At 41.7% G+C, this 288,358-nt stretch overlaps 4 protein-coding genes across 9 annotated transcripts in view; 2 read left to right on the top strand and 2 right to left on the bottom strand.

Moving 5' to 3' along the window:
* pacsin1a (protein kinase C and casein kinase substrate in neurons 1a) overlaps positions 1-32,243 on the bottom strand; it is a 32,543-nt gene extending 300 nt beyond the window's left edge. The window contains exons 1-11 of one of the 4 annotated variants that reach the window (XM_076742046.1): positions 31,732-32,243; positions 25,277-25,347; positions 12,027-12,156; positions 8,789-8,945; positions 8,405-8,640; positions 7,660-7,815; positions 6,933-7,108; positions 5,122-5,242; positions 4,913-5,019; positions 4,070-4,266; positions 1-2,294 (exon numbers count right to left, since the gene is read on the bottom strand). The exon at positions 1-2,294 is cut by the window's left edge and continues 300 nt beyond it. In XM_076742046.1, coding sequence (XP_076598161.1) covers positions 2,185-2,294; positions 4,070-4,266; positions 4,913-5,019; positions 5,122-5,242; positions 6,933-7,108; positions 7,660-7,815; positions 8,405-8,640; positions 8,789-8,945; positions 12,027-12,086 — 1,320 coding nt within the window. In that variant the 5' untranslated portion in view covers positions 12,087-12,156; positions 25,277-25,347; positions 31,732-32,243 and the 3' untranslated portion in view covers positions 1-2,184. The other 3 variants (XM_076742047.1, XM_076742048.1, XM_076742049.1) reach the window with 3 other exon arrangements.
* Positions 32,244-36,283: 4,040 nt separating this feature from the next.
* Positions 36,284-40,304, top strand: smim29 (small integral membrane protein 29). Its single transcript, XM_076741405.1, has 5 exons — positions 36,284-36,353; positions 36,894-37,190; positions 37,318-37,343; positions 37,445-37,550; positions 38,634-40,304. The coding sequence occupies exons 2-5, from the start codon at positions 37,083-37,085 to the stop codon at positions 38,700-38,702; spliced, it is 309 nt and encodes a 102-aa protein (XP_076597520.1). The 5' UTR covers positions 36,284-36,353; positions 36,894-37,082; the 3' UTR covers positions 38,703-40,304.
* A 137-nt stretch (positions 40,305-40,441) lies between these two features.
* On the bottom strand, positions 40,442-47,018 carry hmga1a (high mobility group AT-hook 1a). Of its 2 annotated transcripts, none has more exons than XM_076741407.1 (5): positions 46,860-47,018; positions 45,733-45,852; positions 44,645-44,725; positions 43,560-43,616; positions 40,442-42,683 (listed from the first exon to the last, which is right to left on the bottom strand). In XM_076741407.1, the coding sequence occupies exons 2-5, from the start codon at positions 45,829-45,831 to the stop codon at positions 42,615-42,617; spliced, it is 306 nt and encodes a 101-aa protein (XP_076597522.1). In that variant the 5' UTR covers positions 45,832-45,852; positions 46,860-47,018; the 3' UTR covers positions 40,442-42,614. The 2 variants fall into 2 exon arrangements, with proteins under 2 accessions (XP_076597522.1, XP_076597521.1); XM_076741406.1 differs by lacking the exon at positions 46,860-47,018 and adding an exon at positions 46,605-46,701.
* Positions 47,019-68,429: 21,411 nt separating this feature from the next.
* LOC143327431 (metabotropic glutamate receptor 4-like) lies at positions 68,430-245,976 on the top strand. 2 transcript variants are annotated; one of them, XM_076741750.1, is made up of 12 exons: positions 68,430-69,323; positions 118,131-119,130; positions 185,487-185,703; positions 208,066-208,201; positions 211,588-211,742; positions 212,365-212,505; positions 225,207-225,407; positions 232,367-232,503; positions 234,096-235,031; positions 239,653-239,899; positions 240,950-240,995; positions 243,175-245,976. In XM_076741750.1, exons 2-11 carry the CDS (start codon positions 118,597-118,599, stop codon positions 240,985-240,987), a joined length of 2,742 nt encoding a protein of 913 aa, XP_076597865.1. In that variant the 5' UTR covers positions 68,430-69,323; positions 118,131-118,596; the 3' UTR covers positions 240,988-240,995; positions 243,175-245,976. The 2 variants fall into 2 exon arrangements, with proteins under 2 accessions (XP_076597865.1, XP_076597864.1); XM_076741749.1 differs by lacking the exon at positions 240,950-240,995.
* The last annotated feature ends 42,382 nt before the right edge of the window (positions 245,977-288,358 follow it).

Genomic DNA, 288,358 nt, shown 5'->3' with positions numbered 1-288,358 from the left:
AATAGAATATAATCTTTAAATTACATCATCATATACAAATCTGACAGCGTGGGATAACGTCACGCTTTTATGATACACTGACAATTCCATTGCAATGAAATTCATACGATATGGTACCTATTACTTAATATGTTTTCCATTGCTGTTATTTTAATGAAACACATTTACATGTATAACACTACATTTTGTCTTAATAGTCAATCACTTGCATTTTTTTTTTAAACTTTTTTTTCTGTTACATTTACACAACTCATACACACTGGATGATGAAGATGTTTTCCCCCAAAATATTAACCTGGTAACGTGGATTATGTGTGTGAACTTGCGTGTATTGTGTGTGTTCGTGTGTTAAATGCGTGTGTGTTTGTGTGTGCATATGCGCATCGAGAACGTGGGACAGTTTGATGACAGGAGTCCTTTTTGCTATGCTGGACAGCTTACTCTAAGACACAACTTGTGAGCTGGTGATGTGTTTCTCCTCATGTGTGAGACCCAAACCTGTCAAATCCTGTTCCAGACACAGAGCTAAACACATCTGACTGCTGTTGGTCCGGTGAAATTTAAAAACTTCAGGACAGCTAAGTTAGAACAAGCATCTCTCCCATCTAATTTAGGTGCAGCTTGTAACGAGATAACTCACTAATCAGCATCTGTTAATGCAATTCCTGCTATAAATTTAATGGAGCAAGTTAAAGATTTAAAAAGAACCGTGTCATGCACCGTGTAAGAGTCGTCTTACATGCAGCGCAGCACTGGTGATAAATGTATTCCCTGTGTCGCTGTGAGGGTTTTGCAGACAAATGAAGTTCGGGTGGACTGGGAGGCAGCTACAAGTTGATCTTCGCTGAAGCTGTTTCACATGTGATATGTGAAGTTATTGCATGGAGAGAAAACATGTAGTTGATGGTATTGGGTCGTTCTTTGGCTCAGCAGGGGAACGGGCCACATAACTAGTGCTTTTTGCTAGGTAGGGCTTTAAATGACAGTGGAGAGCCATGTTTAGACAACATGGCCTCTTTCAAGCCCAAACACTAGTACATTCATGTCCTGTTGGAGAGGCTTCGATCTTCAGACATCTGATCTGAGCACAGTAATACAGTGACATGCCTCCATTGGCCCCTCACTCTGGAAGAAAAGTGGCCGGCACAGGCACTGTTCGAAACCCTCCTCTTACACTGCAGTGGCAAACCCAAGGAGATGACTTGATCCTTCGCTCTGAGGGAATGTATCACTTGTGTTTCTCGTTAGCAGTTAGTGGATTAAAACGAGACCTGAATTACTGAACCAAGAATGAAAGCCTCTGCAGAAACTGCATATCCTTCCCACTGACTGCATGGAGATGTGATGCTACGAAAAAAAAATCATGTTAAAAACAAAACAAACGAACATAAAATCTGTTCATGAACAAGGTTCCTTTCATGAAAACAGAAGCATGTGATGCCAAGAAGTGAACTCTGCATTTGTAGCTGAAGTGTTGCATCAAGTTGTAGCCTGAACAAGGCTGCAGGATTCAGGGAATGCAAGTTGTTGCATAGCACATGCTGCTATGCACGTTCAGAAACAGTTAAAAACACATTGCACTGCACACACTGGAAAGAGGTTGGACCAAATCACAAAGAAAAACAAAAAAACTAAAAAAAAAAGAGGATACTGTCTGTGGTACTTTAAACACTACACAGCATTCCCAATGTAAGAATGACGACTGACCGCACACAGCATCAGAAATGCTACACAAAAATGGCATCACACTGTATATACACAACGCAGGTTAAAGAAGCTCGTCTTTGTCGAATGGGTTTAACTGATTATATTATCTTCCCATTTTCACAAGAGAACAGACTGCAGGATACTGCAAGTTTAAATAAGCTGCATTATACATTAAATACAGCTACACAGAGAAGCAATGTGTTCCTGCACTGTTGTGATGTTATAGTTGAGTGTGTATATACTGGAATAACTGCTGCTCCTGTTTTTAAATGTGTAAGTCCACCCACCCCAAATGCTGGATAAAATATAGTATACTGATATTGTCTTTTAGGTTACTAAGTTTTTATTTAGGCAAGACTGCTTGGCGCATCTGTTGGGCAAGGGATGTGTTGCTCGTAAGTCTCTGGCTATGTGCGGTGCAATTGGACGGGACAGTTCAAGCTGCCTCCAATGGCGTGTCCTTGTCCGTTAACGTGACTAGATTGGCTCGACATAATTGGCCGGGTACAGTCCCTCTCGGCCGTTGTCCAAGCGACCTCTACACCAGCCCTGCTCGTCTTCATCCTCGGTCTTGGTCAGTTCATCACCTGTGAAGGAGACACCACTCCTTAAGCAGCACGCAGTGTTTCAAAGAGTGAAATCTAAATATCACCTCACATTTCTGCTGGTTGATGCTCTGTAGTGCTTATTGATGTAATGTTTGTTTTCGCACAGTATCGTAGTGAAGACTTTTGAAATGCTGACATCATGAAGGTTTCATATTTTATCCTCTCAGTTAACCAGTCAAAAATTGTTTGACATTTTGGACGATTTAGATAAGAAAACTGATATGACGGTTGAGCCTGTAGAAGAAATATCAAAACTCCTGCCAGTAGGTGGTTAGCGTAGCTTAGCATAAAGACTGGAAACACAGCAAACAGCTACCTGGCAGCACCTTTAAAGCTCCAAGTTCCAAGAAAGAGTTCAGCATGTAACCTCCTTTGAAACCACAAGTTATTTTTAGCTTTTTGCAAGACATAAAAAATTCATTACTGAGCTTTAGAAGTGATGGTTTGTCCCCTTGTTTCCAGTCTTTGCGCTAAGCTAAGCTATCTGTAGCTTCATATTTAGCATACAGACAGGGGAGGGGGTTAATCTTCTCCTCTAACTTGGCACAAAACTGAGTAAGAGTATTTCTCACAACACACTTGTACATCACTACAGCAAGGAGAGGCGTTAAATGACTGGAGGTCAGTAAAAAGCAGATTTTCAGGGTGTTCAAGTTATTTTTCTATTGTAGAATATACTGGAAAGAGTCTTTAAAAAAATCCACTTAGTCCAGATAAAATACAGGGAACATGACCTCAGTGTCTTCTGGAAGCTGCAGCTGTGTTTTTCACAGCATTTCAAGTTTTCATTTAAGTTTTTTTTGCATATCTATTGAATTTAAATTAACAATGTGAATGTGCTGTGCCAACCCAGCTTCACCCTACAATGAAGGTAAAGTAAGCAAACGGTACCCTGGAGAGCTTTCTACCACAAGAAGCTCTACCGAACAATGTTTTTATGAATGAGTCCTTGTTTGGTTTGTTCACATGAACGCACAAGAGGACACACTTGCACAAATACGCATGTGTGAGGCCATACAGTCCCTGCCAGTAGCTTCGCATTATTCCACCGATGTACAAGTGGCGATAAAGTACCAAGAATCACGGCGGTGTGCCAAGAAAATGTAAGGAAGAAGAAGACTGGTCGCAAGTTAACTCGTATGCAAACAATGCAGGTTTGCTTGCAAGTGTTTTCTGAGGAAAGACGTTCATTCAACACGTGGTGAGTAACACTGGATGTTAATAGAAACTGTCTGTTTGCAAGAAAATGCCACAGGGCAACTTTTTTCTGTTCAGAAAGAACAAAGAAACTCATAGAAATTGCATGCAGGTACTAGAAGTCTGTGTAGATCAATTCAGTCCCTCCCAGACGCCCCAAAGATTATTTAAGAACACCTCATCTCAAACAGGGTTAAGAGAGCTTGAGATGAAGGCGCACAGATGTGGTTTCTTCAACAGTTATTTTGTCGCGTAAAGCTCGTCTTTAAGTTGTTCGTCACGTCATGGTGTGGGGCTTTAAAGCACTTTTCCTCACCATTTCCCAAACAGCTCGTGTTAATTGGTGGCAAGTGCCTGCAATTTGTTTTCCATGTGGCCATTACAGACTAATCACTGCTATCCTCCCTCGAGGAAGGCAGCATCAGGATAGAAATCGAGACAGAGTTGGTGATTTTTGACCACCTGTGTGATGGGTGATGATGTCCCAGGCCCTTTATATCCATTATATGGTGGCAGACAAATCATATATCCTGCGTTATCTGGTTGTTGATAATTACCTGCTTTGAAGGTGAGCTCATCCTGTTCCTGGCCTTCGTAATCATAGAGAGCGCGGACACGGACCCCTTTCCCAGTGCTGGAATCATCTTCAAATGAATTCCCGTTCCCACCGTTTTCGTTGCCAGAGTACGCAGCGGGCTGCTCATCATCGGACCACTCGGTCGAGTAAGCTTGATTTTTATCATAGCTGCTCACACTGGAGGATAGAGAAAACGTAGGGTGGGATTTGATGTAAAATGACCCCCCGAGAGCAAATACTCGATGCACTTTTTAAGGAAAAGGCTCTCTAATCGTTAGCAAATCCCATAAAAAGCTCAAAACCAATGATGAACTCATCCTACTAACACACATTGTCTGTGAAGCTCCTCTGTGTCATGGATCTAAATCCATTAAGAACACACCAGTAAGCCCCAAGGTTGCACTGTTTCTTCATTATGATGAACATGGGCACTATAGTTTATTTTGAATTGATCCCACCGACACCATTCGGCCGCTGTAAGCATCCACAGCTGAAAATAGTCCCCAGTAAATGTGCTTTTTATTCCCGTTTAAGGAACATTTACTTAAAAGTGCAGTGCCCATCTGTTAAATTTAGCCTTTAAAAAAATAAAAGTATATTTGTGACCTCTCTCTAAAGATCAAGGAACCAATGGGGTTGAGAGCCACACACAGGGCAGAGATTAAGAGACAGAATCCTTTCATTAGATTTGTTTAAAAAAAAAAAACGCAAATATCAGCAAAATATCAACAAATATCTGAAATAAATTAGCCACTTTATACAATTTAATGGAGATATTTGTTACAGTCAACATGATCGTCAACATCAGATCCCCTGAACTAACCTGCTACGATCACCAGGTGGAGCCACATGGTCAGTGCTCGGAGTGGGTGGGGCTCCGTCAGGTTTCTTCTTCTTTGGAGGAGCGCTGGCCTGGTCTGGGTTGTATTCCTGGAGATGAGTGAAAAGAAACGTGTGAAGGCAAAATAAAGAAAAGCAGCAAATGCAGAGGAAAGGTTTCTTATTTTCATGTGCGAGGCTTTAATGCTGCACCTCAAATACAGGCCAGTTCATATGCATCCCAGGGCCGTGGTTGTTGCTGAACCACTTCAGGTCCTCTTGTGTGTTTGCAGCCAGGATCGTGCGCTCCAGTTCTCTGTATGTATTGCCGTAGCTGCGGAGAGGAAAATGGAACAAATAGTGACAATGAAGGTGCCAGAAGAGACCTGGGGGTGCTGCCAATTTGGCCACAGAACCCACAATGTCGTTCAAAATCTGGGTTGAGGGGGATCCAACGTTGGGTCATGACAAGACTCGAGTGTTTCCCTGAGTTTTCTGCTGACGCTGAAGCCCTCCACAGCTGAAGTATTTGGCCTGAATAATGCTGATAATCCTTTATGAGGACAATGTTTGTGTTGCTGGTTTTCCCAAATCTCTGCAATGTGTAATAGATGAAAAGGAGCACCTTCACCTTGTGACTTAAAATACAAGGTAAACCAGTGTGACTAGGTTTGATGTATTAATGCAGTAAGAAGGGCTACAGCACACTGAAAACAGAAAATGAATCAATTTAATTTTCATAACTAGATTTTGGAAAGACGAGGGCATGTTCCTCGTTAAAGCCGACGATAGACTGTAATGTCTAGTGAAGCGAATGCCTTTCAATGATCCAGGAGGAATATTTGAGCATATTCAAGCCAACCCAAACTCTCAGGAACAAACTGAGCTACGGAGGAAATGTGCCAGCTGCATGCAAAAGTGGAATAACAGATTGATGGAAGCCGATTGGAGAAGAGACACTGAAGCTCGACTTTACTTGCACTAAATAAGCCAGTTTCTGTTCATTTGCACTTTTATTTTCAGTGGGCATTTATATAGGAGATGTAGGAAATAACATTCATTCACAGGCAGTGTCTAATGGGAGGCATCTGGCAATGATTTCTAAGAAAATTCACCCCTGTGAGTTCCTTTAATCTGCTTTTGTGTGGATAAATATATGAGTTTAACACCAGAAAATTATTTGAAGGCTGAGGAGGACAGAGCACTGGATCCTATGATTAATAAAATGAAAACTACATAAAATTATAAAGCTTGGGTGAGTCCTACTCAATGTAGCACACCCACAAAAGCAGTTTCTCTTAAACCTGAGCCATCACTTGTTTTACACCCCCCAAAAAACAGCTGTTCAGGTAAACACAGGTGAGGTCATGGAGAGCAAAGGAGACATGTGACATGGCTGAGGATGACGATGAAAGCAGTCAGGATGAACTACAGCGCAGACCTCCAAGGGCTCGAACCATCCACGACAACCAAAGGCAGGTTTGCTCACAGAACCTGGAAATCACTTTGCAATGGGCCCGGCTTTGTTGTTACATGCAGGTTAAAAAGAGCCCAGAATATGACAAGCATTCGCTCTGAACAAAATTCAGTTTGGCAGAAACGTCATTGACTGAATCCTCCATTAATTAGAGCTGTAAGTCTGAGCGCTAATGACAAATGCATGCCTGGTTGAGAGGAGTGCTGAGATGAATCAATCTGATGTGAACATGACACAAGAAATCAAACTAATCTCTTCTAAACTAAAGCAAGGGTAAAGTTTGTGTCATTCATTCACTGGAAATACATCCGAACGAGAAGCAATGAGCTACACTGCAGGGATAAGACTTGATGCTGCAGCAAGAGACCTGCAGGTGGTAAAACAGAAGAATATAAAAGAGACCGAGATGGGAGCAATACATGTATAAGATCACACGAGGACTGTCTGAGGTCTGTTTTACCTCTCGCACAGAGAAAACACGGGCAGCGATCCTAAACCAGCGGCTCCATGAAGCCTAAATAAAACCGTCTCCTTCAGCCGGGCTCACCTTTGGTTCTCGGTGAGGTTAAGATGGCGTTTGATGTCCAGCAAGGCCTCCTTGAGGAAGGTCAGCCTCTTGACTTCGTGCTGCTGGCACTGGTCAAACACCTGCTCCATGCTCTCCATGTACTGCGGGGTGCACTTATTCAGCTCCTCCAGAGACTTCTCGTACTTTTCTTTAGCCTGAGACGGAAAACAGGAAACACAGTGCTGACTGACGCCTCTGGAAAACAAACCGACCGGAAAGAAGCAGCGTGGTTTCACTATTAGTTCTGTTTTAACAGCTGGCTTATTCTTATTTTTGAGTTGATCTTCTGCTAAATTGATCCCAAATGCTTGCACGAAACTCATCTTTAAAAGGGTTTGAAGTATATTGTGGTGCTGTGACAATGTTGTAAAACTAAGTATCTCTTCCTACAACGGAAAATATCACATTAAAAATGCAAAAACCCACTTTTGCCTTCACATTGCATGCATCTATCACAGCACAGCATCTTAAACTGTTCATCTGAAGAAGAATGTGTCAAAAGCCTGATCAATTAGCCTGATCGAATGTCATTTAAAAGGCTGCCAGTAGAGCCTGGACCAGCAAGATAAGGTGAGATGATCCGCTGTGTGTGTTTGCACAGAAACATCTTCCATCGGCTCACCAGCATAACAAAAAACATGATAAAAAACACGTTTGTGAAGCTGTTTTAGAGGAACGTGTCTCGTGTTTCCGTCCTTCCTCTCACCTTCTGCACGTCCTGTTTGCATTTGTCCACTTTCTCGTGGAGCTTCTTCTGCTGGTCTGGTGTGACAGAAGCCTCAGTCTTGCCGTTGGCCTCTCGGGTTGCAGCCAGCTTCTCCTCCTTGCAGGCCATGTGGTACCCTTTCTTAGCTGCCTCCATCTGTATGTCCAAACGCAGGGACTGTCAGTATCTCAAATACATGATCTGATTTGGCCAAAGGAACACAACAGAGTCACATTTTTATCTCAAATTAGGAAAGACCGTGTCCAGACAGGATGCTCTTAGTTTAATGTGATCAGTATCTATAACTACATAAATATTATTACGTCTTAGACCAGAGCCATATTTAGCTTTTTAGGGTAAAAGAACAAAATAAGTAAAAATAAACAATACAGTCACGACTTGCTCCTTTGTACTGAAGTACAATCAGATTTTGATTTTAAATATCAATGCACAAGGAAGGAATTCATGTTTTCAATGGAGAGTCAGAACATATAAACTGTCTCCAGAGTTTTTGTTTAAAATAACACATGAAAATGAATTGTGTTCAGGAAATGTGCCAGTAACTCCACCATGGGTGCAGTTATAGACAGTGTGATGGAGAAGCTCCAGGTTTGGAATCGTCGGTACAGCCTACCTGTCTGCTGTGAAGAAGCTAAAACTCTGCTGTGAGCTGCAGCTTACTTATATCTTCCATTCATGAAGTGAATACCACTTGTTCTATCACACCGAGGATGAAGACGCTCACCTCCTTGAGCTTTTTGGCCCACGGTTTCTGAGCCTTCTTGAAGCCCTCCTCTGCCTCCTTGGCCTCTTTGAAGCCTCCGATCATTTGCTTGTGATAGGCCTCCTTCTGCCAGTTCTTCACTTTCTCCACGTCATCGTTCACCAGGCCGTTCTTCACCTCTTGGTGCAGCTCACTCACCTTCTCTGCCTCGGTCATCACAGCCAACCAGGCTCTCTCCACAGAGCCGTACTGTGGGCCTGGGGGTAAAAATTTGAATGCAATGACATGCAGCCAAATATTACCAAGAGGCAAACATCAAACTCTGTAAACACAGCTTTGGCAAATTGAAAAAAGTGAATGGTACATTCATTTTTGGGAGCTATTGACCCAATTCCAAACGCCAACCTTTCTCAATGAGCTGCCTCCATCTCTTGGACCATGCAGTTAGCTGGTCACCGTAGGATTTTTCTATCTTGGCACGTTCCTGCAGGCAGCCCATAAGGTCATTGCAGAGCCGATGGCCATCATCAAATCTCTTGACAGCACGTTTGTAGTTCCCTACCTGAGAGGAGAGAGAAAAAAAACAGTCTGAAGGGACAGAAAACCAATCTGTCTTTACACAAAACACAGGAGAAAAAACAACGAGACGCTGGTCTAAATCATGATATACATCAAGCTTTGAGATGTTTATGGTTTAACGGGGGAAGCTGCTCCCCTTACGAAGACTGCCTGAAAAAAAATGAGGTTTTTAAATGCGATTTCAGTGTGTATGGTATGATTGTGCATAAACCAGCACAGTTTAAATCCCCACTAAAAACAAGCTAACGGGCAAGTGTGTCCTAACTGATTTCAGGCATCTGTAAGAGTTTCTAATTTCCATAATGAACAATATGTCACCACCATAAGTTTTTTAAATTATTTTTTAAAAAAGACAGTAAAAATATGATCGGCAGGTTCATGTAAATATTAGGTTGCCTTAATGAGGTTTGGCTTTAAAGGTCAACGTGCCTCAAACGAAACAAAATGACAAACCAAGCCTCGTTAGCTGAATGGTTGCTGTGCGTGCCACATGGCTGCACGGCCTTCGCAACATCACCGTTTGATCCAGCCATGTCATACCTGTCTCTGGTTTCCTGTCTGCATATTGCGTCTAACGAAGGCGAAAAATGCTGAAAAAATGTCAATTCTGTCACCATTTCCACATTTTATAGAGAACTCTATGATATAACCATGGCTTATTCTTCACCTGTCATTTTTCGTCTGAATGCTAACTGTAGTTAGCGGTTTTGTTGTAAGAAAACAAGCTAGAAGCATGTTAAGAATATGGAGTCATTTCTTGTCCTTTCCTGGGAGCAGGAGATAATGTCTTTTTTTTACAATACAGTAAATGTATTTAAGCCACACTGTTCATGCACATTTTAAATCCAATGCACGAAGCAGCTTCAGCTACATCCATTTTCTCAGTTAAGTCATCAAAGCAAAACATTTTTTTTGCCATCCTACTCAGTCAAACATACCAGCATTCAGAGATATTTTTCTCAAAATTATTTTGCTGCCTTTTCCGTTAGATCTCACCACCTTAAGCGAGACCGCCTTAAAAAAGCAGTGCCAGGCTGTGTGGCTCCGCCTCTTCAGTGCCTGCAGGGGGCGTGAGCTCATGCTGCATGATGAGAGAAGGGTAGTGGGGGTTGGGGGGGGGGGTTGCTCGTGCCTGTGCATGTGTAGTTATGCAATGACATGGGCTTGTGTTTGTGTGTGTATGTGAATGTGTGTGTGTGTGTGTGACTGCATGTGTGTGTGTGACTGTTTTAATCCTCTTGAGTGGTGTAATGCAGGCAGACAGATTCTCAGGGGTAGACAAGGTAGAGACAGAAATACACAGAAACCACAGACTGCGTGTGTAGACGCCGTAAATACGTGCAGCCATACAGCACACATCATCACACAGACGCGCTCGCATGGAGCCTATCTGCAGTGTTCGCTGGCTGCAGAGCTGCACTGTGATTGGTCCTGACATGGGCATGCATGTGTGGTTACTGTTTGAGACGAGGGAGCTGCAGGGAGGCGGTGAGACAGGTGTATGGCGGTATGAGTTTTGGCCTGTGTGACAGCTTGCTAAGTCACACCAACAACAACACGCAGGTGGACTGGTTCTACATGTGAAAACACACTCCAGCACTTGCCTAACTCAACAGTGTGGCGATTATTTTTAGGTTTTGTTCAGCTTGATTGCTCCTCTGAGCCCAGTTGCATCAAATATCAACATTTTGGAATGAAGTGGTTTTTCTAGCGTTTATAAACCGTGAGCTGCATGGAGCAGTGTTGCTAGCGTACAGATGCTATAGGCAGGTGCATGTGGTGAAAGGCCGCCTCAGAGCGGCTGATGACTGAGGCTCTTTGTCTGTGTCTCAGTGGCTAAGGGCCGTGACACAAAGAAGACTCTGTACTGAGGGAATTCATTAACGCTAATTTGATGTGCGCACACACACACACACACACACACACACACACACACACACACACACACACACACACACACACACAGCATCTCAGCACAAGTGAGGATGGATAGAACTTGTGTGGCGTTTGTGTTTGCCGTGATGTGTCCTGTGATGACACCGTTTCCAGCAAATATGATTTACGATTCATATAGTGACAAACGCAAAATTCTCTTAAATTGAGTTGAAGAAGCGGCTTCGCATTTGTTACACACATCTTTAGCAGAGTAAGACAGTATTTATTATGAACACATTGTCTTATTCATCCATTTACAGTAATTTGTCTAAATAGTTGAAGTAAATGATGGAAGCCCATTCATACTGCTTCTTTCTCTCTTGCATTATTCTCATTTTTTTGTGAACGTGTATGTGTACTACTTCAAATTAACTAAGTTTTTCATGGCCTCCTCTTGTCTGTCAGGGAAAAAGACACACAAACAGAAAAATATAACTGAGCCATGAAGAGAAAAGTTAAGGCAATTACTTAAAAACAGTGCATGCAGATGTCCACAAAATAAATGAGAATAATGAAAAAGTCTGTTCTGATGATTAATCATTATTTTTCGTTCCTTATTTAAGAGCAAGCTGAGCGTGCCATGCATGTATGTATTATAATCTAGACGAAACCAAAATGTAGTTATAGCTTATGTACTTTAACTAAATTTGACCACATTTTTAGCACCATGACCAAAAATACAGACGCTGCAACTTTCCAGTCACAAAAACTATTTTTAGCTGCATTAATGAGGTGGAGGAACCTCTAATCAGGCCGCCATTAAGAAGCTTTTCATTTGGGAAACACGCTTGTTCACCGTCTTCGCTGAGAGCAGGATGAGGAGATTGATGCCACTCTCGTATCTGTCCGTTAAATAGGCTACAGCCAGCAGCTGGTCAGCGTAGCTTAGCAAGAAGTGTAAAAACACACTTGAGGCAGTCTTCTCATCGAACTCTCAGCATTAAACTCAGTTAGCTACAACGTCTGACACTAATTTTCTTTTAAAATTTCAGTAAGACAAATCTTATTTTCATGGCTTCAGCGGTGACTCTGCTTCAGAGGCCACATCAATACAAGGCAAAGGGTGGTGTAAGGGCTTGCGGGTGCAGGTTGAAAACTCATTAGAACAGACATGACGGTGCGTCTGTACCTCCCAGAAGCTGTCCATGGTGTCGTCAGCACCTGCACTTTCATCGTAGGAGCCAGACATTTTCCTGGATGTGGCAAAGTACTCTAATGACTAAACCTGTCCTCTGCAGCAGAGCTGGGTTCCTCATGCACTGGAAGAGACAAAGAGAACGACAACAGTTTGAGACAGTGACATCAAATTACACAAATACAGACACAAAGCGGCGCGGCCGAGCGCACGGGCGGACATCGGAAGCAGAACACGGCCAAGCTAGCCTTGTGGAACACTTTGGAAAAGCAGCGCGGCAACTGGAGGAAACCTTTGAGTGTGAGGGCGTCTATTTGAGCCGTTTATAATAATGAGATAAAAATAGTCTCCTTCGCCATGCATACAGCGCCGTGCCCTGAGGAATGAGAAGGGGCATCTTATATTGGCGTGTCCTAGAAAAGACACCAGAGAGAGTGGAGCATCGCTGCCAACACACAGCTCTGACCCTGAATCCCTCCACGGTGCAAATACTCATTCCTCTGACACATTACATCTGATGTACACACACACATGCACACACGCTACACTGTATAGCAACCAGGAATGCACCTAATGAATGTGTGATTACCGCCATTATTATATTAGCATTAGCACGATATATTTGCTGTTGCCTCCCTTTTTCCGTCCAGTCTGTTTTGGCTATTGTGCATGTGTATATATGTTTTATGTGTCAGCCTCGTCCTTTCTCTGCCTTTGTAAAACTGTATTTGATTATTTGTGAAATCTTTAATGTTTTGTCCCTTTGCATCAGTTACAAAACATTTCAAATAAGAAGAGAGACTTGAAAACCAATTTCCTGCTAATTCAAGAAAATAAAAAAACATTCTGTAACTGCAACCCTAAAATAGAATGGAAACAAACAAACTGAACCGAGATCAGCGCGCCTATTTTTAAACCTATGGACGTTAATGATGTGCTTTAATCACCCATTACTTTGCAGAGCCTACAGTATACAGTTCCTGCTGGATTTCCTCCAGAGTTTACGGTGATTTATATTTATTTGTTTGACGCCTGGTCGATATCTCACCGCCATCGTTAAAACAGAAGAGACTGCGAGAGGCTGTATTGGTATTGAACTCTGTTTGAAGCCTAATCCATTTTGCTCACATGACTAATGGCTGTGCCTTGACAGAGAGCTCTTCATCGCACTGCAACAACCAATATGACAATACAGCGCACTATATGTGCTTAATAATAATGAGGCTCTGCTGATAGTGTCCCTGCTCTGACATGCTTTCTTGGTCTCAACAATTAAGTAGAGTTGATTATGGTTCTTATCTAATTGTGCACATGGTCCAACAGTGCAAAACGCAACGTTATTATAGCTTTTAATTAAAATGATAAAGAGTTTTGCAAAAAAATGCTATTAAGAGCACAGTGTGGTAATTGATTGATTCTTAGCATGCACGGTCCAAATGAAGCGTTAGCTGAGCGTGCTGGATAGAGGTCAAAGCAGATGATGGTTGACTCGTGACCATTTCAGATTATAAGATGAGTCTGCACTCTTCTGTCTGCTGCATCACAAGGAATATTCTGCTGGAATATTAGCAGGGCCCTCTGTGCTTCATCCTTCAACTTCCCACTGCAGTCAAGTGCAAACTAATTCCTGCAACATCCCTCATCCCTGGAATGAGTCATGAAAAATGACTTTCTGTATTAGGCTCAGTTTGAACCGGCCTGACCTCACTTTCCTTACACACAACATCACAACACAACTGTCCTTGTGAGAAAAATAAGAGTCCTGAAAGTACAAGGTCAGCTCATGACGGGGAAGTATTTTTAGTAGCAGCTCCTGCAACACACACACATACAGGGGGTCGACTCATCAAAATGTTATGAGGGGAGCTTTGTACCCCGTGTTACTGGTTCTGGTTTCAGCTGCAGAACAGTCAGTCTATCCCTGTTCAGTCAGTGTTGCCTTGGTTACTGTCAGCAGCCATCACACCAGCCTGTGGGGCCCTCAGCAGTCCCGGCTTTCAGACAGCGGCTATTTCAAGAGTGGACAACACAAAACACCAAAGAACTATGATTCCATGATTTAGCAATTTTACCGTCAGCGTCTGAATTGGAGTCAGCTTGAGCCTTTCACTTGCACTGGGATCAGCAGCAAAGTCTTCTTCTGGTAATTCATCTTTATATCTGAAAAAAGGGCTCCGCGGCTCAGAGAGTAAAGGAATAAAAGCAATGTTTTCTGTGCACTCTACTCCTCTATCATACCTCCAGGGTTTGATACAATTGGAGACTGTTTCTATTTATAGGAAAAATACATTTTACCGACCATTGAGAAATACTGGAGGACCCAAAAGTGTCCTAATCCAAATCTACAGATCTCTATTATTACATGTAAAGTACAGCAAAGTATAAAGTGGAAGGATGAATACATTTTAACATGTTTCACAAAAGAAGACCTTCCACGTGCCTTCTGTGTGCTTCCTTCACTTGTTAGATGTAGTTTTGCTGGATTCTGAAGCCCATCTTGAATCAATGTGCCTGATTTACGACCCAACAGTTTGAGCCATCTTGTACTCCCTGCAGGACTTTCTGCAGAGTGTACGACTCTGACACACCCTCAGTAACCCCCTTCTTGAAAACGGGGACACAACCCCTTTCTGCAAATACCACACAGCACCGAGGAGGCATGTTAGCCATCCTCACAACCTGCTCAAAATCAACAATCTATACATGCCGAAGACAATTCAGTGAAGAGTTACTGCTCTGACCTCAGCTAAGGAACTGGAGTCAACCCCAATACCCCGACCCCAATCTACTGAGGTCTTGAGCTACGTAAAGGAATAGTTTTTAACATTTTTCCTCAGAATTAGATCAGGAGGTGGATACCACTCTCGTGTCTGTATGGTAAATATGAGGTTGCAGCCAGCACACAGTTAGCTTAGCTTAGCACAAAGACGGCGGAAACGGGCGAAACAGCTTGCCTGGCTCCATTTAAAGGTGACAAAATCTGCCAAACAGCACCTGTTCAACTCAAATATTAATATGTTGTGTTTTGTTTAACCCGCATAAAAAATGACAAGTTGTGGCTGCTTTGGTACTTTCATGACAACAGTGCTTCCACCTGGTGGGATGAGTCTCCTCAGTACAGTCATGATGAGAAAAACAGAAGTTTAAGACATCATTAATTCATGTCTTGCAGATAAAAAATGTATTTTGAAGAAAAGAACAAACAAACTGAAAGCCATTTGATGTAAACACTCGACTATGTGATGCAAGAAGGTGCCGTGCAGCTAAGCAGCCTTACAGTAGCATGTCTTAATCTCAGCAACAAACAAACACTGTTGGTCCGGCCCCCTGTGCATCAGTCGAGTCGTCCAATTAGCTTCTGCATCCGTGACTACAACACCTAGTGACATCAAAGCCAATTAAGCTGCAGAGCGATGCCAGAATCCCAGCTCAAAACAAAAACCAAATGTGTCCCAAACTTAACACAACACAACGGCCGGTGATGCTTAGAAAGCATTAACACGATAATTCCCAAATCGCAGGCGTTTTCTTAAATCCACAATCTCAAACTAGGCCTTGATCAAATAACTCTGTAGCATGGATGGTTATATGTAATGATTGTGAACGTGAAAAGCTCTCAAAAATACATAAAAGACATGGTTCTGATGTCCACATTGGCACCAGTGTCTGAGGACAGTGTGGACATAAAAGTCATCAGCCTTTGCTCACAGTTTTGGCCCACGGTGAGAGATTGGCGTGTGTCCCTTGAGATGGATAAGGGTGGAGGGTGGGAGTGGTAAGCATTGTGGAGAGGGGCTTATACTGCAGTTATTGAGGTCAATCCACCTCAATGGCTGTGAACACACCTCCAATTCCCCTGGTGACAAAGTCATAGTGAAGACACCGTCCTGTTTCTCATATTACTCAGGTCAGCTAAACAAATTTGACACAAATGCGACAGAGTGATGAAACAGGAGTGTATATAATATACAAAAACAATCATTGGTAAAGTATAAAAATAACAGCTGATCAGTACAAGACACATTCATCTGTTTGGATTTATCTTTTGGTCTGAAAGTGTTAACAAGCCGCCCGCTGACCAGAACGCTTGCTGCTGTCAAAGCAGCCCCTGTTGCAGCTTAAAGTCCTTCAGGAGTCTGTTGTGACTGCAGAGGCGGTTTCGCCATCTGAAATTGACAAAATACTACAATTCAAACTTTTGCACGCTTGCAAGCAACTGAAGATCATTCAGCACATTCACTCACCATGGTTGGCTCCATCATTGAAAAAAAAAAAACAGAAAGTAAAAGAATCCTGGAATTCGTACAAAAGCACAACTGCTTAAAACTCCTCGTGGATGTTGTAGTCCAAGTTTGTCCTTTACACTTGCTACTTTTAATGGTAAAGGTTGTGTCGCAAATTATATTTTTACAGCTTTGACCTCTGTGGCCAAAGTGAACCCAGAGAGGACGATAAGTCTGACCAAACCAGCATGTCTCAGAGGCTGAGGGATAATCCTGCAGTGTGCCACTTGAATAGCTTTAGAAGGGGGAGGGTGCCGGCTGGAGAGAAGAGCGAAGAAGCGGATAGGACGAGCGAGACAGAGAGACAACAAGTGGAGACAGGAATGTGCTGTTGAATTATGATATTATTACTGTCAGGACAGTTTGGTTTATTACTGCATGGGGGCACATGCATTAGAGGCTGTGTGGTGGTGACAGAAACGGTATAGATGAGGAGATGCCTCCTATCAATTTAATCACAATTGCACTGCTGGCCCATTCAGCACTGCACACCTAAGACTGAGCTCTCAGCAACATGATGCAACTAAATACTGCAGGTACCTGCTGAACATGAATGCTATTAAGAGACACGGCCAAAAGGTCCAGCATTGACAAGCCTTTTAAGGCACTGAATGGGAACCATAACAAACACATAAGCTTGTTAGAGTAAGAAGATTTCAGAGAGATGAACTAACTTTACTCCAGCACACTACCAAGATCTCTGTGTCCTGACTGATTAGACAACAGCAATTCACACGGACCAAAACAGAATTTTGTGTTCTTTTTCTCTCTAGTAATGTGCCTAAATACCTAAAGACACTTAGAGAAGTAACTCTACTGAAAGCTTTGATATACAGTGGGCTTATGATGCACTCTGGTTGTCTGTGGCTTCGGTTTGATAAGCGCTGCATGGCTTCCTCTCGCACTGCCTGAGTAACAGGACACACAAGGAGAGAGACAGAGGGAGGTCTTCCATTGAGATATGAGTGGGAGAGCGACAGCAAGAAACAGCGGCAGGGAGGAGAAGAGTGAGATGGAGGCATGGCGGGACGATGAAGGCCGGGTGAAGGTGCTGCTCAGACAGCCAGGCTGTTTCTGAGAGGAGCCATCGGGCCAGCTGAACACATCAGCACAGAGATGTGATTCATCTCACGGTGCAGCGCGGGATAAGCAGACGGTTGGATGTTGCCAAGAGACAGAGCTGCCTTGTGCAGACTTCACACACGTCCCAACAGCCGAGGCCGTCATTAAGCCGGCCATGTGACCGATGCTTCAGAAGGGGCGAGAAGGCTGGTTCGGCAGTGTCAGCCGTCCATCCCGCAGCTGACGAATGGGATGTCCCCCGGTGTGGACGTCCAGCAGCACACACTCAAGAGGGGAGCTCGTGAAGTGTGAGAGCACACTGAACCAAAGGAAAGAGGGACGGAGCGCCGAGGAGGAGAGACATAAATGTTGCAGTAATCAGATATAGATTAAAAGAAAGCAGAGCAGTGGAGATAGAGGGGAGGTGAAGGAACATGAGTGAGGGTGGAGGGTGAGGGTGGTGTTGTGTTGTATTCATCAGCTGAACGTGTAGTGCAGCAAGCCCTCCTCACTGCTCACTGGGGCATGGAGCAGGTGAGCCAAATCTGAACTGACGTGTCCATCCAGACGAGGAGTCTGCAACAGAATTCAGGGAACAAAGGCCCTCATCTCCTCCCTCCTCCACCAGCTAACTCTTAGCCTAGCCAACAGAGGAAAGCCCTGAAAATGCGGTTTATGATGACTTGAACCAAGATGAGCAAAAGTAGTAGAAGATTCTGCAGCCATGCGAGCGACTCTGTGAGGTGGTACTTTGAGCTAAATGCTAGCACACTTCAGTTTAGCATGCTAACATCTGCTGTTACCACTGAATACGAATTACAGCTGAGGCTGATGGGAATGTCACTAGTTTTGCAGGCATTTTGTCATAATCCAAAGGATGGGGCAATTTAAAATGTTGACCTGATGATGGTACAAGATGGTAAATGTAGGAATCAAAGTTATGACAACTCATCCTGAGGAGGGACTGTCTATACCAAACTTCACAGCAATCCATCCAATAGCCATCAAGGCAAAAGAAAAATGTACTGGTGGCACTGTCAGGAGAAGTCATTAGGACTGATCATCTAACGACCATGAACGTATAAACGAAGTAAATGTTGAGATATTTTAACCTGCTGGTGCAGACGTAGATGTTCTCCCTGTGTCGGTGTGGGTTTCCTCCAGGTGCCCCGGCTTCCTCCCACAGTCCAAAGGCATGCAGGTTAACTGCGACTCGATATTTCCCACAGGTGTGAATGTGAGTTTGAGTGGTTATTTGTGTCTGTGATCCAGGGTGTATCCAGTTTCCTGTCCAATGTCAGCTGGGATCAGCTCCACCCCCAACCCTCCAAAGGATCAGCGTTTATAGGTGATGTATGGATGGATGGATGGATGGATATTGTAACATAGCAACCCAGTCCATGCCTGCAGGCTGGCTGTGTGGGTCATGATTTCAAGCAAACAAGTGCAGGATGACTCAGCTATCTGATCATGAACGTCCCCGGAGAAGCTCTCGGTGGAAGAATCAAGACTCGAGTTTCTACATCACTGTTTGTTCCTTGTGCGTGCGTGTGTGTGTGTGTGTGTGTGTGTGTGTGTGTGTGTGTCGGGTGGGGGGTGGGGCGGCGGGGGTCCTTTTCCTGTTGACCATTTCTAACCAATATCTGTTTTGTATGAGTCAGCCAGGTGTGCTCTCAGCTCCCAGAACAACAGGCCACACAAAAATTTTTCAGCACTGGGATATAAATAAGAGAGACGACAAAAGACAGCATCTTAATTAATATACATTGATTTCTGTTCCGTTCTGTTCTCTTCCCCCACCCCACGGGGAGGTCAGAGGTCATGGTCAGCTACAGGTCATATGGAGCTGGTAGGGACTGAGCGCCATGTCGCCTGTCATCTGACAGCCTATAAAACAGTTTGTGCTCTGGTTCAGTCTCTAATATCTGATCAAAGGACCATCCAGTGTCACCAGAGAGATGAGGTCATGGTCTGGCACTCTGACATGGGCTTGTTGTGCACGTCGGCAACTGAAAGCAAACAAATACCAGGTATGCACAATGCTTTGGAAAACTGCAACAGAAATTAAAACTATGTTTAATAAAAGAAAAATCTGAAACAAGTCAAGCTTTTTTTCTTAAGCAGTTTATCACAATAATGATACGAATAGAATATCTGCTCCTGAGAATGAGCCTAATTTATCAGTAAATAGTACTACAATTAATCAGACAGTAAAGTGTTAAGAGAATCACAAGTAACTAAATAACACTGGCTTTGTTTTTAGACCTTTGGTTGAGAGACATGAAAAAGGATGGTGGTTATGAATGGGCCTTATTCAATTCACAATTACACTAAATTAAACAGTCAGCCTTTACACTGATCAGCGAACAGGAGTCTGCAGCCGTGCTAGCAGCACAGCAGTGCTTTAAGCTCTTTAGTGCTTTTTATTATTGCACTGTGCAGCAGGCGTTGCTGCCTCACTAAGAGCTACATATCATGGATTTTCAGGTTGTTACGACTTTTCTGGGCATCTACCGCCTATTTCCTGAAAAACAGAGATGGGATGATTGAAACTAATGAAGTGTCTGCGCCGTCTGGCAATAGCAGCTGAGGTTATTCAAACACGTCGCTGAAATAAAGCCCATCTAACGTCACCACGACCCGCTTGGAGGCGGTCGGGCGTGCTTTGACCCGACTGGTCATGGAAAGGCAAATCAAAGTGGTACGGTTTGACTCGGCACGGTCAAAACTGTCAATGGAGAAGCCCTACTGGGGGTGCTCAAGGTAAAGTCATGGGGTCGCCAAGTCAGCAGTGTTTATCCTCAGGGGAGCATGAATGTACCAGCTTTCATGGCAAAGCATCCAGTGGTGGTAGACATTTCACTCAGGATCAAGGTGGTGAACCAATCAGCAAGCACAGCTAAAACCTAAAGCATGAAGCTTAAAGTGAGTCTTGCTATTAACTCTTTGACACTCCTGAGACACAGTGATAGAACTTGGCTGTTCACATCAAACTTTTCTGTACCTTTTTTCTGCAACACATCTGAAATACAACACAAGTGTATAGCTTAATAGTGGTCAACCCTGCTTCAACTTGCAGCAGGAGGCTCAGCGCACCTCAGCGAGATCAATGAACTATAGACATAATGACATGACTCACTGCCGCTGCAACCTTGTTTACAACTATGACTACGAACTAGGCACTGTGCAGACTTTACCTGAAGCATGACTCTACAGCTACACAGCCTTTTTTCAAGTTTCTGTAGAGCTGAGCTGTTAGAAGCAAACACCAGTGACAGCCCAGTGCGTGGCGTGTGCTCGTCCTATGAAGGGTTCATGTTGCAGTGAGAGCGAGGACTAGAGTATTTATCATTATGTTATGCAGCCTGCTTGAAAAATAAGTAAGGTCATACAGGGTAGTAAAGATGGAGGTGTCATAAGGTATCGGTTGTCAAAGTTATATTTTACATCTGCTCAGACAAAGTTATGTTACTGGCTGCATAGATGGGCATGAAACCATCGGTACAAACTACCAGCAAAGGCACTGAGAAAGTTCTAGTTCACTGACAAGACTGAGTAAATACATCATGACAGAATTACTTGTGCTGCTAATGAAGATCTGAAGTCATAATTTGAGCTTTGGATAGTTTTTTTTTAATACATTAAGCAGCTTAAATCTGTTGAATATTGGTTTCTGGGGCAATTTTGGATGAGTTCAGCCACACTTTGCCATGGTCACTTTCCATGGTCCTCAGAGGATGCATCCTACTGACTTCAGTGACTGCCTGTTCCTCTCGCGTCACCATGAGGGTGATATTTGTGGTTGTGATTGAAATATCTGAACAACTATTGGATGGATTGCCATGAAATTCTATGTAACTATGAAAATATATAATCCTGATAACTTTGTTACTATATGGTTCATCAAGCGCCATCATCCTGTCAAAATTTACATTTGTGCAATGCTCAACTAATTTGCAAATGTTAGCATGGTAACATGCTAAAGTGAGATGGCAAACATGGTAAACATTATACTTGCTTAAGATCAATATGTTAGCGTTTAGCTCACTGCTGTGCTGAAGTAGAGCCTCACACAGCTGCCAGCATCTGGACTGTTTAGATATATTCAGCATCCCACACTAACTGAGAAAAACACGATTTCTCAGAAATAAAGTTAAAATAAGACTGTTGAAAGTTATTGTCGAACTGTAACACGATCCAGGAATATTTACAGTGGGAAGGGTAATACTGCTCCATCCACTTATGTACACACACGATAGCTGCACTAATGAACCATCCATGCCAGATACTGAGTGAAAAAATATCCCAAGAGATAAACAGAGATCCCAGACAGCTGGAAACAAACAGAGGGGTACAGAGACAGTCAGGCAGAGAGACAGGAGGAAACTACTGAATGGACGCCTGCTGGATCCATCCCCAAATTTGAGGAAACATACATTTCACAATAGGAAGCACCCACAAAGACAAACACACACACACACACACACACACACACTTGACTGAGTTGTGATTTAACACAGCGTCCTGGGCGCTGCTGCAGTGGTTATGTAACTGTCAAGCCTCTCGCCACAAGCCTCCCGGTGACAGTGTGGTGAAGACAGGGGGAAAAAACGGCCGGGGGAGGGCAGAGAGAGACGGACCAGGGAGGCAGAGAGGAGCAGAGGAGGGGGAGACAGACATATTGTGATGGGTGGTGATGAAGGAATGAACTGCAGCAGTGGCTGTGAGATGGAGCAGAGAGGCTGGAGGCTCTGGTTCCAGTCCAGTTTTTCCTGATGTCCCGGCTGACAGCGGCAGCAGAAGAAGGGAGGGCGTGAATGAACAAGGCAATAGTCAATCTGGGAATGCTGCTCTTCAAACGCACCAGCTTTCTGCCTTCTTACTGCACTGAATACTGATGGGCTGCCTTCAAGCACACGGCCCGTTCATGTATGTCAATGTATGAGGCATGCGGAGCTAGCGGGAGGCAGATTTATGGAAAGAGTGCTACAGATTATTTAAACCAAAAAGGGATAAACACCTCAAAGTCTTTCAAACATTCAAAATAATAGCAGGTTTTAGTGCATCAACAACAGAAATTTCATTTAATTTCCTTTTTCAAAAGCAGCTCCGAGACTCGTTAGTAAGATGCTTTGGCTCACTTTCTGAAGTAAATGTCACACATGCAGATGATGAGTGAAATGCTTTCATACTGACTCAAAGAACCATTTTGAAACTTGATGTTCCTGATGATAAAAATCTATGTTTGCTATTGTTTGTACATGAGAGGGAAGACGGGAGGGGCTGCTAACACAGCAAAATCTCTCACTATCAGCTGAGTTTCACTCTTTAAAAAGGAGGAAAAGGAGATTAAAATAGAAGAAACATTCACCATCACCATCTTGGTTTAGCCTGTTAGCATGCTAACATTTACAGCTGAGACTGCAGGGATTTGATCACATAACTTTTTGGTAAAATTGATATTTTGACCTGATGATGGCCCAAGAGAAAACATCAGAGGATGGTACAATTCATCCTCAGGGGGACGTGAATGTTTTCACCCAATTTCATGCTAATCCATCCAACAGTCCCAGAGTAATTTTACTAAAAGCCATGTGTCAGCATCATGTGTGGCACTAGGATAAAAGTCAGGGGATCACAAAAGACACTAACATTCATCCTCTGGGGATCATGACTGTTATTGCCATCCACAGAGCCACAATGGCTAAAATTGTCTTTGAATGGGCCAACATAAGAACAAGCAATCTCCCTTAAAATACTGATAACAAGTCAATACAAATAAAAAAGGTGCATCGATGCAATGAATCTCCTTGATGCAGTTAAATAAGACCGCGATAACAGAAAACTGAGAAGACAAGCAGTGACACCAGTTTGCCCAGAGATACATCAACCGAATGTCCAGACTAATCATCTTACATCCCTATTTATATACCCACCTCTAATACCCAGCGGCCGTTCAGGGAGAGTAACTGACTGATGCCACCATGTGACTGGAGACTGAGACTCCAATCAGACCTCAATTGCAGAAATCAAGGGCTCGGACTCGCAACTGGACCAGGACCTGTCAACGTACGGCACGCGAGGACATAACTCGAAAGCAAAGACCCTGATCAGATTAGACGAAGTAAAAGCGCAGCAAGCTGTAGCTCATTAAAACAAGCCAGTGTGACTCTTACTTACATCCATATCATACTTTGAACTGGCACACACCTATACTGTTTATCTGAGGCAGTCTTGACAGCCGATATTGCCAGTTTGCCTTGCAGAGTGACTGATGGACACGTCTAACCATGAGCCAAACCAGTGCTGCTGGCTGTTAAATAGAGACGGAAGGAAAATAAATAAGTCTGGTGTAAATGTTTCTATGTAGGAACCGGCTAACGAGCCTGAGGGCATAAACAAGCCGCTAAGCCTGGGCGACCTCCCCAGCTGGCAGGAGGGGGGGGGGGCAGTGATCAGCTCTAAAACTGACTCTAAGAAGTAAGAATATCAGTATCCTACTTTCCACGTTTTTATAGGCCACGCAGCAAAGGGTGGCAGAGAGCTGATAAACTAATGCATTAAATAAAAATACTTGGTCTTATTTGATTACTCGCTCTTTAAACATTCTTACTGGCTACACTGCAAGCACGACTCCTTCTCCTTTTCCTCAGTTTTTTCCAATTGTATTATTACAAATTTAGCTTTTTAATAACTTTGCTTCTTGATTTATGACAAAAGCAATCATGAGTGGATAGACTCTACACCGAGACTTTAGCTTTGAATAGCTGTGAATGAATAGTAGACATCTTTTGCATTTTGCATTTTGAAAATACAGAATCAAACTGGTACATTTTGTCCTTGATTACATATTTGAAAATATGAAAATTGCAGACTAAAAGTCCCCTGATCTGATGAGCCATTTTGTGGTTAAGTGGTTATCTAAACAAACTAAAGAAAAGAGGCATTTCTGAAAATCAAAGATGCAATGTGATATTAAAAGTGCATTTGTGGAGGATGGCGATGCAGTTTCAGAGGCCAGATAGGGGAAAATGATGTCTGGGCAAGACAAGCTGGTATAATATTGCTGCTGGTGATGATGTTTTCTTTGCAGCTGTATTTCTTACTAAACCTTTCAGCACATTGTTTACTGACAGTATAAACACATTATATTCCTCTGACCCAGCTTCCTCACTCAGACCAAACTGCTCAGGATCCCTGGAGAAGCCTTCCTGAACTGGGCCATCGTGTGCTGACGAGCCTTCTTGCACATACAAACAACAGTCTGTGCTCATCAAACAGCTGCTTAACCTCGCCGCTGCAGCGAGGTTCTGTCACAACGCTCACGAAACAAAGAGATCAAACAAGGAAATCAATAATCACCCCTGAGTTATCGTTCCTCCCAGTGAGACAACCACAGCTGCTCTTGGTGAGGGAATGAAAGTACATTCTGAGATAATCGCCTCGAAAAACAACAAAAAAAAGGGTAAATTATTAAGAGAGTCAAAACGTTATTGATACCCAGAGAGACTGCAGGCTGGTGCACGCGATCGACTGGAGCTAGAGAGCTGGAATGCAACCCTACAGTAGCACTGTAATCCTATATGCCATGTAAATCATGCAGTACACGCCCATGCACAGAGCAGACCACATAAAGCACAATTCAATATAAAAATCTCGTATCAGAAACGAAAACGACCTCCAGTTAGCACACTGCAACACTCTAATGAAATATTAACAGCACTGACAAAAGAGCTATTAATTACCTCAAGTGGTGTGTTTAGCATTATAAATGATCCAAAAGGTCCTTAAGAAGCCTGCTACGTTCCTGCTGGATTACCTGTCAAACTCCAGACTAAATGAGGATCAAGCAAGCGGGAAGATTTCGAAGAAGACGCAGCACAAACAGGTAGAACTCACCTTCTCCACCAGTGGGAGGTCAGGTTTCCATAAACCTTACAGAGAGCTGTTGGTCCCCTGCAGGAGATCACCTGTGCGAAGAAAAACACGAGATGTCGCGGTCAGTCGTCTGAGCATCGAGTAGCAGGAAGCTTAACTGCTAAATGGCTCTTAATGGGAACGTGAATGGAAATCAGCCCAACATGCGTCAAAACACCAATTATCTTTACAGAGGCAGAGATGTCGAGAGATTAGCCGAATTTCATTTTGAACGATCACAATCGAGGGGAGATTAGTGAACTCTGACTCTGTGGGAAGTAGAAGATTTAATAACCGCAGCCTCCTGTTTCCTTACAGTTTACACTCCGATAACGAGATAATTAATGTTGGCAGCATCCTAAACCAGGCAGGGTTAATGTAAGTAAATGAATCGTGTACTGTACTGATTTGGGTGTGAATTCTGCAATGATTTTTGGATTTTTGATGATTTTTGTAAATGTGACACCAGACAACATATTACACTGATATAAGATGACCAAATAAAATATGTATAAATGTACGTATTCAGCATTTATCTTAAAGAGCGTAACCTTTCTGCTGCCACTAACGCATACCATATTTTAAGAGTATGCAGCCCACACACACACAAAACTCAACACATACTGCTCACCCACACTGCCAAACCTTAAACAGCAATGTATTACAGCTAATAATATAAGGTACTCCAATGCAACATTTAACAAACCTCAAAAGACGAAGCAATAATCACTTAACTCACATACATTTAGACTTAAAGCTCATAGTTGGAGTGAGAATGCAATCGTACGTATATGTGCATGCACTATGTGTCCACCACGCAGCTCTCTTGATAACATGATTGTTTCATGTTTATTTGCACGTCGCCAGCATGATTAGTGCTCTTTTCAACATGAATTATTCGTCGCCGGTGCTGGCTGGAAATGTTTGAATTTACATAAAATAAGCACACAGGAAAAGAAACGCACACTCTTGATTTGTAAGAATCTGTGCTTTCGATACGGTTTGAAACACAGGGACCGCAAACACAGTCGGTCGATTAATTGATTAACAGAAGAGTTGTTGAGAAAAAGCTAAATCATTCACCGGTTTTAGCTTCTGAAATGTGATTATTCGCTGCTTTTCTGTTTTATATCACTGCAAACTGACTGTCTTCAGGTTTTAGACTGTTTCAAGGAGCTTTGGGATGATGTGACGGGCATTTTCTACAGCTGAATCCAATAAATAACTGACGAATGAATCAGAAATGAAAACAATCACTACCTGCAGCTTCAGCATCATGCTCATGTCATCATACGGCCATCTTGTCTTCTCTTTAATACCTACATATTCAGTGTGCAACGTTGATGAGGTCATAATGACTTCAGTTCAGCTTAATCTGTCTGAAAGCGTCATGTGACTGTTATTCTCTTCTCTGCAACTGTATTTGCATACATCTGTCTTTCAGTCATTTACGTGCAGTGTGCCTGAATCTTTCTCCCTGTGGAGGGTGCACCACCACCAGCACCACCACCACCACCCCTCACCCACTGTGTGTGTGCTGGGATCTGCTCCTGCACCTCATGAACAGGATAAGCTGTTCAGATAATGGATGGATGCACTGAATTCACAGGTTAAACCGCGATGAAGCAGCCCACCCAGTGAGATGAAGCAACCTGAGCTGTGGGCACAGTGGGACGCCTGACAGCCGCCACCTCCAGCAGGTTCTGGCACGAATTAAAATGCTGAGTCATGGTCACTTTATGGTGGTCTTATTTGTCTGAAGGACAGACATCAGCAGTCTCATGATGAAGAAATCCCAACATAGATTGTTAATCATTTACCAGCCAGCTGCTGTTTGAAACATGAACGGACTAATCAAGTCAGTCAACAGAAAATATTTATTTTTTTAGGTAAAAATCCCGAAATGATCAGGTTCCAGCTTCTTACATGGCAATATTTGCTCATTTTCTTCATCATATATAATAACAAATGTAATATCTTGGGGTTTTAGACTGTTGGTCAGACATAACAACACATTTGACGTCACTCTGGCTCTGGGAAATCGACATTGTTCACAATTTTCTGACATTTTATAGAGCGAAGGATTAATCGGCTGAGCACTTGTTAATTGCAGCCTTAGTTTCAATTCAAGGCTTTCAGACACACACCATGACGAAATGCTTTACTTTTCCAGAAGGCAACATTATATCATCTGTCTCTCTGTCTGCCGCTGTCTCTCTGAACATGGCCATGAGGAACACACCCTCTAGTGTTCAAAACAATGACTTGAAGCTGCTGCCTTCATAAGTACGTTCAGCTGCCACCAGACAGCGCATAAACAAAACCCACTGATGCTGATGTCTAACCATTCACGCCAGTATCGATCCAGACTCCGGTGAGTGATTCATGCCCTCAACTGGCACGCTGGGACTCCATTTTGAATTGCCCAAAATATCCTGACACACGCTACATCAGTGCTCTGCCTCAGGTGGAGCTTCACCGCGTGAGAGGCAGCAGGTAACATGACGCTCATTCATACACAGAAATAAACACATCTGTAGGAGAGGTGATGTGCCTTCTGCAGATACAGGAAGGACAGGACAGTGTGTATAAAGGTGAAATCAGCTGTCAGATATCCCTTTGACTGGATTGATTACTCCATTAATATTTCAGAAAATAAAAAGCCTCGTGCACATGGAAGCAGATTCACAGATAGGAAACTAAAAACTAAACTAAATGAAAGCCTTTCTGTGCTGCAAAAGGTGCCGTGGATGCTTCTGATAATCTCCAGCGTCATAAATCTTCCAGCGAGGATAGAGTCTTCCCCCCCGTGTGTGTTCTGCTGTGCGCCCAGAGAAATGAGACACGCCAGCTGCCCTTCAGACTCCCTGTTCCTACATTGCCTCTTTTTTCACACCTTGTCAGACACCACTATCTCCTCCTTTAACAGAGCAACAGGAACCTTTAACCCTTTCCTCAGCAGCACGCCAAGGAGGATATCAAAAAACAGCCCCACTATTTCACACATTGTCCTTGCTCTCCTCACACATGATGTCTCAGGACCATCCACAAACACCCAAGACCGACGGCGCGGTAAGACAACAACCAAGGTCACCGACACGAGTAAGGTATATAAAGAGAGACACGACAAGAGCCACATGTAACTGAAACCTTTATGAACGGCTTGGCTGCAGGTTTGCATCTGAAAAGTGATTTGCACACATCAGTATTCTGCAGCAGTTCCTCCATTAGCCCTCACATTGTCATGATGAAAGAGAACAACCAAGTGTTAGAGGGAGGACTCTCGTCTGAGACACAATTATCTCCATGAGTTAAAAAGTAAAACTGATTACAGATTTAAGCGGCATCTAATGTGATAAGAACAAAGCAACCCCCACTTGTCAGAAGTCCTGCACCTATTTTAGATATCTCACATTAAACAGAAGAACAAACAACCAAAAAAATGACAATAGCTTGAACTGTCGCGCTTCCCACACTTCCCACGCTCCTGTTAATCCTTTGTCAGTTCATGTGGACGAGGCCAAAAAGAAACCAAACTAAGAGGATTCAGATTAAAAACTCTCTAAAATCATGAGGCAAAGCGGCCTAAAACTATTATTTTCGCCCTCTGGGTTAACCTCGCTATGTGTGCTCTATCGCTGGTAGATAACCTTCACGTCACAACTTCTGTTTTCTGTGAATGGTCAGAGATAACCACAGAGTGAGCCAGTGGTTGCACGAGTGCAAAAGGTAATTAAATTGCTGAGCAGGAAGACGCCGCTTGGCCATAATCACAGACAAAATGAGTCGAGCGTGGAAACACAAAATGAGCAGCACCGCAGACTCTGGGTGAGCAGCTCGAGATGACATACTTGTGGTGGCCTTTGAAAATAAACACACAGCCTCAAAGAGAGAAGGACGAGTAGTTCCTGACTTAATTATTAGCTCTGTGCCGCTCAAGGACACAGCCGAGCACAGACTCCAGCACAAACAAAAGCACACGCAGAGAATTATCACCTGAGTGTCAGTACGGACACCAAAATCAACTTTTTCCTCTTCTTTCATCTCAAACATACAGCGTGTCATTTCTGCCACTAGGGGGCTCTCAATCAAAACAATAACAAAAGCTGGAATTTGATGATGTCATGAAGTAGCGTGGGATCTTGAGAGTTGATGTCTTCGTTGTTAAACAACCACCACTGTCGACGAAAACGAATAATGGCGCTCCATCACGACTCAGCAATACAAACAAGAGTAAACAGCAGAGTGGCTAGCTAGCTCGCTGACGTCCTTCCTCACGCATCGTCTGGTGTTTCTGTGGAGGTCATAACAAGAGGAGGTGAAGGTGATGTGATGTCACTGACCAAATGAAACGCAACGTTAGCTTGAATGAAAGCGGTTTTTCTCCGGGTTTGAACATTGTTGGCAACATTTGGGATAATGGAAGTACACGACTCAACAAAACACAGAACTGGTCCATTTTACACAGTTGAATGCCAAAATGAACACATCATGCCTTTAAATGCTGCATCAACACAAGCAGCTGTAGAGTCCTTTGCCCTTTCAGTTGGTACCAAAAAGGACGCTTTAGGTTCGATACCCAGCTTTACTAACTAGGCCCAAATTGATGATGATGATGATGATGATGATGATAGAGATAAGAATGAAAAACAAACATTTGTGTTGCACAAAAATGACAGTATGTATATTTTTATATGACTGTAATGAATGATTTGGACCCCCCCCCCCCATGTTAAATTATGAATTAACTTTTTGACCGTATAAAAATCCTTCAGATTAAACACACAAAGGCCACAATTTTTGAGTTTCATTTTAAGGGACAGACAGACAGACAGACAGACAGATAGAAATCAGCCCACAGATCTTGGAAAAGACGATATTTTGATCAGACTTTGGGCCTGGAGGACTTCCTGATGATACACTTGTAACTCCTCTAACTCGTCTCCGCCGTGGAGAGTGAGGACTCTGCTGATAAATAGCGAGCACTCTTGAACCCCCCCCCTCTTCCGCCACAGAATTGGATTACCCCCCCCCTGACCGTATCATCATCTCTCCTCTGCAGCCTCGTGCCGGGCTCTCTTGGGGGCACCTTGACTGCTGACAGCAAACCGTGAGCTCAGCACCGCGGACAGCTCCACAACGAGCCGAGGCGGACACGAGCGAGCCGGCTGTCATCCGCTGCGTCACCACCCGGACGGAAAGCCGCGGGGTTCGACACGAAAACACGCAGCAGCGCTTCGTCCAGACGCGCACTCTCTGCGCACGGCAGCGGCGAGGCACGGCTGGAGGTTCGAGGTGGAGAAGCTGCAGGGTTTAAAGAAGAAGCCCCGAAGCAAACTGCAGAAACACAACAACTAACATCTCCGCTGCTGAGCGCCTCAACGTGGCTACGGGACACTTTGCTCGGCTGGAAGCCTGGATGCATTTCAGCCCGGGAGCAGATTTGATGAATGATTAAAAGACCACATGCACCTAATCCCATGTAGAAAGCAGGATGCTCCTCCTCTGTGGTGCTGTCGGTTTGTCAGAGAAGAAGAAGAAGAAAAAAAACAAAAAACAACAATGACGCCAGAGATGGCTCCTCGCTGTGCTGTGACAACCAATTACATAACGTCAGAGCGGAGTGCTCTCATTAACATGCGCGTCCATTTCCCCGAGAAATCCTACAAAAACAACCCCGACTCATATGCAATGAATGATTAACGATTAAAACCCATCATGCAGAGAAAGAAGTGGTGATTCCGACGCGTTTGATCGACGCACATCACATTCCTAGTCTTGTTTACCGATTTGGCGCATGGCAAGGAGCATAAAATGGCAATCCTTCCCCAGGCTTTACCACCATCTCCAAATACTATAGCGTAACATAGCACCAATCTTTGATATCATACTGACCACGTATGTTCTAGTCTTTCTGCAGAGAATACTGAAGCAAATAAACATTGAATCACTGATACAATTTGGACACTGAGGTCAAATTTGCGCTTCCTCGCCAATTCAAAGGGCAACAGGAACAGCTGTATGGTAAAAACAACACCCCGTCCTATTCATTCAAAGGGAGTCACAATATTAGGTTGACAGTGCAAAACCGGAGTGAACCACTCAAGAATAGAGTTCAGCTGGAGAGCAGAGCCTGCAATAGTAATCCAAAGATGATGCAAGATGGTCCTCTTCACCCTTGGCGTATGCAAACAGCGGTACACCATTTAACATGACGCATGCATTATTCAAAATCGCTCTTATTGCTAGTGTATCTGTAGTACTTGGTCGGTCTCGCGGCAGAGAGCGGATGAGACATGGTCCGAACGATGGGAGATGATACTGGAAACGAGATTCCTTTATCCCCGCGTCGCCCTTTGCTATAAAAGGATGCTCAGCTTCTCTTCCCTGTGCAGCAATGTGGCATCAACACGGAGCAGACACACGCACCGACTTACCAGAGACGCTGCCCGCCGCTGAGGTGCACCACTATCTGACAGTCTGTGCTGCAGTTTATTCTGTATTTCCCCTTGCAGTGACAGAAGGTGACCCTGCGTTCTCCGCAAGACTCCGCATCCACTAGATCACGATGCACGCAGCAAGGGGGAGCTCCACAGCACAGGCGCGCGTCGGGGGGATGGCCCAGCGATTTCCTTTCAATGGACGACAGAAACAGGCTGCGGGGAAACGAGGGAGCCAATGCAGGACTTTTCAAATTCCCCTCCCAACATTTGCCACATGAGCTTAGGGGAGCTTTGCCAGATGTGTCCGCATCTGCAGGTGGGAGTGGGTGGTTTGCGTTCTTAGGCTTTCACGAGCATGAAAGTTTCGTGTTGATCATATTTGAGTCTGTGGGAAATATTTTTCATTAAAGAAAACAGATAAATAGCTAAAATAATATTGCGGTTTATAGTTCGGATTTAAAATGGGGAGAGCCCCAAATGTGACTTCCACTTTCCAACCAATGAGCAGAGCGGATGGTGAGAGGAGGCGTCACTGCTTCCCCTCCTGTCAATCACGCCCACATTGCATTACACTGCAGGGGAGGGAGATGGAGTGGTTTTGTCCTTTGGCTGCCAAACAGGCCTACAGACTCTCCATCCACTGTTTCAAGTACATAAGGAAGGTCTGTTCACCTGCTGGCTCATGCAGTTCTGACATTTTGTACCAAAGTGCTCTCTCAGACAGTAAAGTGCTATATTACACTCAGCAGACCAGAGGCATTGTAAGCAGGGCCAAGTGACCCGTAGGAGAGCCGGATCATACTGGACACGTGTTAGGAGACACGCAGTGAGGTCAAAGAGGAGCGCGGCACTGAAACCTTGTGTTTTTTATCAACCTATGGAGGGTCCGGCGTAACGATGAATGATGTCAGGATGGTTCTTCAATGTGAAAACACTAAAATGACAAAATCCAACTATAATGACGTTTTATGTATTTTGAAGCTCTTTAATCCTACGTTTAATCGCTGCATCACGACCTTGAGTAGAAAATGACTCAGAGCTATTTCATTTTTTTCCCTCTTCATTTACTCAAGGACTTCCTGATTGTTATTTTAAAGCATGTCTGAGGTTTTGAGATATAACCACCACATGCTCACAATGCAGGCTCTTTCCATCCTCCTTCCCTTTAAAGTGCACTTCGTATCAATGGACAAACCACGAGCTACACTATGTGCCTTCACTCTCTCTGGATTGGTGCTCTGATAATACCCTTTAGAAATTTCTTCTGCCTGTAGTCTGACAGATGTGCTATTTATCTCATTCCCCACAAAGAAAGAAATGCACAGCAGACATCTCTGTTAAATCAGGGGAGAGAATATTCAGTTTTTTTGCAGTGCTGGTCCTTTAAAGCGCCCTGCCACAGCCACTCAACATCTAACGCAAACAGGGTGAAGAGAGGAGGTGTTTGTTCTGTGGAGACGAGGTTTCTGGAGGAGCAAATGCCTTAAAGCAGATCGACTGGATGCCGGCTTTGGTCTGACTCTGAGGAGCAATGACTTTATGCTAATTATATAATGAAATTTCCATCAGTGCAGATTGTTCATTTGATCACTGCGGTCACACGCTGCTGAACAACTGTTCTTCATCTGAGCTGCAGTGATGCTTTGATGCACAGTCAGACACGCACGACTCTGTCTGTTTTACATAGAAATGCACAAACGCTCAAGTACCGTCTCCACTGCAAGTCTACCCCTGACCTCTAACCTCCACAAACATCAAATAATCACACACAGATGATTTCATCCAACTCTATATTCAGCTAACACTAACAGCTCCTTCCAGAGGTGACGACTGGCAAGATGAAATTTCCTTTCTGCTTTGATTAAACAATGCAGCCTCCACGCCTCCTTCTCCCTCTGCTGTGGTCAGACCGTAAACTGTTGAGGGAAATTTGATCTCCCTGGAAGCGACTGTGCTGACAGATTATCTGTGCTAATCAAATTCTCTTTCAATGTTCGAAAAACTGAAGCAACTGAAGGTTCACGCTGATCTGCTGATTAACCTGAGCTGACGCATAATGTCATAAATTTACATTGTGACACAAGTAAACATACAAGTCCATTGTTACTGATATCCATCATGAACGTGGTCAAGGGAAATTACAAATTCTACCCTTTACAATGTGTTGTCCTTGTTGACTCAAAGTTGTTTACTGCCATCTAGTGGCAAAAGGCTGAAGGTGCAAAAAACTATCACTGAGCCTGCGAACAGTGAAGATACTATGAGACACTTGTCCCACTAATTACACTTATATGATCAAAGTTCTATGTGATATACAAACATCTGAAGCATGTAAACTTTTTGAATTATGTCACTCGATTGTTGCTTCTACTAACACTGATCTTACATGTGTTGTTGCAGACTTTTCTATTATTTCTAAATACAATAAACTATGTTGTACTTTTTCATTAAATTAGAGTACAACACATTACAGTTTAATGTGAGTTCTTCCTTGATTTTAGGAAGTCGGCCATCATCAAACTCTGTTTTGACTGTGTTCTAATATTGCAATATACAAACACTATTTCAATGCTGATGTTTTTGAAATTACACTATGACAATTTTACTTTAGGTTTTTCGTCTAACTTGCTCCTAATGAGCCATCCTCCACGTCATCTTAAAGGAATGTGTGGATCCATGCACTGAAAAATTAAGATGTTAAAACTGTCAGATGGTTTATCTTTTGTCGGCTATTGATAAAAACATTCACAGTCTGTTTTCAGTTTTCTTTGCAGACCTGAGAAATCAACACCTGACAAACACAAAGCCAGGAAACTATAAGATTTTGACATTTCTAGGACGGGTAGCTATGGAGATGTGTTCAAATGCTTTAGAGAGGACACTAAAGAGACTGTAGCTGTGAAGATCTTAAAAAAAAAAAGAAAAAGATATTCTGCAGCACATACATCAATGCCTGCTTGAAGTTTCATAGTTATTTTAGATTAAAATTAATTTTTGTTTAACTGGAAGCCATCTTGTTTGGATCACTATCAGAACAACGAAGTGGCAGGTTGTTTTCTTTATGTAACCTTTTTTATTTTTGCGACTTTTCTCTCTAACTTTAATTCAAAGAAAGTCAGACTTTTGACTGTTCATGTTTGCAAAGCAGTCAAAAATAACACAACGTGCTAAAATACACAGGTAGAAGTAGAGTTAAGGTAAAAAACAGGTAACGGCAGGTTCAATAGACCCACGTCCCTGCACTCAAAAGATAATACCACTGTCCTCTAATCTGGACAGATGCTGCACTATTGATCTGGTTTGGACCAACAATGACTCTGTGTGTGTGTGTGTGTGTGTGTGTGTGTGTGTGTGTGTGTGTGTGTGTATAGTCCCCAGTCTGCGCGGAACAAGATAACCAACAGTCCAAAGACTAAGGATGATAGAGACCCCATATTGAAATGTGCCAGTGATTGTGACCTAACTTATGATAGTGTCTTGTTTCACCAAATATTGAACAAATCTTGGAGATGTCTCACATTTTGCATCATTATTCTAACATTGGACATGTCAGTCTGGAACACCTGGTGCCGGACTTGTGCCTGTCATCAAACAGGTTTAGAGCTGGCTAAGCTAATTTAATTGGAGCGTCAGCAGCAGGGCAGTGTTGGGGCTGTGAGAAATAAATGAGTGATGAAAACAAACCAATTGCCCTTTGGGGACAAACAGTGTGATGCGGACTGTGGAGGCAAAAACACCCTCCATGTTCTCAGACCAATCGATTTATTTAAATTTGTATATTTAAACTTGTACTTCACGAAACAGGGATTCTGCAATAATCAATGCATTACAAGACTATCATCTACAATATGATAGACAATGGAATAAAGAAGCTGCAGATATCGTGGAGTCAAGTCTCTTCTACGCAAGTGTCATCTGTGACACTTGCATAGCATGACATTGAAATTCAGCAGCACAACTTTCAAATACAACGTCCCTCACAAATCTGCATTCATCATGGTTTGCAGCCCTGCAGGTGTACTTTCATTAATCTGTGGGGGAAGTGATAAGGCAGGTGTTCATGGTCCACTTTGGTCTAAGTGCTTCTTACCATGAGGCCCTGCTGAAAGTTCTGCTCTGTCCACAGGAAAAGCAGCTGCAGGTTCTGGAGGTTTTCCCCTTGGTGGGAACACAGAGTCCTGGTTTAACCCCTACTTTCTCCCCTTGCTTCAAATACAGTATTTGAACAGAGAGGAGTGTTTTGACCAACCCGGGACAAAACCATGTCAACACACTAACTGATGACGCTCCTTGGTGATGCTAGCTCCTGCCAGGAGTTAATTTGGTTCAAACAGATGCACACCAAACGTTTCTTTAGCACCAAACGGACAACGAGTGGGACCAAATCGGATGTTATGCGTTTCCAACAGATATAAAGATGAACTGACAGTGTAAGGATGAACTACGTGCCATGGTGGGGGATACTTTTGGCACAGAATTAGTTTTGTGTAGTCATGCCACTTTTATACTGAAAGGTCCAGACAGGAAGTGTTACTGTTGCTGCCGCTTCCGGAAGACAAACTGCCAGCGAACCACAACATAACGGTATCGACAAGAGGAGCTTTGCACATCGCACGGTGAGTAACAGTTTACCTGAATTTACCAGAAACGAAAAACAGGTCTCTTGTAGTTGGACCTCGTTGGAGCTCTTCTCGATGCAGAGGACACACTTCAGCTTGTTTATGCTATAAAACAACTTGTCAGTAACGGTTCCATCTACCCGCGCAGCTAACGGTGACGTTAGCCATGTTTATACATGTTAGCTAGTAACGGTGGCTAACGGGCTTGTAGCCGTTAGCTCAGTGCTGAGCCCCTAAACAGGGAAGTTCATTGACAGAAGTGCTAATTTTATTTTATTTTAGTTTGGGTGGCTAGCGCAGTTATGAAGCGCCGTCTGCTTTATTCATATTAGCAAATACCAGCAAACCAACCGACCACAGCATGAAAAGTGGCTTATAATTAACGGGAAAACAGTTTTCTTTAAACTTTTTATATGCTTATGTCAATTCAGCACAACTGGCACAAGCAGCTTGGTTGAGTAACGTAACTGCCAATAAATGACCTTTCAACTTCTTTGATTGTAACAGCGCAAATTCCTTTCTTTCCGTGCTCCCCAGATTTCTCGCTGATTAGGGAGGGCAGTGATACCATGTGGTTGTCACATGAACGACGAGGATGAGGCAGAAACAACAAGCGGGTAGCTTGAGTCGAAAGCCCCTGCAGTGTCTGCCATAGGGAGGGGGTCTGCTGCTTGTAAAGGCCCTGCACAAGCAGCCCCCTGCCTCCCCACCTCCTGAACATATGCAATGAACAGCACTACTCAGTCTCCTACCGTCATCAATGGAGATGTGGCGGTCGGCTATGTGCTGGTGCCATTTCTCCTCATCACCACCATTGGAATAGCCGCAGCTGTGGTAAGTGGTTATTTGGTTTGGTTGGTGCAGGATGACTTACCCAACGCACAGGCTCAATTAAAAGTCAGAATTGAGAGACCTGCTTGTGCACAGTTTATGTAATACTCTTCATTTTTGCCTGTTTCAGGTCATGTATATTCGTAAGAAAAGGAGGTAAGGCGGTGCATATTGATTCTATGGCACAATGTTTTGTGATAAACGTGATTAATCTCTGTGTTTCATTAAATCAATGATTGATTCTTTTTGTCTTTCAGAATCGACAGACTCCGTCATCAGCTGTTACCAGTTTACACGTACGATCCTTCAGAGGAGCTTAATGAAGCTGAACAGGAAATGTTGTGGAGGGAAGAGGACACAAGGGTATGATGCACTATTGGTTTTCAAACTTTTGGAGATTTATGTGTTTTCTGGGACATTTTTACCTGGGGGACCAGTTGTAAGAAGATATGTGTACTTTCTAAACATTGAGGGTTGACCAACCTGCCTGATCATTATACAGCTGACCACATTTTACACACAGGACGTCTGCTGTTGCCTTGTTTTGTCACAGTGTATTTCTTGTCGTTGTGTGGTTCTTCTTGGTTGTGCCATTCACTCTTAACAGCACAGCAGTTCCTCATTTGGTTTGTCACTTCCTCCTCCACATAGAAACAGGGCTACAAAAAATACAGTAGAAAGTGAAGTAGTAGTAGTAGTAGTAGCAGAAATGTGGCAGTACTTCTTTTATTTGCAACTCAAATCCCTCACAGTAGCAGCCAGTGGGTAGTTTCAGTTCCTCTTTAGTGATCAAATATTTTGTAAACATAAACTGCACAGAATTTTGACTTTCAAACATTTCCTGCAATCGGTGTTTATGGTTCATCTAAAGCAGTTCCAAAAACCAAATCTATGTTTGTGTGTACATGTGGCTGTCAGGTTATCCAAAGGTTTAACCTTAAAGGTATCTTACCTGCCTCTGAACCTCCTCTCATACTCCTGGTGGGACCAAGTTCAGAAATAGCAGACATAGAAATAGATGGTTATAGCTAGAATGACAGTGTTGACATTAGATGATTGGCCTGCTTGGTTCCTGTCAAAAAGCATGCACTGAGCCATGTGAAACACTAGGTGGCGATATTGACCAGGTGTAAAGCTGCTCAGTAAGTTTTACTCACAGTTGTGAAATGAAATTGGAAGGAGATGCAATCATATCAAGTCCTGTATTACTTTAAGAGGCCGTTATGTCCTCAAAGAGTCAGTTCACCCAAGTCACAAAACAACATTTTCTCACTCCTTCTGGATTCCTATTTACTGCTGGAAAGTTTTGGTTTTATCTGCTGAGGTTTTGTGAAATCTGTCCCTGATCTAATAAAGTGTCACAAAGTCACTTTACATATTATCATTGGGAACAATCAGTTCCGACTATTAGAAATGACTCATGTACTTTGCATTTTATGTCCTCAGATTGTTCAAGGTTGGGCCAGAAGTTACCAACAGCGACGCCCTCTTCTGACCAAAGACGTGAATGCATGATGGTAGTGAACCATGCCATAGAACATTTTCAGCCACAGAGATCAATCATTCTCGAAGTCATGCACAAGACTTTCCTGTTTTGTTTGTCTTTGCTACCATTTGCCGTTATCTTGGAGCACATCAGCAACAGTCAGCGTTTTTGGATTTCCTGTTTTATGTACAGACAGAGTGATTGTTCATTTGTGTGCTTCTGATGCCAATCCTGTGTGCCTAACAGACGCAGTACCTTCAACTTATTTATTTGAAATTATTTATTCAGACTTTTTACTGTGGGATTGGAGGACACGAGTCAAAGTTAAGAAAGGTGGGATCTATCTGAAGACACAGGTTTATGTTTGTTTACTGTGTTGTTTACATTCACAGTGTTGTTGTGGGCGACATGCGGCGAGCAGTTATGTTCCTGTGGGTTGTAGTAGGCATTTGCAGTGGCTATAATTTAGGGGCTGTGTTCCCTGTGTGGTAGATTACTGTTGTGCACTAGTTAAAGATCATCACCCCTGCTGAGGGCTTCCGATCATCGCCTGCACATGTCGTTGTGCGGAGGTTTTTTGCAGTGCTTTAAAAACAAATCTTTGATGAAATGAGAGTTCCCAACAGTCACGTTTGCCGACACAAAACGCTGCAATGTCACATCCAAAAAGAGGTTTAAGTTCAGTGTTTCATATTGCTAAAGTTAGAAATAGCTGTTTAGTCCATTTTTTATTTCAGTTTCCTTTTGAGTGAAAAGGATGCACACGCCCTCTTTGGTTTTAATTTCCTCTCAAGCTCTAACTAGCTGCCCCACCATCCAGATCTTTTTGTGGTTTAGCCAAATCCTATGACTCTTATCAATGGCATGAAAAGCCAGATATGGAAGTAAATAACACCAACCTCCTCTCATCCCCAAAATGAGTTGTGACTAGTGCCCTAAATATGTCCTGTCTGCAAGGCATGGCACCAGCACAGATTTACCTCCAGCTGAAGAGCGTGTTCAGATGAATGCCATAGGTCTGACTGTATCAAGCACTCAGGAAACCTCACTTTTTCTTCCTTGATGAATCTCAAGCTTTCCTGGCCTTCATTTGCCTTGCATTTGTGAATGTAAACTAACTAAAATAGAGCTGTTAAGCTGTTCTTATAGGGGAACATGTGTCGCAGTGGCTGTGAACATAAATATCTTGGACAGATCATGCCTAACCTTGATGTTATCAGGCATGACATCTATCAGAATGAGCTTTTACAAGGATGTTTTCTGCAGTCTTTTCTGGACCTGAAAACATCCTCACAGAACGTGTTCCTCGGTGCTCCTCAGTCATCTCACTCTTCATTTTCTATGCATTACCTAGAGACTTTATTTTATGTGATAAAATAGGGTCGTCATTTCAAACTACTAACACCCAATCATGTGACATTGATTTGCACTGGTGAGACGCCTGGTAAACTTTTAAATGAACGCTCTGATTTCAGGTTGTACTTGAAAAGTCAAAGAACTACTGATGTATATGAACTTGGCAGCACTGTTATAGAGATTAGCCTTCAGACTGTTGTACTAATTTGATGCTTTGGGAGAGAATCGATGGGTGTAAACATTGAACATGCAAATAAAGTGATAAGTTTTTCTTTTTGTGTTGTCATTGTTATTTGAGCAGTCTAGATACTGTTAAAAAAAATGCAGGGCACATCATTAACTTGCATGTGTCGTTGAGTGGTGGGTGGAAACCATGTAATATGGATACACGCCTTATAAGAAGTGACCAGAATGACAAAGAAAATTCTCTTTATTGACCATTTCTGATACAAATTGTTGTAGGGCACCATAGAAAATATAGACATTGTACATTTATATATGGTGTACATTAAAAATGATCCCATCCTGTTGAGTTTACAGTATATAAATGAACAGATGCAAGATGTTGGTATGTAAAATGATGCTGATATTGTCAAGAGTAGTTGGAGGATGTTGGAAAAAGACATGAAATGACCTTTGTATGAGTATGGCAAGGGTGGGCTGTGTGTGGTAGTGCCAAACACACTGTGGCCAACAGAACAGTTAAGTGGAAAGAGCGCCCAGTCTATCACAAACACACAAACATTTGTCCATGAAAATCGGAACCAATATTTCAGTGCACCAGAAGAATTATTTTTCAACGGATAAAAACACACCTGCTAATCTACCACAGTCAGCGAACACAGTCGTCAAGCTGACAGGTCTCCCTGACTTGCTTCACACATTTAATACAACCTGTCTGCAAGCTCCGGTTATGAATGAGCCAAGATGTGCTGCGTATGCGCGCGCACACACACGCACACACACAATCACAAACTTGATATCTTAGATACCTCATTACAGTCAGGTTAAAAAAAAAAAAATACACATAACTTTGTAATAACGACATCTTTCCAACTCATGCCAGAGGTTACATTTAAAAACAACAGAAAACCAGTTAAATGCAATTATATGGTAAAGTAAGCTGTTGAGTGAGGTATGAAATTCCAGGCCTTGTATCGCCTGTTTGCAGTTTTCCGGGTTTCGTAACTGAGGTTGTAGCAGCTTAGGTGTGTGGAAAAACCCAGTTAAGTGGACTGTGACCGCGGGTTCCCTGACACTTAGAAAACACACAAACATTGTTTTTTTTTTCCTGTAGCAGACAGCATACAACACACATCTTCAAAAAGACTAAGAAAGTATATTACTGTACTAAGTGAAGACCAAGCGAGGTGAAGCAGTTGAGAGCTCGATGGAATGAAAAAAAAACAAACAAACAAAAAACAAACGTACAGCCCTGTCGGATAGTAGTGCCACCAACTATCCTCGATTACAATCAAACTCCTTGTTTGACCAATTGCAATTTGCCTTGCGAGTGATTGAGTGAGCGCTTGGAAACTGAGGACCATGTGAAGACAAAGACGCCAATGTAACAGCATTTGTAAAAGCTCCCTGAAGAAACGACACTGATGCTCTCAGCCTTGAACTCTGCCGACGCTTTCCTTAAAAACACACATTATACCAAAAAGATTTGAGTTTTATTATAACGTGAAAAGCAGCACACTCATGTTTTTTTTTTTTCTTAAACGTATGTAACCCGAAGGAACAAAACAGTAAGTCCGATCAGACTATTCTGATTACTGACGATACACTTTACATCTCCCCTCTGCACGCGAGGACCGCGAAGAAGTCTGAGAAGCAGGAGTAAATCTAAACTGTCCTACGGGAAGGGGAGGGGTCTGTGGTAAAGGTGATTCTGCTTTACTGGTGAGGGGGAGGGGGGGGCAAAATCAGTTATGCAGGTTAGAAATGGGGAAAAAAAAAAAGAAAAAAACACTTCTACCATCAGTTACCTATTCTCATCCTAAACGCTGAAGCTCAACTCCATCTATAATACGATGCAAAGGATAGGTTAACCACTTCACACACACACATACATACACACGCACGCACGCACGCACACACACACACACACAAAAAGGAAAACAAAACAGCAAGTATAGGTAAAATTCACCTTTGTCCAGTACAAAACATGGAGAGAAATCTATATGCCCTACCATCCCAGATGCGGGTACAACAAATAAGTAACATTAAGCAGAGAGAATGTCCTACAAACCATCCTTTCGGGCAGGGGAGGGGGGGGGGGGGGGGGGGGAACGTCCAGGCTCCTTTGAGCGCACTTTTGTCCAGTATAAAAGACTTGTGATAACATGACATGTAGAGAAAAGGGCTGTTACCTTTCATGTAATTCTTAGATCTATGCTTGAGCAAGGTCCATCGTTCTATCCAGTGCTGTTGCATGATATTTGTACTGTGTTTAGCCCTCCTTCAGGCAAAGAGGGCTTTGTCGTGAACAGTGGTCATGTGGTGGCACTGGTGTTGGAGATACAGCCCAGTTCTGGTTAACAGTAAGTCAGTATGTTGAGTGAGGTAGCATGCGTTGTGAATTACTGGTCCTCTTCTTCCTCCTCCTCCTCCTCCTCAGATGATTCCTGGGACGCCTTTTCCTCCTTCTCCTGTGACAGGGAGAGAGAGAGAGAGAGAAAAAAAAAAGTCCAGTCAGGCCTCGACTACGCCCACAAGGAAAATGCCTCTCAAGTGCCATCAACAGTCAGCAACAATGGCTGCCTGTGATTCATGTCTCAACGTGACTGTTTTTACTTTTCATAGCTCCGAGTACCAACATGAAAAAACATAAATGTTATTATAAATCTCTTTGATAAACCACTGTGGCATGAAGAACACCCAGGGGAAGGGTGAGCCATCTGTAGTGAAAAGTGATTCATAAGAGTGGTGAGTCACAGTGAGGCATCCTGCTTTTTGCTCTCTCGCCTTTTCCTCCTCACTCACTACAGCCCAAGATGTTCATTCATAAAAATGAGGGGGATAGTTAGGAGGGTAACTTTGGGTCATTCCTTTCTGTGACTAATTCAATCCAGACTTCTTTCAGAGTACGCCCTAACCACTCATGCACATGACAGAATGTTACTACAAGACCGCAATTTCTTCCTAGATTAAACATGCTTTTTTGACCGGCTGTACGTCGTCTGGCAACTCATTTCTGCCGCCGCAGGAAAAAAAGCGGCGCTGTCAGTTAACGCTGTTGGGAACACTTGAAGGAGAAAGCTGTCCTGCAGGTTCAGATTTGCCTTTGCATGAGGTCTTAAGGTGCCTGGAGACCTTCTGCCGACCAAGAAGCTGCTCTAAATGAACGCACGAGAACCAAAATAGCTGCGATGAGTAAAAATGACTCGTCTGAGAGGAAGGAGGCAGGCGAGGGAATTAGGGAAATGCAATTTCGCCCTGCAGACGGTCATACCAATCATAATTCAATTGAGGAGAGGAATGGTTTAAACAAATGTGAGCACTGATGCTGCGCTGTTTGCTCTTACCTCCTTCTTAGGTCTTCCCCTGCGTTTCCCCCCTACAGACGGGGCTGCTGTCGCCTTCTGTGAAAGAAAACAGTGCCGTGTTATCAGAGCTTTGGGCGGGGCGCGGCGATGCATCTGACCCGCCGATCTGCCCGGCTGAAGTCAAAGCCGTTTACGAGGGGACTGGTGCAAAAAAACTTGTGATATATAAACAATCGATATCTGCACAGAGCTCTGCCGCTGGCTGCCTGCAGATGGCAGTAGTACCTCTGCAATGAGACAGATGGAAAGGGGGCATTGGGTTCATTGGCTATTATCTGGAAGGCCGACAGGAACTGCACACAGGGCACTCCAGTTCGCTGGCCACCTGGTCTGAGGCTCAGAGACAGCTGGTGGAACTGAGCGGAGACACAAACCCTCTGCAGCCTGGCCCTCGCTGCTAAACCTATATCATACATGTATGAGCGCTTCACTCTCCCTCGCTCGCTCCCTTTCCCATACAGAGCAGCGAAGACAGAGCGCACGGGGGAGCCGGAGGGTTGGGGCGAGGGAGAAAATCAGTTGTTGCTATGGAGACGACAGGCAGAGAAGAACTAGGGCTGTGTGCCGGGTGGGGGTGGGGGGGTGCTCAGTGTCAGCTTGGAAACAGTCTTGCGGCCTCTGCACCTGCACCACACTGTGCATGACAAGCTGCAGGAAGCTGGAGGACAGGAAGTACAGAGTGAGCATCACTCAAAAAAAAAAAAAAAAGTAAGGCAGTAAACCAAGGTCTTTACAATGGGAAACCCTAGCCGGGCTATTTCTGACACCAGGAGGGGAAGCAGCTACATTGCAGCCAACCAATATATCAGAAGTAACAGCAGGACGTCCTTTTAAGAGGATGAGGTTAGCTACCGTTGAAATGTTGATCGGCCAGAGGGAGCAGAGGGTTACGAAAAGGGAAGCGCTTGCAAGAGGGACAACGAACGCCGCGTGCATCTTCACTGTAAAGCCGCATCCGTCTTTCTTGGCACGGACGTCATTCCGACTCAGGGTGCGTGTTAGCGGTTGTTGAAATCATGACGCGGCGCTGTGTGAAAACATGTCCGCAGACAGTGTCGACTTACTTTGCCCTTGCCGGTTGTCTTGTTTTTGCTGCCCTTCGGCCGTCCTCTGGGCCTCTTTGGAGTAGGGGACCCACTTGGTTCCTAATGAGACAGTTTAAAGATAAAGTTAGCATGCTAACAAAAAAAATCTGTATAATATCTTATTATCTACAACAAGCATTTGACTGAGTCTCTTTAGGGCACATTATCAGAAGGAGGACAGGGCAATATGAGCATTGATATACATGCAAAACTCTCATAGCAAAAGTTCAGAATTGAAGGTTAATGCGACTGACGTGTACTTTGAAGACCAACAGGTGGTCACAGCCGCAGGTTGCCATGGTCTGTCACGGAAACAAACCGCTGTTTCAAACCCACAACTGCTCGTAAAGACAAACAAACACTGGCACACAAAAAGCAGAACGTGCTGCTCAGACGCCGAAACGCGAAGGTGCGTGAAGGAGAATGCCTGCGTCAACTTTTAGGGGATTACCATCAGCTCCAGACGCAAGGTAACTTCAGTGCGAGTCGTCGTGTTTGTGTGATAATTTGTGGTTGTACGCTCAGCCATGGCAGACGCGTCTCCTGTTGCATTTCTAGTGTTTACAACCGCAGCTCATAGCAACCGAGCAATTCAATACTAAAACACGGCGCGCTGAGTGACAGCTATATGAGCCACTCTGCGCTTCCACGCGGCTATGTCACCCATTACATGACGGGTGGAGGTGGGTCGTGAAGGGGGGTTAAAGCCAGTTTAAAGGTGTAGGGTTACAGGTTGCTTACAAACCGGTGAGACACACAGGAAGTTTGTTGTAGGGTTACTACATTAACACAGATAAGGGGTGAGCGGATGGTCACAGCCATAAGGGCTCAGGGAGACAGCAGAGGGGGGCTTATGACATGGATATGCATGAGCACCTCGCCTGCAACAGATCCACCTGAGCATCAGCTGGAACAGATGTGGGCTGAAGGCTTGTTTTGTTTATCTGCTTTTGCACCTCACAGTCCCTCCCTCTCTCCATGCATAGGCGTAATTCCTGCTGTGTTTAGGTTCGTGGTGCTTTCAGGACGTGCAACCCTGACACCAAAGTAAGAATAAAAGTACTTACGTCAGAGGTCTTCACCTGGGGCTGCTTGCGGGGTCTTCCACGCCCCCTCTTCTCTGTTGCCTCCTTCTCCTTCGGTGAGACTGTCCCCTTGTCGCTCATGTTTGCTTTGCTTTGTCGGACCTGGGAAATAAATCACATCGGTCAGGCTTGATGCAAGACGAGGCGTCGAGTTCACAAACACACACGCAGCACATAAAAAAACTGGAGCAATTAAACTCACTGACCGCAACAACAAACCACGAATGACCGGGCGAACCGTGCACCGGTAACGCGTTTAACTCAATTAATCCGCATTTGTTTCCAGGTCTATTTCCGTCTCATCTGCGCTCCATTACACGGCCGACGGTGCCTCACAAATAAGGGATTGATATGAAACCGGCTCGCACGGTGAAGCTGGGACCCTGCAGGCCGCGCAAAGCTGCTGAAACACCGCTGAACCCGGCCATGCTCGCAGGCCCGCTTGCTGTAGTTGTTGTGTCCAACATTCAGGCCTTGCATGAAACTATCTCACCCAGCGTGTCTGCACGCCGGGGCCGTGGACAGATCTCCACACACACATACATACACACGCACACACACACCAAATGGCTGGTGTGTGTGGTCGGTGGGATCTGCAGGCTAAACGCAGGCTGCACGGACACTTGCGTTTAAAAACGCACAGATAACGCAGGCGAGCGAGGCGGTCGGTGCGTTAGCGGCGGCAGCGAGAGCCCGGGCCAAAGCAACAAAAGACGGGCTCCACACTGAAAGCATGCAGCCTCCTGTCGCCGGAGCTTCGGCGCTGTAAAACGCATTAAACCCCCCCTTGCTTGCGGCTTCCCGGTGCGTGCACAACTTTCACGCCGTTCGCCGTCGCCTTTTCCTGCACTCACCTCAGTCTCTCCGTTGTAACCTCTGCTCTGAATTTAAGACGAAATGTTTCCTTTAAGCCTGGCTGGTTGTACCCGGTTAAAAGCCGAGCGCAGATCTATAGGCTACAGCTTTTATTCGTCAGACAACACACAGCCCGCCCCTTGCAAATCCCAGCTCATGCAGCGTTTAAAAAAAAAAAAAAAAAAAACAGTTATGAATTGGAAAAGAAGAGGACAGGTTTTCCCCAAAGAGAAACAAGCTTTTGGATTATTTACCAGCAGGTTGAGAAGTTGGATCCTACGACGTCCTATAAATAGCACATGCGTCGCGTCTCCTGCAGATAAAGAGAAAAAGGCGCGAGCCAGGAGCAGTTTTGGGGCAATTTAAAGAGCCGCCCTCATGGGAGCTCAAACACTGGAGGGCGGAGATATGATAAATGGGCCACCAACAGTACTAGAGGAGCTCAACCCGCCACCCCCTCCTCCTCCTCCTCCTCCTCCTCCGCCTCCTCCTCCTCCTCTTCCTCCTGGGTCCCTCAGGTTTGTCCACAAATCGCCAAAAAGCGTGCGTTCAAGTTGCAGAATGCGCTTTGGGCAAGCGCAGGAAGTGTTCGGATCGAAATGCATTGTATCTGAAGGTGTATGCGTTTGCTCATGAGCAGCCCACATACCACAGCTTCCACAGTGATGGCGAGTGAACTCTGACCTCCCCCAATGTAAACACGAGCTGGTTTTACGCTCAGAGAGGCATCTCGTGTTATTTTCCTCCTAAAATATAATTTTCTATAATAATGGAATTCACATCTTTTACTCGAGAAAATATACGACAATATAGGACTGCTGCATCCTGCATTCAAAATGTTACAGAATACACCTAAACTATCAAAGTTAGACAGCTAAATACAGAAGAATGATCCATATTATATATGACATTATTTCATTGTGAATGTATTATTGTAGTTCCAGGTGGAGCGAAATTGAATCACTTCATTTCCTGTTATTTAAGTTTAATCGATAATGAAGCATCTTATTTTAGAAACCAGTATGTTTTCCATCTACAGTCGTAATTTGTGCAACTAAATTCAGCTGTCGAGGAGTAAAAAGTACAATATTTCCCTCTCAAATGTAGTTCACGTAGAAGCATGTAATGAAAATACTCATGTTAAGTACTAGTACCTCAAAGCTGTACTTCCACAAAGTATTTAGTGATGTACTTGGTTACATTTCATCACTCTCCTGCTGCTTCACAGTGCTTAGTGTGATTTCTATGGATTCATGTGACAAATTTATCTAAATTTACTGACACAAAGTACTTACAAATTTACTACAAAGTTAGTTAAATGAATAAAAGTGAATAAAACGAGTAGGAGTGTGGTTTTAAAAAGACTGCTGCAGTATATTATTAAAGCAAGTGCTTACCTGTAGTATTTCAAAATATGCCTGAGTAAAAGTTTTTTTTTTTTAAAGTATACATCTATCTATGAAGCCATTGTTAGGTTACAGCCACCTTATATATCTAATTTTATTTGGCAGAAAGGTGTGTCCAAGTATGCTCTTTGCTTTCAGGACTCGTTTGTATTCCACAGTTACCAAAGAATAAAGTAAAAGAGCGTTTGCTGTCTACATTCTGCTCATTCCGCCTGGAACTTTCTGCACTTAGTTAATGAAATTTCTCTTTCTGTGCAAACTGTTGCAGAAACTCTGATGTTTTGGGACATTTTAGAACTGTGGTTCCAAAACTTTTTGTCCTGTAACCCTTTAAAATGAAGATAAAAGTCCAAAACCAACCAAAAAGGGATTTTTTAGGAAATTTTTAGAAGGCTAAAGTAGATTTTTTTCCTGTTTTTTTTTTTTTTTTTTTTAGAGAGAAATTAAGAGAAATGTCTGAAAAAAGGAATCAATTTTGAATCAATTCCTTTCCTTTCCTGTCTGATGAATTGTCTCACAACCCCTTATGCTTATCATGTGACCCCTCAGTGGGGTCCCAACCCTCAGTTTAGGATCCAGTGTTTCAGAATCTTGGTGTGCTATTGAGACAAAGTCATTGTTTTAGATTGCTCTTATTTATTTTCATGGTTTTCAACAGCTCTTGTGTTGTTTAAAGGTGCAGCGTAGGAAATCTTTTACCTGATTATGACTTTATTATCCTCTGTCTAATTCCGATTGGTGGAATATTTCGTGTTCTCTGTTCAGTGTCATTTCACCATTACTGCTGCCCGATCAGGACACGTTTGAAACAGATCACAATGAGGCTTTCAAAATAAACGTTATTTTAAAGGTACTCGGTGACAGTTACTGACGTATGAAAGCAGAACATTTGGCATGACATTTCAGTGACTCTGAAAGGCTGAGAAGAGAGGGCAGAGTTCAGAAGAAAACACAAAAGACAAATGAAGATTAGTCTTCAGGTTTCGTGCTAACTGTCCACTTAAAATGGTTTCAGCGCAGGCAGTAACACACAGCATTGAGTCTGTAAGGGATGTGGATGTTTCCATCCTTGAGTAAATTAATAAGTAAAAAAAAACCCTCTCCTTCATGTACACATAGGTGACCCTTTATGTTAATTTTGCATATGAAATAACCATGTGGTGTGTCTTGCAGGGGTGTGGTGGATACAGAGCAGACAAGGCGAGATGAGACAGTCCAACCTGTGCTCTTATCAAACCACCTACAAGCACTCTCACCACAGAGTTTCTGATGCAAATGACCTGCCCATCTGGAGCTGATGGGTCCTCTACTGTGCAATTGAAAACAGATACTGGGAATGCAGATTGACCTTAAAGTGGTCGAAACAGGCCGTTTGCCGTCGTCTGTGTGCATCTCGGCGCTCCGTCTGTTTGGCCAGGATTTAATTATTTGACACATTGAATGAATTTGTCACCTCAAAACCTCTGTCATCTGCGGGTAGATATCAATACACTGTACGTACATGATGAGGAGAGTGGGAGCTCGGTGAAAAGGCGATTGGATAGGGCATGAATGGAGAGAGCGCTTTTCTCAATGACTCCAATGTTCTGCTCAGCATGTGCTTGCCTTGCATGCCACCCCCATCCCTCCCCATTTCTCACTCTATTCACTTCCTTCCTCTCTATCTTCCACAACTACTTGAGCCCCATCCCCCACACCCTCACACATCTCTGCCATATACCCGGCCCCTCAGTATGTGGATGGAGACAGGGAAATAGGTCCTGTATGTGTGCGTTTGTATGTGTGAGGAATGTCGCCCTTCTCAACCACTGGCACCACCTGGAGACCGACGAGGGGACTGGATACTGTGACTGATCAGCTGATGCCAAAAAAATGTTGGCATTTTAAATTTATATGTCGGGAAAAACAGCTGGTTAGACAAACACTGGAAGCAGATAACGGAGCAGCTTTCATCCTGTCATACATCAAGAGAGGGCGATCGATAAACTTCAGAGCAAATTCACATTAAAAATTTCAAATGCTCTCCTGCAGCAGTTCTCTTCATTGTATATGTTTTTAATTCCTTGCTTGATTTTGATGATCCTTGATTTTGATGAGCAATAGCTGCAAAGAAGCGAGTATCATCGCTGCACAGATATAAATCATGACAGCTACTTGAATACAAGCCGCTTCAGTCGGCGTCTCTCTGAAGGACAGAATAAAAATAAACGCCTTAGAAAATCAGCATCCTGTCAAGAAATGTAATCAGGTGAAAGTCTGACAATGTTTGACAACATTTTGGAGAAATTCAATTCTCAGTCAGTAATCCAGCTGTTTTTCCTCCCGCTGTACTCACTTTATTTTGGTCATTAATTTTGAGGAATCAGATTTATTCTGAAAATTTGCATCAGGATTTGTCACACTAAATCCCGACACTGCTGCAAATCACACACTAACGAATAAACGCCTTCAGTGCTGGAATGACCAGATCTGGACCAGCGGCACAAGGGAACCAGCAGACAAACCGGTGAGTCAGTCTGAATTTGAATGCTAATCAAATCTTACAGGAGACAAACACTCGCACATCAGACGCCCTCTTCAGAGCCGTCTCCTGGCTCGTGAACTCTGCCACAGCGCAGGGCAGACGGAATCCTATTAACCACCGGGGGGGTCTTGGCCCACTTTGGCATGCTCCCCCCTCCCCCCACCTATGTCCTCCTGCCCCCCCCCCCCCTTCTATATGCTCATCCGTCTTCCCCTCCAGCACGCTCTCTAGCTCATTCTAGCAATCCATTTTTAGGCGCTGTGTAAACCGCAAGAGTGCTGCAGCCAAACCAACTAACAGATGTGGACAAAACATCCTATTCCTGCCTGTGCCTGGGTTTCCCCCTGCCTGTGCTGCTGTTGGCCCTGGATGAGCCTGAACATGACTAACACACACATACACACACGCCACTCACATCCTCCCTCTCGTGATCTAAAGGGGGGGGGGGGGGGCAGAAGGAGAGAGAGAGAGAGAGAAAATCCACCGGGAGGGGAGAGGAAAAGTGTGGGAGCAGTTGAAAGGCAAGGTGGGCGGAGATGGGAATATGTGTGTGGGTGTCTTTTATACTTCTGTGAGGGGGCGGATGGAGGTTAGTGGGCGGGGGATGGGCTGATTCAGTCTGCTCATGAGTAGTATCTGACTCACACAAACACAGGAAGTAGCGCGTGCTGCTTGTTTAGTGAACACAGCACTGTATTTATGTGATACTCCTATAAGCAGGGGATAATAGGAGTTCTTATACACTACCTAATTTCACCTCCGTACGTCGGTCACTGAGTCAACGCTGCACTCTCCCTTTCAAATAGTTTCATATCCACATCCTGAGATTTTTGGAAAGAAATCCAGCGGGTGCATCAGTCATACTGTGACTCAAGCTTGTGAAATTTCTAAGGGTGAAAACAGTGCCATATTTGAAACTTCCTTTGGCAACAACTGCCTTAAAATGCCAATAGGTCTCTCTGTTTATGTTTTATTTTAATTTATTTCATGTGTTGTTCCATTAGAGTCGAAATAGAAAATATATACGTCGGCTCCGTTTCTTCTTCTATTATTCTTTAAAATTATTTTAATCACGTCCAGTCCAGCCAATCGGGTGAATTATTCTCAATAATCATGCATGCAGTGGAGGTTTTTCATTACAAAATACTCAAAACATACAACACATTGAGCATTGTATCGTTATTACCATGAAATCTATTCATCCCTAAAGGCATCGCTTCTTGCTTGGTGCCTCTACAGGGAGGTCAGAGGTCAGGGTCAGATACAGTGCAGCACTCAGGCTGATGGCAGTTCTGTGAACTGCGGCAGCTTTTTAAATGTGGAATATTTAATATGTAAGCTTTAAACCTTGCTATCTATCTGCTACTGTGCGCCCTCGTTGAAGTAAAGGTCAGCTTTGTTTTAGAAGGTTCATGTCCTCTAGTTGAACTATTTCAGTACCTGTAGCTGCAGAGTATCTGTGATCATGGTTAATACAGGACAGTCTGCTCTGTTTACCAATAGGTGGCAGAAGCACATTTACTTTTCCGGGCCAACACCATGTGACATCTTTGAGAAATGACACCATCTTGTGGCGACACTTGCAAATGAACAGTGGTTGTGTGCTGAGTGAGAAAATTCCTCTGAAACATTTCTTACTGCTTATTTTAATATCAGAAGGGGAAAAAAAAACAAAAGAACAAGAAGCTCCTCTTCTCCTTGTTCCGTCACCACCCACCATGAACAGATTTCCTCTGGAGACATGCACCTCTGGTGAAGTGTTGTGTTGATGTTCGGTGATAAGAGACGCCTCAGCCCTGGCTGTCAAAGACGTCTGCTGGCAGCCAAGCACATTCGCGACGATGCCCAGCAGAGGGTAGTCTTTCCCTGAGGAAATCAGCAGAGCACTGATTCCTCACCTGAATCCGAGGTGTAGCAGGTTTGCTGTCATGGAGAAATAAAGACAATGCAGTAAATATGAATCGACAGCTCAGTCATGTTGAAACCATTTTGGCAATGTGGTTCCATGACATCCCATCCACTCGAAACATATATTAACAGCATGAGGAATTTGCAGATTTCAAAAGGTGCTAATACACAGTCAAGGCTGTTTCAAGGAACAGTTCTGCAGGTGTTCCCCATTTCCTCATTAATTCTCATAAACTACAGAGTTCATACGCTGCGGCGTGATTTAAAGCCTGCCCTCCAGAAATGACAATCAGAGGGAGCTGAATTAAGTTACCACTTAATTCAACCGACCCTCATCAGGTCTAAATCCAACTAGAGTAGAGAAAGCAAAGGAGCTCTGTCACTGTGACAGATGAGCGTGTGTTCAGAGCGTTTGGGAGGGGTAATGGATGAGAGTCACCTTGGTGATGGTGCATCTGGAGTTTTAGAATTCACGCTAGCCCTCTCTGTCTTACCTGATTGATCAAAAGGGAAGGGGACCGCCTGCCCATTTCGGGCCTGTCACATCCCCGCGTGGCAGCTGCAGTCCTCAGAGACGGCGGCTGGCCCGGGCTGCATCTGCACCGGTTACTTAGAGAGACGATCTGTGCACAGTTTTATCACTGCTTTTTATTTCTATTGGGAATGGAGAGCAGGTTCGCTCAGCAGAGAGCTGATGTGATGACCACAACAACAAATAAGAGTCAGGCTTTACAGTTGGGGATAAAAGGTTTACAGACTCCTCTACAAAACAGGTGCCAGGCTCAGCCGCAGAGCTGAGTCACTTCAGGATTTGTCTTATTGATTGCATTGTGACTGGCATTCCTCTGTTGGGCAAATTTTGGAAAGAAGGCACCCTTGCCTCTCGACCAGATTGCGTGTACAAATAGTGGGCAGACAGTGACATTTAGAGAATATTGCCAAAAAAAAGGAAAGGAATACACTATGCTCAGTTTACTTTGTCCTCTCCAAAATCTACACACTATAACTGAAGATTCAGTTTTTTATTTCACTACCATAAATTTAGGAGGGAAAAAAATGAATGTCATATATAAAATTGGTCAAATTCGCTGCTTTAAATACCTAATTAAAAGAGTACCTGTTTAGGATTTCACTCCTACAGCAATACTGGCTTTAAAAAAGGACCAATATCAATGCAGATATATCATTTTTTAATTCCTCTTCTTCAATGCAATATGACTGACAGCAGTTAGATCGGAGGTACGGCCCTGTTATGCCCGTAGAGGCGAGCGTATGTCGCCTCGAGCTGTTAGCCTCGAGCAGAGATGAGGAGCAGCGGTCTGCAGAGGTCTGGTAAGATCACTTCCTAATTCCACACCTTCAGACTTGTCGTCCTCAGCCCCAAACCGGTGCTGCCCAAAGTGGTGATTTATAACACCTTGTGCAGCTCCCTCTGGAGCCACAAAAGGCTTTCTGCAACTTTCTTCACATACGCACCACCACTCCTCTAGACTTGTAAACAGACTTTGATGTGTAAAATCCTCCTAGCCCCCCTTTAAACCATACGATCTGGTAAATAGCGCATCATTTTCTGTGTCCCTTTTCAGTGTCTAGACAGGTTAGAAAGGAGCTAAAGGGCAGCTTTTAGATAAACAGATTGTGCTTGGAGCCTGCAATCCAGCTGCTGTAGCTAGGAAGTCCCATGGTGGTGCCTGGAGTAATATCAGTTGACAGATACCCTCTCTGACACCAGGATGTCCGTCTCTGGCCTTGACCACATCACAGTATTTGGTATCCTGTGTAAGCGGGTGTCAGATAGCTGCCTATTGATGAATGATTAGAGTTGCTGAAGATGGACTGTGGCGCTGCCACCCGTGGGGGTCTGGATGAGACAGATGGGCACATTTGTAATGCAGAGGGGGCCCCACAGCTGCATTAACTATTTAAGCGTGGTTATCTCAGGGTAATGGTACGCCAGCAGCACTGAAACAAACTAAAACAAGAGAGGGGCTAATCCTAATGTTGATGTATGGGCCCTGCTTCTGCAGATTATAGGGTCCATTCTCCAATCTGACCGATCATCTGTGAAATGTCGCATATGGTCAAGCAGGAAAATAAGTGAAATCCGGCATTAAACTCTCGTATGGTCATTATGTGATAGATTCCTGACATCATAGGAGCAATAATTAGAGACTTTACTCTTCTCGAGGGGAAAACCACACCTTTCGACCCTAAATTGGATTTTAAATGAGTTTGATTGTTTAAACCTTCATGTCAAGTCCTATTGGCTATTGCTTTGGTTTACTAAACCATTCAATTAAGCCTCTTCACAGCTGGTTAGTCCACCTGTTAAGGACATCTTTATCTTAACCACTCACACACACACTCTCTCTCTCTCTCTTCTGTGGGACCAAATAACGCTAACCTCAGATAAAACAGTGTAACAAAGCTTGGCACAGTGGCCCGGCTTGCCAACAAGTCTGAAATGATGTAGTTACCACCGGCCTGCCTCACAGCATGGCCAGTAAATGAAAGAAAGACCCATGAAGCAGGGAGGGCAGCGAATGTCTTCAGGGCTTCACCTCTGGCTGGCTCTGCTGTTTGTTTTTACTTGCCAACGGGCGCTGTGAGGAAGTTCACTTGTTAAACTTCCTACAGATTGTCAATATCGTTATCTGTTCTCCTGCTCTTACCAGTATAAGTCTTGAGCACGCAGAAAAGAGGCGAAATTGATTCCACTGTACCTTTCCTCCTCTCATTTTGTCACCCCGAAGGCCGCCTTGTAAATGTGCCCTCAGAGTCGATTGGCCTGAGGGATGGAGGCGTGCAGGGAGTAGCTGGCTGCAGGAGTGAGCCATCCATCCTTTGGTACCTGGGAGGTGGTGGGGGTGCAGGGCGGCGTTCCACCTGCTGAATAAATCATCGCTTAGTCCATTCTGCGGCTGCAGTCCAATTAACCAAAGGAGACCCTGTGAATGCAGTTAGGTGGTGTGATTAATTACACAGTACTGACAATACACACCAAAGCTCACAATATCCCAAAGGGCAAACACAGAGCACGGCTTTACTTTGCAGATTTTAGCTTCCTTTTGAAGTATTGTTCCCTCTGAATGTACAATGTTACTACTCAAAGTTTTCTTTTTTTTTTTTTTTTACCATTCTGCTGACATACAGCAAATAAATAAGTTTTTATCCGATGTGCAAACAAGCATGTACATATTTCACATATACATAAACCATGTGCAACAATTTCAGACTTAGACTTGTTGCAAAGCCAAATATTAAGCACTTAAATAAAATTACCTCTTCGATGCCATGTGGGCCTGTAAAAGTAATTTAGGGTGCAATTATTAAAGCCATGACAAAGCTCTTAGTATTACTACCCCGGCTCATTTAAATAGTGCCTTTAATTGAACATAAAAAGGCAGAGGCGAAGGTGGAAGGGAAAGGTTAATGGCACTGACACAAAGGGCAGACAGCAGAGGAAGTCTAGCCTTAAGTGTCACATTCTGCTTTCATCACAGCCCATACAAGGAGCCAATTAGGCTCGGTCAGTAATTAAGCCTACTCCAGCGGCCGGGCTCTGGCCTTGGCTTTCTGAGGGATTAAAGCCCTCTCCAAGACCACTGCTGGTAATGACTTCCATCCTTCTATCAATGATATTCTCACACTGACGTTTGACTGCTGCCACATCCAATAGAAAGGTCACAGAAGATGTAACAAATGAGAATAGAGGAAAGGAGAGACAAGGAAGTAATTGGAGGAGGGTTTGGTCAATGGGAGAAGGACTGCCCGGCCACTGTTTACTCTTCACCAATCTCCATTCGAGACGCTGCGGCGCAGAGGATAACAAACTATCCCCGTCTATTCCCAGGGTGCACCTTGTTTCACGACAGCAACAGAAGGAAGGTAAACATGGATGTGACATTTCAAACCAACTTCGGTTTAAAGGTTATATTCAGTTTTGAAGTTAAAACTCTCTGTTCAGGGCACTTCTGAGAGAGATGCAGTGTTTGCACGTGCCTTCCAAATGGTTTGGAATAAGTCAGACAAACAAATACAGTTAAAAGTCTTTTGTTGCAGCAGAGCATGTAAGCAAATAACCTAAAAATGATGTTTAATGAACAGTGCTCTCCTCTGTTATTATGTTTGACCCACAGGAGCATTGTGGTAGAAATTCATGGTTCTGAAGGAATGTCCAACTTTGATGTGACTGTTGATCGGAGAGGCGTCACATCCTTCACACTTGACATGTTTTATGTTGGGAGGCTCCAGTGTGTCTGGAGGTAACGATAAGACGTCGACCTTGTTGATGTTCCTGGAAGGAAGGGTCTGGGCCGAGAGAAATACACACACACACACACACACACACACACACACACACACACACACACACAACACATCCTCATAACTTAACAACTTGAAACTTAGAAGTTGATGGCAGCAACACGTTCAAAAAAAAAAAAAAAAAAAAAGTTGGGACAGGCTCATGTTTACCACTCAGCTGCATCACCTCTTCTTCTAACAGCGCTCTAAGCGTTTGGGAACCGGGGAGACCAACTGCTGTCCTTTCTTTCCCATTCTGGCTTGATGTACGACTTCAGCAGCTCAACCGTTCAACAGGTCTCTTTCGTCGTATTTCATGTTTTATAATGCGCTGAACATTTTCAGTGGGTGACAAGTCGGGACTGCAGGCGGGACAGTTTAGCAGCCGGACTCAGACTTCAGAGCCATGCTGCTGGAATATGTGCAGAACATGGTTTCTCATTGTCTTGCAGAAATAAGCAAGGCCCTCCCTGAAAAGGACGTTGTCTACTTGGCAGCATATGTTGCTCCAAAACCTGTATAGATCCATCTTACATATGTTTTCCTCTTTGCATGGTAGAGCTCCAACTCGCATTTGTGGATTCTATGATGAACTGTGTTCACAGCTGATGGTTTTTGGAAGTGTTCCTGAGCTCATGCAGTGATGTCCACTACAGAGTCTGTTTTCATTTTAGTGCTGTCTGAGGCCTGAAGATCACGGCCAGGCAATATATATATTTTTTAGCAACCTTGTCCCTTGTGTACAGAGATTTCTTCTCTGAATCTTTTAATGAGATTATGTACTGCAGACAGTGAAATCCCCAAATTCTTTGCAGTTGTACATTGAGAAATATTATTCTTAAATTGTTTGTCAGTCACAGAGTGGTGAACCCCTCCCCATCTTTCCTTCAGAGGGACTCAGCCTCTCTGGGAGGCTCTTTTTATACCCAGTCATGTTACTCACCTGCTGCCAGTTAACCTAATTAACTCTGATCTGTTCCACCAGGTGTTTTTTTCCAGTCTTTTGTCGCCACTCTCCCAACTTTTTTGAAACGCGTTGCTGCATCAAACTCAAAATGAGGACATCATTTTCAAAAACAATGATATTTCTCAGTTTTAACATTTGATATGTTCTCTTTGTGCTCTTTCCAATTAAATATGGGGTTTCAATGTTTTGCAAATCATCACATTTTATTTGCATTTTACACAGCATCCCTACTTTTTTTGGAACCAGGGTTGGGCGTGCTGTACAAAGATCTTCTCTGATATCAGATTTGTGTTGTAATAAACTCCACTTTTCAAGTAAGAATACGTCGACGTTCATTCTTTGACTCACCAAAGTGAAGATCAACCAGAGAATAAACAAGCTTTAGCATTAGTTGGCTTCACTGATGTGATCATTGACAATTATAATCCTGGAGATGACTTGTCCGTCTGTTTGAAGACCCTCAACACATAAAGCCTGAATGAATGACAAACTCACAAAAAATGATCTTCTGACTTCTTTCATGGTATAGGGTATATATTACAGACGTGGGTAATGGTCTCCAGAGGCATGTAATTAATTGAGGCTTAGACAAACATTAGAAACTCAAAGCATATATTTATTTCAGCAGCAATCTGAGCAGAGCCATTTGTGAAAAGAGTGCTATCATCCTCCAAGTGAGTCAGTGAAAACCTGCGTTTGACTTTCCTTTTACGACAGTGATTTACTGGGAGCAGTGAGAAGCTGCATACAGGGCAGAAACAGGACTGGGGCTGTTGGACAGTCCAATGCTCAGTCGGCCGGGAATTAGTCACAATGGTGAAAAAGTTTCATGAATGTTTGGGATCTGCTGTGAGTGGATGCTCTTAAATAGTTAATACTGCATTGCAGCAGGTCCTTTCATGAAGCTGGTTGTGTAGCTTCATTTTTTCTTTCTTTCTTTTTTTTTTAAAATCAATTTATGCTTATTGCTGAACACAAGCTGGTGAACATAGAAATGTATCCCGGCCTCTATTTATACGAGACAAAAAGAACAGCTGGGCTAATTAGAGTTTGAAAACACACGCTAGCCGAAAACAAAACACACACATAATAAACCCATCAGTCTAAATATCAAAATATCAAAGCATATGGTGATCTGAGAGCCGTATGAAGCAATTCACTGTTTTTGATCAGGAAACAAAAGGAAGCATATTCTGATGTCATTCATCTGCAAAGGACTTAATAAAAAATAAATACATCAATACTGTTTCATATTTAATGGCACAGTACAAATTTACAATGTTCACCTGCACATGACTGCAGGGCTTCCAAAAACAAGACAAATTTGTATAGTTTTACATGTTGTTTTGATGTTTACTTGAGATACTGAAATATCATAAACACACTTGGCCGGATGAAGTGGCCGCCAGAGAAAAAGTCCACGTTTCTTTTAAGGTTTCCATCATTTCATACATTATTCATTTGGGTCATCTCGCAACTCTAAAGGATGCACACACGGACGCTTACCCCCAATAAGTTCAGGTGACTGCCAGTCAGAGCTCTTTAAATCTTCTGTGGGACCTGCAAAAGCCAAAGATCAGAGTTTGTTTTTTTTTTCTGTTGCTGGTGGCTATTAATGATCTAGATGAATAAATATTTCCAAGAATAAATATCTTGCAGGTTTGCCTCCTCTGTCTGAGGCGGTTTGCAGGTTTATCTGGCCTTTGCCAAACACATTTGAGCTGTTTTTAATCCTCACAGAAGCAGCTGTGGCGAGAACACAAACTGAGTCTTCCTCAACGCTGCGACTGTAAAAGCAGTTTAGTTTTGATGGGATGGTGAGGAACACCAGGAGCAAAAGCAATTAACATAAGCTGGAATGCTCACTGTACTTTCTGCATGTTCACAACAAGCCATAACTCCATTTAAAAATTTTCTTTGTGACCATGAGGGTACGTCTCTGCACGATTATGGGATGCTGCTGCACATGCATTTGCATTCTGATAGTAGCTAAATCTTTGTATATTTTGCTAATATAACCTCAAAGGCTTTTTTTTTTTTAACTGTAGCTGGCCATTGATAATCCTGTTGAATAAACATCATTTTCATGTGTAAATATTTTCGTGGGTTCATCTTAGGCTGCATTTTCTCCCACGCCATACAGGTTCATCTGCTATAAAATGCATTGTAGTTGTGTTCCGACTGCAGCTGTTTCTGAGGATTAAAACCAAACATGACTTATCCTGCACGCTGCATTGTAAAGGCGGGTTGGTGGCTTTTTCCAGATAGGGTGTCTCAGTGTATAACAATGACTCTTGGCTGCAGCTGCAAACATTTCTCTGAATTGGATTACATTCACACAATGTATGGAAGGCAACACTCTCATCCTAGATAAACTGTGGCACTGGATAAAAGAGAGGAAGGAGAAAAGCACATCTCTGAGGGCAGAAGTGACAATTCATCTTAAAATAAAATGGGAAGCCTGCAAGCTCACTGTTTTTAAGTGTGAAATGTGTACTGAGTGTGGAATTCAATTATCCAAAGACTACTTCAATATTTTGGGAAATGTGCTTTTTTAATTTTCGCTTTCTTGCTGCTGTCATGCTTGTTTCTATTTGTTAAATGTGAAGCTGCAGCCAGGTGAGAGCTAAATTAGCTTAGCATAAAGACTGGAAACAATGGGACCCTTGAATTATGAAGTAAAAAACAAGCCATATTGTGTAAATTAGTGAGCTTTAGAGGTGCTGGCAGGTGGATTTTGTTACAGCAAGACAGGGCTGAGCTAGCTGCTTCCCCCTGTTTCCAGTCTTAATGCTAAAATAAGCTAAGCTAAGCTAACCGGCCTCTGGCTGTAGCTTCAAATTCAACAGAGTAGCATGAGAGTGGTGTGAATCTTCTCAAATGTCTGTGCATTTCTCAAAATGTTGAGTTATCCCTAAAGCAGAAGAAATGTAATAAACCCAAATAATAACTTCAATCAGTCACTGGTTACTTCAATGAAAAAGTTAAACAAAACTTTTGATTTCCTTTCGAGCCTGCGACTGGGTGCCTGGCTGCTCATCAGTGTTTCCCTGCTGAGGTTTGGATGATGCACAGTCCAGGCCTGAATGTAAGAAGCAAATAATTTCAGCCAAGGTTTATCATTATTTATTTTCTCGAGGCTGAGTTGCTGTATTAATACATTAAAATGCATTAAAATCGTTGGAATCAGCCTCTTTGCATAGGTGAAGGTGAGGGTGTGAGATGTGTGAGAAAGGAGCAAAGCAAAATTTAAGCCGTAACTCAGATCTCCAAATTACCCGAATGTATAATTTAAATGAAACAGCTTCTCCAGGTTAACGCTCATTATCCTTTGTGCTTTAGCTTAACAGCTTTTCGGGCAGTTAAAGAGAAAAGCCATTTTATTTGATCACTGTTGCTCAGGTTTCGTGTCTCGACACTCGTGTGAGTTCTGCACTATATCAGAATTTATTATTGTGCTGATAACAGTTTGAGGTGCTCTATTGCTCGCGAGCAGCATATATTGAATTATCAAAAAATCTGCTGCCCAAAGGCCGTGTTGGAGCAGAGTCGCTTTTTTATTTGATCCGTCTTGTGGTTGTTGATTTATAAATTTATCTTACCTGCAATCAGTTTACTGCTAAACAGCTAACCCATATGCTGGCTGTCTGAGGCTAATGTGTCACTAATGCCACACATAATACACCTGCTAACTGTTTTGAATTTTACTCTTTTTTCCCTTTATTCTTGTGAACACTACATCTGTTTTGTTTGCACAGACTGAAATTATATTTTTTTCCTCACCTGCAACTGTGACCATTCATTTTTTTTTGCCTGCTGTGTCTGAAATCTACCTTTAGAAAGGTAAACACTGAGTCATTGGTTCCTGACACCACAAATATGCAATACACAACATCATCATGTCACCTTAATCCCTCACTATTCTTAACTTAAGAGCAGCCTTTGAAGACATTTATATGAAAAACCTGTCTGCCATGGTTGCAGGTGACCTGGATTTCCTTCCTGCCACAGACAACATTCAGCCTGTTTGGCAGCTGGCAGGTGCTAATGTCATTCCCTGTGTATGTGTGCATTTATTAGCTTGATTTCTGAGTTACACTTCCTCCTCGGGGGATTCTTCACTGGCAATTTCTTCTTGGCACGAGGTACAATGTAACTCACTTGATGACTAATCTATTCTTTTGTGAATCCAGCTCATGTTACATGCCCATGTTTACAGTCATGACGACAGAAGAATAATAGCCTGAAAGAAAAGAAAAACAATATCACAGGAATAAACATGAGCAAAAAACATCGATCGAGGTGAGCCGAACCTTTTAAGTTTTAATTAGGGCTGCAGCTAACTATTATTTACATGATCAGTTAATTGCTTTGTCAATAAAATATCCCCAAACTGTGAAAAATAGCATCACAATCTCCCAAAGTGACACATTTAGTTTGCTGGTTTTGTCTGAGCAAAAGTACAAAACTCAAAGACAATCGACTTCATTTACATAAAACAGAAGAAAAGCAGCATGCACTCTCATTTAAGAAGCTGAAACCAGCCAGATGTTTGTTATTTTCGCTTGGCCATTTGTTTGAACTGAAATATGTCTCACTGCCAAAAACTCTACTGCGCTGTGGCTTTAGCAGGAGTAAGTGGTGAACATTTGTCTTACACTGTGCATTTAAAGGCTTTAAGACAATGAACATTGTCCATCTGAGGACTTCCTCCTTCTCTCTTCACCTGTTACATCTTTTCTACACTGTGCTTTGTGCTTTTTGTGTTATATTTTGCTGCATGACTGTTTCACACAATGCTGCTGTGTGATTGATCGGTGGGCTGGATCCCCATAAAGTCCTATGAGACATACTGTACTCATGATGAATGACAACAGAAAGAAACTTGACTTAACATTCTTTGCTGCGAGCCGAGTGAGAGAGGTGAATTAGAAATTAAATGTCATATGCTGTGATAAATAAGCCACATATAAAGGTGTTGAATTACAAAGACGAGAGCTGTTATTGATGATAATAATTCTGTTGCACACGCAAAATATATAGAAAAAGAAAACTCCGAAAAGGAAGACACATTGTTTTAAAGTCCTGTTGCAGGAATAAACGGTGTGAAAATAACAAGCTCTTTGCATGTCACAGCGGGCCGGATGGGTGTCATAAAGCATTGGTCGCAATCTGTGTCAAACTGTATGACACCAATTTTCACTCATGAAATGATGATTTTGCAAATAGTGTTTGAGGTAAATATGTTTTTCTTTCCTTCGTGTCACGTTCTGATTGGTTAGTTTTTAAATATGTGTTGCAGCAACAATCTGAGGTACTTCGGTCCAACATTTGTGACATGGTCAGACTTTTGATGCAGCCTCTTTATGGGCACTGAAGCTCTTAATTTGCCATCTGTGGACTTGTCCCTCACTGTGATCTAAAACCAACATTTTTGATTGATGCGGTACCTGTAAAAAGAGTCTGTTTTTAACACCCAAATCTTTTAATTTATCATATGTTTAGCACTATTTTTCCATATTTAAAGGGCCAGTGTGAAACATTTACAGGAATCTATTGGCAGAATATGGAATATAATAATCATATACCTGAAAAAAGAAATGTGTTTTCATGACCTTAGAACGAGCCCTTTCTGTCTACAGAGGGAGCAGGTCCTCTATGCAGTCTGCAATGTTGCACCACTATGTTTCTACAGTAGCCCAGAATGGACAAACCAAACACTGGTCTATTCAGTTGGTTGCAATCTGCAACCTCACCACTAGATGCTGCTAAATCCTGCACACTGGAACTTTAATTCTCTGTTTCAGAATGAACATTTATTGCTCTCTCCAGTCGGTGGCAGGGGCAGTTTCCTGTGGTACACTACTGCAATGGAAGAAGGCTTGTTGCAGGTGATAGTCTGAGCCCATGGTCTGCCATGGAAGTGTGTGTGCTCGGTGCTGCTGTGCTGATGGTTTGAAAGTTTTGCTGAGTCTTGCTGGTGACATAATAGCAGTGAATGTTCCTCTACAGCACTGATGCAGTCGCTGTCTGAATGGTGTAACACTGGCAAAGACTTCACCACGTCATCTGGAACAGCCCAAAATTGCACAATGTAAAAGGGCCTTAAGTGTTATTTGCTGCCAAAGGCTGGACAAACATCTCTACTGCCACATTTAATAGAAATCAGCTGCGATGGTTGGACTATGGGTTATTGTAAAAGCTGAATGGCTTGTGCAACTTGCAGCTTGTTACTCTGCCGGATTGCATCGATACGAATGCACAAAAGAGGGATAATAATAAAAGAAAATGCCAGTGGCTCATTTTGAAACAATAAACATTAAAAAAAAGCGCTGTGGCAGAAGGAAGCACACAAACTGGAAGCACGCACACACATCAACACTGATAAAACTCTACCTCTATGAGGCTGGAGAGGTCACTGTCCTGTTAAGCAATGCTTAATGCTGTGGAGGCCACCTGCAGTTACATTTACATCTGTGGAGAGCCGCAGTGTTGCCAGGCAGGACAGCGGGCCAGACAGATCCGTGGACCGACGCCCAGAACTGTGCTGCTCGGTCCCGAGGCTCGAACTGCCTGTCCCAACCTGGCTGCTAACGTAACCTCCACCACCACTTCCTAAAGTACGGACGACTGTGTGTGTGTGTGTGTGTGTGTGTGTGTGTGTGTGTGTGTGTGATAGACAGATAAACCGACACTGTAACACCACCCGGCGATTTCTCCAACATTACGGTTTGGTCTCATTAATTTCTTGTTGATGTTTGGGTTATGTAACGTGTAGCACATTTCTGATCCATCTGTGATTACAGTAAGGTGCAATCACAGATGGATACTCTCATCTGCTGTTAACACAATGCTGCCTGACTGCCAGCTTTGTTTACAACGCGATTTATTGGATTTAAGGTGTTTTTTTCTGTCTTAAATGTGTCACTTTCACCCTTCTGTGCAAAGACAGTACGGTATGTGTGAGCACACGTCTAAAGATAGTGTAGAGAGGAGACGTGTACATCTGTATGTTGATGTAGGACGTGTTAATGAAAGATGCAAAGCATTTCTCATCTACTTCAGTAACATGAGAAGAAATGTAGCAGAAATATTGCCGGTCAAACAAACTGCTCTTTTGTTATGTGAGCAGTAAAGCATATACTTTCATTTAAGACAAACGATCACAATCTGTCTGCGGGGGGTTGGTTTGACTCACAGTAACACGTATAATGAACGCCCAAATTCACAATTAAACATTAAAATATGACGAGCAGCTGCTTTTGATTTATTAATCATAAAGAACACATTGTGTGACGGGCTCATCTGTTTGCAAACATCTAAATCTTCGCCTGCTTTGAATATGTTATTTGCAGAAGAACCCCGCGGCCCTCTCATTCTGAGCATCATGAAACGTTTGTCATATTGACTGAGAAACTGAATATTGTTGAAGATCTCGTTTGTTGTGCTGGGCTGAGTTGCAGCTCTCTCGACGCTTTCATTAGGAGCCCTGTTAGCCTGGTCCCCTCCGCCTGCACTGCATCACCACCCTAACAGGGGATAGATGCTCATAAATATGAGCAGCGATACAGAATACCTACAGCAGCATCTCATCTGCTCTGTAAGAGTTTCCAGCCACTGCGAGCAACATTACACTGCATCCAGTAATTACCTGTTTTATTCCAAAGACATACCAGAGCACAATTCATTTTGATTTATTTGTTATTTGGCTTTAAAACAGGGGTGTGACTCGGCGTTTACTGAGACTGAATCACTCTCTGGATCCTGAGTCTATCACTGCGGCACTAGAGGAGGGCTAATCAAATCCTGCTGCTCACCCCAATCTGGATGGATCACGGTTTGGGGGGGGCACAATAATTCATGGACCTCCAAACTCATGTGATTGAGCAAGGTGAAAATAGGGAGACTTTTACAACCCAGACTATTTATTAATCCTGCCGTGACCCTCATCAATTCAGTAATTAAGACTGCGGACTATTAGGGTGAGTTTTGTGTTTTGAAATGTAGAAAAGTTTGCTCCAGTAAACACTATGATGCCTTCCAGTCTCTAGATGTGTTACTTTTCTAAGTGAGAATGCTGCAAAAACTGCATTTAGCCTATAACTGTTCCAGTCAAGAGGTGAGAAAAAATGTATACACTGAAGCTCAGATATAACAGCTTACGTAATTAAGAATCTGGGCATTTGTTCTTTCAGCGTTTTGCAATCGAGTCGGGGTTTATGGTTTTATCTCCGTGAGCTGAAATCGGTGCTATAATCTGTCTGAACCACATGAAAATTCAATAATCACAGTCAAACCATAACTGTGTTACCGTGTGAGCATCACAGGACGAGCTGCTTCAGTGATTTAGGCAACTAACAGCTGACAAGCTTTTCATATTTGACAGTCTCTCATGAATTTTGCACTAACAAGCAAAGGAGAAAAAACACGAGGCTATCCAAAGCTGTTTATCACAGTGCTGTTCGACCGTGGCCACAAGGATGCGACTACATACTACTGTAACTAGATGTTCCAGATGCTGGGATGCGCTTTAATGGCTTGCTGGAATGGACTACACATGTTGACAAGCAAACTTGTCGCTTCTTTTACCATCTAAATACCTTTTCAGCAGAGTTTGTATGGTGTGTTTTTGTATGATTTATTAAACATTGCTGGGAGGGAAGCTAAAAATCCAAAACAATAATGGTATCTGGATTATTCATGACAAGCAAACTTCATTCACCTTGTACGTTAGGTAGCAACAACCCTCAAAGGCTCAGAGAGTGGGTGGAAACTGGGACAGAAGTGAGTGTGTGTTAAGGGCGTTTTCAGAAGTTATAGACTGGGAGCGCTGTATACATCCAGCACTGCACATAAGAATGAAGGCAGTCACTGTCAGCCAGCTGCGACAGCTTGATCTCTCATTCCCACTGATTGTTACAAATATCCCAACATGCTTTAGCAAGATGCACTCTCTGCCTCTGTGTCTTTAAAAACAGGTGAAGACAAACACAAGGCAGCCTGAAAATGACTCCCTGAAGCACCCATCATGAAGCCTTTACCGGCTGGAATCACTGGCTTTATTAATGGTTAACCAATCATTTACAAATGCATCAATTGTGAGCAATTAAAAAAAAAAGAACAAAACAAAAACTATTTTCAGGTTGCCAGGTTGGGCAAAATCCTCCAGTTGCAGTTGTAACTAATTGGTCTATAATTTAACCCCCCTTTATTAATAAACTGCAGACTTGATGACTTATCAGAAAGTGAAAAACTTCATTCATAGAACAGAATGTTTCACTTTCTAGCTTTAAAATGTGATGAAAACATCTTTCCATAAATATTTCACTTCAGCTGCAGTGTCCTCTCTGCATTTTCACGAGTTTAAGTGTGGAGCGCAGATCAACAGCTTGTCAAACTGCTTTAGTCATGAAATGAACGGAAACAACAGAAAAAAAACAAAAAAGTGCTTTCTCACTTTCAGCCATCATCACTTCTAAATGTTATTGCAGGATAAGCTGTTGTACAGCAGTCAACGAGGTCTGCAGCTGTAAATGTTAATTGGTCCTACAGTCTGATTACATTACTGATGATAAAAAGACAAAGCAGGTGTGAATTTTCAACAACCTGGCAACCCCAAAGCTGCTCTTCATAATAGCTTATATTGATCTACAAAGCTTCCTTGGATTTATTAACCATGAATAGAGCCATTAAGGCCGTCTTATCTTAAGATGTCACAGATAAGTTTGTAAGTGTAATAACAAACAATATGCTCCCGTAACATCGCTCCAGCTTTGAGGACTTTCTGGCGTTGCGCGGGCAGGAGGAACCGAGCGCGGATGAAAAGTGCAGCTCCAGATGGAAGCAGCTGGATTGGCTGCGTTCACTCATTACTGGACAAGCGCGGCGCGGCGCGGCTGATTAGACTGATGAATCGATAACTGCAATCAGCACGGTAATGATAAACATATAAAGAGAAGCGATTCCAGTGAACAAATCGAAATTACCCGAGGGATGATCCGAGGCAATCACTGAACGGTGAGCAGCGCGTAAACGCCGAGAGTGAGGCGTGTGTGTGCGTGTGATTGAACCGTGTGTGTGTGTGTGTGTGTGTGTGTGTGTGTGTGTGTGTGTGTGTGTGTGTGTGTGTGACATGCGATTTCCAATGCAGAACTTTAAACACTCCTGGAGTTCACACATGCACACAGAGAGCAGCGAGGAGCGGCGGCAGTGGACCCAAACATGCGCTAGTCGGCGCTTTAAGAATGAAATTCAATATTTGTGTGTTGCACTGTGGGTTGTGGACCACACTGCTCGCACAGGAGCTGAACCTGGAGAGGAGCCCTCCATGTATAACTTAGCGAATCCCCAAACCTCCACTAACAGCATTCATTCCCATAAAGGATCAGATCCAGCGACCATGCAGAGAGAGATGCTGTCAGGGCTCTCTCTCTCTCTCTCTCACACACACACACACACACACACACACACACACACACACACACACACACACACACACACACACACACACACAGAGTGAAGCACAGATGCGTCAGTGCGTTACTGTAAATAATTTCGGTGCATAGTGATCCATCCTAAATGCAGCTACCAGGAGCCAAATCCAGGAGCGCGTCACAGTTTTAAAGCTCAGTCTCAACAGCTGCAGGCTGCGATCTCCGCCACATCTCTGGCAACAAGGAGGCAACCAGCTCTTTCCAAAATTCCCGAGCTCCTCCATCCTCCGCCTGCATGTGACAAACGGCTAAACTGTTAAAAATGACTTGTCAGCCGCTTCAAACCGGCTTTCACATCAATCCACGCTCTTAGAAGCGCACGAAGACTGGAAACCTCCATCTCTTTTCGGTCCAATTCTAATGAAAAAACCATCAGCCTCGACCTCGGGGTTAACTTATTGATCTGATTCTAAAATGCGGCTGACTGTGATGCCATTTTTCAAACATCAATTTTTACGCAGTCGGTTCCTGTCTTGTTGTTTTTGTTGTTGTTATTGTTGTTGTGGAATGCGTTCCCAACAGTGTCCGTTGCTTTTGGTGACGGTCTAATTTGCAGCTCTTAATTAAAAAAAAAAAAAAAGAAAAGAAAAGGAAAAAGGAGAGATCATTTCCAATCTTGCGCGGTGGGAGGGAAGATTTGTGCAGTCAGGATAGAAGAAGCGGGAGAGGAGGAGGAGGAGGAGGAGGAGGAGGAAGAAGAAGAAGAAGAAAAGTAGGAAATCTCTGCAACCCCTGGAGTCTCATTCAGCACCACTCGCTGCTGGACAGCGTCTGAGCGGCGGAGTTGATCGAGAAAACGGAGATTTGTTCCAGCCTCGAGTCTGGGAGTAACACCGCATCTGCACAGGGCGCTTTACCCCCCGACAACTAACACTCTCATTGACACTGGCATTCTCATCTATCTTCTTCTTTATCATTATTGTTATTATTTTTTCTTAAATTTGATGCGGGCGGCGGGTTTGGAGAGCAGCGTTCAAACCGGAGGCTGCTGCCTGGAGCTGGCGCTGCCAAACAAAGACGCAGGAAGAAAAAGGAAAAAATAGCTGGACCTCATCAGAGATCGCAGAAGTTCCTTTTCTCCACTTTAGGCTCAGTTGCACGGGGAGGATTTAAAGGTAAGAGTGTTTCTTTTCCGTCACAGCGCCTCAGTGGGAGCAGCAGCGGGGTTCAGGAGCGCTAGGACAGACACGCATCACAGAGTTACGCAGCTGTGTTGTGGCTTCTGTCTGTGAGAGTATGCTGCACAAATGCCACAGTGTGTCCATCACGCTGCTCGCAGGCATGTTTTGCATGCTCTAAAGGCTACGTAAGGTCAGCCTTCTTCTCCTTGATTGAGCTCGGTCGCTCACACGGACTTTGCAAAGCCTCTCCGTGTGGCTCTCGGTGTGTGTGCGTCCGTTGAAGAGGTCTAGAGCCCTGTTTCGGAGGGCTGTGGTCCCTCTCTGATCAACAGATGAATCACCTTCACTGGGAGGCTTTTGGACGGGGTTGAGGTTTGCTCGTGGAGCTGACGGGGTGGGGAGACTTGACAATACAATGAACCCCTTCATCAGCCGTGTCTATGGGAGCCCCCTTCTGCAAGCCCCTCTCTCCTTTCCGCTTCACTTGGCTTGCTGTTGTGCCTCACACACAAGCAAATCCGAGGAGTCTATAGGTTTTATCAACGCACAGATGAAGCTAGACGGGCATTTTTAAGTAACTCAATTAAATCAGTACTCTGAGCAGTGTGGGGGTGATTTTCTTTAAGACGCGCAGAAATCTGGGAGCTTTTCCCAGGTTGTTTGTATGAATCGGTGGCAATCCATCTTTGCATTTAATCATTTCCAAGTGAGACATGACGCCCTGGTGGGTCATATGGTTTGGTGACGCCTCACTTGATTATGCATCACAGTCAGAGAATGCTTCAATTGCTGCTTATTACAACATGTTGAAACATTCAAAGAATGCATTTCTTTCATGAGGAAGGTTTCCTCCGATGTGATTGGACGGTGCAGCTTTCTTATGGATTTAAGAAAGAATCTGATGCATCATATTTAAAGACTCCCGTGCACTCACAGACACAGAGGCGCGATGGATTTGCTCCGTTCCCACTTTTCATTTCATTTTTTCCTCATTGCAGGTTTTTTAAGCTCCACTCTATAAAACTCTGGATCTCCTCTGAGTGTGCATGCATCACCGGATTTCAATTAGTGTAAAATGAATTAATGGAGGTGATACTCTTCAAATTCCAAACTTCATTTAATGCCAAAAAAAGAAAAAAAGAAAAACGAAACCCAAACAGCAGCAAATGACAACAACCCACAACAGAGATCTATTTTTTAACACTATTGGTCTTTCTAGACCAATCAGATTCTCCCTGTACACTTCTTAAAAACAGCTGTCCTCACACAGAAATGTTTCACTGAGACACTGAAACATTTATTTGCATAATTTCATTTTGTTTTTGGAAAACAGACAAATGGATCTCTTGGAGCCCCAAAAGAAGTGCTTTCAAACCCCAGTCGGAATCCTTTCACTGCAGCAACACTTTTCCTTTTCCTTTGGCCATTCCTTCATTAATTCTCACAGTCAGCGAACACACTTACTGTTTTTTTTATACTCATTCTCCACCCGATCTGAACCCTTTGAGCAATATCACACTGTCTGGAGTGTAGATCCCCATCAGCAGTCACAGTACGTGAGCATTAGTGATTATCCAGGAGTAAAAAAAAAACTAGTTTTCTCAACCTTCACGGTAGCTTATTATGTGCCACTGTAGACAAATCAGCTCTGGCATGAAGCTGGGTGGATTGTAGATTTCTTATCATATTAGCAACAATGAGAACAATCAATTTATTGGTTGTACAGATGTGCAGGTTTACGAGTGCTGCGGAGAACCTGAATGGTGTTTAAATATGTCTTTTTCATGTTTCACCTTTTTGAGATGCTTTTCCGAAATCACGATTAGCTGCAATCCTTTCACTCTGATCCAAAACTGGAGACAAACTCTTGGCTCCTCTTATTTTCCAGCTCTGGCTTGGTGGCCTTCATCAGAGCTTATTTGTACTTTATTATCCTGCTTTTACTGAAATTTCCTCTTGCATTTATGCTAAGCTCCATCTGCCTTGCAGTTACCACTTGGCTGCACTGCTTTCAAACACGATGACAAGGTGTTTTAAGTACATACTTATAATTGGAGGAGGAAACAAAATCATCTTGAGCTTTTCCTGAAACACAGGATGTGCAAAAATTTCCACAGCTGCCCTTTTTATTTTGCCCTGAACTGAGCTTCCTCTCTGAAGCTGTCCACCACCCCCAACAAGATCCACCAATTACATGGCTATGTTTGGTTTTGGCTATTGAGGTGAGAGTTCAGGCCATAGTTCAGTTTAGGGTCTGCCAATCGAAGGCGGGATTTGTAGGCAGGCTGGGAGGAAGTGCTGCCCCAGAGGCCCAGTTCAGGGAAAGAAGCAATTACAGCTAAATTTATTGTTGACAGCCCCCCCCCAAAATGCTTGCATCGTAAAAAAAAATGTCTCCTGTTTGAAGGGTATACCTGAACATTTAAGACCTGGAGTATTCTGTAAGCTTCTAATGGCACATTATTCAGTATTTCTGCTCATTAACAAGTTTCTCCCGGAAACAAAAAAATGTCTCATTAAAATGCAAAGCTTGGAGAAGCTCCAGTAAACAGAGTAAGAGACTAACTGTCAGCACAAAGCCTGTTACTTTTAACCTTTACATCCAAATGAGTTTCCTTGTACTGTAATCTGCTCCAGACCTGATAATGTTCCCCTTGTACCCAGAAAATCATCTAGGATATGTTTACTGTCATTTCCTCCATCTTTTGTAATTCATTTTCCACGCTGCTGTGAGTTAGTGTGACATTATAAGAGCAGGGCGGGATAAATTATTCTCCTGTCGGCTTCTCTTCCTTTTCCTCTCAGACCGAGCTGAAAGCGAGAGCAGACGTCAGCGTTGAGATTCACAGGCATCCAGCAGTGGAGACAGACAGGCAGGCAGGCAGGCAGGCAGGCAGGCAGGCAGGCAGGCATGCAGGCAGGCAGGCAGGCAGGCAGACAGACAGGCAGGCAGGCAGGCAGGCAGGCAGGCAGGCGGAGAGCTGTGTTCTCGGCGTGTTAGAGGAGTTTTAGGTATCTGTTCCTCTGCCGTTCCTTATCGCTGCTTCTTGATGGCGGAGTGTCCACATTCTGGATCACCTCCTCTGCTTTCTCCTCCTGGCCGTCCGTCTGCTCATCAGGAGGACGTGAGTGTGGCCTCGCTGTGCTGACCACAGTCTGCTGATCTCCCGAACAGCTGCAGATCCATTCCTCGCACTCTCCACTCAATCCTATTTTCCAAACTGCTGATTCTTCTTCTCAGCGATCCTTTTAACAAGCTTTCCATTTTGTCATTTCTGCCATATATGTCTTTTGGTCGAATAGCTTTATTGCGGGATTTGGACTTTGGTTCTTCAGATAAAGTTAAAGTCCAGATGCTCTTGCGTGAAAGTCCCCGTGCTGTAAGCAAAGTCTCTCATCGCAGAGTGAGTGCATGAGAGCTGCAACACGCCTACAGGTTGAACATCTTCATTAGAGGCCTGTTGACACTAATCAGAGATGACATCCACTGGCACTCTGGTTAATATACAAGATTTACAACACAAACAATGAGGCAAATAATCTTTCCATCCCAGCAAGAGAGTTCCTCATAACAGAGACACATTTGACAAGGTGTCGAATTAATCTTAGCTCATAGCAAAGGTTATTATGACACATGCTGTCCTCAGCAGAACTGGCTTCAGCTCACATATCAAATAATGAGTCCCTCTCGACAGGCAGAATTCCTTCAAATGAGTCAAGACCATCATGGATCCATATCACTAATTCATCTGTTAGATGTGAGACAGCGTAATGTTTTGGTCCAACCTACAGAGTCATATGACAGAGATGAAGAGCTAGTGATCAATATTTAAACAGTACAGTGAATAAGCATCTTTATCACTCTGACACGTGGCTGTAATGTTAGCAAGTTCCCCCTTGTGCTGGCAAGACATTTCCTTCATTAAGTCAAGTGATAAGATTTGATCAACCCGCATGTTTTAAATCTCTTGTTTAGATAAACCTACAGGAAACGCAAAATCAGGATTCCATACTTCTTCTTCTTTTTTTTTTTTTTTACTAAATTGGTGTTAATTATGCTGGTGGCTGCTCCAAATGGCATCAACAACTGCTCAGCGCTTCCCTTTACATTAACGTCTTCATCTTAATTTCCTGGTTCAGTGGCTCGCCGCTCTTCCTCCGGCACAGCTTTTGTTCAGTAATTGACGGATTTGTTGATCAGTGTTGGACTGGAATGTAATTTTACAGGAGAAGATTGTGGTTTGGCTGAAATTTTCAATGTAAAAAAACTCATTTCAAATGACAACGAAACTGGATATCTGTTTGTTTTTCAGCCAATACAAAGCAAACCCGTCCAGTTAGGAGAATCTATTATGGGATGTGGTAATTGGCAATGATAGCGTACGTTAGCATGGCACATAAAAGAATTAAGCTAAAAGAACATCACACTTATTTTGCTGTTAAAGCTGCAGCTTTGGGTGGACATTACAGAGGTTGTTGGCGTCACAAATGAACATGTCCATCTCTGTCCCTTGAGGTTTGAATACACACACACACACACACACACACACACACACACAGAGGTACTGATTGTTATTCATCCAGTGACTGCAGAAAGTCCTCCAAATGAAAATATCTATCTATCAATATTTGTCAGTTGTGTGATCTGACAGCACTATGTTCACAGTTTGGTTGGGTTTACGCCTCAAAAGGTTTGGTTTAGGTTAAAATTACTGCTTCGTTGGATAAGGTTAGGGAAGGTTAAAAGAAACCCACGCAACAGACAGTCAGATTTTTTGCCGTCCCAGCCGACGTCCTCCCTGAGTGGACCTGTGGCTCTGGAACAGATGGACGACAGTGACAGTAGCTCCGGCCTCTGGAGGGCTTTGTGACTTGAACGTTCATGACCAATGCTTGTCCTGCACTTGGACAGTCTCAGTCATTGCTTTGTGTTGTTTGGTGTCGGTAAAATTGCTAAATCGGGTGCTTTTCACATGTGTTGCCTGCAACACGTGTGAACTAGACAAACTTTGCATTTGGTCCTTTGCTGGGTTGGACGTGACGCGGCTGCTGTGCTCTGTGTCAGTTTCAGGTTGTTAAAGCTCCTCTAATGCAGTCACACTGTTTATGGCTGATTTCCTTTGTTTTGTTCTGTTTCTCTGTTACCTACACAGTTTCACTCACTGGTTAATATGTTACCATAGCAACCTGAGTCATGCGGATTTGCAGACACTTCTCATCCCCAGGTCGTCAAACACTGGCGTTTTGTCACGGCCGTCGGTGTCTCATACAGACGCACATGGTATCCTTTAGCGTCTGTATGAGACGCACCAGGCTTTCAGCTGACTCCAGTGTAAAGCCATTCACTTTCCTAAACTTAGCCAAGTAGCTTTGGTGCATAAATCTAACCAAACGGCCACAGTTTCAGGAGGTTTAACCGTGAATTAGAAAGGCTTTCTGGCAGAAAGACTTTCTGGAGGGCGTCTCATACAGACGGGTATCTTGTGCGTCTGTATGAGACGCTGAGGGGTGTGATAAAACATCGTCAGTATTTGATGACCTGGGACTGAGACCTGGTTGGGATTTGTTTTCGTGTGACCTTTAGTTCATTTTCATTATGGAAATGGTATTCTCAGTTTCATTTGCTCTTAACAGACGCACCTGTGCCATAATGGTGGATTTTATCAGAAAAGGCAGACTAAACTACAGTGACTTTAAATTGGTATTTTATTTTATTTTATTTTTTTTTGGTAACATTCAATGCTTTGCAAGACATTACATGCAGATCTACAGGTTAGATCAAGTTTCCTATAAATTCAAAGGCTTCTGTTGCTTCTGGTCATTTAATATATAGTCATATTGGAGTACTCTAGTTTCATAGATTCTTTCCATTTTTACGTTCTAAAGAAATGAATACAAGCGTCTGTGTGTCACAAAGGGCTCCATTTCTGCATTTTTCATTGATATTCACAATGTGTGAGTGGAGGCATTTTCCCAGTTCCTCTGTCAACGTTAAGGTCTGCCCACTACTCATGAATATGTATGAGCATATCTTCACACTAAACAGATCCCTTGAAGCGCCTTAAAAACAAAATCTGGCACTCAAACTTTAAGTCTCGCCCAAACAAAGGACATTGCTTCGATGTATGTGTATCACAGCGAGAGTGGGAACTTGTAAACTAAGATTACTTGGATTAGCAAACTAACAATTTCACATCGGTTTCAAGACAGTTTTAATTGTCATGTGTTTGATTGGCTTTGCAACGATGAAACTATTAACTGCTAAAATTCAGATGAATGGGATCCACTAAGTTGTGTCAGGCAGAAAATTGTAGAAATGTGTGGGAAAAAACTATCCCCACTTTTCCCATAATACACGACTTCAGGGCCAGTTCCTTTCAGCTGCAACAGACCACTCCAGATTAGTTCTTGTTCTGCACACCAGTGCCTGGCAGAAATGTCTCGCCAGCAGCAGTGGGAAGGCACAGCCGAGTTCCTAAATCCTGTCGTCAACAGCCACCCAACTCTCAGAGCACTATTCTGGCCTTGATTACAATTTGTGTGCCACAGTGGCTGGCTGCAAAGGAAGGGCCACATGGAAATATTCAATTATATGTGCAGTGGGATTGGATGGGTGAGTTTATTGCAGAGATTTAGAAAAAGGTAATTTAAACATAAAGTCATACACCGTTTTAAAAAGCTACTCTGAATTTGGTTCATAGCGTTCATGATGTGACACGATGTAAAGGCAAAGCAGATCCTGTGCAAACATTGTGAACCAAGACGGTAATCTTATTTTGCTCCTGTTCTTCTCTACGGTGAACGCGTATAGATCCGCCATTCAGATTCAATTTTCTCATTAGCCTGCCAGTGCCTTAAAGGAAGATGGATGCAAAAAGCGTTCGTCCTATAACCTACACTGGTTCAAAGACCAATATAGGTTTCACTGCTGACAGACACTGGACATGATTAATTGCAATTCCATGCTCTCCTTGTTTTTCCCAAGTCCACGATCGAATATGAACAAAGCATTAGAGGAAGCTTAGGACAAATAAAAGGAAGCACAATGTCATTGTCTCTCAGCAAAACGCATTAACATATTGGCTTTGCAGGAGTGCATGTGAGTTACCTCTGGTCACTGTTGATTGTCTTGCACAAATTAGCTAAAGCGCAGTAATACAGGCAATACAGCCAATTAAAAAAACAATACAATAATCCAATGAAGAAATGCTAATAAAATAAAAACAGGCAGAACAATGTTTTATTCGGCTTCTCCTGCCCTCTCATGGTGAGCATTGCAATCATTTTGCACTCTGCAACAACATCCACCAAGTTGCGTTTAACAACATTAAATTGTAAAGGGAGACAGCTGCCATTAGAGGCTTTAGTTATCTCACTTGGTTGTGTTGTGCTTCATAATGGCCCTGTAGGGCTACTACTGTGCACCACAGGTCCACTTAATGGTGGTAATGCTGATCTGTTAGAGCCCATTATTCAGAGAATCCTTGTCATTGCCCTTGCCCTTCCTCAGTACCGCACTTCAGCTTGCCGGTAATGAGATGTCTGTATTTACACCAAGTCCTGATTACTAATGCAGAGGCAGCGGAATGGGATACCATGTCTACAACTCCCTGCTTTCATGTCTGACACCTGTAAGCAGGGAATTAAAAATGGTTACTCAGATTGCAAACATGCAGACCCACAGAGCCAGCCTGCCCAGCAACATCCACTACCTCCTGGAAACAGAAGAAGCGTATGCGATGAAGGAGGGAGGATATAAAGCATGTAGAGATACGCTGATGCTGAAACAGATCATTTCAACCACGTCTGATAGAAATTATGTTCATCTGCTAAATGGCCGCAGGGTGGATGATGGGCGGACACTGAAGACTGTGGTTTGTGTCCTCTATCCCACGTGTGGTTAGGTTTGGTTAAGGTTAGGAAACATTGTTTGATTGAGGCTGGGGAAAGATGGCGGGTTTGGGTAAAATACTGGAAAAAACATCCTTTCTAATGTACACTTTTAAAATATTCAACCAGGATGACAATTGTTCCCTGAGCTTCAAGAAAAAATGTGACATTTTGGGAAGAACGCTTGGTCACTTTCTTGGCAAGAGTCAGATGAGAAAAATGATAAGTGTACGCTAAATATGAACGCCAGCAGCCAGCTCACTTAGCTTATGCGAGCATAAAGATTGGAAACAGGGGAAGACAGCTGGCTCCGTCCAAAGGTAACAAAATCTGCCCAGCAGCACCTAAGCCAAGTTATCTGGCTGCTGGCAGACATGAGAGTGGTTTCATTCTCGGCAAAAAAACAATTTAAGTGCATTTCCAAAAATGTCAAACTTTTCCCTTTAAACAGGTGCTTTCAGGTGCATTAATCATGCTTTAGCTTGCGCAGATGGACATTGCTGGAAAAACTGATGAAATCTGCTTTTCGCTCAGGCTCAGTATGAACGATTCGTGACTCTGCAGATACATTTATTAAAATCATTTCCTTTAATGTTGCTAAAAAAACACAATCCGAGTTGCAGTATGTTCCTTTCACAACCGATTGCTGTTGCAGACGAGTACTTTGCTAATCATGTTAAACGTAAAGAGAAAATAATGTGTGTGGCTATAATAAAACTTGTTTTCAGTCCAGAGTTTGCTTTAATGAATCCACTATTGACTTGCGGTATCTCCCACAGATTTGCTGTGTGAACAGAAACAGACGTGAACGGCATCTTCAATGAGCTGCTGTGAACCACATTTGTTTCATGATTCCAGATAACTCGCACTCCCCGTCTGACTTGCACACTGTGTCCTGTCTTTGTTTACAGCGTGGCTGTAATGGGGGTTCTGTAGACTTTCCTCAGTCAATACAAACATTATTCTGGACCCCACACACTCGCTCACACACAGGCAAACACAGCGGTACTGCCACAACGCCTTAGGCTGTTCCTCTCTGGATGTCTTATCCATGTTGAGAAATATTAGTACATGGCGTGGAGTGCATTTGATATATTGGGACTTTCCACTAGATTTAGCTCTGCTTGCACCACCAGCATACTGTGGGCTTTAAGGATGAGAATATATGGCGACTCCTTCATCAGAAATGCCAGATGAAAGACAATTATTTAAATTGGTATCACTCGGTAGCGTTCCAGCCCTCAGCTGCTGCAGTCTTGTCATGACAGACATACATGTTACGTTTGACTTTCCCTTGTCAAACCTACTCAGGCAGTTTGAAGCGTTTCAAGGTTGAGCTTTGTTTTCATCATACAATACAGGATTGCACAATGAAATGCAGCTATAGCCTCCTCCACTACGCACACAGAAAATGTCTTTACAAAGATTCAAGTGTAGTTTCTGCTGCTAGGGGTCCTTCGGTCAAAACAATAACAAAATACGAAGTTAGATGATGTAGCGTGGCATCGTGGGAACTGCTGTGTTCATTGCTAAACAACCATCATTGCCAGTGAAAATGGATTGTGCTCCATCATGACTGAGCAATAGAAACAATAGTAAACAACAGAGCAGCTAATATATAAAATATATACAATAGGTCTAGTTGTTTTCAGATATTTGAAAGCAGAAATATACATATTACACCTTTAAATGAGAATAAAATAGAACAATAATATATAACCAAGTATATAAAAGTAACACTTAAGGAAAAACTAAATGGAAACTAAACAATAACTAAATAACAATGAACTAAATGGAAACTTAACAATATGTACGAGGGAACAATACAGTTTTACACACACACACACACACACACACACATATATGACTACTCACTTGGTGTACTACTGCAAAGGCTAGCATGCTTGCAAACCGGGAACATGGCTGTGTTAGTCAGTCACAATCGCTCTTCAAGCTTCTTCCTATTTTCTCTCTACTGAGCAGTTTACTGTGCGCTCTTAGGATTGTACATCATTTCAGTCAATAAAGACTCATTTTAGAGGAGGAAAAAAGCTTCTCCAGCTGGCTAGCTTACCATCTGTCCGTTAGCAAACTCATTAGTTTGGTCACCAATAGGACAATAAGTTCACACAGTTTATCCCAAAGACGTGTTTGTAGCCTCAACTCCTCTCTAACTGTGAACCGTTCCTCGTGTTTGAGGCAGTTTATGCTGTGAGGCAGGAAGTTACATAAAAGTTGGTGCAGAGTTAAAATTTCTATGTCCACGTTCACCAGTATTGAAGCTGATGTGAAATATTTTAGTGCATATCATGTTGATCATGGCGATTACATTGAAATGAACAGATCTTGCGACAGACTCTTTCTGCTCTACATGCTGACTCTCTTCCACCTTATATTCACTGTGGAAGTTTCACCTGTCAACACGTCATCCCTCCTCACTTTCCCGCCCCTGCCAGTCACCGTCTGCAGCCTGACAGACGCAGGATGTTGAAAGCTAATACTGATGTTGATATTTTGAGTTAAAAAAATCTGATCAAGAATGCGCCCTCTCATGCACGCGCCTGCAAATCCTGTAAACTCCTTATGCATTTTGGCTCGAGGGCTCAGGGATGTCCCGCTGTGAAATCAACAAAGTGTTTGAAGGCTCTGTCACAGACACTCTGAGGCTTTTGTGCACATTTCCTGCGAGTCTGCAGACTTTGCTAAAGGAAAGAACCCACAGTGACAAAACAGCAATGACAGACGAAATAAAACATGTCAGGAGTCAGAAGGTGATACATGTTGTAGTTGGCCCTCAAACGTTGACTTGGCCCCTCTGTATGTTTCACTTATCGATAGGGAGCAAAGAACAAACACTTCCGTTTGTTAAACTGTGTAAGCCCTGAGATTTCCCATCCGCAGTCACCCATCCTGCACCCACGCACTTACAGTTGCATCACAGGTGACGTCAGATAAAGTCTGAGAGGGTTCAGTGTTTGAGGCTTCGGGGGACATCAGAACTGGGTCAGTCTGTTTTAGTGCGATCTGTGTTTCAGACCTGCTAGATCTGCAAAGCGCCTTCCTGCATTTACTTGGTCAGATTTGTTACCCTGCTCGGATTGTCTTTTTGTTGCCAACCATTAGTCCTTTTTTCACCCATCGATTCCACTGACGTGCCTTTAATTGAATCTCCTCTTCCATAGTGTCTGCGTTTGGGTCCTTTCCCAGTTGCCCTGTACGTGAACTGTGACAATTAGCCATTCGGATGGATGGCTACTTTAATGATTTGCACATCTCTCCATACTAATAAAATGCAAGAGAATGAAAGACTCCATCAGAGATTTCTTACTGCGGGAGCTTAACAAGTCTCGTTATTTTACCATCTTAAAACTGGATCCAAAATAGCACCGGCTCTCAGAACCTCTAATTAAGGGTATCATGTGAACAAAAGGCCATCCTTCCAGGTGTACTGTGAGGGCTCTCTAACAGTCTTTCATCACCGTGGATGAGAGTGCAACAGCAACCACCCGTACAGCCTCGATTCAGGCTTTCTAATGAAATGCTCCATCTCTGTCATCAGACTGCCATTTTCACGATCTATTAAACCTCATACATTCATCGCACTGTTATGCATTATGTGCCTTCCTGACTTGTGGTATCCTGCAGCACTGTTTCAATTATGAGGAGCAGGGGAGCCATTGCTGATGCTTAGTCAGGAAGTCATATCATGATTTTCCATTTTATGGATTTTTTTCCCAAGGAGTTTAAGATTACTCCCAGTGTAATTTCCCACCTTGTGTGGCGCTCTTCCCTCTGAACAAATCGAGGCAGTGTGATAACCGAAGATCAGCGGCTGACGTTTAATGCATGCTTATTGCTTAGTTTTCTTTGATGTTAATGTGTTTGCAGGGTTTAGCATCCACCAAACCCAACACACAACACACTTCCTCTAAAGTTGCACTTCCACATAAATGACCACAGGGTTGAATTCTGGAGTAATCTCCACCAACAGAGTGGTGGGGCTGCATGTAATGGCATAGCTTAGATGTTTATTGGAATTTAGACCACTGTATTTGCCCACAAGGTACAAAATAAATTACAACTTTCCTGCTACTTGGATCACCCAGAGTGACAACTTGGGGAACCAAAAAATAAGAATTTGTGAGCCCCAACATAGGATTTAATAAATATTAAACTGTTTTAATGAGGCTGAATCCCCATACACAGTATAGATGCTTTGGCAACCACCTCATTTTATGTACTTCTTACTTGTACTCCTATTAAGATTTCATTTAAATCAGAAGCTTCTGACCTTTTTGGCTTGAGCCTCCTTACAAAAACAGTGTCTGGTTGCGGCCACTTGTCACATTTTGGACGTCTACAGCAGGTCGACAGCAGTTCCACCAAGAGCCATGTAACCTCTACGCTTCACTGATGGTTTTATTTAAATAACTGTTGCAGGCCAAAAGAGGCTAAATGATCAAATATTTCACAAGAAGCAAAGATTAGAGAAAAGCCTCAAAACAAATACAAATTTGTGGAGCAGAACTTTATTTTTCCTACTTTCGTAGCGTATTAATCATCTCACGACCCCTCAGATTAATCTTCCATAGGTTGGACACTGCTGGACTATAGGTGGACATCGATGTGTCAGAATAAAGTAATCAAATTAATAAAATCTAATTATGTAACATATGTCAATATATCAGTCAAAGGGTCAGTTTTTCTGCAGATGAGGAACTTTTACATTTGATATTTAAAGTACATTTTCTCCAACTTGCGATGGAGTATTTGTACATTATTATATTGATACTTTCACTTAACCAAAGGATCGAAGTACTTCTTCCATCACTGGTTACATGAAAGCAAACCCAAATATTGTTGTCATATTATCACATTTCACTCTGAAAGTAGACAGTGAGTAACTGGAATGTGTAAAGCTGCTTATTTCTGATGGCCTTTAATCTAAAGGTTTTCATTTTGAAGAGGCTGAAGAATGAGATCTGTCTCTTATCGGTGGTTTAATATGTGTTTGGTATGTCAGTGGTGATATGGGAAGACGTCTCATCAGAGGCCATCATACAGCATCGTGTTTACCTCACAACCTACCAGCATTCAAAGATCATAAGGCCAACATCCAGGTGCTGTACACCCAGCTAAACAAATTAAAGAGCGTCTTCATGACCGCCTGAATGAAGTCAAACACTTTCCACATCCTCCCCAATCACAGATCATTGAACATTTATGGCAAATAGCTGGAGGTTTCCTTTTCAAAGAACAGTCAAATATCCCACTGCACACCGTTCGGCACACTCTGACAGCCATCCAGGGAGGATTAAAGCACTTCTAACGGCAGATAGTGGCCTTATGTTTTATTAAGTATTCAACAGTCATTTACATTTTAGACGCTTTGATTATTCCGCAATTGTTGAAGTCGTGTAAGATTAAAAACGAGATGTGAAATGAGCCTCAGCTGTCTTCTTCATAGCTGATCAGCACAAAATTAATCAATTCACGGCTTTCAGTCATTTTTCAAGCAGAAATACTAAATGTAGGTTTCCGTCCCTCAAATGTGATGATTTGCTGCTTTTCACTGTTTTATATCTAATTGTGATGATCATTTATTTCACTATTTGTTTGACAATTAATCGATGGATCATGAAAGTAACTGGCAGATGAACTGATAATGCCAATAACTGTTCGTTGCAGCCCTGATAGAAATCTTGTAAAATACATAAAGCTATTCACTCTTTAAGAATTATTCTGAATGTTTTCTAGTCACGATCACTTTAATCTTTGGGAAACAAATACCCACTGGCAACATTAACATCACGTGATCCAGCTTCCTACATAACAGCACACTAGTGGTCTGCACGAGGCCTTCAGGAACATAATACCATCAAAAACATTACCAGTGAATACATACTGCAATTATTGTATCCAAATATTTACCTTTGAAAGGGATGAGCTGAATTATTAATGATAATATTGGTTAACAGACCCCATCAACCAGAGGCTCTGCCAGGGAGAGTTGTCTGCTCCCTCAAGCTTATTGAGTGGGATGCACAGGATCATTAGAGGCTAATGTCAGTCTGGTTCAGGGTAATGAAAACATACAACCTCAAAGGACGGCACGGCAAACCGAAAGGTGACTCGTGTAGGATTTTCTCTTCATATTTTGTCTCAGAACCACCTACACTCTGCCATCCCTCCGACCTGCTGATAAAACGCTTGATTTCTTTTTTATTCACTTTTTGTCAACAGTCTGCAGAGAAGGATTTTGCAGCACACCGACTCTCACATTGGTCAAAATGAAACAAATGAAAGCAGTGAAAAGGTCAATTTTGCATTTTGGTTTGATTTTGGAACGATGCATAATTACAGGCCGCATCTAATTGTAAGTACCCTCCTCGTTTCGTACTTACCTCTATGAACGCTCACTCCGGCTAAAACAATTAACACAAAAATTCACCAGAAAATATTTTGATAATAAAAGTCCAAAGTAACTTTACACCATTATAAACTGTATATCTTTGGATTTTGGACTGTTGGACTGACAAAAGAAGACATTTCAATGTCTGACTTTCAGCTATAATAATATAATAAGAATTTCAAACCATTTTCCTACATTTCATAGATAAAGCGAGAAAATAACAGATCCATCGATAATAAAAATAATCATTAAACTACCAGCCACCCTCAACCAATCTGCTCAGTCAGACAACCCTCAGCGAATATCTACAACAATCTGATCACATTTTCAATCTCCGCTGACAGTCCTCTCATCTCCTCATTGTCTAGAGATCAAGCGTACTTTCAGTGGCGCCATGAAATGGCTTAAACTAAAATAATTCTCTCTAAAATCCCTTTGTAAATTATTTTTATACACTCGCGCCCCCGTCCCCTTCTGCTTGTCGCACGGAACATGCCTAATCTGCTTAAAACAAGTTGATAGACTGCTAATATAAATGAGACTGCTTGGCCATCTGAGGATCTGTCTTCATTAGGAGCGGATCTGCAGAGAGTTTCTATTAGCTCGCTATCAAGATGGGGACACTGTGAGGAGGAAATTACGCATGTCACAAGACAAAGTGCAGGCGGCCCACAGCTATGCCCGATGGAGGATGAAAAGCCTTAATCAACGACAAGGACTACCGGTGACAGGGCACCATGATCGCCCCATGAGTCTCAGTGTGGAAGATTATATCCAGCCTCTGACAGATTGACACTTCCTCTGAGAGTTCCTGGCTGAAGAAAGGAAAGGATGGCTGCCTTTGCCTTCCTCTCCTTTCCTCGCTTTGTTCGTGACTATCAAAGGTCTTTCCCAGATTTGGGTCATTATTATTTTTTTTTGTCTCATCTGCAGGGGTAATAGCACTTGCTGTTCTTTGAAAGATAACAGCGGCAGCGAGAAGCCCGGGAGGACCGTATGCATAACTCGCCAACACTGTTAGAAAATAAATTACAGTTATAATGGAACTGAAGAGTTCAGAATATCTGAGGATGTTTTCATGTAAAGCCCTTAAACTCAATTTAAAGGTTATGATCCATCTGAGGGAAAATCGGCACATTTTCTCTTATCTGCTTCCTGACTCACTCTCTTGACCGTGTCACATTACTATTACGAACGAGCTAATCAACCGTGCCCATAAAAATTCTTTCCTCTGTTCATTTCAGTGCTTTGCAGATGCCGGTATACAGCTTTGGAATTAGTGCGATGCCATTATGACAGGCTGCACTATGAGCAGTGTTTTTTTTCCTATTATTCACCTGCTGCAGCTAAAAAGCTTCTCTACAGACAAAAAATGACTTTCTGAAAAGAGAAAGGCCCATTATTTTTGCCCGACCTTCCTCATAAGACTTCATTTACTCAAGATATGGCTCTAACTTATTGTAGTGCTTTCCACTGTGCAGATTGGATGGTGAGTTCAGGGCCAACATGCATGCATCCCACTGAGGGAAAAAAAACACAAGTAAAAAACATTGTCTGTGGGTGTTTGTCTATCAGTTCACAGTCTCGTGGCTCTGCTGAAACAGTTTACCCGCCTGTTGATGCACACTTGGTTAGAGCATCCATTTCCAAGGTTACCGGCTGTGCCGTCTTGCTCTTTTGTCCTTTTTCTCCTTCATGGGGCACTGGCTGATAATTAACTTGATTTAATAGCGCTGATCCTCTAAGGAAGCTGTACTAATTAGCAAACAAGGAGCTGATATTTTCATCTTGCTCTCAAATGAAAAGGGTGCTAAGTGTTCAAATCATGACCTGAAGCTCAGGTGGTCTCTGTTTGCTGCCTCTTGACCTGCGTCACTGTATGCCAAAGATTGATTTAGCATTGCACGCTAAATCAATCGGCAACACTTTAACACTGCTGGACTCACGATGGACAAAAACAAAAAGTATCGCAGCAGATATCATCTTTTTTATTCCACACATTCCTCTTCTTCATACCCACAATGCATCTCGACTGCTGACAGTTAATTGGGAAATTATGGTGTATTATGCTAGTAGCGGCTAATGTAGCCTCACGCTGCTAGCCTAAAGCTAAGAGGAGAAGCAGGCCTGACTGAAGTCTCTCTCTAACTCCAGATCTGTTTCACTTTCAAACTTCTTGTCTTCAGACCCAACCGATGCTGACTCAAGTGACATCATTTGAGGCAGTTTATCACAAAAGGCTTCTCCAACTTGTGTCACTTTTGTAGTGACTTGGTGCCATTATACTGTACATAGTTACCATATGTAGTTTTTTAAATTCAACATATTTCACCACTCCTGACGAACATGTTTTACATTTTTGTTAAGTGTTAGTTGAAACGTCTGTTTCCTCGCTCTATACGCTGCCCAAGTGGGGTTACAGTAAGTACAAAGACATAATTATGAGTCATTTACAGCCAGGAAATCTCAAGAGGCCGAAGTTGAAATGTTGATATTGACGAGAGCTGAAACCATCACTGGTTGGATGATGGATTAAAAAAAAAAAAGCAACTATTTTAATAACTGATGAACCATATCAGTGATTTCACAAGCGAAAACACCAAAAACCTTCAGCTTCCAGCTTTTCAAGTGTGAGAATGAGCTCTTGTTTTCCTCTGTTTTCTCTCATTACAAACTGAACATCTTCAGGTTTTGGACTGTTGGTCGGACAAAACAACACATTTAATTACGTTGCCTTGGGCTCCAGGAAACTGTGATGGAACAGATTTTTCATTACTTTTTCACATTTTACAGACTTAATGATTTGAAAAAAATAATCACCAGAGAGAATCAATAATGAAATAGTCATTAGGTGCAGCCCTAAATTACACTGAACATTAAGCTTTATTCAAAATTTAACTACAAATAATTAATTGTAAGGTGATCAACGTCTGAATCTTCTGCGAATGTTGTCGTTACTAAGGGAAGAGAGAGGCTCAGCTAGTTTTTTTTTTTTATTCCCAGAGGCGGATCAGATTCAGAGGACGGACCAAGAGATGGAGATAGAGAGGATGAACTTAATGCGGTGCGCCAAAGTGAGGACATTATCTGCAGTGGCATCATCACAAGAACGGCTAATGACTCTACTAATGAGGCAAAGGATGGAGCACAAAACTGGATTTATAGGTGTAGGAATACGGCTAGGAAAGACACATGGTTGGGAAAACAAATGAAAACTATTTGGAGGAGAAATCTGTATCTGTACGCAGTTCAGAGGAAGGTTGATGCAGGATGTGCCTCACTGGACGGACCTCCATTATGTGTAAATGTGAGGCTCGATATTGTCACCGGAGAAAACGCTCAGGAGTGCTTTCCTCACCTCCCACTGCCACTGAGACGTTGAATTAACTTGGAGCGTTTCCACGAATCCAGGCCTCCCGAACTGTTTAACTACAACAGGATTTAACTGATCGACAAAATGAATGTTTAAATAAAGGTTTGAGATCAATCTTCCAGAAAGTTAAAAGGCTGTTTCAACACTTCTTAGATTCAAATCTATACGCTAAAGAGGCAGCAAATGCTGGTGGACATGAAATGAGAAACGAAGACTGAAAGTCATATTTTAATTTAACAGACAAATGTAAAAATGTGACCAGAATGAGGAGTAACTGGGACTAATTGTTATTGGCTCTTCATCCAAAATTGTCTGTTGGGGATCTAAATAATTTACAGTTTCATTCACATATTTCTGCGAAAAAAAAAAAAAAAAAAAAATCTTTGGGTTGAATTCAGATTATTTGAGTGACAATTTGCAGAACAGCGATGACTCTTCATCATTTCTGCGTTCTTGCCCATTTAAAGGTTAACACCAATGTGATGTGAGTGTGCCAAATTTAGCCAGAAGGCTCATTTTCATTTGCTGATGGGATACAGCATGAATGATACAACTATGTTGCATCTCCAGCAGTGCTAAAATATATCTCACTGCATGGTGAGATTTCTGAATATTATACGTCACGCCTGGCATATCAAAGGCTATCTCTATTCCGCCGTTATCTGCTTCTTTTTGCTATTGTAGATTTGCTGCATATTTCAGCTTCTGCCAGAGGTTATGTAATGAGGCTTGTCGCCAGGGGTTGTGCTGACACAAGGGACCCTGCTCTCTTCTCTGAGTAAGTGCCAAGAAAGAGAACCCAGGGTTATAAGGAGGAGGCAGAGGGTGTAAATGCCTGCTCTCTAAATCCCAAAAGCTTTATATGAGATTGAATGATCAAGAGCATCCACAGCATCCTGACAAAAGCAAGAGATGCTGTAGTTGTGGGAGTTTTATTTGGGGTAAAGAGCTACAGTAGCACACTGCCGGTCTAAGACACACTTAAGGCCTGATACAGAGCGCTTGTTTGTTCTGCATCTTAACTGACCTTTACAGCAAAGAGCCTGCAGAAACAGCAGAGGTTCAATATTCCTGCAGGCGGTCAGGCTGTTTTTTTTGGGGGGGGAAACATATGAGCACGGCACAGTGACACTTGTCATCTTGATTGGTTGGCTGGGTGCGCTGACAGGGCAATGCGAGCCCGAGCTCCTCTGTCGCCTGTCTCCACTCGGACGTCTACACTGATTAAAAACGGCAACGCAGTTAAACCCTCAACCACAAGCGCACTTCGAGGTATCACGTCATGTTCGGTTTGAGGCAGAATCCTGATGGTGCATTTAAAAGAAGAGACTCTCTCTCGTTCGACGGTGCTCTTTGCACCAAAATGTGTTGCAAATTAAAGTTGAGCGATCTGACACCAACGAAAAGATTAAGCCATGTGGAGTCGTGCTTTGTTCGGTCCTCACTGTTTAACACTCTGCGCTGATTGATCGAGGGCCTTGTATCGTCTCTATTTGGGACATCCAGCATCTTCAGCTTGCTTAAAGTCTTGTTGGATAAGGAGCAGCTCTGCACTTCAGGAGTGGGATCAGCGCCTCCAGGGAGCATCAGGATATATCTTCTGCTTTGAAGCTCTGAGGCCTGTACAGAGTTCATCGAACTGCCAGTTTAATGGATTGAGTCTGGCTTTTCAGAGGTGCCACAGAGACAGAGCTATTTGCCGTGCTGGTTAAAAGTCAAGAGAAAGACGAAGTGGATCCATCCCCTGCCTCTCTCTCCCCCTCTCGCTCCGTCTCTCTTATTCCCCTGTTATCTGTTTGCTCCATTTATATCTAGTGCTGATATATTCATTTATTCGCTGTGTAACCGTGAAACAAGTAAGCAAGAAAGGAGTCTGAAAATACTGTAGCTGTCACTCATTTCAACGTTTAGTTAGTCTCAGTGAGCGTGAAGCCAGGACTGCATAGATTAGCACATCTAACCTTTCTCAATCGTTATTTCATAGACACAAATGGATGTTTCAAACATGGCTCCAATATAATACAATAATAGTTCTAGAGGTTTCAGCTCAGGGTATCCAGCGTTCGTCACTCGTTCTTACTGAACGCCAGCGTATTAAACACGAGAGGGGAACAGTTACAGAGTCAATAATCAATGATGACATAGCTAAACTGTATTAATAGTGATCTGGGAATAAAGCATTTAATGGCTCTGCGTTTTCAATGTAATAGAAAGTGAGGGGAAAAATAACTCAAACACGAGTTGAAAAATCTTTGAAGTAAATTAATCGGAGCGTCATTGACAGCTACAGAGATACTGTGTGTGTGTCAGTTTTAAAAAGTAAGCCTGGCAGTCACTGCTTTATACGAATTATCAAAGCATGAAACAGCATTAAAAAAACAACATGGTTTTTATTACAAATAGCAGCTCAGCACTTCCACTGCTTCCAAATATCCAGTTGGAGAAAACGAACGTGTTTAGCACAAATTTTAATTTTAAAGTGAAGAATTAAAGGTGTTGTGTTCATTGGCTACCGTCACTGTGAGGACCAGCCTTTCCACAGTTTTGCTTCCTATTACTCTTGGACTGCTTGGTGTCATGATTATGCATTCAGCACGGCTCGTCTCTTTATCGTGAGGTTGGACATAGAGCAGGAATGACGGCCTCAGCTGACGGGGAAACAGGGCAGGGACGGTGCGTTTAAGAATGCCCCCTGCTGGAGGACAAGGCACGGCGTGCTGAGTTTACATACACTGAGAATTGTATAAGAGTGTAACAACAGCAAACACGGAAAAGACTGTGCCACCAAGAAGGAGTGGTTTGCTTCAGTTAAATGTCACTGAATCAGCAGTAAAGTTTATGAAGCCTATAAAGCTGTGGCCTAAAGAATTTAAACTGCAGCTCTGTTACAGTATAAACACATTATGAGCCGCACGGATTTGGCTTCAATGGAATGACAGCCATTTGGAAACTGCTGGGTGGATATCAGGTATGAAGAGCAATATTTAGATCATTTAACAGTGGGAAAACACTGCAATGACTGAACTACAGAATGCTAAAAATGGTGGCATATCCGTGATGATGCGGGCAGCCATTTAGTCAGACTGACTGCCTGGGATCATCATCTTTTTCACAACAAGTGGGATTAGTGTCGGACACACTCCTCCCTTGTTAAATTCTATGAATCTAAGATGATAATGTCGCCACTAACGATGGAGAAAAATCAGCAGTGTCTTCACCGACAGCTTCCACGAACTCGTGAAACCTTCATGAAACCTTTATGAGATGTTCTAGAGTGCAGAGTCCTTCAGCAGCTGGAGGCTTTCTTTCTTGAGGCACAGTTTAACATCCCATGACACACAGCTCTGAAGAGGCACAGCAGCATTCAGAGGGCTGAAGCTGCTCCAGAGGAAAACGCAGGACTCCTCGCTGGGTATTTGACATTCATTTCTGTCTTTTAGAGTACTTGGTCTCAATGAATGCCCCTGTCTGACATGCACCTCATTATCAAAGTGTGTCTGACTAAGCACCTGAGCCACTTTCACCTGAAAACAAATCACTACTTATAGTAGCATTGCCGTAACACTTACAACATGGCACAAATCTGACCTGAATGCTGTCGGATTAACGTGAAGGCTGCAGCGGCGGCACAAGGTTAAATGCACAGAGAGAAATTAAATACATGCCTCTTCACCTGAAGATCACTTTCATACGTTTCTCACTCAAGCATCGTCTCACATGATCAAAGAAAATCAAATTGGTTTAATAAGTCATGAAAAACTGTGAATAAGCCAGTTTTATGTTGTTAGTTAGATTCTTCTCATGTCAGATCAGTCTATGAAAATGATTTTTCCCTCGTGGTGCAAGCGGAGCAAAAGAGGTTACAGAAAAACCCTCATGCAACTTCAGTAATTATCAGACCAGCTGTCTCCCGCCTTACATTTTCAATTTTCATTCACGCCAACTGCATGGATGAATAAATGAATATCCAGCGTAACGGTTCGCATACAGCATGTCAGCAAATATGAATCATGTCCCAACTTACAAAGTCCAGCAGCAGACTGGTATGACAGAATTCTTGCATAAATGATGAAATTGATGAGGAAAATCTGTTACAGGGATTCATTGTGTGAGGTGCGTGAGTGTTAATTAAGGCTTCAAAGGCAAAATATTTAAAATCCATCAGTGATGCAATCTGCGGGAGAACTGAAAACACTCTTTTTCTCCTCACATCATCATACTTTTCGACTCCCCGCTGTTCTCCCCTCTCGTGTGAGCATGTGTTTCCATAGATGTCTGATCAGAAACAGAATCAGAATATATAAGCACACATAAGGACCTGGACTGTGGCTTAAACATGACACTCCATGTACCTGCACAGGGAAAAAGACATACAGCTCAACGAGAACAAAAAAGACTATCACGTCTGAATAAAGCCATCAGGAAAATTATCTAAAAGACACCAAGAGCATGTCTAAATGACAAAACTATCACTTTCACAGACACTGTAAACGCATTGTTATGCAATGTCTTAAAAGTGATTTTAAAAAAGGGTCAGAAAACCTGCGATCTTTTGCACTTATTTCAAAACGCTGCAGCGACTTGGAGCTTCTGAGCTTTAATGGAGTTACACAGGCTGAAAACACCACAGCTGAAATTCTGTCAATATGTGCAAATTAACCCTCATTTAAAAAGGTAAAAGAAACTCCAAATTGGAGCGGTGAGTTAATGGCGTGAGGAAATAAAGCATGTCCTGGAAGTGCATTTTTGTTTTAATAAGGAAGGATGACAGACAAGCCTTTCAAAGTGTGTCTGAAGTGAAAACACAACATTCTGCTTAGCCTCTTATAATAGAACTCAAAAGTGATAAATAAAGGCCGAACAGCTTTAATTAGCTGTCAGTATGGGGTCTGGGGGTGTGAATCCTCCTCCCATTACTACCACTCACTCTCTTCCCCCACTTCCTGCACCTCCTCTCCCTCAGTCTCAGTCTTTTTGTGCCCCCCTCCATTTTAGCCTACTTTCTCTCATTGATACCTTCGATGTGTAAATTGGGGGAGGCATTTCAAGGTTGTCTCCATCTTTGATCGTCACACAGTGGACCCCATAGGAAATATCAAATATTAAAGCGACAGAGCCCCTCAGTAGTGCACACTTTCAGACACGGCATGCCATGAGAATGCATAGCGTGACGTTCAAAATGCAAAGCAGCGGTGTTGCCGACTCCTCCAACGCAGTTCCCCAGGGATCCTCCTTCCACTACTTTGAACAGTTTGGTATTTGAGTGCATGAAAATTCCCGCAACTAGAAGCGGGATAACAAAGAGTGTAATCCAGGCATGTCAAATCATGTGGCACGAAGGGCAGAGTTTCCAGATTATACCTGCTGATTTCACTGAGAGGATGAAGAGATGAGGAGGGAGCAGGAGGTAATTAGTCAAATCGTTTGAGGTTGTATTCGCGAACATTCAGAAAACGCTCTCAGAAAGCTCTTGAGCATAAAAATTTACAGCGAGCAGTTCCAGCTGAGAGGTGATTTAGTAAAGTTCTCAGAGTGACTCTGAGCAATAAAAGGAGGAACTTTCATCTCAGTGAGGAGGTTTATTTGTCTCTAACTTCAGAAAGGGGGCGGCGGCGCTCAGAAAACACACAAATCTCAACGCTGTGACCTTGGTTTGTTGTTTTATTTCCTCGGCTGGAAGTTGGGTTCACTTTACAGACGCCTCTAAACGTCCTCGCCCGAATCTCATCACCATGTCACGCGGACCCGAGCCAGCAAGCGAACTAATTATGCGATCGTGTTGTTCGGCAGGTTCAAAAGGAAAAGATAAAACATTACACTGAAAATCTGGAAATGCATAAAAGAAACAGCCACAAGAACGTCTCCAAGTGCCCATGTTTGCTTCTGGAGGCATGTTTCAGCCATTATGCCGATGTGCGACGCAAACAAGCCTTAATCAGAAGACCAGAGTGTCCTCCTCCTCTTACAGAGAATAAGCAATCATCTTCAGGTGCGTGAGGGAGGCACTAAATTACAATGAACAATAATAAACTGGAGACACTTCTCATCAAAGACCTTATTTACACTTCACTGCGTGTGTTTTGGGCTGATTGGATAGCTATTGGATATCAAACAAGCTAAGTGTAAATGCATTCAAGAGGCATTTGAAGAAGCACCTCTGGATGTGGCATTCGAGCCAGATTTTAAAAAGGCTTACGCGCATACAGCTCTTCAAGATGGATACGTAATGTTTACGTGGCTCACGAGGCAGAGCTGATCATCCACTCATCAGAAGGTCGATGTAAAACAGTCCATTACTCCTCCCAAGTTTAACTACGTCAGCAAGTGATCCGTGGAAACAGCCCCTCACAGGGTCTGTCCCATGTAATAATGACAGCTGGAGTGAGCCTGAAATCAACCTGAAATTAGCCTTAGTTCCTGTCTGACTCATTAAAGTGATGGCGAAAAGCGGCTCTGGTGCTTTCAGCACATTTGATCACATGAAAAGTGCAACAAGCTGTTGAACCATTTATCTGATCCCTGATCAGTTGAACGTGTGAATGAGGGAGTGGGTGACGGAGCGGCATGACTCAGAGCCATCGTGACGACAAATCTTTTGTCTCGCTTGGAGTCCACAAATGCAATTCATCCAAGTGTTTCCGTTTACGGTGCAAGCTAGTCCAACTGTAAATGTTGTAAAATGGCTTAAGTGCACAAGCTTCTCTTCTTCAGGTGTTTTTGACAGTTAGCAAACATTTGGACTGAAGTAGGGCTGAGCCTTACAAAGATGCATATATGAGGCCAAGTACGAACAGAAGTGCATTAAAAAATGTGCAATAAATGCTTTAATTAGTTCATCAAGAATGTTTTGTGCTGTCATTTAGTCTGTCTTTCTACAAAATGCACCCAAGATGATACTCGCAGCCTTTGCTTGTGTGGATATGATTGATATATCATTACACTTCTCTCAGTATCATGTTGGTGAAAATGACTCACCTTTGAGGGTTGCATGATTTCTCACAGTGCAGCGGCAAGTCTGCAGAAACACGTTCGCTGTTGTTCACCGCCTGATGACGCAGACGCGGGAAGCGTCTGTCGCATCAGTTGATGCTGCTTCATTGGCTCACAAGGTGCGCACATCCTACGGTAATGAAATTAATTGAAGCGGTGGAACACTGTTAATGGTGTAATAGCATTGATTTACTGAGTGAGAAATACAAACTCGTCTCTAATGGGATGAAGATTAACCACAAATATCACCCACGTACAATCTAATCTGTGGAACGTTTATGCTCTCAGTGGTTGACGCACTTTTCTGTCGGTCCTGCAGCCTCTTCTCACCCCAGATCAATGAATGTCCTCCTGCTCACTCTGAACCATACTATTACATAATACCTTCATATTTCCGAGGATTTAACCTTATTGTGCTGTGATTTTTGTGCAGGATTTCACCATTGGTACTTGAAAGCTTTGTGCACACAGCCTGTGGTGCACTGATGGTTAAAATGAAAGCAGCATGCTCTTGGCCTTCCAGAGCACATGATTTGACACCCCTGTTGGAAACTGTGATGTCACCCAAAGACAGTGCTTTCACAGGGGTGGGGATATTTCATTTTCTGGGTCAAAGCTTCTCGCCTCACTGAAACTTGTTAAAACTCAAAAAAATACGTCCTGTGTTTTCACTTGGATGACAACAGAGAAGCTCTTGAAAGAGTAACTTGATCAAATGATGTTTTTGTGGTTGTTATGTGCATAGAAAGCAGCATTTTTCTGTGCCTCTAACATAAGTCATTTGGAAGTCGTCTAGCAAAACAGCACAGTAGATCTGTAACAACGCACCACAAATACCCAGAGAATGCTTTTCTTGTTTGGCAATTTCCATCCTTTTGTGTCTCTGTGACAGATAAGGAAGACGCGACCTGACCCTCACTCCAGCAGCACTCTTGGAGATGAGAAAAGCTACAGGGGTTATGAGAGTTCATCTGACAGGTCCACAGGGAAATGTCACTGTGAGAACGTTAGCTCCATGCTTTTCTCACGTCTGCTGTCAAATGCTAATACTCAGAAATCCATGTCAATATTACTCTCCGTGTTATAGGAACCAAATTCCAAAAAAGCTGGGACGATGTGTAAAATGTAAATAAAAACAGAATCAGTCATTTGCCAGCAAACTGACAGCGTTTACGAAGTGTTCCTGAGCCCATGTAGGAACTGACTGAGCCTCTCGAGGATGCATCCGTTCTCTGTAGTTTCCCTGTGTGCATGTGGTTTCTCCCAGTATATGCTAAGGCACATAGGATCTGACGAAACATTAAAGTTTCAGAGAGGGCTTGTGGTCTCTGCGGAGAGGGAGCAGATGCTGAATGTATGTTCAGTGATTTAAATCACATTTCCAAACCCATGGGGCATTAAGCGGGCGTGGAAATCATGCATTTTGTGAAAATAGAAGCGTGGGCGAGATGCCGTTCCCATATGGATAATTTACCAATATTTGTTCATCTCATTTACCGTTCTCACTTTGTTAGTCCTGATGTTATACATGTGCTTGTGTCTTGATGTGAAACCTTGGTAGTCGTTATAGAATCACCACCAGTGTTGATTAAATAGCCAAGGTTCATTTCGCTGAACGGACTGCATGTCAAGCAACTACTGCTAAAACTGCCGGGGTTGCTTCAGAGACAGGCACACACACACATTTCCAGTCAATATGACAACCCTGAAGGTGGGATATAATATATGCCATTTGGTGCAAACTTTAATCCCAAATGCTGTATCGTACCATGAAGGCATTACATTATGGTAAAGCCTTTGACCAGCTAGATGCGTATATGCTGGGGGTGTAAAGATGAACTCATGCAAACCAGAAGACTAATACATGGACACACGGAAATACAATTCAGAAGGACAAAACTGACGCAGGTAGTGAGGAAAACAACATCTTTTAGCAAAAACATTAAAAAAAATCTTCAAATTCGTCAAATCAGAACACAACCTGTCACTCCATTAATAATGTAACAGCACAACTTGTCCGTGAACTCCGGTCATTTCAGCTCACACAAAGCTAACTTTGTTTGTTGCAGCTGTCTGAGGTCACTTGTTCAGGTTGTCCTCCCATCCCTGGGTAATAGAAGGCAGAGGTAGGATCACATTATCCTGTTCATGGTGTGACAGGCTGTGTTCCCACATCATTTATTTCCCAAAAAGCTCTTAAGAAGAGGGAAGACATGGGTAGCATACCGCTTACTCTTGCAGATTCTGCGTCAGTGAAAGGAATAATTGGAACTTGCGGCTATAATTCATGTAAGATATCATGAGGATGTGGATTGTTACAAATGCCTCTGCACTGTTTTTGCATTTGATTGTGGACTGCGATATATATATATACATTAGAGAGGGAACGTATACACATACTGACATATGTACACTCACAGTTCTGTACAGCTGCTCTATCAGGTGTGCTGGTTGACTGGGCGAGCAGTTAATGTTTGTGTTTGTTTGTGTCTGCCACAGGATGGTTGATCCATCTGTCGCGGTCACTGAGACTGATGGTGAGATTCCAGTGTCCAGCGGAAAGTGGAAAAAATAACCCATATGCTTAAGGACAAGAGAAACCATTAAGAGCTGAGAATTACCAAGCAACCTCACTTCAAAGAGATGAACAACGATGCTCGGAGCGTTTTCTCTTTTGTCATCGCGCCGGTCTTGTCTCAGACTTTCAGCACCATCAGGAGACCATTAATAAAGTGCCAGAGAACAATGCAGGGAGGGACACTTTTACAGAACGCACACACAGGTTGTTGTCTATGCATTTAAATTTTTAATGCAACTGATCCTGGATTCATCAAGGAGCTTTACTGTACGGTCTTGCACGAAAACTAACGAGGGCTCTGATTATGCTGATTATGTAAGGAAATTAAAGTGATTACTGCAATGTGGACACCTTTCTGGCCCTCACAGCAGTTACAACATCACGGACCTTTAATGGGAGCACCGCAGATAGCACAGGTTTATTCTCCACAGTAATTAGAGCTGCTCAGAAATGTAGCCCAGTCTTTAAGGAGAGCGTCTCTTAATTGCTACCTTTGTCGCAACATTGCTGCTGTTTGAAAGGATAATAACAGCTGGTCAAGGTAATTGTTGCTTTATGAATTCATTTGTCGAATTGTGCTGGAACGTTCCCCCGAGAAACTGGTTATTGTTCAGCATTCAAAGCTGATGCATCGCTGCACAGATGCTGCGAAATTATGTTGCATGGGCAAAAAAAAAAAAGAAGCTAATATAATAATGCTAATCACATCATTTGCAGAAGTGAGGGAATAATTTGCAAGGAGTCTGGAGATTTTGGATTTTAGAAATTATAGTTTAGACTGGGAAACGGCTCTGGTTGTGTACGTGAATTAGTGTAATTAAATAAGCAATCATGCAGGCACACTCATTAACAAGCATACGTCTTTAAGTTTCCTTGTGAAAGGCAAGTGGAGACCTGAATCCTGCCCCCTGAAATAGATATGCTGGCCAATGACAGTGATTACCATGCCTGCGGTTCACCCTCCTACGCCTTTCCTGTCAGAGCTGCAGAGATAATGCGACAGCGGACATAATTTGGCCTTGCTGTGATCATGTTTTACTAACCGAACAGAAGCAAAGATAACCCAGCTGTTTAAATTGCCCTGCGCCGTCCGAAAACTGTGATAAAATAACCACTTTGCTGTAGGCCGTGCACATGACCACAGACACGGCATCATATAAAGACTCTGTGACAGCAGATGAAAAACGTGCATCTTGTTTTAATCAGTGGAAAATGGACTGCTGCAGATTCGGAAATTGCAGCATGTGAGTAAAAGCTATAAATGCAGGAGCATGCACATACAAACTCTACACACACACACACACACACACGCATACACACACACTCTATTAGTTTTGTAACATATCAGGAAGATCTATCTAGTGCCATGCACAGCAGTCTTAAGTTCCCATCAGTCCCTGGGAAAAGAGCTCATGCACTTCTCTAAAAATCTTATTTATGAATTAATGAGGAAGTTTTTTTCAACAGATGTCATGAAGGAAAAAAAGCAGAAGCTAATTTGATGGAAAACTCACCATGCACTGGGATTTTAAAGCTCGAAAACTTTTCCAGACAGAAATGATCCGAAAACTGGTGATAGCTGATGATGATTTCAGGTCCTCTCTGGTCTAATAGACTCACTCATGTTCAGTCAACAAACTCGTGGTGAAAACACCATCGCTCTAAATTGTCATTTTAATTTGACCTGTTCTCTCTCATTATATCGCTTTCCCTGCTGAAAAGGAGTATAATGAATGTCAAGAAATGAACTGAATGTTGCTTTAATGAGAGAGGAATCCACAGAATTCACACACTGGACCAAATGTAAACACAGAGCGATTATAACAGCTGCATTCCTTCTTTGGTTTCTCTGTTGAATTGACATTTGGGAGGAAGACTCATTAGCTTTCTTGCAGAGTTAGATGAGAAAACAATACCACATTCAGGTCTGTTTGTTAAATATAAAGCCAGTGTCAGAAGATGCTAGCTTAACTTAGCATCTGGCCCCATCCAAAGCTCGCAAACAGCCTTCGAGCACCTCTGAAACTCATATTCACAGTACAGATATTGCAATGTTATTCATCTTCTCACCGAACTGTTGGCAAGAAAGAGAAATGAATGTATTTTCCAAACTATTCCTCATGGCACCACAACACTTCCACCTAGTCCTGTCCTACTGTGCTGTGATTGGCTACTGCGCTGTGACTGGCCTCTATGCGTCTGTCTGATTGGATGCTAGCTGTGGAGGCAAGTCCCGCTCGACGGTGCTGTGAGTGTAAATGTTGCTGATGCCTGTTTCATTGCCTCGACTGTGGTGGGTTGAAGGGGAAAATGTGTCTGCTGCCAGCGTATAGGTCATAGGTGACTGCCGAGTGAACATGGGATATGCTGAATGTTGAGCTATTCGACTCTGCTCTGTCACGCAATTGGTGCATAGTGTAGTGCTGTTTTGTGGCCATGTTACTATTTAAACTCCAGATTTGTGGTGTTCAGAGCCGTGAGCCTATGCGTGAATGGATAGCTGACAGAGAGAGAGCACAATATTATAAATGTATTATATATAATTACATTTCATATATCAATGCTATTAATTATGTCCCTTTTTGCCAAAACAAAATATATATTGTCACCAATGACAAAATCCTACAGTTGCTCTTCACCCGTATGATGCTCTTTTAACTGGAATGCTGAAAATACTAAAATAAATTAACTAAGTCGAACAATAACACATAAGTTTAAGGCTTTTGGTTCCAGATGGGAGATGAACCTGGGCCCCTTAGTCGAAATCCTGCTGTTGATCCATTCATCTACTACGATGTACTTGCGTATTTAAGCAGAGAGCAGCCTCTGAATCATGCTGTGCTGCTCCTGGTGGAATCCTAAGCATTTCTTAGCATGGCTGCGGCGGCCGCATGACCGCAGAGCGCGACACAGTCAAACCCTGGTGGAATCCAGCAGTTAATGGGTTACTCTGACCCAGGACCCTCATCACATGTCATACCTTGTCTCCCAGGTCTCAAACCTTGGTTCATGAAGATGAAAATGAAAAATATACACATATCAGTCAAAAGAAAAAAAAAAAATCTCATCCTTTGAAATGTAGATACATTCAGAAGGGCGAGCCTTTACACCCATTGCATGCCTAATCAACATCCACTGAGAGAGTTCTGGCTCATTAAACAGGCTCTTTGTGCTGGCATTAATAATGCAGAGGCAATGTGAGAGCCGTGATGTGCTCAAAGACCTGCCATCTCGTTAATGCACCATTAATCACACAGGTTAAGACAACAGCTTTGGGGGCAGTTGACCCCCCTCTCTTTAGGAGGTGCGGTCAGAAAGCTGGGCACCTGCTCTTCTTGTCCCTGACACTCACTGAATCCAACCAGAACGCCCCAGACAGGATAGAGGGAGCAAAACCCTTCAGATAGAGACATTTAAATGTGTCGCGTTACCGGCCCATTGTTTCCATTTAAAGCTGGCAGTGGTAAAGGTGAACTTGACAAAATTTGGGTAAAAAACTAGCACGCACCTTGAGAAGACGCATTAAGACAACAACAGGGTGTTAATGAAAGTAGCTCTGAATTTAATCCTTAATTCTCCCTGAATAATCCCTAGCACGGAACCTGTTTTTGTTTCACTTGGAATTATCCATGCGAAAATAAAGCCGCACATCCTCAGAGTGAGCTGACACCTTTAAAACATTTCTGCACACTGTGAGCAGGCTGTAGTACATGTGGCTGAAAGATTAATTCTTCAGAAACAGTTCAGCGCTGAGGAGGGTTTACTGGGGCTATTATGTGCTTTACTGATACTTCCAATGATTTGAAAATGTAAGGTGACTGGATGAAAGTCGGGGTAGAAGTAATCACGAGATCAGCAAGTGACCTGAATCATCTTGAGATGAGTTTTTTTCTGCAACCACATGGGCATTGCCACACTTTATCTGACTACATTTCCCTCAACTGGGAGCAGACTGCTAGTTTGAAGGCTTTTCTTGCTCGCTCCTATTCCCTCTTCCTCCCACCTGCTTCTTGAACTGAAATCAATGTTCCAGTCCTTTCATCCTCTCTGCAGATTGCCTCAACCAGGGCAGAGTCTATCAGGCACCACCAGACTGACATTTCCCTCTAGCTGCGGCACCTACAGGATACTCCATAACTGACTCAGCCCCCCTAGGGACGGATAATCCCAGGCTAAAACCCCCAGATTCTGTGATTAATGATATGTCTACTGGTTGTGACCCTTGTTCTCTCGCTGTGATGCCTCATGTCGAGCCCAGGGAGCTTTGGAGAGCTGACAAGGGAGACCTGTACAATTATGCACTGGCACAGCAAAGCAGCCCCCTGGCAAACATAGACAGAGCCTGACAGGACCTTTATTAGCAACAAGACATGCAGTGCATATACAGTACAGTGTACTAAGAAACAAAGCCAGAGTGCAGCCACAGTCATTTATACACTGTGTGAGCGGTCTGCAGCTTTTACAAATAGTGTACATTTATCCAACATGTGAACTCGTGCCTTTTCTATATAACATACATGCGTTCTGTGTATAACCACCCATATTTTAAAGGCACCCCGTGGAGTGTTTCCCTTCGATGTATTTATGAGGCCTAACAAATGAGCAAAGGCATTTCCTTCCCCTTAAACCATTCGCAAGGCTGACGCTTTGAAGACTTTCCATCCTGCATAGTTTGCATCCACGTTTACACCAGCAATCAGTCTTCTTCTTCATCACCATTCACACGCGTATTCTTATGTTGTGTGATGCATTACTGCCACCAGCTGACGGAGAGTGTAATACGTCATATAGCTTGTATGCTAGTCCGCAGTAGTGTGCGTCACCTGCTTGTGCACGTGTACAATGTGTCCCTGTGAGCACAAGATGCAAACAAAACCGGATCCGGCTCATCATCCCACTGCTCCGTAGTGCTACTAATGGTCAAAACTCCACAGGATATCTTCAATTTCCGCAAACTCTGGACTAGTGGTTTTGTTGATATACTACCCGGGTTTGTCAAGTCTGCCAAGACACGCAGGTTTGGTGAACTGGAAACTCAAAACTGCCTGGAGGACTGAATTTCAGTCTGAATGTATTTGTCAATAGAGGACTGGCAATCTGCCCGCTGCATGCTAGGAAACATTTGATGATAACACTAAAAGTTACTGTAATGGCTGCTTTGCCGTTAGACACCAAAGCGCTCGTATATTTAGATTCAAAGTAGTTAAAACACAGATTATATAATGTCAAATGAGAACAATAACTTTAGGTGTGTCCCAGTTTGGCAAAGAAGTTTGTTTTTCAAGGTTTTATTTTCAGACGTGGGAAGAGTCAAAGGAAGCAGCTCCAGAGGGGCTGCTGAGTGACCAGCAGATAAAACTGAGTGTACTGTGCAGCCTCCAGCCGTGACTGTGTGCAAGTGTGAGAATATGCAGCAGGGTGCAGCTAAAAAAGAGCATTTGTGCTCAGCTGACCTGCACACTCAAAAATAGAGGAGAAGCACCCTTTCATACTGAAAATACTTCGCTCATGTACCATAACAGGCACGTTATTGGCCCAGATGTATATCTTTTGATCCTCCATAACAGGTACACAGTGAGTGCTGAACTGTAACCACATTGGGATACAGTTAGAAGTTCGTTAAGTCTGACCTGCACACCATTGTTGAGACCCTGGTTCACTTCCCGGAGGCGGTCAAGGAAATTATAAAGTAAGAAAGGGTCATTACATCATAATACCAACGTTTTAATGCTTGGCTTGGTGCCAGCCAGTTCTACTGAGGCCTGAAAGGAGAAGCAGACTAAAACCCAACATACCAACACCTCATGACCTCTGATGAATACATGCCTCGGCCAAATGAAAGAGCACAGCTACTGGCTGATTTTTCCAAATGTGCTCACTCATTTATTCACCGTTGGTCTCCAAATAGTTTCCAAAGATGACTGTAGGCATACTTTCACATTAAAATGTGCACCATCGCAAATTCAAAAAGAGTTGCAAGTGAAGTGTCCCTGAAAATATTGAGTTTAGATTCAATAAATATTGCTAGCATAATCTGTATTCTTTCCTTTTTTCTTACTTTTATTTCAATCTGGAGGCTGCTTTGTGATGATTGACAGGAATAATGATAGCTAATGGGAAAATCACATATTCAAACAAACCCTTCACAAACCTCCTCTGATTATCAACTGTAATATAAACTAACCCTTACTTATAAAACAACAAAGGCATACATTTCATGGCTATCAGTTTCGCTAACTGACTAACATTAGTCTGTTTTTAAGCTCAATGACATATTCATAAGAAGCTCCAGGCTGCTAAATCTAGCATGACATCACTGTAACTTGCATGCAAACAAATTATTGAATCAACGTACAACTCAGATCAAATGTACCAAAATACTGTTTCCTCCATCAGTGGTCTGCCCACTCATGCTAACTGAGGTCCCTGTCCCTCAGTTAGCTTTAAAGAGAGGCACCAATGTGCGTTAAAGCGCCTTTCCTTCTTTTGCAGTTTCCTTGGAGGTGGTGCTTCTAGCTTGGCTGTATTGAGCACAACTGGTCATACCAGTGAGGAATCATGACCTGGAAGCTGGTTCAGTCAACAGGACTGAACGACAGGTAGGGATAACAACTCTGTTCTACAAAATGGGAAGCCGTAGAAAAAGCAAACTGGATTTTCTTTTGTCTTGCTGGTGACTGCACCACTGTTTTCAGCTTTTTTCCACCTCAGGTTCATACTGTACTTGTAGTAATGACGGTACAAATCACACAAATTGAACAAATGAAGGTGACCTTGTTAAAAAAAAAAAAGTCTTATTCAGATAATTTCATTCACAGGAACAGTTTAATTATTGCTTGAAAAGGCACTCAGACTACAAAGTTTCCACACAATTTAGAAAAAGATGAAATGGGATAAATGTTTGAGAGCAAGGTTGGGCCTGTGATTCTGAAATCCTTTCTACATTTCAAATCTCATCTCCTCCAAAATGGAAAAAGGCGGAAAGTAGTACTAGTTTCAAGTGTCACCATTTCACTCTTCAGCAGTTAATCTCCTAAATAAGTTGACTTCAGTGTGAGGCTAGACTAATAAGCTGCTGTGCAATAAATCTATTCCAAATGCACCTTAGATTAGCACACAGACGGCACCTGATGGGCTTAGTGAACAGCTTTTGTTTTTCTCATCCAGAACTGAAAGATCAGCGTACAGGATCACTAGAAGACAAATTATGCTCCAGTACTAATCTTCACCACAGCATCACCCACTACCCAGCTGTCCCATATTTTACGAAGATATTCATACAAATCTTTTACATGATCCCTTTATGGATCAAAGTCTTTTTTTCCAAAGCTTTCTTCTCTGAAAATCCCAATTGCTCAATCAGACACCTATTTCCGCCGAGGTGCCTCAAGTTAATGACCCTGTTTCTCATTTGGGCTCCTCCCTATTTTCCTCTGGCGTTGAGGGTGAATGCTTCATCTTCAGGGGAAGCTGTCAGAACATGATGAATGCTAGCACTAGACTGGCTCTCAAAACCTGCATTAATTTTTAAGCACAATTACTGGAACAAAAAAAAATTAATTCAACTATGCAAGATGACTGCAGAGGCACACGCAAGACCTGGAAACTTGCACACGCTGAAGCGGTATTTTAGCATCTTTGAACACAATCGTGAGAGTTTTGTTCTGATGTACAAGTGGGAAACGAAACAGAGCCAGAGACACTTTTCACAAAAATGTTTTGCCTTGATCTGCAAGCACAGATGGCAGTGTTTGGGGGCTGCTAACCCGTCCAACTCTTAGCTGTGGTTAGCAATCAATGTCCCATTCATGCTCTGCCTCATCTCCTTTGATCCAAGAATTAACAAGACAGATGAAAAGAACAATTATCAGGTCCCACGCTTCACTTAGAGGACTGCCTTACACAAAGTTAGCTTGGTTTATGCTAAGCTTCACTACAAAGAGAGGTTTTTTTTCCATTCTCCCACTATCTGCTGTGGAGATTTCGACGAAAGAGACTGAGGGGAGAGATAAAGAGGACTAAGGAGGCTGTGATGGAGCAGGGAGGGGTGAATAATTAATGGGTTGTATTCAATTGTAAAAACCCAGGATGCACGCAGCAAGCCTGTAAATATGGATACTGCAGAGAGAGAGAGAGCGTCGTCGCATTTCAAGATTCAAGTATGTCAAAGGACCCTGAATTGAAGGTGCCTCCTTTATCCCTGTGAAAATGATGTTTGTGAGACATCAGACACAAGGATTTAACAGCAGCGAGACTATACAGGAAGAACCCTGGAATCAAATATGTTTCCTGCTGAAAGCCACAAAGGAGGCACAAGGCCATGCCCAGAGTATCTACTGTTGGTGTGTATTGACATGGAAGACGAACTTTCTATTTTATTGCAGTCGACGGAGGAGAGCAATGAGTCATCTCAACCTTGAAGTTCTGTATCATAGCAGGCTTTTTGTGTGTGTGGTAATTAATGACTCTAACAATGACCAACGGGTACATTCAGAACATTTCACTGTCTCATTCTCATAGTATTAATATTCTGTAATTTAGCTTTGTTGTTTGTAACTATAGATTATTGCTGTTTTTTGTCACTGGTGCATTCCTATGATCTACAGCCCCGATTCCATTGTGTGCTCCTGAGCTGTAGTAATATCCTGTATACAATCATGTGTTCACAAAGTGGTGAACCTCGCTCCATCCTCGCTCGTGAACGACTGAGCCTTTCCAGGATGCCCCTTTCATACCCAATCATGATACTATCACCTGTTACCAATCAACCTGTTCACCTGTGGAATGATCCAAACAGGTGTTTTTGGAGCGTTCCACATCTTTCTCAGTCTTTTGCTGCTCCTGTCTCAACTTGCTTGAAACGTGTTGCTGCATCAAATTCAGAATAAGCAGATATTTACAAAAATCAATGAAGCTCATGATGTCAAACTTTAAAGGTGTAGGATTTAGTGGCATCCGGCGGTGAGATTGCAGATCACAACCCTCACCCCATCAACTAGTACATTGCTTTTGTCCTATTTTCAATTGAGGATTAGTAAATTATCATAGTCTGTTTTATTTCTGTTTTACACAGCATACCAACTTGTTTGGAATCGGCGTTCTAAGTGTTTAATCTCTGCAAATTAAACCTAATTTTCTTTGATATAAAATTGAAGCTGAGTTGATCTCTCTCAGCTTACTGAAATAAGCCTAACCAAGATGTTAATGCTGCATATGTACAACTGCAAATAATTATCACGTTCATTATCAGTTCATCTGCTTATCACTTTCATGATTAACTGATTAGTCTTCTGGTCCATAAAATGACAGAAAATTGTGACAAATTCCCAAAGTGATGTCTCGTCACTCGACTCATTGCACAGCTGACTAATTGTTTCAGCTCTGAATGCTGTATTTGAGGTATATCTTGCAATCAAGTATCATAAAACTGAGAATAAATGAAAGAGCTTTCTAACATAAGCGTTTGAGAAAAAAATAAATCCTGCTGGCATTCCATAGGAGTTTTCTGTCAGGTTTCGTGCTATGTTCTACGCTCCCACACTCAGCTCTGGCGGGATTGATGGACAGCTGGATAGGCCATCATCACGTCTCATTTGGCCATTAACACCTTCAGTCACTGCATCTCACTGTCACAGACTCAATGCTCCCTGAAAGCAGCTCCGAACTCGGAGGGCAGTCACTCCTCGCTCCTCAAACAGCCTCTGTAGTGGAACAGGCCAGAGGCTTGTGATGGCAGCCGGATCACAGTGGACAAGCCCTGTGGCTCAGCTCGGGGCAATTGTCACAAAGCCATGTGCTGGACCCGCTCTGGGAAAAGTATGCATTGTGACTGACTTCAGTACTTCTTTGAATTGAAAAGCTTTTGTGAGGTCAAATTTTAGATTTTGTGCTCACAATGTCAAGTAAAGTATATTTGCATAGCCGTTAATCACAATTATGGCTCTGAGAGGCTTCACCAACAGCAGGATCATAAAACAGCAAATGAGAAGGACAACCCCTCCACACCGACAGGGAGGTACAGGGAATAACTGCTACAATAACATCAGCTATGACAAAAAGTTGCAGAGGAAGAGGAGACTGCCAAGGGTACAGCAACGCAGACTAAGCGTGGACAACAGCTTAAAATTGCTTTCACTACTTTTGTGGTTTGCTTCTACTCTATGCATAGTTGGGTGACAGACGAATACTGTTTCCAAGCTACTGTAACGTTCATTTGACTGTACAATCATCACACACTATTTGCCGGCAGCGCTCTACTGTACCTCTCTAATGGTTTGCAAGACACATTCTGCCAAGATTCACAGAATATGGTTTGGAAGAGGAAAAAAGAAAAGTGGCGCATTTTAATAAGAGCGCACTGGCAACCCAATTAGAAATGATGCAAGCTTACAACCTAATACCCTTTGATTCACTGTTTGTATTCCTGTATTATAATCTCAGCTCCACTCCTCCTGGCATACTCATAACATGCTCACTCAGCCGTACTCCAGCTGCCCAGCATGCACATTTGACGAGAAGAAGGGCAAAAAAAAATCACTTTTATAAAATCTTTAGTCTGGGGATTAAATCCATGTCATCAGACCAAAGGCTGACTGGGTACCCTTTGAAGCTGGATAGATCCCTCTAAGAAGGGATGAATGGCAAAATAGAGGAGAGATTTCAGTGTTGGCTGATAGCACTAAGCAAGCTGGGCTGTGCTCTCTAGTTTTTTAGTAATGATACCACCAAAAAGGAAAGATGACAGCGCGAGGAAGTGAGTGTGCCTGAAAGGGAACTGGTTGTGATGTTGACAGGGACCATTGATACGAATGCCAAAGAGTGTGTGGCCTGATGCTCCAGCAGCTCAACATCAATGCACCGTTGACCAGTGGAGTGTACCACAGAGACAGTGCAAACAACACAATACAGTCTGAGAGAACATCTTGTCCACGGAAGCCCCAAAAGGAAAAGATACCCAGGTTTTATCATTTTTAGGATGATGGACAAAACCACACTTTTTTAGTGCATGTATGTGTACAGTGTGTAGTCTACAGCAGGACATTGCTTGGCTTCTTACACTGGTATTCCTGCTGCTTCTTCAAAGAGCATGCGTACCATTTACTGTAGGTAATACACTGAATATTGATAAGTACCTTATACAATCCCACTTTAAAGAATCCAAACTATCCCTTCAGCTAAGAGCTTTGAGCTGCCTTAATTTAACCAAAAAAGAGTTAATCAGGCCTGTAGAGTTGAAACAAATAATTGGATCTGTAATCTTTCATTGCAGAAATGCCAAACATTGTTTAGTTTTAGCTTCTCAATGTGACTGAAAACTGGACATATTTGGATTTTAGACTGTTAGCTGAACAAAACAAGACATTCGAAGACCTCAGCTTGGGTTTTAGGAAACTGCAACAGATGTTTTTCACTATTTTCTGATATTCTTTAGACCAAATGATTCATCAGAAAAATAACTGGCAGATTAGTTGATAATTATCGCTGCAGGTCTACACACATTAGTGCAACAGGACATTGTAGAAGGACCTAACTGAATATAATATTGTCAGTAAATGTTTTGCTGATGTGAGCTTTTGTTCACTGACATTTCTGTCTTCTGTCTTAAACTTGATCAGCCATTAGCTCTGATCTCTCTATGCTCTTTTTCAGCCACCATTTGCTCCAGTCCAGCTGTCCAGCAGAACCGTCTTTTTTAGTGTTTGTCACTGAACAGCTCAACAACTTAATCTCTGAGTTTATTGTGCCCAAAAGGGGAGATTAGTTTTGCAGCAAAGATTACGGCAAAAAACAGCTGACGACAAACCAAGTGCAGGTACTTCAGAAACAGTAAAAGGTGCATATACAGGAACATCAAAAATCAATAAAAACCACTAAACGGCATCATGTTGGTGAAAAAGGAAACAGTAAAAGCGATAAATATGGCAATAAAGCAATGAATGCAACAGCATAGGAACCCTGAGATTAAAATTCCTGAGAGTTCAGCCGAGCTCTTACACAGAGGGCAAATGAAACAAGAGCATCAGTGCTTTGCTCTGTGCGCTCGGAGAGAAACGTGTTATTAAGGCCCTGCTGCTGTGACCTCCTGACACTCATTCAAATCACTCAGGGTGTGCTCCATTTGGCCTTGCCAACATGCCACATGCTGTGTCGTGACAAGGGTGGGGAGAGCCACTGAGTACAAATGGCAGGTATTAGGTTGAATCCCTATAGGCTGACAAACAAAATTATTAAGCGGTGGCATGCAGAGTGGCTAAAGCCGTGGGAACACTTCTTGGGGGAAAGAAGTTGGATTAAATATTAAGTAAACATCATAAATTTCACGTAGGGCAGCATATTAAAATGTTGTAGCACTGTCTATAAAACTACAGGCAACAATGATTGATGTCATTCATCTTTGGGCAACTTGAAAATGCTAGCACAGATAAATACTTTAGTTTGGCAGCTGTGTGAAATGTGTTTACCAGTCTCCAGTGTCGACCACTGTTTGCTTCACAGGCCATCACATACAGCATGTATGTGATGTGGAAACCAGGCACATTTGGCACGAACCAGCAGTGCTGGGGGGAACAGTTACATATAAACAAGAAAGACAAAAGCCTCCCCCAAAAATATATATAAAAAAAAACAATGGAAACCAGCACAAAAATGACAATTACCAACATAAACCCCCAACTTCTGAACACACATATTAAAAAAAGTGTGTTTTGGAACATAAAACAGCAAACTTACTAGAAACAAACTACTTAGTCCAGCACGGCATGATGGGAAATGTGTGCTGTAGCTACAGCTCCAGCTTTCAGCAAACTTGGTGCAATAGAGGAATGTGTGTTCGTATGTGTGCCTGCTCCACCAAATGCAGATAAATATATTCATTCAGTGCCTTTTCATTGGGCATCCATCTTGTGTTTACAGGCGTACTGTCGAAACAACAGACCTGAAGCATAAATAAACGTTTCGGATCGCGGTTACGTTTGTGAGACACAGCTGAGACGCGAGGCTGCACGGAGCCGATGCAGAAAGCTGCGTAGATTAAAATTAGAGCGTGTCTGTTGCATGAGACGTGCAAGAAACGAGTCTGATAAAGCTTGTCAGCATAATTCCTGTCAAAACCAATCAGAAGATGAGCTAACTGAGGATAGAGCAGCGATTATTATAAACCCTAATATAGCTGTAATACAGTATATAGCCAAATATAACATGAGCCGTACTTCTGCAGCTATTATGGCGAAAGCAACAAAAGTAGTATAATCATTAATGCATCACTCTACACAGACGGTAATATTGTAAAGCCTCTTATTGTTCCAGCAGGTTTGGAGTTCACCCTACACCATCTATCAGAAAGTGATGGATGACTATCTCCACCAGTGACAGCACCAGTGAAAATGAGGTCGTGGTGGTCGACAGTAGAATCGTGGCAGGGATGCAGCGATGCAGAGCTGTGCCTCTTTCAATTGACACAGCTCAGTTTGCTTGCTTTAACCAGGATCTGAAAGTAAATCTTTTGTCCAGAGGAAGAAGTAGAAATAACAACTGAGGTGGAGCAGCTGACACAGACACAGTGAGTGTAAACAGACTGCCTCCCGCCCCGATTCCCCTGTCGAACACTTGGACCTCATTTTAAACTGGGACTTTGGCTGCTGGGGACAATCATACATCACCTTCTGCTGTTTAGAGTTTCCACGAAAGGTCTGGGAGCTTCTAATGCTCTCGCTCCTCCTTCATCTTCTTAGATACAATGCTGCCTTTGAGTCCTTCAGGAACAGTCAGCTCCCCTCTGCATCCCACGTCTATATGTAAAGGAACACAGAAGAGAAGTGAACGGTGGTGTTCTCATGATAAAAATTCCACTTTATCCATTCAAGCATGCCTCAACACTGAAACCCTCTTTGACAGGGTGGCAGCAACCGGAGGGATGCAGTATTCATAGCTTCTGTCTCCAGGAGCGCAGATAAACCCGGGCTATACTTAGAAGCTCAAAGTGTGATTTGAAATATGTGATTCTTCACAAATACGTCTTTGCCCCCCTATTGTCACCACCGAGGGAGGTACACTTGGAGCTTTCGCTTTCTGTGACAAAACTATCTCCCCTGCACACTCTGAAATGTGCTCAGCACTGTTAGCCAGCTATTACTTGACTATTAGGGCGCCGCTCTTGGGGAGAGATTTATTGGATTCAGAGAGTGCTTTACATGGCAGCTGCCACAGTCTTCCTTCATTTGATTTGTGTGCAGCAGACACAAGAAATGTTTCCTTCTTGTGATCAAGCTTGGAAGAAATTTGCCTGTTGGCTTTGCCTTCAGCTGTCTTATTTTGTCAGACATATAGAAATCTGATTTTGTGTAGGGACTCCATAGGCTGAGGTGTGCTTCAAAGATGAAACTGCCACCTGTGAATGATTGCATACCTCTAAAATGATTTCTGAATCGTCTAAAAGGCAGCCACTGCAGTGAAAAAATAAATGAAAGTTTAAGTCCTTCCTCTCATTTTGACGTCATTCCGTCATTCCTCTGATCCTCCATCTCCCCCGTGCATGACAGCAGTTTATTGATCGGCAGGATACAAGTGTCACAGCATCATCTGGCTGCACTATCAATCAGTTCGATCAGTGGCATTCATTCTCACTTGGTTGGGAACCCTGGCAAATGAAATGCCTCATGTGGAGCAACTGCGAGAAACTGTCTCATGTTCAACATCATTGTTGTTGTACTAATGCAGTTTAGACCGGTGAATCCATATGAGGGTTTCTTTCTGACTCACGGCTCTCCACAAAACACACAAGCAGCAATTTGTAAGCAACAATAATCAGCTGCATTCAAATGAACACAATATAGCATAATTAAATAACAGATTTTCTGGTTAGTTGCTATTTGAGCGTGTCTGTAGCCCAGTTTTTGGATACAAATCATTATACTGTAGCCGAAACTTCCTACTGTCCACTCCTTAAGTCTGTCTCATTTGGCACATTTAGGACATTCCCATTCAAGCACTTACAAACCACTGTGCCTTCACAGCAAAGCTCAAAGGGCGCTTTTGTGTGTTGATGTTGTAAACTGTGGCGCGACATGAAAAATTAGTTCAAGCAAAGTGGGACACACACAAAGCCTCAGCTAGTGCCTCTTGTTCATTGCTTCACTGCCTCTCACACACACATTTCTTATCTTTTTCTCTCGCTGAAAAACAAATTCCATCTTGAATTAGAAATAAAGGAAACCCCAGGACAAAGTCACATCCTTCCTCCACCCCTCCCATTCTTTCTCCAATGATTGTGCATATGTTGGCAGATCCTTGAGGGATTCTTTTATGAATAATTCACTTTTTACATACATGCAGATGGGAGGAGACGGCATGTTTTAAAACTGCATATAGTGGAAAATGCGTCATGTAGCACGGACTCTGTATGAAGAGGCGTTTAACACTGCACCCGACCAACAGTGCAATTCTGGGATTCATTTCTATCATCCTGATGTATAGAGGCAATAAAGGGGTTCCAGCTGAGAGGAAGATATTTGTTCAAATAGTGTACACTGCTTTCATACACACAACATATATATATATTTTTTGTTTTCTGTCTACAAGCAGCCTCTCTCTTCTAATTTATTAAAAAAAAGGAAACCTGAATCACATTCAGGAGACAGAAGGCCATATGCTTAGAAATGTACAGTATAAATACAAAAGAAAAAGCCTTGTGAATCTTTAATATCATTATTATGCCTCGATGACCTCTTTAAAGAGTTGTTTTGTCCCGTTCTGCATTTTCACTGTTTGACGTTCTCCACAGAAGTCTCGAATCCTCTACCCTGCTAGCCCAGGGCAGTAACACAGACTGTTTGTTAATGGGATCTGCATTTTGCATGAAGAAAGTGTTAATGAGGGAATATGAATCAGCCATAATATCTGCAGCTCTGGTGGAGCGAGCTAATGGACAGTGTCCTGGAGAGGGGAGAGGGGGTAATGGAGAAAAGGAGAATTAGCTTTGAGGTAGGTGTGCGATGTCTGTTATGGAGATGGGATGAATGCAGATAGGCCGGTGTATAGAGTTACAGTGCATGTAATGAAGCTTCATGCTCACTCCCCTCTGCTCTCCATTTCAAGTACTTTCCATGCCCCCACACCTTTGTACCCTTGTTTTTTATCTTCGCTACCTTGAAACTGACTCATCATGCAGGGAACAATTCACACGGCATTCATGTGACACTGACTCAGAATATGATGCATCCGTACTGATTTGTGTAACATTTGCAACAAAGGTTAGTGTGTATTCTTGGAAGAGAACTATGTCTGAGATCATCGCATGTTGTCCAGCACAGGGGGTGTCCAACTGGGTGGTGCAGGAGGGTCTGGAGGGGGGAGATGGGAGGCAAAGACACTGGCGTGCGATGAAAGGCAATTGAGGTATTAAATCCCTTAGTGCTCCATTGCCACAATTTGCATCAAAATGCGCACTCCTTCTCTGAATCATAGCTCAGTTACATGAACACACAGTCATGATACACATATTTTTTGATTCAGCACGACATACACATGAAGATACCAACCTTACTGCTGTCCATTGTGAATGAATATCCATAAATCTGCTTTGACATCAGAGAAAAAACTCGCTCCTGATAACTCCAGAACTTGCCTGAGGATCATCACGTTTGATTGAGTATCAAAGTAATCCAGTCTGAACATTCGAGGGTACATTGCAAACAGGAGCTGCTAATTGCTAACTGGTACCAATTTGCCAACACGTAAGCAAATATGGAGTAAAAAAACAGGTGATAGTTGTGGACTACATTGCAACGTTATCCTTACTGTTTACATCACCCAAAGAATTGTTGGAACTGTAATTCTGAAACACAGAAGATGATTATCTCAAGTAAGACAAAGACTAATAATACAAGTGACAAAAACCATTCACATCAACTTTTTTTCAAACACATCCTCATCCCGAAATGACCGAATATGTCGAGTGACAGTGACTCTCAACACAACATGACTGTTGCTGAATGCCAGCAACAGGTGTCCCCGACCTTTGTCGTCATGTGGTTAACGCAACGCTCACAGTTTGTTCAGGTTTAGGCAGCAAAGCTACTTGATAAGGTGTAGGAAAAGGTCATAGCTTGGGTTCAAAATGTTTCTGTTATGTTACGTAAATTAAATGTTATGGAAGTCAAAATGAGTCAACGCTGACCTTCAGCTTCACCCAGGACATGAATAGAGGTCTCCTTCCATCCACGCCACCTCCTCCATATATTGACTTTCTTGGTGTTTTACACTATGTTATCTGACTTCCTCTTTTGCTCCTGCCATAATTACTACAGCCATTAGAGGTCGCCAAAAGCAATCAGCCTACATCCTGTCCAGAGAAAGGGCTAGGGGGAAAAAAAATAAAAAAAGCCATTGTGATATGAGTGATACTAAATGCCACTCATGTAATTTATGGAAATACCACAGCTGGTGAGTCACTGCATCTACAGGACCTGTCACGATGTACCTTTGCAATGAAGACAGACCTCTCCTCGCTGCCTGTATTGTCAAAAAACAAAACTCACAGCCTTCAGTTTGACGCCAATAATAATTAAGCTCCTGTTTCTTTTGTATATCAGTAGAAACTGACAATGCCACAGAAAAACGACACAGAGGAAGCTGAACATTAAATTCTCTGCTCTGATGAATTGTTGGACTTTGAACTTTCTTCCTCATATGCAGGTGAACTTGTATCGTACCAGATCGTTTGCAATTAAAAATCATACCACGCTGAAAATGCTACTCCAGAAATTCAAGTAAATCTACGAAAGACGTTTATGTATTCTAGCTGTCCAGCAGACAGACATGCAGGCGGCGTAACACTCTCTGCACTAAGGACTTTATCTCCATTCTCCACTGTGATCATATTGGTCTTTTGGGCCTAAGTATTTCCTCTACTGATGCATAACGGCCAAAACAGCGGTTCCCTGTCGGATTAGGACATCACTGTCAGACGGTCCCAGCTACACCCTGACAGACCTATTAGCAGGACGCATGTCATTGTGAGGCTTTGCAGAGACGACAGGATGTAAAATCGAGGGGTGTGTCTTGCGGCATTTATTTGGTGCCTTTCAGAGTTTAGAGAGAATGAATAAAACACCAAAACCTGACACCATCAAATAATAAAAAAAGGTAGCAGCTCTACGCTTGCAGTACCAGTGTTTTCTGTACAGATCATTTAGTATTTCTGAAAGCAAAACATTCACTCTTGTGTGCCTGGTTGGGTTGCACATTGTGAGATCATTGTGGGTTTGAGGTGCAGCTGCAGCACCTGTGGATGAAACTGCCTGGTTCAAGTATTCAGTGCAAGATTTTCTACTATCGAAATTCTTGTTGAATAGGAGGCACGAACCAAGAAAATCAAGACACGCACTGCCGTTGCTTGTGTAAACACCAAGTATAACGATGGCCTTGGCGCTATAGAAACAACAGCTGAAATGTTATTCAGTTAATTATTGGCTGAGGTGCTTTAGCAGCAGTCTGGCTTGGTGGGAGTTTGCCTGTCATTCTGCCTTGGTGGTGGCTGGCGAGTCGCCAATGGCTGATTCAAAATTTAGAACTGCTGTCGGCAATCTTTGATCATTTGGCAGAGAAAAGACTTATACTTTTCTGAACTGTTTCAGAGGGATTTTTATGTGTCCCTTCATTTTAGCATTTAATCTTTTTCCAGCTCTCCAATGCTTAGTTAAATCCCCAAGAGCAACTCCCTAGTGGGCATTAAACTTTTCCATGCTTGCAACAAATTTAAGTAAATTGCACTCAATTAAAATGTCAGCACAGAGCATGTGTGGTTCTGCTGTAAAAGAGCCTTTATTAAAAAAATATATATATATCCAAAGACGTGCAGCTAATTGCCCTGGAAACAATTAGCAAGATAGATGAAAAAAATCTAATCATGAAGTACTGTCTGCACAACTTTCATTTGATGGCAGCCGTAAAAACTGATGCTTCATCTGATTTATCACTGACTTATGCAGAGAGAATGAGATCATCTAAAATCAGTGCTGCTCCACGCTCACCCACAGTTTATCTTGAGGTTCCTTCAAGTGCAAAACATTTTGCAAATGAACAGAAAAATCGTGAGATGCTAACCGATGAGATGGTTTTACTGGCTATTTACTGCTGAACATCTTATCAATTTGGACCGGAATCCAAAGAACAACTTTTAATAGTGATTAATTTAACTTTAACTAATGGGTCCCACTCACTTAAACATGGCAAAATTCCAGACTTACTCCAGTAAATATTAGATTTAAAACTTTTTTTTCCATAACAATGTGTAATTCGACTTTAGTGAAACCCATAGCGGAGTAAAACCTTTTGCTCTGTCAGCCATCAGTGTGGCAGTGCGCACAGCAGTAGGGGACCTTGGTCGAGTGCTGAGGAAGCCGGAGTTCCTCCTCGTCACAGTGAGGGGAGACGGTCGCTCTGTAGATTCTGCAATTTCCCTGAAGTCCCGCTCTCTGCAGACAGCTGATGTTTATCTGCTCTGCCCATCTGGGCCTTGTGACTAAACATCTGGTGAAGCTGCCACTGTGCATGCAGTGTTTCACAGAGTGATGACAGTGAAAGAGCACTGCTGTCCACCCCTTCCAAAAAGATGTCAAGAGGCAGGGAGGACTTCATCTATGAGATGTCGAGGTTTATTCTGAAAGCCTGACTCAATTCCCAGAGTACTGTTGAGCACTCAAGACGGTGCGCTGCAATTATCCTGATTGTAGCTTTATTAGTTTGTGATCACATTGATGGAGAATAAGCTGATTTGCAATACGAAGTACATTCCTTGCCTGCGGCTGTCCTCCTTCATTTTCAGGCTTATATCATGATCTCTTTGGACGTCATCAAACAACATTATCACCAATGCCCGCAAAGACAAGTGCAATTGTCAAATTAAAAAGCTATTTTCGGGCCACCAATCTATGCTATGTAAAGCATAGAGTGCTCTGGAGAATCATTTTGTCTGTACAACATGGAGTGTTTTCCTTCTATATGGTGCTTTTGTTAAAAAAAAAAGTCTGTTGATGGTGGTCAACAAGCAGGTGTTGCTCCATCATTATTCCACAGGGGCTCCTGTTTCCTGTTTTTTGTCTGTTTCATACAAAAGGACAAGTCCACGTAGTCACCCTCCTCCTCCTTCTCTTTGAGGCTTTCCCCTGGAATGAGATGTTTTGCAGCGACTGGTAGGCCTTCATCCATTATGGATGCCGTGTTTTAGGGGGATGATCCGTGCAGGATGATATAAATATCTCCTTTTGGTTCCCAGCAGGACGGGAGAAACAGCATGAGACAGGCCACCGTGTGGTGTTAGAGCAGGGCATCTTTATTATTTGATTCGATGTCCAAAGTAAAAGAAAGCAAAGATGCACATGTGACTACCAGAAAGCAAAGCTGTTCTTAATTCATGAGCCGTGGCAAATCTCTTGACACCCCCACTCCAATGAAATAGACCTACAAATATGAATCCAACATTGGAGAAAAAGATGTTGCAAAAAGAGCCATGACTGCCAGCCACACCTGCATGCCCATTAAAATAACTGCAAACTGTCAGTGATGCACAGGGATGGACTGACAGCTGCTGCAATGGAGCAGAACTTTCTGATCCAAGTTTTTGCCCTTTGTGTCCTCTGTTACAGGCCGCACCACAGTGGGAGGCTGTATGTTAGCATACAAAAGCAGCATGAAGTAAAGCCTGACGGATATGTGTGTGATGGTCAATTGAGAGAGAGCGAGAGAGGGAGAGCTGCAGGCCTCTCCCACTGTGTCCACATCCATCCCTCTATTAGTCTGGCACTGTGGAGGAAGCCAGTCTACTGTTGAGAGAAAGCACATACACATAGAGAGTACCGAGTACTACCGTTGATTCAAGGGGTAGGACAGTCAACGCAGGATGAGATTTAAGAAAAGCAGACATGTTCATAACGCGAGGAATGATGTTTCTTTGTTCATCAGAATGCTATGCTCTTAATTTAGCACTATATTTCGTAACCTTTTCGGAAAATACTCTGGAGAGGATCTACATGAGCAGAGCAGCGTGCAGTTATGAAGTCTATGGAAGGGTGCCAAGCAGCAGCGAATCAGTTATGCTCAAGGCACACAGAAATAATTCATTGCGGTGCTCTGAAAGCAGTTGAGGCAAGGGTGCAACACAGAGCAGATTTCCTGTGCTGGTTCCACGTATTATTTCTGCTTAAATTTTAGGGATCCAGAAACCAACTTGGGAACTCTGACTGTCTGATGAATGCAAATGTCCTGTGCAGTTCTGAGTATGATGTCAATTAAAATATGGAGCGCATGACATAGCAGCTTGTCTCCCATCCACTCACTTAAGTAGGACTCTGTGGGAGATTCCTGAAGCAAGTCCAAACCTCGGCAGTGTTGGAGACTACCACAAGGCAAACCTGCATAAACACATTGAGCAATGCATTGTGGGTCAGATGAATGTGATTCCATTTCATCTTTCACTTCCACTCCTTTGTAGAAAATACATCACACAGAGTTGCTCTTTCTGTTGTTTCCTCAGCGTCTGACACTTCTCTTCTGGTTTTGCAGGAGCCTGCTGTAGAACCCACGAGGTCCTCTTGTGACTTCCTGCCTGCTTGAAGGACCGAGAGCTAAATGCACCCGAGTGATTCTGGAGAAGCACAGAAGAGAGCCTAACTTCACACCTTTGTTCTCACCTTACGAGAACGCTCTCTGTGGACTTCCCTCTGCGCTCTGCCTGTATTGTTTAGTTAGCGCATGTAGCCACCACTCTCAGGTGCAGAAAACGAGCGACACACAAAGAGGAAAGAAGAAAGAGCAAAAGATAAAGAGAGCGAGGCTGCATAATTAGTATTACCGAGTTTGTGTCAGAGTTAGAAACCATGAGAAGAGGCTTCTGAAGACGACTGCGCTGTGAAAAATACTGCGGCTTACCTTCAGGACATTTGTATGTGTGTGTGGGTATATGTGTGCACACCTCTTTCATTTTCAAAGGACTTGAATTTGTATTTGGATGCGGATTTAGCCTTTCATTATGACTCTGCGAGGAGGCTTTGAGAGAGCATGGATTGGCTGCCACAGAAGTGTCTGCTGCTGGGTGTTGCTGCTGGCTTGTTGTTTCTTGATCGCTTCGGCTGCCAAACCCAAAATGCCAGGCCACACGCACCTCAATTCAATACGCATTGATGGGGACATATCTCTGGGCGGGCTGTTCCCAGTGCACGCGAGAGGAAATGATGGCAAAGCCTGTGGAGAGCTGAAGAAGGAGAAAGGGATCCACAGGCTGGAGGCCATGCTATTTGCCCTGGATCGTATCAATAACGACAATGAGCTGCTGCCTAATATCACCTTGGGGGCACGTATCCTGGACACCTGCTCCCGGGACACCCATGCTCTGGAACAGTCGCTGACATTTGTTCAGGCACTGATTGAGAAAGACTCAACTGATGTCAAGTGTCTCAGCGGGGGGCCGCCCATCATCACCAAGCCTGAGAGAGTGGTGGGGGTGATTGGTGCATCTGCCAGCTCCGTGTCAATCATGGTAGCCAACATATTGCGTCTCTTCAAGGTCAGTTTCTCCCGCTTACTTTACTTTTTCCTTCAATATCATTCTGACCGTGCTTGCAGAGATGAATTCCCTGCAGTGTTGTGCCTACGTGTTTTTTAGAGATCAGACTTTCAGCTGAAAACAATACAAACAAAAGGCGAACTTTAAATGTTAATCTTACACCATGTCAATATGACCACACAGTAAGCAAAGTTCACTTTAGTGGAATAAACAAGGCCACACAAACACACTGTCAGTTTCACTTGGCATTTCCCAGTCCGTGCTCTTATCTCCTTTCTTTTGACCTTTTTATTTTCCTGAGAAGCGTTTGTTTTAGACATTTTTTCCACTGTCCAGAAAACTAGACGCTGATCATTACACCATAATTCTCCTCACTAATGACACTAATTTGCCAAGAGTCCTCAGTGTTGCCTTTTTCTAATTAATTCGGGGAAGCCATGCATGACACCATGAGCTCATTGCACTGCCTTTTAATGTAGTACATAAAATGAGATTCTGTATTGTGTTTGCTCATCAGATGCAAATATAATGTGCAAATGAGAAAACAAAACATAAACAATATACGACAGGGCTGCTGTACTACCTGCTCAGTGCTGTCAAACCAAACTACAGGCACAGGCAGACTAATAAGCATAAGGACAAAACATGTTTTTTCGTAGTATCCTAATATTCATGCCAGACTAGCTGCAGTACAAAGACAGTTTTTTTTTTTTTACTGTAACCATGATCTAAGAACACAGGACAGGACCTCTTAAAGGCTCTTTAGACTTGACAAATTTGATGAGGCCAGTGAATTAGTATGACTCTATTTAATCCTGTAGGGGCTGCGCATAACTATATAAAGGTCTTACCTTTCTGGTTCCTCATCCATTTAGCTCTCAGTGGCTAGTGAGGTGGCAGAGGGCATGGCTAGAGATTCCAGTATTAGAAATACAACATGTAGCCACTGTTCTATTCACACATTTAAAAGGGCTCTATAAAAGATGAAGCCTGAATCGCCTGCTGTGACATTGATTCAACTATGTTTCATCTGTGTAGCCATTCTGGGGCCCACTAACAGCTCAGCAGAGGTCAAGAGGGTGACTAATACAATCCGCCATGTCACAAGCCTGACTGACATGTCACAAGTCAGCCAGAATAAATGCAGCGCTCCTGCATCCTCGCTGCTTTTTTAGAAAGTGGTGGATGAACTACCTGACACAAGGCCAGCATTGGTTCCCCGCCATCACAAGCAAGTCCTCCACATCCACAAGTGCATACCTGTCAAACAGCTTTAATCATCAGGGGAATGCACTCTTATTATCCCTAGCACTGAGCAAAAAGGAGGTTGGTGACATATCTCACACAGGGACCGTCTCTTTGCTCAGCACTGTAGAAGTAAGCAGTAGTCTGTCTGCAAACACTGGTTAGTCACAGCCCTGGCACTCTGTGTCACACGCCAACATCCTCTCAGCCTGCACAGGACTCTATTTTCTATATGCACCAAGTCTGTGGGCAATGTTTCCACAGCAAGCCATCAACAATAAACAGCCCACAATCAGACTTTCTGCTCAGGCAGCAACACTGCTCATACAGTCCTGACACGTATGAGCCACTTATTAGCACAGAGCACAGGAAGGAAGAGAGACATAAATACATCACTATAAAGTAAGAGAGACGCTGCCCTATCCATGACAATTTTACCGCCCTGCAGAAGACGCAGAGTGCAGCAGTCCACACACAGGCATCATGAGGCTGTTGAGCATGTATCCAGACAGACCCAAAAACCTGGAATGACTGCCACACCTCATGCTATTGCACATCTCTCCAAGCCCAAATGTTCCACCAAACAAGGCTGCCGGACTCCTTGTGGAGGGCACATGAATCTCCAGAGGAGGGCCTGTCCACTCACAGGCTTGTGAGAGACGTCTTCACACAGCTAATTGGCAAGCCTCTGTTTGGGCAGGATTTCGTGGTTGTGTGTTCCAAATTGCACGCCAAATCCTGCAGTGGGAACAAATTATTTCCTTTTTCTTTTTTTCTTCTCTAAAGAGCATTGAGCTGCTCCATCCAAGACTCAGTGTTCTTGGGCAAAGAATGAGCTTTGTGCAAGTGTAGTACCACTCCGATTCTGAACAACGTCGATGGGTCGAAAGGGTGCATGAATTATTCACCCTCTAGGTTGAGGTCAGAGTATGCAGGAATCCTTTTTTGATGGACAATGACCTTAGAGGTGTCTGCCCAGTGGGTTTGAACAGTTTGCTTGACAGGGCGTTGAGCATGATGCACAAATCCCACTGAGGGATAGAGGAAACACTACATTTCAAGAGATGGTCTCATTTTTTAAAAATGGTTAAATTCAACCTTCTTCTCCAGGTCTTTATTAAACGTAGATCATAAAAATGATAATAGCATTGATGATATAACACTGATAGAGTAATTATCAATGTTGACTGACATGAAATCTATTATCCTGATACAATTTTCAGCCATATTGCTCAGCCTTAACTGTGGACCGATCATGCTTACTGTCGTGCGTAGTCACCCTCAAAAGACCCATTCTGAGCCAGGAAAAACCCTGCAGTATCTACCTCATATTCTTTACCTAAGCAGGCTATCTTGGATGATCACGCAAGCATTGAACGGCCTTGTACCACTGCTGGGTACAACCCAAGATTCTCCAGTCTGTCCTTGACAAGATACAAGCACTGACAGGTAATGGGAGCAGCAGCAGCATGTTCTGTATATCACAGCAATGCTGCAGAATAACCATGAGCTGCACCTTATGACTCTCTGCATCAGCAGTGGGATCAGATGGAGGGAAGGAAACACATCCAAATGCACCCACCTCCAATGTTGGGTTGGCTAATGGGAAAAAGAACACAGGCTTCCACAGACATATCTGCTTTAAAAAGCATCAGGAAGTCTTGTGTCAGTGATGCATTTCAGTATTGTTTTGGGGCACTGGCATGGCATGCAGTGCACACAGCATAAAACATGGATGGTAAACAGGCAGGCTGGTCATAGTGGTGCTGATTGTATAGTATAAAAAAAAATCTAACATGGAAAATGCATAATTGTCCCAACTTTACACTTGGGTTGCTCCACTTTAATATGTGATAATGAATTGTACAACAGCAATGAGTTGTCCAATCTTTTCTCAGGCTCAAGATGTTTGCAACCATTTTTTTCCCACAGCACATACTGGAACACCTCCAATCAGCCAAATGAACTGTTCATATGGCTAAAATCTGACAAATGCTTCATCAACCCTGTGTGAAAAACAGACACCTCACAGTGTCACTGAACTGAAAACACTGTATAACAGACACAACGGGTCTGCTAGAACAGTGGCTTCCCCCTGGTTTGTCTTCTTTCTTTCTTATAAATTCTGTCTTTGTTCAGCGTTGGTTTTCATAATGTCACACCAAATGCCAAGCAGATAGCATTAATTGCATAGAAAAAGCAAAACCGGTCACAACACTGGTGGCAACCTTTCTTAAAACATCGTTCTTTTGACATTTATTCCTGTAGTATTTGAAATAAACATTGCAGAGGACTGGGAAGCTTTAAAGCCTTTAATCAACTTATCTTCTGTTTTGCACTCGACAGGCGGAACAATTTTTCATGAATCACACTGATAGGGAAACAAGAAGCCATGGAAATGTGATTTGCATGGGGCCCAGATGTGGCCCCAGGTGTAAAGAATAATACTGGGTTTAATGTTTTTAATAGTATTAATGCTACACGGGGTCACAAGATGATACTGAATATGCATGAGGTAGAGCCTTTACTTGTATTTCAATTTACTGTACTGAGGCAGATTCATATCATTCCTTGCTTTAGTTCATTTGTGCCCTTGTTTCTATAATTTTCTCTTCAGGATTTAATTATCATGCGAACAAATTTAATAATGTAAACAAGCTGATAAAATGTTCCCGCTGTGCTTAATTTAGCTCATCATCTCTACCATCCACCATCCTCTGTTTTACACACTTGCATTATGTTTGAATTTGCTTGACTCCATTGTTTCATTTAGAATAATTGGCCTCATATTTTGTTCAGGTGATTTTTCGAAGAATGAGGTTTTTGAAGGAAAGAGAATCAATTTGTTGGTTGCATTTCGCTTTCGCTAAAACATTATTATTTTAAGGGTGACAGTGCTGCAAGGCACCGCATTTCTACTGCATAAAATAAGAACCCACAACACATTTAGAGCCTCTGTCACTGTTAAAATGCAAACTAGAGGGATGGTATAGAGAATCAGACATTAAGTTTAGAGTTTCAGGTGAGTTAGGAAGAAAGTTTTGCTCATTCTCTGGTAGCTGTCGTAAGACATCATGAGAAATACAGCTGTTCACCGAATTAGAGGATGACGAGTCACGCTGAGGGAGAGTGGGTATACTTAAAATAAAATAACTCAGGGGATACAGACAACAGACACAGAAAACGAACGATATCTAAAAGATTTCAATGTGGTCTTTTTGAACAAACGCCATTTGAATTTCAGAGTGTTTAAGTCAGCAGGAGCCATCAGAAACCACTCTGCTGCAACTGAATGCATTCCTCTATAGTTGCCATGAGGATATTGACTAATAAGTAAGCTAAGGTTGTACTCTGGCACGGCGCAGCTCGGCAAGTTCCGGCTCTTCTCTGCATCATTAAAGTCACATATAACCATAAGTAGGACTCCCTTGAGTGGCAGGGAGGATTTCACTGCTCACCACTTCCTTCTAATGACTTCAAAAGTCGGGCTCTGCGTCTTTCAACCTTTCAACCTATTTCTTTTCCTCACTTGAACTGCTGGGTTGAAACTAAACTCAAGCTGCCGATGAGACTTTTTTTTTTGCTTATAGTAGGTAGATGGTTTTATACAATCATGAAAACATTAGTAAGCTGTTATGTGCAGGTCAGTAGCTGCTTGTGGCTTTGTGGTGGTTTTCTGTTTTTTTAAGAACTGCATAATCCAATTTTCATGTTTATTTGATGATTTAATTCACATGAGTACACACATGAAAGCATACGATCTGAACATAATATACAATGTCATTTAGGAAGTGACGCTGCCATCCTCATGAGGCTGTTGGTTTGTTTTGTGTGTGAGGAAGAAGAATTTGTTTCCTGACTGTAATTGGCGTCATACTCGCAATTGTTTTTCAACGCCTTACTTTTGGGCTTTTCTTTATCCTCCTCACGGTCTTAGAGTGGCTGAGGGCGAAGTGTTTGCTCAGCACTTCAGAGCAGGCAGGATTCCGTCCCCATGGTGTGTCATGAATATTTTACTATATTGTTACGTAATTTACGCCCAGGGATCGGGGTTGAAAGCTCCCTCTCTGCATCCCCTCATCACTGGATCCAACGCTTGGTCTGTTCTCGTCAGTTGGGTCTTTATACTGCTGTATAAGCGGGAGCATAGTGCACCAGAACTTGAGGTAATTAGTGGTTGGTTGCTTATGATACTCAAGACAGACAGAGTGTAATTAAAGTCCCAGGCTTTTGATTGTGTCTTTTATACCTCACAGAAAACAGCCATACTGGCTGGCTTGAGGGATACTGCTGCAGGAGTCAGAAACTGCAGGAGCATGCACTGTGTTTCAGGTATTGAAGCCGACTTGCTGAGACAATCATAAGCTGTCAGACAAAAAGGGAGGTTGCTTGGGCAACTTAGACACAGCAGCTCTCTAAATTAGGTACAAGCAGGCACAGTGAGTCTGCAGGACTAAGTCTTTCCTCTGTGGAGGAGTGAGTTTGGAACTGTGGAGACAGATGGAGAGAGCAGAGCAGGGGTGGTAGATAGGTATACTCTGGGCAGAATGAAGAGGGTTAACTAGTTGCCTGTTGTGCTGTCTATGAAGCAGAGACCTTGCATCCGCCTCTCTTCCCTCATTAGAGACAGAGTTGGAGGCCCTCAGGCACAGTGCCTTACTCCCCCTCAGCATTTCTCTGAGTTGAGACAGGGCTCTTATTGGATTACCCCATCAGCCTACAGTGAGGAAACACTGAAAACTTCTGAAGTTATGAAAAATATGCAAACATCTGCTATTTACTTTCACTTCTGAATGGTCAATCTATTTGTGTTGCCATAAAGGTAAATATCATTTTCTGTTACTGTCAGATGTGAACAAAAGATCTGCAGCATTAAATTAAAATGTTATATGTAATCTGTTGCCGTAAACCTACAGAGATTGAACTGGCATATGGTGTAGCCAGGTTTTTAAAATTGCATTTATCATTTTGCTTAGGCTTAACTACTTGCTCGCTATGAAGTATAAAGCTATTATGGTTAATGTGTTAACAAACATGCACCTAATTAGACAACCTGTAGGCACAGAGTAACATATGCATTTGGAGCTGTGGTAATTGATGACCTGACAAATGAGGGTGAGACCAAACCTCTGAGCTGAAAGGTGCTGAAACGCCTCACAAAAGCTGGGAAAGACTGCAGAGTTTGATGACAGTTTGCCATTGACATGCAACCCCTTGAACATGACAAAGCCATTTGACCCAATGCTGATACAAAAACATTAATGAGTACAGCTTTAAACGCTGCATGGTTCAACTACCTAACTACTAACTAACTACTAATATTAAAAACAAAACTGGGGCACATTTTGAAGTAATTGTTGCATTCAAGGAGACTTCTGTTCCTCGGAGTCCAGTACAGCTAGATGCTACACTGTGACTTGCTGGTGCTTTATCAAACTCGGACAGTGCTCCCAAGGTGTGCCCTGTCACCTTCACAGAGCCAAAACACCCTGGAACTGGGTGGTAATTAAGGTCTGGACAGGGGAGCTGATTCTGTCTAAGCGCACTCCTTTTCTGTGCTAAGTGTAATTTGGTGCACATAACGCTACATTAGTTCAGTCACGCAGCCCATTCCCTGAAACTCACCCACCCATGCCCGGCAAATCCCATGCACTCGCTGAAATCTCTGCACCCAGAATGTCCAACCAACACGAACAAAAAGGGGAGAGAATCAAATAAATGTCTGAAAAACAAGCAGCAGGCAATTGTTTTCAGTGTGTTCACAGACCAGTGAAGGCTTCCGTGGTTTTATCTGTGCCCCTCAACTTGAGTTTTACAACTGAGCAGACCAAATCCATGAAGCTGTCTTTCTCAACCCTCCGATTGCAGACGTCCCCATCTGCCATGCTCTGGCTACAGAGAAGCAGCTCCTTTAGTTCGGGATTAGTTCCGACTCGACTCACTTTGCCCACCCAAGCCCGAGCGGTCAATTCTCATGACAGTCATGAGTGAAGGCTGCCCAGAACCTTGCCTTTAATGCTTTGGCACTATTTTATCCCCTTTCTCCTGCCGCTTGCAAATCCTTCTGAAGGCAATCCGGACCACTCCTGGTAATCCCAAAGCACAGTGACAAAACGCCAGTGTGTGGCTGTCTCCTCCTGTGCATTCTCTTTCTTGATATGTTAGATTTCACTCAAATTAATTTCTGGCATTTAATTAGTGTGCACTTGCATGCCTACTGAGGGGATGCTAGCAGGAGGGGAAAATGTTTTTTTGCTTTTTTTTAATGTATGATTTCGTTCTGCTGAGCGCTGCTGTGAAATTTTCAAAGCCAAGAGGGACAATGAAGAGCAGAACATGAATACCGACAAGGTTTGCTTATGTTCTCTGAGTTGGAGTTGACACTATACCACAGTGGTTGCAATTTGCACATCTCAGGCGTTTAAACATGTGGATCTGGTACCCTGCCCTGGCTTTTTTTTAAAAAAGAAGAAAAAAAATCACATCGTCAGAGCAGAACCCAACAAACAGAGCCGAGTCATCACATAGTTTCCCTGAAAAGACCGCGGGATTAAAGGCTTGGAGCTGTCTCACCTGTATAATCTCACCGTCAACCCACCAATCCATCACTGTGTCCTGCTGTTTGAGGCTGTGCAGCTTAAAATGTACTCAGACTTAAACAAAGGTTTGAAGCCGCAAGGAAGAGACAACAGAAACCTTGAGTAGCTCAAACAGAGTTAAATTAGAAGTAATCAATGGTGCCATGACAGCTTCCCTATTGATTTTGGGAGAGTGATTTTTATTTTTCTTCAACTTGAGCAGTCAAAGCGAGTGTCAGCTGGTGAAAACTGAGTGATGAACGGAGAGCTCCATGATTTATTAATTTCAGCACAGCAGTTTCTGTGTTCTGTTCTTGACTAATACACATAAAACATACATGCAAGAAAAGGTCAATATGAGAAAAAATTCACAGTAGAGTTGCCTGAGATCTCAAAGGGATTGCTCTGTCAGCCTAATGCTAGCCGATATCCTCAGCCTACCCTGCAGCAGGGACAGGGAGAGAAAGTTTGGCTGCCTTCAGGGTAAGCAGCTTGGACATCATCCAGCCTTCCAGCACATGAGACAACACGGAGGCCCCCATGAGTCACTGCTGTGTCACACAAAGGGACTGGCTTTCTGGTCAGAGGCAGTTGGGATTTACCATGAAGGCAGAATATTCAAGATATAATTTTGAAATAATAAAGCTGGGACAAGTTGATTCTATACTTCCAGCACTTTGTCTTGTGTTAGGTATTCAAAATCATTATGAATGTTATAGCTTTTATGCCCCGAGTAAGGGAAAAAATCTACATTTTCTTCTCTATCTGCCAACTGATGTGAGCAAAGATTGTTGTGATTGTGGTAATCCATGATGATCTTTAGCTATTTCTTCCTCTACTGTGTATTCAGGGGATGTGCTCGTCCATACAATGTATCGTCCCGCAGAGCCACAGAGGAAAAAAGAGTCTACAGCCATGCTACCATGCACAATGACAGTGCTAACATGCAGATATTTAGCAGATGTACTCTTTAGCATCTTCAACTCAATTCAAAAGACTTTATTGGCATGACCGTTTCAAGACAGCACACACTAATAGTGATATGAATGTGCCGAATGACCAACACACCAACACTGTCCTCCCTTAAGCCATGCTACTGGCATGAAACTGGATATGATCTTCTTGTATTGTGTACAATCTATTACCCAGGTTGACAGTCACACATGCTTTTACAAAAGATAAAAGGTACCAAGCACAAGCTACATTTTGCTTTTAGTGATGTTCAGTAAGAATCTAACGTGTCTTGATCAGTCAGTCTGAACTCTGTGAAATGCAAGAGCTGACGAAGCCATCCTTTCCCACAGTTCTCTCAATGTGCTGCAGTAAGGTGCAGCACCAGGAAGATCTAACAAGCATCGGACTGGTGTCATGAATTTCTACTAATGCATTTCTAGATTAATGCCATTGATTTCCTTGTCTGAAATCGCTGAAATTGATTAACTTAATCTCACCCAACGCTCTGAGAAATATATTTAAGACATGACTCCAAAGACTGAATGAATGAATGGTCATTGCACAAAGCACCAATGGGCACTTGCTGATTGAGGTGATGACATCATTTCCCAAACGCTCCTTTTTCATGTACACACAGATACACAGAAACAGGAATATTTAAAAAAAAATCTCCATTGTAGTGACCTAAAAGGCCGTTTGCTTGTGAGCTAGAGGCTCAAACATGGAGGAAAAAAGTTTATTTTCAAACATATCCGCATACGTCTGGTTCAGGCCTAAAGCACAAGCAAACATTTCCGATGCTCTTAAACAAAATGGCCCCACTAGTCTCATGTTTACGTTTTCTTCTGCCTTCTGCTTCCATAGCAGCACTGAAGAAAGAGATGTTCACGTGGCTTTACAGTCGCTGCCGTTCAGTGAAATCTGTTGATCTCTGGAACTAGTGTCCAATTAGACTCGCAGCAAACTTAGAGGCAGAACACAGAAGCCAATCACCCATGCTCTCCAAATATTTGTACACATTCACATTACCAACTGGCAGAGGAGGATCAATTCTCATTTACAGGCTAATTATCGTCTCAAGAGCTTCCTCACTTGGTAAAAACACTATAAATCCTTACAGACCGGCTGTCTGTTTGTCCCCACCCCATCACCTTGTTTCTTTAACCTGCAATCATTAAGCTATCAGGACCTGAAGGCCCTCCGTTACAAAGACACACTTGGATATTGACCCAGCATCTTGAATCTGGCGTGACAACACGCCTCATTTCCTGACATGTTTACCTCGTCCTTCCCTGGCTCAATGTCAGTTTTCGGACTTGTACGGCGCAGGACTGGAACATATTGCTATTGATTGTATCACAGAGGTTACATGTTGATATTGAACTTTAGATATGTCATCTTATGTCTCAATTTCTATCCCAAGCTCTCGTTTCAACTGGTGCAGCCGATATTTCCAGACTGTGCAGTAAGAGCTGTATATCCTGTCCTACTTTTACTCTGCTGACGTAAACACCTCTGCCCTCTGACTCCTTCTCTGAGGATAATTTCCTGAACTCTTGTTGAAATGGTGTATCAATAAGAATGCAATTTCTGACACTGTAGGAAGTTTCAATGCTTGAAATTCTGTATAATCTTTCCTCCCATGGCACAAACAGACTCTTTGCATGTAGCCACGTTTAGCAGTCCTGGCGGTATCAGTAATAAGAATATGAATAAAAAAAAATAATAATCGTCTCTCATGGGGCCACTCAGCCACAGAGTCTGTGAAATCTTGTTCTCAGGCACCAGCATTCTGTATTTCACGCTGAAGTAGTGTTTTGTATCCTGAGGTCCTTTTATATTTGTCACTGCTGATCTGTCTCATGTAATGCCATCTGTTACACGGTGAAACAAGCAGTTTTCACCCTTTTGTAACATATCCTGTAGGTCATCTTATCTAATCCAGGATGGCTCTGCACTTTCAGGCTACCCCTGGAGTATCTGAAGTATCTGAAGTATTTATGTGTGAATGTGGGATTCAGTATGGGCTTCAGTAATAATACCATAATACTGCTAATAATGGTGTAATACCCTGGATGCTGTTTCACGTTTGATTGCCCTTGTTCAAGATGCCAAAAAGTGAGACTCATTCCAAGAAAATATCAGTTGTTTTAGCCCCAAAACAACATTTGTTTACGCTCAAGTGGGAAAGCTTCTTGCGGGCTTAATAATTCTAGAACTTTAACAAAGCAGCAACTTTAACTCAAAGCACAGTGTTTTCCAAACCTTAACCGTGTACTTATTTAAACCCAAACTATGACCATTACCTAAACAAGTCATTTTTGTTTGTAATTGCCCTCCAGAACAACATGGATAAGTGCTTTCTGATCAGATGCTTCCACTGAAGGACGACATCATTTATCAGTGTCTTTCTAACGGCTGCTGCAACTTTAAAACCCTTTCTGACTCTGTGATGGTAAACTTTGGATTAGTTTAGACACAAAAACCTGGTTAAAGTAAGGGAGACATTTTGGTCATGGATAAAAGAAATCAGTGGTTACTGTCGGTAGGAAATGGGAAGCAAACAGTGGTTTTAAGACACATATACACAGACAAGTTTGAAGTTTAAAAAAAGTTAAATGTGACTCTGGGAGCTCTTGGGTCATTGTCAAGGATGCTGCAGCTTCCTCCTTCAAGCTACTCTCAAGATAAGATAAGATAAGATAAGATGAAATATGATATACTCCACTGAACCCACAGGGAAATAAAGTTTTTATAGACAGCAAGAATAAAAGTAGACATAGAAAAAGAACAAAATAGACAATAAAAAAGGATACAGAACAAAATCAACTATGTATCTGTATATTATGCACAAAAGGTATAAGAATGCTATTGCCTTGAGAAAGGATGGCTCAGTTTCTCAATGGAGAAATTTTGAGTGAGAGATGGATAATAAAATACAGTGTTTTTGAACTATTGCACAGTAGAAAAATATACAACGCAATAAAAAAAAAGAAGTAATATTGCACAAGATATTTGCACAGATGTAATGCATATTAGCAAATGTTAAACATAAATAACGGAGTAGTGCACACACAAACACTGGAGCTGAACAGCCTGACAGCTGTTGGAAGCCGGGATCTCAGGGTGGAGATCTCCACCTTGTTGGGCTCCCCCAATAAAACTCTATAAACTGAGACGTGATCCACAGCCTCAGCAGCGTGCTGGGAGCCTCATAACACCGCAGATTTGTTGTAAATGAAATGTCAACGGAGCGGCAGTTTAATCACATTAACAATGTCACATTCCTTATTTTGTCATGCATGACTTTCTAAATCAGGGAGAGGATTTATTACTCTTTTCATTACAACCTTGTGTCTTTTGTTTGACCCCAGATTTACAATCTTATGTGTCTCAATGACACTGCAAAGTCAACAGTACAGATGGTAAACCCACAAGATCCCATTGACCCGTGCTGGAGCATGACCATTACTTAAAACCCCAGCAGTATCGACATGGGGATGAATACAGTGAGTGGATGGACTTGTTCCAAAGTCATCCAAAGGCGTTGTCCCATTTCATTTAAATGATAGTGCAGTTTGTGTGTAAGAAATCAATATCTGAGAATGAGCGCAGCAAATTAAACTTTCTATACATTCTGTCATTGATATGTTCAGGAAACAAATGTCATTGATACGAAGCGTTAAGTGCCTCAGGAGACACATGAAATCACTTACAGTATTTATTCTATTCGTGTTTACATGCAAAACCAGAAGTGATGGCAATTCTTGCAGCGCAGGTTTTATCAATACGTGAATCACAAGAGTAGTTTGCATTAATCTCAGTGTCCTCAGTGTTTGTCTTCTCACTTTTTCTGAATAACAGACCAGATACAGTATATGATAAGATAACATTTTTTGGAAATTTCCCCTCTGTGGGACTAATAAAGGAATATCTTATCTTATACAGTATATACTGCACACACGATACGGCTTATGGTGCATGCAAAAGGAACAGAAACGTTTTCTTTAACGCTTATTTCCTGTAAATGAGAATACTGTAACAGCTCTTATCACTGAAAACATTCCTCTCTATAAGCAATTGAGCAGCCAAGGGGGAAATGATTAAGATAATTATATTCAATTAAAGAAAGCAGGTAATTATGCCCAATGTGAGTGTGAAACTTACTTTTACACAAACAGAAATTAGTTTCAATGGTGCTTCGGGGCTTCTGGATAAACCCTGAGGAAGCTGCGGGTTTAATCCGTGTGTGCTTTCTTACGGTCGGATCAGCTGCGCAGGATAGGGGTCATGGCTGGATAAGGAGGATAACGTGGTTTACATCAATTATCTCATTCTGGTTGAAGCCACGAAGTGATTTCGAAAAATTAGCCCCAATTTGAACCATTTAAGAAAAAAAAAAGGTTTTCATAACAAAAGCAGTCCTAACAACGGCAAATGCATCCAGCCAGTCACTTTTCTCCTCTAAAGCAGATTACCTTTGCAGACAGTGACACTCCTGTGAAAAAGCCATTACCATCGACTCGGTGAATACATGACCTGCCTGCGTACTGTTCTCACAGTTAATCAACTAGTCAGGTTTAATGGAGGCATCAGATCCTGACACAGACACCGTCAGTGATTCTGCAGATGCAGCAGAGTGCTTTTTTTAACCCTTTTACTTCACCTTTTTTTTAATGTTTTAAAAGCACAAAAGATAGCTTTGGTCAGCCAAATTGGTATCAACGTGTTTATCGGAACAATGACGGGAAAATAGTTCTTAAAGCAGCCATGAACGTGCTCCAGTTAACGGCAGCGTTCTTAATTGGCAAACAACAAAACGTGGCAGAGTAATTGTTTTTGCTCATTTATCATGTGCCTAATGCATTAATACATTTCCTAATGTTACATAATAAACAATACAGATTGCATGTGGCATTTAGACACATTATAAAAGTCGCTTCTGTTGTTCACTTATGATAACAGCAAAAGCAGGTAAGTGGAATTTCATCTATTGTGCACTGAAGAACAACTCCTTTCCAGAGACATATGCTTGTTATTCAGAAGGATGTAAAGACCTCATGTCATTGATTGGAAACTATTAAAGGATGAAAATGTGAAAAATTGCCCACAGTGAGCGCTGTGGGTTACCCTGAATAACCTGGTCAGACATACCGCTCCTGTGTTTTTCAAAGGTAATATTCTAATGCTGTGAGCACCAAAAATAAATTTCATTTTTAGTTTTTAATATTGTTATTATAGGACATACTGTGTTTCACTGTTGCTAAAGGGAAAGTGCTGTATGTGGACCAATATAGGCCTACTGTGGGAACAAATTATACACAGCTTTGTGTTTTAGCCTCAGAGGTAAGTGCATGTGTCCATCATCTGCTACTTTAATGGATATCAGAGTAACATGAAGCCTTCAAAACCCATGCATTTTTTAAGTGCAGTGTCATGTCATCAAATACAATCTCTGTGTTATTTGGCAGATTTCAGATGAGACTAAAAGCATCACTACCAGGAGTTAAACTGCAACAGTTTTGCTACAATAATTAATCAGTTGTAACTTTACAGCAGTGCAACAACAGTTGGTAGAGTTTTATGATTTTCAGCAAATTCACTTATTGTTATAAATATTTTATGCTGCCGTCAGTCTTTGTAAAAGCCACATCAAGAGCATTACACCTTCTTATTTCCACGTGCAGTTCCTAAACTTCAAAGATCTGCCTCAGGTGGAAAGCCTGGTTTGCTTACACATGGAGAAGTCTGCTGTCTGTTGGCATCAATGTCAAAGCACACACAGGAATGACTAGATTGAAACACTCAGGCAATCAGGCCGCACTGCTTACAGACGCAAGCTCGGCGCAGCTTGATTTTGAGCAGGAGAGACTGCAGGCACACTCACTCAACCCACTCTGTTGTCTCATAACTGCTGCACACTGCATGTGCTATCAATGCTTTTCACCGCCCCATTTCTCCTTTCTGCAAGTTAAGCTGAAAAAAGGGGTAATGAAATATTCAAAATCTAACTATTGGGGTTTGCAGAGGAGTGCCTTTCTTTCCCTCCGCGTCCCAGAGAAGTTGGTGGTGCCGGTTGACCTTGTTGTAGCTCAACATAAAGAAACACAACTTGAGGTTGCTTGGAGATGCAGAAGAAATGGCAGAGTTAAGATTTAAATGGCGCTCGCTGGCTCAGGTAATATGAGCCGACACCAGTTTGTGTGCGTGAGTGTTTCAACTGTTGAGACATCGCTGCCAAGAGATTGCACTGAATCGGTCTCTGTGGGATGGCTTCTAATTTGATTAAGCACTCTATGCAAATTAATTGTAATTTGCATTACCTTTTGTGCAGTTAGTTGTCAGCACAGCACCGTGTGTTGTTAGCAATTAAAATGCTTTCAAACATGGGAGATAAGGCCGCTGCAGACACACGACATTCACACATTAACACTGTATCAAGAGTAAAAGTGTCTGAACATGGATTTAAACATGTAGAGATGCTTTTCCTTCCTTTGATGGTGAGCTGATGGTGCAAGAATGTAAAAATTATGATGCGTTGTTCTACTAAAATGCTTCCATCTGGCCGTAAAGAGCTAAACCGGAAGCTGGCTTGAATTTAAAGAATCCTTTGCTTTACTGTCACAGCTTTTTTTTAATCGTCTGTCATAGAAAAGAAAGAAATAACCCCATTAAATCTTTTTTATTTAGGAATGTGGTCTTAATAGCTTTGTAATAGATAATTAAGTGGTCCTAATCAGTTGCCTTCAAGTACTTAAGGGATATTCAGAGGGGACTCAAATCCCATAATATTAAAAGGACAGATAAAACTTACCCTAGATTCATTTTAGAGTTACAGAATGACAACACATGATCTACAAAAGTTTGAGTTGAGAAACTTGCCATCGGGATCTAAGTCTTTATTAACACGGGGATGTTTTTCTCCGAAATCAGTTGAAAAGCTTAAAACTTATTTTTTTTTCCTTCAACAATCTTGTTCATTTGATTTTGGTCATTCAATACACATCCGATGGGGTACAGCCAAAGCACACAGATCAATAGTGCAGTCAGAAGCTTTAAAAGCTGGCAGGATGAATGGATGGCAGAGTGCTTTGAATTATTCAATGGCGCTGTGGATTTGTCAGGTTCTTTTTGCGCTGACCGGATTGTTTACACAGCTACATTCAAAAGCGCAGCGGCCAAGATGTAAAATATCACAACAAGACATCCTTCACCGATAACTTTTCATCTGCCTGAGACGAACACCTGGAGGAGGAATAACGCACCAATCGCATCAATCAGTGTTACAGGAGCAAGATTAAAGGTCCTGCCATATGTAAAACATGCCCGAGGCTAGGCTGCATTTAAGTCTTTTACAGCAATCAGCTGACATGTTTCCCCCGCTAATGATGGCAAACGCAACACAAAACAACAAAGTGGACCAGGGCTCATCAATGGGTGCTGTTTTAAATTATGTTTTAAAGTGGTTTTACTTTAAACAGGCTTGGCATCCACTGAGCATGGAGTGAAGCTACATTTCACATAGCGGATGCATTTATTGGTCGTTGTCCAGTCACACAGTCTGTGATACTTCACCCTACATGCTGTAAATAGGCAGGAACACATATAGGTGTTACTTTAAAGTGGACTGACTCAAGTGACTGAGCCATGTGTAAATGTCAGAGCAGCTTGCTTCTTGTACAACCCTTCCACCAGCAAGCCACTCATCACTAAATATAAGATACACAACTTTATTAAATGGGTATATCAAAGCGAAAACAACACATGGCAGCGACAGCCACTCAGGCTGTACAGCGTCAGCTCCCCCGCTTGTTTTTAACCTCACGGTACGATCTCTGCCTGTCATCACACCCGACTGGCCGCACGCACATATGCATCAACACGCTGTGCAGTCAGGCCGAGCGGTGTGGAGGATAAATGACAGTGCAGGAGAAGGAGGAAAGGTGGATCTGAGTGCATTAAGAGCAGAAAGGCCCTGCAGGAAAGTGCAGGTAAATGCTGCAAAATTACAGATATGTTCACAAGAAAGGGACACGGTCAGTGTAAAAGACACCCTACATGTTAGCAGAGCTGCTCACAGCATGTCATAATAACACAACTACCCAGCTGCTCATAAATCTGCTGTTATAAAAAAGATCATTCACACTTAATCGTGCTATGTAGGAAAGCAGGATAAGTGTACGCATGGAAATGATATCGCAAAAAAAAAAAGACCTGTGCCTTGTTTTCTGTCTGGTGAAAGTATCTCCAGTCATTCAGGGCTTCATGATGATCAACACGAGTGCAGTCAGAGCTCAGAGGAAATGCCAGGTGCAAAATAAACACTCGAAAACTGCACAGAAATTTTGTGTATGAATATTTATTCCTGTAGCCTTAATTATGGAAGTGCAATTGACGAACTCTTGAGACTGAATACACTTGGGATGTTTTTGTGTGTATAAATATAACTAAAAGATATGTTACGGGCATACAGAGGAAACAGGAAAAACAGAACGATTACAGGATACGCAGTCTGTTCTCACTGTCCAGACCTGCTATTCATCCAGTGTAGCTTGATAAAATGGGTTCATCTGTGCTGCTATTTAAGGCCAATGTGCTCTTAGCTAACGTCTTAGCAAGGACAAGCTATAGATAACTTTTCACATCACGTTTTTGTGTAAGACGTGGTTCTGAGGTTACTCCAGGCCTGCCAATCCTCCCGTTTTCCCCATCAAAGTCATGCTTTTTGTAAAATATTCCGCACAGATTTTAGTGTATCAACGGGAGGAAAAAGCAAGAAATCTGCCAAAATGTGTGCTGAAGAGGTGCAGAAACATGCTCCTCCAATGACGGCACTTATATTATCTCTCCCATCCATTTTCATAATCACCATGGTGATACTCATATGCATATACAGATACTATACAGAGATAACTCAAACAGCTCATGAGTGGAGAAAACTTTCTCCAGTCCAGGATTTTGAGCTTATTAGCTGCAAACAGCCAATTAGATTTATGAGCCAATTTTGTTCCCCTGGCAAATGTAGTTAGTGTCATGAGCAGCCATAAGTCATTTTCCACTTCTAAGAAATGGCAGAAAGTTAAGTACTTTGTTGAAGAGCGAAAACAAAATTGCCTTTAAGTGTTTGAGCAGAAGAAGGAATCCAAAAGTAAAAAATAAAAGCAAATTGGACAGCTTTTGAACAGGAGCTGAAAAAGTTTGGTGGGAGGCAAAAGAAATTTGAAACAATGAATTAAAAGTTCTGATGAAGAATTAAATAACGGCAGTCATCAGCTTTTGGATGACACGTTGGAGGAATTACTGGATACTTGTTACTCGTTTCATGCTCTGCTGCACAAACATGGTCACTGAAAATACGTTCGACAATCGAAGACAGTGATATCTAAATCAATGATTGACAGTTTTCTGCTCCTACAATACAGAAATAATGATCTCAAAGTGTCGAGGAGCTGCATCTGTTCAGTCAGTGTTCGTAACCTTTTCTTCTGACAGTCATTCTAAGGCAAGCAAGAACTGCAGCAGCCATCCAATGTAGTCCAAATTTTAATTTTAAATACAGAAAATTTGCTAAATAAAGTGTGAATTTAAGTGTATTTCCATCCACTACCATTACCGAATATGAGATAAACAGCTGGTGGCGTTATGTCTCTAGTTAGGTGCCGTTAAACCACTGCAGAAGAAGAAGATTGAAAATCACATCAAAGTGCATCGAAGTGCACACCCACTCTTCCAACTCAGCCAAATGTATTACTTTTTCTTTTTTCTTTTTTTTACAATATATTTTCAAGTTTTTCTGTTTGCTCAAACTGAAAATGCAGATAAAAACAGGTAGAAACGCACTTGGTGACTGTTCAGCTCGGGCTGCTTGTGTTTTCTCCTACAATTTTCTGATGCCACTAGAGATTTTTGAGAGTGAAAACATGACGTTAAGTTAAAGTAGGCTCAGCCATCTTTTCACCAAGTCAGCAAAACACATCCAGCAAAGCCTTCTCCATTGAAAACGTCACGCTCGCTGCATCTCCAGCTCTTTACCACAGCGAGTAAAATAACATTAACACGGCGAACGAATAGAACAGCATATTTCATTACTGAGCAACTTTCAGTGATGAAAAGACAGACCTCCCACCATTGCTCGTATCTGAAAGTGAATGAAAGAATGTAATGTTACAGCGATTACGTTCAGGAGTGAAACATGCAAAGCTGAAGTTCTATCAGAAGCCCACCGTAAGCCCACGGGGTAAAATCTGACACTGAACTGTATGTCAAAACCTCCCCAGTGAGACGACCACTAACCCCTTCCTTCATGCATAATTCCAGCTGCTCCTGCAGGACACTCGTCACAATTATCACATAACCACCTGACAGCAAGGACCGTGATCATTTGCATAAATGTTAGAATCGTTTTCATTCGCCTGTAACAGAAATGCCGAATTTCCATCACTATTTCCACATGATTTTCAACCGTTTGAGCTTTGACTGGTGCACTTTTAATGATGTCATCTCATTGCCCCCTTCTCCTGCTCCGCTTTATTGACACCTGGATGAGAATCAGTGCCACCAACTGTTTCTCAGGACCTTTAACTTTGAACATTCACATAACGGTAGTGGATTGAAACTCTCATCACTTTGGATATCCTTTTGCTGGTAAATTCTGTTCAAATTAGAGCAACAAGTGGGGGGGAACCTGGCTAATGTTGGAAATCTTGTAACAAAGAGATAATAAGGTGTGTTTCCATCAGCTAGATGAGTCAAATAAACTGTCTACCTGAGCACAAGGCTCTAATGTCAGGAGAAAAATATGGGGAAAAAGAGCTTGGCTGTCTAAACCTCACTGCTGTTGAACAGCTTCTTTTGTTTCAGCTCATATGAGACCATATTTAAAACATATGCATATTAATCTATTAGTGGCATAAAAACAACAGAAAAAGACAATTAAAAGGTTAAACATCTGCCGATGGGTGGTACCATAGCAAAGCTGTGTTTTTGTTCCCTTATCCATACTGGATGTTGTGCAAAAACTGTGTATTACATTTTAATGCAAAGCTAAAAAAGACTGAAGAGCATCATAAGAGTTCTGTAGTGTACACACTGATTTTATGTTGCATATATTAATCAAGTGGGAAGTGTCCTGAGGTTGCATCCATTTCATTGCGGGAGCACTTAAATGAATTTGTGGATGAAAACGTTTTGAGAGATGATGGCAGAAGAGTGGACAACACAGAGATGCACTCAGCTCTGCTCCACACCTGTTCCCATTTATTCCAAAAGACTGAGCCACTCAGACTTCGGCTCGGGGAGGCCAGATCTAATTATCTTTCGCTCCTTCGCCGGGAACTCCAACCTCCTTCTCCCAATTCCAAGCCACAACTATACCTCATTTCCCGACACTTCACAGCAGAACAGTAATTATCAACTTCCACTTTTATTAGCTATCGGTGATGGCTCTTGACCAATTATAAAGTGGTCGGATGATTAGTTGCCTTGGAGAACTGGGAGGCTCTCAATTGTTTATCGCTTGAGGCTATCTTTGAGGAATTATTTGTCAGATAAGAGAGGAGTGAAATACGGTGGCACAAAGGGGGGGGGGGGGGGGGGGGTGAAAGTGAATGAGTTGGAGGAGATGGAGAGGCTCCACTGGCCCGAGGGTGAACGGGCGCCATACTCACTCGAGTCACCTGCGAGTCCCAAAACTCTCAAGTGCTGAAGGAGCCTGTGAAATGGCTTCCTCGGGTCGTATAGCCCCAAATTGTTTGGAGAAAAAGAGGTTGTACATAATGGCGTGTATTCTACCTCCTCCTACTAAAGCACTGAGCGATAATGGCAGGGAAAACATAGAGTAAATGTGGGCAGAGTCTTCAGGCTTTGTCTCTGTTTGTGTTTATCAGGCATCCACAGATCCCTTCCAGTGTAGGCGTCTGGGGTAATGGATTAGAGTACTGGTGCCAGAGATATCATGGTTGAGAAAGAACTGCATATTTTAGAGTTTCTTTGTCTCCCTGTGAGGCCTGTGTATTTCACTGGTGAGTTAGACTGTTACTGATATGCCCCCTGGCATGGCGGTCCAGCGTGAGTATAATTCAGCGCAACAACACTGGCAACCGGAGGGTGTGGAGGAATGGTGGAGTAACAGTCTGGCCAGGAAGGATTTAACATTAGCCTTAGTTTGAGGCTGCAGGAATAAGGACTTTTTGCAGCCAGGTGCATTTATTGAAAATACTACAAGCAGGTATTTTCCATATCACCAACTTCAGTGATGACTTCAGTTCAAACTAAATAATACACCAGATGTTTTGTGGCTTGAACTAGTGTTTTTATTTGTTGTCACGGCTGCTTCGTGGCACTCACAAGCACAGCTGCTGACCTGTGAATACCCCCGCAATGGATGACAATCAAGTTTCAACACCTCGTCTCTGAGTCGTGTCTGTTTCCTCACCTGACTTGCCCACACTTCTCAGCTGTTCACACACAGAACCTCGATGCTATTTTGAGTGTAGCTCTTCATTTTCAGGAACATGTCAGTGAAAGTTTCCAACAAGAAATATAGAAATGTGTAAAATTTCCACTACAGTAGACCCCACTCGATTGCAGCTGCTTCCCCGAGTGCGTGTTCTGTCGCGAGCGTTCATTGATAACTGCCATCATCTCTCAGCCATCAATTTTAAAATGGGCCCTCATGGAAGGAACAGATGCAAAGATGAAACAATGATGAAACAATAATGAGATGCTTACTGACATCTTATTCTTACTGATGCTTCCTGAAATCCTGAGATGCACAAAGTGTTCCCTTGTCTTCAAGTTGCATGGCTTCATCTAATATGTGATGTTGTCAGCTTGCATGCTGTGGCTTTGTTGAAGAAATTCTCATTGCTCATCAATATTTTCTTCATGTCAGTATTACTTAAATTACAGAGAACTCACATTTCTGCATTCTTTCAGTGGGCTGAAGAGCAGAGTCCTGCAGAAGCGCAGAGCAGCCATGCTTGCAATTCTGCTTGCAAAACATAACATTAATTATTTGGTTATCTCGAGATAATGAGATAATCAACCCATTATCATGAGATAATGAAAGGTTGTTTCCTCCCACTACTTATAATGTTTACCAGAGATCAGGAGTGCCTTGCCAGCATGTATAGATGGTGTCTTGCCATCTGTAGCAACTGATTTAAAATGTCAGATCAATGAGTACCAATTATTGATCAATGCATCACACTGAACTTCAAGTTTACTTGTTCGTTTACATACTTGATCACTCCATTCAAACACCTGTCGATGTGGGTAGTTTCTCAGTTCTTCTATGCCAGTGAGAATTATTTTGGTTGCAGTCTACTGGACAGTAACACATCTGCTTTAGGTCGACCACTGAATCTTTTCCAGCAATTAAACATAATAACCCTGGATCCAATCACTGGAGAAATTCTTACAACAAAGTCTATAAAGAGTTCACATGGCTTTGCTTGCAAACTACCAAACCTGCCTGACAGAGCAGCGTGTGCATGTCACGGTCATGGACAATAATTAACTCATGATCTTGAGATTAAAAGCATTAAAAGAAATAACTGCAAGCGCAGCCGCTCTCGGCGGCCTTCACTAAGATGTGAAGGTGTTTCAAAAAGCGGCTGTGGAGTCGCCTTTCTTCCACCGCCTATATACCTGCTTAGGTAGCAGGGAAAAAGTGAGCAGGGACCTTCTGATATAAGTGCTCACATACTGTAAGTCCTGCTCAAAGCCCACGTTGACCCAATCCTGGCACACAAAAGTGGACGCGAAAATGGCCTACGTTGAGCCTTACTTGAACGCATGAATAGATGCTGAAAGACAGACCATCACAAATCCACCTGAAGCCTGCAAAAAGCCTCAATAAGAGAGGCAGTTTGTCTTCAAAGCTTCATAATCAGCTCAGACCTTGAGACTCTCCAGAGCCAGTCAGGCAGGAAAACCAGCTCCTCTGATATTTTTTGTCATCATACTGGCTGTGCACCCACAATTCAAAGAAAAGTTTTTTTGGCCACTTGGGGGCAGCTGTGAACACAAAAATGACATGGTATAACCTTAAAAAGTAGCAAACAGTTGCCTCTTTACACACCCATCAGACACAGAGTAACATTAGCATGTATGTGGAGTCATGTTTCTGGCCACCTGGTGAGTCTAAGTCCAACAGTCACCCTCCTTTTAGCTTTGGTTTGCTCTCTTCATCCCTAAGGGAAATTTCTGACTCTTTAGCTGCTTAATGCTCCAATGTGTTCACTAGCTAGTTGCTACCTGTGCTGCTCAGGTAGCATACAGAAGGTTTTTAAAGCATTTTGGGTGAAAACAGCTGCCTGCTGCCGCTGGAAACAATGCCAATGAGAGCTGTGAGAGAGTCAAAATGGAGACAACATGAACCGTAAAAACCAAAACAAAGAGCAGAAAGACGCTGAAAGCGCCGTACAGCCCGGCGACAATTCTCCATGGGCAATAGAAAATATTGATTCCAGCAGCTTTAAATTTGCTGTGACAGGGTTTACAAACTGCTTTAGTCATACTGTATCAGGCTCTGTCTTCTGAATTGTGAATTAGCATCAGACCTTGGATTGAGAGTGGGCAGGTGCTGCTCCAACCTAATGGAGTGTATAATCATCCTCCATGTGTGCTTTTGCTTCTCTGGTAATTTGACCACTGTGCACATTCTCATACACAAAGGACGGTAGTTGTTTCTTGAGTTAAAAGAAAAGACAACACAATACGCCATAGGCATATTAAAATATTGACTGAAAAATACTGATTCTGGCAGTACAAAATTAATTGCATGTTGCATTAAGAAATATAGTCAATAACTGAATTTTTCTCCTGTTCCTGCCGGAGATACGTCCTGTACACCCACCTGCCTGCTCTATTACACGCAGAGAGAAAAGCAAACCATCAATACATCAGAGTTTAGAAGCAGACTTGTAAGGATGGATGTTCAGACTAATAAAGTCCATAGTGGGGAAAGAGATTCAGACCTCGCTGACGTGATAAACAGGGCGCCTTGCTAAGCCTAACAGAATGAAAATGCAGCTATCTCAAGACCCCTGAACCACATATGAGCTCGATTTAAGCAAATGGAAAGCTACCATTAATGCTGAACTAATTAACACGGCAGGACAGCAGCTCACGGCTCGGTAGTTGACTGGGATCATTATTAAATGAAGTGAGGTAGGAAATCACTACCGGCATTAACTCTGATTTAAAACAGCCGCTGTGCTACCGGATGCTCAAAAAGGCTGAACACTGAAACTATCGACGCGTCAACTGATCGCTGTCACATGACTCGAGCAGTCACAAATCACCCCATTCAAATGATCAATGAGGTGGTCTTTAAAATCTTGCACACACTCTAACTCTGCTGATGCTTCGTACTACTCCTGTTGTTTCTGGTCTCTCTTTACGATGACGTTGCTACATGCCGCCGTCACTAATTGAACCACTGTGTTTGTCATGCCACCCGCTAAGAGGCCAAGAGTCCAAAGTTGGATTACTTTAAGCCAACGGCCTTTCATTATATCAAGGCCTCGCTCAGTTAGAAATTCCTGCTTCAGGCCTTGGAAACCGCTCATTATCCTTCCACTATGCATGCACTGCGTCTTGGAAACACTGCAGCTCGTACAGGACAACAGCTTCCCCTGAATTCATTAGACCAGGGCCTGAACTTTCACGGGAATACTGAACATAACACAGTCCCCAGACCCTTACTTAACCTATGCCTGCTATCTCAAGCATTTAGTCCCATTTCATGACAATCTCCACGCTGTATGTCATTGGTCTTTGGTCAGAAAGCAGCATCCAATATGTGTGAACCTCAAGACCAACAGAATCTTTTTTCCCTTTTCTTCCTGATATAAACTCAAAAAGCAGACAGGCTGAAGACGTGCAGAGCCAGCAGCCGGTTATCTTAGCTTAGCATAAAGATCGGAGACGGGGTTACAGCTAGCATGGGTCTGTCAAGTGGGAACAAAATCTGCCTAAAATCCAGACTTTACACTAAGCTAAAGGCTGCAGGCTGCTTCACATTTAACAGACATGAGAGTGGTATCGATCTTTTCTTCTCTCAGCAAGAAAGTGCACAAGACCACTTACCAAAATGTCAAAGTATTTAATTTCTAAAACAGACTAACTGCTGTTGTATTGTAGACCTTGATCTTAACCCAGACTTGACCTTTAGCCCCTCGCTGTTGTGCAGTAACAGCGTCACCATGTTTACTGAGTAGGCACTAAAGATGTGATGATGTTACCAAAGCGTTTTAATCCAGCCAAGTCTTCGACCTAAAGAGTGTTTTGGCCTGAGCACAAACAGTACCATTATGTTGCTGTGGACATTTGTCAAAAACTATACAATTACTTTGCTTCAGTATTAGCTGTGTGGGAGTCACCCATCACGCTCACACACAAAGGATAGATTGGTTTCATGTCCGAGACCATTTGGTGCTCGATATAACACCTCAGTTTCAAACTTTATATTTAAGCTCAGAAGTTGTCCAGAACTTTTCCCTCTTGGAAAAATACTTGACCGTCTACCAATGTCCAGTAAGTTTGCTGAGCTCGTATCTCAAGTTAGAAAAGAAATCCATGAAGAATTACAACATGTTTGTGGCCTGACATAGCCTGAGCGTACGAGCTACGAGGATGAGGATCGTGGTGTTCGCTGTAGTGTTTGAGGCTGTTTCCAGGGTTTTCCGTGAAAAATCAGAGGGCAGATCGTTGTTTTGTTTTGGTTTTTTGCTCACCACAGTATCTCATGAAACTGCTCAGACTCAGTGGGGAAGTATCTTGGAGAGCAGAGCCCTTTGTAGTCATCCACTGTTTCGGAGTGAAATGGAGCATTGCGTTTGTTCAGGCAGAACACTGTAATCATGCACTCCATCAGGCGATCAGTATTAGCTTTTACAGTCACCAATCACATTCAAATAAGTCAATGAGTCTACATAATCTGACAGCACGGACTCCTACTTTGCTGATCATTCAAGCCAATGCAGCGCCGCCATTACCTACAGTTTTACAGAGGGGTGTCGAGTAGAGTCAACAGACACATTCTTCACACAGCGAATATCTGAAAATTAAATGTACTTTGTTTTTTTTTTTTTTTCTCCCAAACAAGTCAAAGAGAGCACAGCTTCAGTCATGATCACCCAACAGGTGACAGTTATCTTTAATTATTTGCACAGATATTTTGTCGCTGAAAACACTGTTATCCTAACATCTGTACTGCTCATTATGGACACGTAAAGTGGGCACCTCTCATTTATCCTTGGGTAAAGCCTTTAGATCATCCAGTCATCTTTAATCTGTCAGTCATTGCCACTTCACAGCCGGGGAAATATAGACACTTCACTTTGTTGTGAATTGCTTCGCTTTGGAAACTGAAAAAACAAAATACTCTGATAGCATAAAGGTAAGCATCGAGGCATAATTAGCTATTTGCTCCTAATTAGCTCTGGCATCCTTGTCACCAACAATACAACATCTAGAGGTTCCAACAGCGGGTAGATTGTGTGTGTTGTTGTGCATAGTTTTACACTAATACGAGACAAATAACATCATTCAGGCACAGTATTTGATTATTAATAGGATGTAATGTCTTGGCATGGTCATAAGCTGTGTTTTAATTATGGGTTTAATAAACTTGGAGTCTATTTTGGAGCAGAAACTAAAATTGCTGTCGTCTCATGAATAATAGATCCTGTTTTAAATACCGTATGCTTCTCAATTCATCAGTGGGCACATACTTAAGGACATTCTGCTTCCACTAATGTGTTTTCTGGTTGAAGGACAACATGTAAGTTTTATCCTGGGTGATATTTTTTTTGGTCTCATTTGAGAAAACTGCACAGAGATTCAGTGGAATGACGGCAGGAAGTGAATGGGGATTATACTGCAGTGAGGCTGAGTGCGGACTGATCGAGTTTATACAATCAATGTGAAGGAATACCCTATTGATGAATCAGATGTGCTTATCCATAGAAAACATAGAATAAATTCAAATCTCTCTCATGCTTACCAAACAGAATATATGTTTTTAAATCCGGGATAGAGACATTTTGGAGTGTGTTTGTTTTCTATTCAAATGCTAATCTTGATTCAGAGTTATTTGGTAGAGCAGCTCCTTCATGAATTTAAGAAAAACAGATAAAATAGATGATGGCCCCGGCATTCAAGCCTGTCAGTGGTATAGTGGAAAGTCTGCATGAGATGGAAAATCCCTGCAAGGCACTCATGCCATGATGGGACCAGTTTCCCCAAAAGACTGTCCACACACAGGCAGGCCAACAAACACATGTAATGTGAAGCGTTCAAGCTAACATGTTGACACGACCGTGGCTCATAAAAGAGATGTTGCCTCCACTTAGCTTGATCGGTGTCACGTTTGTATCAGGTTTGGTAAAAACACGTTATGATCACATCTGATACCATCTTTAGCAGAGGTCAACAGCTGCTTACAGGGTTACTTCAGTGGGTTGCTAACAGGTGTCATAAATGGCGTGCTTTAACATTATGGGTGAATAATGTTTGCCTGAAAACATTTCTTGTTAAGGTTTGGTTGATACACTGGATGCGACATTAATGTCCTTTGCCAGTCACATGTCTGTTTAAGAGATGACCTGCACTACTTTTGGTTGATTTTAGTGTGTTCAGAAACAGTTAACATACAGCCCTGACCATCTTAGCTTAGCTGGTTTGTTTAGTTAGCCACAACAGTAAGGCAGCATGCACAATACAAGGACCCTGCAAATGGCTGAGATAGATGGAATTCAGCCCCTATTACAGCTATCAATTACACCTGAGCTTTTCATGCTCTGACATGTCGAAACGTCTGCCGTGAAAAAGGTCTTTATGTCATGAGAAAGTGCAGCACAGAAATGCTAAAGATGGTTTGAGGGAATGTAGAAACAGTGTCTCCATTAAATGGTTTTGTTCACTTGAGAACACTAATTCATTTTTCATCTGTAATGTATGTCTTGATCAAACCTCTTCACATGTTCTTATCAAAATTATTTTTATGTCATGTCGTCATGTAAAAACATTACTATTGGCAAACATATCGTAGCCAGATATTTCAAACTTTTATTCATACAGTCATGAAGCCCAATCTGAAATAGGCTTGATGTCATCACTGAAGTTAGTTTCTCAGAATATAGAAAGCTTCCTCCAGATGCTAATGAACTGCTTTCATGACAGTACGTCTCCCTCTCCTCAAAATGAGTAAACAGACTGTGCAAAATGGGAAAGTGCCATTCCACCACACAGTTTCTATCAGGGAAAAGCAATCTCTGCAAAACCTTGTGTTGTATTTTATTTTTATGAGCTGTGGAAAACTTCTGCAAACACATTTAAAGGTGCAAACTGAGACCCCATTTCCAAAATGCAGCACTTTATAGTGAATGTCCTATGCCTACACTAATATTTAGATATGTATAAGACTTGATATAATATATATAAGGTCAGTGTTCTTAATACACAGCAAAACCAATGAGAAATATTAACTAGCACATTGATGGGGACATCTGTATGCCAGGGCGACATATTCTAATACTGGCATAGCTATGCAAGGATAGCTTGAGGGAGATGGTCTACAGTATAAATCACTTCTGCACCAAATGCCCTGCAACAGTTGTTTAAAAATTAAGAATGTGCAGGTTGTTCTGTAGCTGTCTCTTGTGTAAATCCAAACTTTCATTACCTTCAAGCACAGTCTGAGCAGTGTGTGAGTGAACGGACCAAAGGTACACGGGAACAGCTGTGCATTGACACTGGAGCTCTTCATCCAGCCTGAGAAATTAATGAATTGAATGAATAGGAATTGATGTGGTGTCATTTATCATGTTTTGATGCAGCCTGTCGTCCTCCTCATCTTTATTATCATCACTCTAAAATATACCTGCCCTTGGCTCTGGGCATCTGTTGGTATAGCAGCACACACACACACCATCTCTGTTGCACTGGCACCGGCAGTGGAGCTAATGTTTGCTTCACTAGGGCTCATTAAGCTGAGATGCAGAGTGAATATCGTTAGCAGCAAACGCTAGCAGCAGTTGATTCTTGTTGTCAGTAATGCTTATGTTGTCAAGAGGCAGCATCATGATAAGAGTCAGCATGATGATAAGAGTCAAGGTAAACAGTGCAGTAAAACTAAATTCTATGTGTGCACACAGAAGAGGCGGCTAATACAACACAATATTTTTTGGGGAACAAAAATAAATGATAATTTACAGCACAGTCGTGCTTTGAGATAAATGCTAATGTCTGCATGCTAACACACAATGAGAACATGCTGAAGGTTAGCATGTATAAAGTTTGACTTGGTCACCATCTTAATGTAACTTGTTAGCATGCTAAAATTTATCAAATCAGCACTAAACTCAAAGTACAGCTGAGGCTAATGGGAATGTTATTAGTCTTGCAGGTATTTGGTCAATAAGTATTGGACTAATTACAATTTAGACACAAGAAGAAATGTCAGGGGTCATCATTCATCTGAGTGGGGCATGCACGTCCGTATCAATTTTTACAGTAATATATCAATTAGTTATTGAGATATTTCAGTCTGGATCAAAGCAGCGAGCCAGCAGACAGGCTGACATTGCACAGAGCTCGGCTAATGTGGCTGAGAAAAAAGTACAGTTCAGTCATTTCCCTCTAAATACAGTCAGTCTCCAATTAAATCCATTGCTATAAACATCTCTCAGTTAAAACAATACAATTCAATTTTCAAAACAGTATATCGTTTGTTACTTTGTTTTGTTACTTTTGACCTCATTCATCTTTAGGTAACACGGTGAATCATGGTGGTATTACACTGAGCTAAACCACACAGCTCCAAATCACTCACAAACCTATCAATGTGTAAAACATATAGTGGACTCAGATATGAAATCTCCAGATGCACTGTGGTATGTTTACACTGAGCTTATCGCCACATGAATTTTGTGAAGGTTTGCCTGCACAGTGTTGACTTCTCGTCATCTCATATGAAATTGCTTATGGTGATAATTGAGTGGTACAGTTTAATATCCGGCATTATCACCTCACCAATCTCCCAATCCAAAGAAGAAATAGCCTGTGGTTCTGCGTGCATCTGCATGTCTTTCACTTTACTGACTTTCTCTAATGTCAACTTTGAAAAGTCATATCCTATCAGGGACAGTAAACAACAGTAAGTCTGAGTGCATCTGCTGGAAAACATCTTATTAGTTAACGGCTCAGAGTCTTTCAGCAATGTTCTTTCACATTTTTAACATAGAGGTGTGAATATTTTCTCAGCCTAAAAGATTCACGTCCTGATTTTGTTACAGCACCAAGCGCTGACCTCAAATCCATAATTTCCTCCAAACTGCTTAGCGTTATTTGGGTCAGGGAGCAATATAACAAATTACCTTTAAAGTCCATCATTTGTAAGTTTGGTGCCAGGAAACAAATCTAATTTTCTCTTGTACAAAAGCGCCTTCATTGTAGCCTATTATTCACCCAGCAGTAAACAAGTTTGTCACAATGTTCGGAGTGTTCACCATCTTCAGCTCAGCTGTGAGAAGCTCAAACACCGAGACAACAGAATGTCATTCCATGTCCCTCATTAATCTCTGCAGGTGTGGGACGTCAGCTCATCAGCGCCATTGTTGTAACTTCTCTGGTTTCTTGTCTAAAACATATGAGCAGTCATGTTACTGTGTCTCTTCGGAGATCATGGGATTATTTTTTTTGCAAAAATACCTACAGCTGACTACACGGCTGAAGTTTCACACGTCAGAAATGTTAAACCTGAAATGCCCGCCAGCCACAACAGGCTCTCAAGATGATGGTCTTAGTATTTCAGAGTGGTGCAACACAAAACTTATCTCACCAAATTAGATACAATTTCATCACTGTTTACACCCCTGGGGCAAAGACAAGCTTTAAAATTCAGAATGAGAAGTCAACAGATATTTTGTAAGTAGTAGGCCGAAGAAAAAAAAATGCAGGATATTAGATTAAAAAAAACCTTGTCGGACTGTGAAGTATGCAGAAAAACAATCCTCATATTAGTCTTCAATACAAATATCGATTGGCAGATTGTTCTGTAAACCCCAGACTTTTCATCTAAAATGGAAAAAAGATAGAAGTTATATGATTTCTCTTTCTTAAATGGCCAGAAAAGTTACAGCATGTGTGAGCAGACATCTGACACCTGCAGAGATTAATGAGACACAGGATGTGTTTCTTGTGGTTTCTCACAGCTGAACAGAAGCTGGTGAACACTACATTGTGACAACATTGTGTGCTGCTGTTTGAATAATGTGACATAAAGAGAGGAGGCGTGGGAGCTTTTTGTGCAAAATAAAGTCACATTTCTTGTACAACCTACCAAAGACACCAAATCCTAAACGCAAAAAATGTCAGTAGACAAATGAAAAATCTATCTGCAAAGTTTGAGGAAGGTTCAGTCATCAAAACACAATAATTACTTGTTCCTACACAGATAATCAGCTCATTTCCATAAATTAATGTTCCCCTTGCTATTATTGATGAGTGTATAGCGATGTTCAACAAACGTAAGCGACGTTGAGTTATGATTCGAAATAAATGCGCGGTCATGCATTCCAAGGAAGGGATTTATATTCCCTACCCTTCAGCAGAAATATCAGCAGAGCTATCGTTTGTTTTTCTCCCCTCCCCAGTGCATTATTTACCAGCTGGGAGGAAGTAAATCTCTTCACCGTAATCAATTAATCAAACAGTGAACCACAGTTTACAAGAAAGACGAAGCCCTCGTAATCGTATGAGTGTAGTCAAACATGAATATGATAGAAAAACAAATAAGTCTGGGTTAAAAACTGTACCCTGAAACGTAGCAGGATGTATATATCACGCTTGGGAAATTGAGCGTCCTGTGCCTCCTGCGTCCTACAACTGCACTTTTCTGGACAGAGACCCCAGATGTTGAACCTGGAATCTGCTGGGGCCAGTCTGGGGGGTCACAGCCCCTTGTGCTCCTGTTACCACTGGGACTGCTGTGGATTTCATCCTCCACATCCGATCTAGTTCTTCCTTCAGCCCTTGGTATTTCTCTGGCTTCTCATGCTTTCTTATGTCTTTAGGTTTGTGTGTGTGTGTGTGTGTGTGTGTGTGTGTGTATATTTATATCACATCTTTCCTCCAGTGTGCTGTGAAGAAACACAAAATCACTGTACAGTCACACACATCATTACTCAAAATATCTGTCATCATTGAAACACCAGCAACGACAGCTGCAAACACACAGTGGAATACAAACACTGGTGGCGTGTTTGCATACTGTAGCACCATGCTGTCATCAGCATTGCGCAAACGACGTCAATTTCAAACCTGCAAGCTCCAACTGCAATTAATATACGTGCTGGCAAAGAAAACAGGGTGATAGTGTTTCAATTAAAGATATCCAGACAGCTGACACGCAACCAGAATATTCATCTCTGGACTCACTGCATATCTCGAAAGTTCACATTGTTTTCACACATTTCTACACATCCTGGATCCAGCGAGCCACTGGCCTGTAGCAAACAGGGCCCACTGTTGCTGCAGAAACAGCCTGATACAGATTCAACAAGGTGCCTGGTGTGTTCCACAGGGACTCTGGTCGGAGCTGACTCCAGCAGATTCCTCAGCAGCAAGTTCACACACATCCTGGTTCACCTTACTGTAAAAAGCGCTGTGTTGAAATGTGGGGACTGCTCGAGCCATGTTTATTGATCCAACTCGAGGTGATATTTCAACCCACTTGAATAAGTGGCGTGGTAATGCAATAAAATCACGCAGTATCAGTCTAAAGTTTAATTTCAGGTGGAAAATGCATATTCATAGCGCTTCAGGAAATTACTCAGAGGGCGCAAAATGCTCCTCATCGTGACAAACATCATGGCTTCCTGAGGGGTTTTGGGGGTGGTTGAGTCAGCCGTAATGATAGGCTGGAGCACCTGCTAGCCTGGTGGTAACTGAGCTGCTCATCTCCCTGAAGAGGAATGTAACACATTGAGCACAAAATAGGACATTTCGGATGTGCTGGGTAAGATGCAAAGTGGATTGCATGAGTTCACAAGCAAGTTAACACTAACTAGTGAGCTCACCTTAAAAATACCCAGGGTTGGATCATATTATCAGTGAAGGGGGTTTCTCGCACAGTTTACTCATATTCAGTGTGCTCACACCGCTGTCAGACATTCGCTGTTATACTGTGAGGGGGGCTGCATTAAAACTGACACGGCACATTATTCTGCCGGGGGCATCCCTTTCACAGGCTTGGACAGTGGCCACAAAGAGAGCAATGTTTCAGCAGCACCAAGATGGAAAAAGTCACTAATGGTCTGTTGCTCTAGCTTTAGTGGCATATGTCAAGTCTAAGTTTTTGTTGGTATGCCTCCTCTGTTCGACTGTCCTCTGGCCTTTACAAACTGTCATTTACTACTTCCCGCAGGCATCTAACTATTCCTATTGACGTTTGCTGATTGTAATATGTTGCTGCTGTATACGACAGTTTGCCTCATCTGTGTGACTAGTATATATCACTGTCCACCTCCACTGCTGTGCACCACTCTTGTTTTAGTGCCATATGATGATTCTGAGTGGTATGTAACTTAAACCAGTGGCTTTAATGGCTTGCTGCTGTTCGGTATATTTGAAGCTTCCACTATACAACACATGATTCCTGTTGACACTAATGTTAATGCTCAAACTTTGTTCAAAAGTAGCTGCGCCAAGTTAGCTCCCCTAGCTTAGCTAACAGTCAAGGGCGGCCTAAAATGAGTAGTTATCTTCTAGTGTGATGTTATGCTGGTTTTACACACCATGAAACGTTGGGAAGAACGTGTGGAAGTGGTCATATGTGGCAGTGGAACAACAGTGACAAGACGTTTCATGTGAGATATGCAAGTGCAACAGCAGCAATATACCAAGACTCGAAGTGGCACACCAGGAAGTGCTGACATGTCGGTAGAAAAATAATTGGTATATGCCGGTGAAAAGTGGTCCATGACAGGGAAACATAAGGAACATACAATTTATTAGCAGCATAAGCCAGTAGAGTGGCAGTGGCATGCCAAAAAATGACAGTAGCATAGCACTCAGAATCAACATATGCCACTAAAATGATACCATCAGCTGCTTCTCGCCTGTGTTTGGACCTGTCTTTCTCTGTATTTACAGTAGATCGCACTGAGCTCTTACTTGAATACCTAATGGACTTCCTGATAGCTCAGGTCCTGCCATTGTCATTGACCTCTCCAGCTAATGAGGCATCTTAACGGTTGAAAACTGGATGTTTTTTGCTTATCACACTTAAAAACTTCTTAATACCTGAAAACTCTTAAAATGTGAACAAAATCCAAAATGTGAAACTTAACCAATTCTCCCCACAGGGTGGTTGTGTCTGAGATCCAGATTAACAACAATCTATACATGTCTAAAGGCATCTCGGCGATTCTTCACACTCAGACCAACGTCTCCCTGTCTATTTTATGCTTCAAACTGTGTCTAATAAAGAGGAAAGTATCCAGAGAGAAAGAGAGAGATACATAGAGCAGACATCTTTGCCGCAGTGGATTATATTGTATATTGTATAATTTTCTCTATCCGCAGTACTTACCCTCTTACAACAGGGTCTGTCACTCAGATAGTCTCACAGATAATATATCAAAAGGAAATGAATGCATGCTCTTCATTTTGTCTGCCCCAGGGATATTCCTATCTAAAAATGAGCTGTACGAGACCTTACGCAGTATGATGAAAAAATGCTGAAAAAGAATTAGGAGATACATTTTAAGTCACAGTCACAGGAGTATTAACAAAGTTCAGATAACAGCAACTGCTACTCAGGCAATTCTTTGACTCAGCATGCTGCTGTGGCTGGGATTTAAATCTCTGGCAGGGCTGAGATCTGAACCTCTCAGACGGTGCAGTGGCCCTGCTACTGCCATCATTCAGAGGGTTTCAAACTCACATGGTTCTATCTGGGGAGTCCCATTAGTTTGGTTATGCTTGGGATATGTGGCTGAGGGGACGGATGTCCTGGAGCCCAGTGTGACACTGTGTTGCTTTGATCCAAAAGTCAGTTTCTCTAGCCCTGGGTGCTGCTCTCTGAAGCATCAGTCCCTCGTAGAGTAACTGTAAGGCTTTCGCTGCAGGACCGTCTCCCTCTGTGCCCCGAGGCTCAACGCTGCTCCACGCAAAGGCACGAATCTTTACAGGACATCCAGGATCGGCCCACAGTACGACAAACTAATCTGTCAGGGTCCATCGACCTTAAAGCGTACAGCAAATCTCATCTCCAGGACGCACGCCCTCATCCAGGGGTATCTGCGGTCACTTCCTGTTTCTTAGGAAGTCCGGACTGTTCCACCAGCTCCTGTGACTTCTAAACTTGTGAGAAAAGGAAACATGCTCCTGGGGTTTGCTTTCCGTGCTGTAAGAAAAGCTGGCATCCACCGCAGCACTTACTATTAGAAGCTGAAACCTCTGAAATGAGTCGAAGCGATTACTATAACTCCCACGAAAATTTCAAAGCACGGCAGCGAGGGCACTTACGCCATCATAACTCGCTTTTTACCATATCCATAATATCCACCAACGCTCACCTTTTTTCTTCCATTTTTTAGCTGTAAGCTTTGCTGTCTGCAGGAACAGACGTGTCTGAGCCAGCTGGGGCCCCTCGACTCGTTTGTCGAGTCGTGACATTTAACCCACATTGGTCTGGGGCTTAAGGGAAATACAACAATATCCTTATGTATACATTTGGAATTAACCACACCTACATCCTGTTCAGTAAAGCTCTGCTCTGAGGGGGTGGGGGGGTTTAGTTGTTATCATTGTTATAAATTTCAGTGGGACTGAGAATGACGTTTGCTTTCGCTGTGACAGAAGTTTCACCTCAGCTCTCTTTAGTCCTTTAATTAGTCATGACTTGTGAAATCACCATATATACAAGGTGTCCTAATACAATTAGATAACAATGAGTTTCTAATAACAATATAAATGTCAACCATAAAACATGACTCGTAATTCATCAATAGTTTATCATGCTCAATATTTTCAGCACAAAAAAGTTCATTTCTCTCTTTGTAACCTCACTTTTCAGAACGAATCAAGTTTTTCCATCTGTCATATGTTGGGTGACCTTGACTAAATTATCAGTCAAGGTACAGTGATCCTCATCACATCCCTCTTTTATCTGAAATTCAATATTCTATGCCAGTCCATCTAGCCTGGAGTCAGCTGGAAGGCCTTGGCTGCAGAAATGTGTCTCTCTGTGTTTCTGGTGCAAAGGCAGATTTGTTTAGAGAGCACGCAGGATTAAGACACTCGTTCGCTTGATTTCATTCAAACACATCTCAAGTTCTCAAATATTAACATCCAATTAAAATTCCCTCTTTCTGCAACTCTTTAGGTCTCAGTATCACTCACAAGGGGCTCCCTGCCTTTTTTTTTTTTTGCCCATGCCAACAGTTTGCTCATTAAATAAGTAACCACATATCAAATTGAAATCTTGTGTATTGTAATGGCAGCTTCTGTCACTCGTGTTTGTTCTTTTAAATTGGATGTATGAGGGGGCTGCAGCTTTAGAGTGATGAAAAACTGCGAGAGACCCGTGGCGAGAGAGACATCCTGATGCTGGTAAGTGCGCACCATTTTTGTTTAAATGTTAGCTCCACTTTTTCTCCTCCTCCACTAATGGCTCCAAAACAACTGTCTGAAAGTGCTGCAGTTAAATACACTGAGCCAGAGAGGACCTGCTTAATCATTTAGCAGAAAAGAAGAGTACTTTCTTGTTGGTAAGAATGATAATGAAGTGCAAAACCCTCCTGCAGTTTTTTTTTTTTTTTTCTGGGAGTGTCTAATGAGAGAGGTGCCCTACTTTAACAAAGAGTCTATCTTTTGCAGCGCACACAAAAATCCAGACAAGACAAATATAGATAACATAATTAAATCAAACAATGTGGAAAGAAAATAGGAGCTCAGTTAGACGAGGAGCTCAAAATGGTGAACTGGATACTGAACAGCAAAGCCCTGGAGACATTCGAGACATACAGTTAGGATGATTTCTGGGTGATGGGAGATTGTTATTTTTGTGGTCGGTGTTAGCTGTGATGCTCTGAGGGACTCGAATGTGGGTTTGACGTGCTGAGTTTTTAATTAAGGCTCACTCGGAAAAAAATAAACGCACGCTTCATTCGTCTGTTTCATCTTCTAAAATGTTTATGTTCCCTCTTTTAATAAAATCGGTTCAAACGGAGTCAAATATTTTCCGATACGGGAATCTCCAGTCAGACAATTTAAGACAATTTAGTGGGAAAGACATTCAGCATTCAGCACACACTCACTGGTGAAGCAGGTTGTTTTTGCACTCTGGGAAGTGGAAAAGGACAGTGGATGTATTTCTGAAGTAAATCAAAAGTAACAATGTCACAAAATCTCATCAGTCTACCATACTGTGTGTGAGCTACGGGTGGAACATATGGAAACACATGTATCCTGTATGTGTACAAGATATGTAATTTTATAGCATGGTAATGGTCAATATCACGGTGTGGTAATTGATCTCTAAATTAAGTTAAGATATGGTTAAAATTAACCATATCGTATCAACTTTCTTTCAAAAATGGAGGCTTTAAGGTTCCAAACGAGAACACCAGAGAAAGAATCGAGGTGCATTATCGCCGCCGACTGTCACTCTCAGGTCAAGTGAGAGCGAGGTAAGAAGACCCGCTGCTCAAATCATGTGGGCTTGAAAAGCAGCTGGATTGCTGCTTCGTGCTGCTCGCCCCAAATAAAGAGCAGAGGCACTGAAGACGTTTTCTCCCATGAACTCCAGTTCATAGAATCAGGTCCAGATTTTGTCCACAGTTTCCCTTTGACACACGGAGCACATTTGTTCGTGTCAGCTGTGCTCTCACTTACTGGGAATACTCTGTTAGGTTCAGGCGAGTGGCGGCGCCCAGGTAGAGCGATCAGGAGGAGGGGGAGGAGGGCTCATCCGTAATGATGACTGCTCCTGTTGATATCAATACTACATGTATTTGGATGTATCTGCAATGCCAAGAGTGGAAAGCAATACAGAGGCATGCAGAAAGGAGTATGAAGCAGCTCCACGCCATGTAATGTCATCAACACCCACTTGCTCGCTGTGAGGCAGGGCAGCAGTGCATACACTGTGAATGATGGGGAGAGCTCCCACGGTGCAAACGGTACTGCTGAATATCTACTGGTGGACACTCTTACCATCACATGTGATATACCGTCATACTGCACAACCCTGTTTTAGATTACATGTATAGCTGGACAGTTACGACTCCTTTCAAATGCTGCTTAGTGACACTTTAATTTAACCCCCATTTAGCATTTAGGAAGCATTCTGAACACAGTAATGTAGTTATAAATACTAATATTCCTACTGTGAACTGTAACTGGTGTACACAGTTCATATGATATCAAATAAGTCCACATATTTACATGAATAGCAAATGTGAATTCTTTGCTATATCTATTGATGAAAAATGTTTTGAGTCATAAATAAATATATAAAACTTCACTGGCTGATGAAGGCCTGAAAACCCTGAGATAAATCTGCTCGGCAGACCTTGAGTTTTAATGTTTTGGTCAAACTAGTATTTTCAAGATCGAGCCTTGAAGCTTAGTATGTTTTTTTTTTTAGCCTGTCTGTGAATGGATAGTACATGTGTACGTAAGTACTTTTTAACACACTGTAAGGACTTGTTTTTGTGTGTATTCATGTACAGTTCGTTAAATATAAGTGCAGCTATGGGTTAGTGTGAATGAGTTCGAAACTGTTCACTCCAGTTACGCATTGAAAAGAAGCTTTAATTGTTAACAAATGCTCCACGGACGAGGACTCGCTCCCTCTGTGGATATAAGGAGCTCGGTCTGAGGTCACGAAAACACCTCCGTTCTTATTTTCAGGTGATTAAATGCTAATGAAAACATACTTATGAATATTGCATTCCATTTCTGCTCAGAGACACCCTTAAATCCAACACACTGGTCCTTTCAGAGGTCTTTTACATCAGCTTAAGCCATTTATCAAGGTTTTATACACGTAAGCAAAAGATGTTCCTCGAGCCACGTTAGCACTGTCTATACATGCATGTGATATCTTTCAAGTGTGCACACACAAGGAGATTTCTGAGTACACTTCAATAATTTTTCCAGTGCTAAAATGAGAATTAATATGGGATATGGCATTGAGCGACAGAGATTACAGTGAACACCTGTAAGCTCCACGACCTTGATCACTGCCTCTTTGTGGCAGGTGCCATCCTGGCTGTTATTAATAGAATAGCTGCTGACTGCACTCCAGCAGGTCGTCAATGTCGGAGGTATTCAAAGGCTCTGATCGCTGCAAACTAATGACGTTCATTTGGATCTGACAGCTTGGTATTTGCAGGTCCCTCTTGAATTGATAGATTGCATAATTTGGAGTCATTTGTTTACCAAGCCTGTCTTGTGTGAGCTATTTCGCCTCCGTAGAACTGCAAAATTACAGAACAGGAATTGGATATGATTAATAGGGCGAGTCATAATGTTAAAGCTGATTCTTGTAAAATAATACTCGTGTGGGGTTTGTTTTGTGCATTAACTCAGACAGCCTTTCTGGAATAAATGACAATGTTATTTCTGTATAAAGGCAAGTTAACTAAGAGTCTGGAGATGACTGTAAACATCAGATGTCAGAGGCGGCGGAAACATATTGTAGCATATGAGCTGCATCTGATTGTTCCTCATTGATGTCAGGTGATGCTAATGTTTCGGCTCACCCAGGGCTGTTGCTGCACTGTGGCATAATCAGACCAACTTGCATTGCAGTCTCCACACAGATGATAAGCTAATCAAATCCCCTGCCCAAGCAGTCCAGAGGGAGTTTGTATACGATGGCAATCTGCGAGCATCTCTAGCAGAGAACCGAGGAGCCTCAGCTGAGACATGATCAAAGGATCCAAACTGTGCCGCTGTAGGGAGGTAGAGAGCTCCTACCTCCCTACTAACACTACAACAAATCCGCCAGTCAACAGTGGTGAAAAGATGGGTCAGTGAGAGATAACCTTCAGCATTCACGTCATATCAGGCGTCTATCAGGAAAATGGACACTTAGAACTCCCAACATAATCCTATCAATAAGGTTTTTACTGATACCAGTACTGCTGGGTTTGCTTATTGATCAGTAATTGTTCATCACAGTTATGCTGCATTTACATGGACTCAGGTCAGATATCATTTTAGTGGATGAGGATGGTTAAATTCGGTGTGGCCGGCAAATCAACAGTAACGGGAGATGGCATCAAGTTAAAATATTTAAACTTTTACCCCAAAATGGAATTTATAACTCCCTCACACAAAGAGGAAGGAAACTGATAATTTTGCTACAGCAGCACCTGGAATCATATGATCAGAGCTTATAGAGATATTATAGAAACGCAGAAACATGGCAGCACATGGTAGGTAATATGGAAAATGAGTTATGGCAGATTAGTTTAGCAAGCTAGCGTTTAACTTTATATGACATGTGAATACAACATCACCATTGCAACATACTGCCATAATGCCTTCCAGGCTTTCGTAGGAGTGTTTGCTTCTCCTGTACCCTCCAGACGTTATTGTCCATCTGCCTGAACCCATGTTATTGCAGCATTATTGGCGTTATTGCATGGATTTTAATGTGATACTGAGCAGGACCAAGATTCTTCCTTAGGCTCGTTTTTATCCGCTGGGAGAAGATCTTTGGAGTCTAAATGTCAAAATGACTTCCATACTGCCTGCAGTAGCACACAGAACTGATTCCCACAAACCAGACTAATGTGATTTTTATGTGCGTCCTTCATGTCAAGGTAACCAACAGCATGCAGCTTTATGGGTGGAAAGAAATGCATCAGACTACAGAGCACAGTCCAGTACAGGCTGGCAAATTCACGTGTCCACAGATACAAAGCCTACATGCTATGAGCCTTTCCCCAGAGAGCTGTTTTTTATTTCCCCTTTGATTTTAGATGATCATGTAGGCTCCATAGAGTCCTGTGGTCATGTGCCACAAGAACATACAGCATGCGTTTGCAAAGAAACTGAAATTCATAGTAAAAGAAAGACTGGGCCATGACAGCCTGCATACCTCCACATCTGCTTTTGCTGCATGCACAGATGTTGTGAGTCAAATTACTTGAGTAACAATGAAATTTTCATTGTCACTCACGTAATCTGACTCGAGGTTTTCAAGATTTTCCTCAGTGCTTTAATCTTTCATCTTTCATGTTTATTGGATCTCAAAAGAATTATAGTACCAGAAACATTCTGTCTGTAAGAGAGAGTAAATATGAGATTAAATTACTTTGCAGATTGCTACCAAAATAGACAGCATGGGGGTATAACAATAACGCACACATGGGACAATAAATTAAACCTGGACATACATTTCAATCAAATTGTCATTATGGTGCCAAATACACGACAGAGTGTAATGGTGGAGAGTAACAACACCATCGATCCGCTGTGAGAGGACAATGTTGCCAAAGTGAGATAAAGCCAAGAATGACACAATGCTGATTGTCTTGTCAGTGATGATTCCTGGGATTTCTGAACAAACCAGGTACATGCGTGTTGACATCCACTTATGGGTTCACGTGGGAGTAAACATCAGACATGTGCACAGTGTAACACAGTCAGTTTAAGCTGGGTATAAAAGACAAGGAGATGTTTTTTTTTTTTTTTTTTGTTTCACTGCACAGCTTTATACAAGTGTCCTCCAACCTGCAGCCATGCGATGAGAGACAGATGGACGTCTACAATAAGGGTGACAGATTGAGAGCACATAAATACTGCCTGATGCAATCAAAGGCAATATATGTTTGTCTTTTTTCTTTGCATTGCTCCCTTTCCTTCGCAGTTCAAAAGGCAAAAGCACACGTAGAGGGAAAATATACGCTGTTTATAGTTTCCTTCTCTCGTATTTGTTTTGGCGCTTTCTACATAATTTCAATGATAGATAACAGCCAGTATGAATGGCGCGTGGTATTTCTTGCCATTTGTTGGGAGTAGGGTGCCATATTCAAGCTGTGACAATAGAATGTATTTCTGCAACCCAGCAGTGTGTACTTCTGCTGAGCCGCAAGTGCAATCAGCCTCTCGTTACGACCCGAAATTTATGTTACTATTTAATAATTAAAGAGCCGTGTTTGCTCTGCAGAACATGTGGAGAGTTGGTATCACAGTGTGAGATTGCATTAAGGATTTCATTGACTCTCAAGGAATGGAACCATTATTATGTGTTGGTGGCTTATTTTGGTCAGATCAGTGCAATGTGTGGGAGGGAAGGTAAGGCAGAGAGTGCCTGATGGGATCTGTAAAATTGGCAAAGCGGTAAAATGTATAGGACCTTGATGGATGGCTTGGAAGAGGGATGCGGGGTAATATTTTGGGAGGGGAAATCTCATTTTCTCCAAGCTAGCTTAAGGGAGCACTGAACTCAATCAAACATAAATGTAATCAAACATGTCATCGCTCTTTGTAGCCGTAGAGGGATCTCCCTGACCACAGACCTGGTACAGAGTACTCTCCCTCGCTCTCACTCTCTGTCCCTCCCTGGCCCTCCCCTCCATCACTCCGTAAACAAAAACACTACAGAGTGGTTCAGGTCACTGTGGGGTCATACTGGGAAAGTGCATGAGGGAACCACTTTGTTGATTCTCTTTGATAAAATAATGATTTGGTTTCATATTACTGACTGAAGCTCACATTACATAAAAAGCCATGAAGATGTAGTTCTCAGACTGAAGACTGAACCAATAGAGTTAATGAAATGCTGTAGTGTCTGTTCTTTACATGTTTCATGTTAAAGAGCATGCACAGAAAATATGCTTTCAGCGCCAAAGATAACAACATCGCCCCGGTTGGCATCATCTGCTGGCTGACAAGAGCCAGACAGGCTGCTGCTGTCGATATCTACTATACGTGCAATGTTTTGAGCAGCTCAGCACCGAGCATACGTTATGTCTCCAGGGAAAACAGAACTATAGGAGTGTATTGATTGCCGGACCCTCCGTTTGTAAGATGCTACTAGCAGTGAAGCTGTTTTCAACGCTCTCTGTGGGTGTGTGATAACTAGGCGGCTCATGGCGACTGCTAACCCAGAACAATGGTGTTGTTTAATGCGCACACTGTTGGACGGCCACACAACCGTATATTTCCGTCCCTGTCGTCCCCAGTTTCACAGACAAAGCAGCCGACATGTGACTGGCTTTGACTGTCTGAGAGCATGTGTGAAAACATGTCTTGGGATGGGGGAGTTGCGTGGAAGCGCTGTGGCTTGACAAACATTATGCAGGGATGAATGTGAACTGGTATGAGAAAAGTTTCTTAAGCTGAGTACAAAAATAACTCTTTGTGAGACGGTGCTGATCAGTATTTTTTTAAACATGTGTTGGAAGACTGCCTCAGGCACACAGACAAAATCAAATATTTCTGAGGACAATCTAAGGAGGATGGGGTGAATTGTTCATTTTTGGTCAAAATACTCGTGTTGAAGTAGGGAAATGCCATTCTTGACATTTTAGAGACAGAGTTGAATGCAAGAGGGAAACAAAGAGTTAAAAGCCATTACCTATCTAGTATATAGACAGCTGCTTGGTGAAAAGGAAAGTGATGTGCTCCATCGCATAAATGTAATAGAGAGATGACTGAAAAGCATGGCTGAGACACATCCGGTGTCAATACCCTGCAGTATGTGAAATGCACCACAGATACAGAGCAGAACGGGACGTCATGTAAATGATGTTTTCCTGACAAACATGCTAGTCAAAGAGACCATTGTTTTGGTAAAAACAAAAAACACTTAATTACAGTACGTTGGCCGCTGTGGGTATTTAATCTGGAACCAGTCACTTCCTTCATAGTCTACCTACTTGGCCAGCGATCAGCAAGCATGACTCAGACATTAGGCTGTGTCACAGTGGCGTGAATACTAATGTGTAACCATGCAGCCAGAATTATGAAAACAACAAATACATTTTCAATTAAATTCAATGTGTCTGTCTATATGTGTGCTGCACGCACATGGGTTTAGGCAGATGGTAGACGGACAGCAATTTCTGCACGATAAAAACAAAACACACATATGTTGCTATGGAAATGCCATATTGTTTACAAAAAATTGAGTATAATTTAACAAAATATTTTGTATCTATTATTTTCTATAATTATTCCAGTAATGCACGTTGTTGTAAAATGCAGCTTTCTCTTAATATCCCATTGCAAACTCAAAATTAATGTGAAATTCCCTCTGAAACATAAGGTCAATCATTCATTTCCAACATTGCAGTGAATGAAGAACTGCTCTTGGAGCATCTCTAGCATTTCTTGTGCTATCTTGCTTGGATTTAAAGCTCTGATCATATATTTTGTGGTGTTGTTGCACCAGTATTATTAGCTCCTCTTCATCCAGATCGCTCATGTTTTCTCCCTGGGTCAGGAAGCTACCATCCAGTTGTCAATTCCATCGTGGGGCATGACAAAAGGTTAAAATATTTTAACTTTGGATGGCAATGCAGTCTACTTTTACCGCTGTCGGTCTCACCTAATTTTACTGTCCTGCTCCAGTCCACTAAAATGTTATCCGTTTTGACGTGTACCATCTGCCTGAATCCATCCAAAGCCTGTTCACCAGTCACATGGCTGGAGTTTCTTTTTCAATCACAGACAAGCTGTAAGCTAGCTTGATATCATCCCAGACAGACAGTCATTCTACGTAAGCAGGGAACTATGCTTTCAGAGGTTTGTTATTTCCAACAGAGGAACGGGAAAAAAGACAGAAAACCGAAATCATTGTCCTCAGCCCTTGTACTGTTGATGCAGTGAGGCCTGTAAGTGCAGTTTCAGCTCAGAGGCCAATAAAGCTGTACAATGAAAACAGATTTTTAAGGGAAGGATTTCCTCAAATTGCTATTTCCCAATGGCGCTGCATGATAAATCATGTTTACCGATGGTCAATTACCATATCAAGGGATATTACTAGCTGAAGTGTAGTTGTGTGGAATGAATAGGAGAGGAAAATGTTCAGAGGTTCACATAAAGGTCTCTTCCATTAAGGATCAGTGAGTTATAAAAGACTGGCAGGATTATAGGTAGTGATTTCTGTTGCAGATTTTCTGTGTACTGATGGAAATGTGTCAAAAGCAAAAGTAATCCGAGCACAATGACTGCCTTGGCTTTCATGAAAACGTTCATGGTTAATAACCCTGCTTTTGAAATTATAGATAACAGACTGAGTGGAACGTCAATTCCTCATAGTGATTATGAAGTGTGGGTCTGACACCAGGTAATCATCTGTGTCCTTAACCAAAATCATGACACAAGACGCCACAGCTTTGTGGGCTTTATAATCCTTGTGTGCTCTGCCTTAAGATGCCCACATCCACCTTAAAAATGCTTTGAGATTATCACTGACAGAGATCTCAACATCACCAGGGGGCTACATGTGCATTTTTATCTTAACTCGTATTGATCACACATGAACCTTTACTGTTTGCATGTCATCCATCACCTACAACAGAACAAAAAAAGGCATTAAGTTAAATGGCTCTTTAGTGAAGAGCTGGGATCCTTAGAAAACGGCAAAGGCTCCCAATTGGATGACGCATTTCATTTGGTTTAAGTATTGATAAGGCAGGGCTGTGACTTTGAGGTGATTGATTTCGGTTTGCAGAAAAGGTCATGTTTAATGACTTGCAAGCGCTTCATGCCAGCCTTGATCCATTCCAATATTAGGCAACTAAATATCCGACAGAACACTGCTTAATCAAAGTGAAAAAGGATTTAATTAGAGCTTTTTTACTAAAGACACATCAGTGTCCTCACACTACAGCATTTGTGAGCTGTAGACAGATCGCTTTCAGGACAAGACAAGTATTTGACAATCATGACGCTATCACCTGTTACCAATGAATCTGTGGAACATCCCACAGGTAAAAAGATGTTTTTGGAGAATTCCACAACTTTCCCAGTCTGTTATTTGTTTGAAACATGTTGCTGCATCAAATTCAGAATAAGCATATTTACAAAAAAAAAAAGAAGTTGATGATGAAAAATCTTAACTATATTGTCTTTGTACTGTTCTCAATGGAGTATATGTCACAAAATATTAGCAAATATTCACATTCTGTTTCATTTCTGTTTCACACAACGCCCCCAAAATTTTTGGAATTGGGGTTGTAAGCACAGTAACAAGCTCCACCAAGTGCTGACCCCATTGGCATGCTCTCAAGCTCAATGGTCCCTGGCTTGTTCCTGCATGTTGCACTCAAAAAGCAATTCTGTGGTGAAAAACAGTCAGCCTTGCTTGTGATGCAACGGCAGAGAAAAAAAAGCAGAAAAATAATAGAGAAAATACACCAGAAAGACAAATGCATTTTGCTGTCTGACACCCAGCTAAATGCTAAATGACACCCATTTCATATCAATCAGAGACTCTTGCTCTAACTTCACTCTAATTCCCATTGTGCAATTTTAGTTCAAATAAGGACAGACGAGCAGCTCAAGCAGAAGAGTTTTTCCTGAGTCTGAATGTAGGGCAAAATAATGAATTCACCAAAACAAGAACAAAAGCAAAAACACTGAGCTTATTTTCTCAGAAGAGCCTTTTCAACTTTCCTTTTCTGCCAATTAAAATTGTTACTTAAATACAGTTACTTTATTATCAATGTACTGTATTTAATTCAGTAAGTTTAATGTGGTTTTTACAGCCAAAATTGATATTAAAAAAGGGGAAAATGATGATGTACAAGTTACTATACAAATGCTATGTATTTATTGAACACCTATTATAAAAAAAAAAATCTACACGCTGCTGTGTCTCATGAATGCAGAACCTTGAGTTACTGTATGACGTATACGTGTGCTAATGATGGCAGGAGGACATCAGTGAAAGCTCTTGAGCTGTTACCCGCCAAAGAAAGCAGAGAAAAGTTGATGTGATAACCTTTCTTCAGGGACCACTTCAGTCCTGTTGTGCACACAGGGTGCAGAGGTACTTAAGGAGACTCTCATTTCACTTTCCTATTAACTGCCAGTTCCCTCGTCTCTGTCCTCCGCCCTCAAGTATATTGATTCGTCACAAGAGTGGGTCTCAGAGTGGGCTAAGATTGCTTAGGTTTGGATTCTTTTTGGACTGTTTGGAATTGAGTCTGTTGTTGAAAGGGAGTGTTAAGTGTCCTTGTTTGTGATGTGAGGCATGTCATCAAAATAGGTTTTACAACAGAGAAGAATTGGCTATCCAATATGAGCACTGTACTGCTGAGTTCAGGTGACAAGCCTTTCAGAGTCTAGACCAGCTCAGATACAGTTTATACTCCACCGACAAAAGATCAGAAATGAAACCATCCAGCAACCTGAAGGTCCAGTCACATTCATCTGCAAGCCTTTACGAAATATGTTCAATGACGTACGAACTACTCGCAGGGTGAACTACTGTAGAGAGTGAGCAAGCTGCTCATATGCTAGCTGAGCAGTTAGCTTCTTTCCACTCTCTGTGTACAGTGCCATTTACAAAGCTCTGTTCTCAGGACTGCACATCATTTAGTTCAGTAAAGAACTTCATTAAAGAGATTTAAAAAACTCAGAGCTAACAAGTTAACTAATTGCTTGTTATCTGACAGTTAGCAAACTCGCTAGCTCGGCTGTCAACGGGAAAGTAAGTTTGCAGAGTTAAAACATATTTGAACCATCGACTCCGTTGTCACAACTGCTGGCAAACTATTCCTCTTCAGTGGAGCAGTTAATCCTCCGACACAGGAGGTTAAACAAAAACAGATGGTGCAACATGGCTACAACAATTCTTTCTACATTTTGGACTCTGGCTCTCTTTTCCCTCAAAGGTCCTAAATATTAACACAGCTTGCTTTTGGTCAAATTCTATTGAAATGCATTGATTTTCCAGCAAGATTTCGACATATTAAAATATGTTTTGATCAGGCCTTCCTGCTTAGTAATTCTGTTGGTTTAGCAAATGTGTCAACTCCATCCACCATCCTGATATCAACAGCAATTTTATGCTTGTTAAGATCGACCATTTCTGTACAGCCGAGGTTGTGATTAACTCTAAGAAACAATACAGCATGTACCTGCTACAGCTCGAGAGCAGTTTTTTTCCCCCAGTCTTAGTGGGTCGTCAGAGTCACACGCAGATATCACAGACTTTCCATCATACCATTGCTCTATTTATAAGCCTCCCCATACACCAGTTCTACTCTCCAGGGAGGTCATTAATTTGCCTCACTGTCAGTGGTATGCCCCACAAAAAGTCCATCAAAACTTGCAGGCTGCTTATCTATATGGCTACATTTGCCACACTAGAAATTATAGCTGTGTGAATTCTCATTTGAAAGAAGTTGTTTAATTACCGTGTCATAACAAATGCTGTAAGAAGGCCCAAAGACAGATGACCCTCTTATTTTTTTTGTTTGTGTTTTAATTTCAGACAAAATCAAATTATCCCACAACGGTGATATAACATTTTAGATCTGACTGCTCTGAAAAATAGGACAAAGCCAACTTATTTTTGTGGTAGCTATAGTCCAGTGCCAAGCAAAAGCTCTGAAGGACAATCTCCTTGATGTTGCCCAAACACTCCACAGTGTTGATCCTCCTTCAATATTCTTCATTATTTTCCTTCAATTCAAGTGTACAGTGATAAGATGTGAGGGACAGAACAAGGCGGAGGACCAGATGTTGTCCAGTGCAGATAAAGTGGTCTCTAGATAAATGTAATACTATCTGTGACTCTGATAACCTCGAGTTGCTCCGTGTGCGGCTGCTCACTCCCTGCTCTTGCCTAGCATTTATCAGTGGACTTCAATAGTGGGTTGACCCCTTGACCTGCGTGAGCTTATGTGGTGCTTTTCATTCCAGGCATAGCACCATGGTGGCTGTGAAAGGTGTTTAATGAACTGTCTTGTAAGGAGAAGGTTGTGCTTACCCATCAGCCCTCATCCCTCCTCCCTGTTTCTGCATCACTTTCTTATTTACAGCCATATCTCAGCTGCTTTTTGCTGAGCTAGGGCGTTTTCCCTGAATTGGAAAGCCCCGGAGGTGTGAATAGTTCATCTGTAGAAAGATGCATCATTTGTTGGGATTTGCATGATACAGGGGAGACTGTGAAGAACACAAAAAGAATTTCAGTAGCAGCAGTAGAAGCAGACAGCAGTGATACCTGATAGCTGTATTTAATCCATCTGATTTTATACTTGAAATCTGTCAATGCCCAGCATGAATCACAGATAAAGGAAATGCTTTGTTGATGTTGAAAGCTGAACTGGATGAATATGACATAACATCCTAAAAATATTTTGACTGACTGCAGTTGCATCTGTTGGTCTATAACAGCAGTCACTGGTCAATGGTTCTTTGTTGGAAGCCGCTGGGAGTGTGTTAGATCCGTTCATTGTTGATTTGTTCAATATTGATCAGTCTGCGCATGAATAGGAGTGTTAAAATAGAGAAAAGGGTTTTCATATGCACATTGCTATTCCTAATTTTCTTTTCCACAGTTAATGATTTTTTTTAGTTCCCCACAGAGGCTGATTCTCTGCTGTCAGCTGTCTTGATTTTAGAACTAATCATCAGATTTCTGAGTTTGCTTTGTGCAGAGAACCACTGTAATGCATACAGAGGAACAAATGCACCAGCGTCTTTGTAGTTCAGGCAAAAAGCACATAGAAGCACCACTTGTTTTGTCTTGAGGTAAAGCAATTAGTTTCACTACAATTTACTGGGATGGACTGCAAATTACTGGTAATCATTTTTATCAAGCATAAAAGTTACTGTAATTTACATGTCCTATTATGTGTACTTGAGTATTCTGCAAGTCAAGAGACCATATAGGTTTCATAAGACACTCAGTGGAAAATAAACAAGATTGTTTCTATATTTTCTCAATTCAAAATAGCCCCAGTGGCATGTTTCATTTTTGCTGTACAAGATAGCCTTTGATTAGACAATTGTCTGTTACTTGCATCTCATACCTGAACTTGGAAGAAACAGAACTGCTAGCTGCCTGGGGACACTGAATGAAAGGCTTGTCACCTGCTCTGATCTGTAATAAGAGGTACTCACATCAACTAAACTTCTATTTTTTTTTTGTCCAGGGGGAGTGATGTATTTCCTCCCTGAATTTGTGTAGCATAACATTTCAATAGCACTGTAGTGTAGTGTAGTGCTAAAAGAAACATCCTGTATACCTGTTATATATGGCAAGGACTTGGTTCGTGTCATGGTCCTAATATCAGTAAACAGCAGACGTGGAAAATAGCACATCACCAAACTCAACCCTCATCCTTGACTCTGTTTATTCTCCAATTTTTCTTTTCATCTATTATCTGAATGCAGGGTCTAAAGGTTGACGTTGCATGATGTTCAGATTGTACTGACTGGAAGAATTACTAATTGAAATGTTGTAGCTGACACTTGTCCTTGCATGCTGATTTACAGACAGAAATGTTTCAGTAAATGCGATAATGGATGGTTTGGGATGTTCTCTCAGGGCAGTGATGTTGGCTAACCATACTGCAACAGTAGACACTGCTTCTGTTCAGGAGCAACCACCAAAGAGCCATCGAAAAGCATCAAAGAATTTGATCTAATCACCATATTCCCCAAAGATTCTACGAAGATCAAAGATAATATGAGAGACACAGATCTTATGAAAGATGGAGAGCGAGCTGATGAACACCAGGATGGTGGTTTGTTCTCCACTGGAGCTGCAAAGGGCTGTGGATGTAATAGGCAGCGGTCAGGTCTGAAACACTTAAATCAAGTAAATGACCATTTCTAGCTGATAGTTGGACGGCTATTTTTGGCAGAAAAAGCTCTGTTCTTTGAAGGAACTCTAAAAGAATCTGAGCAGCAACGTGGACCCTGCTGGGAGAACTGATCCCATTCTTCATGAACACATATGTACATGAGCATTAAACCTTACTTAAAGCAACAATACCAAAAAGTTTTCACACCAGAAGGCCGTCTGGTATCACTAGAAGCCATATCAAAAATTGGACAATACTGTACATCATGATCTACGTCCAATGCCAGATGTTGCAGGAAGTGTGAATTTTGAAAAACTTGGCCCTAGACAAATAAACAATGACAAAAAACAACAGAAATCCAATGTCAGAGAAGGTAGGGCTCTGCAAAATTGTCCAAGATCAACATTCTTGTCTGGCGACAGAGTTGCGCGTCTTAATGGCTGCGCTCTACGGTAAAAGTCAGCTGGCAGCCGAGCCGCTGAAGAATGAACCGCTGATGGTGAAGCGTGAATGAAACAGCTAATGAAGGCCTGAACAAACACTCTGCTGCACAGTGAAGCAGAGTTCTGCTGAAAGGCTCATTTAAGTCTCTGTGAGATGCAGGTGGTTCACATTTATCTTCTGCAATGTGACAAACTCTCAGCTGCCAGTTTTTTAGGTACACTTTGCTTAAACTAATGTAGTCTAATACAACAGTCCTGCAATACATCATACCTTCATGAAGGTTAGAATACATACTGTTGCAATATAATACTGTGAAACTGTTTTAGAGGTGTTGATTCAACTTAATGATCATTTTGGAGGCTTCACCATGTGCATATATGCTCTTTTCTGAGGAAAAGAGAAACACATATGGAGGCAGAGTGTGTGACACTGCTTTCCTACTTCCCAGTTTGTTCCTCCTGCATTCATCTGTTTGCCATCTGTGAAGGAATCCTGTTTCATTCCTTATACGAGAGCTGAGTTACACCTGATTACAAAAAATAAGTTATGATGCTGTGTAAAACATAAATAAAACAGGAAGCAATCCATTTTGACATATAATCAACTGAAAACAATACAAAGACAATATATGTGCTTATTCTGAATTTGATGGAGGAACACATTTCAAACAAGTCGGCTCCAAAAACACCTGTTTGGAACATTCCACAGGTAAACAGGTTGATTGGTAACAGGTGACAGTATCAAGATTGGGTATGAAAGGGGCATCCTGGAAGGGCTCAGTTGGTAACCAGAGATTATTTGCAAATGACTGCATTCGTTTTATTTCTGTTTTACACAGAGTCCCAACTTATACAATCAGGGTTGTAAATGTAGACGAGGGAAGGGCAAGAAAAGCAGAAAACATCATACATATATAATAGCTACTTTATTGTAAAGCAGCTCTGGGCTCCTTGCTGAACATTTAGGTAAGGATCACGGACACACAGTGAACACCACTGCTAATTTTTTCAGAAAAGTACTAGGACCACTGTGTTCAGATGCCTTTCAAGTGCTGCACATTCCTTTAATATCTTCCACACTTCAACAAGCCATAATCCCTGTGGGGATATATTCAAACTAAACAGACAACAAAGTGACCCACAGTGTCTGGAAACATGTACACTTAACCGATGCACCGAGCAGCCACGCAGCCTCCCTTGAACAAACTCCCAAATTGCAAAAGGTTTTAGGTTACTGCAGTGCAAAACAAACACAATTAATATGATGCTTAAAGGGGCAGGAAGTCGCCTGGAGTAAGTGTTCCTACATTTAAGGAACTAAATTAGATCAAAACTAGGTTGTTTGTTCTTTTACAGATTTAAAAGTTGCAGCATAAGGCCTGTAGTCTATATCAATCTTTGATGAGATCAACACTGAATATATTACAGCGCCTCTCCCCGTCTCTTATATTTGACCCCAGCACTGCCTAATCCTGCAGCTGGAAGTCTGTGGTGAAGGATTTTGTCTTAAAATGTCGACAGTAAATAATAGAAACACCTTACATGCATCCACTGATGGGAATAATTAAGCCTACGCCCGATCCTGTTTTGGTTTTCAAGGGTTTTCTGTTGGGGTTTACATTTCCCTGCTGACAGCGTTTCATTAAGAGATTCTTGAGCTTGGCTTGCTGGTTGATAGAAGTGAGCTCCAATTGCTGCTCTTCGCATCAACAACACCACTTCACGTTACACCCTGGATTCAATTTTGCTTGGCTTTTTGTCTTTGTGGACAAAACAAGCGGGCACCAGTGGTTTCTCTGACCTCTATTTGTCTTTAGTTCCCGAAATGAGCCATTCGGACTCCTCCAGATTCCTTTTTGCTCTACAGAAATGGCTCCCTGACACATTTTACCCGTTTACCCAGTTATGAAGGTGAAATAACTGGCTGATCAAAGCATGCTGGGAAGCTTAATGAATAGAACACGCTCTTAGACAAGCAAATATTTTAACCAATATAAATACTTCCATTGACCATTAGTGAGGTACAGAAGACACAGGAGTTTATTATTAAATAATCTGTGCATACCTGACCAGTGGGGAAGTAGGGAAGATGGGAAAATCTGCTAAATCTGAATCCAACTCTGCTGGATCTGTATTGTAACAAAGAGGCAGCCAAGATGTTGCAAATGGACTGAATGTAAGTTTATTTAAGGTTCTACATCTATTGAAAATTTTATAGCTGTAAGAGCACTTGACTCCACGGTCTTCGTGGGTCCCCTCCCCAGGGTGTGTGTTCCCTACCCAAACCACACAGATTCCCCTCGCCTCGCCTGGTAGTTTCCCACCGTGTGCATGAAAAATGAGGAGCAGGAGAATGCGACATCATGTGCGGATTAACGCCCACTCACAGAGCCAGTTATTTTGAGCAACTGCTATGATGGTGAATGTCAAAGACAAAAAAAAAAACATGCTCGCATACTGACTTTCTCTGTATGGATTCAGTATTATTCCGTCACACGTCACTTTCAGGAGGATTAAAGCCAAAAGTCCAGCGGTGAATGGGATCATTTCAATTTTTAGCGTTCGCATTTACAGCATTTGAACACTGTAATACTGCACACTGAATACAATGGATTGTGTTTTGTTGTCTATTAAAGATGTCCTGGTGTATTCTTTGAGGCACAGCTATGGTTGTGTGTAGCAGCTCATTAAACACGACATACAGTAATGTATAAAAATACAGTATATACGAAGCATCTTAGGGATATTTACATATAAAGAGCAGCAGAGTGTTATTTGTGTTTAAAATACTTTTCCATATGGCTGTATATACCTCAATGAGCCATTCTTAAGAGTTTCCACATAAACTTTCAAGGTTGAGCGGCTTGAAAGTTAATGGCACCTTACCTTAATATCCACTGAATAAAATGTTTCTCTTCGAGGCTCCTTTGAAGCACAGCCTTTATTAATTGACATCTCATCTTTCACACTAAAACAGATAAGTTAACACAGTCTCTCTATCTCTCCCATCTGGCTTCGCCTCATCTCGGTCTTGATTCCTGAAGCAGAAAAACTGGTGGTGAGAGACAGGAGGAGGGAGAAATGGAGGAAAGACTTGGGACATGCTCTCTGTAAATGGCGCTGCTGATTTAAATACACGTTTGGAAGTGGCTCCCTGCAGTCCACCTGCTGGGAATACTTATCTGAGTTCCCAATCACTTTAGATTGTGATGTCTTTACCTATTCGAGATAAGACGAATGTTGTCATTTTTCTACATATAAGGCTGAATTCTGAATTATTCATGGAGTCCATCTTTTCATATTAACAGATGGTATCAGTGGGAAAAAATATCATGGAGAGTATTTTGCTGCGCTGTCTGCCACAGTGTATATTACTAGGGCCCCCAAAGTTAAAAAAATTCAGATTCTACGTACAAAGGCTGTAAAACATGAAAACCAATAAGGAGATTAGATATTTTTTTCTCTTTTGAATCATCTGTGAAGCATTAACATCCATACAGTTGAGCTCAGGATATTTCACCAAAAGACTCGACAAGTGTCTCGACAAAAGGACTCGCCCAACGTGCAACAGTTTTACATAAGCCGTACAATGCAACAGCTTCTACGACACTAACCACATCCTGTGCATTAAGAAATCTTAATATTTGCGGGCAGGAAAACGGAAATTGTCTTTTTATATTGTTTCAGTAAAAGAAATTCTTATAAATACTGAATGGATCTCAATATTGGAAAGTTGGCTATTAAGACTACGGGTTACTGATATGAAGAAAAAACATCATTTTTCTTGCAGTCCGGCTGTATTACAAAACAGATTTCCAGCTACCTTACCATCACAGAAATATAATAATGCTGAATAAATTTCCCCTTATTATGCAGCAGGAAATGGAACTGGTTAAATAAGCCCTATTTGAAATAAAGTAATGTAAATGAGCCCATTTGAATATGTAGGAGGCACATTTCTTTATTTCTAACATGATATTTCCCATCAGGTTAGGCTGTAAGCTCAGGAAAATGTGATTTGTTGCAAACTCATTATTTTTAATTAGCTCCGTCCTCTCAGTCCATTATCACCAGTTTTACCGATAACAGAGCTGTCTGTCAACAAATGTTTGCGCCTGCTGATAATGTTTATGGCGACTGCCAACAAACTAGAGGCCCAAATACAAAAGCTTTAATGAACTGGCTTCGGCAGGATTTCTTTAAGGTCATAAATCAGTGATACAGAAGAATGAATCAGCCATATAATTATACAAAGGAGCTGTGAACTGGCCCAGAGGAGGAAAAACAAAGTCCCTGCTGCAGCGTCATTGGTTCAATCCCCAACTGCCTCTGGTGTGGCTCCATCAAACAAAACTGGCAGAGCTCATTGATGTGAAGCACTGCCATAAATTTAATGTAAAATTCTTCAAGGGTTTATGGTTTATATGCAGGAACAACAGGCACCCCAATATACTGCTTTGGATGGTTTGTGGACGGCTGACCTTGTGGTGTTTAAGTTACTTTTAAGATTAGCCTAGATCGATGAATAAAGTATGAACCTGACAGCGTGCAAGACTCATTCAGAGTCTTCCCGGGAAATATTAAATCCATTCATATCCCAAGGTGCTGCAGAGAACTTCCCTCTTCCCTTCATTGATGTCTTTTTTTTTAACCAGTGCAGCAGAAAATGTCTGTTGCCAAGGGAGAGGAGACAGAGGAGGGCAGCAGGGATGCTGAATACGAAAGAGATATCCATTGTGTTAACTGCAAATACATCCAGACATTTCATTATATTTCACATTTATTAATCGTCTGTTGTGAATCTCACAGAGCTCTAGTGCAGGAGTGTGGCTTCCAATAGCTTAGTCATAACTGATAGAACATGAATGAGTTGAGATGGATAGTAGGGGATTGTTATTTTGATCATGCATTCAACTTTTTTGTATGTTTTTAAATGCTTATTCTGCACAAGTGGAAGGAGCATCAGTCAACTTCCTCTCAAATGTTGTGGTTAACAAGTGCATTATGGTTCATGCGGTGCTCCATTAATCACAGATGTCATTTAGTTCAAATCTCACAACATTTTCAACCTTTCCTTGAGATCATTTGCATGTGTAACGCAAGTAATAATTAAATTTGTAATGAGATAATTAATCACAGTTGCCACTGCCCAAATTAATGATTGCCAAAGCTTAACAAATAGAATAACAAGCCCGTGCAGGAACAGTGCAGAGTGGCTTTCAGCATAGGGGATGGACAATAAATGCCAGGGCCCATCAAATATTTAATTCAGATGCAACATTTCTTTGTTTTGTTTAGTTTTTGCCCGGCCAAAGCATGAAAAATGAGATACCCATTGATGACAAACAGTTGAAAATGAAATGGAACAGCCCACCCCTGCAAGAACGGGAAATAAATTCTTATTTGGTATTGCCTGTCTGTTCTCTTATGCCAGAGATACAAAGATTTAAGCAAACTGTAACAATGCAGAAAAGGCTGCTGGCTACGCTTTCGCACTGCGTTTGGTGTGTGTGTGTGTGTGTGTGTGTGTGTGTGTGTGTGTGTGTGTGTGTGTATGTGTGTGCGTGTGTGAGAGACTGTACAATTGAATAAACACTGACAAAAACAAGTTGTGTGGACTGGTTGGTACATCCAGGGCTAACACAACTGCAAAACTTATAAATCAGGTCTTGGAACCCTGAAGTGGAGGAGACTTGGGGATTTTTGGTGCCAGAAAGCAAAGTAATGGGTGAAACTGCTGTTAGGTACGGCGGAAAATAAAGTGGAGCTTGCCCAACATCCCCCGACTGATCAATTAAGTTCTAACATTCAAACATGTAAATGTATTGTTCTCCATAAAAACAAATGAAGGAACACCAAAAGGCCAACATATTTCATTTGTTCTGCTAATGGATAAGCTTCATTTAACAATCGAGACATTTCCAACAACTCTGTGTTATGTTTTTAAATTCACGTGTCAAAGCTAAAGCCACTTTTCATTCTACCTCTGAGGCGCATTTGCTTGTAAAACTCCATATATAACTGCAGAGACAGCCGATGAGAGGCCACCAGCTGCATCAAAACACTGATTCAGATTTGTTTACATCACAAACATGAGTTCCTCCCACTTTTTTTCATATTGAGGTGCACACTCAGGAGGACACATGAGCTGCCGCTTCATTATCTGAAGCCTACAAATGAACCACAGCAGAAATTTGTCCTTTCTAATGTGAAATAATGCTTTAAATTGCAGCCAAGATTAATAAGTAGCAGCTGGTGATGTGATAAAAGCGATAAATGTTGAGCAAAAAGTATAAAAAAAATAGTGCTTTCTACTTCTCATGTTAATGTCATTGTCTCTGAAAGATCTCTGCTGAATCCCACAGAGTTCAGTTTGACAGGAGGTTCATCAGTCTTGATAAATAAGAATCTTATTTAACGTGCAGCATGCATAAACATCTGCCACCACCCGAGCCATGTAAACATGACTGTCACACTTATGGATCTACGCAGCAGAAGTGCCAAGGAGAGGGAAGCAGGGAGTCGTCGAGAGGTAGCACATTATTTTTAGTGTTTCTTGGTTTATTTATGAAATATGGAACGATGCTGCCACCGTGATTGGCTTCTATTGCATGTTTTTTTCTTTGCTTGTTTGGGGAGGAAATGTGGTTTGCGTCGGCACAGCAGCAGAGATGTAGGACGCTGTGAAGTATTTGGACACTGTTTGGTGAATCCTGCCTCTGTTCTGTGTGTGTCTGTGTCTTATGTTCTGAGACTGAGAGACTTTACTGCAAAAAAAAAAAAAACGACCTAAAAGTGGACTGTGAATGCAGCATGCTTATGTGATAAGCAAGCTCTGGGATGGATTTTAAAGTAGACTATGGAGAAATGTTTCTGCTTGACATGCATGCAAACAGATATGTTTGTAGTTTTAAAATATTTGTATTTGCATTTATAGTGCAGCAGGTGTTAAGAGCAAATACCTGCGTTTATGTATCTGAAGCTGTGTCCAAAATCACTCCCTCATTCACTCAGTATTTTACTCTACAGTGAGCAGAAAATGGAGCTTTCGGACGCCACTGACTCATCAGTTTGCATCAGCACTGACAGGTGTAGTTTTGCATGACATGCCACAGACATTTTTACTTATCTTACTAATTTTTAAACACCAAAAAATTGGTGCAGGGTAAATATAGTGCACGAGGTAGCAAATAGGGAGGGATGTCTGACACAGCTTAATTCTCATAGACACATACTTTCATGCACACAAAACATCCCCATTTTTCAAGCGCATCGCTGTCAAACTGTCAAGCTGTCAGTGGCTGGGAGCGGTGCCAAAGTGTTTTAACACAGCTCTTAATGTCTCCGTTTTGCTTCCATCCATTGAGAACAATAAACGCATTTGTTGACAGTAATGTCTGACATATTCTGTCTGTCTGGGGCTTAAGAGTCTCCTGAATCTATACAGAATTGCACTTTAGTAAGAACACAGAATTTGAGGGATCTTCACTGCTGATGTTGTGCTGCTAGCCAGCTAACCCTGCTGACTGCAGGGGAGGGTCGTCTTGCTTGCAGTTACCTTTTTCCAAAGCTCCGGAGGTATCAGGGAGAAAAATAAAAATGATTTTGTGCCTTTTGATTGAATCATTTGTGCTATCAAATTACTAATTTGAGCTCCCAATTTAATAATTCATGCTGTTGAATTATACATTTGTGCTCTCAATTTAATTTAAATTGTCTCTGAACAACCCAGCCACTCCTTCATGAAAAACAAACAGTAGCTGTGTAGGTTAACCAGACGTCTTCTGCACACTGCGGCTTTTTCCACATCCAGCTGAGACAAAATCTGCCGTCTTCAGCTGGCGGAGGCGCGCACACACAGTCTCCAAACGACGAAACACCTTTCTTGTACTTTGGGATTAGCCTCTTTCACTTTGTTCTCCAAGTTCACAGAATCTGCAATGTGTTAATAAATCTTAACTCTCATGTTTACATGTCATTGAGTAATCCGAGTGGCTTTATTTGGACGGTGATATTAAATCGAGAGCGCGGACCTCCGGGGCTCCGGATCGTTCTGTTGATTGGACTTATTATTTTTAGCTTGGCGCGCTGGCTGCCCTGAACCCAATTAAAGTGTGGTTTAAGCAGGATGTGTAAAAGAGCAAAGCAGAATGGATGAACTGCTAGAAAGGGGCTAAACACATAGTTAATAGAGTGACTAAGCATGAATGTTTAAATTACTATTTTTACAAATTTCTGAATCGAGCATTTGCTCGGTGCTTTTCAGGGCTGTGATTGAAACAGTGTAGCGAGATGGTAATCTGTCACTGCGAGATGTAATCCAGTCATAATCAGTGATTACATCTTGGACAGTTCATGGCCAGCATGTACTAAAGCCGGCACATTATTGATCGGTAATTACATTACAGTAACCCAGTTGCTGGCTGTAAATTGCATTCATTCCTTATCTGACACACCGTAACAGTGTTGATATGACAATTTCAAAGAGCAGACATGCACAGAGATGGACGGAGGCTTGCATGTCATAAGTGGTTCCTACTGTACTGTTGGAATGGCACAGTTCAGTGAAAATGGGGTGAAGGCATCCCAATCCCTTCTTAGAGATAAAACTGAACACTATGGAGGACATGTGGGTGGTCAAAGACAATACTGCCCTATGAAAGCGGTTCTCAAGAGGCTACTCATCTATTGTAGTAAAAATATGAAAGAGTAGTAAACAGTGAATGTTGGAAAGCATAAATTTAGTGATACCGTGCAGAGAAGCGGATGAGAGCTCGATCGTTGGCCTGAGCAGCTGCGTGGAGTTTGCATTGTTCACTTTAATCTCACCCTATTGATCTCAGTAACAATGGTTTGAAAGATCTCCGTGAGCTTTATGACTCAGCAGATTCGTTCTGCAGTTAGTCACAGTGTCAAGCCGAGCTGTAGGGAAAGCAACTTTTTCTTACTTAGCAGAAGTTAGGTGTCTTAATGACAAGAATACTGAAACTGTTGAGCAGCTGAATATAAAAAAAAAAGCACATAAAAAATCTCTGGAACACAGTTTGATCAATCAGTATGCCAGGAAGAGCATTGTTTAACTAAATCCACACTACAGGGATTCACTGGCTGGAGGCTTCACCTTGGACAACATCCAGCATTATATTCAGCTGCTTCTTAATTGAATGGTGAAGCCTACAGTGTGTGCCTGAAGGTGCTGGTGAGTGTCAGCCATTTGGCTCTCTGGTGCTCCTGTGAGAGGAAACACGGTTTTCCATTTGCCTCTAACTGAACTTGAAAACCAGGTGTAAGACCGTTCTGTAAATTAGAAGCTACAGCACCATTATTGGGGTTACTTCTAGAGTTTCCCTCAGGATCCCGACAGGCGAAAGGGGGGAAGGTGGAACTGACCGCTGGCTAACTCCCGTCCCTCTTACTTAATGTTGCACTGTGGCACGTTTAACCTTGAAATTTATAGTGATGTTTGAAACAATGGGTCTTTAATTTCACACAGAAGTAAACAAAAGTTAGCTTCTCATTTGTAAGGACTGCTGGTTTTGTCAGCCTACAGCTCTGTTCTGGGATGCACCCTCCACCCAGTGGAGGTGTTGGAGAAAGGAGGATGATGGCTAATCATCCCTGATGGAGAAGATGTCCCACCCCTTGCAGGACACTCTGATAGCACTCAGCAGCTCCGTCAGCGATGGGCTGCTTCACTCGTGGTGTGTGAAGGAGATTTCTCCTGGTGATTTTTTAATGTCTTCAGTTACTTAATTGTAAACCCAAAAAGGCCTCGAATATGTATGTAACGGCTACATACTGTATATGTAGTACAAACTTTCTCAACCTAAACAAGTAGCGGGAAAGTGCAGCTATTTGCTCTAAACTCTGATACTGCAGCAGCTTGAGACATGGATGAGGTGTTTCCAATCTAACCTGCAACCTGCTAACAATGCGATTAGCTACTGATTCTTTGAAAGTAACTCTTGGTTACAACTAACATGTTTACCGAGCATGCTAATCATGCATCATATGTCAGAGCAGGCAAACACACTGTTTAATCAACTCTGCACAATTTTCTTTCTCCTTAGTTTTTTTGATTTTGGAAATACAAATGCGCGCATACACACAAACGCAAACTAAGACAAGACCCTCCAAAGTCTTGCAAAAACAAGAATCAATCCCAATGCAGTGCCATGCACACCTCTTGAACATATAGAGAAATCCAAAGCTTCACAGGCCTGCTGTGCCCAGTTAGAGTTGCTAAGCTATGATTGGACAACCTCTGCTCAGGGGAGGCGTTTAGTGATCCGTCGTCCTCATCTGATGATGAAAGTCACACGCCACAATCACCACACTTGTGTTTTATGCCTCAATTGTTGTTTTAGCTCATAATAATTTTATATGAATTATCAACGTGGCGCACACCAACAGCCGTCCTGCGTAAGTGTCAGTCCTACGCGTGAGTTTAGTTCCTGCAAAACTTTTTCTTTTGGTTTTCATAGATTAAATATATACTAACTTATTTGCAGGAAGCATTTACTGAAACATTTCCAAAGCCTGACGGAAGCTTTTGATTTTCCCCCCAGCTTCACAGTACAGATGTATAATATTTCTGTACAGTTCTAATGAGCATCATTACTCCTGCATTGATGCAGTGCCAAATGAGCTCATTGAATTTTTAAAAAGGCACAGTTATTTAAAGCAAGTGATTTGAACATTAAATCTGCATCAAAAATCTGCTTGAGACTCACATCACAGCAATTAAGCATATTTCCCAAGCCCATTAGCAATTAAATGGATAGTTCTGGGGTGAGAGGGTTCAGATTAAAGCAGTTCTACAAACCTGGGGCGGGGGGGGACAATGTATTTGTATACTCTGTAAGAAGTGTTAGGGTCACAAAGAGCTCACATGAGAGGCCAGGAAGCTCAGCTGCTTTAGCCTCAGCCTGAACAGATGGTAAGTGCACACAGCATCACTAAAATGAAGCCATGAGGACGTTTTTGAACAAGCTCCGAAGATATCTGGTTGTGAGTATACTGAGCCATCCTGCAGGTTTCAAACATCATCAAATACTCCCTCCTTGCTTGCATATGGCGCATTCCCTTTTCACAACCCGTCATGCCTTTATTTTTCCTCTCAATCCCTCTTTCTTTTGATTCTCCAGAGGGAGATCAGAGGAGGCCTTTGCTGAGGAATTTAATTTCTTGAGTCAATTCTAAGAAGTGACTGTGTTCTATTAGAGGAAGCACACTGCTCAGGACTATCGCTGTAGTCCAGTGAGCAAGAAATCTCGCCAACACAAACATGATAAGCTCTGCCTGTCCCGGTTCTTGACAGAATGCTGAAATTGTGTGATTGTTACAGCGGTGAAAATCCCTCAGGTGAAAAATACAACACAGGGTAGCTTCACTGCAGCTCCCACTTATTTGGCAGACACAGGACTAGACATGTCACAGCAGTTCCACGATACATGATGCTGAAAAATTAAAAACCAGAAAACAGAGAGAGGTTTAAAAGGAGGGGAAAACACTCACTTTGATACTGTATATAGCATTACATGATTGCGCTGACAAACAACACATTTTTCCATCAAATTTTCAACTACTAAGCCCCGTCTGTATTGTTTTCTGGTATCTCATCAACACTACTTCATCAGCCACACGCATTTTTATACATGTGTTATCACCTACTATTTTATTCTGTACTGCCCTTACTTTGCAAAATTAACAATTATAGGCACATCTATCCCTCTGACACAGAAATTGAGGAGTGAATTGAAGGTGCTAATGGCTTTAAGGCTAATTTTCACCGTGCTGCTATGTGCTAAAACATTGAAATAATCTAAAACGAGACATCACTAACACCTTCCAAACACCTTTGCACGACACTTTAATTTCACTCTGCCAGATCCCGCCTTGTGACGTCAAAGCAGTGTGAAAAGAAAAAAGTAAAGCAGATTCACGCTTTTACTGCTTCCAAGAGGAAAACGCAGATGGAAAGTTCTGCCCACTATCAAGGCATAAAGTGAGCAAACTTGGGGGTCAGGTGTACCCTAGCCTGTTGTTAGCACCAGGTGTTAAATCAACAAGTCAGCTGACTGCTGCTAGTCCGCAGGGTGCAGGCTAAACACATGCCAGAGATGCTGTCAAGGTCTGTGTCTCTAAGTGCATCCCAGAGGAACACGTGCATGAAGCATGTCGGCCTCCAACATCAATTTCATTCAGTGCTCACAGTTCATGAAGCAGTGCAATTTGCACTAGCAATTCTACCTCAAAACAAGACAGGCAACACAAAAATGCTGTGTGGACATGGCACAGAGTGATGGCCTGGGACACGTGGAAGCCGTCAGTCCAGGGAGCTGACATGCAACATCCACGCGGTCCATTAGCGCACACACAGATTTCCCTTTTCTGCCTTTCGTCTTCTTTGAAAGGGAATCGCATTAACAAGGCTGCTTTTGACTGGCATGTTTGTCGTATCACAAGTCATTACCTACAAAGCCAAACCTCCACTGAAGCACAGCTCTAAAATATAATGGTAACATGAGTACATCTTTTACATCCATTCATTACAAGTTGTGCACTCAGTGCCCCTTGCTCTGGCTTTACGCAGTGGATCCTTGTGTCGAAAAGAAAAGTCAGTGTTGAGTTACACGAGGAGCTCTGAGGTCATGGGTACAGATTGAACAGCTGCGCTCCCAACACAGGCTACAGCGACAAGCAGGGAGCACAGTAGTAGCGGGATCAGTGCAGTGCTACAGCTGACTCCATCAAAGGCCTCCGCTGTGTGAAGAGAGGGAGAGAGAAAAGGACGACCACCTCCACAGCCCGCCTGTCTGCAGTTAGTGGAGCAAATGTTGGTCAAATAGGGCTGTTGGTGGGTAAAGTATGCTTTGATGTAGCATTGTTGGATTTAAGTGCTGTGATTAGGTAGACAGGTAACTGTTTTTTCCTCCAAAACATCTAATTTAAATTTTCAAATTCAGAGAAATAAAAGGCAGAAATATGAAGTCACACATCTGCTAAGCTGTAAGACAATGCTCAGGTTTCAGTGTTCGGTGTCATATAGAGCTTATCCCTCCATCCACACATCCCATCCATCTCCACAGGGATGCTCAGAGGTGACAGTATTTGTCAAAATCCCCAGAGCGACACTGTGGTGCCATCACAAATGGTATTTGGAAAGGATGAGCAACACTTCATTCACGTGTCAGTCATCAGATGAAAAGGCACAGTCAAAGTCGAGCATTTTCCTCTCCTTTTGATCTTGTGGGGGGAAAAAAAAAATGTGTCACTGTGATTCAAATTTCATTGACAGAATTCAGAAAAACACATAACTTAAAGCATAGGGGGGTACTGGAAGTGGCTAACAGAAAATAATCCTTTATTAATCCCGCAGTGGGGAAATTTGCTGCATTACAGCAGCAAAGGCGAAGGCAAAAGGCAAAGTGCAACAGTATGCAGTATCAGCAAGAAGAGCAGGATATGATAAATAAGTAAATGATATAGTAAGTAAAACCGACTGGTAGAATTCACATTAGTGCACATAGGAAATATTGATATTGCCCAGCTTAGGATGCACTGATATCGCACATGGGTGAATTTGTCAGTGTGGATGTGTGTGGTGTACTGGGAGCAGTGATGATTGTGAAGACTGACAGCAGCAGGAAGGACCTGCGATATCTCTCCTTAACATCGCTCCTCCTTTCTTCCATCACCTCCACCGGGTTGAGGGGGCATCCCAGCACAGAGCTGGCCTTCCTCATCGGTCTGTTAAATCTCCTCCGGTCAGCATGCCACTGCCCCAGCAGTCCACTCCATAGAAGATAGCTGGTGCTACCACAGCGTCAAAAAAGGTCCTCAGCGGTTCCTCCTGCATCCGGAAAGACCTGAGTCTCCTCAGCAGATACACTCTGCTCTGGCCTTCCTTATATAGTGCATTTGAATTGTCAGTCCAGTCTGTTTTATCACTCAGGTGACCTGTGGAAGTCCACCACCAGCTCTTTAGTTTTCCCTGCATTGATCTGGAGGCAGTTCCACTGGCACCCATCTTACACATTCCTGGGTCAGTTCTCTGTCGTCCCCATCTCTGAGGAAGCCAATGACTGCAGAGTCGTCAGAGAACTGTCACCGAGCATTTCTGAGATGGAAAGTTTCTTCGCATAATTGCTAAAACTAAGCAATATTCCCAATCAGTGTTTCATGTCTTTTATCTGTCAACACAGTTTCTTTTCTTAAAGGCAGGAGTGGCTTAAGGACAAGCAGCCTGCTTTAATACCAGGCTGGTTCACGCGCACTGAAAGATGTTCACCCACTGACTTATACGCAGTCAAAGTCTATTCTGGTGTTAAGCAGCTGCCACTCTGCCGTCTCCTGCCTGAATTCATCAACCGTGGGAAATCGGCACAAAAAAATTGCATCAGCATTAAAAAGTGTGTCCATATTTGAAGTTAAACCATGAAACACATTATTGAATGTCATAAAATCTGGTCAGTTAGCTTCCTAACTGTGCGGCACAGAAGCCATAGGAAGATCACAGAAGCTATGACAGCCATAAATCTGAAACAAGTTGAGCAAGCAAAAGTTGAGATTACATAGCAACTAAGAGTTTCCCGCTGGAGGCAGCTTCTGAAAGACTTCTGTTGTGAAACTAAGAACAGGGGGAGCTAAACCTTTTATAACAGCAGCATGCGAAGACAAGCACAACTCTGAAAAATGCACTCGCCATCTATTGCATCCTTACATCCCACAGTAACACTTCACATTAAGGCGCACGGTATCATCATTCACAAGCTGCTTATTAGCATGCAATTAGCAACATATAGGCTCTTTATTAGTCATCATAAAGCACTACAACTAATTAATGGTGAGCGTTACCCATCTTACAATTACCTAGCTTATCTCCCATCTTGTCAAATTATCCCTCAACATTAAATGGTATTTGGTTACTTTTATTCAAACTCCAAGCTCCAAGTAACTCAATATATATAACTCCAATTAAACAATAATCACTTTGTTAATCAACTCTTGCTTATATGTTTTTCACCACAAAATGTGAATCCGTGGACAGATTAGTGCTGCCGGTGTGGAAACTCCTTCTCAGAAAATATCGTGGCTAAGCCTGTGATCATCAGGGCTGTTACAGCATCAACGAGGCAACAGTAGAGGATGAATAACAACCGGGGTGCGGCTGAGATTTCAGCAGATGTTAAGGCGTCATATTATAATCATGTTTTTGTACATGAAACTGTAAGGAACCTTCCCACAGCTCAGATAATTGATTTACACAAAGCATATTATTCACAGCGTCTCACCACACCTCTCGCTCTCCCCCCCTTCCTCTCTCACAGATCCCTCAGGTGAGCTACGCCTCCACGGCTCCGGAGCTGAGCGATAACACCCGCTACGACTTCTTCTCCCGGGTGGTGCCACCCGACACCTACCAGGCCCAGGCCATGGTGGACATTGTCAAAGCCATGCGCTGGAACTATGTCTCCACTGTAGCGTCTGAGGGAAACTATGGAGAAAGTGGCGTTGATGCGTTCATTCAAAAGTCTCGAGAGGACGGTGAGTCTTTCTCCACACACTCCTACAAGCACCCCAGAGTTTATTTCGACTGAGGGGAAAGTGCTTCTCGCTCTGTGAATCTCATTTTATGAACCACTGAAAGCGTTTCTCTGTGATTGGACAAGCGATTCAGACTCTCAAATATGTATTTTTTTAAATAACACCCACTAAGTAAACTTACTCAGTAAACAAATCTATTCATTTAGAGACTGAGTGGTCCACTTCATTATGCTCACTGCTACATTTGATTTAACTTGAGAGTTGTTATTTAGACAGCAGTGTGATTTGTTTGTTGCTAAAGGATCCTGTGCTCGTTTGTTGGAATGTAAACCTCCACTTACATTTGATGAACTTAATATGTAAGCTGCAGCAGGTCGTGGAAACTATCCAGCAACCTGAAAAACACTGCTGCCTATGCTGCATTAGTTCGATCTAATTACCTGGAAGACAGTCATACCACCATATTAATGGCACATAACTGAATATATACATAAAATACTGACACGTACAGGCTACGGGCCGGGTCAGTCAAACATTTAAAACAGTGCAATAATTTGAAAGGATTCACTGAAATCAGAGGCTTCACATGTGAAAGACTGAGTCAAGCAACGGGAAACTGTCTGATCAGTGCTGACCTTTGTCAGGACAATAACACCGGTCAAACAGGAGTGCAGTCCTAAAGCCCTGTGTGCCAGGAGCTCATCCTGAGGTAGACAGCTTCTGCTGCTAAGGCACCATAAAGACAGCTTGACAGGACTCAAAGCTCTGAAGGTCTCTTTAATTTTGCAATGATAACAGAATTTTAAAACTTTAATACTATTATCAAATAAATCAACACCAACAAAAAAGTCCAAGGTGCCCAAAATAGGATCATTTTACATAAAAGGTCACAGCACATTTGTAATAATGAATTATTTTCCTATTCTTTTGTTTTTTCTACCTTGTAGGCCTGCACATTCTTTGTGTTGTTATTATTTTATTGTAGGTTTAAATATCATTTTCACTCGACCACACTACCAGGTGAGCTGCCTGGGCACACCAATCAAACGCATAATTACCAGAGATCATATTATTTTAAACACATGGGATCTAAAAAACACAGAGATAGCATTACTTTTGACAATATTATACTCATTTTCAGGTTCATACTTTTTTTCTGGGTGCCTACTAGACAATGTTTCATGCTTTACTGTGCAACAGCACGCATTGTGTTTCTCATGCTGCCCATTGCTGCAGCACCTTTATTCACTGTCTATGTGAAACGCTCCCTTTTATTTAGTGCCTGCCTCTTTAAAGCACCCCCTCCCAAAACCCCAGTTTGCTCTGGTTGGTCAGCACTCAGAGGCCTGAGCTGGCACCTCCCACGGTGTTTTTGGAACCACAGCCATGCTGGGGGCATGGCCGAGGATGGTGACTGTATAGCTGTGACATCTCAACCTCACAGAAGTCCTGAAGGCTCGTTTAAAGGGACAGATTCTGAATATGATCTGTGCGCATTTGTCGGTGCTGAGCATTTTGATACTTTCACAGTATCTATACAGCACGTTAGAAAAGATATATAACATGGGCCCTTTAACCGTTTGACAGTGTTCGGAGAGATGTTAAATGTTTACCACAACTTTGCTCTTTATAAAACAGACACTGTTGGTTGCTGAAACCTGAATACTGAAATCTGACTTTGCACTACGCTCCAACCTCTCACTCCAGGGAGTACTTGTCTCTGCAACACAAGTGCAAACAGTAGATGCAATTGAAGGGAGCTGAATTTGATTTTCAGATATCGACAAGCAGTGACAGTGTGAAAGTGAGGCTGCAGCACAAGCCTGGAGCAACATAAGGAGCTGGCATTGTACAGTGTTGGGAATACAGTCATTCTGGCACAGGAAGCTGCAGGCACACGCTCAGTCTGACCCCTGACCCTTTCTGAAGCAGGATGTAATCACGACCGACATGTCCAGTACTCTCTGTGCCACGGCGTCCCTTTCTTTCTTGCCAGCTCTAAGCTGCTGCCCATCACCATTCGTCCTGGAGAAGCGCAGCAGATTACTCGTGCAGAGCCCTCCAGTCTGCCCTGCTCTGCTGCCTACTTGCCTAACAGTCCATGCAATGGGGATTGAAAACCCCAACATGACAATTCCAGTATGATTTGAGGTTTTTTTTTTCTTTTTGGAAAACATTCTTTCTTCATTTTTTCCCCCTAATTTTAACGATACTGGTGTTTAATGCTAATTAAGGCTTAACCCTGCATATGAATTTAAAGAGTTTGGTATGAGCTTCAGTTCTTTAGAATTCCCAAACTCCCATAAAAAGAACAGACATGAAGAGGAGAAGAGCTCTGGGTATTCGATGGTAGCAATGGCCTCTACAGTCATGTAGAGGTTGAAATCCTTTAAATGGGTGGGTGGAAAGTGACTCTCCAATGAATCCCCTAAAATCTGGTATTTAACTTTTTTTAAAGTCAAAATCCAAAGTCTGACATGTTTAGTTGAGCGTGATTTTTTTAATGGTTTAATGTTTGCTTTATGGGAATAGCTTACAGTTTCATACATATCTGTGAGAGCTGTAACAATTGGTGGCTGTAATGCACTAGAAAAAGCCTGCAATGTTAAAAACATCAAAATAAGCCTTTTGTTAGCTAGGAAAGGTATTCAAAAACATACTTGAGATGGTTGTAAGTATACGATGAATTCTGGTGATACACAAATGTGAACATAACCCGTTTTTATTGACAATGGAAGCTCACCGCAGTCAACAGTCAGTTCACACCTGCTGCACATGGATGTCTCTCAATCTGCTGCCTTCTGATGCTCAAAATGTCACACTGAGCCAGGTGAAGAATCCCTAAAGGCACCTCCAGTTCACTTCCATCCACACTCAGCACAGCCTTCATTAAATCAAGCCCTAAAAGAGTCATGAATGCTTAAAGCCCTGCATACTTCTCCTTATTCCACCTGCTGTCTCCAGCTACAGAGATGTGATCCTTTCTAAGGGATTTCATTTCGGATGCCATTTCACAGTTCAGCGTGCTTCCTGAGGTCACACATGAATTAGAAATTAGAAAGACTAAAGGGGTGTCAAGACAAAGATAAAGTACAAGGACAGGAGGCTTCCAGTTTTGAACGTCTCAACACAGAAGGTCAAACACACGTCTTTAAGGACATCTGATGTGGTTCTAAAAGCTGTGTACTACTGTGTTTGTTCAGGAAATGAGGGGCACAACAGAGGAAAGACTTTAATGTTCTGGACAAACTCTCTGAAATTCCATTGTCACTTAACCGCCTCACAATAAAAGACAGCATGTCAGCCAAAATCTGTCAACCACGCAGGCAAAATCATTGTTTAGAGACAAACACTGCACTCTTTTCACTGCCTTTCAGTTGTAAACAGGAATTTAGACAAGTATCTGTCAAGTCAGCCCGTCTCCACTTCTTTAAGTCAGACAACTATGAGCGATTTTTTTTTTCTAAACATTCACAAACGTCCGTTTTTTTCTGAATGCTGAAGCATTGTTTGATTCCCACGTGCTCGCCTCCAATTCAGGCTTTGATTGATTATACGAGGGAGACACAGAGGACAAGCAGGCAGCTCTGTCAAAATCAAAGCCACAGGTATTTGGCTGCTAAATGGGTTCTGCAGTTGTCTGCTCACATAATAAAACAGCCAGATCAGAACTGGCCAAATGTTCTATCTCATTAACCAGCCAAAGGCCATACTGAGCAGCAGTCTCACCCACCGAATGTCTCTGTGGCCCCATTTTCACTGTGCGGCTTTGTGTGGATGGAAACTGATTTTTAGCTTTCAATGGCAGATTTGGGTATGCTGAAGAGTGATAAAAACATTGTAGGTTCCCCGGCTTAATTGAACGAATTCACACATTTAAAAGAAATCACAATTTTGGTTTTGACTAGGTAACCAACTGGGGGACTGACGTGGTGAACCATGTCTTAAGTCACATCTGTAATTTGAGAACTCTCCTCATTATTCCAAATCTCCGTAAGTGTCATGCTTCGAATCACGAGGCAACATATCCCCATTGATGTCAGTTTTCACAATCTGGTCATTTACCATTTAAGCTAGCTAGACGTCCTCTTTTCGATGACGCAGGGCAAACACAGCACAGTGCTGCAACTGCCAAAAGTAACATAGCATCTTATTCATCTTGGCTAACTTCCACTTTCCACATGATGAATGCTGCAAAGAGACAGATGTCTTAGATCACAGCTGATAACCAACACTATGTGGGCTTGTTGAAATGGGAAAACACGTTTTAAATAATGTTGGTAGGCTGCACAGCACGACCTTCGTTAGACAGCAGCTCAGCGTCGAAGTTGACGGTGCAGTGTCAGTCCTCTGTTCTGACTGGAAAAGCCCACTCAGACTGAAGCTTAGAGGCTGTTTCTACAAATGTGATCAAAACAGTTTTATCATCCTTGGAAAAAATATGCACAATAATCGCAGGATCATTATAGTTTCCTTACAGAAAAAGTGCACAGCGGAAAAAAGCGCTTTATGCTTGAGACTGTGCTTTATTATGTTCTTGAGGACACTGTTCCTATGTCCCCAGGATTAGTTTTAGGGCTCAGAGATTGACCCAAACACAATAACATAGGGCATCACAGGGCCCTGGGAACAAAGATACCTCCCAGATTACTGTGTTGACCCACAGACCGTATGCCTGTGAGGTCCTGGCGTCAGCACAGTGCAGCTGGTGTTTCTGTGGTAACATCAGTTATGTTTCCAGCACAGTCCACAGCCAGTCTCAAGCTCATAAATGGACATGATGATATGTTTAATTTGGTGTCTTCTTCACAGCGCCCCGCAGTTTAATGTTTCTGTTTAATGCTAGCTGGAGGAGAAACATAAAAACGTACAATGTGACAAAGAAAGACAGAATAATCAAAATATCAAAATCAGTCCAGCCGTTCAAAAATCCATTTGGTTTTACTGTATGTTCATTTGCTTCCTGGCAAAAGGGAACAGAATGAAATCATGAATATTTGACATTGAGCAGAGTACAGACTCCTACTCATAGACCGATTCTTTTTAATTTTATATAAATAAACACTTTCGGAAAGTATGTTCTTGTGTGGAGGAGTGGCTTTGATGGGGTGGGGGTGGTAGTGGTGTAGGTGTTGCAGTGTAGTGAAAGATGTCCGATGACACAAAGAACTGCTGCAAATTAGTCGAATATCATTTGGCTCACTGGGCTTTCAAGTGGAAATTGGATTAAACTGGAAAGTCACACAGTATTTGACCAGACTGGCTGGGCCTGAGTATTGGTACTGTGGAGCGGAAACAGTTTGACACTGGGGCAGAGGAGGTTGCAAATAACCTTCAGCGTTTCTACGAGAGCAAGCGTGAACTCAAGCTGAGAAGAGCGAGACTGACAATTAAGAAAATTGAAGGGGGCTGGCATGTTTCTGCTTAGAGGACCTCGTGTTCTGTACATGGAGTTTTGAACAGAGTCAAAGTGAGTTAAAAGATTTCTTAAAATGACAGTGTTTTGAAAATCAAGAGTGACAGTTTTGCTCCCTCTAAATGCACCGTACTTGTAGTTATCAGTGAAAACGTGTAACCATGAATGTTCAGACCCAAAATGAAGACAATGTGTTCCTGACAGAGTTCCGATAATCCACACAGTGTTTTTGACAAAAGCTCCTCTGCAGCGTTCATTTTAGAAGTGTTTTCACATCCATCAACAGCCAGACTTCCTTAAACACGGCTCTTAAATCCAACTCTTAACAGCTTCTTTTACAAATCTGTTCTTCAGCGGTGACAAATCAGAGGATAACAAAGCAGTGATGCATTAGCACCAACATATGTCATTTAGAAGTTAAATCATCATCTCCAGTTTTTTTTTTTTCCAGCTAAGCTGAAAGCTCACTGAATTTCTTTCTTAGTGCTGTCTTCGACTTTCTTGAATTTCACTGACCTCAACATTTGTCTTGGAGAAGAAATTATCTTCTTTTCTCTGAGTAAAAAAGCATGACTCCCGTGGATATTTTGTCAGCGGGAGGTGTAGTGTTTGGTACTATTCTAAACACATGGGAGGTGTGCAATCTGCTCGGAGGAGATGATAGCTTAATTTTTACTTTGTGTGTTGCCATCTTCAACCGCCTCCCAAAGGGACGGGAATTTTGGCAAGCTACTGCTCGTTAAATCTCTTATAGGAGTGTTGGGAGAGTGCATGGATTTGTTCTGCGTCTGAGGCATTATATCAGTTGACCTCATACTAAACTTAGGGTCACAAATGAATTCAACCATAAAACGATGCCGTACGCTGTAAAATAAGTAGCCTGTTTGCTAAAGTTGTATTTTTTTTTGACTGAGTAGGTTCTATTGCACTGAACAGTGTACAGCCTTGCTAGTGGTTTTGTGAGGCTCTGATGCTGATTGTCAATAAATACTGTTAGACAGATAAACCAAATTATTAGAGGCAGGGGATCCTGAAAGTTCACAGGGACCATGACCATCTGCATGATAATCTCGGCCATTTCACTCTAAACTACAAATGCCAACTTCACGGTGGCACCAGAAGAAATTTAAGGGGCTCACAAAAGTCATTAGGATTCATCCTCTGGGGACCATGAACAGCTGTACCAAAAGTCAAGACACTTCACTAAAACCAAAACTATCAGCCTCATGGTGGCGCTAGAGAGACATCAGGATATTACCAAAGTTAGGAGGCTACATTCTCTGACGTCCATGAATTCATCACAATGTATCCACTCGATGCTTTGATATTTCAGTTTGGACAAAAAGGGTCGACCAACAAACCAACCAACCGTCGCTCGACAAGTCCCAGAGCCACACCACTGGGGAAGCCAAAAAGTCACAGCAGTGTCGAACTAGGCTGCTTGTCTTCCTGTAACCACAGTGAATGCACACTGCATGAATGAGCGTTATTTCAAAAGTGTGCAAAGTACCTTTTGATATCATGTCAGCTAAAAAATACCTCACCGGTTACATTTTGAAGAAAGCATTAAAGATGCTTCACGCAGTATACAAAAGGAGGGCATGCAGGAAAGAGTGTAGTCACACCAAAACACAGCAGATTCTCAAAGCACAAAGTATATAGTCAGAGGAGGAGGAGGAGGAGGAGGAGGAGGAAGAAGAGGAGGACAGTCGCTGGAAGAGGACACAGCAGATCCAGTAAGAATTCTCAGCAGCGAAGATGCACAAGAGAGAAGAGATGCATGAATGTTTAATGCCAGACCATGAAGCTTCACGCACAGACCCGGCTTGCATTGCTCCTCAAAGTGTGTCAGCCCCTGAATTTGGGCACGCTGAACAGTGTCAGCGTCAGGACAGCCTTTCAAATGGGACAGTCATCAGCTCATCTGGAGCGGCTGGACCGGCTCTGAAACGGTCCACCTTGGAGACGCAGAACTGTTTTCAAAAAGCTGTGTTTTGGTTTGGGTCATTCCCATTGTACAACAACATCTATCAGACCTCCCCCTGGGTTTGAGGCTGGAGTGTCGTTATGGAGGATGATTATGAGAAAAGAGGGATAAAACAGTTTTTCAGTATGATGTCTTGCCTTTGCCACCCTTGAAATGCAAGACTGTCCTTGATGCACAAGTCTTTGCTCCCTCAGTAGATTTCTCTCTGTTTATTCTTCTCACTGAAAGGCTACTCTGCCTCCAGTGTCCTTATTAGAGAGTGTACGCTCGTCTGCAGTAATGGAAGCTGGCACTCCATGTCACTGTATTCTCACCTTGTTTAAAGCAGTGTGATTTTTTTTTTTTTCTTTCAGTGGATATTGCACACCTTCCTCGTGTATCCTGGGATATAATCAAATTTAGTGGATTTTACAGAGTCTGGTAGTGACACTGTTTAAAATGAAAGTATTGGAAGAATTCGTCTCAGAGACATAAACTGAAACCTCTGCGAAAACAGCTTTTAGTTTGCTTTCTTGATGTGCATTTATTTCTTCAAATCTGCATGCTGACACTTAAATATCGCCATCTAAGAACAGTTGGACGGATCATTTCAAATCGTAGTTAATCAGATTTTTTTTTTTCTTAAATGACAGTTGAAGCAGAGGAGGAGGAAGAGGAGGAGGAAGAGGAGGGCAAAGATAACGCACAGCAGCACAGGGATGACAGGGAGATTATGCAAATGTTAGAAATGAGGGTTGCGTGCTGCACCCTTTGTCATGAGGGAAATGTCAAGAGGAATGATTTGAATACTCATTAACTTGAAACGCCTGATGAAAAATGTGGTGTAGGAGAGTTTTCGGTGGTATTTTTAAATGTTTTGTGTGGACAATACAAAACGGACATTACCTATGTAAATGTACCCCATGAGATGATTCTGTAACTATGATTAAGATATGACAACGCTGACAAAGCACTATAGGCTCCATAATTAATTCACTTCATGCCTTTTCCTGCCACGATGAACAGAAATACAAGAACAGCCCCACAATTCGATAAATAAGGTGTTAGCATTATGCAAATTTGTTTGTACAGTATTTCCTGCCTGATGTACTTTGTTGTTCCAATTATACTTTGTTGGTAAGAGAGAGGACAGGGAAAAGAGAGGAAGGACAGAAGAGAGGAAGGAAGGAAGGAAGGAAGGCAAAGACTCGTGTCCCCTTGGCTCAACATGTCAGACGCAGGAAACCCCTGTCAGGGCTCAGACAGCTGCTCCTCCTGCTTCAGGCCTCATTGAGTCCTGATGGATGCTGTGTTGGGCTTTTGAGGGTTAAAAGAGATGTTAGGTGAATTGACTTTGTGCAGCCACCTGTATCTGTGGTACTGCCCCAGCACTGCTCACCTGCTGACATTATTCATGCGACTGCACGGCCATCCAGCAGCAGAAGACACCAGATAGAGCGGTGAGCAATGTGGGGCAGTTGCCATGAATTTGCTGTGAGTTGCAGAGAAGTTCATATTTCAACAGCTATATATTATTGATAAAGCAAAAGAAGCATTTTTTTCAGACCACTAACACAGTTCATATTTAATGGCTTTTTTTTAAGGGCTTTAACAAATAAAAAAACAAGTAAACTTTTGATTCCTCTTTTTAGACCTCCACTTCAGTTGCTCTGTTACGCTCTGCCCATTTATTACCGTTCAATTTTCCATTGTTCATTACCTTGTTTGATTAGCAGTTTGCTGCATTTCACAAATGTTTTTACATCTTCCAAACTGTCACTGCTACATTTCTAAATGCTGCTTTATGATCCTTTCAACCACCTGGAACTTGGTTCCTCACACAGTCTGAAAATCAATGAAGGGTTTTAGCTGCAGGTGTGCAGAGGGGAGAACGATTGTCAAGACTTCGCCACAGATCTTCTATTTGCATAATGTGCTTTATCTCATCATGTCACAGAGACAACACTGCATGACAGAATATCCCAAACTTTCCACTCAAATTTGTGGGACTGGTTTATCAAATTTCTCAGTTATTCTATTGAATCCTTTGTTTGCATGAAATATTGGGCTGACATTTCAGCAGTTTAAAGAATTTTATCAGTGACATATGATTAGGAAAAGGTTAGGCAATCTTCAAAATGTGATATTAAGATATTTCCTGCTTGTGGTTAAACAATGCAGTTGTGATCCTGGAAATATTTAACCTTGTCCACTTCGAGGCCAGAAGCTGTAAGACCAGTATTTTGGCACAATAACAATCTAACAAATAGGAGCATTCATCTGAGGATTATTCTGCACTGTATCTTGGAGAAGTTGTGTGCCCAGCAAGGCTGCTCTGGCCTCTGCGGGAGACTGTCCTGGGGCCTGCCAGAGGCAATATTAAAGGTGAAGACACTTTATCACAAAATGGATGAACCTTCAGGTTGCTGGATTGTGCTGTAGCTTAGGGGCCATCTGTGAACCTTGTTGCAGACTGATGATGCAGCACATTTTGGAAAGAAGCGAGACCAGGCAGAATGTCTGCTGCTTGAAACAATTACATGAAAATCATCTGAGAATAATATTTAGTTATTTGTAATCCAGAAAGAACACGCGTCTTCTTCCAGTTATGTCACTTTGCATTGGTGTTTTCAGTTTGAGCTCTCTTGCACAAGCCCCTAGAAATGTATTGTTCCTCTATTTAACACAAGAAGTGAAGTATCCAGACTGCTTTTTAGACATTAAAAATATCTCCACACCGAATGCGATCATTTGCAAACCGACAACAGCTTTACAAAGTGTTCCTGAGCTCATGTAGTAACATCCTTCATACAATCATGTGTTCACAAAGTGGTGAACCTCGCTCCATCCTCGCTTGTGAACGACTGAGCCTTTCCAGGATGCCCCATTTCATACCCAACCATGATCCTATCACCTGTTACCAATGAACCTGTTGTCAAAAAGGATTAGCAAATTATCACATTCTGTTTCTACTTATGGAACAAGGACAAAACATCTTGCCACTTACAGCGATTCACACCAAAACGACAAAAGCCATGCGCTGCCACACGCGCACACACAACTAACTGAGTAGTAGTAGTAAACATATTCACACTAACACAAAAACACCACTGACCATTTATTCTGCTCCAGCCCTTTATCTGTGACCACACAGAACTTGCTGCTGGCCATATCAGCAGGTTACAATGAAAAATGCCAGCGACGACAAGAAGCCATTTATCACATCTGAAGCATTGATAAAGAAACCATTATGATGTGCCAGGGCATGAAAAAACAGGCTTAAAATTCAGGACGTCAACCATGATTCCACTCATCTGCTGTCAGAAATATATGCTAGCTACTGAAGGTAACACATTGAGTCTGACACTCTACCATCAAATGTAGTTGCAGGGAAGTTTTCAGCAGCTCTTTGACAACACAAGAATGTGCACCTCAAGGCCTGCTACAGCTAGCTCTTCACCAGCACCCACGCTTGATTAGACAGCAGCATTAATGTTCGCCGCGCCTCACGAGAGGAAGCAGTATACTTTAAACTCCTCGGCTAAGGTTTAACAACATTTTCATCTTAAGAGCTTTGCTCTGTGGATTCTCCTCGGTAAGAGGAAAGTCCCATGGTTGTCAGGTGAGTCATTTTACCACAGCGCAGAAAAGCTCATTTCACAGTGCTTAGAGGCCTGTCTTTGATTTATAAATCATTTGCACTGAGAAGGAAAATGTCATTCAGTCATTTTGAAATCTAATTTATAGTTGCCCCAGAACCTGTTGTCATGTACCTTTTTTTATTCAGGATCTGGGAACTGAATAGACAGCATGCTCTCCAGCAAAACAGTCGACAATGACGTGCAGTTACCATTCTCTCCTCAAGAATATAAAACGCATTATCAAATTTTCTGTGTCCGCGTGTATCCTCAGGTCAGGCTGCTGCAATTGTACAAAAAAATGTGCTATTACCACAGTTCAGAACTTTACAACTGCTGAAAAATGGGACAGTGTTGGGATTTCTGGAGTTCCTGCCGACGCAGACAAATCATTTGTGCTTACACCGCTGACTTGAAATAATAGTTTCTAATGTGATGTCATGGTAGTCAATAAAAAGTGCTGCTGCTGGTCGCAGCAACAATGTCTCAAAGTTTAGTTTTGAAGACACAGTTGGACTGTTTTTTTATGTAGTTGTGTATTTAACCCATGGTCTGACAGATCCTGACTGAAGTTAATGTAGGAGTTATATATGTAGGGCTGATATTCAGTGCTTTAGCTGATTTTCATTCATACAAAACACAGTATGCAGGTTCAACACTTTTTTAAACCTCAATAAAAATGATAATGTGTCTTCAGTAAAAACCGCACTGCACTGGATGCACTGCATATCAACAGCACACATCAAAGTGAAGGAACAGCGTGGGATGTGTAATATGTACAAAATAACATGCTCTGTCACTGCTGCCCTCTTGCCGTCCATGAGCTTCCCCTACACAGCGCGGATAAATAGAGTGTGGGTCCATTTCCCTCCGGGACTTATGGCGTGCAGATATCAGAGAGCAGAGTTGCTGACAGATGTAATATCAGGACTGGTTGCCATCTGGTTTACGAAAACAGCCATGCCAACAAATACTTTCAGTTGATCCATCAACTTTAAGGCCAGAGTGTAACGACACTGCTACCCTGTTGGATTCTCATACACTGTATACTTTCACAGATTGTTAGCTGGGTCATCAATACAAGCTCCAGTAGATAATTTTTTCTTTCAGAGACCAAAGATTAGACCCATGCAGTTCATAATGCTCAATTTAACAACCAGTCCAGAATACAGCACCTGTTGGGGCTCGATAGCTGCTTCATTGCTCCCTTTATTTACGTTCATTACAGTAAAGGCGAGCGGTCAGCCACAAATTAATTGCCTCAGCTCTTGGCGCAGTGGATTTTTCCAGAAACCAATAGTCGTGCCACCGACATATTCTAATTTTAAATATAGTAGGTTTAACTTTTCTTGCACTGTGGCTTGCTGAGTGACATAACAGCCACAGAAGTTTACATGGGAAGTAATGACCTCATTAAAGCTGTTATTGTAGGTGGGATAGATAACAGTCAATTAGCTGTAGCAGTTAAACTGTAGCAGTTAAAACACTGAACATCAAAATCTGCCCTATAAATCCTTAATGGTTCAGTAATGTCCTTCAAATGACTGAGGGGGCTACTCAGAAGCCTCCAGTAAAGACAACACAGGGTCACCAGGCGATAAAAGTTGAACCTGGCGCAACTAATGTTGGATTGTAGAGCATGAACACCTAAAACTGCCCAAACTTTCTCGTTTTAAACAACCTTCATAGCCACTTGAGTATAGATTTGAGTTTGTGATGTACACTTGAATGCACCGTGAAGTCCTGTCACTGCCTACGTGTTTCGCCTTACAAAGAGATGTAGATTTCAGACTTGATGAGGTGCACCTGAGCGCTCTATGAAGTCCCTGTCCCTGTGTCAGCCTCCCACAGCAGACAGACAGCAGCGTGCCCGTGAATAACAGCGATGATGATACGTTCCATGGTTTACCCACCAGTGTGGTGGTTAATTTCAGATCCGCTGGCAAAGTTTTTTGTGATGTGTTTATCGTGCATGTTCACAGTGATGATGAAAGTACAATTTAGAGGTCAGCACCAAACTTGGATCATATTTCATCGTCTCTGTGGTAAATGAATGAGCCCAAACCAACGCCGCCCCTTGAAACTGTTTAATACAGGGCTGTTTTAGTCGAAAACCCACTCGGTCGCCTTTTCCAGCTTAGCCAGCAGTGACTGTTTCATCTGTACTGGGACAGAGCAGATCCAGTTTGAGAATGATAGTGGCGCCTGAAATCCATTATTGATTAAGTACTGTTCATTTATCAACAACATATTTTAGAGTAATACCCGGAGGTTGGGGGGCATTTCAAAGACAATAATCTAATGACCATGAGAAGGAAAGAGTTTGTGTAACATGAAGAAAACACGAGGTAGGTTAAGATGAAAAGTCACATGATTATTGATGAACACGGTGATTTAAATGATTTCAAAACACATTTTTGTTTTTAAATAGAAATGGCAGAATACTTATTTTTCACCATATTCTGTAGGAAGATGCATCACAGTAATCACAGTCTCCTTTAATCCAATCTAATTTCACACATCAGCATGTCGATGTCTTTCTTATTAACATCAGAGCTTCTCCCCATGACTACATTCGGAACCCATTATGAAAGACGACACAGCAAGCTAGTAAATTGCTTCCTATCATTTTGTTTCATCTTATGCTTCTTTGATACCCAAATACTCAGCAGCACCACTTTCTTTCAATAACAGAGCAAAGATGTGTAACCGAGGTAGTGTACAGACAGTTTTTTTCTAATAACGGGAAAAAAGCTGTGAAGGCTTGGATGTTCTCCACACTGATTACTGGTTTCTCTGTATGTTCACTGAGAGGTGAATATTAACACTTAACATCAGCCAATAATAATATATAATGTCCATAAGTAGTTTGTTATTCTTAAAAAATATAGTGAACGGAGACACTCTGCAGACTGAATAATTTGTGCTCTAACATTGTCATTCATGGTTATTATAGTCAGACTAATCATTTATGTTGTATTTAGATGAAGCGTTGGTGCAGTATGCTCGACATACCAACTCAGCAAAGCACACTTTTATGTTGACAACAACTATTGAGTTATGCATCATACCTTTATCGAGAGTAACAATGACATTCTTATGCATGCACACAACGGAAAATGCTCTTCTCATTCTACTAGATTTGAATGCTGCCTCTGACACCATCGATCATGCCTTTTTACATATGTTGCATAACTGCGTTGGCGTTTCTGCTGCAGCTTTAGAATGGTTTAATTCCTGTTTGACTAATAGCTATTTTAATGTCCGCATCAACAATCACGTGTCCTACTCAGCTGCCCTGCTGTGTGGCGTCCCTCAGGGGTCGGTCCTTGGACCAATCCTTTTTTCGTGATGCATGCTTCCTCTGGGTCACTTCAGGAGGTCAAATCACTGTTATGCCAATGGTACACAGATCTGTGTCTCTGCTAAATCCAATGACCTGCTGCTGCCTGATTGCTTAGCTACCACCAAAGAATGGATGTCTCTTCATTTCCTCCACCTAAATCCTGAAAAAACAGAAATTCTTTTAATTGGTCCTGATAACTTTCATTTACTTCTGCATTGATTGTTAATTGATAATTCTGTCTACACACGTCTCAATCAAGCTGCTCCAGTTTACAGTTAGTTCAGAATGCACCGCCCAGGCTATTAAGAAGAATGAGCCAATGGTTCGAAATTACCCCTGTGAAATTCAGAATAAAGTACAAGATCGTGTTGATTACGTATAAGGCTGTGAATGACCCTGCCCCCAGTTACATTTCTCCTCGTCCCTTGTTCCACTTCTCAACCACTCCGATCCTCTAATCTCTGCCTTTCATCCATCCCCGGCTCCAACAGCAAAACAAAAGGTGATTGTGCCTTTGCTGTTTTAGCCCCAACCCTGTAGAATCCTCTTCCCCGATCAGATTTGCTGAATCTTTGGTCTGCTTCAAGCGGTTTCTAAAAACGCATTTTTATAGGCAGGCCTTTTTATGGATCTCCATGGGCTTTGTTTTTGTTGTTTTTGTGGTCTGGTCTTTCTCTCACTGTGCTGTGTTTTATTTTCTATTGTATTTTTATCTTATCTATTTATTCACTTAATCTTTCAGTGTGTGTGTGAAGCACTTTGCAACTGTGTGCTACAGAAATAAAGCTTTACTTACTAACTACAATATTATATGTATAGAGAATTAAAGCTAATTATGAATAGCATAATGCCATTTCTGAATTGATTTTGAGAACTGATTTGTTTTGAACTACATTATATTACTATTACTTTCATTATACCTTCATTTTAAAAACTTTTCTCTTTTTTTGGTGACTTTTGGCAAACCTTTATTTAATCTACAGACATCTTGATCAGTCTCTAATAGAGAGAAAGTGAGTTCCATAAAGTTGTTTTAGCTAACAAATTTTAAACCAACTCAAAAGTGATGTTCATAATACTTACTGAGTAAACAGACCTCAAACTATTTTTAGCCATACCAGTGATGTGGTTCTCCATATCATAAGATTCCTCTCGTATTGTCCTTCCTGTTTCTTTGTGTATCAGGAGACAGAACTGAACACCACCACAATGTTCACCCTCAAAATGAACCACAGAAGATTCAAAACACAAATTCAATACAAACTGACCATTTTCAATGAGAACATTTCTGCAGCAATGTTGTTGCATTTTATTACACAATATAAGTCTTTCTATTCACCTGGCCTCTCAGCATATATCTAATCTGCTCCAGATATTGGTTTATGTTAGCAGAGCAGATGCAGATAGAGAGCATGTGTTTGCATGCTGCTCTGTGATATTTGAGAGGAGGATCTTGACTCTCGCCAGCCTCATGTTAAACCACAGTTCAACCTCATTTTCCTTGCAGTACATAATGGTGAACCTTGAGCTCATCACATGATCCCGCCCAAAGCTGGTCTCGGACATGAATCTGTGCACTCAGCAAGTCCCTGATACAAGTTGTCCTGCCTGTGCAGAAAATGCACTCGGACACATCCACGTGTTGAAATTAATCCCTCATGCAGATACACTGTCACACACATATACTGTAGAATACATGCACTATTAATATGCAGTTCTTACGGGAAGATGTCTTTGATCAAACGTTGCAGATAAGTGTTATATATGTGGAAAATGACACAGATGCTTAGCTTAATAAAGACAAATTACAATGATAAAAAAGGGGAATTGGGGTCATTCATCTTCTGTCCCCTGAGACTCATTCATGTGGGTCAAATAAATCATAATTACTCCTAAATTTTGATGCAAGTACTTTGTGTTTCTCACACACGACATGTTTGTTCATTTGTGTGGTTCTCTGTTGCGTGCGGGCGCGAGCGCGTCAGTAACTGTCTTTGAATGCATCAGAGCTAGAGTCAGATTATTGCAGAAAAGGCTGAAATTTGTTAGTTTGGAGTATCTTTGTGGTTGGGCAGTCTATAATAATTCTAATGGGATATTATACAGTAATTGATCCCCCAGGGAGAAATTCATTTCTTCTCATCCCCTCAGCTCTGCACACTGAGGTGAGAGCACAGTGTCAGCGACACAACAGCACCTCAGGGACTGAGGGGGATTTCGTGTCTTGCTCCAGGACACTTTAGCAGGGTGGTTTGTCGGAAACGGGGGTGGGGTGGGGGGGTGAACCTGGGCTCTTTCTGTTCAGGGTCAGTTTCCCTAATGATTTCAGCCCACTCTCCCTCCCTCCAGTTTTTCACTCCCACTCACTTGCAGCTGCATTTCTGATGAAAGAGGAAAAACACAATCTGTACATAATGTGCTGATATTAAAACAGAGCACACTTCTTGCAGTTCATTTAAGGTAACATTCTGCTAGCAGGTATGGTCATGATTTTACCTGTGCGGTTGTTTTTCTTGGCTAAAATCAATTCCATCCATGCATCCATTTTGTCTCCCTCTCAGGGGCCAGAGCATGTCCCAGCATGCACTGGATTAAAGGCAGAGGAAAACTGGACATGTTGCCAGTTTATCGCAGGCCTCTGATCAAGTGATTTGCATAAATCATTTGGTATACAGTTTATTAAATCGGAGGGGATATTATATAGATTGTACCTTGTTTTGGTTCCCGACATTTTTCATTACTTTAATCTCATCTGAGAGTATTTATATTATGTGAACCACTGTGATCAAACCACTGAGGCGCAGCGCTGTTGTTCTGTACATCAGACTACTGGTCAGCAGCCAGATAATATATACTGGACCGTCAATGGATCAATGGAACAACACTGCTGTTCAAAGCAGATGGGAATTCAAAGCTCTGTGCAGCTCAAACAGGCTTTCCAATTATTAACTGATTGTGTCTGTTGACTAATGAATCTTTTGCTGCCATGCAAAAAGCAGAAGCAGCTGATGTTTTCATTCAGCACTGAAGACACTGGCTATTTTTCAAGCCTACACCGATGGGAAAAAATAGAGCATCACTGCTTTAGAAGCAACATTCGTTTTATTTCTCTGTATTTCCGATGCTTGCCGTGTTCTCCAGCTGCAAATTAAGCCTGCTTGTGTAGGTATTTCGACTAAGGGCATCCCAATAAACAGGCTATTTATATGGTTGTACCTTCACCACAACGCCCACCTGGGTGTATTTTGTGTGTTTCTGCACTTCTGTTCACCAAGCACAGGAGCTGTGCTGCAATCAGCCACAGTGCCAGGGAATATTTAATGTTTATGGCAGCACTGTCTCTCCCACGGGTGTCAAATGAGAAGGAATATTAGTGTTCTGAGCTATTAGGAGAGCACAGACTGGGGCTGACAATGGAAGACACGAGAGAGGAGGCTCGCAGTCTCCTGAGCAACGGATATTTTTAGAGGTGGTTTTTAGACATGGCTCAGATGTTAAGAGTGGTACAGGATGAGCGTTGGGAGAGAAATACACTGCTCAAGTTTTCAGCAGCATCTGCAGAATAAAGGCTGCTACACTTTATCACTAGACATGAATTTGTAATTGTACGTACAGATAATTTATTGGGGTTTTGGCAAACGGCGACAAAGCGTTTGGAAAACAACCAAACTAGTTCAACGTGAGGTTTGATTAATGTTTTGATTTATTTTTCACTTTGCGAGACCTAAACCACAAACCAGTTGTTCAGTTTGGTTTTACACAAGCCACTGGTTGTTGCAGAGATCATTTTCAGGTAATTTTGATGTATACGTATAATTAATCAACAGATGATCCTGCATGTGTCTGCAGAAACAAACAATAAGGTAAATGGTGGAGTTTTTTCAGGGCTGCTGCACATTTGTAATAAATTGCTTTATAATTGTTTTTCTCTGTTCTTGTGTTTACAAAGTAACAGCGAGTGGGAGATGATGGTCTGGCTCATTTTAAAGTCCACATGAAACTATTTCGAGCTTCCAAATTGTGATGCATTTCTGAGTGACACTTGATAATCAGGCGGGACATACGGTTGGGAGGAATTTGATTTGAACTTTGAAAGGAAGCGTGTCAAAACAAACATGGAGAATCACAGTGATTCAGGGTTAGATGCAATCACCGAGGACTACTCCCCTCCTTCAACACCTCCATCACCCGTGATACCCGAGCATGCAGACATACCCCTCAAAGTGCAGGAGGTGGAAGGTCTCCCTGACAGATACTGCTATACAAGATAGCAGTATCTGTCAGAGAGAGAGAAACGAAGCCCATGGTATGGTCCATGTGGTTGCTGAAGCAGTCCAGTAAAACGCCTTGCGTATAATCTGGAGCTCTCACAGATCCACTTTCCTCAAAGTGAGTAAATACCAGCCAGCGAACCCATAACCACGCCATTTTCAGGAAACAAGACAAGGTGTCAGGTGGTGAACACCTGAGGACACACTGACATATCATTCTGTTGCTAGCCAACTAATGAATGTTAGCTCTGTGTTGCTGAAAATTGAAGACTGATCGATTGGTGGATGCCATGACATTACTGGTTGAATTTGGTTGGTTATATGCACGCATTACAGGAAGAAGACATGATTGGATTTTGACATAAGAATGCAATAAATGCATTTAGATCTTGGCATATGTTGTAAAATAGGTGCATGATATAACCAGGAATGTGATCTAAAGGGGTTAAAAAAGCATTTTTAATTTCATCTCAACTTTAAGGGAAGTGTGCGGAGAAGCTGTGTGTAGACCACGAAGGGGGAGTCTTTCAGTTTATCTCCCTAATTACATCCTGTCCGATGGCAAAATGGAATCAGGAGAGTTCTATTGAAAATCAGATTCCTCTAAAGAGACTTGTTTAATTAGCTTAAATTAATATAAAATGTGTGATGAGCAAGAACAATTAAAAGCCGCTAAAGTTGTATGAAAATGTCATTTTGCAGGAGCCAACGTGTGAAAGATATTTTCGCATGGAAATAACATTGTACACCTCACGTTTGTATGCATGTATGTACTGTATTATCTGAGTGTACAATGACAAAAATAGATGTGACATGGTGAACCTTGTTGGGCGAAAAGAGTAGGACTAGCTGCAGAACAGGAAAACAGATATTCATACTTGGAACAGGAGGGGATTGAGTGTCTTATTCAGTAGCTGCTCCCTGTCATGGGGTCTGAATTGGGGCCCTCGAGTCAAGGGACCATATCTATGACCATCCTAAACTTAGAGGGGAATGGATGGACAGATGCATGGATGAATGGATGGTGTTGGCAATAAAACAAATTGACTGTGTCTACCCAAAACTAAGAGAGTTATAACACCGGTCCCATGGAGGACTCTGTTCAGCGTGCCTCTACTCCCACAGGCCGAGTTCTTATCCCCCTGGTTCCCCTGGTATTCTCACAGGAGGTTAAGCAATGCTGCAGCCTGCTGCCGGGATGTGAGTGGGGAAGAGAAGGAAGGGATGAGTGCTCCGCTTCCGCACAGCAGATGTTGTGGGAACGGGGGACTGAAGTACTGGTGAGGCAAAGACATAGAATCTAATGATTGATAGAGTCTCCGAGAGCAGAGAGCTGCTGCTGTGCTGGTGCTAAATTTCCCATGTGCCTTTCTGGGTAGTTTAAGTGTAATGACACAGAGGTAGAGAAATAAACCGCTGCTTCAGTTTAAGTAAAGCCTCGACAATCCTGTGGATTGCACAAAGGTACACAAATATTGTCGACTTACAAATGCTTCACTTGCATGTTTTGTTTTGTTTTTTTGCATCCATTCATATATTTTGTTTAACCTGCTCAGTAAAACAGCCGCGACCAGGATGCAATCAACTCTGCACAGGCCCACGACTAAAACTACAGTATGTGTTTGCAAAAAGACAGGAACATGCACATGCATCCTTAGTGTGAAATTTTGCACGGTTATGTTTTTTAAATCTCAATCATTGAGGAATCGGGCGGCACATTCACAAGCCTCATTTCCTCCTCCAAAATGGATACAGACACACCCATAACCCACAATTTGCATGCTTGCGATAATTTGATACACTAGTGCTACACAGAATTGATGCAGTTTTACAGACGGTGTTGCACTGACGTTTCTCCAAAGCTCTGGCTATTTGTATCATTATGTCAAATGCACCTTTAATATGATGTTTCAATGATGATTATGATGATGATATGGTATTTAATCACGATTTTACAGATTGCTGTGAAGACTGCAAAAAAAACCCCCAGCAGTCTAAGAAATGTTTTATTATTAGATTGTTTTTTTCCCCCGCATTTTTCCCTCTCCATCCTATCACCCTCGGGCTGTGTTGAAACATGTACAACTTGCTTCATGTATATGTGCAGTGGGAAATGGCAATATGCATCGTTCAGAAATCTGGCCCCAGGTCATTAAATATAATATCTATAGTGGGAGCTTTGAAAATCCAGACTGTTGAATGATTGAATCTGTGTGAACTGTGATATTCAAGTTAGGTTTTAGAAGTGGAACAATGAGTAAATTAGGGGTTTGATGTGGCTGTGCTGGAAAAGAAAGCCTTTCCTGAGTGCAGAAGAAAACAACCCCCAACAACAGACATGGGCCAGTACACACAAAGGAAGGAGTGTATTCCTCCAGTGAAGGGTACTGTTTATCCATTAACCAGCCAAGTGAATGTATAATCCAAATTTTTCCTGTTCTAGCTGTGACATGCATGGCCACAGGAAACCTACAATATATACGCAGCCTTTTGGGAAAAAAAAAACAGCCCCGATGGAGTCACTAAAGCACGGTTCGAAGAAAAAGGAAACATCATTAAATTCATTCACAGTGTACAATCAGGACAACAGCGCAGGCCACTGACTGAAACTCCTCACTGACTTAACCGGAAGTGACTTTTTGTACCCATGAGCAAAGCAGCCCAACATCATTGTTAATTTAATGGCATCCCCTTTTCTTTACTCATATTTCCAGTTTCCCAACCTATTAGCTTCTGAGCTGGGGCCAGGCTTTGTTTTATGGTGCGAGTCTGGCTGCCATGAACTGAACTAGAGGGTATTATTCCTGCATTGATTGTTCACTGGGCTGGCTTTGTACTGTGTCACGAAAGGAAATTCATTAGCATGCACATAACTCTCTGTGGCATTTTGGCAGGGCGACAAAAGAGTTATCCTGAAATGTTGCACTGGGAATTAAAAAGCCTCAGCTTGCTGGCAACCAAGGGACGCCCCCTGCTGCCTTCGACTTGTGTTCAATACCAGAGCATTTCTAAGAGAGTGAGGACTCCCTTCAAGCTCATCTGTGGGGAATTACGGAACTTGTAGGTATTGGCCCGAGCCTAACAAGCTAAACTAATCAATTTCACTGGACAATACAGGTTATCAGTATAGGTTGCAGCATGTAATTTGACTGGTTGTGTGTGTCTGACAAAGGTGGCTCAGTCTTTGGGTAAAAAGCCAAATTTAGAAAGGAGAAATTTAGCAACAGTTGTTTTTAAAATCAAACAATGTAATAAGACAAATGACCTTGAACAAATGGAACCAGTTTTCAATTACAAAATTTATGTACTTCCAAACGCTACTCAATTCCCCTGGTTTCACTGGCAGGACCATAAACTGAATTGATGGGTCTCCATGTCTAAAAGTTGCCCCTTGTGGTCCAAGTAAAGATTTTTTTTTAATACCTTGCATCCCTCATGCTGGGAAAAATTGCACCTGTGCACATTTAATAGAGCATCTATCATAAAAAAAAAAAAAAAAAAAAGTCCAGAGGTTTGAAAAGATTTGTGAGGGTTAAAATCAAGAAGAAAACATTTCAGGACCCAACAAACTTCAATGGTTTGAAAAGCACCAACCTGAAACGGAAGCAATAACGTGCATTACAATGACGTGAAAATGTCCACTGATGAGATCTGTTCAGACGGCTCACAGAAGAAAAGTTAAACCTGTTTAATATGGAGACTCTTCTCTTTTGTCTTCCAATTAGGTGGTCTGTGCATTTCCCAGTCGGTGAAAATACCACGTGAACCGAGATCTGGAGAGTTTGACAAGATCATTCGCAGGCTGAGTGAGAACCCGAATGCCCGAGTGGTCATTATCTTTGCCAATGAGGACGACATCAGGTGAGTGCAGTGAAATCGGTTCATTTAACTTCAACCCTGACCGAGCTCAACCACGTCTTACCGCTGACTGATACTTCCTTTGTAACATTTACCTGCCAATTTTTTCCCTTAAATGAAATTACACTTACACATTAATGCTGTTCAGTGGTGTCTTCACCTGAGGCTGTCACAATGTCACAAATGTCAAAAGTGTACCAAGAAATTAGAGTGCCCTTTTCTTGTAAATTACAGCCTGCCACCCACATGTATGATTTACAAATGGCAAATATGAATCTATTTGGGTTTATTCACATTTTCTTAAGCTTTGTCACTGAACATGTTGTCACAAGTTTATTATAGGCCCTGCAAAGAACTTCTACCCAGAGGTGCAAATTAACTCAGTACACATACCCGAGTACTGTACCCAAGGACAATTTTGCATGCTCTTTACTTGAGGATTTCCATGTTATAAGCATTCCATTTTATACCACTCCTCTACATTTCAGAGGGATTTACTGTTCTCTCTGTTCCACTCCATTTATTTGACAACTTCAGTGACAAATTACTTTGCAGGTAGAGTGTTTACACACAAAACTTTCTGAATGTGGTGATTCCACATAATGCATAATTGTACTTTTTGTTTGTAATACTTCTACACTGAAAATTCTAAATACAAGCCTTGGGTCAGTATTCTTACATTGTGGTATTACTATTTTTACTGTGTGCAGCTTCCATCACTGGCACTTCCTTTGTCAGACAACTTGTGTTTTTTGTTTGTGCCGGAGAGGGATTATCCACTCCGTGGTCATTTCTGAGGCCACGTTTTATCGTGGTGCTGTACTGAGATGCATTATGTTGAAAGTTGTTTCTAATATTTTGTCCACTCCCCTCTGTGCCGTCTATCCGGCTAAGAGCTTTGCCATCCAATCTGACATCTAGTCTGCTGTCCCCATCTATTCTGACCATATTAAACCAAAGTACAGTTAACAGTGCCCCTGCCTTCCTTGTGGGGACACAATGTATCAATTAAAATTCATTATCTCTTACTTAGACGGTCTGTCCTAAGAATGAATTAATTAGCTGTAGGCTGAGTCAACACACACAGCACTGTTGTGGCTTTGGAAGGGAAAATGTTTCCCAGCAACCAGTTAGTAGGCCAGTGTATTCCTAGTGGAAGTGGGCAATGATTTGGGGCGGTCTCTTGATGATGACCAGGGCAGAAGTCCCAGTGCTCATTGACTTAATCCGGTCCTGATAACGGGTAATAGTCTGGATATATAGTAATTACAGAAAGCCAGGGGGATTTCAGAGCTGCATGCCTGCTCTATCCTTGAACCCAGTAAGTGTGAGCCGGCAGCAGCCTAATAAGAACCCAAAATTGCAGACATATAAAGCATAAGAGACTAGAGCTGTTTTGATGGAGCCCTATAGTGTGATTCTTAACCAATTACAGAAATGTACTGGCTCGTGTCAGCGTTTCACAGAATAAGAGAAATCATGTTTGTGGGTCAGCCTTTCATAATCTAGCCAGGTAGGCAGTTTGTCCTTGACTGTGTTTCATAACATTTAGTAGCAGGAGCCCAAACCTTGAAAAATAAATGTAATGAAATCATTATCTTTGCATGTTTTAATTATGTGAACATTTAATTCATGATTATTTTACAAAAACACTTATTAGACCTGAATCTATTAACAGTAACATGGAACAGCAACATAATTACTATTTCACTCACAGTAAAGAACTTAATGAGAGATGGGAACTGAACCTGGCTGATCAAGGTTTAAAGGACCAGTGTGCAGGATTTAGTGGCATCAAACAGTGAAGCTGCAACCAACTAATTATCCTTCCCATGGTGCATCATGGCAAACTGGAAGCCGACCCACCTCCTCTGTAGATATAAAGGGCTCATTCTAAGGTAACAAAAACACGTTTCTTATTTTCAGATGATTATGAAAACATGAGTATTATATTCCTTTTTACCACATTCTGCAAATAGATCCCTCAAAATTTTTCGCACTGGTCCCAGTACACAGCCATCCACGACCCCAACACAACACCTTTACTTCTCACTGTGTTATTTCCAAATGAGACTTGTCGGCCTGTCTAGTCATGTCTCCATTATGCCTTCTCCTGACAGTGAGAAAATCTATTTCTCTCATTATAGCCTACGTGGAGCACATAATTGCATCTTAAGACATGCTCATTTCATTAAATTTCAGGAGATCAGATGCAGGAAAAAATCATTACCAATCAAACAGAAATGCTTGGGGTCATAAAACTAAGGTAAAGAGAGAAAGTTAGTGAGAAGACTCACTGCTCGCCCACTCCCTAAACATTAACAAGTAATTCTTTTACAAGGTTATACCGTCCTTCTTTATGCAACAACAAAGTCTTATAAGAGAGCATAAGACAACACGGGCCATGTACAGTAAAAAAGCTGGTGTTGTCTACGATACAATATGATGCTTGATATTTATTTTTTGTTCCAGCATCTTTGGGGCGATATGAAGGTCGGCAGTGCTTCACATGCCAGGTGGCTGTGTTTAAATTTTATGTTGCTGTGCTCAAGCTTTTTTTGATAAAAGTCTGCTGCTACAGCAGAGCTTGCAGGCAGTTTTTATAGCTCCCCAAACTTACATCCACTGGCAACAAGCCTGGACAAATGTGGCGAGGGTGTCATTCTACCACAGCCAAGAGTGTCTACAGTGGCTTTTCAGTTCTACTAAAGTGCAACAGTGCAACTTTGATTAAACTCAGAATAAAATATTCCTGTCATGGAATCACCTCTATGGCAGTGACACTTTAGCTTTAGGGTGCATTTAAATAGGAACCTATAGGTAATATATCACTGCATGTGCATGAATTACAACCCTGATTCCTTAAAAGTTGGAACGCTGTATAAAACATAACAGAAACAGAATGCAATCATTTGCATTAGCATGTGTTTCACAAAGTGGTGAACATCTCCCCGTCGGCAGACAGTAGACGGCAATCCGGAAATCATTTTAGTGGACGAGAGCAGAATAGCGAAATTACGTGAGGCTGGCAGAGAATACTCCGGAGTTAAAATATCTTAACTTTTTGCAATCCTCTGCAACAGAATTTACACTAGGATGTTACATCACCCCCTCACACAAGGACGATCTGGACAACAGCAAGCTAAAAATGAATAACAATCAATAATGCATCTGATAGTACATCTAAGAATAAATAATTACTCTAATCAATTGATTAGAAGTCAAAAGCGATTAGCAAGTTATCACATTCTGTTTTATTTTTGTTTCACACAGCTTCCTAACCTTTTTTGGAATTGGGGTTGTATATTCGAAAATAAATTACCTAAATAAACACTGACAACTCTTCATTGTATGGTACCATTACATATCGCTATGTCTCTATTCCACAGGCGGCTCCTTCAGGCAGCTAAGAAGGCCAATCAGACAGGCCATTTCATCTGGGTAGGTTCAGACAGCTGGGGCTCCAAAATCTCCCCAATACTGAACCAGGAAGAAATGGCTGAAGGTGCCGTGACCATCCTACCAAAACGACAGTCCATCAAAGGTACTCACAACACGCTTCCTAAATGTATCTTACAGAGTGCTCACAATAGTTTATTTTCTTACAAAATCTGTTTTCTTACAAAATCTGGACATCAAGTGTTTCCTCATGGTCACAGTTAACTTTCATATTGATTTTTCCTTATGCTCATATTATATATGTAGACCTGATGGTTTTTAATACTGTTGATAAAGTGTGAATAAAGTTGTGTATGTGTATGTATGTATACTATAGCAGGATGTAGCCACGTGACACAACAAACACACCGTAGACTTCACTGTATGTTTCAGTGCCATTAAATAATTCCGTATGAATATGAACTATTATATGCTATCCATGAGATGTGACAAAATGTTTTATTAAACCCAAAAAATCTGTCCAACTGTTCAGTGAAGAGCAAATCAAAGGAATGTAGATGGTTGTTATCGGTGACTGCAGCTCTGAGCTTTGGGTTTGGGCTTTGAGTAAATACTCAGCTCATATGGAATCATCATCAAAATCAACCAGTTGTGACCAGGGCACCTACATCCTGCTTATGAAAGTGGACAAAGACCATAACCTGATGCACATGTACAAAGGTAAAAACATGAAAGGTTCAGTTCTAAAAGCATCTTATTTCTTTCAGGGTTTGATCGCTACTTCATCAGCCGAACGCTAGAGAACAACAGGAGGAACATCTGGTTTGCAGAGTTCTGGGAGAATAACTTCCAATGCAAGCTTAGCCGGCATGCTGTGAAGAAAGGATCTGGCATCAAAAAATGCACAAGTGAGTCGACACTTAATAGCAGAGAAGGCGGTCAATGGAGAGCACTCAATCAATGGCGAGGTATATTGATTGGCTCTCCTGTGAATACATTACATGCGTGTGTCTACTTGGTATGCTAAGGCAAACATGTTTATCATCCAGGAGAAAATAATCACGCTCCTCAATTTAGGTTAAATGTAACGGGTGCAGATAAGTGAAGGGGAATCTCTAATTTCGTACAAGAGGAATTAACCTTGCCATACTTGTGTGTTGGCTACTTCAATTTGCAGTGTGCGACAACAGTAATCACAAAACTATGCCGCAGCAAGCGCTGAAAATATAATCAATAGTAAATCCAATCGGCCCATTAGAAACAAGCTTCAGGTCATTAAAATGAGTAGGCTCTGCAGGCCCGTCTCTCATCCCAATGTGCACAGAAACATTGCATCTCAAGTAGTTCAGACTGACTGATTTAAAGCTGGCACCAGCAATGTTTCCCAGCACCACATTCCTCATACATCATACAACACAAAGACTACGCTGGAGAAGCAGTCTATTCTTGTACTTCTCTCCAAGAGAGGCAGAAATTTCATGTTCAGAAATGTTTATTAATGATGTCTCATCTGTTTGACCTTCAACAGCTATATGGGAAATATAAAGACAGGCCATCTGCCATATCTATACAGAAAGAAGCTGCCTCAATTCAATCAGAGGACCATAGATATTGGTTGAGAGCGCTGAATGAAAAACCTTGAACTAACACACGCTCTGCTATCCAGGTTAGTAGGTGAACAAAACACCTATCTTAATTGAGTAAGGCAAAAAGATATCTTCAGCAGCAATTTCAAAAACTACGAATCTGATTATTTGAAACATAAATACTTCAACTTTCTTGCCATCTAATAGCTTCATCCACGCAATTATTGAGTTCTGTGGACTTTCAATTGAGGATTTGGGTGAAAATCATGTTCCATAGGTGTTGTTTTGTTTGTTAGAAGATAGATAAATGCGATTTTGGCTTTCTAATCCAGTTGATATTGGACAGTGCAACCTCGAAATGTCACCAAATACTGTACCACAGCAGGCATACTACGTTGGTGCTACAGATGAACAGGGAAAGCTAAACAATTAAGGAAAGATTTAATTTGCATCTTCCTTAACAACAGCGGGTCCCAGGGCAAAAGAGACAGGGAGGCTTCAAACAATCAGCACTTACAGTACAGGTTTCAGGAGCACACGTCATCTTAAATGATTTCTGTATTTATCAGTTGTCACGCTCGCTGCTCTTCAGCTAAATTGCTGCAGGCCCTTTGCTTCCTCTGAGTAGCCTCTGGGGCACAGTAAATTTTTACAGGCAAGAGGCACAATCATCGAAAGCACAATCATTTCCTGTCCCCACTTTTGGTCACTGCTGCTCGTTAGTCATACGTTGTGATGACCATGCATAACAGCCGACACAGTGACGACATTCACATGCACACAAAGTTTGCACTATTGCATTATTTGCAGTATGCCTAACTGAGAATATGACAATATTCCAGATGTTATGGAAACAGCATATTCCGATTGGATTTTCCAAATTAGGCCTAATTCTAAATGCATAATTTTCTGATTGAGACATAGGAAATGCCAATTTTGTTCAGGTTTTAGGAGCATCCTTTGAACATGTCTACAGCGCATGAATATGCATGTTAACTGGGGTTTTTACTGCAGTTTGCGATGAACTGCCTCTTCCCTGTTTATGGTCACCTCTGTGCAAACCAACTAGCCAACAGTTTGCCAGGCTGGGGCAGAAATGCAGAAGAAAAGCCCACATTTCTGGTCAGAAGGAGAAACACACTGACTTTTATACATTATGAAACACTTGGATGTGAACAGGTTTTTGATATGCACAAATACTGCAACAGCAACCATCTCAAGACGGTGGCTGAACAAATAAAAGAGGGAGCTGTATAGGTTATTCTCAGTATGTATAGCTGCATAGAAATGGGAATATTAGTGGAATATTCTTTTTGATTAGTCATGTAAACAGCTGAGAGGGAATATTTTCTTTTTCAGACTGGAATATTCTTTGCATGTCAATGTAGTCAGTGTCAACAGTCGACTGCTTTTTTTTTGTTTGTGCTTTAATAACACACTAAGCAGCCGGAAAGAGCAAATTCCTCTATGAAAAATCTGTGGAAGACTGTAATCAACTGTCAGGGACTGCAAATGATATTCTTAAAGTACTAACATGATTAGATGGGCATGTAATTATTCTATTTGTTTGATATCAAAGCTTTTAATCTCACGATACAAGTCAGTGGCAACTGGTTTATGTACCATAACGACAGGGTAGTAACAGGTCATTTTCCAGGACTGAGACATTAAAGTGTGTCTGACTCAGACAGCAAGGAAAACAACACAGAGTGCAGATGTATAATTCACAGCCTATCAGAGCTCTTTTTCTCACTGTTCTTGTATCTGCTGGCCCAGAGGCAGAGATTTACTTTGTTGCTTCAGATCTACATCACCATCCTCAACCCACAGGTCGTTTGACTGCTCGCCGCGGCTGATCCCAGAGTGCCCCCAAAACACTTTCAGGAGTACCTAAACAGGCCAGAGGCTGCCTGCTTTAATTCTCCGCATATGTGCTAAAATATACCTGGTTGCCAGTTTATTAGGTACACCAAGCTACAACTAATGCAGTCCAATACAACAGGGCTGCAATAAATCGTACTCAACAGGCCTGCCTTGTCTCTGAGCTATGATTGGACAATAGCTGTTTAGAGGGAGGGGTTAAGCAAACTAAATCTATGTAAAACATCCATATGTGCAAATGTGAACATGAAATTCTCAGCATACGAATTAAATCCCTTTATTTACCTTTCAAAACTATCACAACCAGTTTGCCGTCTGTTCTCTTCAGATCTTTCTGTCAGTATCATAAAAAGAACATGGGCTCTGCGGTGGAGTAAGCATAACCCCAGAAACTCCTGGTAAGGAGCTAATTACACATGTGAGGTTCATGGGAAATACAGAGGTTTACCTCGCTGTCTAGAATTCAATAATTCTCAAGTTTTCCATTTGATCTGCATTCGCTGTACATCACCCTATTTCACGCTACTGAACCATAAAACATGATCCTGTTTTGCAGAGCAGAGTAAAAGAAGTGGCTGACAGAACATGTGAGAACAGAGACAACCTGGTAATAATAGAAAGACGGGGCACAGTATCATGGCCTGAGATTCTCCTTTCTCATCACAGTTGGTCAGTAATGAGCAGGACTGGCACATCAATCATAATTACAAACTCCAGTCCTTGAATCTGCCCTGGTGAGAACACCACAGCATGAAAGCATGACAGCACCGTGTTCAGTGCTTTACTGGTCCGTAGCTAATTTGAACAAAAGCACCATTGCAATTTTTTGAATATAAAACACATCAGAAGGTAGAATACAGAGTAGAGCAATTTGCCAACAGTCCAGCCATTTCATGCAGCACTCCCTATAATTAAACTTTTCTTGGCATAGATGACAGCCTCTGCAGGTGCGGTGCGTCTTGTTGACGTAATTTAAGCACACATCGAGGTTCACAATTTGAATGAGGCACGCTGGTTTGAGTCATTCTGCTGCTTTGCGTCCCTGCAGACATGAGTCATCAAGGCTACCAGGCACAAGTACATGCCTGCTCAATAGTCTGATGTCCGCCGCTCGCTGAAAACATCAAGGAAGCCACATGCAACTAAGCAATGTTCGACACCTATTTGATTCTCAGGAGATGCAGTGTGTTCAAAAGATAAGCCAGACTACAGCGAGGGGACGTTTTCTTCACTGCAGAGACATTATGATTGACCTGCAGTGGTTTAAGATAATTGCTGTGCATCATCGCAATGAGGAAACCATTTGTTATGTTCAATTTCTTACCTAGACGTTTCCTGTAATTAATCCTTGTGTAAAGGCAGTTAAAGCAAGAAAAAATCATGGGCTCTCCGTAGCTTGCAGCTGCAACAATGAGTTCACTCCATCTGGCCAACTGTGTCTTTGGAAGCTATGATGACAAGCACTGCGGCCTATTTTTGTCCTTTGGGTGATGATGCCCAATCTTCTTCATCAGAATAAGAAAATGGAAAGGGGTTTGTACATGCTGTCAACTAACATTTATCAAACCCCTCACTAAGGCCACATTAGGAGATCATTTTAACTCTCATTTTAGAAAATTTCATGCCAAAACACATGTGACCAAAGTTGGATATCACCAAGAGTTTGCCCCAAATCACAGAGGCTGACAATACTATACTTTTGTAACTTTTCAGATACAGATTCACAACAGCATAATCACAGTTCAGGAAGAGAAAGCAGCAATAACAAACTTTTATAATGTGGCACAATATGAGTGAGCACCAAAAAGCAAAAACTGAGCTTATAGATGTGACTCAAAATCTAACTGAAACACCCTGAGCCCTTAAACCTTTGTCCTACGGAAACAGTGAAAATGCCAATTGCAATTTCCCAGAGCCGCAGGAGACGGCTTCAAATTACTTCTTCCTCTAAAATGCAGCGTGTCCTAACATTTGAAGAAGATGGAAGCGTCAAGTGTCAAAAAACAAAACAAAACACGTTCATTAAAATAGTTGGTGATTCGTTTTCTGTCAATCAACAAATCGATGAATCAGCTAATTATCTCAGTTCAATGCACGGATGTCTAGAAGAAAGCAACAAAGAATGCGAAGAATTGTAAAAGTACTTATCTATATGCCTATGGAGACATAAAACAAACAACAGACATAAAAATATTATGAATAGAGTGAACAGTGAACGCAGTACCATGCATTAATCTGAACTTGGGGTCGACTGTGTCATTACCCCCCCCCCCCCCCCCCCCCCCGGACTGACCATGTCAAAATGAGCTATGCCCTATCAAGCACATTAGTTGGACGCATAGCCCATAATTTTCAGCATCACAAAGAAAGAAATCACAGTGTGCTCAAGTAATGAAATGAAATTTTTGCACCCCTCTACCTTCAGTGAAAGGGAGGCAAAAAAGAAACAATTTGCCTCAATTCAAAGGAATATTGCAAGCAAGAGCATACAGTGTGACCTGGAGCTTTCTGGATCATTGTGTTCTTTCAGAATCTGAAGGTTCGCCTTGATGAAAACTCCTAGAGCACTGATAAAAGGATTCACATCAATGCCTGTTTTGCACTGTTGACTAACCTTCCTGCCACACATCTTAGCATCCACCTTTTCCTCCATCTAACAGCCAGTTATACCATGTTTAAGGGGAAAAAAATCTTTAAACATAAAGTATATTTAAACATGGATGTTTTCTGGTATTTCTTCAATTTTCCTGGATAGAACTAAACATCAAAGACACCACTTTAATACAGGTTTATGTATCCACAGTAAGAGTAAGATGAAAAGGGTTTTCAGTTTGTACTCAGATAATGCAAACAAACCAGACACCTGTCAAACATATTGTTCAAAAATCCAAATTACTGGGTGTAAGTGACCAGATTCATTTAATCTACTTTAACAGATCCCCTCCAGAAGGTCAAACCAAAGTAATCTGCTTTAAATAATAATTCTGTTTGATACAGATATTCCCAAACTTTTCTCCATTAAAGAATTGAAGTAAAAATTTATAAAAGAGAAAGACTTGATTTCCTGTGCTCACTCATTCCAACCATCCCAATTTAACAAAGAAATTACAATCTTCAGTCTGCCTCAGTTGTTTTCCTCAGATGTGTCAAGATCACTTAATATTGAGTCGAATGTATTCTTCTAATTATGTCATAGCTCAAAAAGTCACACATCCCCTTTCCCTGTGGCATTGGTTTCTTCCAAAAGAAGATGAAATTGGGTAGCTTCTGCACCTGCACGCACACAGCACTCTCCGGCTGTGTCTACATTCAGGGGCACTGTCCTTTGAAGGCTGCATTTGAAGACCGAATGCATCACAGTGGAGAGACAAGGGTGTCCCATTTTAAAGGCTCCAAACACTGCCAAGCAACGCGGTCTTCTTTTCCTGAAATTGATGACTGGGTCCTTTGCAGCCTAACCTATCCAAAGATTCACTGCACGCCAGTGATGTTTGGATTATTTTTCCAAAGAAAGAAAACTCCCTAAATGTACGAGCGGCAGTGGAGGATGACACTTTTAAATGCAAGTATTCGGTCTCAACTCACTTGAATAGCTAAAAATACGATGTTAAAAAAGCAGGGGGCTTTAAAAGCTCATATTTTCATTAAAATAAGTTACATTAGCGATGCTAACTGAACTTGTTATTTAGCAAGCCACTTGGAGCTGCTGCACTTATTGCAGTTCAGCTGACAGCATCCAACCAAACCATTACAGCCTCTGAAAGAAAGCCTTTAATGCTTTCATTTTAAAACTTAAGAGGTTCAAAGGTTGACGTCTAAATTACAGAGATTGTGGTGAATGTTAATATTAGATATTACATTCATAAATGGACCAAGGTGAACAGTTTTAGACTGGCTGTGACCCCTGCTGGTAGTCAGACAGTGAATATCGCTCTCAGTTCAGTGCAAATGTTGCGACTGATTACGCAGCCAAACTGAATGTTATTTCGCTTCTTAAGCTGCTTTTGTTTAGTGTTGTGAAGCAAAATTCACTGATATTTTTGCTTTATTTCAGGGCACAAGGAGCATGACTTACTGCTTGGTTTGTTAAATTGAGGAAAAGAAGTGACTCACCAGGGCCAGAAATTCAGCCAGTGTGGCTTGGAGTTAAGGCAACAATAGTTTATCTGTGAAATCTCCATTTGACCATCTTGTACTGTGAAGTAAAAGCAGCCCTCATCCTATTCAAAGCCATAATAATAAGACACATTTTGCATGTTTTTTTTTTTATGGTGCTGTCACAGGGAAGCAAGCTGTGTCTGTCACCTTTCTTCTTTGTCTTTTGTAACTCAAAATAAGGAATCCAAGTAAATGATTTATGGAGGATTTTGTGTCGCTCCCATCTGTCACCTTCTCCAATCTAAGTTTGCATCTCTGTCAACATGATGAGTGTTTGTCTTTTCTCTTGTTTTCTGGAGAAAATGTCCTAATTGCCTCCATCCCTGAGGACACACCAGGGCCAAGTACAGCTATGGATGACCAGGAGGGGAAAGGAAGCCAGCCAGAGCGCTTAGGAAAAAGAGAGGGAGGGGATGAGCTTCCTTAGCTCATAAAGGAAGATACAAGGTTGCAGAGGAGAGGAGAGCACACACAGAATGGAAAGGCTATTCTCTCTGATTGAGAGATCAGTCGAAAAATACATATTGAATGAATGAAAAAACAAACATATATTTATATTTAATTGTGAATATAATATTCTTACGCTGGATGTAAGTTCCTATGTGATTGTTGTTACCCCACAATGCTACAGTATTATCAATATATTGCTATTTTTTATCTGTCTAGTTGAATGAATTGAGCTTCTGTGTTGCACATCGCTGCTGGGGGAGATGAAAGCAACAGCTTAACGGTATGTTGCTGGTTAGTAGAGCATCAATCCTTTTTTCAAAGGTGAAAAACAAAATGCACTTAATTGCATTTGAGACACACAGGCATAGTTTGCTTTGCATGAGAGTTGGTCTGTACCTGCCAAAGTTATTCGCCATCCCTCAATCCAGCTGTTTAGCCTTCTGGCTCGCTAACTAGTTGTGACTTGTGAAAGCATAGCATCTAATACTGGTACAGGACAGGTGTGTGACTCTTAAGGCAGTGAGCTGATTTTTGGCAACTCCATCACACGTTACAGTTCGCAAAACACTGATAATTCGATATCTGCAGGAAAGCTCCAGCCACGTCCTCAGTCAGGAGGTTGACAGTGCAAGAGGTAGAGGATTTTATCTCCGGTGAGATTTCTACTGACAGGCTATTTTTCCTTCATGGAGATCTACTGTGATTTATCCGTACTCATACAGCTTTACCATGCTGGCTGTGGTTTTATTATATATGTTCTCTTAATTAATCTTCACTGTGGATAAAGTCCTTTTATGTGAATTTATAGCACTTAAATTTTTGAGTGAAGCAGACAAGATTTAGCTCTTTTTCAAGAAAAGTGGCAGCAGTGTAGAAGTTAATGTAGCAGTGAGTGAAGTGTCAATTTCAGTAACAACATCAGTATTTACCCTGATATAGAGTGAGAGATTCCTGAGCTACAAAAACTGATTTAGTCAAGGTTTAAAATAATCCCTTCCATAGTCTTTGAATATATATACTGTATGTCAAATTGCAGAAAAGTGCGTCATTATTTTCTTTTCTGGGAAAGGAACCCCATGCCCCCCGCTCTAATTGCGCCCCCCAGGATTTTGAAGTGAATGATGCCGCTGGCTCCCCAACTGAAATCTGACGCCATATCGCCTCCCGTACAGAGCTTCATTTCAGCACCCATGTTCTGCATCTATAGAGTACATCACAAGTATGAAAAAAAACCTCAATTTTTTAAACTAAACACTTCCTGTATCCATTTCATCCCTCTGTCCTGCCATCTATCTGAATTAAAACATTCTATTATTGATGGTTATAAACTCAGTGTAGAGAAGACAGAGCTGGCGGTGCAGCGCTGCAGCAGCAACACTGTGTGGACACCACACGCCAGCAAGCTACAGCAGTTCAGCGAGGCAGACATCATACACAGGTCGACGAGGGCGCCGCGCCTTGACTGCAAGGAGTCACACAATGATCAAAAGGATAAGAGAGGAGAAGCTGTGACTTTTCTATTAAAAGTATTTGAAATACTGGATGCCGTCGCGTGTTAACACCTGTAACAATCCTTCAAAATCAACACTATATAGGGTCATAAGCAATGAGGAGGGGGTCAGGGGCACACGTCCCGTCATTCTAACAGGTCAGAAGGCAAAAAGGTCAGAAACCATTGGCCTGCCTGACCCGCATGTCTTTGGACAATGAGCAGAAACTGAAACATGCAAACTTTATAAAGGACCTTTTTGGCAGTTAGCCAGCACCGACACATCCTACCATTAACGAGCCAAATACCTTCATGCAGTCATGTATAAAAGGAGAGAGAGAAAGAAAGAGAGTGGAAGACAAAGTGAGAGAGGACCGCCACAAAAAGAGACAGACTATCCACGTTTCACTTTACCTGTAGCACACATAGAATAACTGGCTATATTCAAGCTCCTTAAACATTCAGAGCCTTGTCACTGATGGTAAATTGCCTCTTCTGAGCGAGCAAACACTTGGGGAGCATATAGATAACAAGAAGACAAACAAAAACTATTCATCTGTTTAAAGCTAGCACTTGTTAAAATGAAGTGTCTCTGCTGAGATAAGAAATGGCTGCTACAGACATCTTACAAGGCGTGCAAAACATGATTCCAGTTTATCAACTGCTCCATGTCGGTTTTTTTCTTATCTGATCATGATGCACTGTTTACATTATCTTGTGCTTGTCTCTACACAAACTTGTGTATGAGACAGTGAAAAGGCCAAGCATTTGTTGAGTAATCTGAAAGTTAAGCCTAATTGAAAGCAACAGTGCAAAGAACTCAAATATTACCCCCTTGATGACAGTTAGCAGATCATTTAAATTATATATTTATGTATAATTATTACAAAATGTCAGAGCGATAACAACTCATCAGTAATTAGGAAAAAGCCTACAAAAGCACAGTGGGGCCAATTTTCACCAGAGCTCACCCATTAGCACACCAAATTGATTAAAGTCACTTTTTCCACATCATGCGTTATTGACTTGAGTTATTATTTGGACTCTTAGTCTTTCAAGTCATTCTCTGATGAAATGAGGTGCTGTAATAAAAAATTACCCAATTTCCAAACATTTCCTTCCCCTCAAGCTGGGCAGAGTTCAAAATCAGGGCATTTCATTATTCTAAAAAAGCATCAACCTTCAAAGCACAAGGGAACAGACTGACAGACCATCTACAGAGCTGATGCAAATGAACCTCCATTACAGGGTGTCAGTCTTTGGCTTTGACTTCAGTAAGCTCTTAGGACATTGTCACAAAGAATAAAAAAGTGTCAAATGTTGTCTGTAATGTCAGCGATCACTTGTCTTCCCTGTTCCTGAGTACAAAATATTTAATTTCCAAGGGGGATTCTTCTGCAAAGCTCTGCAATTCGCATGCCTTTAAAACGTGGCTAAGTGTCTCTCAAACGACGTTCACATTCAGGGAAATGAGACTGCAGACAACTAATTTCAGCGTGCGAGAATCTAGGTTGTAACCCACTCGCAGGCATTGGGAAAGAGGGAAATAAGCAACACATTAGAATGAAGGAGAGGTGCTGTTCAAAAGGGTTGTAAATAAAAGAAGGTTAACGCATCTGTGTCTGCTCAGCCCTCCTCGTCACAGCTGCACCAGCACCAAAATCTGTCAACTCAAGTGTGAGATTGTTTCTCCTGTTCCTGTTCTGCTAATTCTCTCGCAATTGCGTTATTTCGAGCTGGAAGAATTAAGTCATGAGCACTTCAGCTGGCACGGAGGGTACAGAGAACTTTATTTTCCAAAATATGGCCGTTTGGGACCCGTTTTTTGGTGCTTTGTGTTTGTGACAGTTTTGTTTTTGTTTTCATTAAAGGTCACTGCTACTTATTGTTTCATGCGTTGAGTCATTTCGATAGTTTGCTGCTCTTCTTATTGAGCTTCTATTGCATTTCTTTGTCTCATTGATGCTGAGTGATTTTAAATTGTTGTCTTGTTTGTTTTCATGTGGACCATGGACTCTGGTGTGGGTAAACAGCCATTCTCAGACATAGAATAGGACAGATGGACTTCATCTATCTGGCTTTTTGTGACTGTGTCCTTTTACGTAAAGTCTGACATAACAGTACGTTTACGGCCACAATGCTCGCACAATATGGGACATCAGTTGCAGGCGGGAGAAAAGCTGCGAGTTACAAATGTCACGACAGCAACGGAAGAAGATGTTTTCTGCTCTCTCACAGGCCGCATCGCTGATGGATTTTAAAACTGATTTTCTCGATCAAGCCTTGATTAATGACCGTCGTCTTGAGTGCGAGGGACGCTCGTCCCCTGCGTCTCACAGTGAATCCACTGATATGTTTTGATGATGATAATGAAAATGAATCAATTTCATTACCAAGTTGTTCGGGAGTGAATTCTGCTGCCTGTTTTTCACAATCTGACGGTTGACAAGTGTTGAATGACAGGGTGTTGAGTTAGCTCTCGGGCTGTATGTAGTGCTGGATACTGATTTATTAATACATGGAGCTGCAATGAAAATATCACTGGTCAGAGTACTGGTCAGATTATTGCTGTGTTTGTTAAAGATTTTAATCTATTGTGAGGGGACAAAGCATTTTACTGATCTGACCAGAGAGGAATCTGTTCAACAGCTTAACGCTGGCTCTCTCAATGTTTCACATGGTTTATTAAACTGATATTAGTTTATTTGTGCATTGAAGATCATGGCTGAGATAAATCTGTTCCAGTCATCTTAAAAGACAGAAGATAAGCGTCTCTCTCTGCATGTTTAAGCCGTGTGGGCAGCTGCAGCCTTTCCATTAATCTGACAGCATCCAATTCCGATTTTGCGTAACATTGAAAGTGATACGGAAAGTTTGCCCGGTCTGACCGAGCAAGACTGCCTGTGTGACTTCAATGTGAAAGTGACCAGCCTGCTTATTCAAAGTCCGACATGTTGAGTTGCCTTAACTAACATTAAGTCCAAAAGGGGCACATTTCTACTCCAGCTCCTTTTAAAGGTTGAAGCTTTTCCTATTTCGCTGTTGGTGTATTTTACTGAAAGCGGTAACGCTGTGCGTCTGTCACCCTTTCTGCCATCCGGGCACGGCATTGGCTAATAAGTGAATTAAGCTGCTAACTGAAACCTTACTTGGCAGTTAACACATTTTCAAAAGTTAGAACAACCCCAGCTCTGATTAATATACACCTGTCATAACTAATTATATTAATACTGAAGAATGATTAGGCCTGTCTTGCAGTGTCTTCCACTCCTCCTCCACCACTCCATCACACTCTGTGCTCTTGATTAATGGATGTGAGATGGCACGTGACTTTGTGGGGATAAACACTAAGAGATCGTATAAATAAGGCCTGAGAGCACTCCGAGGCTGCCTACCTATCAAAGCACGTTTCCAATTCATGCATGTATTGAGGAACCTTTGCTCATAGCCTATTTTTAATTATCTTAAGATCTCTGCCCGATGCCAAACAGTGCCGGTGTTAGCAGCGCTGAGAAAGGCAGATAAAGATACACGACGGCAAATGCCAAATGTGGAATAATCTTGACTATGTCTAATCACTGAAGGACAGACCATAATGAGAAAGGCTGCACATGTGACCACTTTGGATTTTGTGAGAGGAGATTCTGTGATTGATGTCTACAAGAAATAGCATGTAATTAGTGGTTAACATGCACAATTCAGCGCCAATCTCTAAATAAATTAAATATGGTGAAAAAAAAGACGGGTTGACAATGAGTAATCAGGCCTCTTGAAAGGCTATCATTTGCTTGATTTTACACATCTAGCAATCACTGTTTAGTTCTTCCATTTTGATTGATTGTAGAGCAGCTTTTCTGTTCTGAATATTATGTCATTCATATCAAATATTTCTACTCTTGATTGCCTGCCATGACTGCAGTGACTAAAAGACAGCATGGAGGCATATACTTTACCTAAAATCAGTGATCACCTCTTGTGGTATTGCTGAATTCATCAAGTCACTCTCATGAGTTGTAATTTTTGCTTTGTTGATGTTTTCCTTTAGACCACGAGCGGATCGGCAAAGATTCATCCTACGAACAAGAGGGGAAGGTCCAGTTTGTGATTGACGCAGTCTACGCCATGGCCCATGCTCTGCACAACATGCACAAAGATCTGTGTCCCGGCAAAGTCGGCCTCTGCTCCAAGATGGACGCCATCAATGGCACACTGCTGCTCAAGTACATCCGCAACGTCAACTTCACAGGTGCGTGCTCCTAAATCCATCTTGCTAGGATCACAATTGCTTTTCTAGTTGACATTTAAAGTAACAAGAGCAACCACGTTCAAGGAAATGCTTTTATCACCAAGTATTCTGCCAAATGCATATGGTATCATGAAAAATCAGCTCATTTGTACCAAAGCAATCTTGGAGGACTGTTTCATTCCTGTGGTGGAATCTGAAGCAACTTGTACGTCCTATTTTTGGGTTCACCAACATGCTAATGCAGAGGATTTGTGAGTTTACAGTGGTCTCCAATTATCAGGACACTGAATGTAAATTACTCGCAGAAAGTATGAGAGGCTGAGATCCGTGGGTGGCTTGACAATCAGAAGCAGAACAGTGTGTTTTATCATCGCTGATGATGCGCAGGAACTGTGCTTTGTGAGATTTCCCGCCTTATCTTGTCAGCATTGAATTGCCCACGCAGAAGATCTCCTGCTTGAAGTGCACTGGTTGGAATTAAAATTGCACAAAAATGAGAGGGGGAAGAGAGTTGACACACGGCATCAGCTTAAACTGGCATCAGTAGTTTCCAAGTGGCTGTCCTATGTACACTTAAATTCTACTTTTTAGTGTTACAGTGTGCAGTTGGCTCTGGAGACAGAAATAGGTATGAGTCAAATACACTTCGGTAGACAAGACACAGGTCACATGGCTTTGACCCTTTTTTAATATCCATTTTATAAGTTACTCTCGATAAAAGCTTCTGCTGAGCACCTAAAATGTAACAGAGAGCCAAAGTTTTCCTGTCTAGCGTCTGTTCCACTAGCTTCTGAAACTTTATGGAAGCCCTCATTGGGTTCTGTTTTATCAAAAGAAAGAAAAAAGCATGTTTCACTTTCCATATTGTAAGATGAATTGGCATCTACTACAAGAGCAAGACAATAAATGAGCCAGGTCGATATAGGCAAGGCAAGGCAAGGCAAATTTATTTGTATAGCAAATATATACTGGCCCATGTCAGCTTATTGCAAACACAGTGGTATCAGTGTATATGCTGACTGATCAGTAATAAGACACTGCTGTACAGAAATGCCGTACTAGGTTTAAGGTCATAGTTACAGTTGATTTTTCCACTCTAAAATGTCCCGTTCAATATGTATCTTAATTAAATCACACACAACTAAAAAAAGCTAAAAAACTATCATCGACTTAACTTCTCTAAAAACGTCGACAGGATTCAGTCCTTTCAGATCTGCTGTTCTTACTACCTGCTGCCCCCCAGCTGGCTCACTGACTGGACTCGCCCCTTGTGTCAGGCCGCGTCATTTAACCTACAGTGCTCAGGGGCTTATGGGAAATAAACTAAAAACTAAATTTGAACGTTTGAAAATGACCACCCCGATCTAAACATATGGAGCGAACCACACAACAGGCACCAGGGCTTTTTTTGCATTGTTACAAATGTCAATGGGATTTTGAATGAAGTCTTCTTACCCCCGGAGCATAACCTGCACCATATTTTGTAATGTTTGTCACCCATTGTCCACAGTGAGAGCAATTAGAGCACTTGGAGACTTACTCTCTTCCCGTCTCTGCCATGTGTGCATATCCCTGAATGATTTCCATATTAGGACAAGTCTCCTCAGGTCATGTACGTTTCATGCACAGAGCTTTGTTAGCTTAATTGTTTTAGACACTGACAGTGTTTCATCTTGTGCTATTCATCATTGATGACTGCTCTTGGAAATCCTGTTGAGGATGAACATTAAAAAAAAATATTGATCTAATGAGTTAAGAGAAGGGATAATTAGATGGTGGAAAGTTTAAGTTTTAATTTACAGTCTGAGCACATGCATGATCGCACACCAGCGACTGGTAACAGTAACAATTACAATGCACTTTGAAAATGAATTACAGCTCAACGTGCAAGAATAGCTACATACAAAGGGAGGTCATAAAGTAGCATGTGCATGAATTTAACCTGCTGGCTTGCGAAGAAGTAATAAAAATGTGTGCAGAACAGGGTCTAACTTAGGTCAGCATTAACGATTATAATAACTTGAGGTAATTATACTTCAGATGAGTACAGGGTCAAAGTGTTCACGCAATCAAGCGGAATGCAATGCAAGCAGTCTGACACAGTCTTAAACCTACTCCACCCTCACAGATGATTATACAGTAAAGGATACATTTGTTTGTATGACAGTTAGAGAGTGGGTTCATTGGGTGAGGGGCAGTCGTGCCACAGCAGGACATGACAGGAATAATTTACTGTAAATCAAAGAAAAAAGACGCTCTGGATGAAACAAAGCACTGGCCCACTGCTGCAGAATCCTGCAGCTTCGCCATATGTTCCAAACACAGCTGGAAGTGTTTTCAGGTGGGAAGCGACAGATCATGTCCTGTCAGGGTCTGACCCGAACTTCCCAATAAGGCTTAGCTGGTGAAAACTGTCAGGGAAATTAAACAGTTCATGACTCCAGCGACTGTCCTCACAAGAAAAACGGCAGCCTTTATCATTAGCTCAAGGCCTCACACGGCTGATGTTTAGGTTTAATGGCGAGGACTAGTGGGTGTAGGAATTACGACTCTTGCCTGCCAGGAACAAAGGCTGAATTAGCCCCATATTGCTCAGCATGGATTGATATACCAACAAAATGTGTGATATGGACAGGTGAGACAGTCAACATCGGTTTCTTCTAACATCTTTTATTAACCTCAACCTGGTAGTGCTTCTCTTAGCCTATCCAAGCCTGCTTATGAACAGTACTGAGAAACACTGAGCTGCTGATAGGAGGGTTACATGTTCCACATGTTTTTTTTTTTTTTTTTTTTTTTTCTTTCAAGATTTCAGAATGCAGAAGCGCTACAGGCACGTGCCTCCAAAGGGAGACAGCAACAACAGCAGCTAAACTGAGGTGATACTGGAGAAAATGCACAAAACAGTTACAGGAAAAGCCATGATTTAGCATTCACTTGCTCAGAGGCGGTTTGGTTTATGTGAGAGAGTTTCAAAACAGAGAAAAAGTAGCAAAGGGACAAGGAACCATGAATAATGAATTAAGCATGGACGGATGTTTTTTTTTTTTAATAATGTAGTCAACATAACCTTTATTGTTGGGAGAATAAAGGTTAACTTGACACTTATGTTTGCAGCACTTGGTTTTCATCCCTAATGGACACTGAAAGGAAACTCTGCAGCGCTCAGCAGTGCTTTACTGTATGCCCCATCTTCAAAGACAAAACACTGTTTACCTGTTCCTGAGTCTTCTTATTACTATGTAAGCAGGTCAGTCCGCATTTGTGTAAAAGAAAGAAAAAAGAAACAAGAGATTGGAGTCGTATCCTGAAGTCACATTTGTTTAGTCTTAGGATACTGCAGATCAATTCTCCCAGTGCTGGAGGAAAGCTTGAATATGAAATACTGTCCAGCAGGTTTGTGTTAGAGAATTAAACTGCAATTCTTTATGCAATCCTTCATTCATTGTGCTATATTACCGGAAGGCTTGTCAGCACTGAAGCCATTGGGGTTACAACGGGGATGGCTCGAAAATCAATACTGCACATTACCGGAACGCCGCCGTGCTTTTAAGAGTCTTTGGGCACAGAGGAATGGAGAATTTAAAAGGTTTGTAGGAAAACAACAGGAATGTCCACATGATCCCAGTGTATTCTGGGAATTATCTACAGACATCCATGCTGACTAAAGGAAAGAGGAAACCCAAGCACTACAGATACTGTAGACGTAGTTGATACCTATTGATGCATGGTATTCAGACTGTGATCCCAGTGATGAAACGACTGCTGGTTACATTCAGAAATAATTCAAAAACAGCGGTACTTAATGCTGTTTTTCCAGAGGACATTTTATTTTATGAAGTAACCCTGCAAGACGTAAATCTGATGTTAAAGCTGCGTTAAAAGTGCCGTAATTAAAGATTGGCTGTAACCGGGTTTAAACAGTCGTTTAAAGCTGCCTGTTGTTTTCATGAGGTTTGATTACGAATTTAATTTGGCCGTAACTTGAGGAAGCTCTCAGTGACGGGATCATATATTAAAGATAAACTGTGGAGTAATTTACTCTAACAGTAATAAAGCCATGTTAAAAACGTTATGCTGTGGATGTGTGGTTGCACAAATGTTTTGCATATACTGTAAGAATGAAGTTGTTTAAGTCTCTGTTCAGACCAACGCAAACTGTCACACCAACCTGTAAATAATGCCAGAACAGCACAGGCCTCCACCAAGGCCAACAGTCCACTCTGACGTGTAAATCTGCAAGCGGAAACTTCACCTTTATTGCTCGTTCTTGTAACGTTTGAACAACTTCTTCATATCTCTGGTGGAGTTCATTGCAAACAATTCACATTTGTATGTAGAGTATAATTAGTATAATTGGATTTACTTTTCCATGGCCGCGCCTTGGCTTGATTAAAAAAAGCGTTGTTACAGTTGTGCTGATTGTGCTCTTGAAACCACTGCCCCCAAGAGCTCCAAAACAACTGATGTCTGTACGACGTTTGAGCAACCTGCTGGATTTTAAGATGTGTGACCTTGACCTTTCTCGCAATGTTAATAAAAGTGAAAAGTAATTAATGTATCCGCCGAGATTCTGATTTCCTCAAAATTTAATGCGCTCTTCCTTGGCCCATGCGACACCCTCCCACCACGTCTCTGGGCCAGTGGTTTTTCCATAATCTTTCAAAAAACAAACCAAATCAAACACAGCCTCCTTGGTGGAGTTAATAAAGAGTGCATATACAGCTTAATGATGGATACTGCCTGCCCATGAAACTAGGAATATTAAGCAGTGGAGCAAATTGTGAGGGTATGATGCCATTTGAGGGACTAAACTATTTCTGAGGTCAGTGTCATAAAAGAGGGAACACTAGAAAGGTAATCAAGCCCAGCTCTGGCCCTTAACTCTGCCCAATTGAACAACTAATAACCATGTAAGGCTTGGCCTCCATTTAGAGTAGAAACAAATTACAGTCCTGTATTGTTAGGTTTGTAGGGAATGCTCTCATAAATGAAACTGAGGTCACTGAAGCCACCTCCGCACTTCTAAAGTTCAACAGCAGAATCTGTGTCTTATTTTGACGAGTTTTTGTACAACATTTGTAAACACATTAGATGTCTTGTGGCTTTGGCTAATGGCTCTTAATGGAGTGGAAGTGCCTTTTTTAACTGCAACTGTAGCATCTGAAAGTGACTGTTTTCTTTAATTACATTATCAATTCTTAAGAGAAGCAAAGTAGAGCTTTAAATGTGCCTCCTTCAATAGACCAGCCTTAAAATTGGGGGGGGGGGGGCATGAGCAAGCTAGGAATTTCAACTCACAGTCACTGCGGGGAAGATTTAGACCAATCTGAATTTAAGCATCGCATACAATGAAGCTCAATTTCACAGCTGTTGTTACAACTGCAATGAGCAACGTTAATCATTTAAATACGTTCAGCTGTTTTCATCTGGTTTGAAACTGCGTAATAACGTGCCTTCACACTGCCCTGCACACATTTCCCTTTGTCTCCACAGACTACAGTTGCGTTAATTCAGCTCTCAAAACATTAAAGTCTTACACACACAGTGTTAAGAAGTTTAGTACATGTACGGATAAATTAACAGAGGCCATTTTGTTTTCAGTGCATTTGTGCAGAGCTGCAGCGGTCTCTTTTTCCTTGCCGTTTTTCCCTAGATTGCTTGGTTTTCTTGTGCAGAGTTTCCTCTTACAGTAAATATGACCTGATTATTAAACAGTTAAGCAGTTTGTTATTTTTTGCTGGCTGTGCATGCCTTTTTGCAAGTTAAGAGGTGAAAGTAATCGATTTAGGCAATCAAATTAGTACCAACATACATCCCACTCAATTCCCTGAATTGCTGTGATGGGCAAGAAAACCTTCATAATTCCACTGCCTGGCGTCGTCTTAGACATTCCATCGAGATAATGCAGCAGGATGATGTTAATGCTAATAAATCCTTTGGGTTTTGATCAGACCTCTGACACACACACATCTGCGAAGGGCAAAAAAAAAAAGAAGTCTGGTCTCATAGGCTGACTCACACGTTTCCAGCTCTGACTCACACTATCAAACAACAATCAACAATCAATAGTGTGACCTATTAAAGGGAACAAAACACTCACATAAATAATTCTTTTATTCTTATGACAGAGGAGAGAGTAGTCAATACATGTGGAACATGAACAACTCTCTCCCAAGTGCTGGAAAACCTGGTGAGTCTGGTGTCTGGACATGATGTATATCCTTTTTCTCCTGCAGAGAAAGCCGCCAATGATGTAGCCCTTGAATCAACCGTGCACAACATCCAAATATTGACTGTGGGCAATCCAAAACACAAGGGCATTTACTTTGCACTTTTCAACCCCTACTTCAGCATGTTACCGAACTGCTGAGTATTAGGAGATTGCATTGAAGGAGGAAAAGCGAATTTGGTTGGAGAAAAAAAGACAGAGATGAGGGAGATGGGGATGCTATTAATGGTCCTTCGCTCGGAGATGCTGGGTGGTGGGCTCTCATTGCTAAATCTGTGAATCCACGTTCTTTCACGCCACAATTTTATAACAAGTTGTGAAGATGGAGAGGGGTTTGTAGGTTGGCTCAGAAACAGGCAGCAGCGGGATGAGAGATACCTCAGAGTGGTAATCAAAATCAGTGCTGTCGTTCGTTAGCACTCTGGGTGGGGACCTTGTGGATAACAAGCAATGGGGCAATAAGCAGAATGAAGGAGTGTGAAATGATATGGGAACATGAACAGACAGCAGCCCTGGCCCTCCTCAAAGGACCAGGACAACATGGCTGTCAACATCTATTTTGCTCCCATCATTAACACTACACCAGCACTGGCTCGAAGTCCCCTTGCAGCCTCATTTCATCTCAGAGCATTACAAGAATAAGAGCTTGAGTTTGTCCAGGACTGGAGTTCAGCTCTAAGTTAAAATCTGCCCTTTTAAAAAAATACTTTCTTTTTCTCATCCTCAGGAATTGCTGGCACCCCGGTGGTCTTCAACGTGAATGGAGATGCTCCTGGTCGCTACGAAATCTACCAATACCAGATCACAAATAACACCACAGAGTACAAGATCATTGGTCACTGGACAGATCAGCTCCACTTAGACGTATGAACATTTTAAAGATTGCTTAAAATATGTTTGAAATATTGCATGCTTGACTTTTCATACATCCTATATTTGACTGTTAAGCATTTCATTACTAATTCAGGAAGTCTTGACAAGAAAATACAAAAAGTACAATAAAACTGGGCAATAAAACTACAATCTGTAGCTTTGCAATTGGAAAGATGGGTGTTGTGACCACGAGTCCCACAGAAATGTAGTAAATAGAGGAATTAATCGGCATTGGGCATAAGACGGAATTTGTGACAGTTATTCACAAGAAAAATTGCACCATTCATCAATTAGGACTAAAGTCGACAAGATCTTAAAATATATTTCCTCATTTGAGTTTATTTTCCTCCAACAGTGTCAAAGCACAGCTTAATTTATGTGACAGCTCTAACATTACCACACATAGCAGAGCTTCATTTATTCACCTTCTCATAACTTATCAGTGTTGTCATAGATTAGGCTGCATACTTATGTCGAGTTTTATAGGGCAACAGCCAAAAGAATAATATTAATAATAAGCCATCTTCTTCCTGTTTGGCTTTAGAACGTATAAACACACAAAAGCTCTTGATCAATATGGAGTATTTTGGTCAGTATTTCCATTTCAACTCACAGTTCTGCTCATATGAGTACAATGGAGTAAAAACACCAGGGCTTCATTTTATATTAACCTTATTTTGACATTTGCCTTCACTACATGATACACCAGTTTCTTCTTCTATATATATATATATATATTCCTTTGTTTTAAGTGCCAAACTTTGTGAGGAACAATGTATCATACATTATTTTTGTTTCTGCATCATTAATACATGAGCCCCCCAGCGTTCTGATTGTGTTGATGCACATACTGGAGGTACGGTATTGGATTATTGTAGACATCAAGGTCTGACTTATCAGCATCACCTGCATGGCAGAGACCTCCAAGGAAATTCAAGAATGCCATATGCAGATTCATTTAGACACAAAACCAATCATGTAAGCCATCCAGATGTTTATTTGAATAATGAATATAGCTGAATATTCCCTGGTCCTTTCTTCACCCCATTTTACTGAATAAAGCCTCTTAAGAAAACTGTGTTGTGATAAAAATAAAAAACGTCAGTGCAACAGCTCAGGCACATGACACTGCACTGCACTGTGTTGAGACTGCAGTGCCACGCAGCTTGACTCTATTTACTTATCTTTCCTCGGGTAAGTGCAGCATTCCTTGGAAGTAATTAAACAGCAAAGTTGTTTCCTGTTGAGTTATAATTCAGTGAGTTTACACAATGATGTCTTGATAAAAAGACTGCAGCTTTCATGTGGTGACTATCCCATTTACTTTTTTTTTTTTAATCCAGCATGTACTTGTGTGTGTGTAAAATAAGTGTTAATTGAATTGTGCACTCATGCATTCTATAGCACGTTGTTTAATATGTAACTAGAGTTGCAATATGATGTAAATTGTGTTAATGTTTTTGCTATAGTGACTTGCACATTTATTTGCCTTAGGTTTGGTTTTCAGGGATGTGACTATATGAGTACAACAGCTAGTGTGGTGAGGTGGAATAAACCTGTAATTTCTGTAAATTTCCCTCCAGACCAATGACATGCAGTGGCCTGGTGGAACACAAGAAGTCCCTTCCTCTATATGCAGTCAGCCTTGCCGTCCTGGGCAGCGCAAGAAGACCGTGAAGGGAATTCCATGTTGTTGGCACTGCGAGAACTGTGATGGCTACCAGTATCAGGCAGACACTTACACCTGCAAGATGTGTCGCTTTGATTTGCGGCCCAATGAGAACCACACTGGCTGCGATCCCATCCCCATTGTCAAGCTGGAGTGGAGCTCTCCGTGGGCAGTCATCCCGGTCCTCATCGCTGTCCTGGGCATCATGGCCACTCTGTTTGTGGTCGTCACCTTTATACGCTACAATGACACACCCATTGTTAAGGCATCTGGTCGAGAATTGAGCTATGTGCTGCTGACGGGTATCTTTCTCTGCTACGCTACGACATTCCTCATGATCTCCACTCCCGATGTGTTTATATGCTCCCTGAGAAGGATTTTCCTGGGCCTGGGTATGAGTATAAGCTATGCAGCACTGCTTACCAAGACAAATCGGATCTACAGGATTTTTGAGCAGGGCAAGATGTCGGTCAGTGCCCCTCGATTCATCTCCCCGGCCTCCCAGCTGGTCATCACATTCAGCCTGATATCCGTGCAGCTCCTGGGAGTGTGCATCTGGTTTGGTGTTGACCCATCACAAGCCATCATCGACTATGAGGACCAGCGCACAGCCAATCCTAAAATGGCCCGTGGTGTTCTGAAATGTGATATATCAGACCTGTCCCTCATCTGTCTGCTGGGTTATAGCATGCTGCTGATGGTCACCTGCACAGTTTACGCCATCAAGACCAGAGGGGTTCCCGAGACATTCAACGAGGCCAAGCCCATTGGCTTCACCATGTACACCACCTGCATTGTATGGCTTGCCTTCATCCCCATCTTCTTTGGGACCTCACAGTCAGCAGAAAAAGTAAGTATTCCATTTCAGATGTGGAGGAAGTATAAAATGACACCCACGTTTTACCCAGTTCTACAATTAATTGTTTTACATCAGATGCCAGTGCAGTCACTAAGCTTTCACCAACTGTACTGCATTTACACAGAGCACCATGGCAGCTAGTCAATTAAATTCACATGCGCATGTTAGATGTCAGTTTTCCATTTGGAGTTCTTTTACATTTCCTGTGCGCCTCATTGTGAAGAAAATGGCCACTCAAATTATGTTTGTTGTATAGCATGAGCCTCTTGTGTTTGTGGAGGCTGCCACTATTCATCACGAGATGATGGGCTTTGTGCTCCACTGTGGGGATTACAAGGCTTTTAGAGCCGACTTGGGAGAATAATTCATTCACCTCAAGTTTGCTTAGATATGTTTTCTTTAATTGTGTTTCTGTGTGTGTGATTGATTCAGCCTCCTGGGTGGGAATACCAAGTAGTCAATCACCGCACATTCATGCACACAGAAATAGATAACGCGGGCCTGTGAAGTAGCATAAAATTACTGTGGCTGCTGATGTTTCTTGTCAGTAGAAAGTGAATCTCAAATTACCTCTTACAAGTGCTAATTTTGAGGTTGCTCAGCACAGATGTATTGGGAGCAGAGAGTGGTAATGTCAAGCTACTGTTAGCAACAGAAGCGTCGGTATGGGAATGCTATGGCGCTGCACAATAACAACCTTAATAAGAGCCTTTAGATTTGCAACAGCATGAAAAAGTGTGTGTTAAAAGGGAAGATATGTGTCCACGGACGTTGGCACCAGCAAAGTGATAGCAGGATCAAATGCCTAAGCATGTATTAAAACATAGATAGTGTTTCAGGTACAAAAGGCTGTGGGGGAAGTGCCCTTTCAGAGAGGGACACTATTTGTTCTCTTCAGTTTGAAGAAATATATGGTTGTAGTAAACCAGTAATATCAAGTTGCTCAGGTCAACATCAGTCTTCCACTAATTTCACTATGGCAGCCCATTGATAACTTTTGATAAATATTACAACTATAATTTAAAACATATCTGGAACAGCCATCTCCTCTTTCTCTTGCTTTCGGTATCGACCTGCCAAGTAACACATGAAGTAAATTTCATTGTGGAGATCAGAGAGGGAGAGCTGGGAGAGCAAACCAATGAGGCATGCTTTTAACTTGCCTTTGCTCTCTGTCTGCCATGTCCAACACTGAAAAATAAACAGAACAACAGCTCAAAATGCTGCATTTACTATCATACACATACATTTGGAAAAAGCGTGTGGCAGAATCGAGAACGCATTAGGCTGTCCTTTGCCAGATGTGTTTTATGTAGATTTGGTCAAAGCCGTTTAGCATCAACAGGCAGCAACACTGTTGATGCTATGAGGCTGCCCAACTGGTGACTCGCTGTTTACTTTGTTGTTGGTGGACTGTAGAACGTGTTGGCAGGACACCACAAGTTGAAAGGAATACTCTTTCAACTGGTTCATCATGGCACAGGAACACTCATTTTAAGGTTATAAGGATGTCTGATTTCAGCTCTCCAGAAAGTGTGACCAATAAGTAAGCTACCCCATGCATGTGAACACAGCCAGTGATGAAACAGGCAGCCAACCAGAAATAATCTCTGTTCTTCACTTGTGTCTCTGCCACTGAAGAGCAGGTGGATAAACTGTGAGGGGAAATCATTCTCTGACTAACAGGTTTTCAGTCCAATGCAACCGTTGCTCACACAAATCGTCTTGCTATGCTGCTATCACAAAGAATCAAGGTCGCATCAATTTACACCATTAAATAAAATGCTAGACAGACAGTGGAACTGTAAAAGAACACCGAAACTATAAAGCACAACAAGAAACACCTTATCAGGATTGACCAAGGCCCTGCAGACTATTTTCCAGCTTTCTGAGAAGCAATTTACTTTCATTTCCCTGGATGGATTGAATCCTGTTTATTCATTTAGTACTGTCCTATAGACACCATTAAATATTAATCCATTCCATTAAATGTGACTATCCAAAATATGTACTTCTACTCATTATTCAATAACAGATGTAGTAATCACTAAAAGCATGATATTCTACAGCCTGACATGATCTGTCCTCTTTAAACTGTGCCCCATTCCAAAGAAACAGTAACTGTTGTGTCACCATTTTAGAGACAAACCAAATTAGAGTTAATAAGCCTTTTTCACAGCAGACATTTTGACCGGTCATTATAGGAAAAGCACAGGTGTTACTAATAACATTAACGGTGGCTTTGTTCTCATCAAGCGCCCCAGAAAGCCATGACTGTGTGACAGTGAGCCAGCGTGAACAGCACCAGGACCATGAAAGTGAAGCAGCAGTGGAATACAGCCATCATTATTCTCAATATCTACACCTGTGCCTTTCCCTCTCTGGCATGTCTCCCTAGAGGAAACATATGCAATAAAATATTTTGCAATTCTTTCTTGCAATTTTGTCTGTGCCCAGAATACCCTGAGTCAAATATATTTGGATACAAGGACCTGGAAGAGCTGCGAAGTGTCTTCCTGTTCACATGCTTTGTGTATAGGTAAAGACATCTCTGGCAGCTGTCTGGACAACGGATTTGATGCCTAATGCCAAAACGGAGCAATCCTGCTTCAAAGAAACTTCATAATGGCTCAGCCCACTGAGGTTTCTGTCCCCAGCCCTGTTCCCTCACTGTGCCGATGGAGCAGATTGGCAATCATATCGGCGTGTCAGGGAAAATTTATGTCACCAGGGCTGATGGAAGTGGACAAGGGTCTCGGCTCCCCTCACAGAGTGACTCCTCTCTGTACTCCAGAGGGGTAGCAATATTGTTCCGAACTCACCCCAGGCCACGTGTAATCTTCTCAGGAGATTACAACACTCCCCCTCTATCACCAAGGAATGCTCATGTTCAGCTTGCAGAATGATGGAATACAATGCCCTATCACTTCCATTTTGCACTGACATCTTTTTTTCTTAACTGACATGGCTTTAGGGCTTTAATTTGTGCAAGGCTTCTCTGCACTTTCGTTTTTTATTACATCAGCATCTATCATAGTCACTGTGTGACAGGTCATGCTATACATTTTATTTCAGAATAATGTGCTTCCTGTATTATGCATACACAAACACTCAGATGGCTAAAAAATGCTACCCTGCTGGAAACCACACACTCATATATATGATATGGCGTCATTTAAAATATCTTGTCAGCTTAATACTAAGTGGCATTTAACTACAGCTTAAATGTCATGGTGCTGTAAAGGTTTGTAAAAAAAAGAAAAAAACAAACTGTAAGCTTCTTGAAATGAGAGGAAAACGCTGTACAAGCTCACATACAACATAAACAACATATGTCATAACCTCATGTTGGGGAAACCGAATTTATAACTGTTGACATGCTAGCGGTGCAGGGCCCTGTGGGCTATTCCCATGCCAAGTGACTCAGTCATTTGTGATGTCGGCAAATGTAATGTCAGACAAAACCTCAGGCAAATCTGTTTGAAGGATGTCTGCCAGCTGTGTTTCCACTGTATACTCTCCGCCTCGTGTTCATCAACTTCAGTGGACCTCAGCAATTTTCATTCAAGAGGCAAAGTCAACTGTTCTCTTGCTCTGCTTTCAAATGAATGTTTCTGACACTGGAACAGTGTGAAAAGACGGAGCAGGATCACTGTGAAACAAGCCTTCAAGTTCAAATTCATCACTTCATCACTCACTGACGATTTTTATTACATTTGTTAATGGAACATCTCCCTTACACTCTTAAACGGGAGCAATCATGTTTTCATATTTAGTTGGTCTGTGTATCTGATATGTAAAGCCTCTCACAGGCTGTGTCAATATCAAATACGATCTACCTATTATATTTTTACAGCCCCTGCGCTGACTCACCACATTGCCTCCATCAACAAATCAGAGATTGACTGTGTCTGAGCTCTGGGATGATTATCATAAATGAAAAATCACTTGCAGGCACTTTTAATATGCTGTAGGATGTTCCTCCCTGCTCCACAGTTGTTGCCTGTAGCTATATATCTGCTACCCAGCTGTGAGTTGCAGCTGTCACTGGCTTCAGAAAGCACACAATCCTTATGCTGTTGTCTAAAACCTCAGGGCAAAAACATCTATACGCAGACTACATAGACACCCATCAGGGGGGTACTTCTATTAGTTGTACATCATAAATAAACAAACATAGCAATGAAAGCAGAGCTCAGGAGTGATCAACCCAGCAAGTGAAAAGAATAAGTAAAGGATACTGTGTGCCCTCACCAACTCTTGTTGTGTGGTGATTATGAGATGCTGTGTGCTGTGCAAAGTTCTCCTTACATAAGACGCAGAGATTTTCATATTTCCTGAGCAATGCAGTGTCTGTTCTACATGCAAGACTTTAAAATCCTCAGTCTATTGAAAGCCATCACATGCTCCAAAAGCAACTCGTCTAGAAAACTGGCTCTCAGAATAAAAATGTACGAATTGGATTTTCCTTGATGGACTAAATTCAAACTATGCAGGCTTAAAGTGGCACATCCTTTAGCTTACGCTAAGATTCTAAAACTAGAACACCAGTCAGCATAGCCTCAACAAATGACTGTCTGTCTGTGTCTCCACCACCTCTTCCATAATACAGATGTACATCCAGACCACAACCCTGACCATCTCTGTAAGCCTCAGTGCGTCAGTCTCTCTGGGAATGCTCTACATGCCGAAGGTCTATGTGGTTCTCTTCCATCCGGAGCAGAACGTACCCAAGCGCAAGCGCAGTCTGAAGGCTGTGGTCACTGCGGCCACCATGTCCAACAAGTTCAACCCCAAAGGTGGCCTGAGGCCCAATGGAGAGGCCAAGTCTGAACTCTGTGAAAGTCTTGAAACACAAGGTTGGTATCACGCCTGACGGAGCCATAAAGAGACAGAATGAAATATGTTCCACTAGACCAGGACTTGATTTTATGTTTCTGTGTAAAATAAGAGCAGTTATAGAAAACACTTGTCTACTCCAAAGTAATGAACTCCTTTTAGGTGAAAATAATTGATGGCAGTGTTATTTTGCACTTCAGCAGTTCGAGAAATTAGCAAGCCTTACGTGAGCAAAAGAGAAATTAGGGTGCCATTTCAGTGCCAGCTGAAGTGCTGTTTGAACATGAGCCACTGCAGATGACATAAACAGAAGTGTGTGAATAATTAGAACTGATAAGAGAGATTTCAACTTTGCCTCCTGCTATCACAGGACTGGGGTTTTCCCAATAGACCATTATTTAACAATTTCATTGCTCAATGGAAACTCAAACTTATCCTTATAGTCTGCAATCTATTAATTGGACAAAGACAGCATATTACCCTTCAGAGATTAAGCAAAGGTCCAATACTTTAAGTAAGTTTTGTATTTTCCATATATGCTATATGGAAATAAAAAAGCAAAGTGTTTGAAAAGGGCAGGAAGTAACTTCTCTGTTTCGCCAGGATAATCCTGCATTTTGAATACATGAAGCAGAAAAATAGTTCCATTCTCACTAACTCTCACCACACTGGATTTGTGAATCAGGAGGTGTGACAGCGTGCCCACACTAGTCTGATTTTGAAAGGGACGAAAGAGACGGGTAGCTCAGTTTTGGAAAAGAGGACATTTCAATCACCAAGATACAGTGTGTGAGTAGGCAGACCCTGTGTGGGGGCAGGCTTAAATCCAATCAAGCAACCCAACATGTTCTGATTACTGAAAGTCCTGATTTTATACTCTGACAAGCTGAACAGTATAGAGCGATGTGTATTAGGACTAAAAAGCCTGCACTAACACTTGTATGGATGCCTTTTTTTTTGACCTCAGAATGGAGTGGTTGTATCTTATCCAATTACAAAGCCCATTCATTGGTCTCACCCTCTGGTTTGAACTGTGAATCTAACAACTGCTCTTTGTGCTTATGTGTCAGACTGTGTTGAGGGAGGGGAGCCTTGTGAGGGACTTTAGACTCTCAGGTAACCTGATTAGACAATGACTTTGCCCTTTTCTTATCTGTGATCACTTTTATCCTCTTCATTTCTGCTAATGTTCACCACAACACCCGTGCCTGCCTATACTATGCACAAAGCATCCCGGCTGCCCCTGGCTATAATACAGCACCCTGACGGACACAAGGCAGTAATCACGCCCTCACAAATCCACCCTTGACCAAAAGACATTAACTTGGATAGACAATATTGGTGTGTGGTGCTGTAAAATGGCCAATCAGCATGGTAAAGCCCGTTAATGTGGGAAGATGACACCACTCTGCCTGAGTGCAGGAGACAAGCGATAGCCACGTGTCGCCTGTAATTTGTTTCCCTGTTGACAAAAGAAGGAATTTGCGGTAATGGGACAACAACAACAATAAGAGTGAACAGGAAAAGACAGATGGGTCTGCCAGCTCCAATTCTTTCTGGACCATCTATTCTTTATCTTGGCCTTGCAGCACATAAATATTCAAATAAGGTTCATTTATCAATGCTTCTCTTGGAAGAGATGCTTTGGATGAAATGGCGAAAATACCGCCCCCCATTCACACTCCCAACATGGCACTGACAACTATACAGAAACATTTACCATTACACATCTCCCCTCTGCAGCACTTTTGCCCCGACTCGAGCTTTCAGCTGTCTTCTGATTGGATTCATCCCCTCTGACATATTCAATCAGCCAAGGCTGCTGTGGGCAGATTGGCAGATTGGTAGTGTGATTACCACCACCAAGCATGCTCGCTGAGGGCAGCTTTATTTAAAAAGATGACACACACGTACATGATGACACTTGCACCTAAACATATGTGTGCACAGAAGCATGACTGCACACATGCACACAGGTACTGTATGGTATGATAGTCATGTCTGACCAGCAGTATGGGCTTGTTATGGTCACTGTGATCTGCCCTCCGGTCCTCTGTCTTGTGTGTTTTATTCACAGCTGGTATAAAATTGAAAACGAAAAGAATGTTTAAGAATAATGAGCACAATTATCAAGCACTGACGACAACACTTATAGTGCCAAGTCAGATCACATACCATCTTAATACGAGTATTTTACATCTAATATGCCTTACAGTTCAAAATCTGACTGACTGCTGCATGCTTTGCTTGGTGCACAGAGAAATCTCAGGTCTTTGCATGTGGTGAAAGACTTGCATTTGAATGGTTAATACTGCATTCTATTACACTGTTGTGATCTGCTCGGTGGCTCTATATGACACATTTCTGATAAAAGATAAAATCAGCTGTGAGGAAAACAAAAACAACAACACAGAATTTCCCCAGATGTCATTACTGGCACTGTAATAGCAGGTGCTTACACTGATATGACCATCGCCAGCGAGTCTGACTGCATCTGCATCACTGTCTTGACAAATATTTCATGATGTTAAAATGTCTGAAATGTTACGATGTGCTGTAACCATCAATGATTCAACTGCAACAATCAACAGCAGTTTTGTTTCTTGTTGTCGTGTAAAATTTACTTTCAGATTTCTTCAGTTGAAAAATCAATTAGTCCATTGGCAGAAAATTAATAAGCAATTATTTTGCTAATCACTAAGTAATTTTCCAAGCAAAGATCCCAAATATTCTCTGACTTCAGCTTCTGGATTTCTGCCCTAAATCATTACAGATTGAATATTTTTCAGTTTCAGGGTTGATTAGACAAAACAATCAATTTGAGCACTGATTTGGTTTTTATTTTCTGTTTTGTTTTTTTGTTTTTTTCAATTTTTTGATATTTCAAAGGCTACACGATTGATTAATTGAAAAAAGAATCAGCAGATTCGTCAGTAATGACAAAAAGCATTAGTTGCGGCCCTATTCAAGTTCTTTTTCTTCTTTCTTTTTCTTTTCTTAATTTTGCAAGAGTTTCAGAGTCACACTTCTTCTGTCAGCTTCACAGTTAGCACATTTCAGTATAAATGGAGGACAATGGTAGAGGAGGTATCACTCCTCTGAACACAGCTTTTACATTACAACACCCTGCTATTATGATTGGTTCCACCTGCACCTGTTTGATGAAGACATCCATAAATAGACCTTCCCATCAATCTGGACCCGAGCTCTGAAAGATCACTGTTTCACGCCTATTTCAATCTCACCCATTGTGCTTTTAACCCTTTCCTTCTTTCTCCTGCACCTTCACTTACAGTGTTGGCCTCCAAGCAGACATACATAAGCTACAGCAACCATGCCATCTAAGCCAGAGACGAACCTTGGAAGCGGAGCAAGGGCCTGCCTGAGGAGAAATCACCTGATTCTGGGGAATACTGGGGAAATACTGGAGGACTTCCAAGCTGCTACAGCAAAGAGGACTAGGGTGGAAAGATGGGAATTTGTCACACCATAAAAAGAAAGGATGTCATATTTTTCTAGAGAATCAGGTAAAGGCTTGAATGCCAAATTTATGAGAAATTAGTAGATTTGCAGAAAGGAGATGGGAGATGTAAGGGAGATTGGACAGTTAATTTTCCTCTTCCCACCCTTTCTGAGACAAAGTGAGTGTTGAGTAGTGATGTTTCTAGATGCAGGCTGAGTGAACCACCTGGAACCTACAGTATGTTTTCCTTCTGAAGTGTATAGCACACAATTTCAGCTCTCTCTGAAGCTGAGTCGTCTGTCTCATTTCAACGAAAACAGGGAAAAAAGTATTCAGTTTTTGCTCAAGTCAAATGCAGTTGACGAGATGAAACAGTATAAAATATAGTCATTATTTTTGGTTACTGGTGTTATTGAGGTTGAAAGCTGCAGTACTCTTCAAACTGTACATGCCTTACTACGGTACATTCAGCATTCCTACATATCTGAAACAGTGGAAAAAAAAGCAGTGGGTCATCCCAGTTTTTTTAAATAAATGTTTCATAATAATGATGATGATGATGATGCCATCATCTTGGCAAACCTAGTGTACAGTCCCAGAGCATGCTTGTGGGAGCATCACGTGTACTGTGCTGTGTTGTCAACGTCTATGGAATGCAACATTTGTCATGGTTGTCATTCACAGTGGAGATGTCATTTTGGACCATTACCCACTGGGTTACCCTCTGCTGAATGAAGAGCAATTTCAAACACAAAAGGAGCAAAGCTAAAAACGATTGCCATGGAATACCTTTATAGTTTACATCACACTCCATAAATGTCAGCCAAGACTCAGAGACTTGTCGATGCCATTTTAAACATCCCAGATTTATTGGCCCTTATTTATCATTCGTTTGTTGAAGCCGTTCAAGCAGTTGGATGATTGTGAGAAATTAAAGTAGCCCCATTTGTTGAGCTTCTGTCCAAAAAATTATACTATCCACTGTTATTACCATATTGCCCTATGTTTCTATATATGTGGATTTCTATGTCTAAAGATAAAAAACTTAAAAATATATTCCTAATTTATATAGCAGTGGAGTAACAGTATTGTGTCCCTAAATGCTAAATGCCAAGTAAAACAACACATCAGTCTACTGTGATATTATTTTTAGAGCTTGGTGGTATAGTGAGATAGATTTGCATAGGACAGTATTACATGTGAACCTCCTGTGATTTGTGATGGATGGTCAGGTAATCTGTGTTTCTTGCCAGGAAATACAATAGGGAATAAAATTAGGCTAATGTAGTAATTGAGAATGAAGACCCATTTGGAGACAGTTCAAGAACAGTTCCATCAAACAGTTTCAAACAAGTGCTCAAAGATAAGTAGGTTCATGCACTACATTTCCTAAGGAGTGTTTTATCTGTCAACAGGCTCAATAGGATTTCTTTAGGGCAAGCACTATGTTATGTTCCTTTAAAATGTTCTCCAAAATCCTCGGGGGCATAGTAATTGTCAGATTTTCACATTTCTCTCCAACCTTCTGAAAATTTAGACAAACAAAAAAGCTATACATAAATCAATGGCTAGAAATGAAAGTTTAGTCTCTAGCGGCCTTTTAGAGGTAAAAGGCCAGAGAATACTAGACTTAAGTTCAACAGGGAGTCAAAGGCATGACATCCAACAGGATACCTATGTTGTTCTGTGTATGAGGGATGTGCAAGTAGGCAGCTGTTTGCTAACATTGTAATTAGGCATTTTTGTCTCAGGGTTTGTGTTTCTTGTGTTTGTGTGGGAATCTCTGCGCTCCCTCGTGGTCAAAAGTCGCTCAAACAATGACAACCTCTCATTTTCCGATCAGACAGGGGGATGTATAGGTGCTTGATAAATAAGGGCCAGTGCCTTCATTCTGTGCCTCATACCCATTGAACTACTCTTGTCATTCTTTCCATGGATCCTTCATGGTGTTTTCCATCCTGTTCAGACCTAATGAAGAGAGCACTCAATGTACACGTCCTAATTAAGTGTGTAAACTCCATTTCTGTCTGCAGTCTCTAAAGTACTCGTCATCCACAGTAACTCTGGAATTTGTCTCATTAATTGTTATCCTCAGCAATGCAAAAATGTGTATGTTGCATGTCAAAACCCATAACAAATCATGTGAACAATTTGAGAGAAAGGTATAACCAGAAGGAAAACTACTGCAGAGGATTATAAATAACTAATATTTTGGTTTAATCAATGATTCTCTCAGCTCTCAGCTTCTACAAAAGACTAGGGTGTTGCCGCAAATGTTGTTTTCTCATCATTTGATAAAGTATTGTTTGTGGGATTGTTTGTGTTTGTGAATATGACCATTTACAGCTTTTTTGCCACAACCCCTCCCCCTCCCCTTTATTTTTCTAAAACACTTTGTCTGTGTTACAAAATAGAATATGTAAGTGCTGACTGAATTTAAATGGCAAGTTAATGTACGTTATTAAAATGGATTGATCATGTCTGCTTTATGTACTGAATTATTTGAAAAAAAAAAAAAAAAGAAAGATAAAAAAGAATTACAGTGCCTGGATATTTATGAATTATCTATAGAAAAAATACAAAATGTGTAGAGCATGTTCATTTTTATACAAGATATTTCTAATAAAAGACTGTTTTGCTAATAAGGTGTTGCTGCTGTTTCTTAGTTAGCATGTTTCATTAGCAATTCAATACAAAACACAACGTATTTCACCTTTAATTGTGACAAAGAATTGCTTTTCCATAATTACAGATCAATAACCACAATCATCATTATCAGTAATCCTTACCAGGGGAACATACCATATATCAGTTTCCTTTTGAAATGCTGATTTATAATGAAAAGTGTTCGTGTGGATGTAGCCAGAGCTGCTTGTTTGTGTGAGGTGAAGGTTTGTGTGCTCGTCGGTGTGTGAGGCGAATCGATGGTGCATCACTATGCTGCTTGGTAGGTGTACTCTAGCATGCACTTAATGAAAAAAAAAATTCATATCTCCAGCTGCACAGAGGCCATACACCCACATAACACAATTCCTTAGGAACAGCCGCCATATTGGTACAGGGGAGCTGTGCCGAATGGATGTATTCAATCTATGAAGGCAGGAAGTCTGTCCACAATTAAAATAATCAAAACTCGCACTCAATTTCAACCAGTTTTCAAGCAGTTTGATTTGTTACCAATACCAGACACGCATTTATGATACAAGACAATTGGTTAAATAAAAATTTTAAAGTGAGTTATCTCATGTAGATAGGAACAGTAATAGTTCTATAATGCAAAATTTAAGCTCAATTAACTAATTTCTAAGCATATTCTTTTTTCTTCCTGCACGAAAACTTGATGCTATGATATAATTTTGGTTTCAATTTGGAAATAAAGAAAGACTTGTGTTATAAATGGTGTAATTTACCATTATGGACAAATAAAAAAAATGTCTATCTGTCAGCATTTCTTGTTAAGGCTTGGTTGATGCCCCGGATGCAACATTAATGTCCTTTGCAATTAACTCATCAGATTTTTAGATTTTTGTATTATTAGAACTGAAATTATCAATCGAAAATTTTGATAGTTTAGTTTTCTGATATTCTTCAGACTAAATGAGTAACCACTGACCACTTGATCGATAAAATAATTGGCAGATTGATCAGTGATGAACTTAATCAGTCACACAATATAAGAGTAATCAATGCCCTTGTTGTCAACAGCTTTTCTGGAATGGCAAATTCAGGTCACGTGAATGCACTTGGACACCGGTGGATAATTTATTAAGACTGGAAAGCCACATTCAGATCACATACAACATGTCATATTGGGATGACCCAGAGCTAAGACTTGTACATGCCCTGAAAGAATCAGGATTTTCCATCTTGTCATTTTCACTGCTGAATCATAAAGCCATGCGGTTTGCCAGAGGAGAAGCTGTCAGGGGGGTTGGGAAGAAATTGATTTCACCATCACTCAAAAATACTAAATTAGAAAGTAACACGGGGAAGATCTCAAGGCCACTGTTGAGCTGTGACTTCTTTTTGAACGTGTCATGCCCCTGTATAATTACATTGACAAGTATGCAGAAACTGTCAAACGCGAGCGCAAGTCCAATATAACACAGAACGACAGTGCTGCATGTGTATTGTGAGTTGCACCAGTAATCAGGGGAATCACAACCTTAACCTCGGTTTAATGATGGATCAATATGGTCAGCCACAGCTGCAGCGTAAGCCTTGAACAAATTGAGGAAATATCATAGTAGGCTATCTATAAAAGCTGACAGAATTATGAGCCACTAGGAATGAAAAGTAGAGCTACTGTGGTGAAACTATCTTTACAGTGGATTTACTGCAGGGTTGAAACTGCCACCTGGGTGATCACTGATAAGGCACGATCATTAGCCATGTGTTTCCTAAGTGAATCCCCTCCCCTGCACAATTAGCAACACAGCAATATATACAGAACTGTGCAAGTCGCTCTTTCTCTGTGATGTATAGGAGACTGCCCAAGGAGGAAAAGTACATTTTTCAAATTCTAATAAAGTCTCTCCTTCCTGCCGCCAACTTCCCCAGACTACTGAAAAGCTTTTCTGGGTTTTAGTGGAATAACTGGTCTCTTACACTCAGGCTTGTTGTGTGTGAGAGAGCAGAAGTCTTAGTTTTCCTCTTTTTCTTTGCAGGCAAGTATAATGTCCTTACTCATACAGAGATTCCCATTAAGTAACTTTGTCCTGCCGTGATTTCATAATGTATTGAAGATATTTTTATATGTTTACTAGAGCAAAAAACTGTTTATAAGAACACAAAGCTCTTCATAGATCTAGACTCCTACATTTGCTCTCAAAATGCACCAGATTGATGCATTTAAGTTTTAAACCGTGCAAAATTTCTTTTAATGGGGAGCATGCCCCCGGAACTCCCACACAGGTCAGGGGTCCACCCATCACAGTCTCACAAAATCCTGTGGAATACACTTTCATATATAAGATCATGTCAAGCAGAGGGCTTTACTCTGCAGTGCATTTGATTTTGGTCGCTGAATTCATACCAATTTAGACACACATAGCACAGCTAATGCACAGTTAGCACATCCTTCTTTTCAATATTTACAGCCATGCATTTTTGCAGTTATCTGCTTGTTCTGAATTTGATGCACCAACACTTTTAAAACAAGTTGGGAGAGGAGCAACAAAAGACTGTTTTTTATTTACATTTTACACAGCGTCCCAACTTCTTGAGAATTGCGGTTGTATACACACCTGTGATTTTCCCGCTATGTCCAAATGTCTGCAGGAAACTTTTTGTTGCAGTACCATGTTTGGCCACCAGGACAAATTGAATGAAATGCCATGCCACATCCAGTCCTCTTAACACTCTACGCTCCCTGGCATAGCATATTGTCATTTCTGTCATGGCTGAGGATGAACAGTGCTGAACAGTGGAAAAATCCCACCACAGGAATCGCATTCAGTTGTCAAGCAGGTGCAGAGTCACTGTGACTGCAAGAAAGACCCCAAGGGCTGATGATGCAAGACTACTTCAGAGAAGAGTAGCCCATAATACTTCTCAACTGTGAGCTCCCCCCCACCCCCCCATACTGTCTGATAACCACTGGAGACATACATACATACATCTGCTAGGAACTGGTAGAAGATCATTTGTCATCAGTCATAAAAAGAATTAATCACCAGATGCCTGCCTTCATCACCTGATGTGTTTTGAAGCCACTGTGGGGACAAAACAGGAGCCTCCTGTCCACTGACAGGTAGGTAAAAAGCTGTTAGTGACTCCTCTGCTGAAACTCCACATCTGATTCTTAATGTTTATTATTTATTTCTGTAAAAACAAGACAATCTCAAAATGACAGAACTTTTAGGTCCGTTCCTCATCATCGACTACATCTGAATATCTTTGTAGTTTTGAGTATGCGGAGCTGTGAGCAGGTGCGTTGGTGAAAACAGTCCCCACAAACAAAGGCGTTCCTCTCATGATGTGGCGAATGACCGACTGACAAGAGTCTGACGCTTTCATGTGGAAGCCCAAATGTCTCAGTGGCTCCTGACTTTATCTTCATGCTTTATTCTCATAATGTAGTAGAGTTAAACAAGTATTTTGGGGGGACTTTTATGGGGGAAATTTATTAGATAGAGGCCAGTGACAGGAAATGCTGGGGAAGAGAGAGAGGGGATGTACAACAAAGGTTTCCTCGATCAAATCTGAACCTGGGCCATTGCAATTAGATGGTACACTTGGATGACTTGGCTGTCGGGACGCTCAATTTGGATACACTTTGAGACGAATTTTATTAACGACAAGCATATGGGCAAAAAATGACTCTGCACATGATGAATTTGGCAAACCACCAGTATTTGTCTGCTGCCAAAGACACTATAGTCTCATTGACCTTCCTGGCTTGCTCTTATATCCTGGATCAGACAAAAACGTTGGCTGTGGAAGAAACGCAGGCCTGATGTCAGGTATAATTATCAGCGGGCGTTGGTTAGACATTGTGATTTGTACACGAAACAGAATAAAAAATGGAAACCCTTTAAGGGTTCAAGTGGAAGTCACACAGACTGCCTATGCTAAAAGCTTTATCTAGAAGTGGTTTCACTAGTGATATATTATTTCTCTCTGTACCCTGAGAGGTGCCCTCTGTCTTCACAAAGGAAATGCATTTACACTTTAATCATGGCCTTCCTATCCACATTTAGTCAGAGATGGATCTTGCACTTCTGCTTGAAAGAGAGGGTAAAATAAGTGAAAAAAAAAAAAAAAAGAATGTGGGTGATGGCGCTACGAACGTTTTACAAAACATAGGTCTTAGTTAGATGTTATGTGTTTGCTTGCTATGCAGAACGTACTAATGTAAGAGCTGCATGTCTGTCTGTCCTGGGGGAGGGATCCATGCTCTGCTGCTCTTCCTGAGGTTTCTTTTCTTTTCTTGATTCTTTTGACTGTTGCCCAAATCGGGGACCTAAGGACAGAGGGTGACGTATGAGGTACAAATTATTAAGCCCCTTGAGTCAAACTGTGATTTCTGCTTCGGGGAATATATATATACTTAAATAAATTAAATTGACTGATCTTCTAAACCTTTGTTAACCCTAAAGCTACCTATTGTGCGACTCACACAGTAAACAATGAGAACCTGGATTGGATTCTCCTGTTCAATTTTTCATGCATGGTTTACCAGACCAGGATACACTGTTCTCAATATTATTTCCTACAAATTACCACCCAAAAATGCCACATCTTATGAATATTTCCCCATTAAATCTAATATTACCATGTCGACATCCCCGCTGTGTAAATTAATAAGTACTGTTCATGGGATCATTTAGGGAATACATGCTGAAAATAAAAAGGTTTTCCTCATTTGAAATATTACTTTAATATTTCCACTCTGCTGCTCTAACCAGCGAGCGGGTATTTTTATTTTGTCCCCAGGAGAAAAGCATTAAATGCGGCTGAGGTGTTTTGTTTCTCTCTGAATGTGGTGAAGTCTGTGCCCGGGTGCTAAGACTGTGGTGAGCGCAGATTGAATTTACCCCTGCTGGATTGTGGTGCATCATAAAGTACAATATGCTGAGCGAATTAGGTCGGCAACATTCCTCTCCTGTCTGTTCGTGGTCAAATGCTCTGTGGTTGTCCCTTTTTACTCAAACAGTCTCAGGCCGTCCCAACAGCTGTATGGGGTGTTCCATTAATCTTAACTCCGTGCACATGTGTCTCACTCTATGTGACTCGTGCGGCTTCTGTCAACTAATGCTGGCACTAGGCAGGGGTTTACTGTGAGTGATGGAGCTAGAAGGCTGCAAAGCTCTAATGACAAAGGGACCGAAACTAGGCCAGCTGGAACGACCTCTTTGCTATGAAAGGCTGTATTTTGACATGATACGAACTAGAAGGGCACTCGGAGAGCGCAGACCTTCGCCAATGACCAACAGTGCATTCTTCTATGATATGCAAATATACAAGCTCAATATTATCGCTTGTTCTTGTGAAGCATAAAGTTTGACCATTCTTCCTTAAAATCTAATATAATGAATGCTTTCCGTATGAAGTTTGAGCAACTACATGTGTCGGCTACCGCAGAGGGTTACTGGTACCCGTGAATGTGGACTATGATATGGAGTCATCGTATTTCTACAATTTCCACAATGCCTTATCTTGCAATGTTAAGGAAAGGGGAAAAATAATTGGCCTATCCACCCCGTGATGCAGATCTCGTCCAGAATTTAATGGCTTCTTCCTTGGCTCATGCTACATCCTTCCACCAAGTTTCATGAAAATTGAGCCAGTAGGTTTTTGTCCTGCTGACAGACAAACCGACAGAAAACATCACCTCCTCGGCCAAGGTAACAATATATAATGCATGTGTTCTGCTGAGCAATAATAGTAGTTTCATATCCCAAAGACATAAAATATTTTTCTTTTTATTCAAGGTTTTTTCATAGCAGTTTTTTAATGAAATCATTCTGGAATGTCTCCATCACACAGCATGCATTCTGCTTTACCAGTTTTACAACTCTGACTGTGAAGGGGGGAGGGGTTCCTGGATAGCACAATAAATCATAGTGACAATCTATACGCTGTTTTGTGGCCCATTACAGCAAGCCTGTAGCAGGAAATTCATCTGGACCTCCCTTGACTAGTCACAAAAATGCAGTAATCACTGAAATTATCTCTAGTTTCTACTCAAGGAATGGTCTCATGTCCCGACTGTGTCCTTTCTCCTGTAAGGAAGACAATGCTCTTCAGTAAAGTATGGTTGAAGTCTAACATACAACATTTCACATGCCTAATGTCAACTTCCAACACCGGGTGTAGAAGGTTCAGTAAATTTAATAATAAAGCCAGCACAATGCAGGAGTCTGGTGGTTCAGCACTGTGGTATGTGCTGCAAAATGTCATGAAATCAATCTATTCATCCCTATAGGCACAACTAAACTACACACAAGAGTCTGAACAGTTATCAATGGCCCAAAGTGTTTGCAGCATCATTCATCCATGTTTCACAGAAATAAAACCAGTATTATGTAAAATATATTTTAGTTGTAAAGGAAATGCATGTGTTTAGAAAGCTTTGTGTCACTGTGATTCTGTCAAAAAGTATACACTAAATACTAGAATAATGCCAAATAATATAAAGATACATATAACAACAACAACTGATGCATTTAGATCAGCATCTAAAACGTAATATTCCATGTGATCATAACAGAAATGCTGTGCTAAATGATGAGTAGTAATCATGTCCATATATTTTGAGCATGTCGTCATAGTTCAAATCCCCACAGCCACCTGAAGGCAGCAGTGTAGGTTGTGTGCTACAGCACAGTCTTTACAGATGGCCATCCAAAGGGTCCACCTTCATTCACTCATGCAACAGGAAACGTGGACATTGGGACTGTGCAGGGAATGTGACGGGAATATTTTTGGTTAAGGAAAGGGTAAACCATCAACAGCCTGATGATATTCAAAAATGAGCAGTTCATCTTGAAGTTTATTCATGTCCCCAAACTGACCCCCCTACAGGAAGAAGTGTTTGTTCATTTTGTTTGAGCATCAGCCTGCTTCTTTATCCATGTTTAAAAGGCTCTTTGTGCGCCTTAAGAGGTCACGTACATACACAAATACATTACATGTGTACAACAACATTACTGTGATTATTCTCAACAAGTTGAAGACTTTATGGACATGCTCCATCAAACAATTAGATGAAGGGAAAAAATAAAAAAAACTCTACACTGGAATCTGATAATTGAAATTCAAATGAGCACATATCTTCTACAAACATTTAAATCACCCGGGAAGAAACTCATTATGCATAATAGGAGCCTTTTCCTGGACCTCAAATAATCTTAACAAACTGCATGACAGCATAATGGAACCCTGTTGAGGAAAGATAAATATTCCATCAGCAAGACACTTGGCTCCCTGTTTAAAATTGCAGACACAGACACTGCGCACAAGTTTGTGCAGCCAACAAACAAAAGCGCCTCACCTGACTTTCAAGGCTGGAAATAAATCAACAGTGGAAGTGATAATAATTGAGGCATCTGTGATCTTGAAGAAATACATGAATACAATTATTATTTGCTGTTGGAAATTCTCAGAACTGAACCCTCTGAAGTACAACCCCAAAGATCACAAGAAAAGCTGGCGACAGTACAAAACAGACACCTTTATACCAGTGGAGGAGTGTACCTTTATGCAAGTACTGCATTAACTGGTAGAACAATTTTGAGGTACTTGCATTCTTGTATTATTCTTGGGATTTTTTATTTATTTATTTATTTTTTTAGGCCATTTTATATGCACACTATACTTATAATACTCCAATTCATCTCAGAGGGAAATATTGTACTTTCTACACCATGACATTTGACAGCTTTAGTTACTTTGCAAATCAAGATTTTACATACAAAAGTACAAAAGACTGGGAACATCTACTGAAGTAAGCTTTTAAATGCGGGACTTTTACTAATAATGGAGTAATTTCTATTGCAGTATTGCTACTCTTGAGTAAAGGATTGTCAAACTGATATACCACCACTGCTACGCTGTGTTAGTACGCGGTCTGTATGCTCTTCAACTTCACATTACAGTACAAGGGACAGACTCATGTCTTTGTTACCATCACTCTTCACACAATAATAACAGCATGCCCACACTGACAGGGTGACTTAATGGACCTGATCACAGGATGAGACCCCTCATTTATCTCCAAGTATGCACACGAGTGTGTGCGTGAGAGCTACTGCACATGTGTGCATGCCACATGAATGCAAGGCCAGGTTATCACCACACTGTGGAGTCTGTGTGTGTGGATTTGCAGCAGTGTGTCATCTGTGAGGAGATGTCAATCAAATGTGTACATGCCCTGACAGGAATTTAGTAATATCCTCGCTGCTATTTTTAACCAGTCTCCACAGCTGTTTGTGCAGTCTTTTTCTGTCCTGCCACGCTGTCTTGCTTGCACATCATCATCACCGGATCTTCCTCACAGACTAACAATAGTTAATGTTGAACCGACCAGCACGCTGCTCATTTAACACTCAAATTAGCTGTATGTGTTACATGTGCACATACATGTCACACGCATGCTACCTGTCCTTTTTTTTTAAATTACAAACACAGCCCATGTTTTGTGTGTCTGAATATGGTTGCTGCTACCCTGGTGACACTATTACAGCTCATGATTTAGGACTGTCAAGACTCAATGCCATTACTCTTCTCACACACACACCAGAATCCCTGCTCGTTCCTCTGCTTCACCTGCCCCACAGTAGGTATTTACGTGTTCAGTTAGCTGTGCTACTGAAGGGGCCTGCCCATATGTCTCCCTGAACCCTCTGAATAATTTAGCCCAACAGCCATTCCTATAAAAACCCCATCTATATTAATGAGCAGCCTCCAACCATTTGGATCACTGCATGAAGGTTGTGGTCCCTCCATCATGCTTGAGGTGTCGAAGAAGGCCCGCCTTCGCCAGACAGTCTCAGGCAGTGTATATGAAGGGAAGATACGGCGTGAAAAACTGGTCTTCAAATTTAAAATCACACTTTCTCCAATTCATCGACATGCTTTTGCTTTCGCTTGATGCCGCAGACAAACAGATCCTCCCCCACACAACCCGACCCATTGTGAGGCAGAAAATTTTATATCCTTCATCAAAAAGGTTTGGTTCGATCCGGTTTTTGAACAGCTTCAATGAAAGTTCACCCGTGTGGGAATGAGGTTTACTGCCACGGCTGAGGAGCAATTTCTGTGGTAACTGACAAGAAGTGTAATAATGTAAGGTGTTGCTCAAAAAAGGGAGAAAAAAAAAAAAAAAATAGAAATGGCCAAGGCTGAAGGAGGGTTTGGTAATGTATCTGCGCTCATTCCTAACAATAAAAAACAGTCGTAGAATTGAAAGAAAAAAATCATTCGTAATGATTTTGAGGGTCTGTAATGCCCACTTCTGTTTTTCCGCTCTGCACTGGGAGCATTTCCTGAGCTGTCCTTGTTGTAAAAGGGCCTATTTTATTGTAAACTACAGTGAGCACTTTTATTTGGCATCACAGACATAAAATCAGTGGGTTGAAATCACTTGAAACCAGTGCTCTCCTTTTATTATTCAGAAAGCATAAAGACATATGCCTTAGTGATGTGTAACACAAAAGTTATTTTATCAAGAGTGCACAGTCATCATCCCTGAAACTGTTCAAGTATTTCAAATTTACTGGCAAGTAGCCTCTGCTGGTTCCCGAGTGCGCAAACTACTTCCTCGACATGCTGTTTCACTGTCTCCCCCCGTGTGCAAGGCTGTTGATTAGGATTCAAAATAGGTAAAACATTCTGCTGAAATGTTGCCCCTGTGAAACCTTCATAACTTTTAAGTCAAAAAAACTCCTGTGCCTGCTGGACTGTGAGGCCATGGTCCAGTGGCATGAAGTTAACTTTACTCAGGGATCAGTTTGCTTCTCATCAGCGCTCAGTTTGAATCGTTTATGAGAGTCTGCATATCTCCTTTGTTTTGTCCGCAGAGCCGAAATGAGCTGGATTTCATTTGTGCGACTAATATGCATGTCCGACACCATCAATCCTGCGACAGAACAGCACAAATACTGAAACAGAGAAGTATGAGGGCTGTTTTGTTCAAGCAGATTCAGACGCAAGTTATTACTTCAGTAAAGTGGATGATATTTTTCATCAAGTGAAATACTGGTGTGGAACTAACTTCCTCTCTCATCTGTCTAATGAAATAACCTTCATGCCTTTTTGTCACTTTTCCTGCTGCTAACGTTTGATTTGCAGAAACAAAACATGCAGCTTTATCGCTGCATATGAAGAAACAAGCAGATCAAGGCTTTTCTGTTTCTTATCATTCCTCATTTGTCCTAAAAAGTTTGATTCTTTATTGAAACAAAGAAAACAATAATGCAAAAATGTAACTGACGGCTTTTAATACTCCTAATAGATTAGCTTTCTTATTGGCTGTGAAGTACTACTGAACAGATTTCCCCCGTTGATGCCTTTATGATGTGTCAGGCTCAAACAGCGCTTTGGTATGAAGCCATTGTGGGGGGAAATCAGCTATTGATCACCACCAGTTGGTGAATTGCCTTGAAACAAAGATTAAAGAGCAGTTCTGAGTAGAATTAGTCTAACTGCCCTACCCTTTCAATCTCTCGCTCCCTTTCTCTTGTTCCAATAAACATCCAATAATACCACGCCATTCCTCAGCAGAGCATCTGCTGCCATGGCTGGCCATTTGTCTTTATGGTTAGTGATTCACTTACGAGGAGGAGCGGTGTATGGCCCAAACTTTCATCAGCAGGAGCGTGGTTTTCATTTGAGTGTAAATGAAATGAATATCGGAAATGAACAGACCAAGAAATAAAAATGGAACAAAAGGAAATATGAAAACTCCTCATGGCCAAGCACAAAAATTCCTCCTGGAGTTCTGCTGTATGCCACGATAATGGTTTTGTGCATGGCGCAGTTATTCACTGTCGGCATACAACAGCTTGCATGTATGTTGCGTGGCTGCTATCCAGTGAAACAGTTTGCATTCCTGTCAGCCACCTGTCCTGTCTGTGCTATGTATCTATTAGAGGAGTATGAGCCTGCCCTGGAGATTATTCCTCAATGCATTTTGGCATCTGTAGTCAGAGTAAAACTGCTGTAATCACCACGCTGTGTTAACACAGACAATGCAGTGACCGGCCTTTCTTCTGCTGACAAAAATTACCATGACAAGAATCTCCCCAGGTGGAATGGCAACATTAATCTTCTCCCTGAACTCACATTTTGTCAAGAAGCCGTCAAATGCTCTTTCTAATTGTGGATGCTGCTGTAGTTTTACAACAATGCAAATGGTCAAAAAGAGCTTGTGGAGGGTGTTGGATAAAGATGATATAATACAGGGTGGACCAGGTCGATGCAGCAAATTAAGCAAAGCGCGACATGCCCCTGTAAGCTTTACAATTACTGACCTCAGTTCATCACAGGTAATTTTTCCCCAAATAAACTTGGTTGTTTATAGTAAAGAAACTGTTCAGGGAAGGTATACTGCATTATTAATGAGGACAATGCTTGGCTCACCCACTCTGAAGAGGAGTAAAACACGCATGCTGTATGTCAGTATGCACTGTATTTGGCAGCTATTAAGTCCATTGTAAAAGAGGCTATTTTCTTTAATAGATTTTGCTCCGGCAAATCATTCAGTTGTGACCTTTTACTGAATGGTGCTTCATTCAATGTACATCTCTGAAAAGAAACATAATGAGAGAATCTTCACTTTCTGTAAAAGGGAATCATTTCTACACCCCAAGCACCTCCTGTATCCCCCAGATTGCGACGCCAGACACAATTATAAAACTACAAAGACTGAACGAGAAGAAAAGCGACACAGACCACTCAGTCGCTCTGTCAAGAGAAAATTGGCTTAAACCTTTAATCTCTGAAGTAAAGGTGTGTAACAGAGCACCAGTTCTTCAGCATAATTAGGAGATATCAAAAATTATTAGAAAGAAAAGTTGGTTGAAACTTCCTCAACATGCAACGTGGCTGGTTTTGACCAACAGTGCAGAGTTGGTCCGTTCTGGGACTACTGGAGAAGCACACAGCTTGTGTCATTGAAGAGTCTGCAGTTCTTCCAATTAGGTAGTTTGCTGCAGTATGTGAAGAAAAACCTATTTAAGTTTTGTTTATTAGACATATTTAAAAATATTAACCTTCACCACAGGCTTCACCAACAGGAGGGAGGAAGTGACAATATTCTGAAGCCTCCCAGCATGACACAGTCTGCCAATGGGTAATGTGTGGTGACTCTGCTCAAACTACACGCAGTGACAAAAGCAAACCTTGAGAAACAGATCTGATTTTATCTTCCAATTTCATGCTGATAAGCTGCAACCTAATCCTTTTAAACACGTATCAAAAGCAGGAGAAGTGATTTCTCATGGCAACACAACCGTCTACACACAAACAGGAAATGAGACAAGGAATCAGATGGGTCTGATTATATCATATATGAACGACTCACTCCACAAAAATATTTTTCAATGCGCACAAAGCTATCGTTGGATATAAAATAAAACAAAAAAAAAAATAAGGTTTGCTAATGCACACACAGATAAATCTTCTTTAAATACATATAATGGACATCCACACTGCACTGTAACCTTCTTTTAAAGAGGAAATATCTGTAACCAATCAGACGTCTCCTTTATTCTCAAATCTACACGCATGTATTTGACTGAAGCCTTTCAAATAGAAGTTGACAGAGGAGCTAAAAATAAAATTGAGTTTCTCACTTAAGTACATTTAAATGTAATGATGTTATTTCTGTACCAAATGTGTTGATTTCTTTGTCTTATTATTGTTCCATGTAAAGGTCTGAATACAGTGTTTCAAATATAAATCTAAACTTTCATTTCTGAAGCTCAACTCAACAGTCAATGTCTACAAGAATCTGAGGAGTTATATTAGCCTCTATATGAATAACCACAGGCTGTCCAGCAGATTACTGAAGTATGTAATTGCATTTCAGTTCAATCACACATGTCCCAATTTTAGACCTCTGAGATTTATGTTTCCTGTGGCAAATGTAACGTACACTAAGATGTATCTCTTGCAATAAAAGCAGCTAGTTTGAAACTCTTCAAACAACAACTTAATCACACACAATCTAAATTCACCAAAAAAAATAAAAGGTGAGAATTAATGTAAGACAACTCTGACTGTACTGAACCTGCATACTTGCACTGAGACAACATGTTTTTGATTAGCACCGAATTACTTAAGAGAAGAAGTGAAAAGTAAAAAGTAAAAAAGAACACGGGTTTCAGTCTTTTCCAGAAGGCCTTGTCTGGTCTCAGAAGAAAAATTCATATTTATTGTTGTTCAAAGGGATATATGAGGGATCAGGAAGCTTTGGAGTCCACTGTGTAGCTGGTGGTAGATTAGACTGTGTTTGCAAAGGCTGTCATGGCCCTGAACTCCAGGAAAGATGAGAAGATGAAATGAAATCAAATGCAACCCACAATGGCAGACAAGAGGACTCCCACCTGGGGCTTAAGACAGCACAGCAAGAAACGAAGACACACATGCCACCTAAAGATAAGCATACAGGAGCAAAGCACCTGCTGTAGAATCAGCAGAAAATAGACATCTACCCTGCTTAACTGAGCTAATTTGGGTGATCATAATCTTGCAAACTGGTCTATAAAATATAAATTTCTCATCATCTGTGGCCTTAATTCATTCCTGCATACTTGACTACGTGTGATCTTGGCTTACCTTTAATGTTTTAGCAGCTATGTTTTCCCTCTGAATTTTAGACACTTGACCTTAACTTTACCTTAAAAAAGGGATATACTGGATAAACATATTCCATTCCACTCGCTTCCAACATGATATCATTTAGGACCTTCTTTTTATGCATGATAAGGCCACTCTGTGCCTAACCCCTCATCTTACAGAACAGTACAAGTAGATTTTTTTTCCATTACACACTATGTAAGAGGGGCAGAGTAAGTCAAATCGGTTTTTATCTTTATGTATGTGGTCACGTTTTCTTTGTCCTCACAGATGCAGTGATTTAGGCTTGTTTGCCAGGGCTTCTTTTATAGTGAATAATGGTCTTCTGCACAGGGAAAGAATCCAAGTCCTGCCAATAAAGTGGTGGAGGTATATCATAGCCCTCATTAAGCAGAGCTATTATGAACCTGCTGGTGCACAGTGCCACAAGACAGGATGAAAAACTGTCTCTCTGGACTTCCATTCCTCTGGCCTGGGTGAACAATGCAGCTTTCAGCTCCTCCCTTGATATCATTTCAGCAGCCCCAATAAAATGGGTGTATATTCATGCTGTGACACTTCTGTTTAGCTATAAACCATCAGCTCCAGTTCTCCAGAGATTAACCTATTTAAAAAACACACAGGAGGACCTCCTGCAATTGATTTGATATTGAATATTACATTTCTATGGAGGGAATTCATTTCTAAAAACAGACAAATAAACCTTTAACATACTGTAGTATTTGTAATTTCAGATTAACTAATGACATTTGAATATATGAAATGTGCTAAATATAACAGGATGTGATTAGGATGTTTTTGCATCAGACTGCACATCCTGTTAACTTTGGAGATGAAAGTCTAAGTTGCCATACAGTACTGCTTACTGTACTGTACTTCAGTAAAAATGAGGGAGTGATAACACGTCCATCCAATGTAAATTCTCCTATGGGCATGGAGTGTGGTCCAACACATGTCAGAGGTCACTGCGCATCCATTTTGGAGAAACTGTGACATAAATGACATTTTGTTTTATTCACAAAGTTTTCAGCCAAGTGGCCAGATGGACTCATGTCTCTAAATATAGCTGCTTCGATGTGCCAATACATCTCAGTTTCAAACTATAAAACATAATAGGGCTGTCAAAATTGGCCAAAAATAAGGTTTGAAAATTCCTTCTAAAAAAAAAAAAATCCTCATAGGTTTGAACTATTCGAGTGTCTATTTTTGTTAGTGTCTATTATGTCCATTAGAGGGACAACCAATAGAACAAGAGACTACTTGTATATTAATTCAACATAAACATGTCTTTTAAAAGATCTACATACGTAGACATTACAACATAAACAAATACAAATAATGATGATTGATGATCCCTACAGAGACAGACCTTTCTGTTAATGAGTGAGACTCCTTTTGTTTAACCAGAAACCAAAAACTGTCATTAGTCCCCCCAAATGACCATATTCAGCTCGTACACTGACATGATGCTACATCAACATTTTGGCTGAACCTCATTCCCCCAGACCCACATAAACATTAACTTCACACAGAAAGTTTTTTTTTTTTTTATTTAAAACTTTATAACTATTCATCATAAGTTCTTATCACATATGACCCTGTTTTGGGTCTTGGGTCAAAAACTTTATTTGTGAACTGTCAAGACAACAATCTGGAGCATGTAGAATAAATGGGTCCTGCCAAATCATCTACTAAATAAGCACCTAAGGCAGCCTCAAAAATGCACCAGTTTGACAAAAACAAGTTGTCAGAGCTGTCTTATATACTCACCAATCCTACGCCACAATAGATCATGTGATGTCATTTCACATCATTTTCTAATGCACATCACTGGCATGGCACCTAAAGGTGAGGTGACTGTTGATTCAAGTTATTAATCAAAGTGAACTTAAATGACTTGAATACATGAAAGGTATTTGAGTCGAAGAAAAATATCTGCTAAGCGGTGAAAATACAGCATGTGTACGCAGTCTACACGAATAGACCATTGGAGCTTAGTTTATATCCCAACTGCACAACTGTGTTCACATGTTTAGTCCACCACATTACAGCTGAACATTTTCCAGTGGAGTTGGTTATACAGTACAATTCAACTACTAAGATAGAAGTTTTGATTTACCAAATGTTTGTTTTCCCTTATTCAATTCAATTAAATTTTACGTATATAGCACCAAATAACATCAGAAGTTGTCTCAGGACAGTCAGTCTCCTGACTTCCTTTCCATCTTTCCTCCATTTCTTTCCCTCAAATGTTTCTTGTACTGCAACTCTTTTTCTTGTTTACAACAACCTATTTATCATCTCTCTTTGGGTTATATAACAAAGCCATCTGTTAGGAAAAGTAAAAACATATTTTAATCACCAGTTTCAGTGACCTTGCCCTGCGTGGACTTTGCAATTTGGTGCATTTGGTAGCATAACAGAAGTTAAATACTAAAAAGGAATATATTATGAGCATGTTTGCTTTATTATAAAGAAATGTTACACTGTCTCAGCTGTGAGCCTTTTTTAAATATTTGAAGGCCAGTATTCACAAGATCAGTTAGTGAATATGAATTATTTGGCTCTCACATCTGCTCCCAACGATCCCATCAAAGCAATGAAGCAAGTGGCTGCATATTTGTGTATAGCTCTGAATAAATGCTGAGCACAAAATTCTCCTCTAATCAATATTTCAGGACATCAGCATTGCTCTCTAGATGTCACATTAATATAAATGTTATTCTTGCATAATGTTGTTTTCAAAAGAGGGAGAACACAAAAAGAAATGACCTGTGAGTCCATGAGAGATCAGTATTGCAGTATTGTACTCAGAAATGAGGTCCAATGCATCATTAACAGGCTGAGGGTCTGTAAGGACAGAGTGGTTAAAATGAAAGGAAACTCTTGCCTCTTGCACTGGCCTCTCTTGGTCCCTCATGACGTTACCATGTACGGTGCACTCCTCCATTTTGGACTTATTACCCTGGCCTTTCAAAGTGTCATAGACAGAATGTGGCTTTTCTCTGAGATGCGTTTGCTTCGTAAGGCCCTCCAAGGTTTCACAGTCCAGTGGCAGCTAATCACAGAAGGCGTGACCGACTGACTGACTCGAGTCTCTGCAGTCCTCACCATTTATTCTTTACATTACTATGATCTGACAGGGCAGCTCTGTCTTGCTCACGCCTGCTGCCTATCTGCTTTAAAACATGAAAACAGAAAACACACAGAAACACACGACCAAGTCCACAGCGGGCATAATGTTTACCTTTTTCACCATGTTAGTTTAGAGTATTAGCATGCTAACTTTTGCTATAGTAACTAGCACTAAGCACAAAGCACAGCTGAGGGTGTTGGGAACGTCATTAAAGTCCACTTATTGCCTGATTTCTTTAATAAAAAGACAAGAGTTTGTTTTGCTGCCCTTGACTTCTGCGACCTGCAGCGTTTAACTGCATTTGCTGTACCAGTAACTACAGGTGTTGCCAGATCAACCAGGACTGTAATCTTTATGAAAACAACAACTTTAATTTCATTTTATCCACCTGTAGACTGGATAATTTCATTAAGTTATTACTATTGTCAAACAGTTCATACATTTGAAGTATAGCTGTGAGGAGCAAGGTGATGGTTTGTCTTCTCTTGAAGTAAGCAACCACTAACTAGACTTTAGAGGTCTCCCAGAGTCACTGACCATTCCAGGGAGTTCCAGTCCCTGAAGCACATTTACATTACAAGGAAAGTTATTGTTTGCTTAAAATGGTTATCACCAGATGATATGCACTTATTTTTATGAACCACAAATTTACTTAATCATGTCAGATTCAGTGGTACTGATTTTTTGCCATTGCATTTGGGAGTGAATCCACTGAGCCTACACCATGGATTGATAAACTAAGATTAAATCAATCTCTACCCCCAGTAAGACCAAGAGAGCAGGGCTTCCAATCCAGAAAATGTGAGTCATACCTCTGAAATGTCTTCTGGATGAACTGTATTCTGCGTTAGAGTCTATTGTGGGTAGAGAATTTGGCGTCTCTTTCCATTATACAATGAATTTTCTGCATGTATGGCTGCTGAAAACTGATAGAAATGTTGTGTTTAAAAAGGTCCTCGGCCCAATAAATAATATCTGGAAGATTTGAATTCATTTTATTTTTATTTTATTCATTCTTCATTTAGCCAGGAAGGTCCCACTGAGATAAAATATCTCTCTCCAGGGAGTCTTGGTCAAGATGGCAGCACAGGCCATATCACATAAAACAATAGTTACACATGTTATAACCTGTATGCGTTCTACAGAGAAGATACAATAAATAACTGTAACACAGGTGAAACAGTAAACAAAGGGCATACAGGCCATAACAGTGATGTCCCATTCCATAACACATTCCACCTAAGTCAATGATTATGTAAAACAGCTCCATGTTTCCTTCAGAGCAGTTTGTAAAGTACCTTTTAAAGGTATTCAAAGCAGAGAGTACCTCTAAGGTAATAGTATTTTTCATTATATGCCCAGGGTACATAAAAAGAGAAAGCAGTTTTACCAAGCTGTGAGTGCACCCTCGAGACATTTCAAAGAATCCGATTAGCAGATCCAGAGCTATAGTTGCCAGGATGAAGGGATGGATACATCAAGACAAGTTTGTAATGTTTGCTTGTTGCTTGTCTTGTGTACATACTGACAGTGTATAGTGGTACTGTAACATCGCAATGAATCAATCTTGAGTTGGTTTATAGTTGTATGACTTACTGTACTGCCCTGTATGTGAACAGTATTTTACAATGTGTATTCACAATACCACAGTTCCACACCTAAGAATCACTGCTCACATCTCAAGGTCATTTAATGATTCAAACAGGCCTGGTGTTGTGCTTATTGACATGTTTTTTCCCCCACTTGGGCAATCAATTGACAAACCAGAGCTTTGTAGGCAGAATAAAGAATGGGGATGTTACCTTTCTACAAAGATATGCAGAAAACAAATTAGCGAAGGATGGATCTGTCATTCGCTACTAGCGTTGGTCTAAGACTAAAATTTTCAAACCTATTTTGACATGAAGCCAAACACCGGTTTCCCTTATCGTTGAAGAAATCACAAGGGACTCATCAGGTAAGGAAAGCAAATTAAAGCCAGCTCTTAGACAATAACAGAAAAAACACAATGAATTGGTGGACAGATACTAATGTCTTCAGTAATCTAAGAAGATAATCATTGGTAGTCAATTTTAATCTGTTTCGTCTTATGTTAACAAGATGGAAAATACCTTTGCGGCACAGTGTAACAAACAGGACCATTTTGTCATGATTAGTTGCCCATACCAATATTAACATAAACTACATTAAGCTTGACAGAACAAATATGAGTCAGCATCAAGCTCCAGCACAGGTAACTCGAGTGACTGATTCTGCTGAAACTAGGTCTACATTCAAACCCATCACACCAAGATGAGAGGTAAATGGGCTGTAGAGGAGGCATCCACTCTAAGTGACAGGGAGGCCACAAAACACATTCCCCTGGTGCTTCTGAGGTGCTCTCACTGACTGGCAGCAGCATGTAATTTCTGTCGATTTATTCTGAAGGATGTATTCACCTGACCCACAGATGAGGGCATTTGTCTGACTAGTTCAGTGGCCGTTCAATATGTGCCTGTTCAAAACAGGCCCACTGCCTGGCCTCTGGTATTGCTGCTTGCAGCTTTCTCAAGAACCGCTCATCCACACTAATTCACACTCAAAGCTGACTGTACAGGATTCTCAGAACATCAACATTAAACCTGAAATTAGTTGACGCCTTGTTCGGCATAACAGCACCAATGAGGCGGTTGCAGGCCTAAAATAAACATATCTAATCATTCCATTTGGCTGGGCAGATATATAGCTCAAGTTATACCAAGCTAGAGAAAGAAATCACAGCCAAAATTTCTAAATAATAACATGCAAGCTGGATAACTGAGTACAAACAGCAGCAATGTTTGTTGTCTACATGCTGCATTTAAACGAAATGATAAAAAAAAGTATTTGCTTACTTTAAAATATAGCTTAATAATGGCATCCATATTACAAGACTCTAATATTTGTATAATTTAGTCTATTTCAATGCAGCTTGGCAGATAGACAGTTACGTCATTCATCCCCTGAAAGAAATGTAAAAAGCCATGAAAGACATTTTTCTTTGATTTTTTTTTTTATGAGTGTGAAGATGGAAACAATTAAGAAATTTAGAACCCCACAACCAGGGACCCCCACTGAGGAAGAGGCACACACAGAACGAAGAAGGCCCCACAGCGACAGAAAGGGACACTTTCTGGCTTGGCTTGGACAGGTGGCAATAGGCAAGCACAGGCAGGGTCCTCTGCTTGAACTTGAGGAGGATTTGGGATTGGTACACATGAAATCTTTTCAAAAAAGGAGTCAGAGAAGCCAACCAAGCATGAGACCGCTGCTGGAACAGTCGATTAAGGAGAAGCTGATTGCCAAGATTCAGGCATTATGCCATCTTTTCTGACAATGTCACACACTGCAGTCATGGAGCAAATGCTAAAATGCAATACATTTGTTATTTCAATGACCACGGAGAATCTCATTTTGACTGTTTTGAAGTGAACACGTGACCAAAACTATGTCCTTAAAGGTCCAGAAGGCATGCAAGACACGTTGGCTCTCAACTGGTAAAGCTGTGGCCAGTGGAAGCCAAAATCTGGTTCCTCTGCTACAGATTCTCAGGCGGTTCCAAGAGAGAAATACAATGTTTGTGGGGGGAATATTCGTGTTAAATAAAGTCCTGCCTCTTTTGAATAACCTGTCAAAACTGCATCAAGAAGACTCACCTGCTATATGTGTCAAGCCTGCACTTGACTGTGCTAAGACCAAACTGAAAGATAGCAGAGAAAACTTTGACATTGTCAGTGACCTGACTGAGCACACTAGTTCTGGTGCCAAGTATGCTGACATGGAGCTGCAACATGAGGGAGACCCTCGAGTATCCACTAAGCACACTAAAGCAATGGAAAAGAACGTAGACCATTATTATTATGTTTTGGATTATTAAGATCAATACATAGGAGTTATGTCTGAACAGCTGATGATGGATGAGAACCCAGCCCTTGCTGAGTGGAAGACAGATTGGGAGCTGCCAAATAGCATGCTTAAAGGGGAGGGTATTTCACCAACAGCATATGTTTTGAAAAGGGTTGTCAGGAAACAAGCTGTTTTGAATTTGAAACTTCCATGACATTGTTGCATTGGTAACAGTTTGCCCACATAAGCCACTCTCAAATGCACTGGTAGAGAGATCAGCAAGTGCAGTGAAGAGACTCGAGACTTGCCAGAGGAGTCATCACTGTAAATGGGTCACCAAGAGGGTCAGAGGAATGGAAGAAGCTCACTCCTGCAGCCACTGGAGGGAGAGATGTGGAGGAGTTGTGGAGGCAGAGCCACAGCAGGAACCGTCCCTCTCTGAAGAAGCTTCCAAAAATTTGGTGGAATGGACCTCCTGCAGGCCTATCTCCAAAGAATTCAGTGCTCACAGTGACAAGTATCAGATCTACCAGGCCCTAAAAAATCTGGAGATCTGGCGACGGATGATGCTTATGAGAAATTAGATGTGGAAGAAAGTAAAGGCTGAAGAGAAAAAGGACAGATGTTTTTGCAAAGTTTGCCTCAAATTCACTTGACAATTAGATGAAACACAGCGAGTAACAGTATCAGTTGCACTTTGTTAAGCCCTTGGACGTGACTTTTTCCAAACCTCTGGTGTTTGTTATCTTGAAAGTTTGATATTAGGTGTGAAAATACTTTTTCACAGATTCCAGGAAAACTTTCCTTTATATTAAACTCTCCTCTTGTCAAGATATTGAAGATCACAGTTCGCCCACTCACTCATTTACTTCTTTCCGTACTACTTTGGTACAGTTAGGAAGGCATCTCACACTGTGTGGGTCAAAAACAAAACCCCCTGTGGGAATAGAGTAATCATAGCCAGGGAATGTTCTGTGCACTTCTGTCAGTGTAATCTGTATTCAGTAGCAAATAAATATATAGAAACAGACATATACTATAAATCAAATGCTCTGCTCTGTACACAGGTGGCATCCATGAGTATATTAAGATCTTATTTGAACCAGTTACCTCAAATTATCTGTTACTATTCCAATACATAAAATGTTTTTATGTCTACTTCATCTCCAGTTTAAAATGCTTTTTTCGTTTAGGTCTTAGAGAGTTAGAGAGAACATATCACCTTGTGGGAACTTTTCTTTAATTTGCAAGCGTGATCAGCATTGCATGCTGAGGGTGTCTCATGGGTCTAACACCTGGGCACCCATCCACTGCATAAACTGCTTTTCAACAGGAGGTAATCTGGTGGAATCGGTGGAACTTGATGGTCTTTGGATAATGTTAAACAATCTCTCTTCTTATCAGACAACTGCACACTGCTCTATTTAATGTGCAGTACTGCTATCATACAGTGTCCCTGACCATAAAATAAACTATTAAAGGTATTAAAGTTCATACCTATAACTACCTGTTCAAAACCCATGAATTTATAGGGTCAGGCATCTCCAGTGCAATTCTCCAAATTAAGTGACTGAAATCGGCATATAACTGTGCAATTTCACAAATAAATGGGTTTTTTTTATCTTACACCACCATGGTTAAAGGTTTGGTCAGGTTTAAACACAAAAACAACTTGGTTTGTGTTAGGAAACAAACTGCCCTGTCTGACGTTTTCATACCCTCATCCATCTACCTCGACGTCTGCAGACTTTGTGGCTATACAGTAACACCATGCTAGTTCCCTCTTTGCTCCTGATGGACAGGAGTCCTAGTTACTATGCAGTTAGAGGGCTTTGTCAGGCAAACATGAACACTTGTCATTTGCTTTTGAAAGCGAAAAATAACCTGGTTGCATTATGAGAAGTAAAGTGATTGGAAGTCGACTCAGTGAGCTCAAGAAAAGCCAACCTGTGTTTGTAATCGCAGGCTGGAAATGTCAGGACATCTGTCCATGCTGTTGACTTTACAATAGATAAGACATGTAAACAGGGACAGACGTCATGGTAATCCGGCTTACAGCTTCAGCAGACAACTGTACCCTCAAAAAGCTAGCTCTCAATAATAAGCACTGATCATCATTAGGGGCAAAATGATTGTGTTGATGAAGAAATGATGGTCATTAACATGAACAAAGGAAGTAGAAGCACCAGCTGATGCCATTTTGGTGCTTATGCAGACCTACTTAACCGCAGATTAAACATGGTGCTCTGTGGGTAAGTGTATACTGGATATGTGATGCATAACATACATTTTGTATGATGTATTGTGTGCAATAACTGTATTTCTGGGGATTATACAGAAGCAGCGTGGGCTCTGTGGGCTCAATTGGGCACAATTTCTGCAGACTCGCAGGCTATGAGGAGAAAAAGGAAGTGAGGAGTTGCAAAAGCCCTCAGGGTGGTTGTGAATTAAGTGACATTTCTCTTCTGTTTTTCTTGCCTTTTCTTGTTGCATGTTTAAAAGTGAGGATATGTCTTATCTGGGACCATGCTTTGTGTTCGCATGCAGAGTAATGTAGTGTACGAAGAATGTGCTTCTGGCGAGCAATGCAAAGGAATGAAAACCTTGATTCACATGAGAATGGTGGTTCTTACCCTCTATGATTTGAATCCATTTACAAATATGAAATTGATAAATACATTCAATGCCTGTTTTTTTTAGCTTGACATTCTTCATATTTTTCTAATTGATGTGTTCTATGCATAACGCAAGTATCTCTTAAATGATGATATAAGTTCATTCATTCATTCATTCATTCATTCATTAATGGTTCTCTAGAAGCGCTAATGGAGATTGTACCTATTTATGTGGGAGTGGGGACTTCAGGCCATGAGGGATGACTTGTTTGTTGTGGCAGCATTTGCAGCTTTGCAGGTCTAGATTGTACATCATGCTGCTTTCCTCCACCCCCATCCTCAACACCCCAATTGTATATAATTAATGTTATATTTGCATATTTTATTTTGTCATTAATTTTTAAACGGTGATTACAAAACATGAATTTAAATGAATAAGGTCATATTTTCAAAATGAGGGAGATCCTTCAAGCAGAGATCCAAACAGGTGTAAAAAGAATATGGCAAAATAATATAAATAGAACTGTGATACTGTAATAATGTCATTTTTGTTTTTGACTTCAGAAAAAAAGAAATGTGTTGCAACACTTGTAGGTAGCATCAACACCACATGCAATCAACTGTACCACTGCCAACAGTCAGAGTAATGAATATTGATCAAGAACTCTATCAACCACTGAAGACACAGTGCAATGTTTTGCACTGGAGCAGTAAAAAACCTCGAGCTAGCAGTGCACATCTCACCTGTACTGTGGCTCATTATTCTTTAAACATGATTTTTTCACTGTGTCTCTCACTAATAGGCTGACATTAATTCACCCAATTCACAAATTTTAGCCCAGCAGAAATTTACTTGTGAATCAGACTACATTTACAGTACCTGCTCTACCTGCTGAGCCACAGCCACCCCATGCAGGAATACATAAAAATGTTTCTGCTCACCTTGTCATTTTAAATGTACCCCTGCCAGGATAGAACATGTGATCTTCTGACTAGTTCCTCCAGTGTGAGAATTAAATATTTTACAATTTCATAGTTTAGCTGTTTTTTTTTATACCCCTTCTCTTAATGTGCATAATATCACACCATCCATCGGGAGTCTGTTTCAGCCAGTTACTGTGGATGAAGCTTACAGTTACCTGTTCACCCAGTTCACACCAGTGATTCATCACAGTGCCTGCATATCCTGTGTGGGATGACAAATGAGAGAGGAGCTCAATAGTCAATATAATTCTCATCTGTGATTTTGCCACACAACATTTAAGAATGGGCAAAGTTCCACATAACGAATTACTAAGCGCTGTATGACATTTTTTAAGATGAATGACTATGGAGACACCATCAATCTCAGACCGCTTCACTGACGATGTGTAAGGTCTGGTGCCTAAACTATATGTCACACATATGTCACACAGCCAAGGAATAATAATGCAACACACGGCGCAAACTATGGAGCATTGATTGAACTTAATATGCCCATAGATCATGTTTAAATCACTTCAATTACTATTTACTGAAGTACATTATATTGCCCATTATTGGTGAGACACTAAATTTTGTGCAAAGTTATTTCTCATTCAAGGCTGCCGGATGGCGATGTTGGGATGTGGGGTTTGTAGTGGTTTGTGTGATAAAACAGCATTTACCTACCTACGTTTGAAACCTTGAAACCAGTAAAAATAATGAGGATGGAATTTGCACTCCTAATAAATTTCCCCAGTAAGGTACAGGGTGACACATTAAAGGTAATGACGGCTTTTTTTCCCGGCAGGCTGCAAATGTCCCACAGCAGCCCAGCGCAAAAATAAATTCTGTGATGCTAATGGAGGCTCTGTTGTTTAATAAAATGAAAGCTTAAAAAGGTATTTTTATCAGGAGGTTTCTTTCATCATCATTGAGGAGCAAAAGCCCATTATTATCACAGGAATATTTGTTGCCATCATTCCCCAGTATTGCCTACTTAAGGCAGGAGCTGTAAAGAAGAGCTATGGTCTCTAAAGGGGGAGATATACAGCGAGCAGGGCCTCATGTGACAAATGAGGAGCTTGGCCCACGCTTATTTATGGCTACTTAAAGCTGTCAGTTGGAGATGATAAAGGGTGACCGCTTGATTAGAAAGTGTTAGATCGGTCTAGTCCTTGTGACCCACGACAGGAACAGATGAGCAGAGGAAAGGTGGTGAGAGTGCCACTGGGACTGTTTTTTTGTCGACAGGTTGACTGGTTTGGGGTTTTGGCCGACCAGAAAAACATGACTGAAGAGGATATGGATGTCAGGTTGTCTTGAGGTGTGCCTGTGCTTTATTCTTACTATTTTTTTCAATCTAATCTAGAGTTGCTATGATTGACATCAGCAGAGGCGCAGAATTGGGTGTCATACTTCTCAAGTCAATGTCAAGTTAAATGATTCTGTGGTTAAAAAGAAAAAATGAAATGAAATGAAAGGGAAGGGAAGACAGCAGAATACAGTGGGACAGTGTCTGTAGCCCCTCCTGGGTGATAGGTGACAATATTGATCTGAAAAAATCAATTTGCAATCCCCCTCATTACTATATTATGACCTTTACTTGAACATACCAAGTCACACGGTGGAGGTGCAGTAGTGCAACTGCCCCATTCATTCTCCCTTTTCATTAAAATCAAAAATATTAAAATCAATTCAATAATGAATCAAAAGAGCTTTGTCTGGTCTTATTGTACCTCCACAGATGATTCAACTGGCCATTCCACTTAAAAAAAGAAGATGCTCGTCAAAAGTTCATGCAAAGCTTATTGCTGCAACTACACCTCCAACAACTAATAGCAGAGCTTTAAGGTGTTCCCCGTGTGGACTCAGAATTTCAGATGGCTTATCTGCCATCTTCTGTATTAAGTGGGTCTTGTGCTGCAATGCAGTTAAGCAGTAGTTCAAAGACTGATAGGCACTCTCAGCCCGTTTTTTCCCTAAATTGCTGCTGCTGTGCCATCTTGTTAAGTGGATGGTTAAGTACCATGGCCTCGCTGAAGCGCGTTCTGTTGGTTGATGGACCAGGATTTGCTGAGATAGGGAGCCACAGACACCAGACATTACCAGCAACTATCTCACCAGTTTGATCACAACTGCCACACGAGTCTTCACTGAGAGCCATTAAAAAAAAAGATTAAACCCTGCTGTCGTTTCTTTATGTTGCTGTGGGGAAACCATTCCAATCTTTCAGCTGAAGAGAAGGAAGCTTCCAGAGTGATGAAACAATAACCCTATATTTTTCTTTTTCTGTTTTCTGTGCTTCGTCCAATTAACCAGCTATTTAAATGGTTGCGTTTGATCATCATTTACCGCTACTCTTGATGAGTGTGTGATAATTACATAATGTGCCTTGAGATGCAGAAATTGCAGAATTGAATAATAAAAATGAAATCAATGCAATTCGTAAAAGGGTTTTCCCAACCACTGTAAGTGTTTATCACAGCACCTGAGCTGATAGGACAGAAAAAAAAACTATCCTGCTTCGTTTTGGTGTCACACAGACAGAGAAAGGCAGCCAGTACCAAGAGCCCATCTCTTCAACAAACTTTAGGAAGCGCAACCACATCAGCAGATGTAAGATGCGACTTTGATGAAGACGCAATGGCTGTTTGAATGGAGTCAGATATTCAGTTAGAAAAGCGATAAAGCTACGTACATTTGTGGTCAAGCATTGTGAACAAGTGATGTCAAAATGTGACTGTAGCCTCCATTAGATCCATTTACCCAATGGGTTCACGCTGCACGCAAATACAGCCACAAATACAGATTGCCCTGTAGATAACTGGGACTATTCATCTGAGTGGATTACCAGTAATAACCTGCTCCTTTGGCTACTATCATCCGGATCATGTTAATGTGAACACTGCTTTTGCCAGTGGAAATGGCTCACTTGTCAGTCACCACTGAAATCTGCAGACTTCATGGTGTGTTCATATGTAATGATCCAACAGTAGTGCAGCTGTCATTGTTATTTACCTTTTGAAACACACAGTCTAAAAGCTGTCAGAAAATGGCTATCACAATTTCTGTCTGTGTGTGACCAACAGTCCAAAATGCAGAACTATCACCGAAACTACCGGATATTCACAGCTGAGAAGCTGGAACCAAGACATCTTTTTTGACAAAATGAAGGACTTTAACACATCTACACTTATCTTCTTTTTCCATCTTTGCTTTCTGTGGAAAAATTACATGTTCTTTGTGTTATTTATCAAACTCAGTGTATGCTTGTATTTCAAAGGCCTTAGATTATTTGTCATTTACTCCATAAATCTGCCATATTGATTAACAGCCAACATCTGTTCGATTTTAAACTTAAGGTCGTTCAACCAAAAAATGATAGTAAAAAATTGCTTTGTTCTTTGTTGGAACTCCCATTTCACAACCTGTTTACACAGAAAAGAAGATAAACATCAGTTTAGATTTGCATTATGCTAATTATGTTGACCACTGCGGGTTAATGCTGGTGGTCATAAATGCAGTGCAGATGTCAAATACGACAGCAGGAACAGAAGGCAGATGGAGCTTTAAAGTTAACACAAGGGGCAAGCACCTCTGCATGTGTGCAGTTGCTGAGTGCTGGGAATAGGGAAGAAAGTTGATTAGATTTCAGATGCCACGATTTGAGCCTGCTCCCTCAGAAAGACGGCGATAACATGACGGTGACAGGGTCATTACACTTTCATAAGCGACATACACATCCTGTCATGTGACAAATGCCCCCTGATGGAGAGACATTTTGAGCCATGTGATTAGATTTTCCTGCAGGTGTAAACAAGTACAGTGCAATTTTCCTAATGCAACATTTGCCTCTTGCTTATGAGTATTTGGTGACTCTTCATCTGTCAGTTGATTATTGTAGGACAGCTGAATTGTAACAGAAGTCAGCGCTGATAAAATGCAGTCAATAACATGGAATGGTTAACATAAACATTGTTATATGTGACAATACTGCGCGTCAGAGTTGGCTTTCAGGTTTTTGCCCAGCTACGTACGGTTAGGTCACAATCAAAGCATGACAGTCTCACATTTCTCCCAAGAGCCTTTTTTCATTTATCTCACTGAAATAGCATTGCTATATCATCATATAGAGCCTTTCTCATATCCAGCAAAATGAAAAAGCCATTCAGTGGATGCAAAATAGCCTGAAATTCAATGAAGAAAATTACTGAATTAAATCTGAATTGAATATAATGTAATTGTATGTGTTCCTCCTCTTTACAGCCTACGTTTTTTGCAGCGGTGCAGCTGAATTTATTTTCAGTTTCAGCGGGTGAAGTACAATGCACTGAACCCACTCATGAAAGAATTAGATTTTACCACAGCACACTGATCAAACAGCCGTATGTCACAACAACACAGAGCTGCCCTACGTTGCTTCATAAGTACACAATAAAACATCCAAGACAGAAAAGGTTCTTCAGAATTTATTGTATGTTCTACGAATGTTGCAAAAGGAGCTCATTTACATGCTGCATGCTTTACAAGTTTAAATTTCACCATGACTGTAAATGAAGGAAATCTACTGCCATCTTGTGGATTTGAACGGGAAAGAAGACCAGCCTGGTTTTCAATGAACACAGGAATCTCATCATCAACCGCATGGGTCAAATGATGAATACTATAGCATCTAATCTATCTAAAGAGCCAAAGAGAACCTGCTGATAGCAGTAGCTTGGTCTGGTCCAATCTGGGCATGTAAGTTAAAGAAAGAAACAACAGCAACCCAGGATTCTACCTTGCTTGGCATGGGAACAAAATTTATTTTTAAGTGGTGAAAACTCTTGATCTTATTACTGTACGTGCTGAGATGGCTTTGTGTGGTCTCAAAAGCCATAACAGTAACATTCTGTTCGAGCCGTGTCATAGCTACAGGTCTCATGACACGTGCAAGGCGGCAGGTGAACAAGATTTCATCAAGTTATTTTTGCTGCCTGTTCTACTTGTAGAATCTAATTCATGCAGAGGCAGCTGCAGACATTAATAAAATATCGTGACAATCCAGAGTGAACTGTGTGGTGAGACTACAAGCTCAAAATTGTATCTGCTGTTGAAGACTGTGCCATGTTTGTGTCAATCCCACGCTCTTTGATATCACTGTGGCATGGTGTTGATCCTAGCTGGATGAAGAGCAAGGCCACCTCTTAGACACACCCTTAGAAACGCTAATATTTTTGTAAAGGGGAACTGTACTGAACGCTATTCAGTCTCAGTACGAACCCTTGAGTATGTACAGCTTTGTTGTAATTGGTCAGCTCCTGCACAAGCACATGATTCAAATGTAGCTGCACCAAGGGAGCGCACGGGCAACAATCAGAGTCTGAGTGTTTAAAATACGCAGATTATTTGTCAGTGAGGAGAATTAATCAAGCCCGGAGCCTTTGGAGCTGTGAGTAATGAGGATGGAGACGGGCCACCAGGAAGATGTGATGAGGATTTAGAATGCAATTCACGGCAGGGAAGGACCCTATCTCAAAAAGATAGAGGCCTTTTCTTCTTCCTCTTTTTACCAGCTGACAGAGGCTTTTAAGTCATATCCCTTTCCTGTCTGATTTATCTTCTACAAAAGATCATGTAAGCTAAATGAGCTCTCTTATCAATGTGTTGAATATTGTACATGACAGGACTAAAATCAGGGGAGAAAATACAATTCTACTTGTGTGTGTTACTTCTGTGTTTTATGTTCTCTGTTTTATATTCGGCTAGTTAGCATCAATCTACACTTATAACATTATGTAAAAACCAATTCATATGATCTGATGGCAATTACCAGTTTATAAATAGAAGCAATGACCATTTAAAGCAGTACTGCATAGACAGAGGCTGTCTAGACTGAAACATGCTCCCGACTAACATGAGAGAAACTTTGACTGAATTAGTGTGCAGCAATCATACAGCACTATATCTTACACCACAGCCTTGGTAATGGTGCTTTCAAAGAAGAACAAATCAAACAAAATGACTGATATTCTGGCAGAAAACAGAAGCGTTTTTTCTATCTTTAAAAGGTAAACCGACAGTGTACTTGTTTGAAAATATGTTTGGGACCGAGTATCAAAGAAGAATTCATTATGAGCTCACGAACAGCTTTGTAAGCTAAGTCCGTTCAAGCTATTGTTCCCATTGTTCTACTGACATACTCATAAATGTTGCTTTTACTGAAAAGCTTTTTGAAATCGGAAGAGTTAGATGAGAGGATCGATACCACTTTCCCATCTTTACTGTGAATATACAGCTACAGCCAACAGCCGCTTAGCTTAGCATCACTGGAAAGAAAATCTACCAGGAGGGAACAGTGACTTCCTGTTTTTCTGTCAGTGAGGTTGGCAGGAAATCAGCAGACAGTCACAAACAGTCCTGCAAGCTACACCTGTTAGGGTTTTTATTACCTTCAGACAGAGCCAGGCTAGAAAGAAACGTGTCTAGTACGTTATTCAGGATATAATGTGTGAGTCTCATAACTGATGCATTATTCCTCCAAGTCTTCACCTAGACACTGTCCTGTATTCAACAGCATAATCCCTTCAAATCAAAGCAGCATGTTCTCTGTCATGGACACCAGATCACCTCTGGTTGTTAGTGATGTCATCAAAAATAGCTTTTCATTACTGACTGAAGATGCCTGGGCTGCTCTGGTCTGAAGCCCAGAACTAAAGGAACCAGAATACATGGTACATATTTTACCCACCGCCTTTCTCAGCAAATGTCTAAAAATGGCAATATACACCATTCACATGGCAATTCCTGTGTTGAGGAGATGGCAAGACAACAAATGTGACTGTCACAGTCACAGCACCTTCCTGGCTTTCTACTACACATTAGATTGATCACTGCCGTGAGGTGCTGTGATTTATAGGCATCAGTGGCCCATCAGCTTTGCAGCGGCCATGTGAGAGGCAACTGATGATGATGATCAAGGCACACATCGCTCTTTGAGCAGACAGGCTCTATGGCAATGATGTAAGGATGACAGTATATAGAGTAGAAAATATGAGTCAAGTCTCAGGCAGCTGTAAGACAACCGCAATTCCAACCAAGTTGGGACGCAGCATAAAACACAAATAAAACAGAGTGTGATCATTTGCAGACAAACTGTTTACCGACAGCAGTTTTACAAAGTGTTCCTGAGGTTCACAGAGAGTTCTACAAACTCTTTTGGGATCGAGGTTGTAAGAAACAGCGGTGAGGCATTCGGATTTTAATACTCTCAAAATGACACAGAAGCAACTACATCATTCATAAAAACATCTACAATAGTCATTTCTTATGAGCAAGAAGACCTTAAAATCCACTGGTTCCGCTTCATAGAAATATCTGTCAGTTTTTAACTAGTTTTTAACCTTTTTAACACGTCATTATATCATATCTCATGTTAATTCCTCCACACTAGTGCTGAACACACTGAATCCCCTGTCATGAGAGAGCATGCAGCACAATTTCCCTTTGTCCTTACACAGCCTTCAAATGAGAATCAAGTTTATGAACCTGGAACGACATCCTTATGGTGTCTTTATATTCTACTGAAACTGCAGTGGACCAATGACAGTCTCACAAGCACGAATTCAGACAGGCAAGGTTTCAGATGCGACATACCTATGGAACCAATCCTGTCAACCTGTGTGGCTAAAGGAGCCAGGTGTTGCCCTGTCCAAGCTAAGTTTTTTTAAACCATGGCAGTGATGTGTTCTGTCTGTTGCAAAGCTGCACAAGGAGAAATGGTGAGCCTTCATGTATGACCAAAAGATCTGAACATCTCTGAGCCAAACTTTAGCCTGCAGTAGCCAGAGCGCTGTTTTAAGTCTCACAAAGCTTAGACTGAAGCCCGATGCTGTTCCATCCATTTATCCTGGCATCACAGCAAGTTCAAGACAACACGCTGGTTAAGCGGTTGCTTTATTTTCCTTGCGCTTTAGCCATTGACTGTATCCAAACAAATCTGCAGCGTGCTGGTTGATGTTAGCAAACGGCAAACTTTACTCAGGCCAGCTTGTCTGATATCTGAGCTGCTGATGAGTTTCGTGGGTTTGATGCAAAGCAAAGTGGAAGCTGCAGGCGAGGGGCAGAGGGATGAAGAAGACTGGGGCGGGGACTGCTTCGATCCGCACATACTACATGGAGGCAAAGGTGGAGAGTTACACCTAAGCCGATGTAAGGTGTGAAGGTTTTTTTTTTATTGAAGAAGAATTCTAAATATGCAATTTTGATGAACAAAGATGAGTTTTTAATTTAGTTTAGTTTAATTTTTAACCAGTGCCTAGAGAGGAACTTAAAGAATGAAAATGAGAACGGAGCAGGAATGCGTATCGCTTTCTGGCCGCAATTAGGTTACCTAGTATTAGACATGCTGCAAAATCTATTAAGAAAGCCTTATTTTCACCCAATTCCAAAATGCATTTAATGTTTTTACATCAGAAAATAAAAATCACCTGTCAAATATTTCATCTACAGGCACATAAGTCTCTTGAATAGCAGCATAAAGGTAATGACCACGGTTCTGGCAGCTCGCCTGAATCTTTTTATTGCACTTCTTCTCCATAATGACCAAACGGCCATCTTTAAATCCAGGCATGCTACAGACGATATTAGAAATCTCCTTCACATTATTTACGCTCCTCATAATGCTCATCAGTGATAAAAAGTTTAAACTCTGTCTTTATATCAAGACCTTCAGCTTTCTCCTTTACATTTCATGTTTGTTGTTGTTCCATGCACCACTCCATGTCATATATAACATAAGGTTATTTATATTTTGCATGTTTTCAGGGTATAAAATCAACTGCACTTAGTCAACATTAATGCCTGACTTCAAACTTGGAACCTTACTTTGCCATTTAATTTTGCTTTACTGCTTATTTTGCTGGTCAGCCTGCTGAATATGGTGTGGTTATCACTCCTAATGAGCAGGTGGCACCTTGCACGGTAGCCTCAGCCACCAGGGTATGAATGTGTGTGTGAGTGCTGGCTGTTGCAAAGTGCTTTGAGTGGTCAGTGTGACTAGAAAATCATGATATGGTAAATGCACTATATTTATAGAGTGCTTTTCTAGTCTGAGGACCACTCAAAGCGCTTTTACAACACAAGCCTGCATTCACCCTTTCACACGATGGCTAGGCCACCTGTTCATTACAAGCTTTTAACCATTCAAACACACTCACATGGCACAGCATCTGGGGCAATTTGGCGTTGAGTATAGTTGGCTGAGGATACTTCTTCATGTAAGCTGCCGAGGCCAGGGATCAAACCACCAACCTTCTGATAAGTGGTCCTGTGGCTCTACCCCCTGCTCCACAGGCACCCTATGCGGACATATGCAGTCCATTTACCATTCACCAGAAGATACTTTAGGTTTTCTGCCAAATAAATGCTGTTGAGATGTTACCCTACCCCTTCTCTGACTCTGAGAATGAATCACATTACATTTTCTAATTAATCTACATTATGGAGCAGGTTACACCTTCCATGTGGATGTGGGCCTAAACCCCATTTCCATACCATAACCATAAAAAACAAACACCAAAAAAACATGATATAAATTGTAGGTAATATTGTCCTCCGATTACATACATATATCTTTATAAAAAACGATCATGGACAGAATTAGATTGAGTTTATGCTTATGGATTCTTTTTAAATTGTTAAACTGCAGAAATTCTTCCAATAAACACCAGTGCCCGATAGCTTGTTGGGATAAGTTATTTCTGATCATTTAGAGGCAAGGATTTACTGCAAGTACATCTTGTGAAGCCCAATTAAGAATATCTTCACTCCTTGTTGAAGAGTGACTGACAAGGCCGCAGCTGATGTACTGTTGAGGTTTCCCTCAGAAGAGCAATCTACGCTACAGAGAGACAGGCCAGGCTGTCTAGTTAGCACCTCGGCGGCAGTTCTCTGTGGTTCCCCATGACAGGAATGAAAGCTATGCAGCATGACATTTCATCAATATAGGGAGGGCAGGCGGAGCGGGTTTAATTCCTAATCCAGGTGGTTTATGTGGGCTCAGGTCTACTCAAGAGCCTATTCAAATGCATTAGAGGTACTGCACGTGGAAGGACAAGCATGACAGGACACTGGCACCACTTGGACCTTGTGTTAGCAGATTCTATGAATGTCCTGAGACAAACACAACCGACGTGTCAGAAGCCGGTATTTCCATTTATTATTCAATCCACAAGTGGTTTCCATGGTGTGCCATTTCACTGAAGCAGAACTGGAACTGTCACGCATGTTTTGCTCAAGATGAGAATGTTGTTGGGACACAGGATGTACTTTCTTAGTTGTGAAATATGTTGATCCCAGGTTTATAATAATAATAATAAAATAATAATAACACTGGCTGAGGGATCATGTTTCTAATTCTAAATAACACCCAATCACACACACGCAACCTGTGGCTCAAATGCAATTTAGACACCAAAAAAAAGAAATTGTTGGATGGAGGGCACCAGAGATGAGCGATGAGTTGTTAGCAAAAAGCTCGTATCCTCTGTGCAATAGCCATTTGAGGAAATCTCAGACTCAGCTTCTCAGGCTCAGCTCCGCATTGTTCGACGTCTCTTCATCAGACTCAGCTGTTTAGCTCGGCTATGCTTTGCACTGAATGCTAACATGGTGCCATGTTAGCATGGTGACACACTTCTGGAGACCTTGGATGTGTGTATCACAGTTAATAGCAGTCCATTCAGTAGTTGTTCCTCTGGACCAAAGTGATGGACCAATGGACCAACAGACAGACTGAGCAGCATAGCCATTTCTAAAGCCATGCTGCTAATGTGGTGAAAAAACAAACAGGTTTCCATGGAGAGAACATAACAGGAATTAAATATAGTTACCTCCCATAAGGAAATTAGACCAGCAACTGCAAAAACAAAGTATGTTAAAGTCAGCCATTGATGTTTATCACCTGCTGCAGTGACACCTGTTTTCTGTCAATATTTTCTTACGCATTGTAAGTGGTGCAAATTACACATTTTCAAAGCAGAATGTATATAAAATGTGAATTGTTATGAGATGACTGTAATGGACATTCTGGCACTCCTTGAGACCACTAATGCCCTGTTCTTCATTTGACCTTGCCTTTCTGGAGTCACAACTGCGTCGAAGCCATGACAAGAAGAGCTCATACCACATAAATGCCATAACCTTGATTATGTAATATATTGTAATATAAGAAGAACACAGCAGATAAGAGGATAAGTACCTTGTTCACGACGTGTGATCTTCCATAGCGGGGGTGGGGTTAAATTCAGAATCAAACTGTGAATCTGTTTCAACATCACACCGTCTTCAAGTTAAAGAGTATATCGTCCAGTCACATTCCCGCATAAGCCTCGCAGTCCAAATTAATAGCAATATCTCTTTGTCCCAAGTTACCTGCCAGCCACTACCCAAGGTCACCATTAAATTACCATAGTTTAAGCAGCTCTTAATTCTGCATGCTTCCATCACAGCCTGGGGAGATAGCTCAAACTCTAATCAGTATTATTCAAAATACTGAGTCATTTGCCTGTATTTAAGAATCCACTTAACAGAAACTGAAAGCGCTCCTAAACTAACTGCTCCCCGATTCTTTCCGTGTGACAGTTAAACGTGTACGGTATATGTAATGTAGGTATCTGTAAGAATCAGACACCGTACAAACAAAATGAGCTCACCAATCATTTTCCTGTCAGCATCTGTTCTGTGAAAGATGAGTACGCTGTCATCAGTAATTACTGCAGTGAGAGATAAACTTCACCACTAACTTGTCATTGGTAGCCCTTCCCTCTCCCTCAGGCTATTCATCCCTCTTTACCTCATCCTGTGCCCCCACCACCACCACCACCACCACCCACCCCGCTCCCCCTTAATAATAACCCACCCGCTTTGAGCATCCATCTGCCTAAGCAGAAGAAGCCTCTCCGTGACAGCCACTGTCTAGGCACAAGCTTACAGGCAGCCAAATCAAACGTGTTTTCCCAAAGGACTAAATATCCAGTAAAACCCAGGAGGCCGCAATTTTATACTGCATCAGGTATACAGCAGTCCTAGTCTCAGTGGGAGTGAGGACAGAGCTGCACTCAGGTAAACCACTCTTCCTGTCTGTTTGTTTGTTTGTGTCTGTGTGTGACCAAGGGTACATCCTGACCACGGTTCAGCCGCGGTCAGCTGGTCAACAGCCAGCTTCTTTCTGATATCCAGGTGGATTACAGTTTATGAAATGATAGAGGCAGAACAACTGGGGGGTTTACAGGATGCTCTCGAGAGGAATCCGAGGTTTCCACTTAAAGGAAGACTCAATCAAAGAGTTGATTTTCTTTGTTTGTTCTGTACTGGAGGCACGGTGGTGTATGAGAGACTTATTCAGTCTTTCGTTCTTCTGTTCTTTTATTACCTTCCATTCTCAATCCATGATGAAACACAAGCTGGTTTGACACTGGATGCAATTATCACTGTCACTTTAAATATGAACAGATGAATGAACTCTTCAGCTGTAATAAAGATGAAATTACTCCATCTCACTCCTCCACAGTCGTTCACTATTTGTCAAGTTTTCATTGTATTTATCTTGGTGTACTTTGATTACGTTGATGTGCTGAGAGCATCTAATTCTGAGCATTTCACTCGTGTGAATGGAGATCTCAAAGCAGCAATAGTCTGCAGTCAGGCTTTGTGCAACCTTATGAAGTTATTACAGGGTCACGGCTAAGTATAGCTTGGGAGCTGTGCACCATGACTTGGCCTCTCAATGACCATGGTCTTAATGTTTGCAAGCTCTCAGATCTGTCCTAAACATAACAATATGTTTAATATTTTAAGTCAAATAAATGTTTACTTAATACTTTTTGTGTTACATGACTGGTAATTTTTGCCATCCCCTTATAAAGACATTTGTAAAAGGCGTCCAATACTAACTTCAGAGAACATATAGACCAGTTTCATCAAAGGGTTTCACTTAAGCTTTTGAACTGCAGTAACTGGTTTAATCAACACTTTGCACACAGAGTACATATATTCCCCGCTGCGTACAAAGGCCCCAGGAATTAACAAGCATCAAGTCTTAGTAAACATAATAGGCTGACCTTTTGACCTTTTCTGCATGCCTCAAAGCGAGGGTAGACATGGGTAGAAAAAGAAGACCTGGCAATGTCATGATCAGTGTAACCAATGCAGTCAAGCACATGTTAGATCAGCCTGTACTGTGGCCTAAGGGCGATATTTTAATCTGACGTTAGCAGCAGTATACAAGCTGCAGCCGTATGTAACAGCTGAAGGCAACACACAAAAGTCAATATATAAATGTCTATGACTCACTTTTCTGCTTAGCAGAATTTATTCTATTCCATTCATTCTAGTGCAAGTAGTACCTGTGAAATGAGAAAAGGACAGTACTTGTTAAGATACAGTATTAGGCTCAGCAGCCTGAAGGTGCTGTAGAATATATGTTGGCAAATGAGGTTTTGAGGTGCTGAAAAACTATAAACAAAACCAAATTAGACATACAACTATCTTTTTTTTAATTGCTCTTTCTAGTTTTGACATGAAGTAAAGAAACCCTCTATCAATATAAGCGTTGTATCATATTTTACTTCAGTGTACTATCATACTGTGGTGTGATATGGGCTATTTTTTATCATGTGGTTTTATGATGTTAGCAATATTCTTTAGGAAAAATAATGCACAGCAACAGGAACGTAGAGGAGATATTACTTTATAATGCAAGGATTCACTGATGACTGGTCTTGTCAGTGGTACTAATGGTTATGTTCACATTCTGTCTGCAGGTCACCTATTTGACAGGAAACTCTTGGCAAAATGTGGAAACGGGCGAAGAACACGGGTCCCAGGCGAAGTACAGTATTGCAATTTCCTCCTTCCTCTTCAAATTTCTGTTTTGTCTTTTCTGCTTAGTCCTGTTTATTTTAGTGAACCATAGAGGACAGAAGCAAAACTGTCAGAGGAACTTTTGAAAATGACCAATTAAAACATCCAACAGTGTATAATGGAGTGAGCTGTCAGATTAATAAGCATACTGTTAAAATATTGATTAATTTTAAATAAGCAAGCTTTCTTCTCTTTCTTTTTTCCCCACATTTGTGTGATTTCTTCCAATTATTAGTTTAGACATGATCTAATATAATATATTAGATTCTCTCTCTGCAGTCAAACAGTACTACACTTTAGGCTTTTCTGTATTGTTTTGTAAATAAGTAAAATTATTCCACATAAAAAAAAATCATTTCACAAGTGAATATTGGAAAAAAACTAAATATGGACATCTTTTTATAACACAATTTTGCTGTGATCATCTGTAATGAAAGCCTCAGTCTTTGACATGAGCAAAGCAATTTAATCACTGTCTCATATACAGAAAACTCTGCCCAAGTTAATTCATCACGAAAAGAGGAGGAAAACGAGCTGCCACTAATCCTGCCAAACATAACGTACTGCTGGAGTCAACAAACAATTTAGAGAGCAGAAATGCACTCCATGGTGTATACACTGACAGATTGGTGTACCAAGAGAGCAGTTTTAAAACACTTTGAAACATGAAGTGTTTTATGGCATCAGCACAATGATTAATGCTCAGGCTTCAACAATACTTTAGAGAAAAACTGGAGAAATATGACATTCTTTCAAAGAGAAAATCAAAGTCTGGCCCTTCTACATTTATTGCTAATTCACTGCTAATGAATTCCTAACTACAAATGCTACAAGAAAATAATATTTTAATTATAGTTGCTATTAAAGTATAACTTAAAGAAGAAGGTTTTAAAAGGCATTCTTCTCTTACTGTTGAAACCACTGGTTACTGTGTGTGTCTCCCAGCTCAAAGCTCTGTTCCTGCTACCTACATGGGAACATGACTAGACACGTATTTGTTAAAAGCAGCTATCATTTCCTAATAATAATTATGTGAAAAACATCACGCTGCTAAAATTACAGAATTATGAGCTGAATCTGCAGCTCCCCTCAGCTTTATGAAGTGATGTTCAGCAGTCCAGCTCACAATTTTACTTTCAGTTGACTCCAACTGCTGTCACACTGTGACACCACTTCCAGCTGCAGCAAGCACCTGTTTCCAGCAAGAAAGCTCTAAAAACTACTGTTCAACACCTGCTCTGCACCAAATGGTGGACTAGCTGGTGAATATAGCAAAGCATTTAGCAGCTTAAGAAGCAGATACTTCTCTCAGGAGTTGGTAAAAAACAAAAACAGAGCTAAAAGAAGAGTCGATATCGGACTGAGATTCATCAGCTGGACACAAACCTGACTCCAAATGAATGTGTAAGAGTGTTTGCAAATCAAGTGCCGCACATCAACTTAAAACGTGATGACATGTCAAGGCTGTGTTCGCCACTTCTTTGCGCTGCCCCCAAGTGGCCACAAGGCAGTTACTGCGAGATGAAAGGCACTATTTTAACATAACGGTTCACATGGCATCTGCAAAAGGCAATAAAATGTGAAAACTCCAACCACATCACATACAGCATCTCCATTTACTCAGAAAACTCATGAGTACTGTGTGAGTTGGAGTTTGCCCAACTGACAGGCACTTCAGCAGTCAGTTCACTGAAGGTCTTCTCTCTCAGGCATCAGTGATAAACTGAGGATGAGAAGAAAACATCCCCGGATTAAGGTTGCCTGCCCGCTGCCCTTTACTGTGACCCTCTCAGTGCTTCGGTTTATTCAGGCCTCTATGAGCTTTCCTTTTCCACATTATGCCCGACTGGGTCTCTCACTCAATTACTTCTCTCTCCATCTTTTTTATCCATCTATCTATCGCATACAGAATAAGGCAAACAAATGCTTCACCTATCTTGGATGATTAGCAACATCTCTGCAAAAACAAAAGAAATGCCTGCTGGACATAATCTGTAATTTCGCAGAGGCAATTAGTAGTGGTTGTGTATTGTACAAACAGTATACACATAAATATACACACAGCACCACTTAATGTCCTACAGCCATAGCATAGCATTTAGTCATGTACTTCTAACTGATGTAGTGTAATTTCTTCTCTCGCAGATTTCTCCATCGTTCATCAGTACATTCAACATTTTAATGAAGTGTCTGGCAGCAAGTCAGGTGAAATAAAGAGCTGTTTAATTTTCTGCTCGACAAACACAGAAGGCTGTGTGACGTCTCCATGTACAACTGTTTGAATACAATGTTGAGCTACGTCCATTATTATGAATAATGGAATAAATATTGAATAATACATTAGGTATTATTGAGTAATGTGTCTGCTTGTAATCCGTCCTGTCTTTGTGCTGATAACCATCTATTCACTACCTTGTCAAATCAGTCACCCTCAGTGACATGGTTGGCAGGGTGGTAGTTGTCCTATTTCAGTCCCTGTCATAATAATCATTAATCCCCGGATGAATGTTGTTCTTCATCGATTCCCGTGTGATGCTCTGTCTTTGCACATCCAAAGCCTGATAAGAAAATGTTGAGCAGGAAAACCGTTTGGCAGAGGCTCACAGCATGGACTACATGCACGGCCGTTTGAAATGCTTGAGTGAATTAATGTGTCGTATTCTATGTGAGCGATGTCATGAATATGTATACTACAGCTGAGACGATTTGTAGATCAACCGATTAGTCGATCGACAGAATAAAACTAACAATTTTGATAATAAATGTACTGTTTAAAGTCACTATTCATATTCCGTACTTCCAAAGCACATCCTTTAGATATACAAGAGTAGACATCTAAGTCTATAACATGATTATCCTGATTGATGTTAATGAGCAATAAGATGGCACAACTGATGTGACTTAGGAATAACAACAGACACCTATTTGAATGCAGAAATCCACTACATAAACCACAGGAAACCATTGGGAATGTATGTAGGTTGTTAATTTTCCATCATTTTGGAGATTTGTGTGTCTCACTTTGTCGGAAAGCTAGTGTTTCTGTCAACACACACACACACACACACAGAGCATCACTGGGAATGCGTTTGACGTTCCTGACATCTGCTGGCAGCAAAATAAATAAATAAATAAATATTGGTCTAAACATGTATTTCAAACCCTGTGGGGAATTTCTGTTTTGACTCGTGTTTAATTTGAGGTTGTAACATATTTTACTGCACTCATAACTGACTGATACCTTTCTTTTTATGATTATCTTTGTTGCTTTTTTTTTTTTTTTTTTTTTTTCAGCTGTCATCCGGAGAAGATCTAAGAATCCTGGAGTAATGATCACACAGTATGTAGTAAACATACCAGAGGGAAAAAGCCTCCCAGATTTCCAGTGTAAACCAATACCAGCAACAATTAAAGAAGGTGGGTTTCATTATTATAGAGCACTAAAACCAACATACTTATGCAAATGTACAGTCATCCAAAAGAGATGAATGATCACTGATTAATCTGATCAAAAACAAAGGAAATTCGATTGGTTGGGTTTCATAGCACTATATTTCCAATTATGAACTGGCTGAAAGTCATTAAGTAGCTGTGAAAATAAAGATGCAATATTTCCATACATCCTCAGGAAAATTAGTCGTTTTCAAGGCCATAGTGACAGGAGATCCAAAACCAGAGGTGACATGGAGAAGAGGTAAAGGGATGATGTCAGACAAGGACAAATTTCAGAGCAAATATGATGAATCAACTGGAGAGTATATATTAGAGGTGAGTGACTAAATCATTTCACAAACACCGTTAAGAAGGGCCATCTGTTGTGTGAATTCAACCTGTGCACCTGATCACTTCCCTGTCACACCTTATTTGTATTTCCAGATTCACAAAGTGACTTCTGTGGAAGCAGACACATATAAATGCTACGCTGTGAATGAATATGGCAAAGCTGTCTGCTCAGCAACGTTAACTGTGACTGAGGGTAAGAGCTGTTCATGCAACCCTTTTAAACGTAATTGCGAATATTTGCTTTGATTGTGCAGGTCGGGCCGTTGGTAAGTCTATCACTGGAACTGTGATTTCATTCTACGCTTCATCTCATTTAATCGCAAGGTCTTTGTATGTTTTTAATGAAAAAATAAATAAATCGATGACTCTTATCAATGTGTACTTCGCCCATAGCTTTATGACTTCAAATGATTGCTTTGAAAGAAATGAAAAAAGTTGAACTGAATTT

The sequence above is a fragment of the Chaetodon auriga genome, chromosome 10 (genome assembly GCF_051107435.1).
Source record: "Chaetodon auriga isolate fChaAug3 chromosome 10, fChaAug3.hap1, whole genome shotgun sequence".
In the NCBI taxonomy this organism is placed as follows: Eukaryota; Metazoa; Chordata; class Actinopteri; order Chaetodontiformes; family Chaetodontidae; genus Chaetodon; species Chaetodon auriga.
The sequence above is the reverse complement of the archived record's forward strand: the minus strand, read 5'-3'. Positions and strand labels throughout refer to the sequence as shown.

Bases quoted from the DNA above. Each gene is read 5' to 3' on its own strand.
- smim29 (XM_076741405.1), top strand. From the start codon at position 37,083: ATGAACAGCACTACTCAGTCTCCTACCGTCATCAATGGAGATGTGGCG. The intron at 37,191-37,317 runs GTAAGTGGTTAT...TGCCTGTTTCAG, and splicing joins TTGGAATAGCCGCAGCTGTG to GTCATGTATATTCGTAAGAA. The intron at 37,344-37,444 runs GTAAGGCGGTGC...TTTGTCTTTCAG, and splicing joins TATATTCGTAAGAAAAGGAG to AATCGACAGACTCCGTCATC.
- hmga1a (XM_076741407.1), bottom strand. From the start codon at position 45,831: ATGAGCGACAAGGGGACAGTCTCACCGAAGGAGAAGGAGGCAACAGAG. The intron at 44,726-45,732 runs GTAAGTACTTTT...CTGTCTCATTAG, and splicing joins CCCAGGTGAAGACCTCTGAC to GAACCAAGTGGGTCCCCTAC. The intron at 43,617-44,644 runs GTAAGTCGACAC...TTTCTTTCACAG, and splicing joins AGACAACCGGCAAGGGCAAA to AAGGCGACAGCAGCCCCGTC.
- LOC143327431 (XM_076741749.1), top strand. From the start codon at position 118,597: ATGACTCTGCGAGGAGGCTTTGAGAGAGCATGGATTGGCTGCCACAGA. The intron at 211,743-212,364 runs GTACTCACAACA...TATTTCTTTCAG, and splicing joins AAAACGACAGTCCATCAAAG to GGTTTGATCGCTACTTCATC. The intron at 212,506-225,206 runs GTGAGTCGACAC...GTTTTCCTTTAG, and splicing joins TGGCATCAAAAAATGCACAA to ACCACGAGCGGATCGGCAAA.